At 57.2% G+C, this 282,746-nt stretch overlaps 1 pseudogene across 1 annotated transcript; it reads right to left on the reverse strand.

Annotated features, from left to right (window-relative positions):
- Positions 1-28,298: 28,298 nt before the first annotated feature.
- On the reverse strand, positions 28,299-212,763 carry LOC309585716 (epidermal growth factor receptor kinase substrate 8-like protein 2; annotated as a pseudogene). The gene is made up of 11 exons: positions 212,731-212,763; positions 43,675-43,749; positions 42,865-43,013; positions 42,593-42,719; positions 42,123-42,238; positions 32,391-32,502; positions 31,505-31,624; positions 30,507-30,654; positions 29,236-29,419; positions 28,697-28,829; positions 28,299-28,370 (listed from the first exon to the last, which is right to left on the reverse strand). The product of its transcript is annotated as an epidermal growth factor receptor kinase substrate 8-like protein 2 (transcript).
- Positions 212,764-282,746: the final 69,983 nt, after the last annotated feature.

A 282,746-nucleotide genomic window follows, 5' to 3' on the forward strand; every position in this document is an offset into this window, starting at 1 on the left:
CCAGGAATAGCACAAGTTCCTTCTCTCCCTCACCGGTCCGGGACCGTGAGACCGAACCTTGGGCCCCAGGAGACAGGAGAGCTGTTATCAACACCCGAACCTCCCAAGCGTTGTTATTGCTCAGAGAGCTGCGCCGGCACTGAGCTACTCCCATGCGCCTGCAGGGCTCTGGGGAGGGGCAAGACGACCTCCCACTCTTGCCTGGAGAAATTTCAACACCCTAAAAAGTCATTTCCCTTCTCTCTCTCTGACCCACGGCCAAAGCAGCTGTGTAGAACGACCCGGGGGATTTATGGGAGGGCTGATTCTCTCAGGAAAGACCCCAGACCCTGAGGAAACAAAACCACCCCAAATTTCCAGCTGAAAACACGCTGCCTCCTGAACGGGAGCGCACAAAACTCTCTATAGCCAGACAGGAGGTGACAGACCGGAAAAAGCCAAAAGATGTGCTCTGCTTGCATGCACTCTCTGACTGGTAATTCCACAGGAAATTCCCCACGGATCGTAAGCAGTTGCCTACAACTTGTCCTCTGCAATCATGACTGCCTTGGCTTTCTGTGGAAGCGTTTCAAACATCCAGGGAGGGTTCAGGGCCTCGGCTGGCTCGTTTATGGCTCTTCCTGACAGGCCCAGGCCAAACCCAAGCACCCCCCTCACTGCTCCAGCCCCAGTTTCAGGGAAATATTGATACGGCTTAGAAATACTCTCCTTCCCTGCAACTCAGTCCCTCCCTGCACATCCCCAGAGAGGATTTACTCCGTCCTTTGTTCCCGACAGCACCTCTCCAGCGCAAGTCCCGCTTCACACAGACACTGACTAAGCAGACCTAAGGCAATGGTTCCAGCAGCAGCTGCAATCCCGAGCTCCCTGTCTCCTGCACAGCTCATCCAAGCACTCCCAGCAATCTCACCTCGGCCCAGACACCCTCTGTCCTCAGAGGGAAACGCAACCCGATGGCACGCAGCTCTGGCACCACATTCCCTCTTCCCTTCTCCCTTTTTCCAGCACACCAGGCTGCTGGCAATGGCATTCCCATGGCAGTTCATCCCAGCACAGAGAAGAGGAGCCTGTGACTTACCCACACCATGGGCAGGACAAGGGGGGCCCTAGCTGGCAGGGACGGGTTCTTCTAGCACAGAGGTTTCTGAGCCCAGAAAGGAGCCTTGCTTTGGCTTCCCTGACTTATTCAGCAGCCCTCTGGAAACACGTGGCAGGGAGGGAAGCTGCTTTTCCTGACACCATTCAGCTGCCAAAACCAGTAACCCCTCCACAGTGCTCCTGCAGCCTTGCCTGGCCCTGGGGCCATAGAGCAGGAGCCTTGTGGGCATGAACCTGCCCCTGATTCATCCCCTGAGCAAAACCCGCTAGTGAAAGGTGGTGAGAGCAACCAGGGCAGGGGTGGTAAGCAAATCTGGGACCACTTAGGAGAGGCCTGTGCCACCAGAAATGTAGAATGGTGTCTTTCAGTTGAAGGGGACATACAGTGTTCATCTAACCCAGTTGCCTCACCAAACACGCTATCTGACATACAAAATAATAAGCAGAAACCTTATTTCTGATATTTCCTCACTTCTAAGTCGCAGAACTTGCAACTAAACCTACTCCATCTGAAAATTTGCGAATGTCATTTATTAGATTATTTGTAATCTTCCTCGCTGCTGAAGGGTTAACATGGTGTCCTTACATCCTGATGCTTATCAATAATTAAGGACACAGCAGAATTCTTCACTAAAATCTACTGTAGTCTTTTCCAGAACTGATTTCTAATCCTTTCCAAGACAGCTGCACAATTTAATATTAAAAAAAAAAAGTGCTGAACCATATTTCACAACTTGCCAGCTGCCTGCCAGGGCAGACGGGTGCATGGCTCTGGCAGGGAGGGCACAGCCTCAGCACCAGCCTGCTTGGAGAACCTAGCTCTGCTCAGTGCCTCAAGCAGCAGTGCCTCAGGAAGGACCCTTTCCCAGCCCATCCAAAAGGACATAGGCACTTATTGGTCTGGCCACAGGGAGGGGGTGAGTGCTGCAACGGGGAGGCTCCTGCACAAGTTTGGAGTGGGCAAAGAAGGCACAACTGAGAAGGAATGGCCACCTCAGCCCCTCTCCTTCATTACAGCTCTGCACCTTCCCCTACCTGTAGGTCATAGGGGGAGGTGACAATGGGCACGGAGGGAATTAGTTGGCTGAGCAAGCTGGCGGGCAGAAGGTCCAAGAAGCTGACTTGTAAAAAAAAAAAAAAAAAAACAAAACCTAGAACGGTTCATCGTGATTAACCACATATCAGAAATGCCTTCCTCTCTAATGGTAAAGCCACTGACACACTTCTTCTTCTCTTGCTTTGTCATTTATCTCGTAAATCAACCCATCTGCTTTCAAACCAAACGTGCCAAGTAAATATGAAGATTATTAGGAAGCCTTTTTATTTCCCTAGAGCAAATTAAACAGCTGGAGGTTACATTTTTTTTAATATTGCCAAGCTGTTACCAGGCGTAACAAAAGGCAGTTGGCTGCACACACAGCCCCGCAATGTTTCACTGGGCTGATGCAGCAAAAGCAAGGAACTTGTGCCTTGCACCCAGCTGCAAATGCCAGAGACGCACCGCTGATTTTATGGCAACTGTCACACCAGGAGAGCTGATCCTCCCAGACAGTGGAAGTACACAATTAGGTCACATTAAACATCGAGAAAATGCCACAGCAGTTCCACATGCCAACTACAAGGGAGTGACACTGGAAAACAGTTCCTAGCTGGCAAGAGCCATCCCAGCATCAGTGCATAATAAACTGCTAAAAGTTGACAGATGAAGTCTGAGGGTGCAGAAGCGTGAGCAATCACCCAAACAGAGGGATTCGTAACATTTTCCCACAAGGCAGAGAAGTAAGACAGGCAAGCACCAAAGCCTGGTTTATTCCCCCTGGGAAGCCACCGCTACCTCCTGTTCACAGAAACAGAGGGGCTGGGTACAGCATTCCTTCAGGAGGGTTTCCTTTAGGGCCAGAATAACAAGATGAAGCAGTGGTGCTCACAGCAGAAGCTTCAGACTTGTGTAGGCTTTTTTTTCCATGTACAACACCAAGCTCCTAGCCTTACCACAGGAGCAAAAGTGTTTGCAGTGTCCTGACCATTGCACCCACACACTACAAAGTACGTCCTTGGCCAGAGGTGGACTAGCGAGAAAAGCACAGCCCACTCTGCTTACAGAAAGCCTTTTGCATCCTGTCAGCACCACCTACGTTCAGCTTAGTCCAGTCTTGCACACCTGAAATCAAAGGTAGTTATGAAAGGCAGCTGTTGTCACAGATAACAGACATTCTGTTGCACAATATTTGGTGCTCGCCACAAATTGCACCGAAACAACTTCTATGCCATTGCCACAACAGTGGTAATTCTTTAAAACATGAATAAAAGGGCTCTGTACAGGAGGGCAATGCTGCATGGGGAGAGAACACACCACACCATGTAAACTTCAACACTGTGAGAAGTGTCAGTCTATGTCTTTTTACTCCCATATACTCCCATGTATCTTGAAACTACTTGTGGAGTCTACTGATTACAAAAGCATGCTTAATTTTGCCTGTGATCAAAGACACGGCCATGATGCAGCAGCAAGCAGTGCACCTCAGGGAAACGTCACACAGTTTTTGGGATGGTAAGTGGGCAGCACAGCTTTCTCAGCACATGAATTAACACCTCAATTCTTTAAAAGTTTCCATTTTACCAGTTTCTTCACCAGCACTAGTTGGCGTGATCAGCAGTCCTGTTGCAGTATCTCCTCTGCATGCATCCTCACAGAGCATCCCCATGGTTCGCTCCCAAACACAAGAGCAAGGCTATTCTTTACACTTTTAGGTCAGCCCTTTAGCACAGGCCAAGAGCAGCAGCTCATCCCAAAAGCAGCTGTCAGAAAGGCACAGGCAGATACGCATGCAGGAAGTAACCTCCTGAGGTACTGCTGCTGCACTGCCCATGACCAGGTCTGAGAGCAAAGCCACGCACCAGCACATGCTAAGAACCAAGCTGAGGGCTTAGAGGAAACAACCAACCTCCAGGATATTTTGAATTGTGAAACTTAATTTAAGCTACAGCCCAGAACAAAGACTTAGAAGCTAGGACACCCTCATAAACCAGATTTAGTCTGCTCTGTCATGGCACAAGATTACAATGTCACACTTTCACAGAATGGTTAAAGACTGGAAAGGGACCACTGGAGGTCACCTAGTTCCCAGACATGCAAGGGTCCCCCAAAGCAGCTTATTGAGGATTGTGTCCAGATACCTTCTGAATACCTCCAAAGAGGGAGACTCCACAACTTGTCTAGGCAATCTGTTCCAGTGCTTGGGCATCCACACAGTAAAGTTCTTGCTCGTGTACATCAGTTTCTGCCCGCTGCCTTTTGTACTATCGTTGGGCAAAACCCAACCAGAGCCTGGCTCCATCCTCTTGGCACTCTCCCTTCAGATACTGATAGACTTTGATGAGGTTCCCTCTCTGTCGTCTCTTCTCGAGGCTGACCAGGGCCAGCACCCTCTGCCTTTCCTCACACATGAGATTCTCCTTAATCATCTTTGTCACTCTAAGCTGGACCCTCTCCAGAGGCTCCATGTCTCTCCTGTCCTGAGGAGCCCAGAACTGCACACAGCACTCCAGATGCGGCCTCAGCAGGGCCGAGCGAAGGCGCGGGGTCCGTCCCTCCCGGGGAGGCTCCGGCGGCCTGTGTGAGGGCCGGGCAGGAGCGGGGCGCGCCGGCCGCTCCCTCTCGCGGCCGCGGGGCCGCGCTGGGCTCGCAGCGCTGCGGCTGCCGGGCCCTCGCTCCCGGCAGGGCCCGGCCTAGGCCCCACCGCCCGTGCGGGAGCACCGGCCGCCGGACCCGCCTCCCGGGACACAGCCCCGCTCCCGCCCGACCCCGGCCCCGCTTACAGCACCTCGAGCCCTAAGTGACAGCTGGGCTTCGCAGGACCGAGCACGATGGAAAAAGGGAATCCAGCCGAAATACGCACGCCTCACACTCCCAAGCTGTAGGGTGGGCTCTGATGAGAGCAAGAGCTCATCAAGACAGGCCCAGCCTAACCTGGGGGAGACCTGCGACAGAGGAGCTTGAATGTCCCATACCTGGGAAAGCAACAAAAAGCCTTAACCCAAAATTATTTAAGTAGTTCATATTCAGCATAAGTTTTCCTCCCTAATTCCCCATGCCCTCCCCACGACCCCAGCCAGCCTGGGTTTTGTAGACTAACTTTAGGGCTCCGTGTTTCTGACCAGATCTCATCTACCGTGACATGTGACAGAGCCCAGTGAGTGGAAGGCTCCAGCCCACAGACCCCCAAGAAAATCTAAGATTTCCTTGCTGCTCATGCAGTTTTCTCAGACTGTTTGTCAAAAGTTATTGGTGGCTATTTTTTAAATGAAAGGAGTAGAGGGAACATAGCTTTGAGGCATATTGGGCTAGCATATTGTTCAGACTCTGTACAGGGACAATAAAGCTTTTAGGATCTTTTGATTGACATATATAATGAAGGTAGCTGTCAAACCTTTGTGCAGCAATTTTATTTCGTATTGACAAGCTATTTCACTGGCCAGGGTTTTGCATAAAAGGAATCATTCACATTGTTGTGGTGCTGCTATTTACAGAGCCTAGAGGACAGTGGCATCACTACAATATAAAGATTAATATTCAAATTTCTTTTGAAATACATAACTCTGTATGCAACCTATCCTACGTGCGCATCTTCATACAGGGAGAAAGGCATTGTTCTGCAGAGAGAAGGGGGCCTGGAGCTGCTGGGGGTTGTTGTTCATTCACTGAATCATCATGTAGCCTTTGAAAAGCCACTTAGTCACTCTGCAGTTGAATGTTTCTCTCTGGGGAGCAGAGAACAAAGCCTCAACACAAACTGCCATCACTGTTACCAGTCAGTGGCAGAGCTCACAGAGCCAGCATGGGGTCAAGGGGCTGCTCTGAGCAGCTCTTGTGTGCACAAAGCCCAGGACAGCTGTGCTCCTCCCAAAGAAGCTTCTTTCTCCTGCCAAAGCAGTGGCAGGGTCAGCTTGGGCTACCTAAGACAGCAGTTGCTGCTTGCCCACTACCTTTCTTTGATTATGAACAATAAATTGCCAAGAAATCACTAGCCTCAGAGAAAACAGGCAGAAAGCAAACGAGAGGGCAAAGCAAAACATAAAGGAGAGGGGGGAAAAAAAAAATACACATAAGCAAGGATGACTCTCGCACTATTTGCTATGCAGTCAAGCCCACAAGTGGGTTGTGTATCTGAAGGTGGAAATACAAAGACGTGTCCTGTTCCCTGGGGAAAGGTAAGCAACTTCTCAAATGATCTTTAGAGGCTATTATCAGTCTCGCACTAGCACTGACATACCCTGTGCCCAAAGCCACAGCATGCACACACTGTATCCATAAAAAGAGATATTCATAGCTCTGCAGCTCATAGAAGTGCTGTGCCCGTGCTCTGGTACCAGTATTATTTAAAACAAAACAAAACAAAAAAAAGTTTGAGTTGCAAGTGAGGGCATGGAAGAACTTGCACGGCAAGAATTTGGAAAGAGCATGGTAATCCAGCTTGGTCAATGGGCACACAATTTTTTAAGAGTGTACCACGTTTGTTTGTTCAGTCATTCCTATATTCATTTTCAAGTCCAGAGACAGCAGCTTCATGTCTAGCCCCAAAATAACAGCACTGTCTGAGACAAAACCAGCTTGGTCAGGGGTACCAGAGCTTTTCCCAGTCCGTTTATGTAATAAAGCATTATATACAACTGTTGGAAAACATACCAGTTTAAAAATCTTTTATCTATGACTTTAGCCAGGTTTGCTCATCTTTGCTCCAGGGGAAGGGAACTGAAGCTTCTTTCCAGGGCATTGTTTCTCTAGGTGAGGCCTGATGGGCTTAGCATTTCAACAGACTGGGAGTAGCCCCAACAAGATAAAGCCATCGATGGAACATCAACAGAACCAACGGAACGTCAGTGGCCATCTAGGAACATCTACCCCAGACTCTGCCTCCGGCAAAGACTGATAAGAAATTCAAGCAATGAAGATCTAATTAACATCAGAAGCGAAGAAATCCGGATCTAATAGGAGAGCAGATACTAGGAACTACACAACTTGAGACCAATGAACACTGACCCAATTCGTTTCTGTGAGTTTTGACTGCAAAAAAGATCTGAAAATTCTAGTAAAGATCATGTGTCATGGAATGATTCTCCGCACACCCGGGCTATGTGCGGATGAGATGATTTCTGTGGTACATCCTGGCCAGAGAAGAAAGTAGTGCCTTGACTCTCTAACATTAAAAATGTTGTTGGAGGGCTTTTTGTTTTTCCTGCAGTTTCAGTGACACAACCAGGAAGCAGAACAGGAGCTATATGTCCCTGTTACTTGGGTCCTAAAATACAGAGAAAGAAGACAGGGCAGAGAGCAAAGAAGAAAAACAGAGCTTTGTCCTCATTCACATGATAGCCCTGTAAGGCTCTAACCCAAAAGATGTAACTGTATAGTGAAACATCTATGGGGGACTCTCTTGCCTGGCACAGAGGGGTTCTGCAGATAGACTTCCAGGGTGGGGAAAGAGTACCAAGTCGGCAACACAAATTACTTCAGGCCAAACTCCAATACATAACTAGAGATTCCATAGATACATCCAGCCTTAAGCCCAGGAGCAATACAGGTGGAGAGAACGGAGCCTGGGTGATTAAAACTACCTATTTAAGCAGTTCAAGGTAGCTGGAAGCAGCACTGGTGCCTCTGGGTTTCTCTGTTCATTATTTAAGGTGAACATAAAAACACAGAGTGCAGGAGCCCAAGGATGTTCCTCACTGGCTTCAAGCTGGCAGTTTGCTAAAAGCAGCGCTCGTTGGTTTCCTTGGTTTGCCGACCAGCAGTGCCACCTCCCCTCCCTGCTGCCACGGTGCTCAGCCTTCCCCAGGGTTAACAAAAGGGCACGTTACTCTGCTTCGCCAGATTTCAGCTCTGAGAATTTCATTCTGAACAGTTCAGCATCTGCTTTAGCCAAAACAGTTCCGCTATTTCCAGGAATATTATTAAAGGAAAAATATACTGCTTGGCACACGCTACCTAAATTCAGGCAACCTTTTATATGAGGATCTCTAGCTTCGGAAGGGAAATTTTGAAATCTGGCAGAGAGGTGACCTTTGTGGTAGAAATGTGAGTATCCCTATCAAAACCTACCTACCTTTGGCCAGATTACAGAGCAGGGAAATACTGCAGTTAAGGGCACGGTAACGAGTTCTGAGAACTGCAGTTACTTGCTGTTTCTGCTGTGGGCAAGAGGTTCCTGATCTCCTGCAGAGCTGCAGCTTGTGCTCACCCACTGCCTTGGCCAGTTATGGCTGCACAGGTCCTCCATGGCTGGATGACGAAATTACAGAGCCAAGGGTGAGCGGAGAGACCAGCATTCCATCTGACATCTACATACATTCCCGTAACTTTCGGATACGGGACAGCCCCATCTGCCACACAGCCCAGGGTCAACGTCAGCATCACGAGTGCTGCGCAGGCACGAGGGCACTGCAGGAAACAAACTGCGACCAAAAAAACCAGGGCCATTACAATACATCGATGCACAGCTGGAAGAATTAATGTCAAGCAGACAATGGCATTGCAGATGTCCCCTAATAACGAAGGCTTGAATCTGCTGTCTCAGTAAAACTCTCTAAACGAGGTTTGTGTGCAGCCTATGGGGAGTCTCTGAAAGAAATATAAATGTAGGCCATCATTCTGCAAAGCTTCACAAACCCAAACCCTTGCATTCAGGTGCCATCTCTCGGACTTTGCTGCAAAATCAAGGCCATTCACGTTAAAAGCACAGACAAGAACATCTGCTCAAACTGATGTGTTTTAACTGTATTAGTTAATTATCCAGACAACTCTTCTTATGTCATGGAAATGCAGTTTGAACACTGGCAGATAAATGCTCTTGCATTAAAAAGGGAGAAATCAGTATTTGCTGTTGGATGTAAGCAGCCATTAGAAGAAACAGTCCCACCTTTCACCCAAGCATACCTTCTCCCCCATCTTCAGCACATTATGCAGTCCTTCTGTGTATCCGTGTGTGGGATCTCAGGACTCGTATCCATATACCGAGAACTGGCATGTCATCATCATCCTGGAGAATGATTTCAGTTCATTAAGTGCTGCTAGGAAAAAGATATAATTCCTCTCACCAAAAGCCTCAACAGGCTACAAAGGAAGAGTACAAGGAAAAGTTAACTTCTTTCTTCATTATATGTATGCCCTTTCCTCATGCAAACATATGTATGCCCTTTCCTCATGCAACACAGAACTTCGATACATATAAAGAAGTTCTATAGATAGATAGATTATATACTTCAGTACATATATGTACGTAGATAGATATAGATCTATGTATTATTATGTACATACTTCAGGTCTGGTTAAAGCACAGCGGCGAGCAGAGGGGGTCTGTGGCGCTTTCATTCCGTGAGAGAAGAAAACCGTACCTCCTGCAGAAGGCAAACTGTCCGTGCAGACTGCAGAAGGCACTCAACAAACAATTTTGGTTTGTCACTCAAGTGGTTGGTTAATGATTCACCCTGAACAACCAGGCAAGGAAGAAGCGAGCTTGTTCTCCTTCAGTGCACTGGCTGCATTAAGAAGAAAGAGCTCAATGTGGAGCCAGTGCAAGAGAGAAACTTCCCACCTGCACTGCTGCAGGAAACTCTTCCCAGGAGTATGAACTGGGATTATGTATCACAACAGCAGGTATGGCTGGAACTATGGAACCAACCCAGCCACACACGGACCTTGTGATATATTTTTCATTAGCAGAACCCAGATCCTTTACGCAGTAGTTGCCTCCCAAATGTGGAAACTGCAAGATAAAAAGCACATTTGGGTGACTTCTTGATGGGTGACTGCAGAGCCACAGGCTCATCTCAGATCTCCCACAGACCCAGCCTTGGAGTGCCTGCAAATTCCTTTTTTCCTCTTATGCTTCTGAATGGTTAAAGGCAGCGTGGCGAGCCATTTTACAGGGGATTTCAAGAAAATGACACGCTTGATGTTTACATGTTTTTGCCCATGAGACAACTTTGATATGCCTTGTGAAACACATGCTTTCACAGAAATCTGAGGAGGAAAACGACATCACCAAGAACAGTAAAATCTTGTTCTGTTTGGAACAGACAATTTTAACAAGACTGTTTTAACGGGAATAGCATTTGGTAGATATTTTTAAATGTTGGCAGCAGTTTTTGCTAGACAAAATTTTATGATATCATTCCTTGGATAGATTGCTAATCTGCAAAAACCCATCATTTGAGACCCATTCTAACATTACGGAAGTCCCTTGATTTCCATGTACACAAGGTCAGGCCATTTATGAGTGTAAAGTGTCCCCAGTACTTAATTTTTCCAGGTGACACCCGGTGCCACTTGGCTGTTTGAAAGACAATTTGAGTCAGTACACTTCCACATAGGACTGCACAGAATGGCCATGTTCTTCTTCCCTTCTAAGAGTTGCATAAGCAGATATAAATGTTTCTGTGTTCAATAACTAAAATTAAGATTCCCTTTGCTTGTAGCCTCCTTCGAGAATGTCACTATTCTGTTTGAGAAACCACATCCTGCTCTGCATCCTATGTGGATTCATTCTGTCAATCCAGGGAGATCAAGTTCAGCAGCCTCCCCAGGACTGCTGATAATCTCCTGAAAGTCCACAGTAAACATTTCTTTACACACTGGATCAGATCTGATGAACTATACAACTTCACACCAGCCAGGAAAGTGTGTGGGACTGACTTTTTAACCAATGCAGGTGTGGGGGTACACTTACAGGCCAACTATAATTTTCCCTAGAGAATGCTGAGCATATATTTTTTCCACTCAGAGCTATTGTTCCATGTTTTCCCAGGACTTCAGAGTATGTCCAGCAGTGACTGGAACCCCCATGCAGTAAACCCACTCAGGCTTACCAGGAAGCTTCTGTGGGAGCCTCAAGTTTCGGTGCAGCTCAGAAGCTGCACGCGCCTAAAGCATCTCCACGGGAACACGAAGCTTCCCTCGTGCATTTCATTTCTTTATCCGAAATATTCTTCCCACTCAGCCACAACCCAGAAAGGAAAAAAAAGGAAAAGAAGGAAGATCAATTAATTTTGACATAAGGAGTCTTGACTATCCCAACACACTGCAAGGTGAAAAAACATCCCTGCCCCTCTAACAAATCCCCCTGATACTGTCTCCATCAAGTATCAATTATTTAAACGCTGTATTAAGGAGAGTAAAGACACAATGCTTGGAATTCTCAACAACGGCTCAGCTTGGCTACTCCAAGCACTTTCCCACCTGGGGAGCTGAGCAGTTCCAGATTTAAACACCACATTTAATACAAATCTGACAGCAATTTGATTTGATTTGGCTGCCAGCATCGGAGCTGCTTCCACACAGACACACGAGGCTGCTCCGAGCTGCCATTTCATCGGCGCCTGGGGACAGGAACAGCACCCGCACCGGCCACCTGGCTCAGCCCGGGCTCCATCCAGCACCCACCGAGAGCCGCTGCGAGCTGAAATCCTCCCGGCCCCTCCTGCCGGGGAAAGCCTGCCTCCGGCTCCGGCTGCCCCCAGCTCTCACCTCCCGGCAAACAGCAGCTCCATCCTTGGTGGCTGCTCCCGGCTGCGGGCAGCCGCCGCCCTTCGGGCAAGCCGATGGCTCGGGCAGCTCCGGTGCCCGCTCTTCCTCGATGCTTTTGCGTTTTCCTGCAGCTCCCCGGGCCGGAGGGAGCGGGGGGCGGCGGGGGCGCGGCGAGGCGGCGGCGGCGGCGCGGGGGGGGGGGGGGAACGAGAGCCCGGCACGGCACCGCGGGGCGCGGGGACCTCTCGTGGGAGAGGCGCGGCGCGCGCGGCACGGAGGTGTCCCCGCCGATGCCTGCTGGCCGGCGCCCACGCGCCTCCCGCCCGCCCCCGACGCCGCTGACCCCACAGCCCGCAGCAGCCCCAGGTGTGAGCGGCCAGGATGAGGAGGGGGCGGCTCCTGCCAGAGGCCGTTCTCCGAGGGTTCCCCGGGCACACCTGTGCAGGGAGCTGCTGGTCCAGAGGGGCAATGGGGGCATCCCGAGTGTCCCTCCAGGGACAATGGTCAGAGCATCCGGCAGGAGCTGGGGAGCAGCCGGAGGCACCTGGGCACAGAGCACTGCTCCCAGAAAATGCCCAGGGAAAACCCCTCGTGCCAAGGGGCAGCACCTGAGCAGGCAGGGCAGCATGTGGGGTCCCAGGGAAACATTCCACTTTCCCCTTTCATCTTGGCAGCCCTTCCCCAGTGCCCCCCCCCAAAAAGGGGGGTTATGAGGAGAAAAGGGATTTAAACGGAGGGAAAAAAACTTCCTTTTCCATAATTGTCTGTGTTTAAATTGAGGGGGAATCCCCTTCCTCTGCAATTTTAAGGGCATCAGTTGAAGAAAACCCTGCCTTTTCCATGCTCTTAGGGGTATCACTTGACAGGGAATCCCCATTTTCCATTATTCGCCAGTTTAAATAGAAGGGGAAAACCTTGACAATGCTATTTTATTGATTGGAATTGAGCATAACTCCCCCATTTTCATCATCCCAAGGTTTAAATTGAGGGGAAAGCCCGGTTGTCCCTCCTTTATAAGGGTTTGAATTGAGGGAGAAATCCCCCTTTTTCCATCACTGGAGAGACCTGAAGCAAGGAAAACCCCTCTTTTTCCAGTATTTTAGGGGATTCAGAGGAGAGAACCCATTTATTGCTATGGCATCTATTTAAGTAGAGACAAACACTCCCTAGTCTCTCATTTTAAGGGGTCCAATTGAAGGAAGCTCCCCCTTTTTCAGCATTTTAAGAATTTAAATCTGTACTTCAGGGCACTTCTAGCTGTGTACTGGCACCTAATCTCTCACAAGGGAGCAAGCCCAGCACTCACAAAACCTTCCTGCTGCCAGAGAGCCCATTATTTTTTCAGTTTTATTTATAATGAATACATCCCTAATTAGAGACCCCAACAGGAGTTACACCATGTATATTACTACTATTCTTCTCCACCCTCCATAGTCCTGTGACTCAATAGCCACCAATGAACAATTACAGAACTTAACAAGGAATCGTGCAACTCATGTGTCTACGCTGCCAAAACAAGAAGCTTTTTTACCCTTTCAGTGGATGCAGCTGTAGTAAAACAGAAGGCATCTACAGAGCCCTTTAGTCACCTGGAATTTAAGGCAGAGCAGCCAAACAGCTGCAGCTCCTCCCAGTGCTTTTATCCCTTCTGGTAAAATTGCCTCCTCCCTTTTCCCGGGCATTGTGGGAACGAGAGGCGGGCCCGGCCAGGGGTATATTAACCCCAGCCCTGGGTAAAAAGAGGCCCATTCTTTCTGTGGGGTTAGTGGGGTTGAGGGTGTCTTTTTATTTCCATGAAGGGGGGGGTCATTCAGGTTTTCTCAGCTTTCTTTCAACAGGTGCTTTTGGCATCTAAAGCAATAGAGGCTTTGAAGACACTGTGAAGAAGATAGCATTGAGTGCATAGTTCATGATTTTTGGATCGAGTGTTCAAGGTTGTTAAGGTGCTTGGTGCTTTTTGTATTTTTTTTTTCTTTGCCTTGTTTTTCTTAGAAGCACTGCAATTTCCTGAAATTCCAGATTGTGTCAGTATTACACTCCAAATTTTTCAGCAGGTTCATTGTGCTGCAAGAGGGAGCTACCCTGGGTCAGAGATGACATCGGAGATGGAGGCTTCTGATAGGTAAGTTAAAGACTGCAAGTATGAGTGGGAGCGGGAGCAGGGTCCCAGTTAGTAGCTGACTTGTTAGGATTTGGCTTGTATGCCACTACACCGGTGCATTGATTTTGGTTTTCTTTGTCATAGCTGACTAAGAGGCCAACCTGGTGATCCCAGTGCCTTTGGAGATGGCTGAGGTGGACTCCTTTGCATCCAGTGTGGATTCTCATCACTGGTCATCTGAAAGCTAAGTTGGGGGCTGGGGCCCGGAGAAGGGATGATAGCAGGATAGTGGGTTGGAAATTCCTGGGAGAGATTTAAAAAGTAGTGTAGGGGAAAGGGATGCTCTCCAAGGGGCTTCTTAGGTAAGCTAAAGGGAGTAGCCCTACTTTTGACTGCAACTGTAGGGTGTGCAGTGCAGAGCAGTTCCAGTGTGTGTTGTCTTGTCCGGTGTGTGTTCTGTGTCTTTGGCTTCCCTTGGATCAGATCTCTCTGCCTTTTACCCTTAAGGGGCTCATCATAAGCATTGGCCATCATCTCTAGCTTCTTGAACTTTTGTACTTCTCGGTAGGATGCCAATATCACTTGTTCTTTTACCAGTGGGCTTGGCCACATCTTGGAATCACATCTTGAAAGCATTGAGTTAGATCTCTTTGGAGGCCTTGTTCCCGGCTGTACTGCCATCCATCCTTTCCAGCCATGAGCTGTAATGTCCTGGGGCTTGTAAGATTGTCAGGATATGGGAGCATTCTAAATGTGGCCTTGTCTCTCACAGCCATCTTGATCATTGTGACTGACAGTTCTTAGAACAGGTCACTGTTCCAGTCTTTTCTTCTGCTTCTTAGAGCCTCTTTCATCCACCATTGCCATACCATCAGTTATCTTTTTTGGCGTCGTCCCTGTCCTTGCTATCGTTCTTCTTGCCGAGAGCTTTTTTTATCATCCTCATGTCACACTGCTTGTAGTATAATGTGTTGTTTGAGTTTGTGTCTAGCCTGGAATTGCTCTGCTCTGTAGAGTAGTCCTGGGGGGGGGGGGTTAGGTGGAGAAGAAAGGAGACTTTATAGGGAGCCTTTTGCTTTGCTCAGCCACCTGAGCCACGCCTCGGATGGAGTGACTGTGGCCAGTCTGTGTGGTGTTCAGTGGAGATGTGGGAGTGGTGCAGTGGTGTCTTGCAGTTTCATAGTAGTTTGTCCTAAGGCCGACTACTGTGGGATCCTAGGCAGTTTGCTTTGAGGAATGAGAACTTGGGAAAGGCTAAGCTTTCCCTGTCTGTCTGGGTAACTTTTGACAAATAATTCTTTTGCAGAGGGAGAGCATGTAAACCTGATATGAATGGAGGAGACCAGAGGAGCACAGCAGCGAGGTGGGTCAGTGCCTGAAGTCCAAGCTACGGCCTGACTTTGGGCTCTATGTTTACCTCACTGTTGGGATTTTCATTTTGAAGATGCGAAGCACTTGGCACAGCAGGGTATTGGCACTGGGGGGACCATGAGCTGGATGAGTATTGATTCCAGCACAGAACTGGATGCTACTGGAGTTGTTGTATTAGTGATGAAACTATAAGTAGCCTTTGATTTTTTTTTTTTGTGTTTTACAGGTGGTCTGCAGCATTCAAATTGCTACTCCAACATGACAGACACCCTTGCAGAAAGAGGTCACAGTCAAGCACTTTCAGGTGGAACCTATCTCGGCAATGCAACCCTTTTGGACACTACATGGGCATGTGCCTTTCCATTTTGTTTTGCCCCTTCTCCCCTGGGAAGGTTGGTCATCATTCAGCTTTTCAGGGGTGGTGTTTCATTTTGGTTATGTTGCAGGGCTGTTCTTTGTCTTTGTTTTTAGGAAGTAAACCTGGATATCAGCAGTCAAGGTCAAGTGAGTGAGGTAAGCAGTGACCAGTGGACGCAACCAGTTATTGCTTGGGTGCCAAATTCTGGGGCAGCTCAAAGCATGCATTGTCTGAGCATCCATTTGTGTGTTTTAGGTGGCCCACTTGTATTATGCCTACAGGGGCTGAACCCCCCTCATGGACCAGCTGATGGAGCCAGTTTATCACCCTTGAGCTGCCTGTCCCTGTGAGCCTTCCAGAAGTATTACAGGGCTCTGCAATGAAGCCTGTACCTTTTCTGTTTGAAGGTGCCATCTGGGCAGCCTTTGGCAATGGCTGAGGAGTTGTGGCGAGTCGGGGAGGGAGGGAGGAGCGAGGGTCCCCTCAAGTTTCAGCAATGCCACATCACCTTGTCTCCCCTTAACCCAGGGATATCCTGCGACGTCGGCCTCGGAGTGTGGCCACAGAGTATGAGCCAAGGACCGGGGCGTTCTCAGGAGCCGGTGAGTAGTGGAATTGTTGGGTTTTGGCTGATGTGCTGCTGAGTTCAGGCACTGATGTTTGGTTTTCTTTATTGTAGTAGACTGAGAGAGAACAGCCCTCTGAGGGCAGGAACTTCCCAGATGATGAGGTGGCCTTGTTTTGCACCTGATGAGGATTTGCATCCCTGGATATCTGAGAGCTAAGTCGAGGGCTACACCTCAGGGAGGGGGATGAGAGTGGGGTGCTGGGTCAGGACTTGGTGGGAGGGATCTTTGAATTAGCTTTGGAGATGGGGATGTCCACGAGAGGGGCCCTTAGGCCACGTAAAGGCAAAGTCTCACTGTTGATAGCAATGCTGAGGTGTGCACGGCAGAGCAGTCCTGGTGCGTGTTGTGTCACTTGTCTATTGTGTGTTCTGTGTGTCTATTGTGGGCATCTTGTGTCACATGTCTTTTGCCTTACCCCTTTGAGGGGCTTATCAGAAATGCTGGGCATCATCCTCAGCAGCTCCTTTGCGTTCCTTGGCCCGACGCTGGTACCCTTGAACCTTTGACTTGCAAGCTCGGACATGCATCGGAATCGCATCTCTCTTTAGCACTATTGAGTCAGACACCTTTTACAGTCTTGTTCTGAGCTGTATTGACAGCTGTGCACCGCAACGATCCCTTATAACAGATTAGGACTTGGGAGAATGTGAGGATAGGTAGAGGATTCCAACCGTACGATTCTCGGGCATCCATCTTTGCAGTGCTTGGCATAAGTCCTTCTGTTAGGGTCTTTTTCTGCCAGAGTTCTTTGAGCCTCATCGGCCTCATCTAGGTCATGTCATTGGTAATTCTTCTTGCTGACACTTTCCTCTCCTTGTTGCATCCCCTTGTTTGTCATCTCCTGTGTCACAGGTGTCTGTGTGTTTGGCCTGGGGCTGCTTTGCCCTGCTACATAGTCTGGGTGTAGGTGTAATAGGATAAGTCCTAGGGACTTGACATTTGTAATGTAGGGATTAGTTGGACTCAAGATGGTATTTCTAGATTAACACAAAATGTCTGGAGCTGCTAAGTTACGATGCAGTACTTTGACTTTTTGTCATAACTTTCTTTCAGATGCAGATGGATTGAATCTGTGGCAGAGTGCCCCATACCAGGTGAGGTGGTTCCCACAGGAAGGTCAGTCACCGTTTGTCTTTGCAGGGCAAGTGTAAATGGTGACTATGTTACAGCTTTGTTCTTCATCTTTATTTGTAGGAAGTAATGCTGAAGATCAGTGGTCAAGGTCGATGGAGCGAGGTGAGCGGTGACTGGTGGCCAGAATGAGTTGTTACTGCTTGGGTATCAGTTTCTGGTGCAGCTCTAAGCATCCGTTTTTGTTTGTGCATTTTAGGTGGTCCACTGGGAAGGTGTCCTGGCCCTGGGATGCTGGAGGCCAGGTGGGTGCAAGCTTAAGCTATAGGTGTGGTGTACTTGAGTTGGAGCGGGGAGGCTGTGGTTTCAGTCTCTCAGCATGTTTTTTTGCTTTGCTTCTCTGCAGGTGCTGCTGCTGCCCTGGGCATGCCAAGGGACAGAGGCGAGCAGGTGAGTTGGCATTTAGGTGGGGCGACTGATAGGTGAGAGGTACGTGGCAGCATGCGAAGCGTGTCCCTTTTCGCTTTGCGGGTATCGTCCGGGCCACCTCCGGAGTCGATGGAGATTTGAGGTGAGCCTGGGCCAGTGGTGCAGAGGGAGCCCAGCCTGTGCATTTATTCTTCTGGAGGGCAATAGTTGCAGTTTCTGTTTTGTTGTCTTAGGTACTACAAGCAGGTGCAGAGCCTAAGTTTGGAAACGGCTGGTGAGCGATGAGCCTCAGCAGTTATGAGGGAGAGAGGCATTGTGCAAGGGGTCACTTCTGGGACGTGTCATCACAGTCTGAATTTTGTCATTATTCTCCATCTTTTGCAGCCACCCAAGTGGGCTGTGGGCCATGTATTGACATCCACGGTGCTGAAGCATTCTTTTCTGTTGAGGATGGATTTCGTCTGCTGGTCTTCAGAGAGCTAAGTGTGGGGACTGTTGGTTGGGAGAAGGCAAAAACCTTTGGAATCACAGGAGGCAATTTGAAGTTAACTGAGAGGAGAGGGCTGTAGTGGGCCAGGCCCCTTGGAGGTTAAGGGAGAGAGGGTTTCTCTTCAGCATCACTCGAGCCTTTGCCGGGCCGGGCAGTTCCAACCCATCTCCATGTTCTCGTGAGCTTTGCATCATTGGATTTTGAGTCTCGATGTCATTGTCCATCTTTTCACCTGAGGAGCCTGCCTTCGGGTCTGGCACGATTGCCATGGTCTAAAGTTTGCCTACTCTTCAGTGTAGCCATGCTTTTGAGCACTTTTGAGCATAGCAAGCACGTGGACATCTTGCATCTTGGCCATTTGTGGGTCGGTCATGTTTTGTGATGTCACTTCAGCCTTTGGCAGCAGAATCCTTCTCTAGGGATCCCTTTGTATCAGCTGGCAGTCGTTGCCTCCTTCTCTAGGCCTACTGCACTTCTTGAGCATCCTCTTACCAGCTTTGGCACTAACTTCTCATAAGGAGTTTACCTTTCACTGTCACGTACTACTGCCGTAGAGCCTTCTTTCCTTTGGCGTCATCAGCCTCTGGCTCATCTTGCACTAGCAATCTTGGGTCCATCAGGTAAAACTGCTGGGCAGTTTCAGTTTGTGTCTATGTTATGTGGTCTGTGTCCGTTGTCTTCAGTGTCATAGGGCTTTGTGATGTCTCAATGCTTTACAGGCATCGTTATGGGCCATATTGGCAGCAGGAGCACTTGCATACTTTCCTGGATTGGGCTTATTCTGGCATCTTTAATGGTTTTGCTTTTTGAGACCAGAAGAAGTACACAAGGTGTTCCTATCCATCTTCCTTCTCAGTTTTGGTAGTATCTTTTTTTTCATGTGCCGTTCCCTTGGACTTCTGTATGAAGTGTACTAGACCCTCCTCACTGCAGTAGTTTTGTAGCTTCTGTCGCCTCAAAGCATCCTGGTCTCAAAAATTTATCTTCTGAAGTGTTATCTCAAGTCTTCATGTCATCTTTGCTTATATTTGATGCACTGTGTGTCCATGTGCCACTTATGCTTGGAGCTGCCCTGCCCTGGCACATTCAGTCCTGGCTAGTTTGAACAGTTTTAGAACTCTCCTCTCCTGTCTATGGGCTTTTGGGTAGAAAGTTTATGGGGCTGGTGTGGGGATAACTCCTAGGTGTCAGCTACTTGCAGACTGCCTCATGCTGTCTTGCAGGTCCCTGAGGCAAATTTTGATCCCTATGGTCACTGATGCTACCAATTTTCCCAGGATCTACTGTTCCACATCAAGGAGCAGCAAATGGAAGAAGATGTTAAAGCATCTTCTTTAGGGGGGAGTGTTTCTAGTAAGGGCTGCAGTCAGCGTGTAAACTGAAGAAGGGGTGTCTGAGAGTGTGTCTGTCTGTGTGTGTTGACTGGCTCTAACCTTATATGTGTGTTGTTTTTTGCCTTTCAGGTTCTTCAGTTCATTTTAAAATTTAGAATACGAAGAACCCAGCTGGTCCTGCCCATGCTGTGGGGTCAGTCAGAGGGACACAGGGTTCCTCTTCTCCTTTGTGCTGGGATGAACTGCCTAGGGAATACCATTTCTGACAGCCCAGTCCTACCTGTGTCCTTTGGAAAAGGGCAGAGGTGAAGAGGCGACTGCCAGAGTTCCTTGGGGATGATGGAGTTGTGGTGTTTGGCTGTGCCCAGAGGGGCAGGTTGGGCATTATTTGTGTGTCTGAGGACTGGGGAGCCGAGCTCTCAGTGCATTCCCAGCTCTCCCAGGGGTGGGAGCAGGTGCAAGGCTGGGTGACAGCCTCTGGTCGGGGCAGGCCCTGGCCCCGGCACGGACACGAGGTGGTTTGGGGACACTTGGGGAGCAATGGGAGGAAAATGAGGGATGGTGCTGGGCAGAGCGATCGGCCTGTGCTCGTGTCAGCGCAGCTGTGCAGGGCGCTGGGATCTGGGTAAAACACCAGCTCTCCTGGTGTTCAGGAATGCAAGGTCTGAGGGACTGGATTTACCTAGGGCTTTTCAGGAACAAGGGGAAATGTGGTGCCAGAGCTGTGCCCTATCAGGTTGTGTTTCCCTTTGGGGACAGGGAGTCTCTGGGCTGAGGTGAGATTGCTGTGTGAGTGGCAGGGAACAGGGAGCTCAGAATTGCAGGCACTGATGGAATAATTGTCTTAGGTCTGTTTGGTTTGTGTTGGTGAAAACTGGGATTTGGGCTGGAGAGGTGCTCTTGGGAACAATGGATAGAGTACATTTGCTCCATGGATGTGTCAGGAAGGACAGAGAAGGGGAGTATTTATAACCTGTTCTCAGTATTTCATGCAAATTTGGGGTGGAGCAGCAATGCAGGTGGGTGGGTTTGGCCTGGGCCTGTCAGGACTAACCACAAAGAATCCAGCCAAGCCCCTGACCCCTCAAGGCATCTGTGAAACACTTCCACAGCAACCCAAGTCAGAAATCCAGTGATTAGGGAGGTAAAATTATAGGTAATTGCCTATGATCTGTGGGGAATTTCCTTTGGAATTATCAATCAAGGCAGGGCCTATCTTTCAGCTCTTTTCCTGGTGTGCAGTTTCCTCTCTGGTTTAAATGAGTTTGTGTGCTCCTGTTAACAAGCAGTGTGTTTTCACCCTGAAATTTGGGGTGATAGGCCTTCTTTAGTGTTTTTCCCACAACTGAATCATCCCTTCCATGAGTAGTCCATGTTGTTCTACACAGCTGCTTTGGCCGTGGCTCAGAGAGAGAGAAGGGAAATGACTTTTTAGGGCATTGAAATTTCTCCAGGCAGGAGTGGGAGGTTGTCTTCCCCCTCCCCAGAGCCCTGCAGGCGCATGGGAGTAGCTCAGTGCCAGCGCAGCTCTCTGAGCAATAACAACGCTTGGGAGGTTTGAGTGTTGATAGCAGCTCTCCTGTCTCCTGGTAGCAGTCCTAGGCAGAGGAGGGGAAAAAAGGAACTTGTGTTATTCATGGAAAACTTTCTGCTGTTTCTTGTGCAGTGTTTTAGATCTTTGTATGATTTACTATCCAGTGTCTGTAGGTAGAGAATGACTTATTGGAGGTAAAAATTGAGATAATCACTAATGGAAATGGTAGGGAAAACTTTTGAAGTGAACTTGAGGTGACCTGTAATGGAGAGCATGAAGATTTTGAAGTAAACTATAGCAATCAGTTGTGCACAGGTAGGGAAACCTTTGGGGGTAAAATACAAGGTCACCTCTAGGTGAGGGAATGAACACTTGTTGAGGTAAACTGAGTGAATCAGTTGTGGAAGTATTAGTAAATTCTGGGGGTGAAACTTGATGTAACCTCCATGGTAGAAAATAAATCAATCTTTTGAGGTAAAAAGGAAGTAATCAGTGTTGGAGAGGCAGGGAGATTGAGAGTAAACTTGAGTCTGTAGTCCAGAGAATGAACATACTGAAGTTAAATGGAGGTAGTAACTTGCAGACAGGGAAAAAATGTGGGGGTCAAGTCTGAGGTAATCTCTAGGGGAGACAACATTTTTGAGGTAAACTGAGGCAGTCACTAGGTGACAGGTTGGCAAAGTTTTGGGGGGTAGAAATTAAAATGACCTGTTGGGCAGAGAATGGACATACTGAGGTGAATATCAGGTAATAAGTAGTGGACAAGTAGCAATAATTTTGGAGGTGAAAGCTGGGGTGATGTGTGGCAGGGAGAGCGTACATCCTGAGGTAAAGTGAGACAGTACTGGAAAGATAGTGAAATATTTCAGGGTAAAACTTGATGAAATCTCCAGGATAGAAAGAGAATATTTATAGGTCAAAAAGAGTAAATAGTTAGTGGGCAGGTAGGGAAAATACTGGGGGTAAAACCTGAGGTTATCTCTAGGGGGAGAGAATGAACATAGTGAGGTAAAAATCAGGCAATGACTAGTGAATGTTAGGGCAATTTTGGGGGGGGTAAAACTGGAGCTAATCTCCAGAGTAGTGAATGAATACTTTCTTGTAAAAAAGAAGAAATCAGAAGTGCACAGACAGGGACAGCTTGGAGGGAAAATCTGAAGCAATCCCCAGGGAAGAGAATGAACAGCATGAGGTAAACTGAGGTAGTCACTTGCAGAGACACAGTGAAAATTTTGGGGATAGACACTGAGACATTCTGGAGGACAGAGAAAATTACTTTTTGGGGTAAAAATGGGATGATGGGTAGGGCAAAGCTTGTGGGAAAAACTTGAAATAATCTGTAGGAAAGAGCATGAGCATTTTGATGGAAAAATGAGATATTTATTCTTTGCTTCCCTTTGGGATAACTTAATCTGCACCCTTCCATGAGCAATTCCTTGGCTTCTCCTGGAGAAAACCCCCATGGCAGAGGCAGTGTGCAAAGGAGCCCAGAGCTGTGCTTGGAGCAGAGAGTGCTGAGAGCTGCGTGTGCCTCTGCTGCCCCAGGCTGGCAATATCCCCATGGAACAGACTGGGCAAATGGCATTAGAGGAAGCACAATCCCTTCCTGGAAGAGGTTTTCTCCTGTGCAGATCAGGCACAGGGCAGGAAGGGAACTTTGGAGATCAGCTGCTTTCCCCCAGAAAGCATCACTCACGCCAGCATGGATGACATGACCTGTGCCCAGCGCTTACCATGCACCTGGCCAGAATCAAGAGCAAAGGTGGGTTTGGGTGTGAGCACTTGAAATAACTTTGAAAGAGAAGCAATCACCTTTTGCTGCTTCTTTCTTTCTTGCAGATGCTGCGATTGCCTCTGGGCACATGTGCTGAGCTCTCCCTGCAGGGAACTGTCAGCCCTGAATGCCTGTGCAATAACTGCAGCTGCCCAGGCAGACACAGGAAACTATTCCACACATTAAATTGCCATGACCCAAGGCACTCCTGGAGAGAGAGTGTAGAGAGTTAGAGCACTGATCCTGCTCCCTGCTTTCCCAGTAGTGCATGAACATGATTTCATCCTGATCCTGAGAGCTCCAAGGACAGTAACAACTGAGGTGCCACTGATGCTGCCACTTTTCTGATGGGCCTGGCCCAGAACCATAGCCCAGCAGGGGTCTGTGGGAGCAGTTCAGTTCCCCCTCCCTTCCTGCACTCTGGGCAGTTCCAGGAGCCATCTGATCCCTTTCCAAGGTTGCCACCACAGCCTAAGCTCCCCCCCCCCCCCCCACTGGGCCATGATGGCATCTGCGTTCCCAGAGCCAGCGAACGGCTCCGGCCCTCGCGCCACTGCCGCACATCAGGCCCGGCTAGGGGAGCTGAACTAAAGCCTGGAACTCTCAAGGGTAAACTGGCACCACAACCACAAACCTCCCTCAGTTGAGAGTAAAGAGGTGTCCCTGTATTTACACACGTCCAGGAACAATACTCCTCTAGAGCAGTCGTGGATTTACTTTTTTATCAGTTGAACTGGCACTGCTGCCACCTGATGCCATTAAATTCTCCATCCCCACAATCCCTGGTTACCCTTGGCTGTGGGGTTTTTGCTGTCCCACAGTGAGTTAGGAGGGATCTCTGGCCAGCCTTGTTGCCCAAGAGCATTCAAAATCCTAATCCTCACTTCTCTGACTACTGAATACCTTAAGCGCCACTCTGCGTTGTGCAAAAAAGTGCCTTGGTCCCCCTGGGAACTGCACATCTCTAACAGCTGTTATCAGTTATTCCAACTGAGTAAAATAATTATTAAGAAAAAGAGGAACCAGTTAAACCTAACAACTTTTGCCTGATGTTTTCCTCAGGAATGAGTTAGGAGCGCAGTAGCAAGGCCTTCAGACAGGCACAGTGTCTGATATAAACTATATCTGGGCACACATAAAAAATAGGTTATATATAAATAGATAGCTATATGCCCTAATATATAATACATATTTATATTACAGAGTTATGTAAGGCATAAATATCTGCCCTACATATAACCAAAACCTCTAAATTACCCCCTGACCCCTGATGCTAGGAATGTAACATTTTTAGGGATCCTAAAATCAAACAGATGCAGGAAAATAAACCATGATTTTATGCCATTAATTCCAAGATGTTTTCCTGGATGTGTGCTGCTGTGTCTGTTTTTCTGTAAGATCTTGTGCCTTATCCCTGAAGTGCACTCAGAATTGTCAGGATCATGAAATCCATTTGGGATTTTACTGTTGCTGCAGTATCCAGTGAGATGAGTTTTTTCAAAATTATTTCTCTTGGACCGAGCACATCTCCTCAAGTTCCTTCTCACTTTCTGCATCCTGGAAATGCAAAAAGGGAAAAGATCAATGTACAGCTCAAGTGAAACAAATAAAAAGCATCATTTCCCTTCTTTCTCTCCAACCCCAAATCAGTTTTTAAGCATATCATGGAATCCTGGAATGGTTTGGGTTGGAAGGAGTCTTGAAGCTCATCCAGTTCCACTCGCTTCCACTGGGCCAGGCTGCTCCAAGCCCCGTCCAAGCGTGAGTCTGAAAAACCCCAAACAAGTCCCAGATCTAGACAGCCCACTGGAAGAAAACCCAAAATTAATTAGAACAGCAGAGCCTGGCTTCAGTCTGGCACTTCTCCTTGACAGCACGCAGAGCTGGACGGAGTGGTCAGGGCACACTCGAGGGCAAACTGGGAGAAATCACGGCGGGGTCTGCCCTGGGATGGAGACCCAGCGCCGTCCCGCTCGCCCCCCCTCCGGCCCCAGGGTGGGTCGGTCCCCGCAGCGCGCGCCCCTTCGGCCGGGCTCGCCCACTCTCCGTGAAGAGGGGCGGGAGAGGGGGCTAAGCAGAAGCTGCGGAGACAGGATCCCCTCATGCCGCTTCTCACCGTTGAAGTCCCCGGTGTCGGCCACCACCGTGGTGTGGTGCTTGAGCTGGTCCAGCGCCGACTCCACCTTCTGCCGCTTCACGGGGGACACCGACACGTCCGCGGCTCCGGGGGACTCGCGCGCCCAGGAGGGACGGTACGTGCCCGAAGGGCACCGGCCCGCGCGCTCCCGCCGCCCGCCGCCAATCCCAGCCTGGCTGGGCGGCAGCGGCCAATCAGGAGCGCGGACAGGAGACGGACGAGGCCGCGGGAGGAGCCGAGGCGGGGCAGCGGGAGGGAGAGCGATTCTGATTGGCTGGTTCGTGAGGGCCGGGCGGGGGTTCGCCTTGGCGACCGTGACGCCGCCATCGTCCCCGACGGAGCGTATCGGGGGAGTCTCCTGGCCCCGAGATCTCTCGGGCCCGGAACCTCCTGTCCCCGGAGTCTCCGTGTCGCCAGAACCCCCGGCAGTCTTCCCCGCGGCCGGTACGGCGCCCGACCCGCCCCTGAGCCACCCGTCCCTCGTGGCCGCGCGGGGCCCGGGCGCGGCCGGTGCCGCAAGGTGGCGGCGGGCAGCCCCTGAGGGAGGCGGCCGTGAGGGAAGGCTCGGGGCCGCGTCGGTGGTGCCCCGCTGCAGGAGCTGAGCGCTCTGGGCTCCCTTCCCCGCCGTTGTGGCAAGGTTCGAAATGGCTTATCGAGTGCAGCTCCAGGCGCTGAGAGAGCCCTCGGCCCAGTAAGGCAGGTGTTTTGGGCTCGTGGTTCGCCTGAACTTTATTTAGGCTGTAAAAGAGGTGATCTTGTTAGTGTGGGCCCACTTGGAAATTGTACTCTCCAAAACATCTACAGAAGGAATTACCAGTTATTTCAGCTGGGTAATTTAATTGTTAAGGAAAAGAGAAGACAAACTTTTGCTTCTGGAAACAGGATGGCTCTTGGCTGGAAATGTTGGAGAATCCGTGTAACAGGCTCCTAGTCATGGGGTTATGCTGTTCCCTCTTTCTGTATGGTTCCACTTGGGACAGCTGCCACAGTCGTTCCCCTTCCAGAGAGGCAAGAATGTGCTTTTGTGCAGCCTTCTCATGCTTTGCCCCTATTCTTAAGACACAGCTATCCAGGCCGTAACATCCTTCCTGTTGAATGTCAGTCCCCAAACCCAAAAGGAAATGTGTGGTTTCAGACATTCTGCTGAGTTTCTGAGACTCTCAGTGACAAACCATTATGAAAACCCAGTGAAAGAGACGGAGATGGAGTTATAACTTGACTATTTTAATAAATCTTGTACAGTGCATGGTTATATCATTGTCTCCTTCGCTCAGTTACATCAATGTACAGTACTTTATAGCAGTGTCTGCAGGCAGTACAAACAGAACAGATGCACAGCTCAGTCGCGTGGAAATTTGTAAAAGTGGCCTCTGCAATAAGGTCTACTGAGCTATTTGTTTTAGGAAGTGCTCCTGTGGCTCCCGGCTTTACAGAGCTGTCATGTACACTCCTGTTAAAATCCCAGATAACTGTAATTCCCTGTGATTTGCTTTCCTCTACACCCCAGGACTAGAAGATGGTGTGTTTCCTAGCTCAACATTCGTTTTTATTTTCATTTTAGAAACTTTTTCGCCTCCCGTGCTTGCCATCCTGCCTCCCATCTCCACCCTAATCCGGAGCCAGGGCTTCTCAGGAGGATTGTCCTCTTCATCCCTCCCTGACAAGGTGAGTGCCCTTCTCAGATCCTAGCAGGGCTGTGACTAAACCCAGGATCCTCCCCTGCCTGCACCCTAATTCTGCTGGTGAGAGCAGTGTCCTGTTTCAAATGAAGAAAACAGATTATCCATTGGAGACGCTTAAGAATGAAGCCAAAACTAAGGTGCACTGGTGTTCTCAGTTTTAGACATGAGCTCCCCAGATGCTGTTTTAAAGCTTTTTCCATTAAATGTGCAATGACAGGCACAAATTTGGACCAAGACTCAGCATGTGCTGAGAGAGAAAACCCAGCTGTCCCTGGGCTGTGGGCAGCTCTGGAGCTCTGTGTGCTTCACTGCTTTGCAATCAGATTGGTCTGTCAGTCAAACAGAGCTAGAAATGCAATGTGCCAAACTTGCTGTGGACAGGAACTACGCTGCTTGCTTGAGTTTTGAAATGGTGAGTAAATTTTGGAAGCATAATCACTTAATTCTGCTTCTAGGGAGAGGGATTTTCCTCACCCCTATTTACAGATTGCTATATACAAATGCACATAACTTTATGAAGGAAAACGGGAAGTAAAGAGCAACACCCTGTGCTAAATTAGAGGGGTTTTTTTCTTGTGGCCATTTAATTTGTGTTAAACCTGCCTTTCCCAGTGTGCTTTGGGGTTTCAGCTATTTGGGAATCATTTCAGCTGACTTTTTGCAGTGAAAATGTGAAGATGGGGACAAGTGACCAACACCCTGGGAAGGGCTGTGGGTGTGCCTGGGTCGGGAGCAAACGGTCAGGGCTTATCTTCTCCTGGTTTGAGGCCCGGTTTGGCAACACCACCACAACATTCCAGTGCAGGATCCGTGCCCCAGGGAAGGGCTGCACAGCTGCCCCGAGCCCCAGCCTCTGCATCAGCAGCGGTGGGCGGGTGGAACTCACCTATTTCCAGATTCAAATCCCTTTGTTTGTCACTCCTGCTCATTTCTAGGCACTGAAAGCTCATTTCAGCTGTTCAGAGATAGCACTAGCTGGTCCATGGATTTAAGGAAGCAGCCAGACTTTGGGAATGTGTGTTGCCATTCTAGCCTTGTCCAACGAGGGGGCACAGGGGGACAGGACAAGGACAGGCAGTTGTCACCGGCCCTGTGCTCGTGGGCTGCAGGGGACACCTGCACTGAGGAGGAAATGGAAATGGAAATAGAAAGGGTTAGGTTGCCCAGAGAGGTCATGACTCACCATTCCTGGAAGTGTCCGAGGCCAGGTTGGACAAGATTTGGAACAACTTGGGCTTGTGACAGGCATTCCTGCCCATGGCAGGGGGGTGGAATGGGATGAGCTTTAATGTCCTTTCCTTAAACCCAAACCATTGCAGGGTTCTAAAGCCTTATTCCTCTGGTCCAGGCTCCAAGCCTTGAGGCTGGCCTCTCTTGTGCTGTGTGCCACGCCTGCTCTGCCAGGGGAGAGTGGGGAGCAGGGGACAGCCCTCGGAGAAAAGCTTTGGGGGTCTTTTTTTGCTTGAAGCCAGCCCTTGTACATCCAGCCCCGTGTGAATCCTGCTCTGATCGCATGCACGGAAAATTTCAGTATAAAATATATAGTTATAAAAAAAATACTTCATGCAAAATTAAAACACCTTTCCCAGTGGGACATGGTCTTATTGTCAACCCTTCCCAACAGTGTTCAAGGAATTGTCACTCTGATGGCAGCTGGACCCCAAGGGGAGCTCTGCTGCATCTGGCCTGGGCCAGGAATCATTGCTTTCATTCCCTTTTTTTCTGCACTACTTAGGGCTAAGAGCTGAAATAAAGCAGAGAGACTTTAATTTGCAGAATCAATCCTTTCCTGGCGGCGCTTCGTGATTTCTTGGAGCTCCGACTCCCCTCTGCTTTTCTGGAATGGAAACAAAACAGGCAGTTTGGATTTGAACTTCAAGCTGCAGTTAAGTGACAGTATTTAATTAATGCTGTAAAAGTAGAGCTAGTTTCACAGAGATAAGTGATATCAGTAAAAAGCAGATTAATTAGTGGAAACAGGGGGATCTTACAGATTTGCTCAAAAGACACTTCGGAATTTTTACGTGTGTTTTATTGCTGGTGTAGGTTTGGTTGCATTTTTTTTCCCCACAATTGTATTTTTTAAAATGCCTGTTTAATGAGCTATCTGACGCTGCTGGTACAGCCCCCATTCCAGCAGGAATTATCCAGAAAAATGCTTACCTCCAGCTGGTTTTTCTCCACTGTGATCTTGCTGTAGACTCTATTTCCCTCATCACCGCACACCTTCTTCAGCTCCTCTCTGTTGAGGGAGAAGAGCTGAGCTCCAGTGAGGATGCCCAGGTGTTCCACGGTCCTGGGGAGACACAAAGTAGGGAGGTGACGATTGTGCTGCACGTGGCCTCGTGCCAGAGGTGAGGAGTTGGAGATGGGAGGCCAGGAGCTGCAGTGGGACCATATCACGGGGCCCTGGGGCTGTTCCAAGGTGGCAGCTGCAATTCCAGTAGCATTTCAGGCCTTGGATTTAGTTAGTTAACTGTTTATCTCCAAGAAAATATTTATACCAGAGAAAGGGAGTGACTTTGGGCTCTGAACATTCTGGTTATAGAGCCTGGATTGAACAGGGTTGAAATCTAATTTGCAACACAGGCTCTGTAAGTAAATCCAAGTGGCTTGTCCCAGGTGAGATGGTGCCGGTGGCCTCCCCCGCTCCTTCTCCAGGGAAGGACGAGCATTGCACGTGGCAATAGGGCAAATCTTACTCTTTGCTGAATGACTTGGCCTCCAGCCAGGCTTTGACTTCTTCAGTGCTGGATTCAAAGGTGAGGGGCACGAAAACTTGCTGAGGCTTTTCCACTTTGAAATTCCTGTGGGGAGGCTGAATTTTATTGTTTGTGATCTTCTTTAGCAGCTCGTCGTTCAGCTCATCCGTTTGGTGAATAAGTTCTGTAGAAACAAGTAGGGAATGAAAGCAAGTCTTCAGTCAAAAATGCCATTAAATGTTTGTGGGGAAACTGTAAGGCAAATGGGGATGTGGCTCAACATTCTTATTTAAATTCAGCCCAGAAAAGTGATTCCCATTTTCCTGTGCCCCTGTGTTGCCATTTATTTTGCTCCCATCACCCCTTGGCTGTTGCCTGATGTGGAAGCACAGTTCTGTGAGAATCTACAATTGGAGGTTTGGAATTGAGACCTTTTCAGTCCTCTCTGCTGCTTCTAGTCACTAATTTGCTGATCGCAGAGCTCCAGGTTTTGCTCCGCAACAGAACAGAAGCGGCAGGAAGCACAAACTGGGAATGAGCAACACACTCATGATGGGATGAGCTTGAAGGTCCCTTCCAGCCCAGGGCATCCTGTGCTTCTGTGAAAACTCCAGTGACTCTTCATCCAGTATCGCTTTCCCCATGAAACTCCTGAAGACTGTGGAGAATAACTCAGTGATACGAACAGATTTGTGTCCTTGTATTGTGGGGCTTCCTGTCGTCCCAGAAGGGCTCCTGCTTCCAGGAGTGGACAGGGTGGGATAAGGGGTGAGGTGAGCAGGGCCCCTGATCTCTCTCCTGCTCTGTGAGCCCCACAGCATGTGCAGGGTGAGGGAGTGATGCGGATCTCCTGTTTGGCCGGGAACTCTGTGGAACCACATGAAGGAAGCGGCCAGGCGGGCACTGTGTGTGTGCCGGGAGATGAGCAAAAGGAAGTGAGAGAAAGGGATTGACCTGAGCTGTTCCTTAGACACACTTAAACATTTTGGAAGAGAAAGGAAACTCTCTCCTTGGGAGGAGGAGGAGGAAGTTAGAACTGGAGGAAGGAGGCATGGGGTGATCACTTATTGCCCTGCTCGGCCCGGGCCGCCCGAGAGCCCCGGCGGTGTCACAAGCCCCAGGGCTGCTCTCTTGGCTCTTGTCCTGCCTGGAATGGCCTCCAGACACAGTGCTGCTCCATTGCTGTGATCAGTAAAAGGTGCAGGGGAGCCCCTTGGGCAGGTCTGGTCCCCCGAGCGCCCAAACCCAGGGGAGCCCAGAGTGGGACACACACGTGCGTTCTTTGGCGTCCTGTGCAGAGTGGCGCGACAACATCTCACTGCCCCACTTATCCCCGGCGTAGCTGGCAGGCAGCTTGTGGGTTGGGCTGGATGGGCCATAGCCCCTGGGGCTCAGGTCTCCTTTGTACCTCTGGTTAGACTGGTTAGAAAGGGAAAGAAAAGTAAGAATTTTTTTTGGTCGTTTTTAATTTTCTTAAGCTTTCTGCCTCACACCCACGGAGGGACAAACTGCCGTGTTCTCCTTGTGCTGATGTGGGGCTGGGGAGACCTCAGGTGGAGCTGCATGGAAGAAGTTAATTTCTGGGAATGAAGAACCCAAAGCAAAGTCTGAAGTTTGCGCAAGGGAATTCCTAGTTGTGCCAAACGTGTTCGATCTCATTGGAAGGCAGAGCCTCACTGCTCCGTAGCTGGGATGTGAAGCGGGACCACTGCCAAGGGCCTGGAGCGGACTGGAAAGTTTTTTGACGTTTTGATTAAACTAGCAGGGATTTATCCAGAAGCCTGCTGGGCCGCCTTAGGCTTTGCCCAAACGCTGCAATACCAAAATGGGGAAGCAATTCCATGCTTCCCTAGGGTGTTTAGAACACTCCAGCTCCACATTTCTGCAGTGCAAGTTGCAGTATTCAGTTAATTCTCACTTAGATGGTGTTTCCATCTGCCTCCACTCCAGTAACGTGTTCCTGGTGCTGAACTGAACTGGCTGAGGGAAGTGTCCATCTTTAATTTAACCCCCAAGAAAAATCTTGATGTGGAAAAATATGGAAAGCAGGAGGCTGGTGCACAAATAGGAAGGATAGGCCTTATTTGGGAAGACGATCGTAGCAAAATGTGAGTTTTATCATAGGAGACTCAGGAATCTCCTGGCTTTGTCTACTTCTGAAGGTCTGTCCTGATTGGTGCATAGTATCCTAAGAAATCAGGGAGGTCTAATGACAACATTATTCCCAGAGGCAGATTGTGCCCTGCAGCTGATACCAGTCAGGTATTACCTGACTACAGACCTGTTTGAGCTCTTCCAGTTTCACCACATCCAGGATATTGTATGGAACATAACCGGCCTGCCCACTCCGGTTGAGCAACTTCCACCACTGCTTATTATCTTCCAACACCTGAGAGAGGGACAAAAATAAATCTGCTGTGGGAAAATGGGATTTCAGGCATAAACAACCAGGATATAGCGGGGCCGAACCATCCGAAAGGTGAAGTTGCCAGAAGGACATCACTGAGGCCAGGAGCTCTAATCAGATCTGTTGCTCTCAGATGCAATCCAGGACTGAAACTTTTCCTGGAAAGCATCAGAATTTATCGTAAGGATGAACAGGAGAGCACCTCTGCGTGCTGAAGAACTCATAGTTCCTACATAATGTCCCTGTTTCTCCAGACCTTTTTTTCCTAATGACTGAGTTTCTGATGTCTTTTTGCATTAAAATAAATAATTAAATAAATAAAAAGCCACATTTTGCAGAGAAACCTTTTCCTCAGGTCACAGATCAGTGTCAGCCCAAGTCACGTCCCACCTTGTCCAGCTGCCAACAGTGCTGCAGTAAGAGAAAGGTTATGAGAAAGGTGCTTTTCAGAGAAAACAAATCCTCGTGGAGGAGGAAGTGGTGATAAGGAACCGACCCAGCGGGGGATGAGCAGGGCTCTAGAGCGAGTTGTTGTCCTCCCTCCTCACTGTGGTTAAAATGGGACCGATGTCTTTGAGCTGAGGAAATGACACAACACAGCACAGGCAGCCTGCTCCAGCTTTGGGTTTGAGCAAAGCTTTGTGTCACTGCTGAGATACCACCAGGGAAAATGGAGTTGGTGCTTGTTGCTATCCCGAGCTCTCTCCTGCCCCTGGGGGACACACCTTTTCCAGGAACGGTCACGTACCTCCAGGATTTCATCCTTCAGCACCGAGAGCTCATTGGCGTTTCGCGCGGTGAAATCGTAGCGGATTTTGGCAAATCTCTTGGGCACAGCCACCCCCTGGGCCTCGAAATTCCTGCAGAAGAGAAGTGGCCTGAAGTTCATTAACCTGAGCTAGACTGTTGGAAGGACTCTGTGTGGAAGCTGGAATTGTATTAGAGGATCATCATAAACTAAAAATATATGTGACAATGTGGCCAGATTGCAATGAATCTAAAGACAGGACAGGGTTGGCTCGAGCTCACAGAGCTGCTGCCTCCAGTGTAAACTAACCGCCTCGTGAAAGCAAATGGTTTTTCACAGACATTATTCAAATAAAAGGGGAAAGGGGAAAAAAAACCCAACCAAGAAAAAAGGAAGGTTCCCATTAGCAAAAAAAGCCTACATGAAAAAGTGAGGTTGTGAGCTATGGCCGAAGGGCGGAGTTTGGTGCTGATTCTCAATCAATTCAGCAAATGACAGTGCATTGATGCAACTGTTTTTTTAGTCAAATTTAGTCCTGATTCTTCACAGTAATTTGCCTCAAGAAAATGAGCCCCATATCCTTTGGTGAGTTCCCTGTTGGCTGAGGCCCAGACCTTCGGGCCGTGACTTCTCAACATACTTGCAGTGAGACTGGCTCCCTCTTAATTGCTTCTTTTTGAAGTATGGTTTGTCACTATCATCCTGCTGAAGATGAACAGGGCTGGTGTCTCATCTTCATATATTCTTCCCCCTCGTCCCCTCTCCTTCTTTTCCCCTTTTTCACCTCTAAATAAATTTCTTCAAGGCGATTTAACCCTGGGATAGTCTAATCCACTTTAGTCCTTCGTGGTCCACCCTCAGATAGATGTGTTGGCACAGAAGAAGTAAGGGTGTTCTCTTAGGATCTGATACTGTAATAAAGGGAAGAGAAAGATGAAACAGGCATTTCATGTTTGTCTGTTTTCTCTCCATGTCATTTCGTGAACATGTACTCACACTTGGCCAAGAGTAGTGCATTCAGACACTGAATATGAGTATTGAAGAGGGGACTGAGAAGGAAGAAGCTTAGTGTTCTGCAATAGGAATTATGCTTTGGGGATTTTACGAATTGTTTCCCTCTTTTTCACCATCATGCTCTTCTTGCACACTTCCTTGTCTTTTGCTATTGAGCGAAAGTCTGGAGGCTCAGAAAGCCCAAGTTTCATCTGAGAAAGATTTCCTGTGTCAGAGAGAACGGAAGGGATTCTGTTTCCATCCTTTCATGCCAGGAAGGATGAACTGCCTGTATCAGGAGGTGCCGAATTGGTTCTGGGTGCTGCTGTAGCTCACAGAATTGCAAGACCCAGTGCTGCAGGAGTTCAAATAACAGACCAGTGGAAAGGCTCAGGGGCCACAAGCTGTGCTGCATCTCTCATGGACTTGCAAGGAACCTCTCCTTTGGTGTCTGTGCAAGTGCTGGCTGATGTGGGCACTAGGATTGCTCTTTTAATCAGGCAGCTCCAGTACCTTTCAGAAAAGAATTTTCATGGCACATCATGAGCCATTAATCTCTTGACTAACCATAACATTTCCTTACTCCTTGGTTTTACAGCATTACTCAAACACTGACATTTGTCATTTCACCAGCCATCTCCCTTGACCTCTAGCATCAGGCACTTGCAGGGGGAAGGATCTGGTCTCACAAATATTTTCATACTCTGATCTCTGTGATTTATTAACCATGAAGTTTTGCCTTCAGAACTCAAGATGCCATTTCAAATAATTTCATGTGCAAAAGTCGAGTTATTGGGCAAAAGGGATCCTTGATAGCTGGGTACAAAGGACAGCAGGACTGCTGTTGCTGTTTTCTTTTCAACTACTGTGCTTGCTGTGTGACCTTGAGGAAATAGGTTCACTGCAGCTTTATGGTTCCGTTTTTGCATAGGGAAAATAAGGGCAGTGATAATTGCTTTCAGTTGTAAAACACTTCAAGATTTATGGAATATGAATGATTCTTACTAAGTGAAAAGTGTTGCAAAGCTGGCTTAGTTGCACACTGTGCTAACAAAATCCCATATCAGCCTATTGACCCCAGCCTGAAACACTCATTAAAGTTTATGGGACATTTTGGTGGATGAGTTGAGGCAGTTGTTCTGCTGGAAATATCATACTGAAAGCACTTTTAAATCCATCATCCGCTTTGACTTTTTTCTCTATTAAAACTAAACACAACTGCTTGCTCTTTCCAGTTTTCTTAGTTTAGTTTTTGATGGGTAAGTACTCACTGTTAACTCAGCTTGTACCCCCATGGCATCTGAGACATTACAGTTCATTCTAGTCATAGCATAAACACACAATAGCTGTTGTACTGAGACAAAAAGAGTTATAAAACATGTAAGATATCCAATGGACTGGTATTAACTATCAAGTTGCATGGTCACTTTTGAATGTCAAATGTTCTTTTTATGGATACTGCATTAATTTAATTTGTGCTTAAACGTTAGCTAGGCTAGACATTGGTGTCTGAAAAGTTTACATATTTTTCCAATGTCAAAATGTGTAAATTTAGTATTAAAGAAACAAAACATATTTACTTGTACTAGAGGAAAAATACTTTCGTAGCAAAGAAATTAACTGAGGTGCTCTTTAGAAATAGGTCTGGCTTGCTTACAGAATTGTTGCTTATGCAGTAAAGCAGATCTACAGATGTTTTCTTTTTTTCTTCCAGATAAAACTTGGATTGTTTGAAAAGTGGGGAGATATTTCACCATAGTACAAAAGAAGATACAGAAGAGGAGAGCAGAATGAGAGCTTTGCAAGTGCCACATGCCTGCAGCCTGCTGTCTTTAGCGATGCTGTTCCTTCCAGTCACTGGAACGTCAAAACAAAATATCCCAAGACTGAAGCTTTCCTATAAAGGTAAACTTTTCAGTAGTTTTTCTGATTCTGCCACTTTGGTTTCGATGTGATACTGCCAGCAGTTCTTTTTGTATTACTAACCAGGAAATACATAATAGAAGCCTTAAAGATGGATGAATTCTGCCTCGGGGCAGTATTAAAATCTGGGTTTTTTGTTGTGTCGGGGCACATGTTTCTGAAGTATAAATGTCTTTTAAAAGTATTATTTCTGTTTGCTCCAAGAGGATGTTAACAGACTATACATAAATTAGAGGGGAGTGGTCCTTGAAAGGCTCTGAGGTGCATTGGAGACATTCCTGTGTGGCTGGTGCGGATGATGTGACACATGGAGGACATTCACACCTTCCTACAGCATCAGAGAAAGTTGAGAGCGCTGACTCAAGTGTTTCAAGGGGACTGACATTTATTTTTGTAATAATTCTTTTTCTATCACTAAGTGGGTATGTTAAACTCTTCATATGTGGTTTTCTTTCTCCTTGCCTCTTTGGATCACAAAAGCGTGATTCTCTGCAGAATTTCTTAGTCTTGTGTGTAGTTCTTGTTAAGAATGGTACCGTCTGAGGGATTTCAACACAGACATATTTATGTATTAATGGCCAATTTTTTAAAGAAGGTGGATTTCTTTTTGCTTTGCATGTACAGTACACCTCCACAGGCACAGAGATGTGTCACTGACACTTCCTTCTTTAGTGAAAACAAATGCTCTCCAGTTAGTTATGTTTCAGCTATGTCAGCCCCTTGCCCTTAGGGGAGCTATTTCTGCTCTGTTTTTCAAACTTATGTCTTCCTATGCATTGCAGAGTTACACTCAGGATGGTGTGATGGGACAGGCTGTAGAGCCTTCATCGGGGCTTATGATATGTTTATCATGAGTTTAACACCCAGAGAAATGTATTGAGTAAGCAGAATGACATGCTATTTATTTACAAGCTTCTCTTTTGCTAGATTTGCATGCCACTGTGCATGCTATTCCACTGTGTATATAAATGTGTTTGGATGTGTTTGTGCGAGAGAGACAGAGGAAGCAAGATCAAGGGATCTTGACAACATTTTTATAAATTCAGGGAACAGTTGCACTCCCTGAAGCCAATGCATACAGAAACTGAAAGAGCTGACATGAGTTATGAAAGTTAGCAGTAAAACCCTCCTGACATACAGCCAGCCTTCTCACAGCTAGGCCTTTTGAGCTAATTCCCAAAAGCAGCATATACCATATGGCCATGGCATTTACTGTGGATTTGACACTCACGATTAGTGAATCCCTCTCAACTTCAAAAGCAGATAGCCTTTGGCAAAATCCTGATGGATGCCTTTGGCAGGTAAAGAGGGGGAGAAAGAAAAATTAGTGAGGTCAACACAGGGGAAAAAAAATGGCTGAAATCTTAGTTTAAAATAGTGGCAGAGACCTGCTGGGAACAGTTGGGAAAATGCCTGAGCTCGTTTAAAAAGACAGTGAGCAGATGATTGATATTTAGGCCCTGACCCAAACTTTTCTTAGCAACTTTATAAACCTTTCAGTTTGGCTTGAGGGATACCGTTTCCTGTCCAAACTTATTCACCTATATCCCTGTAGGGGGGGAAAATCAACAACAGATACAGATGCAAAACAGCACGTAAATCTTAGTTTTGAGAGCTGTGATGGAACTGAAAAGTCAGAAGAAAGAGAATTACCAGAATTTATTGTGCCTTGTCTTACTTTCTTGGGGGGTTGGAAGGTGTATATTTTTCCACATGGAACAAGAAATAATTTAATGCTGTTTTTTCACATTTATGTATTGTAAATGATTCCAGTATAGCTTATCATAATTAAACTATATTTTGCATGTTGACAACAGAATATCAGATGTACTGAATATTTAATATAGTTGTGAGAATTAAGCCCACCTTCCTCCCCCCAAATCTTTCAGACAAAACAATTCCAAGGTTTCTGAGAATAAGATGTAGGAGAAATGAACTGTTTTGCCAGTTCTCATAAAATTGTTAGTCATGTCACTGACAAGTCCTGGCATCTCTGTTCTTTGGAATTCATACTTGAACTATCATGAAGAGGAGAATACAGGGCTCTTTTCCTTCTTTATGGAAAACAGATGAGAACTGGCCACATCAGGCAGTTCCAAAAACCTGGTCACATGTGTCTTTGAAGGGAAGGTTTCATCTCCTTTCAGGTGCAATGTGCTTATGGCATAGCTCCATCTTCCCAGAAGAGCTGAGCATTTGCTGGGGCAGGAGAGCTGGAAGTAAGCGGGACTTTGCTCTGCAGTTACTGAATCTCCCAGTTGCATCAATCAGTGCTGGATGGAGGAAGAGGGAGAGGGTAGGGTGGTTAAAGATGTGTCTATAACTGCAGGAGTGCTTCAATAAACCACAGCATGTCAAAGCTCCTTTGTGTTCAAACAGCAATTGAAATTTTAGACCTTCTCTGAATGGCAGTTATAGGTTTCCTTCTTCTCAAGGTTGTCATCTTAACGAATGGGAATCTGTGCAGGAAATGTTAAGATATTCCAGTGAGTGATGTTGGGATCAATGTAAAGTCATACAATGGATTTCCTTTATTGTTTGTCCCAGTCTAAAGATGTGTTCTAAAAAATTGTGCATGTATAAAACTAAAACTACACACAAATCAATTAAAATATGTTGTAGTACAGAATCAAAGTCATATATTTTCCACCTGTGTTAACCGAATACACTATGATCTTTAATCACATATCTCATCCTTTCACATTTTCCCTGATCCATTAGTTGAAAAATTCTCTTATTCACTCAGACTTAACGTTTAGATACTCGTTCATGTCATTACTATCCCAGAAATTGTCACTCCTCTTGTGATGTTTTTAGGGTGCTCTCACTGCATATACCTTACTTATTCAGTGTATCTTAGATACTTCTACAAGATTGAGGTGCTTTTACTATTACAGCTTTAATATTAGGAGAAGGTAACAAACTGTCTTCTAATAGAAGATTATGATCTTTAGAAAACCAGGGGATGATTTTGAGTAATATTCCATATTTTGACTCTCTTTGCCTAGTACTGCTTTCAGTCTAAGACCAACAGTGTGTATTTATCACTCATTTTCATGTAGCTGGAGATAACCTGTGACCTTCATCCAAACTGCAGAACTCCACAAGCACAGAAGTGATATTCAGCTTCCCTAAGCAGCACGTCCTTGTTGTCTGCTGCCTCATTTAACATCCTCATTCCAACCTCTAGAGCAGATGCAGAAGGTTTTCATATACCAGTCTAATTCATTAATGTCATTTTCAGGACAGCATCAGTTCTGTTACTAAAGAATGGAAGGCTCAGTGTCCTAATTCATGTATGTTTAATTCATACAGTGTAGACAGTCTTGTTTCTGTTTGATCTTCTGAGTAATAATTTTTCCTAATTCATTGGGAGGTCCTTCCATAAATATCGTGTGTGTGTCTTTTTAGATTTTACTTCATAGGGAGAAGTAAAGAATAGCCAGACCAGAAGGTTGATTGCCTTCTGAGAAAAAGAAGAAAAAAAAGCAAATTTTTCTCAATTTGTGGCTATCCTAAAATTTTCTGCCGAAAGAGAGAATCCTAATTGCAAATTTAACCCTATTGATTTGATTTACTTGGCTGCTTTTCATGGACATTTTAGTAAGTGTAGTCTGTGTTCTCAGTGAATGCATTTATATTACAAAAGTGTGCACCCTAGTTTCTTGGCTGGGGGGCATGCCCTAGCCCAGATTTGGACATTGTCACCAGTGACATCCACAAACATCTATCATTCCCGTGTGGGAATGTGGCCATTCCCCAGAGCAAGCCATGCTTACTGGGAATGTGGCCATTCCCCAGAGCAAGCCATGCTTACTGTGACAGCGGTGACTTGGTCAGAGGACCAGGAATCCTGCATTGTGACACAGTACAGAGGAATAAGCAGGACTGAAGGCAACGTTTGGCTTTTAAAGCAGGATTTACTTAGCACTGTTAAAAACGACTATGGTAGTAATTTACATCTAATAAACAAAAGCATTATTCTCAGCTGATTTGTTTTTCTCCATATAGAATGAATTAAGATGCAGTCTCATTCTCACTGAAGTCATGGCAAGAGTTTTTCCACTGAAGTAAATTGAAGCAAGATCAAATTCACGCTCCTCACTTTTTTCATCTTACCTAAATAAACTAAAGACAGGTAGTTCTTTCTCCTCTGCTGAAGGATGACAGTGCTAAATCATCAGCTCCACATGGAAATTAGCCATGTTTAAGGATTGTTTAGTTTCACGCAGTGTTTTGCGCACAGGATTTTCTTCCCCCAGAGTGATCCATTCTTAAAACATGGTGAAAAAGCAAACAGAGAACATTTTGGTGCCAGGAATTCTTTTGAAAATTTGACTGGGTGAATGCATTTCCTTAATGTTCAAAAATTATCCTTTGACCATGCTATTTAACAGTGTCAAGCATTCTGTTCTCTATATTGTTTTTGCTTTAAACCTGTTTCATTTTAGAACTGATGAGATGCTTAACTGTTGCATCAGAGCAGTTAGTTTGTTCAGTTTCAGTACAGCTGGCTTATTTCCATGTCATGCATCATTTAATTATACATATAAAACATAGTTAAAATTGTACAGCTCCATGAGCCTCACTTAAACTGTCTGTGGCACTGCAGTAATCCCAGTACCCTGACGGGGTGTTGCACAGCTGTGACTGGTTGGAATGTGGTAAACTGGTGATGTGTAAGAGAGCCTAGAAGTGAGCTTGCATTTTGCAGCTGTGCTTGCTCTACTGGAAGAGGAAGTTAAACCAGAAAAAAACTGCTCTTGTGGCAATATCAGCATCTGTAAATCTGAATGCTTAATGAAAATCAAGGAAAATGTGCTGAGTGAGGAAGTGGTGCTTTTCCCTTGTTTGTCATTTATTAATTTTTGGTGGTTTGTTATTTCTCAGAAAAATCTATCTCAGATTCCTCTGTGGAAAAACATGAAGTGTTTATGTGAGAGTGAAGATCCTAGTATTGGATGATTGTCTAGATATGCAAAAGACTTTGCCTGTTTTGTCTCAAAAATGCTTTCTGGAGGCAGTGATCATTGAGACTTAAAATGTACCCTAGCTTGGGGTACATTTGGATGGATGGGCACTGCTGTCCATGTGTATATGCTGTCGACTGAGTATAAACTTGAAGGCATTTATTACATCTTAGTAATGGGAAAAGCAGCAAATTTCTTACAGACATTTTTTTCCTTTTTTAAGCTAGTGAACTTGAAGGTCAGATTCAACTATATGTTGCATTTTCTGTCATATAATTATCATATCTATAATGTCCTGAAGAGCAGCCTCCAGTCAGTGACATCAACAGTTTACACAGCAGTTGAACTAAGAATAACCTTGGAGAACTGACCCATGTCAACCTCTTATGAGTGTAAACTGTAGTTCACAACAGTTTCTGTTTTTTCATGATCACAGAAGGGCCTCAGTTGGATAAAAGAAGAATTGTGTTCAAAAAATACAAAACTATTCTGCTGAATGTTCACTTTACTGTATCTCAGAAGAGGAGAGGAAACAAAACTGAAAGAGTAATACTTAATAAAGTATTTTTGCTCCCTTATAAAAAGAAGGACAGGACAACATCAAAAACAGCTTCCCTAGAAGAATGCAGGGAAGATACATGATAAGTGGCATCAGCTTGGAAGAGGGATCAAAACTCTTTCTTTGATTGCTTTTACTAATGACATCTGTTTAAGCAAATCCAATTCAGAGCAGTTTCAGAAATCCCAAACTTGTTCTCTTTCTGAGCACTATTTGGAGGGCATGATCTGCCTGACATCAGTGTCTGTCTAGCAGTGGACATCTGTGGTCACTATGCAGGTGCTCGATTCACATCCTGTTTCCTTTTCCTCCCTCCCCATTTCTGCAGTTCCATTTATAGGTGAGTTCCCCAAAGAAGAGCTGAGGAACATAGGGGATGACTCTTCCGTACTCACAGTCCTTTGGAGATAAATACACAGAGATAGCAGAAAGAGTCAGAATTTCCTTTAATAAACCAGCGCAATATCAGACAGGAAGGGCCAGGAAGTGCTCCAAGAGCTAGAGCATTACACAGATGGGCTGGGAGGGCTGGGAATGTTCAGCCTGGAGAAGAGGAGGCTCTGGAGAGCCCTTAGAGCCTTTTCCAGTGCCTAAAGGCGCCCCAAGAGAGCTGGAGAGGGACTTGAAGAGCCTGGAGTGAAAGGACAAGGAGGAATGGCTTCCCGCTGCCAGAGGGTGGGTTTAGATGGGATATTGGGAAGAAATCCTTCCCTGTGAAGGTGCTGAGGCCCTGGCACAGGTTGCCCAGAGAAGCTGTGGCTGCCCCTGGATCCCTGGCAGTGTCCAAGGCCAGGCTGGACAGAGCTTGAAGCAACCTGGGATAGTGAAAGGTGTCTCTGGCCATGGCAGGGGGTTGGAACGGGATAATCTTTAAGGTCCCTTCCCACCCAATCCCTTCTGTGATTCCATGATTCCAGCATCTCTACACACATGGAGAGCCAAAGCGCAGTGCAGCATCTTTGGCACCTGATCCTTAAGGTCACTTTGCTGGGCTGATGTTGGGAAACAAGACCTATGGATGGACTGATGAAGTCAGTCAATATTTTTGCCTCCTGCGGTGGAAAACACCTGCGATTCCTTTCCTTGCAGAGCTGCTGGGGGTTAAACAGCAGACAGTGCTTATGGGAATAACCCCTCAGCTGATCTTTGTCTTCCCTTGGTGGTTATTAACAGTGGCAGGGAGTTGTCTCCAGGATGCCCAAACGTCCCAGTGTCACTGTACGTGTCCGTGTGCGTTCATGAGGTTCCGAGGCGGGAGCCAAAGCTCCGGGCGTGCGGATCCATTACCTATTTCCATGTGGAGTGATGTTCTGTTTGAAGGCATCCCCGACCTGTGTCTGCTCAGCCGTCTGACCACGCTTGAGTGAGGAGTTCCAGTAAGGATATCCATTGGCTGAGGAGAGCTGGAAAGGCAGACATGGAGTCAGTGTTACCAGGAAAGGGGAAAGCTGATCGGAGAAAAGGAGAGGGATAGTGGTAGATGAGTCATGGTCTGGCAGATTTTGGTCAAGGTGTTCTCCAGGGAAGCCTGTGTCCCTGGAGCTCAGTTACGCTGTAGGGTGCTGTTGCCTTGGATTGGGAGAGGCTCATTATTGCTGCCCTTTTCCAGCCTCATTTGCTTTCTGTATTTAACTGGGGCAACCGGATCCAACTGAGTTTTGAGCCAACTACTTGTTGCATGCCACCACTACCCCTGCAGCTCCATTTCTCCGGAAAAGGGGGAGGGAGAGTGAAGAGACAGGGACACAGGACTAACCTTCCTCTTGCAAGTGTCCAATGTCTATTTCCCAGGGAGCTCCACGGAAGATTTCTGTGGGTGGTTCCCAGCCGTTGTGGAATTTGGGGATGTAGGTGGGGATGTTCGTGTCTCGGGGCCACTCGGCTCTAGGACAGAAAGTGGGAATATGAGGTGACATTCACGAAGAATGTGTCTTTCAGGGCATCCCCTGAAAGAAGAAGCAGGAGCATCAGGGAATCCAAGCATCCCGTCTGCGTGGGGAGCCTGGGGAGATGGCAGCTCTGTCCTTACCTGGATCTGGTCCATGTCTCCCCCAGGGAATCCCAGAGGTTTATCTCTTTGGGTGTCAGGTGTCCTCTCAGGAAATCGGTGGTGTCTTTAGAAAGCAGTGGGCTGAGGACAGACGGGGCCAGCTCGGGGCCACCGCAGCTGTTGATGATCTGGGTCACACACAAACCACACAAAGAGAAGAGAACTTGCAGGAAACGGTCAAAATGTCAAACCAGGGACACACAGATGAGCAGGAAGCGAAGACAAAGCTGATCCTTGGATCAGCACAGTCACTGCAAGAAACATCAACCTAAGTCTTTGAAGGAGACTGGACAGTTCAAGGGAACATGAGATTTTTTTGGATTGGAGTCAAAGGAAGAGCTGATCTACAAATGAGCTGTTGTTACAGACGAGTGAAGTGTCAGAAGCTGACACTTCAAAAAATGGAAAGTATCTTGCTATTCCTTTGTGGCTCCTTTTCCAAGTTGGGATTTCTGCTTCCAAGCATTTTCAGTGCAAATACTGAGCCGTATTTGCCTGAAGGTGAGACCAGACAGATTCCCAGTGGGGATTCCAGCTGGCTGCCCCTTTTGTTCACAGTAATGCCTTATTGACCCGGTGGAAGGATTCATATTTGCTGGGATTCCTGTATTTACTTCAAGCTTCAAACCGGATCAGAGGCCAGGAACAACCGGCATCACTTCTGGAAGTTCCTGAGAAAGCTGTGGCCAGGTATGAGCAGTTTTCCAACCCTGTTGCACAATCTATCTACTTGTAAGTGTGAACTAGAAATAAAAGGAGTTCCCAGTGAGACCTGGGAATAAGATTTACCAGTTCCAGCGGCCTGAAGAGGAAATGCACCAACTCTGAAGCACGGGGGTTTTGGATGTGCTTCCTTAGTTTGGCCTGAAAAGAGAACGTAAACACAGTTTAACCCTAACCTGAGTGTGCCTTCTCTTTTCTGTCACATGGGGCGAGTGTTGTGGACTGATGAGAAGAGTAAGGGATGGAGGAGTAGGAATCATTCATTTTTATTTTGTGTCCATTTCTAATTCCCAGTGAATTTCAGGTGGGGGGGAATACCCTCTCTGTTAAATCAGTGCCTTTAAAGCTAATTTGAACAGACACAGAACACCTTGGCTTATTTTGAAAGTCCTAGTGAGGAAGGACCAGGATTGCTGGTGCTTCTGCCTCTTGCAGGGTTGAGAATCCCACTAGTTCCATGGATGAAAACAACAGGATAGGTGTTCTGAGGGTCCCCTGGCAAACTGCTGACAAGGGAAAGTCTCCACCAAGGTCTTGCCTGGGGCACCCGGAGCTGCCCTGGCCACTGAAAGGCTCCAAATCCAGTGGTATTTGAGATGAGCTGTGGCAGAATGGAGGAGCAAACACTTGGGATTGATTTACTGCAAGAACTGGGTTTCAGTAACAGCAATCAGCTGAGCTGTGGTGAGAAACCTCTCCAGTTTGTGCTCCCATTCAGCTCCTTCTCCTGTCCTGGACTCCTGGCACTGTTGCCATGGGAGACAGGCTCCCCGCTCCTACCGAAATGCAAAGCATTTGAAATGCCGGAGATGAAACATTAATGTGGAGTGGGAAGTGCGAAACAACTGCTGGCAGCAGGGTGACCCAGTGAACGGGCACTTCCCAGGGACTCGGCAGCCCCATGGTGAGGAACGTGGCAGGACCCCACCACAGTGTCCCAGCTCTGCTGCGTGCTCCACCCTGGGCTCTTGCCAGGAGATCAGCTGCTCCTTCTGATTCTGAGCAGGCACAAATTAGCCATATTTGCTTCTCAAAGAAAAGGCTGGAGCTTGGTATCCTGCTTTAAGGTTGTTTACAGTCTCTTGGTTTTCCTTATTAATAACTGCCCAGGAAGGAGCTTGTAGGATGTGTTCGCTGGACAAGTTTGGTCACAACAAGAATTCCTGCTGCAGTGGTGAGGCAGGGACTGAGCCTGGTTCACTGTCCCCAGAGCTCAGGTAGTACAGGACAGTCAGGCCAGTAAAGCCCCTGCTCAGGGCTGGGAACGAGATCCTGGCCAGCTTTCCCTCTCTGCCCCTCTCTGCAGTCCTGCTGGCCTATGTCATGCCCTGGGGCCACTCTGCCGTTGCTCAAATGGCCAAAATCCACTCATCCAGGAGTGGGAAAGGGAGGGAGGGCACAGGAATTCATCTTAGGTGGTGAGGCCTGGAAATTTTCAAGGCAACAAATTGATCTTTGGATAATTACAGCAGAGCAGAGAACACGGTGCCATGGGCTCTGGCAGGGCTGTGCTCAGCTCTTTGTTCTCTCCCAGGTCCAAAAGTGTGACCAGTTCCAGCAGCAGCAGCAGCAGCAGCAGTGACAGCTCAGCCAGCGACTCCTCTGACAGCCAGGACTCCTCTACCTCCTCCGAGGACAGTGACAGTGAGGACAGCTCCTCCTCTGTTGAGAGTCTTTCTGAAGAATGGCTAAAAAGCAAAGGTCATGATAACACAGCAGGCTTAGTAAAGATGCAGACACTGAGTCCTTGAGCAAGAGGTTGCATAGATAACAGAATGTGCATTCAGATAAGTAAGAAGACAGAAACCATATGGAAGAGGAAGATAAGACCACCGTGTTTACAGATCCCACGGAATAGCTCCCACCAATGAGGAGCTCGACTTTTGCAATATGTATGAGCTAATTAAAGGTACTATAAGTGTAGTTTTGAAAAATAAATCGAGACTTGCTGAACATGATGCCTTGAGTGCTTGTCTCCCGCGACTCCACCCAACACTCCTCCTCCTCCCCCTCCTCCTCCTCCAGCAGCTCTTCCTCCTCCTCCGACTTCGACTCGGATCCGAGCTCCTCCAGCAGCAGCAGCAGCAGCAGCTCTGAGGATGAGCCCCCAAAGAAGAAGAAGAAGAAATAGCTGGGGAGCTGCAGGACTGGTGTGGAGTGGGGGACAAGCCCCTCCCAGGGGCTGGAGCACACGGCTGCCAAACATTCAATGGTCAACATTTCTACTGCTCACACTTTCCAAGTGTTTTGCCTAGTTGTTCCTAGGACATGGAAGGTATTAAATGGCTTCCTGAGACGTACTGAGAGAGTATTTTTGTGCTTTATCCTTTTATGGAAGATTTTACTTTTTTAGTTCCAAGAAAAATTAAAAAAAAAATCTATCATCAGATTCGTTTCCATGAGCTGAAGTCCAGTAACCTGGATGCTTACATGCTGGAAAGCAGAAGCTTTTTATTGCAGGTTATGTTGTGCATTGTGTGCTGTTCCTCTGTTAATGACAGCTTCACTTCCATTGAGAAAATCCTCTCCAACTGTTAAAAGCAGAAGTTTTTCAGCGCTGCTGTGGAGCTGTGGCATTGTTGAAGCTGAATGCACAACGTGTCCCACACAGAGCCTCCCATCTCATCAGCTGGTGCCAAATGGATTCTGTGCTGCTGAGCTTGTGTTCCAATGGCTTTTCCTGATGCTTCCAGGTCCAGTCTTAAGTGCACCATCCAGCTGAGCTGTGTTGGTTTGTTACTGATCAATGGAGTGCTTGTCCTGCCCGCAGGCTCTGGGCTTTTCACTCCCCTGTGGCCTTGGCTCGTGCGTTGGAAGTGTTTGCTGAGACACAGAGTGTTGGTGGTGGGAAGCAGCAGCTCAGTGACTTGGGGCTGCTGCTGCTTTAGGAGTTTCATCTTTGTGCCTTTTTTTTGTCAATTCGGTGTGCCCCAGTGAGACAAGGGCTGCAGTGGGTGTTCTGCAGAGCTCCAGCACAATATTGCCACGCAGCAAAAGCAGAGAAATAATAACAGCCACAACTGGGCACTGTTCTCACTGGATGCTCAGTAAAAAGAGACTCCTTGAAATAAAGGGCTCAAAGGAAAGTGTTTCCCTTTGCATGTGTGAAATGCAGGATTGCCGAGTGACAGTCTGCAGAAATTCAGTCATTCTTTGTTTGTGGGAACTGCCCTGGAGAAGGAAGTGAATGCAAAAGCCCCACAAGCCCTACAAAAGCAGATGCAGACAGGCTGCAGAGCAGGGATTGCTGGATGCAGAGTGGGAATTCGTTGTTCTTCTGGTGCATTGAAGCAGTTGCCATTAGGATTTTATTTGGTGATGCAGTCTCCTGAATTTCTTCTTGTCGGAGTGCCCTTTGTGGGGAGGGGGCATCACTTGTGGAAGAATTCTCAAGTATCTTGGTTTAGGTAGAATACAGTAACTAAAGTATTTTTAATAATTTTTATGGAAAAAGTAGTGCGTAGACTTCCTTTGGAATAAACTGTACTTCTTTAAATGTTTGTGCGTGTGTGTCTGTGTGCACTCCTGTGTTTTACAGAACACGCTGCAGACTGTAAATAAAACTACCAGAAAGGTGTTGAAGTCTTGTGGACTGAATGTACCATTTAATGGGAAAGGGAATAAATTATTAAGCAGCAGTTGCTAAGTGGATGCTTCCTGCAAATATCTGAAATCTTTGTGGTGTTTGTGTGCAGGTTTCAGCTGGAGTTGCCCTGGCATTGCCTCCCAGAGGGGCAGGATTGCTCCCCAGGAAGTTCTCCAGCCAGAAGTCCCTCTGGATCCAGATTATTTTTTTAAAAAAGTTTAGTTTGTCTTGGCTTTTTCTTTTTTTCCTGCCCTTTCTGGTTTGTCTCTCCCTGTTCTTCTTTTACAGAGGAACCCCTCCCCAGCCTGGCCAGAGCCGCAGCCTCCTTCATGTGCCGCTGCCTCACTCGCTGCTGCTAGTGCTGGCTCAGGAATGTGCTCAAAGCCCGGCTAAGCAGGAATTGTTCCGGGCCTGCTCTGTTGAATCGCTGCCGCCGCGAGCAAAGCTGCCCCTGCTCCTTGAGGGGAGCGCTCGCTGCAGCCCGGCAGGAAAAGAGCCCAGGAAAAGCCGCGCCCTTTGCAGGAGAAGCGCTGGGAGCAGAGGGGAGAGCGGGAAAAGGCAGCGAGAGCAGCTGGGCGGGCGGGGCGGCATCAGCGCTGATCCCTCCGCGGGCAGGAGCGCATCACAAATAGTCCCTCCGGCGGATCACTCCGCGGGCGGGCGCCATCACCGCTAATACAAGTATTTATAAATTCAAAAGAACTCATTAACACAGAAGAAAGCAAGTATGCTTCATGCTGGGTGGGAAACACAGGGTCTAAGGGATAAGAATTTTAAAGTTGTTTATTTTATTTATTTATTTTTTTTTTTTTTTATGAGAGAACTACATATCCCATGGCACCCACAGAGTTCAGGACGGGTAGAGAGGATGAAACAAACTTTAAAGAGAACCTTAACTGAATTAATAATTGAAACTCAAATGTCATGGGGTATGTAGTTCTCTCATAAAATTTAAAAAAATTAATATAAAATAAACAACTTTAAAATTCTTATTTTATTATTATTCCATGTTCTTCTCCCCCTCCTGGATGAGGAATAGGGGTCGGTATTTGCGGCTGTGCACTGTAAGGAAATAAACGAGGAGTGGCTGAACCTGCCATCGCAGGTGGCTGTGATCTGGACACTGGAGGAGAGGGTGCAGTGGATCTGGGTAGGGTACTGCCAGCATGCGGGATGGGTGAGGGGTGGGGACCCAGTGCTGCAACCTCTGGAGGCAGATAATCTGCACGTTCTCTGAGTCGGAAATAAAGGTGACGAACAAAGTCATCCGAAAGCTGAAAGCGACGGTGGAAAAATGAGGGATCAGATGCCTGTTGTGGATTTCGAAGCTGTGAAGAAGGCATATGAGAAGTTGGAGTTGTATTGGTTGTTGTAAAAAAAGGAGATGAAGCTTGGGAAGATAGAGGAATGCTTTCTGAAGCTGTGCTGGTCACTATATCCTTCTCACTGAAGTGTTGAGCAGGCATTTGAGGATGAAAAAGTCCCATAAAATCAGCTGAATGTCCCTGAGAAGTTCGAGAAGAATGTGCATGAAATGGAATGTCTCGATGCGAGACGTCACTATTAATAACACGTGCTTGGTCCTGTTGTGATGGAAGAGGTGTCCACGTATAGTTGAGAAAGTCCTCTTTCTGTTCTGGAGATAAAATCGTATTTGTTTCGCTGAAATGGCACGGGAAACATGGTTCAGCATCGTGTGATTGTTGTGATAATCCTCTGAGTGGTGTTATCAGAGTGATGATAGGGGGTACATGCCGTGGTGACACGGCAGCTGTTGAAATGTCTCTGCTGTGTGTCCACGGCTGTGGCTGCGGTGCAGACGGGGGCTGTGTGGACACAGAGCTGGTAGGAGGTGTAGCTGCCGAAAGCTCCTAGGATGGAACTGCAGTAGCCGAAAGAATTGCACTGCTGGCTGGAGGTGCTGTGCTTATCGGTCGTATCGGCGTGGCAGCTGAAGCGTCCGTGTGCGGCTGGAGGTGCCGGGCGGGCGGCCGGGACCGTGGGCGGGACCGGGCTGGCCTGGGAAGCGCTGGTGCCGGGCAGCGGGGCCGGGGCTGGGCTGGAAGCGGGGCCGGGGCTGGGCTGGCAGCGGGGCCGGGGCGGGGCTGGCAGCGGGGCCGGGGCTGGGCTGGCAGCGGGGGCGGGGCTGGCAGCGGGGCCGGGGCTGGGCTGGCAGCGGGGGCGGGGCGGGGCTGGGCTGGAAGCGGGGCCGGGGCTGGGCTGGCAGCGGGAGCGGGGCGGGGCTGGAAGCGGGGCCGGGGCTGGGCTGGAAGCGGGGGCGGGCCGGGGCTGGGCTGGAAGCGGGGCCGGGGCTGGGCTGGAAGCGGGGGCGGGGCTGGGCTGGAAGCGGGGCCGGGGCGGGGCTGGAAGCGGGGCCGGGGCTGGGCTGGCAGCGGGGGCGGGGCTGGAAGCGGGGCCGGGGCGGGGCTGGAAGCGGGGCCGGGGCTGGGCTGGCAGCGGGGCCGGGGCTGGGCTGGCAGCGGGGCCGGGGCTGGGCTGGAAGCGGGGGCGGGGCTGGGCTGGCAGCGGGGCCGGGGCTGGGCTGGCAGCGGGGCCGGGGCTGACGTCCCGGGCAGGGCCGGGGCCGGGCCAGGAGCGGCTCGAGCCGCGAGCGGCGTTGCCGGGGTAACCGGCACTGAGGAGGGGCGGCCGATGCCGCGCCGCGCAGGCGTGGAAGTGAGGGCTCCCGAAGGCGGAAGTAAGGCCGGGATGGAAGCGGCGGGAGTGATGACGTCAGCAGCAGGCGCCGCCGTTCAAACGCGGAAGCGGCCGCGAACCCAGGCCGCATGGGGATAGCGGGAGGGCCCGATGGAAGCTCCGGGACCGCCCCTGGCCGCGCGCATGGCTCATCTGATGGGAGGACCCCAGGCTCGGGAGGTAGGGACCTGCCTCTGCCTTGCGCCGTAACAGATGGATCGGGCGAGATGGAAACCGAGAAATATTCTCGGCACTCTCGGTTCCTACACTCAGGTGTATTCCTAGTTCCTGACATTCCTTTAAAACTACCGAATTCTTCTCTCAGGTCCCTGGCAAATGGGGCTTTGCAGCCTGGGGGAGTTCTTGCAAAACGGGGTCTAGTGAAGTGCTCTGCAGGAGTGGTTGTGCACCTGAGCGGTCATTAATTGTCTCCTCTAATGAGGGAAACGTGATTAAACTCCCGGTGCTGTGCTGCTGTTGTGTGTCGGCCTCGAGGTGTGAGGCAGTCCCTGTGTCACACTGGAGTTGCTTAGTGGCTGGACTGGGACTGGGACAGGTCTTGTTGGTCAGGAACAAAAGGGAAAATTTATCTTTTGGCTTGCTTAATATCTTGGCTTTATTAATGTATCAATGTCAATTGTTGTCATTTGCTGCCTCCTGCACAGTGTGTGTGCAGCTCTGTGTGAGAGCAGACTCTCCCCTGTTGGGGAGTGAGACAATCCTGGAATATCCTGAGCTGGAAGGGGCCCACAGGGATCACCCAGTCCCACCCCCCCCGTCCCTGCCCAGACCCCCCAACAGCCCCAGCCTGGGCATCCCTGGCAGCGCTGTCCAAACGCTCCTGGAGCTCTGGCAGCCTCGGGGCCGTGCCCATTCCCTGGGGAGCCTGGGCAGTGCCCAGCAGCCTCTGGGGGAAGAGCCTTTCCCTGATCTCAGCGTGAGCCTGCCCTGGCCCAGCTCCAGCTGCTCCCTGGGTCCTGTCTGTGTCCCAGGGAGCGGAGATCAGAGCTGTAGCCCCCGATGTGTTCTGACCTCACACTTCTCTACCAGAACAAACCCAGTGCCCTCAGCAGCTCTTTCATGGTCCTTCCACACCCTTCCCCATCCCCATGTCCCTTCTTTGGATGCTGTCAGCTTTGTATCTTTTGTATACTGTGGCGCCCAAAAGTGCCCCCAGGACTCCAGTACAGTTTAACAGCAATGAAAGAAAACAGTGGATTTCAACTTTGATCTCAAAAGCTGTCTCAGGCCCCTGATACTGCCTCGAAATGTCTTTGCAGTTCTTGCTTTATGACTTGTGTCAAACACGGAGAGAGTGAGACTGAGCCCCTGGGGTCAGGTTCTGTGTGAGAAGCCACACAGCAAGCCAGAAATCTTTGCTCCAGATCACCAGAAATTTACAGTATTGAGGGCGGAAATACTGAGAGTTGAGTCTTGGGAGCTGAGCCAGGAAAGCAGCACCTCTGCCATGGGCAGATTTGGCACGTGGAGAGAGCTCGAGCAGCTTGCAAGAGGTCCCAGCAATGTGTGTGTGGAGCTGGGAGGAGCATGAGTTGCAGTGTCGTGTTTGGAGTCCCCCTGGGTGAGGATGTAGGAATAGACTGGAGTTTTTGGTGACTGAGGTTTCTTTTCTGTGGCAATAATTGTTCTTGGCCACATCATTTTGGTTTGTTACTCGCCTGTGGTTTGTTCTACAGGCCTGTTTCCTTTCTCTCCTACTATGGTGTCTCAGTTATCTTCAGCAGAGGCTCAGCAATAACTAAACTTGAGCTTAGATACTTAAACTTCAGTTCAGAGTAGATACATGGAAGAAATCTTTCCGTGTGAGGGTGGGCAGGCCCTGGCACAGGGTGCCCAGAGCAGCTGTGGCTGCCCCTGGATCCCTGGCAGTGTCCAAGGCCAGGCTGGACACTGGGGCTTGGAGCAGCCTGGGACAGTGGAAGGTGTCCCTGCCCTTGGCAGGGGTGGCACTGGATGGGCTTTAAGGTCCCTTCCCACCAAGGCCTCGTCTTCCTTTGCCTTCAGTGTCTGCCTCAGAGTTTGTACCCAAACCAAAGTGAGGTTGGTGTCACCTTCTCTAAACTGGGAGAACAGATCACTCCAAGCTGTGGGGAGATGGAGAGGCTGTAGGATGGAGAGGGTGCAGCCCTGCAGACGCCGAGCTGTGGGGTTGCTGCTTTCAACAGCCTCGTTGTTGCTGCGGACACAGCTCAAGGTGGGTCTGAGAGAGACAAACTCTGCTTTTGGGGGTTTGTGTTGATGAGGAGGGGAGGGGAGGTCGCTGCTCTGCTTCTTGTAACTGCTGTGGCAGAGCCAGGAGCCCAAGGCAGGACAAGGGCAAAGCAAACCTCTCCGAGCTCTTGGGTTCTCTTCATTCCCAGATATTCTGATTCCTGCCCAAGTCCAAGTTCATTGTGCTGTGCAGGATGCAAGTTTAATCAGGTTTTAGTGCTGGTTTAGCTGAGTGTTTCTAGGGCTTGAGGATGAAGCCAAATGCTCTGCACTGAAAAAGTGATGGATGTTCAGCACGAGATTCTCTTCAGGAACTGGCACGAAAAGTGGTTGCTGAAGCTGAGGGAGGAGCAATTCACAGCTTGGCTGGAAGAGGGAGAAGTGCTCACTGCTGGTCTGTCACTTCATCCTCATGAGTGAGTCTGGGAGCTCCCGAGATCGGCCAGGCTGCAATTTCAGATAGTTTAGATGGGCTGGCCTTGAAAAAATCATATTTTGGTGCCTGGAGCAAAAGCTGAAGGTGGCAGGAAGTGGCAGCAGTGGCAGGGAACTGAAGTGACACCACCCTGAGCTCAGAACTAATTTTGGTTGTGACCTTGAGCAGTCCCTGGGCCACACCAGAGCTTTTTGTGTCACCTGCTTTGGGAGGTTCTTCCTTGCCCGTGGAGAAGTTGGGTCTGGCACAGGTCTGCTGTGGAGCACCTGTGCCACCACCTTTAAAGAGCCACCCTGGAGGTGTCAGTGAGCCCCTCAGTGCCTGCCCAGCCTAGAGCAGGGCTGGGAGGGCAGGGGGCTCAGGGAGTGCTCATTCCTGGTGGTGTTGGAGCTCTGAGCCCAGCCCTGAGCTGGGTTTGTGGCTCTGAGGGCATGGGGAGTGTCCGGAGCAGGCCTGGCCTGGGCAGAGTAGGAACTCCTGGAGTAACTCCTGAGTAAGCCACACCTTCCACGCGAGAGGGAGGCACTCCCAGAGTCAGGCGCTGTCTCCTCAGAGGTGCTTTGGGGTTTAATTCTGTTCTCACAGTGACTCCTCTCACCTGGGAACCCCGTGGTTACCTACAGAGGGTCTGAGGCCTTAGGGATGTAAATATGGACAGGAGGGGTTGGAATCTGCCTATCAGGGAATCTTCCCCTTGCCCAGAGGAGAGTGTGCAGAACTATTCTGTGTGATGATAATGTTTTCATACTTTAGGTGTGAAAATAAAAAATGGGAGAAGTCTCGTTTTTCTGGCAGCACGCAAAGAACTTTCTTCTGTGTCACCGCTAAAACTCTGTGAGGGGATGAATACCTGGGAATCTGAAAGAGACATAGCTGGAAAGCATCAATATGAATGGATTTTTCTGCTTCTTTTTGCACTTGAAAGAAAGGTGAAAGTTACAGGCTGAGTCAAGCTTTTACCCTTTATTTCAATCAATTCAGTTATTGCTAAATATGGCTACACACAGGTAGCCCAGGTGACAGAGCTGCCTCCAGCTGCTCCTTGGCCCCAGTGTCCCACGCGGGATGCTTGAGTTATCCACTGAGAGCCCCCTTGAGACTGGAGCACAGGTAAATCTGCCTGTCTGAAGGGCAGGATTGTGTCCTAAGTCCCTCCTCATTCCTTCCTTTCCTCAGGCCCCACCATTGTGACTTGGGTGGCAGTGGCACATTGGAAAGGCCTGGGGGTGCCAGCTGGGGTGAGAGCTCGGGGTGCCAGCCCAGGCTCCACCAGCACTTGGCCCACACTGGGGCACAAATTGAGAGATGAACTCTTGGAAGCTTGTCCTGAGGAGGATGAGTGGTACCTGCTGGCAAAATTCGGTGCTTTTGCAGAGCTGTGATAAACCCCAAAGTCTTAGACTGCCAACCTACAGCCTCTGCACCGTCACATTCCCCAGTTGCATTTTGTATTGGAATTTTACCTGCTCCCACCTGCGTCCTCCTGCTGGCAGTGCCAGCAGCCCACGTGCTGCCTCTCCTGAGAGCAAGTTCCTGCCTGTTTCCTCTCCCAGCCCCAGCTCTTGCTTCCCTCTGGCAGAGGCAGCTTTAGGTGCAATATCCTGATGTTTCTGTGAGTGGGTTTTGGAATAAACCTACACACGGGATGTTCATGGGTTGCTGCTATGGATTCTGTGAAAGGTGATCAGGAAAAGCAAGTTCAGAGTTACTCAGGGGATTCTCTGATTCCTGCCCATCTCACAGAGCTGCTCAGGGTGAAACTACTACTCCCATGCTTTTTATTTTGCTCCTCTTAGTGCTGGTTTTTCCCCAGGTAAGTCAGTGCTGGAGCAGCCCTTGTGGGTTTATCTGTGATGAGCAGTGGTTGTGTCTGCACACAGAGATAGCAGATTCCAGCTGTAGTGTGCAAACGTCAGTGCTTTGTGCCTTAGTGCACAGCCACATTTGTCAGCTGACAGGGCTGATGCGATGAGAAAACCTCGCACTCTCCAATAACCTGAGCACAGGCACTTCCTGCGTTGTTACATTTAACCAAAGCTCTGATAAAAAATACTACATTAATTTTTCTAATGGAGACCAGATTCCGCATTATCATCATTTACGTTTTTGGATAGTCTTTGATTGACTCTGGTGGGAAGGGAGGTGAATCAGTATCTTGTACTTTAGGGAAAGATCTAGGGGAGAATTGAATTGTACTTCCTTGGAATTCACATCACCCGCCCTTAGTCAGAGATGTTGATCTTGAGAACAACAAGCAGAGAACAGCCCAGGAAGGGCTAAACGTGACAAAACAGTGCAGAGCATACAGAAATCCTCTTTGCTGTGTTCATCATTCTGTCTTCATCTTGGATTGTTTCCACCCTTCTCCTCCACCTGGAAGTCACAAGCATCCTGCAGTGGCAGGTACTCTGGGTTCTTCTGCCAGGAGTAGTCTAAGAACAGCTTTTGCTGGGAGCAGCTCTGACCTTGCTGAAATCACTGCTGAAGCCTCCCCTGACTCTTGCAGTGCCAGAATTTCAGGGTGCCAGTGGTGAGGCAGGGACTGAGCCTGGTTCATTGTCCCCAGAGCTCGGGTAGTACAGGACAGTCAGGCCAGTAAAGCCCCTGCTCAGGGCTGGGAACGAGATCCTGGCCGGCTTTCCCTCTCTGCCCCTCTCTGCAGTCCTGCTGGGCTATGTCATGCTACTATGTTACAGCATTGTTCCATGTCTTTTTTTTTTTTTTGGAAGTAATGCCGGATATTGGCAGTCAGGGGCGATGGAGCGAGGTGAGCAGTGACCGGTGGACAGAATGAGTTGTTACGGCCTCAGTCTCAATTTTTGGAGCAGCTCTAAGCATCCGTTGTTGTTTGTGTGTTTTAGGTGGTCCACTTGCAGGATGTCCTGGCCCTGGATGCTGGAGCGTGCAAGCCTAAGGTATAGGTGTGGTGTACTTCAGTCGGAGCAGGGAGGCTGTGGTTTCACAGTCTCTCAGCATGTTTTGTGTGTTTTTGCTTTGCTTCTCTGCAGGTGCTGCTGCTGCCCTGGGCGTGCCAAGGGCCAGAGGCGAGCAGGTGAGTTGGCATTTAGGTGGGGTGGCTGATAGGCCAGTGGTCTATGGCAGCGTGCTGAGCGTGTCCCTTTTCATTGTGCAGGTTTGTCCTGGCCACCTCCAGAGTCAGATCAGGATTTGAGGTGAGCCGGGGCAGTGGTGTGGAGTAGCCCGGGGATGCTCTTCTGGAGGGCAACAGTGACGTTTTCTGTTTTGTTGTCTTAGGTACCGTGAGCAGGTGTGGAGCTGAAGTTTGGAGAGAGCAGGTAAGCGCTGAGCCTCGGCAGTTTCGAGGGAGGGGGCCTTGCGGAAGGGGTCTCTTTTGGCGTGTGTTGTCAGAGGCTGAATTTTCTCCTTGTTCTCCATCTTTCGCAGCTGCCAAAGCGGACCGTGGGGAACGTGTTGACATCTGAGGTGCTGATGCATTTTTTCTGCCAAGGATGGATTTTGTCCATTTGTCTTCAGAAAGCTAAGTGTTGGGAGCGGTGGTTGGGAGAAGGGAAAGGCCTTTGGAGTTCCAGGAGGCAATTGGAAGTTAGCTTAGAGGAGAGGGCTGTTGTGGGAGGGCCCCTTGGAAGTAAAGGGAGAGGGTTTCTCCTCAGCATCACCCGAGCCTTTGCTGGGCAGGGCAGTTCCCACCCATCTCTGTCATCGGCCTTTGAGTCTCGACATCATCGTGGATCTTTTTGCCCGAGGAGCTCGCCTTCGGGTCTGGCACGATCGCCACGGTCTCCATTTCACCTACTCGCTGGCGTAGCCACCCGCGGGCATCTTGGCCACTTGCTGGATGGTCAAAGGTAAGGGATCAAAGCTCGGGTTGTCAAGGAATGGGTCAAGGGGTCAAAGGTCAGGGGATAAAAGGTCAAGGCTTGGGCTCAGGATTAGAGGTTCCAGCATGATTTTCCGTGGTGGTTCCCAGTGTGGGGACACGGGGTGTGGGGTCAGTGGCGCCGGGGGCGGGCAGGAGCCCCGTGGGCAGTGGCCGGCAGCGGCGGGGACGCCTCCGTACGGTCGCGCCCCTCCACTGCCAGCAGAAGCCCCCCCTGCGCCGTGCGGTGCCCGGCCCCACTCCTTGCCCTCCCCGCCGCTGCCTTCCCGCACTCCCACCGCACCCCCTGCTCCCCTCCAGCCCAGGGAAATGCGGGAAAACACAAAATCATTGAGGTGGAACAGTCACCAGAGCTGCCCGAGCCATCCCCCCGCCTGAAGGCGGCAGCTGCCCAGAGCCAGGGGCACCCAGCAGGATGCAGCTCCTCTTTCCCAGGAGCTGGAGGCAGGGTTTCCCAGGCAGGGGGAGCAGGGAGAATTTCAGCTCCCAGCAGCTCTCTGTGAGTGCTGGATGGACTCTGGGCTGAGCCAGGTGGGAGGTGTGGGTGGTGTTCATGTCCCCAGGAGCTGCTCAAATCCACCTTAAACTCCTGGAATGGTCTGTGCTGGCAAGAACCTTACAGACCATCCTGTTCAGCCCCTTGCCATGGTCAGGGACACCTTCCTGGGGTGTCTGTGCCAGAGTGGTGGAATGGGCAGCACTTTCTCCCTGAGCCCAGTCCCGGGCAAGATTGGGGTTCCCATGGGAAGAAGCCTGTGAGCTGCATTTCCGGAGCTGGGAGCCTCCATGCCCGGGAGTGTTTCCAGTACTGCTCTTTGGCTTTTTCCATAACTGGGCATGATGTTTCTCCCCAGAGCAAGGTGGTTTTCCCTGGATTGTTGGGGTAAGACACTGGCTGTTTGACAGCTCTGTTGTCTCTTTGTCCTGAATGGAAGAGTGAGGAACGGGGGATGCTCCCGACTGTCCCAGGGATGTGGGAACAGCCCAGTTCCAGTGAGGAATGTGACGCCCAGCTCGTGGCGTGTGCCCTGAGATGGTCTTTGCTGTTGTTTTGTCCTTAGAGCCTGTTGGAGTGCTGGCCTGGATTTGGGAGGAGCCAAGTAGCCTGGAGCAGTGAGGTTTTTCCTGTCAGAAATCCATGCTGGGGATGTTTTCCCTGGCTGTCCCAAGGGGAAGGAACAGCTCTGGAGTTTTTGCAGCCACAGGCTGGGGATGCATCCCCTGAAAACCAGTTCAGGATCGTTCATCTGACTCTGTCCCTGACCTGTGGCTTCCAGGGAGCCTTCTGGTCTTCTGGATATTCCCAGGAGAGGATATTCCACCACCTGACTTTTAAGCCAGGAATTCCAAACCCAGTAAGTCGGTCACATTCTATGGGAGCTGCCCCAATGGTGGGATGGCAGAGGGCACACCCCACGCTGCTGTTTGGGACATTCCTGACTGGAACGGGAGCCAGCTGGGCATTTTGGAGCACTGAGGCCACCAGGGCAGCCTTGAGTGGCATTCCCAGGCAGTGCTGAGGCATCCCATGCCTGTGGCAACACATGCCTGATGTGGAGCAGAGAGAGGAAGGGAGAAATTCTGAGTTGATGGGAGGAATGGAATTGGGCTTTCCAGAATGGAATTGGTATAGGTGCTGATGGTATCATGGAATCATGGGGTGGCTTGGAAGGGACACAAAGACCCTCTGGGCTCTGTTATCCCATCCCGTGGCAAAGAACACGTCCAAAACTGCCTCCTCACCCCCATGGAATGGCAGTGGGTGTTGGGAGCTCTGGCTGGAGCACCTGGAGACCAGGTAAGAATAGCAGTGGCATTGTTTTGGCTGCTGCTGGATGTGGTTTTCTCTTGTCAAGATGTTCCTCTGATTGATATTTTCACAGTAGCTTGCTAGGCCTCATTTGAGGATAATTCCAAGAATTTGGAAGTCGTTGGAAAAGAATGAGGAAAAAAGGTGAACCTGATCCATTTCTAGTAATTCTGAACTTCTCTTGCAGCACCGTTCCAGGGGAAAGCTGGTGAAAGGATAAAGATGCAGAGGAACAAGTGTTGTAAACCCCCTTGCCTCCCTGACAAAGCAAACCTTTCTGCAATCCCAGTAAATCTCTTGGAGAAACTGTGGGATCATAAGGTTTCCTAGGAAAGGAAAACTAAGGACAGAGATGAGGAAATAGGCTTCCAATTAACAATGATTTGATGGAGGTAGGAATGATTCTTGTATGTTTGATGCACCCCTTTTTATTCCTGGGATAATTTTAAATGATTTCTTTAAAAAATCATTTCGATTTGGGAATTCAGATTAGAGAGGAAACGATGCAAAATAAATGCAGGGAGAGATCACAGAATCATCCTGGAATGGCGGAATAATTTGGGTGGGAAGGGACCTTAAGGATCACCTCATTCCATCCACAGGGTGCTCCAAGCTGCGGCCAGCCTGGCCTTGAACACTTCCAGGGATGGGGCAGCCACGATTTCCCTGGGTTTACGGGCACAAGAGGAAATTTCCAGCAGGAACTGAGGGGTTTCCCTTGCTCTGCCTGGCCCTAGCAGGGCTTTGGGAGGCAGAGGCTGTGGGAACAGGAGCTTTGTCCACTGCCTTGGAGGAGTCTCTGATGTCCCAAAACCCAGCAGAGCAAGTGGTTGTGGTTTAACATCCCGTTCAAAGGAGATGCCAGGCCAGGAACGGGAATGGACTGCAGAGCAGGGATGGTGGCCAGCAGAGGGGTGACTGTCCAGGGGGTCCCAGCAGTCCATCCCTGCTGCCCAGGTTTGGGATGAGCAGGCTGGTGAGTGTCCCTGTGCTTGCTCTGCAGGATGAGGAAGCCAGGCCTGCTGAGGAGGAAGATGAGGAGGTGTGGGAGGATGGAGACAACGGCCACCAAAGGCTGGGGAAGGCACAGATCCAGGTAGGAGACGTTGCCTTGCGAGGAGAGGGACTTGTCTGTCCCGTTGGAATTTGGGGCGTGAGGCCAGTGGAACAAAGGCTTTGATTCCATTTTCTTGCTCGGGTTTTCACGTGCCTTAAGAGAGCTTTGTGAAAATGTCATTATCCCTGATTGAGTCTCTGAAAAACAGGGATTGAACCTTTCAGAAGGGGCCCAACCCTGCCTGCATGTATCCAAGTGCAGCCCCCACTCCCTGTTTTTGTGTACAGCTGGGATGAGACCTCAGCTGCTGTTACTTGCCAGCTCACAAGTTGTGTAGCTCAGAGCCTCAGCCATGAAGGGCCAGGCTGTGTTTAAAACAGCCCAAGGTGCCAGAGAGCTGGAGTAATTTCCTAGCAGGTAACTTGACTTGGAAGCTGCATTCTAAAATTTGTCCGCATTTAATTGATGTCCCACATGGAGACACCTAAAGAAGCAGAGGTGGGGTGTTCCTAAGAAAAGAGCATCTAAATTCTTTGGTGGTAGAGGGCTTAAAGTCTGAGTGAGGTGCCTTTAGGACACTTCCATTCCAGTATCTGAATAGAATTTAAATGAAGTAGCCAAATCCTGACAAGCTTGTATGAACTCCAAAGCCTCTGCAAGTGGTTTACAGCCAGGGAAGGAGATAAGAGTCTGGAGTCTCTTCCCCAAAACCTGGCTCCTGGTTTCTTTGGCCAGGCATAGGAATAATTGTGTATTCCCTGGGGCTCTCCTTATGGGGAGAGGTTTACTTATGTGCCCTGGGTTTATTCAGTGCATCTTCAAAGTGATGGAAACTGATTGCATTGAAATGCCAGGGGTGCCAAATGTTTTCCCCAGCCAGAGCTCAGAGCCAGCCCAGTGGGAAGGGGTTTAGTGGCCATTTTCCCGCTCCCTCGGGGCAGCAGCACTGGAGCACTCGCAGCCACCCATGCCCGAGGTGCCGAGTACTGGCAGGAGGCAAAGCCAGGGACTGGGCAGGAGGAGCTTGCAGTGCTCCTGGAATCGCAGAGCTGGAGCTGTGGGTTAGAACTGCCAGGAGCTGCTGCCTCACTCAAACCTTGTTTAAAGCTCAGCATCCCTCCTGCTCCCTTGGAATGATTGTTGCTTCTGTTGTTGCTCTTTCCCGATCCATTATGATTATTATTGTAAATTCCCACTCCATTTCTTCCATAGCCCTTTGCTTCCCAGAGGTGGTGCTTTAGGCAAGCCCCTCCAGCCTGGGAAGGGGCTTTTGGCTCCAGACTCAGTCCCAGTCCCCATGAGCAGCTGGAGCTGTGCTGTCCCCAGCAGGTGCCTTTCCTTCCTTCCCTGCTGCACTTTGGCTTTTTGATGGCTCTCTAGGGGGCTGAGGGAGAAGTTCTTTGTCATTCCAGGGCAGCATAAGCCCTGATCCCACTCAAAGCAGGAGGAATCATTCCATCCTTGTTTTTGGATACACCTTTGGTGTTCTCTCTCTTTTGCTGACACTGTGTGGTGAAGCAGCAGCTCCCTGGAATAACTTTTATTTGTAAAACAATGAATTCCCTGCTGGAATCCCAGTCCCAGCCCCCCAGATCAAGGTGCAGTTTAAGGCCTTACACCCTGACCAGGACAAGTTCCTGTCCTTAGACATGGAAAACAGGGGAAAACTCAGACTGGATTGGAGCCAGCATCCAGAATGGGGAGAGTGAGGCAGCGTGCTTGGCCCAGGCTGGCGCTGGTACAGGGGGTGTTCCCCATAGGATGACACCCGTTTGGAGCAGATGCTTCTCTTCCTTTGTCCAAAGTCCAATGGCAAAGGAGTGAAGAACCCACAAGTGGGGCCTGGAAGGAAAACAGTTCTGTTAAAATTAGGCAAAGAATGCACTAAGAAAAAATGGACATCCTTTTTAGGTATGAAAGTAAGTAGGGGAAAAATGTTGAAAAAGAGCTCTTTTATTTGGTGCCACCTCTCATTTTTTTATGGATAAAACCCTCTAGTGAGCAATCAGAACAGGAATGGGAAAGCCAGGAGCCTTTGACTTCCACAGTGGACTTAATTGCCATGCTTAATTTCAACAATTTCTTCTCTCTCTCAGGCCAGGAAAACCCACTTAACTTGTCCCATCTTTGCCAAAAGCTTTGGTGTTTGAGCAGCCAAACCCAATGGGCTCTGGCCCCACCAGCCTGTACTGGAGGGCCCCTGGTCCTGCCCATGGTGTGGGATGAATCCCCAATTGTCCCCAGAGGGGGCTGCCCTGGTCCCTGCAGTGCCCAGCACCTGAGACACAGAGAGAGCCCTGTCCAAAGGGGCTCCTTGTCAGGAATGTGGCAGCAGCCCCAGGAGCAGGCTGAAGGTGAGAACTGGGGCTGTGTTTGAGACTGACCAGGTCAGCTCAGTGTTTACCTGTGGGGGGAGTTTGGCCCCCCACGCTGAGTTGAAGCTGGATCAGGGTGACAGATGCTGCATTTTGGGCACCCTGAGAGTTTCTCTCCCCCTTGGAGATTTCCTGCAGGGATGGGGCAGGGCAGGGAGCAGAATTAACCCTGCACCTCCCGTGGGCACTGCTGGCCTTTGTCTCTCTGCTGTGCCATCAGCCTGTGGGAATTTGCTGCTGCCGCTGCCACCCCACCTGGGGGCTGCATGCTCCTGGCAGCCCTTCCCAGCCCCACACCCGAGCTCCAGCGCTGCCTCCAGGCTGTGTTGGGAGAGTTTGCTGGGAATGTGCCTCATCCCTGGGAGTATCCTTTCCTTCCAGAGTGGCTGGATGGAGCTTCTGGGCTTGTCAGCTTCAGAGTTTGCTTGCAAAAGTCACTGCAGGGAAGAATGACAAGGAGGTTTGTCAGAGTGCTGCTGTCAGACCCCACCTGCCAGTCTGTGCTTTGGCTTGGAGGTTGTTGTGTATTGGCCCTGCAGGGAATGAATGTCCCCTTCCCACCTCAGCCCAGCAGATCCCAAGGGCTCTTCCTGGAGTACTTACTCTTTGCTTCCCTTTGGGATAACTTAATCTGCACCCTTCCAGGAGCAATTCCTTGGCTTCTCCTGGAGAAAACCCCATGGCAGAGGCAGTCTGCAAAGGAGCCCAGAGCTGTGCTTGGAGCAGGGAGTGCTGAGAGCTGCGTGTGCCTCTGCTGCCCCAGGCTGGCAATATCCCCATGGAACAGACTGGGCAAATGGCATTAGAGGGAGCACAATCCCTTCCTGGAAGAGGTTTTCTCCTGTGCAGATCAGGCACAGGGCAGGAAGGGAACTTTGGAGATCAGCTGCTTTCCCCCAGAAAGCATCACTCACACCAGCATGGATGACATGACCTGTGCCCAGCGCTCACCATGCACCCGGCCAGAATCAAGAGCAAAGGTGGGTTTGGGTGTGAGCACTTGAAATAACTTTGAAAGAGAAGCAATCACCTTTTGCTGCTTCTTTCTTTCTTGCAGATGCTGCGATTGCCTCTGGGCACATGGGCTGAGCTCTCCCTGCAGGGAACTGTCAGGCCTTAACAGCTGTGAGGTTGTGTTCTTCTCAGTGGGGAACTGGAAATAATTATTAATTAATTGCAGAAATGTTTTCTGAACCTTTCCCCTTTCCTGGTAGATCATCTCTCTCTGCCTCTGAATTTACAGCTGTTCCCTGGTGTCATTGGCCCTGCCTGAATTCCTTGCAGCTCCTCACTGGGAAAACCTGGGATGACTTTGAGGGGACAGAGGAGACATTTTCAGCTGAAAACCTGGGGTGACTGAGAGGGGACACAAGAATTGTTTGTGTAGGAAAATGGGAGGTGATGTCAAGCAGAGCAAGGTGGCATTTTTGAGGGAAAAGCTGAGGTGATGTTTAGGGGAAAGAATGCACATTTTTGGGGCAGAAAAGAGTTAATATTGTACAGGAAGGAAAAACTGGGGGGTAAAACTTGATGTAATCTGTAGGGGACAGAATGAATATTTTGGAGCAAAAATGAGGTACTCAGTAGTAGACAAAGAAGGAACATTTTGGAGGCCAAACTTGACAAAGTCTCAAGAGCAGAGAATGAACACTTGGAGGGAAAAAGGAGGTGATGAGTACTGAGCATGTGGGGAAAATTTGGGGGCTAAATCTGAGCTAATCTCTAGGGGAGAGCATGAACACACTGAGGTAACATGAGGGAATCAGTTGTGGGCAGATAGGGAAACTTGTGTAAAAATAATATTAAATAAGCTGTAGAAAGAACATTTTGAGGTAAAAATGAGGTAAGCAGTAGTAGACAGATGGAAAACTTTGGGGGTAAATCTTGATAGAAGCTACATGGTAGAAAGGAAATAAATATTGAAGGAAGAATGAGGGAATCAGTAGTGGACAGGTAGGGGAATTTTGGGGGGTCAAACTTGAAATGATCTAAAGGTTGAGAATGAATCTTTTTTGGTAAAAATGAGGTAATAAGTTGTGGACAGTTAAGGAAAATTTTGGGGGTTAAACTTGAGGTAATCTCTAGGGAGAGTGTGACCACTGACATGAACTGAGGCAATCACTGGGGCTAGGCAAGGAAATTTGGGGTGTAAAACTTGGGAAGATCTGTAGGGCAAAGAATGAACATATTGAGGAAGCAATGAGGTGATCAGTAGTCAAGATGAGGTAGAATGTGGGGGGCAAACCCTGAGGTAATTATGTAGGAACCATAAGTGGTTTTGAGAAAAAATCTGACCTAATTTGTAGGGGACAGAATGAACATTTTGGGGGTAAGACAGACATAACCTGCGTGGTTTGGGTTTTAAAATCTAGTCAGTGCACAGGGGACAAAATAGACATTTTGGTAATAAAATCCGAGTTCATCTGTAGAAGAAAGAACTCATGTTTTGAGGTAAAAAGGAGGTGATCAGAACTGGGCAGGTAGGGAAAACTGAGGGGGTAAAATGTGAGGTAATCTCTAGGAGAGAGCAGGAGCATCCTGAGGTAAACTGAGGGAATTGCTGTGGACAGGTGGGTAAATCTGGCAGGTAACACTTGAGGGAATCTCCATGGTAGAAAATGAGTATTTGGAGGTAAAAATAAAGTACTCAGTCAGTGGTGGAGATGTACGGAAAATGTTGGAGGTAAAATCTGAGGTGATCTGTAGCAGAGAGAATGCACTTGATGGGGTAAACTGAGGTAATCACTTATGGACAGGTAGGGAAGTTCAGAGGGGTAAAAATTGAAAGCATCTGTAGGGCAAAGAATGAAAAGATTGAGGTGGAAATGAGGAAAGAGGTAGTGGACAGGTGGGGAAAGTTTTGGGGGCAAATCTTGTGGTAATCTCCAGAGCAGAGAAAGAATGCTTCCTTGTAAAAAATGAGGAACTCAGAAGGAGGCAGATGGGGACATTTTGGGGGTAAAATCTCAGGTCATCTCAAGGTGAGGGAAGGACTATTTGGAGGTCAACTCAGCACTCACTGTGTCTTCCTTCCTTGGCATCAGCTGGCAGGGAAGGGAGAAGAGGCCTCAGGCTGGAGAGGGGCAGGAGAAAGGCACTGTGGGCAAAGGCACCTCCCTGGCATCCCCAGGGTACCTGTGGGGAACACAGCGGACACTTTGGGAGCAAAGGGAGGTGATGGCATTGTCCCTTTGGGGGCTGCTGGCATTTAGATCATTCCATCCATTTGCCTGCTGACATTTCCCAGCCCAGGGGCTTTGGCTGCCAGGGCAGCACAAAGATTGTTCCCTGGGTGGTGGGCAGATTTGGGGGTTGGCTTTGCTAGTTCAGATGAATTCTACCCAAAGCCCTGAATTCCCTGCTGAATTGCCACTGGCATAGCCTCCCAGCGCCTCCTGGAGCATGGATATTCCCATGCAGAGCTGCCTATTTAACACCAGCTGTGTCAGGACCCAGCAGAGCTTCCAGGGAAGCTCAGCAGGGTCAGGGCAAGGACAGCTTCATGTTCCATAGAATTTGCTGTTTGTAACCCTCATCCCCCAGCCCCCCCCCCCCCCCAATGTCCCTGGGGGCACCTGACAGAGTTCCCTGGAATTCAGCTGCCTGCACCCCCCGAGCTGGGGCTCCAGGTGATATTTGAAAGCAGGAACAGGCACTGGCTGGACACGCTCCCAGCCTGTGCTGAGGCAGCCCCTGTGCCCACGGGAGGACTTCTCTCCCTGCAGGAGTTGATTTCATTCCAGAGCCTCAGGAGTGGCCTCTGCAAGTTCTTTTCCCTCAGGAAAGGGATGCACATCCCTGCCTTCAGGGCACCTGCAGTGGGAGCCACCTGGGAAAGCTTTCCATCAGTTGTGCAGTTCCAGCTGGCTCCCCAAAAACTCCCAACTCAATCCAAAGAGATTTCTCTGACTCTGACCTTTCATTTGAAGGCATCTCTGAGGGCATTGCTTGGCATTTCATTGTTGTGGGGGAAGCTTGCCTTGGCTTTAACACTGCTGAGGGATGATGGCCTCAGGCTGGAAGGGAAGGCATTTTGGGTGGCTGGGACATAGCTGGCAGGTGTGTGGGAGGTCAGCACTGGGAATTGCTGTCTGAGCCCCTCTGCAAACAGCCCATGCTGACATTCCCCAGTGCCAGCTGTTCCTTGGGGCATTTTTGGGGTGTCAGTGGGGTCTGTCGGGACTGAAGCATCTCTGGGTGCCTGTTCAGAGCAGCCCCTGGCCGAGGGGCCGCGGGCAGCCCTTTATCCATGTCCATCCCAGCGCTGCCCGGGCAGCCCAGTGCCCGTTCCTGGGATGTGTGTTTGGCACACTGCGTGCCACAGGCAGGACACTGCAGGCACAGCTCCTCTCTGCAAATCCAAAGCACAAGAGCTGCTGCTTCCCTTCCTGGGCCTCCTGGCCTTCTCCTTCCCCCCATTCCCTGCCAGCTGGGACACACGGAAGGAGCACCAAGGAACACTCCTGGCAGTGAGCAGGAGTTGCTGAGAGCTCTGTGCAGCTCTGGGCCAGAAAAGCTGGCCCGGCCTCAGCAGCCCCTGGGATTTTGGGCTGTGAACACTCACCTGTGGGAAAGGCCCCTCTGCAGGCAGGAGCAGCCCTGACCCTCTCCAGAAGAGCTTTGGCCATGGACCAAGTGAACCCTCAGGACTTGCCTTGCTCATTTCTCCCTGGAAAGGGCCATGGAACAAGCACCTTTACAGCTGTTGGGTAAATCCTGGAAAGGGCAGGAAATCAGGGTTATGGGAAGAGTTCAGTGCTGTCACACAACTGCTCACCTGTGTTGTTGCATGATCAGGTGCTGGCCATGGAGCTCTGCCCTATGGCAATTACAGGGGCTGGTGTGGCAAGCAGCATTAGCATAAAAGAAGGAGTTGTATTTGCATAGGAATGATCTTGCTGGCACTTGGCATTCCTATCCCAGGCAGGACATTGCCAGGAGCTGAGATTGGCTTGGCTGGAGCAGGGTGCTGAGAGTGCCCAGGTGTGGGTTCAGTGGCCAGAGGAGCCATTCACATAAGGGTTCGACTTGGTGGTCCTTGTGTAGCCATTGCCACTCAGGATCTCCTGTGCTCTGGAAATAAAGAGGAAACATTTTTCCCTGGCCTTTTAAAGCCAGAGGTTTTTGCAGTGGAGCGTGCAAGCCTCAGAGAAAGCGGGGGGGAGGAAGGAGAGCATCAGGTGTCAAGCGGCAGTTGTGGGATGAGCGGCTCAAGCAGCAGCGAGCCCCGGCGAGGCCCCGGTCCCGCAGCGGGCGCAGTCAGAGCAGGAGCGGCAGCAGCGGCCTCGGCGCCAGCGGCCGGGCCGGGGGAGCGGCTCGTCCCGCTGCAGCCGCGCTGGTTGGGCGGGGCCGCGGCGGGCGGGAGGCCCCCGGGGGAGCGGCCCGGGGCAGGGGGAGGCGGGCGCTGCCGTGCGCAGGGGGTGCGGCGGCCTCGGCAGTGCCGGGGCTGGGGGAGCTCCGCGTCCCCGCGGGGGCTGCGGGCGGGGCCGGGCCGGGAGCGCCGGCGCTCCGGTTGCGCCAGGGGGCGCCCCACAGGGCGGGCGGCGCTGAGGGAGCGGCGGCCTCGGGGGGTGCCGGGGCGGGCACGGGCGGTCCCCGCGGCCCGGCCGCTTCCAGGCGCGATCCAGCGCCTGCTGCGGGGAAGCGCCGCCCTCCCGGCGGGCCCGGCACCGGCACGGCCCCGGCTCCCCACGGCCGCAGCGGGAGCGTAGCCGGAGCTCCGGCGGGAGCCCAGCCCCGCGCTGGCCGCAGCCGGAGCGGCAGCGCCGGGCTCGGCGCCAGCGCCAATCCCGGAGCGGCACTTGCCAGCCGCGGCGATCCCGAAGCCTAATGCCATCCCCCATCCCACCTCAGTTCTCCGAGCCCGGCAGCCGCACCCCGCCCGCCGAGAGACAAGCGGCTCGGCCCGGGACCCCCAGCAGACACCGACAGGACCCAGCCCCGAATCCCAGGGCCCGGGTCCCGTTCCCACCTCAGCGCCTCAGGCTCGGCGCAGCGCCGGGAGCAGCCCCCGGTGCCGGGCTCCGCACAGCGCTCCGAACGACGGTCCCGCCACAGCCCGGGAGGAGCAGGATGAGCATCCACCGCACAAAGCGGAGCGGGCGCGGATCCGCCAGCATTTACGGGCGCGGGCGGGGCGGGGCGGGCCTGGCACAGGTGTGAAGGGCGGGGTCCGCACAGGTGCGCGGGGCCCCAGAGCGGCTGCGCGGGGCGGGGCCGAGGGGATTTAAGCCTCGGGAATCGGCGCCGCCGCCATTTGCTCCCTCGGCGCTCGGTGGGAACGGTTGTGGCCGGACCGGGCTCTAGATCTCTGTATTTCCATATTTCTATGTCTCTGTAGTTCTTTTCCTTTATATTTGTGTTAGTTTGTCTTCTTCTAACCCTTCTCCGTTCTCCCCTCTCTGCCTCCCCTCCCCCACCCCCTACACCCCCCCCCCCTACCCCCCCCCCTCTCCCCCCTAGCCCTCCCCTCCCTACCCCCCCGGCCCGGTCCCCCCCATCCCCCTTCCCTGTCCCCCTACACACCCCAACCCTGCCCTACCCCTCCACCCTCTCTCCCCTTCTCCACCGTTCCTTCGCCCCCATCCCGGGTCCCCCCTGCCCCCTCACCCTGCTCCCCTTCCCCTCCCAGTTCCCCCCACCTGCCCTCAATCCTCCCCCTCCGTCTCCCACCTTTCCTTCCCCCTCCACCTCCCCCTGTTCCTCTTCCCTCGTTTCCCCTCTGCACCTTGACCCCCCACTTGTGCTCCGTCCTCGTCTTCCCCCCGCCTCCTTTCCTGTCCCCCCATCCCACCTCTCCCTGCACACCCCGAACCCCCCACCTGCGCTCCTTCTTTGACCCCGTCTGCTCCCTTATTCCCATCCTCTGTCCCGTCTTTCCCCCGCAGCCGCGGGGCACGGGGCGCCGGAGAATAAAGCCCAGAGGGCCGGAGCCCGGCGCCCCTGCCCTCGCTGGAGCCCCACACGGGCCGGGCCCGCTCGGCGGGTCCCCCGTGCAGTACAAAAACAGCGCCGGGGCTCCGGCTTTCCACACATCACACTGGGGATCCCCTCCTCAGGAGGGGTTCCCGGGGGGGTGGTGGGTTTCGGGGAGGGTGGTGGGTTGGGGTGGGCCCCCTCCTCAGGAGGGGGTCCCGGGGGGGTGGGTGGGTTTCAGGGAGGGTGGTGGGTTGGGGTGGGCCCCCTCCGGAGGAGGGGGTCCCGGGAGGGGGTTAGGGTGGGCCCCCTCCGGAGGAGGGGGTCGGGGGGAGGGGGCGGAGGGGGGACTTTCCCCCCCTCCAGTCCCCGCCCCCTCTCCCGGACCCCCTCCTCCGGACGGGGCTCACCCCAGCCCCCTCCCCGGGACCCCCTCCTCCGGACCGGGGCCTCGGGGGGGGGGGAAGCAGAGAGGGGTCACGTCACTCTGTGGCATGAACAGACATAGAGACCACAGGCCAAACCAACAGCCCCTCCTCCCTCCCCCCGGGGCCCCGGTCCGGAGGAGGGGGTCCGGGAGAGGGGGCGGGGACTGGAGGGGGGGAAAGTCCCCCCTCCGCCCCACCCCCCTCCCCCGGACCCCCTCCTCCGGAGGGGGCCCATCCCACCCACCCCCCCGGGACCCCCTCCTAAGGAGGGGGCCCACCCCGACCCCAACCCACCCCCCTCCCCGAAACCCACCACCCCCCCGGGAACCCCTCCTGAGGAGGGGGCCCACCCCAACACACCACCCTCCCCAAAACCCACCACCCCCCCCGGGAACCCCTCCTGAGGAGGGGATCCCCAGTGTGATGTGTGGAAAGCCGGAGCCCCGGCGCTGTTTTTGTACTGCACGGGGGACCCGCCGAGCGGGTCCCCCGTGCGAGGCTCCAGCGAGGGCAGGGGCGCCGGGCTCCGGCCCTCTGGGCTTTATTCTCCGGCGCCCCGTGCCCCGCGGCTGCGGGGGAAAGAGGGAACGGGGAGGGATGAGATGGGGTAGGGAGAGGAGTCGGGGTGGGTTGGGGAGAACGAGGGGGGAAGGGAAAGGTCGGGTGAGGGAGAGGGATGATGGTCAGAGGAGGAGGAAGAGAGGGGAGTCGGGTTGGGGAGCGGGGTACGGAGAGGGGAGAAAGGAGGGGTGGGGGAGAAAGGAGGCGGGGGGGGTCGGGGATGCACAGGGGAGCAGGGAGAGAGGGTGGGGGGGCGCTGGGGAGAGGGCAGGCAGGGGGCTGGGAGAGACAGGGAGGGTGTGGGGGAGAGAGAAAGAAACTGGGGGGGGTAGGAAAGAGGTGATAAGCGGGGGAAGAAGGAGGAGGATAAGGGCAGGAGAAACAGGGGGAAGAAAGACGGGGAAGAAAGAGGGGGAGCGGGGGCCTCTCCCGGGCCACGCCGGGGGAGCCCGGCCCGGCCGCAGCCTCCCCGAGCTCTGAGGGAGCAAATGGCGGCAGGGGCGATTTCGGGGGCTTAAATCACCTCGGCCCCGCCCTGCGCGGCCGCCCTGAAACCCCGCGCACCTGTGCGGACCCGGCCCCGCGCACCTGAGCCAGGCCCGGCCCCGCCCCTGAAGCCGCCCCCGGCCCCGCCCGGCCCCGCTCGGCCCCGCCCCAGAGCCCCGGCCCCGCCCGGCCCCGGGGCCCGCCCTGCCCGGCACGGGGGCGGCTCCATCGCTCGGGGCCCCGCCCCTCTCTCCCGGGCCGGGCCCGCCCCGCGCACCGGGGCCGCACCGGGGCCGCTCCCGGGACCCTCCCCTCCGCTGACAGACACCGCCCCGCTCGCTCCCGCTCCTTGCCACGCTCGGCAGTCACCGAGGCCGCCGCCCTCTCGGCTCAGCCGGCACCGGAAGGCAGCAGCTCCGCCCAGCTCAGCCCGGGGGCAGGCACAGAGCACAGGGAAAAGCCGGCTCCGGGCGCTCTGCAGCTCCTGCAGCCCGAGCGTCTCGGCTCCTGGGGCCAGGCGCTTGCTGCTTTCCTTCCTACAGAAAAACGCCGGCTCCTTATTCTCAAAACCTGCTGATCTCTATTCCCAGCTTCTTATATTGCTGTATGCGACAGAGTAGACAGAGAGGGCTGGCTCATTTCAAAATGAATTTACATCTACATCAGTAGCATTTGCCTATAGATGTAAAAATGAAGAACATAACACGTTTTAGTATTCTGCACACATCCCTCCCTGGGAGGAATGGTAAAAAGTTAAAAACAAATGAAATTTTAAAAGTAGAAAGTTAGAAACAAAGTTACAACGGCAGAAATTTAGAAACAAACAAAGAGGTAAAATACAAGAAACAAACAAATTTCTAAAGGGAGAAAGTTGAAAACAAACAAAGTTAGAAACAAACAAACAAAAAAATTAGAAACAAACAAAATTAGAAAGGTAGAAATTTAGAAACAAAGTCAGAAAGGCAAGTGTTGAGCCTTTGACAGGGTACCCCTCCTTCTTGGACCAGGGTGAAAGAGCAGAGGAGGCTGCTGTTCTGCTAAGTTCTTTATTTCACGGTCTCACAGCTGTCTTGAAGGCAGAGTTCGAATGGGGTTACATGATAAAGCCAAGCAGCAGCAGCAGGCAAAACCAGCTTCTTCTATATGCTCCATACACTCTATTTTTTCTTACAGAAGTGTGGATTCTATTTGTTCATTGACCAGTAAGATTAACACACGATTCTAGTTTTCCTTAAACCCATCCTGGTCTAATTCTAACAGTCGTAAGCCTCACACAAGTGTCACCTGCCCTTGTTCCATAAGGAATCCCTCTACAGACAGGGAGTTGTCACCGGCCCCGTGCTCATGGGCTGCAGGGGACACCTGCACTGAGGAGGAAATGGAAATGGGAAAGAGGGAAATGCAACCTGGTGGGACGCACCTCTGGCACCACATTTCCTCTTCTTCCTGCTGTCCTGGAAAGCCCCAAGTAAATCCAGTCCCTCAGACCCTGCATCCCTGAACACCAGGAGAGCCGGTGTTTTACCCAGATCCCAGTGCCCTGCACGGCTGCGCTGACACGAGCGCAGGCCGACCGCTCCGCCCAGCACCATCCCTCATTCTCCTCCCACGGCTCCCCAAGCGGCCCCAAACCACCCCAGCGTGTCTGTGCCGGGGCCAGGGCCTGCCCCGAGCCCGACCAGAGGCTGTCACCCGGCCCTGCACCAGCTCCCACCCCTGGCAGAGCTGGGAATGCACTGAGAGCTCGGCTCCCCGGGCTCCCCAGCACCCAAACCGGTCCTCAGACACACAAAAATGCCCAACCTGCCCCTCTGGGCGCAGCCAAACACCACAATTCCACCATCCCCAAGCAACTCTGGCACTTGCCTCTTCACCTCCGCCCATTTCCAGTAGCCGGGGCTAGGACCGGGCTGTCAGAAATAGCATTCCCTAGGCAGTTCATCCCAGCACAGAGGAGAAGAGGAGCCTGTCCCTGACCCACACCATGGGCAGGACAAGGGGGGCCCTAGCTGGCTTTGCCTACTCCAGCACCAAAGCTCTTGGTCCCAAAGATGGGGCGAGTTCAGTGGTTTTTCCTGTCCTGAAAGAGAGCAGAAAAGGGAAGTTAATCCCACTGTGGAATCCAAGACTCCTGCATTTCCTATTTCTGCTCTGATTGCTCACCGTGGAGTTTTAGCCATGGAAAAAAAAGGAGAATGACACCATATCAAATAAAAAGTTGATTAATCCACGTAGGGGCTGTGGAGAGGATACAAAGGAGCTTTTCCATGATTTTGGGGCTTGAAGAGGGACTGAATTTCCCTCAAAGCTGGGATGGGCCTGAGGATAATAAAGCAAAGGAGCAGCTTCATCTCTCCCTGGCAGAGAGCTCGGGGCTCCATTATGGATACAAATCAATCCCAGCAGGATTTCAAAGGGTTTCTTTAGGATGTCAGGTCCCTCTTTATCAGATCCCTGCTGGGATTCAGGGCCTGCCTGGTCACGGGGTGCTTTGATAAGGGCTGGATTTAAATCCCAGATCTGAGAACAGACATGAAAGGTCCCTGGGTTTCTAGGGGGTTGAAAAACTCAAGCTGGATTCGCTGCAGAGCTGAAAAATCAGGGTAAGAGAGAGCAAGGAGTGGCCAGCAGGCCCAGGCTCCTGATCACGCCCCTGGGATCCATGGGATCCATAGGATCCACGGCCTCTGGCACACTGCTCCAGCACCCTGCAGGGTGACTGACAGCCGGGCAGGGGAAGGAGCCACCAGCAGCTCTGCCATGTGCACCATCATTCACCTTGCACGTGGCCTAAACAGCTACCAAGCACTGATGGACTGACTGAGCCGAAAATATCAGAGAGATCTCAGTTTGCACTCCAAATTCCCTGCAGCCTGTTCCCTTCCTGATCCATCCCTTGAAGCAGCAAGAGTGGAATTCCTTCCGTCGTTGCTCTTTCCCTCCTGTTTTCCACTCAACAAGAAAAAGAGCAGCCACGTGAACAGGAGTAAAAGCCCCAAACCCACAAAAAAGCACATTCTCAGCATCACTAATCCCTGCCAAACTGCCAGGAACCTTCCAAAACTACATCCAAGCTTGGAAACAGGGATCCAGTTGTTTGTTTAAGCAGCTATTGATCCAGTCTCTTCCAGCTAATTAAACTATTCACTATTTAAACTCATTAAGCTGCTCATCCTGCTCCTGGCAGCCAGAGGCAAAGAAGAAATCGTGTCTAGATTAAATGGTGATGGTGAATGTGCCCATCCCAGTCCTTGGAGAGGTTGGAATTGCATCCCTGTTCCTCTGCTCTCTTTTCCTTCCTTTTTCTTGGAGTGATTCCCACCCGGATTCCTCAGCTCCAGCTCTCTGAGCAGCCTCAGGGGGAGCATTTCATCCCCTTGGAGCCAACTCCATTTGTTGCATCCTTCATGCCTCAACCACCCCTAAAAGCAGGCAAGTGCTGATGGGCAGTGCAGCTGCTTCCACTTGGGAATGTTTCCAGTGGAACAGGGAGGGAATTCTGAGAAGCTTCCACCCACTGCACGTTATTGCTGGATAAAAGGTGAGGCAGCAAAGGATCAACAAAGGGAGATTTCAGCAAGACAAAGTCCAGACAGAGAGGCTGCAAGTGTGGCTGGGGCTGCTAAACTGGGAAAACTGCAAGGTCAGGCTGTGGGAACATGGATTATACTGAGGTCTGGAACTGGTGTTGGGAAGAGAGGGAGAAGGAGAAGGAGAAGGAGAAGGAGAAGGAGAAGGAGGAGAAGGAGGAGAAGGAGGAGAAGGAGGAGAAGGAGGAGAAGGAGGAGAAGGAGGAGAAGGAGGAGAAGGAGGAGAAGGAGGAGAAGGAGGAGAAGGAGGAGAAGGAGGAGAAGGGGAAGGAAAAGGAGGAGAAGGAGGAGAAGGAGGAGAAGGAGAAGGAGAAGGAGAAGGAGAAGGAGGAGAAGGAGGAGAAGGAGGAGAAGGAGGAGAAGGAGGAGAAGGAGGAGAAGGAGGAGAAGGAGGAGAAGGAGGAGAAGGGCCCGAAGTAACTGCACAGTGAATTTCCTTACCATGAGCCAGGCTCATTCCCTGAGCTGACCAATATCTCCGAGCTCCCCTTCATGGCACAGCCCTGCCAGTAAAGAACAGAAGTTCCTGCTGCTCCCACTGGAATTCTGTAGCGTGCCTGGCATTCCATACGTTATGCTGCCTGAGAATTCCTGCAGCCGTCCTCGGGAAGAGCAGTTCACTGCCACAGGAGGAACAAGAGGAAAGCAGCTGCCACTCTCGGGTTCTGTGCCCTGTAAAAAGTAAAAGCAGATAAAGATCAAAGCTCCATAAAGCTGGAACCATCTCCAACCTCGGGACAGCACTTCTGTGGGAAAAGCGTAGATGGGCAATTAGGAAGGAGATCATCATGCAAATGGGCAAGGGGGGGGAATTAAATTCTGCTGCTTTCTGATTGAGGCCTGCTTCAATTTGCAGCCTTTATAATATCAGTTTAATGGGACTTTTTGTGCTTTAAAGAGGTTTTTATTAGCTGGGGGTTGTCCCTGCCTGGACTGAGGCACAGCACAATGAGTCTCCTGCCTCCTGAAGCCGTGTCGTTATCCCAGCATCTGAAATTAAAAACCAGCACTCTGGGAAACCTCTCTACTCTGAGGAGAAGTGTGAGGAGCGTTTGGGTCTGTGGAAAGCCTGGAACAGCTCTGAGAGACACCAAACATCCTGTGGATCCCAATAAACAGCAAAACATTCCAGCAGCTCCTTCCAACACCGCCCTTGTAGGGAACTCTGTCACCCCAGTGGGTATTTGTGGGAGTAAGGAAGAAATCCCACTAATGACCTCAGTGTGAACACCTCTGGTTCGTCTGGGGATAAATCTCCTTTATCCTTCTGGGAGAATAAAGGAATCCAATGCTGCCTTAATCCCCTGCTCCTCGGAGTCTGCATTTCCAGAATCCATCTCCTGGCCCAGCATGGGAAGGGTTGTCCAGCGCTGGAACAGCTGCCCAGGGCAGTGGTGGAGTCACCAACCCTGGAAGTGCTCATAAAATACATGGATATGGCACTTGAGTGTTCATAAAATACCTGGGTAAATACATGGGTAAATATAGGGATAAATTCATGGGTAAATACGTGGATAAAAATATGGATAAATGTATATGGATAAACATATATGGATAATCCATGGATAAATATAGGGATAAATATGTAGGGATAAATATGTATGGATAAATACAGACCTTGCTTCCCTGAACACCAGGAGAGCCGGTGTTTTACCCAGATCCCAGTGCCCTGCACGGCTGCGCTGACACGAGCACAGGCCGATCGCTCTGCCCAGCACCATCCCTCATTCTCCTCCCACGGCTCCCCAAGCGGCCCCAAACCACCCCAGCGTGTCTGTGCCGGGGCCAGGGCCTGCCCCGAGCCCGACCAGAGGCTGTCACCCAGCCCTGCACCAGCTCCCACCCCCGGGTGAGCTGGGAATGCACTGAGAGCTCGGCTCCCCGGGCTCCCCAGCACCCAAAACGGTCCTCAGACACACAGAAATGCCCAACCTGCCCCTCTGGGCACAGCCAAACACCACAATTCCATCATCCCCAAGCAACTCTGGCACTTGCCTCTTCACCTCCGCCCATTTCCAGTAGCCGGGGCTAGGACCGGGCTGTCAGTAATAGCATTCCCTAGGCAGTTCATCCCAGCACAGAGGAGAAGAGGAGCCTGTCCCTGACCCACACCATGGGCAGGACAAGGGGGGCCCTAGCTGGCTTTGCCTACTCCAGCACCAAAGCTCTTGGTCCCAAAGATGGGGCGAGTTCAGTGGTTTTTCCTGTCCTGAAAGAGAGCAGAAAAGGGAAGTTAATCCCACTGTGGAATCCAAGACTCCTGCATTTCCTATTTCTGCTCTGATTGCTCACCGTGGAGTTTTAGCTATGGAAAAAAAAAGGAGAATGACACCATAGCAAATAAAAAGTGCCCTTTTCCAGCATTTTTATTCCAGGCATTAAAAGGATGCTCATTTCTCTTCTAGCATTGTTTCCCTCATTTTAGGAGAACCGTTTTCATCCCAGGCCCCACTCGTCAGTTGTTCGATCCTCTGGCACTGGATTTGGACAAAAGAAGGGACGCACCTGGACTGCAGGAAATCACTGAGAGAAACCCTTCCAAAACGTGACAGAGAAAAACAACAGGAGATGCAGGAAGACACATCCCTCATTTGCACGTCTGGAACGCTTTTCTAAAGACTTCTCTGCATCTGGATGCTCTTTGCTCTTGGCTTTCTTCACAGGAATGCATTTGCTGCTAAACACGTCTCAGACCCTTACCTGATCGGGATAAGGTGGGATGGAGATGAAGACTCCCACAGGGAATAGCCAGGGAGATGCAGGGCCTGGGAACATCAAGGACGGAGAAGAGAAGGAACAGGGATTGTTTTTCTTGTCTCGAGCCAGCAGTGCTGTGAGCTTGGAGAACACACGGCACCGCAGGGATCCAGGGCAGGAGCGGGATAACTGCGGGATAAGGGGAATCTGCTCCCACTCCAGGGCTGTGCCAGTGAAGGAGGGGAATTTTTTAGTGCCTTCATTACACACAAAAACCAAACCCAGCACCACCGAGCTGGACTTTCGTGAGCCGCAAAACAAAGCGGCCCCTGGCCTTTGGGGGAACACAACCTCACCGAGTCACGGAGCCAGGGCATGACACTTGGGAATGATCCTTGCTGCTGCCTGCAGGCAAATCGGATGAGGGAGCCACAGGAGCTGCGGGGTTTCCTGCTCTTCCTGCAACGCCATCGGTCCAGACCAGGAGACCTTTCCTGGAACAGATCTTCCCTGTAAAGGGAGCTACACCAAAGCTCAAGCCCTCATTTAGAGACCCTTGGAAAAGCAAAGGTGAGAGGGGATTACCTGGAGCCCCAGGGGACCGAGGCGCAGGCGATGAAGAAGCAGACAGCAAAGTGCTTCCACTGCTTCTCACTCCAGCAAAGGGAACATCCCTGGAATTTCATGGCCAGCGTCGCTCCCAAACCCCACAGGTGAACCCACACGTACTCCAGGACTGATCTCCTTCAAACTTCCAGCAGCACAGACTCACCGGGAGGAACTGCGATCCAAGGACACACATCAGCAACCGTCTTCCCGCTTGCCCCTCTCTCCACATTTTCCCTTTCCAGCGGGATGCAGGTGCCACCCCCCAGAGGCAGGAAAACTGCCTTGCAATCCGCTACAAAACCTGCCTGGAAAGCCCAGGATGCCCGGAGCCAGCAGCCGTTTCTCCTGGAGCTCCTGCTGACAGGCATTTGAAGCCTGCTGTGCCTCACAGCTGCTTTTCTGCCAAGGGCATTCCCATCTTTTCTTTTTTAGCCCAAAGAAAGGTTTGCAAAGCTGAGTTTTGTGAGAAGCGCTTCATATTTGGATCATTCTTAACTTGGAGTTTCCCTTGGCACCAAAATCAGGGGCTCACCTTTTGCTTGGAGCTTGGCTGAAGTCCTCAGCAATGCCAGGGAATGTGGCCATTGGAGGCTTTGGGCAGATTTGGCTCATCTGCCTTTTTAGGCCTTGTTTCTTTCTCTCAGCCTTCCCACTGGATTGTGGCCTCCGAGGAATACGTAAAATCCCATTCCATTCCTATTCTTTCGGACAATTTTTTGTACCGTCCCTGTACAAAACGAGGCCCCCTGTTCGGATGCTTTTCCCCACCGTTCCCCGGCACTTTTATCTGCCGGTGCATTCCCTGCGTTGCTTGGGCTCTTCCCAGCTCTCTGAGCTCCTTCACAAGGCAGCAGATCGATTTGGCCCAGGAACTAAACCCTCCCGAGGAATTGTCTGATGCCATCTCCGCATTTGACACCTGATCCTTGTGCTCAAAGGATCCCTCTTTCTTCCCTTCAGCCAATTCCAAGGCTCGCTGCCCCCAGCTGCGATCAGGCCCCAGCCTGATCCCTGCAGTCTTCCCTGCCGGGATCCTGCTCAGGAATCCCTGGGCTACAAATGTAAGAATTCATTCTTCCCACCCCTGCCCAGTTCCAAAGGATTTGGTGTCTGCCTTACCCGGCTGGAGCCTGCTTCCAACTCTGTTCTTGCTGCTTCTGCTGCTTTCCAGTTCCCAGGAATTCCACCGACGGAGCGACAGCGTTTTCCAGCTCCGCCAGGATTCCCTCTGCTGCGTTTGGGTGCTGGAAGGATATCAAAACCAGGCTCTCTGGGGCTTTACTATCAGGAAATTACATCCCCGGATTTGTTCATTTCCAAATATTATCTCTTCCCAACAAAGCACTGGGCATCCAAGGAATACAGAAAGTGATGGGCTGACCACTGCTTACTCCTCTGGAATGTCAGAGCTTGGAAAAAAAGGGCACTTGAGGCTTCTCCTGGTGCTGCCCGTGAGGTGTATTCTACTTGAGAGCCCCTTCCCGTGTCTTTCCCTGTATCCACCAAAAAATCCACCCCTTCATTCCCCAGCTGCTTGCTTCCTCCCTCTTTTCCTGTATCCAACAGAATTTTAACAGGTCAATAGTCCCCTCTGCAAGAGCACCTTTCATTCCAAACCTAAGAACAAACGAATCACTTCCCTTCCACCGTCCTTATTAGGATTCCACTGAGAGCAGTGGATGGAAAATGATCCTCTCCTGGTCCCTGCTGGATTCCCGGAGCAGGGATCCTTTCCCTCTTTCCCCCCACCACGGTGCCCTCCTCCCCCTCCCGCCCCACCCCACACCCTTTTCAGGCTTTGTTCCACAGCTTTTGCCTCCAGGCCTCAGATCCTTTCGTTCTCCACGAGCTCCCAGCAGCTCCACAGCCTTCCCGCTCCCATCCTGACCATTTCTCCGGGAATGGAGCTCCGCATTTCAATTGCCTTCTCTTTTCTCTGACAATTCCTACCAATCCAGAAGACCTAAAGCTGACACAAGGAACACTCGGTGCCCACAAATCCAAACCCAGACCCGGCCATCCCCAAACCAGCAACTCCCGGACAATTTGCGTTCATTCCAACCTAACACTGAGGACTCACCCAACCCTTCAAAATTCCCAAGAAATATCCTGTTGCCTTCACAGCTCCCAGGGGATTCTGCTTCGTGCTCACACGAAGGATTTGGGACTTCCCTGAAAAAACCCGTGCAGGGCACGCTGGAATCCCCGATCCCGTGAATCCGGGGAGCGTTAAAAGCTCGGTCCAGCCTGGGCCCCCGGAAATTTTTGCCAAGTATCCCCCAAGTCCTCGGGATAACAGAACTCTCTGGTACTGCATTTTTGGCGTTGTAAAGCCTGGAATTCCTTTATTCCTAGTGCTGGGCTCTGCATATGGCTGAGAAAATCCCGGCCTCCACACAGACCCAGATTCCAAACTTTTTGATACATTTCAGCAAGCCGAGAAATTCACCTTCCCTACTTCTTCTTAAGGGCATCCTTCTCTTCCCTTACCCGGCGTGCTCTCTCCCACTGGGGGTGGGTTTTCCCCTTCCCATGCTAATTAGTCCCTACTTCTAGGAGGTTTAGGTAACCTTTCTTCCCTGGGACGGATTTCTTAACACAGCTACCGAGGCTTTGGGAGTCTCCTTTATCTTCTACTTTCTGGATCCATAAATGCCACAATCCAGACGCCCAAATTCAACAAGACATCCTTTCTACCTAAAAACACACACTCTCAACTCTTAGATCTTTTAAAGTTTTACCCCCGCAAAATTCCCCTATTTTTCCACCACTGAATTCCTCAGTCCTGCTACCAAGGATTTCTTGAATACCACGGGGCTTTTCTCAAGATTTACCCCCACGACCTTCCCTACGTGCCCACTGCTCATCACCTCATTTTTCCCTCAATGTGGTCGTTCTCCACCCCAGAGAGTTTGTCAAGTGTTGCCTCCAAAATGTTCCCCATCTCTCCACTACTCAGTTCCCCATTTTGCCTCCAAAATATTCAATCTGTCCCCTCCACATTGCATCCACTTTTACCCCCAGCGTTTTACTTCCTCTACAATATTGATTCAACTTTTTCCACCCCAAAAATGTCCATTCTCTCCCTTAAACAGCACCTCAGCTTTTCCCTCAAAAATGCTCCAGAGGGAAACTCAGATTCAGCCCCCAAACTCCCATTTGCCTACACAAACAGTTCTTGTGGCCCCTCTCAATTCCCCCAGGCTTTCAGCTCAAGGAAGAACTGGAAGCCTATTCCCTCATCTCCACCCTTGTTTTGCTTTCCTGGAAAACCTTGCGATCCCACACTTTCTCCAAGAGATCTGCTGGGACTACTGGAAGGTTTGCTCTCTCAGAGCGCCAGGGGGCTTTACAGCACTTGTTCCTCTGCATCTTTACCCTTTTATCAGCTTTCCCCTGGAACGGTGTTGTGGGAGAAGCTTGGAACTACCAGAAATGGATTGTGTTCACATTTTTTCCCCACCAGTTTTTATCTGGTTTCAAATTCCTGGAATTACCCTCAAATGTGCCCTAGAACACTGCTGTGAAAGGATCAATGAGAAGAACAGCCGGAAAGCAGAAAACCACCTCCAGCAGCAGCCACAATGATCCCATTTCTCTTCTTACCTGGTCCTGCCAGAGCTCCCAACAGCCATTCCCATTCCAAAACAAGAGCTATGGAAGACATTCCTGCTGTCCGTGAGGGTGAGGCGGCAGTTCTGGATGTTCTTCGCTGTGCAATCAGACAACAAACAGAGTGTAAATGATCCTGGTGGTCCCTTCCACGCCAAACCAGCCCGTGATTCCATGCGTGGATCAGCACCTGTCCCAGCTCCATTCCAGAAACCTCCTCCCACTAACCCAGAACTTTCCTTTTTCTGCTCAACATCAGGGGTTTGCTGCCGAGTGCCCCGGGCAGGGGACGCCTCAGCCTTCCCTGGGACCGCAGCATTCCCTGGGCTGCCTCAGCATCCCCTGCGCTGCTGTTCCACGCCCATCCCGTGGTCCAGCGCCTGCGCGGGCTGCAGTGCCGGGCTCTCCCCACGAGGCGGCAGCACCGGGAGCGAGCAGCCCCGGCCGGTCCCGCTGTCTCGGGGCAGCTGCGCCTTTAACCCGCCCTGAGCCGGCGGGGCCGTGAATACAGCGGGCACAAACCCCACCGCTGCCCTTTATTTCACCCTCAGAGGCACAGGATCGCAGCATTTCCTGGGCTGCAAGGGACCCACAGGGAGCATCGAGTCCAAATCCTGGCCCTGCACCCCAAGAATCCCACCCTGTGCCCGAGAGCCTTGTTCAGACCCAAACTCTTCCCCCAAGATCCTGAAAACACAGCGGGGCTGTGGGAGAAGGATGACCACGGAGGATTTTTTTATACAGATCTCCTTGCACGATCGTTAAATAATATTATTAGACAGTCCAGGAACGCATCCCTGTGCCGGGACAGCCACCCCTGTGCCGGAACACTCATCCCTGGGCCGGAATACCGATCCCCCGCGGCCCCCACCGTCCGCTCGGGGCTGTCCCCGTTCCCCGCTCACCTCCGAGCCCGGAGCACCCGCCCCGGTGCCCCCGGCCCGGCAGCGCTGCTCCCCGGGCTCCCCGCCATCGGCGCTCCTGGCGAAGAAGGGCGGAAGTCACCGATACGGCACCGATGTGGCTATTCGACCTTCTCAAGATGGCGGCCGGAAGGACCCCCCCCCCCCCCCCGCCCCGGTCCGTCTATTCGACTGCCTGAATGCTCCCGCCTGCCCCAGGCGCCGCTGACCCCACAGTCGGTGTCCGCGTAGCGGGAAACGCCTCAGAAAATTGCGCGCAAGCGCTGGGCTGGCGTCGGCGTCGGCGTCGCGTTCAGGCAGCCGAATAGACGCAGCTTGGGGGGGGGGGGGGGGGGGGGGGCCTTCCCTGCCGCCATATTGAGAAGGTCAGAAAACAGTGCACACGACCGCCATCTTTAGTGTGGCAGTGACGACACTTCCGCCCTTCGCCGCCATCTTGGGTGCTGGCAGAAGCCACTTCCGGTCGAGCCGCCATCTTTAGTGTGGTACACTTAGGGCCCCCGCCGCCCCTCACAAGGGCTTCTGTCTAGTCGGCTGCCTGAATCCGGCCCGGACTCCGACGCCGGCCCCGCGCTTTCCGCGCGATTTTCCGCCGTGCTTCCCGGTGCGAGGACACGGCTGGCGGGGTCAGCCGCGCCGGAGGCGGCCGACGGCTCCGCGACCGGCGGCAGGCATCGGCAGGGACACCTCTCGCAGGGGGCCTACTGCGTCCGCCATCTTGAGTGTGGCGGAAGTGTAAACCACCCTCTGCAAGGTCCTGGCAGATAATAAAATAATAAAATAAAATAAATACTATAATATTCTAATAAAAACGTCACTTAACGCCGTCCCGAGAGCGCGGAACTGCGCCTTCCTTTCCGAGCCGCCTCCTTGAGAGCGACACGCGGGCGGCTCGATTCCGACCGTGCCCGCCCGGTGCCTCCCGCCCGGGTCGCGCTGCGACCGCGCCTCTGCTGCCCGGCAAAACCGGCCCCGCCGGGCCGCCCCCCGCGCTGTCATTCCCCGCGGTCACCGCCCCGCACGGCGCCCGGCCCTTTCCATAGCTGTGGCCCCGCTCGTGCACGGCCGTGTCCCTTGGCGCTCCGAACCGCCCTTCGCCCCTCCCCTCCGCTGACAGACCCGGCCCCGCTCGCTCCCGCTCCTTGCCACGCTCGGCAGCCACCGAGGCCGCCGCCCTCTCGGCTCAGCCGCCACCGGGCGGCAGCAGCGCCGGGGCGCCGTGTCGGGGGCGGCAGTGCCGCCGTGTCGGGGGCGGCAGTGTCGCGCTCTCGCCACCAGGCGGCAGCAGCGCCGCCCAGCTCAGCCCGGGGGCAGGCACAGAGCACAGGGAAAAGCCGGCTCCGGGCGCTCTGCAGCTCCTGCAGCCCGAGCGTCTCGGCTCCTGGGGCCAGGCGCTTGCTGCTTTCCTTCCTACAGAAAAACGCCGGCTCGTTATTCTCAAAACCTGCGGATCTCTATTCCCAGCTTCTTATATTGCTGTATGCGACAGAGTAGACAGAGAGGGCTGGCTTATTTCAAAATGAATTTACATCTAAATCAGTAGCATTTGCCTATAGACGTAAAAGTGAAGAACTTAACAGGTTTTAGTATTCTGCACACAGCCCTCGCTGGGAGGAATGGTAAAAAGTTAAAAACAAATGAAATTTTAAAAGTAGAAAGTTAGAAACAAAGTTACAACGGCAGAAATTTAGAAACAAACAAAGAGGTAAAATACAAGAAACAAACAAATTTCTAAAGGGAGAAAGTTGAAAACAAACAAAGTTAGAAACAAACAAACAAAAAAATTAGAAACAAACAAAATTAGAAAGGTAGAAATTTAGAAACAAAGTCAGAAAGGCAAGTGTTGAGCCTTTGACAGGGTACCCCTCCTTCTCGGACCAGGGTGAAAGAGCAGAGGAGGCTGCTGTTCTGCTAAGTTCTTTATTTCACGGTCTCACAGCTGTCTTGAAGGCAGAGTTCGAATGGGGTTACATGATACAGCCAAGCAGCAGCAGCAGGCAAAACCAGCTTCTTCTATATGCTCCATACACTCTATTTTTTCTTACAGAAGTGTGGATTCCATTTGTTCATTGACCAGTAAGATTAACACACGATTCTAGTTTTCCTTAAACCCATCCTGGTCTAATTCTAACAGTCGTAAGCCTCACACAAGTGTCATCTGCCCTTGTTCCATAAGGAATCCCTCTACAGACAGGGAGTTGTCACCGGCCACGTGCTCATGGGCTGCAGGGGACACCCGCACTGAGGAGGAAATGGAAATGGGAAAGAGGGAACTGCAACCTGATGGGACGCACCTCTGGCACCACATTTCCTCTTCTTCCTGCTGTCCTGGAAAACCCCAAGTAAATCCGGTCCCTCAGACCTTGCATCCCTGAACACCAGGAGAGCTGGTGTTTTACCCAGATCCCAGTGCCCTGCACGGCTGCGCTGACACGAGCACAGGCCGATCGCTCTGCCCAGCACCATCCCTCATTTTCTTCCCATTGCTCCCCAAGCGGCCCCAAAGCACCCCAGCGTGTCTGTGCTGGGGCCAGGGCCTGCCCCGAGCCCGACCAGAGGCTGTCACCCAGCCCTGCACCAGCTCCCACCCCCGGGTGAGCTGGGAATGTACTGAGAGCTCGGCTCCCCGGGCTCCCCAGCACCCAAACCGGTCCTCAGACACACAGAAATGCCCAACCTGCCCCTCTGGGCACAGCCAAACACCACAATTCCATCATCCCCAAGCAACTCTGGCACTTGCCTCTTCACCTCCGCCCATTTCCAGTAGCCGGGGCTAGGACCGGGCTGTCAGTAATAGCATTCCCTAGGCAGTTCATCCCAGCACAGAGGAGAAGAGGAGCCTGTCCCTGACCCACACCATGGGCAGGACAAGGGGGGCCCTAGCTGGCTTTGCCTACTCCAGCACCAAAGCTCTTGGTCCCAAAGATGGGGCGAGTTCAGTGGTTTTTCCTGTCCTGAAAGAGAGCAGAAAAGGGAAGTTAATCCCACTGTGGAATCCAAGACTCCTGCATTTCCTATTTCTGCTCTGATTGCTCACCGTGGAGTTTTATCCATGGAAAAAAAAGGAGAATGACACCATATCAAATAAAAAGTTGATTAATCCACGTAGGGGCTGTGGAGAGGATACAAAGGAGCTTTTCCATGATTTTGGGGCTTGAAGAGGGACTGAATTTCCCTCAAAGCTGGGATGGGCCTGAGGATAATAAAGCAAAGGAGCAGCTTCATCTCTCCCTGGCAGAGAGCTCGGGGCTCCATTATGGATACAAATCAATCCCAGCAGGATTTCAAAGGGTTTCTTTAGGATGTCAGGTCCCTCTTTATCAGATCCCTGCTGGGATTCAGGGCCTGCCTGGTCACGGGGTGCTTTGATAAGGGCTGGATTTAAATCCCAGATCTGAGAACAGACATGAAAGGTCCCTGGGTTTCTAGGGGGTTGAAAAACTCAAGCTGGATTCGCTGCAGAGCTGAAAAATCAGGGTAAGAGAGAGCAAGGAGTGGCCAGCAGGCCCAGGCTCCTGATCACGCCCCTGGGATCCATGGGATCCATAGGATCCACGGCCTCTGGCACGCTGCTCCAGCACCCTGCAGGGTGACTGACAGCCGGGCAGGGGAAGGAGCCACCAGCAGCTCTGCCATGTGCACCATCATTCACCTTGCACGTGGCCTAAACAGCTACCAAGCACTGATGGACTGACTGAGCCGAAAATATCGGAGAGATCTCAGTTTGCACTCCAAATTCCCTGCAGCCTGTTCCCTTCCTGATCCATCCCTTGAAGCAGCAAGAGTGGAATTCCTTCCGTCGTTGCTCTTTCCCTCCTGTTTTCCACTCAACAAGAAAAAGAGCAGCCACGTGAACAGGAGTAAAAGCCCCAAACCCACAAAAAAGCACATTCTCAGCATCACTAATCCCTGCCAAACTGCCAGGAACCTTCCAAAACTACATCCAAGCTTGGAAACAGGGATCCAGTTGTTTGTTTAAGCAGCTATTGATCCAGTCTCTTCCAGCTAATTAAACTATTCACTATTTAAACTCATTAAACTGCTCATCCTGCTCATGGCAGCCAGAGGCAAAGAAGAAATCGTGTCTAGATTAAATGGTGATGGTGAATGTGCCCATCCCAGTCCTTGGAGAGGTTGGAATTGCATCCCTGTTCCTCTGCTCTCTTTTCCTTCCTTTTTCTTGGAGTGATTCCCACCCGGATTCCTCAGCTCCAGCTCTCTGAGCAGCCTCAGGGGGAGCATTTCATCCCCTTGGAGCCAACTCCATTTGTTGCATCCTTCATGCCTCAACCACCCCTAAAAGCAGGCAAGTGCTGATGGGCAGTGCAGCTGCTTCCACTTGGGAATGTTTCCAGTGGAACAGGGAGGGAATTCTGAGAAGCTTCCACCCACTGCACGTTATTGCTGGATAAAAGGTGAGGCAGCAAAGGATCAACAAAGGGAGATTTCAGCAAGACAAAGTCCAGACAGAGAGGCTGCAAGTGTGGCTGGGGCTGCTAAACTGGGAAAACTGCAAGGTCAGGCTGTGGGAACATGGATTATACTGAGGTCTGGAACTGGTGTTGGGAAGAGAGGGAGAAGGAGAAGGAGAAGGAGGAGAAGGAGGAGAAGGAGGAGAAGGAGGAGAAGGAGGAGAAGGAGGAGAAGGAGGAGAAGGAGGAGAAGGAGGAGAAGGAGGAGAAGGAGGAGAAGGAGGAGAAGGAGGAGAAGGAGGAGAAGGAGGAGAAGGAGGAGAAGGAGGAGAAGGAGGAGAAGGAGGAGAAGGAGGAGAAGGAGGAGAAGGAGGAGAAGGGCCCGAAGTAACTGCACAGTTAATTTCCTTACCATGAGCCAGGCTCATTCCCTGAGCTGACCAATATCTCCGAGCTCCCCTTCATGGCACAGCCCTGCCAGTAAAGAACAGAAGTTCCTGCTGCTCCCACTGGAATTCTGTAGCGTGCCTGGCATTCCATACGTTATGCTGCCTGAGAATTCCTGCAGCCGTCCTCGGGAAGAGCAGTTCACTGCCACAGGAGGAACAAGAGGAAAGCAGCTGCCACTCTCGGGTTCTGTGCCCTGTAAAAAGTAAAAGCAGATAAAGATCAAAGCTCCATAAAGCTGGAACCATCTCCAACCTCGGGACAGCACTTCTGTGGGAAAAGCGTAGATGGGCAATTAGGAAGGAGATCATCATGCAAATGGGCAAGGGGGGGGAATTAAATTCTGCTGCTTTCTGATTGAGGCCTGCTTCAATTTGCAGCCTTTATAATATCAGTTTAATGGGACTTTTTGTGCTTTAAAGAGGTTTTTATTAGCTGGGGGTTGTCCCTGCCTGGACTGAGGCACAGCACAATGAGTCTCCTGCCTCCTGAAGCCGTGTCGTTATCCCAGCATCTGAAATTAAAAACCAGCACTCTGGGAAACCTCTCTACTCTGAGGAGAAGTGTGAGGAGCGTTTGGGTCTGTGGAAAGCCTGGAACAGCTCTGAGAGACACCAAACATCCTGTGGATCCCAATAAACAGCAAAACATTCCAGCAGCTCCTTCCAACACCGCCCTTGTAGGGAACTCTGTCACCCCAGTGGGTATTTGTGGGAGTAAGGAAGAAATCCCACTAATGACCTCAGTGTGAACACCTCTGGTTCGTCTGGGGATAAATCTCCTTTATCCTTCTGGGAGAATAAAGGAATCCAATGCTGCCTTAATCCCCTGCTCCTCGGAGTCTGCATTTCCAGAATCCATCTCCTGGCCCAGCATGGGAAGGGTTGTCCAGCGCTGGAACAGCTGCCCAGGGCAGTGGTGGAGTCACCAACCCTGGAAGTGCTCATAAAATACATGGATATGGCACTTGAGTGTTCATAAAATACCTGGGTAAATACATGGGTAAATATAGGGATAAATTCATGGGTAAATACGTGGATAAAAATATGGATAAATGTATATGGATAAACATATATGGATAATCCATGGATAAATATAGGGATAAATATGTAGGGATAAATATGTATGGATAAATACAGACCTTGCTTCCCTGAACACCAGGAGAGCCGGTGTTTTACCCAGATCCCAGTGCCCTGCACGGCTGCGCTGACACGAGCACAGGCCGATCGCTCTGCCCAGCACCATCCCTCATTCTCCTCCCACGGCTCCCCAAGCGGCCCCAAAGCACCCCAGCGTGTCTGTGCCGGGGCCAGGGCCTGCCCCGAGCCCGACCAGAGGCTGTCACCCAGCCCTGCACCAGCTCCCACCCCCGGGTGAGCTGGGAATGCACTGAGAGCTCGGCTCCCCGGGCTCCCCAGCACCCAAACCGGTCCTCAGACACACAGAAATGCCCAACCTGCCCCTCTGGGCACAGCCAAACACCACAATTCCATCATCCCCAAGCAACTCTGGCACTTGCCTCTTCACCTCCGCCCATTTCCAGTAGCCGGGGCTAGGACCGGGCTGTCAGTAATAGCATTCCCTAGGCAGTTCATCCCAGCACAGAGGAGAAGAGGAGCCTGTCCCTGACCCACACCATGGGCAGGACAAGGGGGGCCCTAGCTGGCTTTGCCTACTCCAGCACCAAAGCTCTTGGTCCCAAAGATGGGGCGAGTTCAGTGGTTTTTCCTGTCCTGAAAGAGAGCAGAAAAGGGAAGTTAATCCCACTGTGGAATCCAAGACTCCTGCATTTCCTATTTCTGCTCTGATTGCTCACCGTGGAGTTTTAGCTATGGAAAAAAAAAGGAGAATGACACCATAGCAAATAAAAAGTGCCCTTTTCCAGCATTTTTATTCCAGGCATTAAAAGGATGCTCATTTCTCTTCTAGCATTGTTTCCCTCATTTTAGGAGAACCGTTTTCATCCCAGGCCCCACTCGTCAGTTGTTCGATCCTCTGGCACTGGATTTGGACAAAAGAAGGGACGCACCTGGACTGCAGGAAATCACTGAGAGAAACCCTTCCAAAACGTGACAGAGAAAAACAACAGGAGATGCAGGAAGACACATCCCTCATTTGCACGTCTGGAACGCTTTTCTAAAGACTTCTCTGCATCTGGATGCTCTTTGCTCTTGGCTTTCTTCACAGGAATGCATTTGCTGCTAAACACGTCTCAGACCCTTACCTGATCGGGATAAGGTGGGATGGAGATGAAGACTCCCACAGGGAATAGCCAGGGAGATGCAGGGCCTGGGAACATCAAGGACGGAGAAGAGAAGGAACAGGGATTGTTTTTCTTGTCTCGAGCCAGCAGTGCTGTGAGCTTGGAGAACACACGGCACCGCAGGGATCCAGGGCAGGAGCGGGATAACTGCGGGATAAGGGGAATCTGCTCCCACTCCAGGGCTGTGCCAGTGAAGGAGGGGAATTTTTTAGTGCCTTCATTACACACAAAAACCAAACCCAGCACCACCGAGCTGGACTTTCGTGAGCCGCAAAACAAAGCGGCCCCTGGCCTTTGGGGGAACACAACCTCACCGAGTCACGGAGCCAGGGCATGACACTTGGGAATGATCCTTGCTGCTGCCTGCAGGCAAATCGGATGAGGGAGCCACAGGAGCTGCGGGGTTTCCTGCTCTTCCTGCAACGCCATCGGTCCAGACCAGGAGACCTTTCCTGGAACAGATCTTCCCTGTAAAGGGAGCTACACCAAAGCTCAAGCCCTCATTTAGAGACCCTTGGAAAAGCAAAGGTGAGAGGGGATTACCTGGAGCCCCAGGGGACCGAGGCGCAGGCGATGAAGAAGCAGACAGCAAAGTGCTTCCACTGCTTCTCACTCCAGCAAAGGGAACATCCCTGGAATTTCATGGCCAGCGTCGCTCCCAAACCCCACAGGTGAACCCACACGTACTCCAGGACTGATCTCCTTCAAACTTCCAGCAGCACAGACTCACCGGGAGGAACTGCGATCCAAGGACACACATCAGCAACCGTCTTCCCGCTTGCCCCTCTCTCCACATTTTCCCTTTCCAGCGGGATGCAGGTGCCACCCCCCAGAGGCAGGAAAACTGCCTTGCAATCCGCTACAAAACCTGCCTGGAAAGCCCAGGATGCCCAGAGCCAGCAGCCGTTTCTCCTGGAGCTCCTGCTGACAGGCATTTGAAGCCTGCTGTGCCTCACAGCTGCTTTTCTGCCAAGGGCATTCCCATCTTTTCTTTTTTAGCCCAAAGAAAGGTTTGCAAAGCTGAGTTTTGTGAGAAGCGCTTCATATTTGGATCATTCTTAACTTGGAGTTTCCCTTGGCACCAAAATCAGGGGCTCACCTTTTGCTTGGAGCTTGGCTGAAGTCCTCAGCAATGCCAGGGAATGTGGCCATTGGAGGCTTTGGGCAGATTTGGCTCATCTGCCTTTTTAGGCCTTGTTTCTTTCTCTCAGCCTTCCCACTGGATTGTGGCCTCCGAGGAATACGTAAAATCCCATTCCATTCCTATTCTTTCGGACAATTTTTTGTACCGTCCCTGTACAAAACGAGGCCCCCTGTTCGGATGCTTTTCCCCACCGTTCCCCGGCACTTTTATCTGCCGGTGCATTCCCTGCGTTGCTTGGGCTCTTCCCAGCTCTCTGAGCTCCTTCACAAGGCAGCAGATCGATTTGGCCCAGGAACTAAACCCTCCCGAGGAATTGTCTGATGCCATCTCCGCATTTGACACCTGATCCTTGTGCTCAAAGGATCCCTCTTTCTTCCCTTCAGCCAATTCCAAGGCTCGCTGCCCCCAGCTGCGATCAGGCCCCAGCCTGATCCCTGCAGTCTTCCCTGCCGGGATCCTGCTCAGGAATCCCTGGGCTACAAATGTAAGAATTCATTCTTCCCACCCCTGCCCAGTTCCAAAGGATTTGGTGTCTGCCTTACCCGGCTGGAGCCTGCTTCCAACTCTGTTCTTGCTGCTTCTGCTGCTTTCCAGTTCCCAGGAATTCCACCGACGGAGCGACAGCGTTTTCCAGCTCCGCCAGGATTCCCTCTGCTGCGTTTGGGTGCTGGAAGGATATCAAAACCAGGCTCTCTGGGGCTTTACTATCAGGAAATTACATCCCCGGATTTGTTCATTTCCAAATATTATCTCTTCCCAACAAAGCACTGGGCATCCAAGGAATACAGAAAGTGATGGGCTGACCACTGCTTACTCCTCTGGAATGTCAGAGCTTGGAAAAAAAGGGCACTTGAGGCTTCTCCTGGTGCTGCCCGTGAGGTGTATTCTACTTGAGAGCCCCTTCCCGTGTCTTTCCCTGTATCCACCAAAAAATCCACCCCTTCATTCCCCAGCTGCTTGCTTCCTCCCTCTTTTCCTGTATCCAACAGAATTTTAACAGGTCAATAGTCCCCTCTGCAAGAGCACCTTTCATTCCAAACCTAAGAACAAACGAATCACTTCCCTTCCACCGTCCTTATTAGGATTCCACTGAGAGCAGTGGATGGAAAATGATCCTCTCCTGGTCCCTGCTGGATTCCCGGAGCAGGGATCCTTTCCCTCTTTCCCCCCACCACGGTGCCCTCCTCCCCCTCCCGCCCCACCCCACACCCTTTTCAGGCTTTGTTCCACAGCTTTTGCCTCCAGGCCTCAGATCCTTTCGTTCTCCACGAGCTCCCAGCAGCTCCACAGCCTTCCCGCTCCCATCCTGACCATTTCTCCGGGAATGGAGCTCCGCATTTCAATTGCCTTCTCTTTTCTCTGACAATTCCTACCAATCCAGAAGACCTAAAGCTGACACAAGGAACACTCGGTGCCCACAAATCCAAACCCAGACCCGGCCATCCCCAAACCAGCAACTCCCGGACAATTTGCGTTCATTCCAACCTAACACTGAGGACTCACCCAACCCTTCAAAATTCCCAAGAAATATCCTGTTGCCTTCACAGCTCCCAGGGGATTCTGCTTCGTGCTCACACGAAGGATTTGGGACTTCCCTGAAAAAACCCGTGCAGGGCACGCTGGAATCCCCGATCCCGTGAATCCGGGGAGCGTTAAAAGCTCGGTCCAGCCTGGGCCCCCGGAAATTTTTGCCAAGTATCCCCCAAGTCCTCGGGATAACAGAACTCTCTGGTACTGCATTTTTGGCGTTGTAAAGCCTGGAATTCCTTTATTCCTAGTGCTGGGCTCTGCATATGGCTGAGAAAATCCCGGCCTCCACACAGACCCAGATTCCAAACTTTTTGATACATTTCAGCAAGCCGAGAAATTCACCTTCCCTACTTCTTCTTAAGGGCATCCTTCTCTTCCCTTACCCGGCGTGCTCTCTCCCACTGGGGGTGGGTTTTCCCCTTCCCATGCTAATTAGTCCCTACTTCTAGGAGGTTTAGGTACCTTTCTTCCCCGGGACGGATTTCTTAACACAGCTACCGAGGCTTTGGGAGTCTCCTTTATCTTCTACTTTCTGGATCCATAAATGCCACAATCCAGACGCCCAACTTCAACAAGACATCCTTTCTACCTAAAAACACACACTCTCAACTCTTAGATCTTTTAAAGTTTTACCCCCGCAAAATTCCCCTATTTTTCCACCACTGAATTCCTCAGTCCTGCTACCAAGGATTTCTTGAATACCACGGGGCTTTTCTCAAGATTTACCCCCACGACCTTCCCTACGTACCCACTGCTCATCACCTCATTTTTCCCTCAATGTGGTCGTTCTCCACCCCAGAGAGTTTGTCAAGTGTTGCCTCCAAAATGTTCCCCATCTCTCCACTACTCAGTTCCCCATTTTGCCTCCAAAATATTCAATCTGTCCCCTCCACATTGCATCCACTTTTACCCCCAGCGTTTTACTTCCTCTACAATATTGATTCAACTTTTTCCACCCCAAAAATGTCCATTCTCTCCCTTAAACAGCACCTCAGCTTTTCCCTCAAAAATGCCCCAGAGGGAAACTCAGATTCAGCCCCCAAACTCCCATTTGCCTACACAAACAGTTCTTGTGGCCCCTCTCAATTCCCCCAGGCTTTCAGCTCAAGGAAGAACTGGAAGCCTATTCCCTCATCTCCACCCTTGTTTTGCTTTCCTGGAAAACCTTGCGATCCCACACTTTCTCCAAGAGATCTGCTGGGAGTACTGGAAGGTTTGCTCTCTCAGAGCGCCAGGGGGCTTTACAGCACTTGTTCCTCTGCATCTTTACCCTTTTATCAGCTTTCCCCTGGAACGGTGTTGTGGGAGAAGCTTGGAACTACCAGAAATGGATTGTGTTCACATTTTTGCCCCACCAGTTTTTATCTGGTTTCAAATTCCTGGAATTACCCTCAAATGTGCCCTAGAACACTGCTGTGAAAGGATCAATGAGAAGAACAGCCGGAAAGCAGAAAACCACCTCCAGCAGCAGCCACAATGATCCCATTTCTCTTCTTACCTGGTCCTGCCAGAGCTCCCAACAGCCATTCCCATTCCAAAACAAGAGCTATGGAAGACATTCCTGCTGTCCGTGAGGGTGAGGCGGCAGTTCTGGATGTTCTTCGCTGTGCAATCAGACAACAAACAGAGTGTAAATGATCCTGGTGGTCCCTTCCACGCCAAACCAGCCCGTGATTCCATGCGTGGATCAGCACCTGTCCCAGCTCCATTCCAGAAACCTCCTCCCACTAACCCAGAACTTTCCTTTTTCTGCTCAACATCAGGGGTTTGCTGCCGAGTGCCCCGGGCAGGGGACGCCTCAGCCTTCCCTGGGACCGCAGCATTCCCTGGGCTGCCTCAGCATCCCCTGCGCTGCTGTTCCACGCCCATCCCGTGGTCCAGCGCCTGCGCGGGCTGCAGTGCCGGGCTCTCCCCACGAGGCGGCAGCACCGGGAGCGAGCAGCCCCGGCCGGTCCCGCTGTCTCGGGGCAGCTGCGCCTTTAACCCGCCCTGAGCCGGCGGGGCCGTGAATACAGCGGGCACAAACCCCACCGCTGCCCTTTATTTCACCCTCAGAGGCACAGGATCGCAGCATTTCCTGGGCTGCAAGGGACCCACAGGGAGCATCGAGTCCAAATCCTGGCCCTGCACCCCAAGAATCCCACCCTGTGCCCGAGAGCCTTGTTCAGACCCAAACTCTTCCCCCAAGATCCTGAAAACACAGCGGGGCTGTGGGAGAAGGATGACCACGGAGGATTTTTTTATACAGATCTCCTTGCACGATCGTTAAATAATATTATTAGACAGTCCAGGAACGCATCCCTGTGCCGGGACAGCCACCCCTGTGCCGGAACACTCATCCCTGGGCCGGAATACCGATCCCCCGCGGCCCCCACCGTCCGCTCGGGGCTGTCCCCGTTCCCCGCTCACCTCCGAGCCCGGAGCACCCGCCCCGGTGCCCCCGGCCCGGCAGCGCTGCTCCCCGGGCTCCCCGCCATTGGCGCTCCTGGCGAAGAAGGGCGGAAGTCACCGATACGGCACCGATGTGGCTATTCGACCTTCTCAAGATGGCGGCCGGAAGGACCCCCCCCCCCCCCCCCCGCTCCGTCTATTCGACTGCCTGAATGCTCCCGCCTGCCCGAGGCGCCGCTGACCCCACAGTCGGTGTCCGCGTAGCGGGAAACGCCTCAGAAAATTGCGCGCAAGCGCTGGGCTGACGTCGGCGTCGGCGTCGGCGTCGCGTTCAGGCAGCCGAATAGACGCAGCTTGGGGGGGGGCCTTCCCTGCCGCCATATTGAGAAGGTCAGAAAACAGTGCACACGACCGCCATCTTTAGTGTGGCAGTGACGACACTTCCGCCCTTCGCCGCCATCTTGGGTGCTGGCAGAAGCCACTTCCGGTCGAGCCGCCATCTTTAGTGTGGTACACTTAGGGCCCCCGCCGCCCCTCACAAGGGCTTCTGTCTAGTCGGCTGCCTGAATCCGGCCCGGACTCCGACGCCGGCCCCGCGCTTTCCGCGCGATTTTCCGCCGTGCTTCCCGGTGCGAGGACACGGCTGGCGGGGTCAGCCGCGCCGGAGGCGGCCGACGGCTCCGCGACCGGCGGCAGGCATCGGCAGGGACACCTCTCGCAGGGGGCCTACTGCGTCCGCCATCTTGAGTGTGGCGGAAGTGTAAACCACCCTCTGCAAGGTCCTGGCAGATAATAAAATAATAAAATAAAATAAATACTATAATATTCTAATAAAAACGTCACTTAACGCCGTCCCGAGAGCGCGGAACTGCGCCTTCCTTTCCGAGCCGCCTCCTTGAGAGCGACACGCGGGCGGCTCGATTGCGACCGTGCCCGCCCGGTGCCTCCCGCCCGGGTCGCGCTGCGACCGCGCCTCTGCTGCCCGGCAAAACCGGCCCCGCCGGGCCGCCCCCCGCGCTGTCATTCCCCGCGGTCACCGCCCCGCACGGCGCCCGGCCCTTTCCATAGCTGTGGCCCCGCTCGTGCACGGCCGTGTCCCTTGGCGCTCCGAACCGCCCTTCGCCCCTCCCCTCCGCTGACAGACCCGGCCCCGCTCGCTCCCGCTCCTTGCCACGCTCGGCAGCCACCGAGGCCGCCGCCCTCTCGGCTCAGCCGCCACCGGGCGGCAGCAGCGCCGGGGCGCCGTGTCGGGGGCGGCAGTGCCGCGCTCTCGCCACCAGGCGGCAGCAGCGCCGCCCAGCTCAGCCCGGGGGCAGGCACAGAGCACAGGGAAAAGCCGGCTCCGGGCGCTCTGCAGCTCCTGCAGCCCGAGCGTCTCGGCTCCTGGGGCCAGGCGCTTGCTGCTTTCCTTCCTACAGAAAAACGCCGGCTCCTTATTCTCAAAACTTGCTGATCTCTATTCCCAGCTTCTTATATTGCTGTATATGTTAGGGTAGATAGAGAGGCTGTATTCGAAAATTAATCTATACATAAATTAGTATGAGGCATTTCCCTTAAGTGTCCAAGGACATAGGCAGCAGCAAGGAAGGTGATGAAGCAAGTCAAGTTTAACCCCAGAGAGCTCTCAGCTCCTTGTGAAAGCTCAGACAAGCAGCAGAGAAAGAATTAATGCTCCCATATCTGGCATCTAACAGCCACAGGGCAAGTGAAAAGTTGGTTTTAGAGAATGAAGGAAATACAGAAAAAGCACTAAGTAATAAAAGGTGAGAAAAATCCATCACTCCAACAGGTAAAGGAAGGTAAACCACTTGAAGAAGCAGAGGTAGATGGAGGGAAAAACCTTACAATTTAGAGTGTCCATGACAGCCAGAGCTAAAACAAGGCCAGGGGATCTGGGAAGAGCTAAGCACATGTGCTCCAAAAAACAGCAGAAATGAAGTGAGATCTCTGAAAGGAACAAAAGAAGAGGCAGGCTGAAGAAAACAAAAAAGTGCCTCCCCACTTTTCATTCCCTGCCCACAAAGCACTTTGGGATTTTTAATCTTGTCTCTTGTACTATGCGGTACAAATCCGAAAATAAAGGTCAGGCAAAGCAGGGTTTATTGGGAACTATCCTGCATAGCAGACAAGATATATCCTCATGCAAATGATTCCATGCAGCACTCACATCTTTAATCGCTTCTTTTCCTCTTGCCGGGGAAGCAGAGCTGCTTTATTTACTCTAAGCAATATTTTCTCCCTTCTCCTTGGCAAAAAACAAGCTCCCATCTTGGCAATGCTCCCCAAACTACCTAATGCTCATCACCCCCCCATGCTAAGGAGAGTGGAGCAGGCTAATTTATCACTTCTTATCATGATTAACTTGCCCAGCTGCCGGCTTCAAGAGCCCCAGAGTACCTCGGGTGATACAGGATCACAGAAGGAAAAGCTCTGTTGAATGAAGCTGCTGCCACACTGGCCCTCTTTGCCTGTCAAACACATTCAGCTGCTCTTGCACTGCCCTGTGAAAATCCCCCATAAAATACAAGTGAAAATCCCTCAGCACCTGTGATAAAGCACAGCTGGGCTCTGCTCAGGGCATTTCAAACTACCTGAGGTATTTGTGACCTCCCCTTGCCAAGGCAACACCTTAGGAAAACCAAAAGTTTCTTTTCATGGACTCACAGGATGTGTTGGGTTGGAAGGGACCTTAAAGCTCATCTTGTTCCAACTCTCACCACACTCAGGACATATTCCACTAGACCACTTTGCTCCAAACCCCATCCAACCTGGCCTTGGACACTTCCAAGGCTGCGACAATCACAGCTTCTCTAGAACCTGTTTTGTTCCTCCCAGATCTAAAATCATACCAAACTTACCAGCCTCAGAGGTAGATTTCTATTAAATGTCTACATTTTTCTAGGACAGGAATCCAGCAAACATTGTTTGCATCTGACTTTGCAAAATGAACATCAGCTGCCGCCCACTTTTCTTATTTTTCCCCATTTGGTGGAACATTTTCATTCTGTTGTTGTTTGGAGCAGTATTTTAATATACCTGGCTGAGGCTGCTTAAAATAGCACAGCAAGATACCGGGGTGTGAGGGGTGGAAAACTGAGCTCTTGCACATCTGGTGTTTCTATTGTTGGAAGTCTTAAATCCCACCTCTCTGGTGGGACGAAATAGGTGGCACTAATCCAATTTCTAAAGTACCATGCATCACGCTGATGCTATTTTAAGACTAAAAAACAAAACAAAACAAAAAAGCCAATTTAAACAACCCTCTGCTCCTTTCCATTTTCTCTGTTCCACAATTTATGACAGAAGACAGGAGAGAAAGATTGTTTTGGGAACAATGTTTTCAGGACTCTAAAAAGAATATAAAAACTGCTCTGCCACACTCTCAGCTGTTACAGCCCCAAAAAGCACTGGCTCTCTTTGCTCACAGAGCCACAACTGTGGTGGGATTTCTACCCCAGGTACCAACCTAGTGACCACACCATGGGACAGTCATTTCTTGGTTTTCTCCTGGGAATAGCTACAGCACTTCCGTGTTGCAAGGCAAACTTGAGCTTTTAATGAAACTGGACATGTGAAATGAGGTACACAAAGCCAAAGGCCAGCTGAACCTGTGATCTCTGAATGGGTCTTCACATTCTTCCCAGGAAGATGAATGGGAATCACTCTTTTGCCAGGGAAGCTGCATCAGCTGGGAATTTGCTTTAGAAAATGTGCTTTCTGCTCCTCTCAGAGCCAAAATTCCTACACAATTCTTCTAAGTCCTTCTTAGATAAGGACCATGTTAAACTAAGTGACAGTGAAGCAAAATGACAATCCAGGAATAAATTTTCCTGTACACATTATCCTTCATCCACGTGGGTGGTTTCTCACTGGCACACAGGGGTGAGGAAGGAACCCAAATGCATCACTGTACATAAAGTCACACGTGCTGAGGGGTGAACAAATCTCAGAGATACTGGAAACCTCCTCTGAAGACCCAATTCAGGGAAAGCCTGAGCTGCTTTGTGTTTCTGGGGGTGAAGAAGTTCAGGATCTTCCACAGATGCTCCGAGGCAGTAGGATTGTGCCTGAATCTCGCTCTGGAAATGCCAGTGGCTCAGCTGAGAGCTATGGCAATGATTTACATTGCATTGAGAAGGGCCACAGTCCTGCAAGGCTCTTTCATCAGGAGCAAAGAGCGGCCTGGAGTGTGGGGAATGCTGGATCTGTACCACCGAGTGCTCATCCTTCACCTTCATGTGGAGCTACCCTCAAAGCCACCATGTAGCACTTTTTCTATTGCCCCTGTTGTGTATATTCTGGAGGAGCTGTTCCATGTGGCTTTTTATGGTGATCCTGTGGGAAGCAGCCATTTGCCTGCTGTGATATCCTCACAACTAAGATGAACTCCTCATTCCTTTTGGTTTTATTTGGGTTTTTTAATCTGTTTGTTTGATTGGTTTGTGTGGGTTTGTTTGTTTGGGTTTTTGTCTTTTTTGGTTGGAGTTTTTTGTTTGCTTTTTTATAAATGTCTGGTGAAGCTGGCACAGCCAAAGTCAAGAAAATGTAAACCAGGTTTGACTTTCCAGAAATTACTTTGGACTGGGTTTAGCTGCATCCCCCAGGCTCAGGATTATCAAGATATTTGCAGGTTTTGCTCTGCGCCATCAGCCTGCTCAGATTCTGCTCGGTGTTTCACAAATGGAGAAGACAATGGATGCTGTGCCAAGCTTCCTTTCAAACAGCAAAACCTGGGTCAGCATGAGAGAAAAGAAGAAGAAAAAAAGAAAATATTCATCAGTTAGAACAGAGCCAGTGTCCCACCATCTGCCCCTCCACTCTTACTAATTTTGTCTATTTTGAGACAAGCCTGGGTCTAAAGCTTCCGTCTCTCAGTTCCTGGTGCTATTTGCTACCTTGCAGCTTTGATTTCTGCTGATCTAAGTCACTGCTGTCCATGTGGGGTTGAGAATGTTCAGCCTGGAGAACAGAAGGCCCTGGAGAGGCTTTGCTGTGGCCATGCAGGACTCGAAGGGTCCCATAGGAAAGATGGGGACAGTGTTCAATAGGGCCAGTGGCAAGAGGAGAAGTGGGGATGGCTTTTAACTGCAGGAGGTTGATTTAGGTTGGCTCTAAGGAAGCTGCTTTTTCACACTGAGAGTGCTGAGGCACTGGCCCAGGCTGTGCACAGAGGATGTGGATGCCCCATCCCTGCAAACACCCAAGGCCAGGTGGGAACAGGACTCTGAGCAACGTGCTCTGGTAGAAGATTGCTCAAGTTGGAACAAGATGATCTTTAGCGTCCCTTCCAAGCCAGACCACTCAGGGATTCCATCATTCTATGATGCCCGTTGTCCACTCCACGGTGACCCTGGACTCCTGTGAATTGTGACGTCACGGTCTGCATTCACACTGGAGCTCCCAGCATCCAGCAAAGAGGACAACACAACCATTCGCCCTTGTGCCTACACACCCGTCACCCTGCTTGGCCCCTGCTCCGATACTCCCAAGTGTTCCCAAAGGTCTCTCGTGCCTGGATTTTGCCGTTCATCCCTGCCAGATGCTCACATTTGTCCTGAGGAAGGTAAGGTGCCATTCCATGGAAATGGACACCACCTAAGTGCCTCTGTGGGGATGCTGTGGGACAGGGATCCCACTCCGAGGTTTTGCTACATCTGCAGGTTTCCAGAGACGAAGAGAAAGAGATGGAGGTGGATATAAAGATTGATACAGAGGAGGAGATGGAAGTGGAGGGAGGAGAGACTGGAGAGGAAGAGATGGAGGTGGACGTGAAGGAAGAGATGGAGGAAGAGATGGAGGTGGATGCGAAGGAGGAGATGGAGGAAGAGATGGAGGTGGATGTGAAGGAAGAGATGGAGGAAGAGATGGAGGTGGAAATGGAAGAATACAGTGAGGACATGGATGTGGATGGAAAAGACGAGGAGGAGGACATGGTCCTGGGATGAAGACGGACTCCAGCAGTAGGACAGGTATGTGCTCCCCACAGGCAGAGTGGGTGCCCTGCTGCCAGGCTGGGGCTGGGCTGGGTGCCCCGCTGAGGGACACGGTGCCCCGTGGGCTGGATTCTGGCAGCACAAGCACCATCCCCAGCCTGTCCTGCCCTTGCTTTGGCTCACACAAGCCCCATGCCAGTGCCTGGGGCCTGACCCCCAGCCCCAGCCAGGCTCAGCGCTGGCAGCAGAGTCCCGCTCTGCCAGTGTGTCCCAGGCTGGGGGCACATGGAACAGCCCTCTGTGCCTGACTGCAATGACTATGTCACTTGCTTTTCTTCCAGGACTGATGGAGATCCAGGCCAGAGATGGCACCCTTCTGTATATACGTTTTAGCATTTCTTTTTGTCTTCTGTAAATACATTTAATATAGTATCGATAGCTATGTTCTTGTAAATACGTTCTATAGATCATTGTTGTTACAAAGGTTCTTACAATGTAAATATGTTCTGTAGTTCGTTTTTGTTGCTGCTCTTAGATAAATAAAGGACCTTTGTTTTTCATACCTCAGTTCTCTTGGCATTTTCTTTGGGCACAAGCCTCCATGGACCAAGACTTCCTTTGGAAACCCCCTCTGTCACCAGACTCTGGTACAAGCATAACACGAATTGATCCTCGTAGTTAAAGGCGTGACATTAATTGGCACAAATTTGTCCCTTGGACTTTCTAGCACAGTAAATGTCAGTGCTCATAATCCCCAATTCCTAATGAAAGCTTTCAGTCTCCTCACCTGCCACGGCACCGCAGGGATCCACGGCAGGAGCAGGATAACTACGGGATAAGGGGAATCTGCTCCCACTCCAGGACTGTGCCAGTGAAGGAGGGGAATTTTTTAGTGCCTTCATTGCACACAAAACCCAAACCCAGCACCACCGAGCTGGACTTTCGTGAGCCGCAAAACAAAGCGGCCCCTGGCCTTTGGGGGAACACAACCTCACCGAGTCACGGAGCCAGGGCATGACACTTGGGAATGATCCTTGCTGCCTGCAGGCAAATCGGATGAGGGAGCCACAGGAGCTGCGGGGTTTCCTGCTCTTCCTGCAACGCCATCGGTCCAGACCAGGAGACCTTTCCTGGAACAGATCTTCCCTGTAAAGGGAGCTGCACCAAATCTCAAGCCCTCATTTAGAGACCCTTGGAAAAGCAAAGGTGAGAGGGGATTACCTGGAGCCCCAGGGGACCGAGGCGCAGGCAATGAAGAAGCAGACAGCAAAGTGCTTCCACTGCTTCTCACTCCAGCAAGGGGAACATCCCTGGAATTTCATGGCCAGCGTTGCTCCCAAACCCCACAGGTGAACCCACACGTACTCCAGGACTGATCTCCTTCAAACTTCCAGCAGCACAGACCCACCGGGAGGAACTGCAATCCAAGGACACACATCAGCAACCGTCTTCCCGCTTGCCCCTCTCTCCACATTTTCCCTTTCCAGTGGGATGCAGGTGCCACCCCCCAGAGGCAGGAAAACTGCCTTGCAATCCGCTACAAAACCTGCCTGGAAAGCCCAGGATGCCCGGAGCCAGCAGCCTGGAGCTCCTGCTGACAGGCATTTGAAGCCTGCTGTGCCTCACAGCTGCTTTTCTGCCAAGGGCATTCCCATCTTTTCTTTTTTAGCCCAAAGAAAGGTTTGCAAAGCTGAGTTTTGTGAGAAGTGCTTCATATTTGGATTATTCTTAACTTGGAGTTTCCCTTGGCACCAAAATCAGGGGCTCACCTTTTGCTTGGAGCTTGGCTGAAGTCCTCAGCAATGCCAGGGAATGTGGCCACTGGAGGCTTTGGGCAGATCTGGCTCATCTGCCTTTTTAGGCTTTGTTTCTTTCTCTCAGCCTTCCCACCGGATTGTGGCCTCCGAGGAATACGTAAAATCCCATTCCGTTCCTATTCTTTTGGACAATTTTTTGTACCATTCCTCTACAAAACGAGGCCCCCTGTTCAATGCTTTTCCCCACCGTTCCCCGGCAGTTTTATCTGCCAGTGCATTCCCTGCGTTGCTTGGGCTCTTCCCAGATCTCTGAGCTCCTTCACAAGGCAGCAGATCGATTTGGCCCAGGTACTAAACCCTCCCGAGGAATTTTCTGATGCCATCTCCGCATTTGACACCTGATCCTTGTGCTCAAAGGATCCCTCTTTCTTCCCTTCAGCCAATTCCAAGGCTCGCTGCCCCCAGCTGCGATCAGGCCCCAGCCTGATCCCTGCAGTCTTCCCTGCCGGGATCCTGCTCAGGAATCCCTGGGCTACAAATGTAAGAATTCATTCTTCCCACCCCTGCCCAGTTCCAAAGGATTTGGTGTCTGCCTTACCCGGCTGGAGCCTGCTTCCAACTCTGTTCTTGCTGCTTCTGCTGCTTTCCAGTTCCCAGGAATTCCACCGACGGAGCGACAGCGTTTTCCAGCTCCGCCAGGATTCCCTCTGCTGCGTTTGGGTGCTGGAAGGATATCAAAACCAGGCTCTCTGGGGCTTTACTATCAGGAAATTACATCCCCGGATTTGTTCATTTCCAAATATTATCTCTTCCCAACAAAGCACTGGGCATCCAAGGAATACAGAAAGTGATGGGCTGACCACTGCTTACTCCTCTGGAATGTCAGAGCTTGGAAAAAAAGGGCACTTGAGGCTTCTCCTGGTGCTGCCCGTGAGGTGTATTCTACTTGAGAGCCCCTTCCCGTGTCTTTCCCTGTATCCACCAAAAAATCCACCCCTTCATTCCCCAGCTGCTTGCTTCCTCCCTCTTTTCCTGTATCCAACAGAATTTTAACAGGTCAATAGTCCCCTCTGCAAGAGCACCTTTCATTCCAAACCTAAGAACAAACGAATCACTTCCCTTCCACCGTCCTTATTAGGATTCCACTGAGAGCAGTGGATGGAAAATGATCCTCTCCTGGTCCCTGCTGGATTCCCGGAGCAGGGATCCTTTCCCTCTTTCCCCCCACCACGGTGCCCTCCTCCCCCTCCCGCCCCACCCCACACCCTTTTCAGGCTTTGTTCCACAGCTTTTGCCTCCAGGCCTCAGATCCTTTCGTTCTCCACGAGCTCCCAGCAGCTCCACAGCCTTCCCGCTCCCATCCTGACCATTTCTCCGGGAATGGAGCTCCGCATTTCAATTGCCTTCTCTTTTCTCTGACAATTCCTACCAATCCAGAAGACCTAAAGCTGACACAAGGAACACTCGGTGCCCACAAATCCAAACCCAGACCCGGCCATCCCCAAACCAGCAACTCCCGGACAATTTGCGTTCATTCCAACCTAACACTGAGGACTCACCCAACCCTTCAAAATTCCCAAGAAATATCCTGTTGCCTTCACAGCTCCCAGGGGATTCTGCTTCGTGCTCACACGAAGGATTTGGGACTTCCCTGAAAAAACCCGTGCAGGGCACGCTGGAATCCCCGATCCCGTGAATCCAGGGAGTGTTAAAAGCTCGGTCCAGCCTGGGCCCCCGGAAATTTTTGCCAAGTATCCCCCAAGACCTCGGGATAACAGAACTCTCTGGTACTGCATTTTTGGCGTTGTAAAGCCTGGAATTCCTTTATTCCTAGTGCTGGGCTCTGCATATGGCTGAGAAAATCCCGGCCTCCACAAAGACCCAGATTCCAAACTCTTTGATACATTTCAGCAAGCCGAGAAATTCACCTTCCCTACTTCTTCTTAAGGGATTTGGATGTGCTACGCTCAACTCGGCCTGCCTTTTGCATGGTGAGTATCCCTGGAGCTCCTGGCTTTGTGGTTTTCTGAAGCCTCACCCTAGGCATAACCCTAACCCTAGCCCTAAGCCTAACCCTAGACTGAGGCAGAAATCGGGCATTGGGCTGTGGTGAGTTCCGAGCAGAATGACGAAGAGGGACCAAGGATTTGGATGTGCTACGCTCAACTCGGCCTGCCTTTTGCATGGTGAGTATCCCTGGAGCTCCTGGCTTTGTGGTTTTGTGAACCCTAACCCTAGGCATAACCCTAACCCTAGCCCTAAGCCTAACCCTAGACTGAGCCAGTAATCGGACATTGGGCTGTGCTGAGTTCCGAGCAGAATGACGAAGAGGGAGCAAGGATTTGGATGTGCTACGCTCAACTTGGCCTGCCTTTTTCATGGCATCCCTGGAGCTCCTGGCTTTGTGGTTTTGTGAACCCTAACCCTAGGCAGAAGCCTAACCCTAGGCATAACCCTAACCCTAGCCCTAAGCCTAACCCTAGACTGAGGCAGAAATCGGGCATTGGGCTGTGGTGAGTTCCGAGCAGAATGACGAAGAGGGAGAGGGGATTTGGATGTGCTACGCTCAACTTGGCCTGCCTTTTGCATGGGGAGTATCCCTGGAGCTCCTGGCTTTGTGGTTTTGTGAAGCCTAACCCTAGGCATAACCCTAACCCTAGCCCTAAGCCTAACCCTAGACTGAGGCAGAAATCAGGCATTGGGCTGTGGGGAGTTCCGAGCAGAATGAAGAAGAGGGAGCAAGGATTTGGATGTGCTACGCTCAACTTGGCCTGCCTTTTGCATGGTGAGTATCCCTGGAGCTCCTGGCTTTGTGGTTTTGTGAACCCTAACCTGAGGCAGAAGCCAAACCCTAGGCATAACCCTAACCCTAGCCCTAAGCCTAACCCTAGACTAAGGCAGAAATCGGGCATTGGGCTGTGGTGAGTTCCGAGCAGAATGACGAAGAGGGAGCAAGGATTTGGATGTGCTACGCTCAACTTGGCCTGCCTTTTGCATGGTGAGTATCCCTGGAGCTCCTGGCTTTGTGGTTTTCTGAAGCCTAACCCTAGGCATAACCCTAACCCTAGCCCTAAGCCAAACCCTAGACTGAGGCAGAAATCGGGCATTGGGCTGTGGTGAGTTCCGAGCAGAATGACAAAGAGGGAGCAAGGATTTGGATGTGCTACGCTCAACTTGGCCTGCCTTTTGCATGGTGAGTATCCCTGGAGCTCCTGGCTTTGTGGTTTTGTGAAGTCTAACCCTAGGCATAACCCTAACCCTAGCCCTAAGCCTAACCCTAGACTGAGGCAGAAATCGGGTATTGGGCTGTGGGGAGTTCCGAGCAGAATGAAGAAGAGGGAGCAAGGATTTGGATGTGCTACGCTCAACTTGGCCTGCCTTTTGCATGGTGAGTATCCCTGGAGCTCCTGGCTTTGTGGTTTTGTGAACCCTAACCCAAGGCAGAACCCTAACCCTAGGCATAACCCTAACCCTAGCCCTAAGCCTAACCCTAGACTGAGGCAGAAATCGGGCATTGGGCTGTGGTGAGTTCCGAGCAGAATGACGAAGAGGGAGCAAGGATTTGGATGTGCTACGCTCAACTTGGCCTGCCTTTTGCATGGGGAGTATCCCTGGAGCTCCTGGCTTTGTGGTTTTCTGAACCCTAACCCTAGGCAGAACCCTAACCCTAGCCCTAAGCCTAACCCTAGACTGAGGCAGAAATCGGGTATTGGACTGTGGGGAGTTCCGAGCAGAATGAAGAAGAGGGAGCAAGGATTTGGATGTGCTACGCTCAACTTGGCCTGCCTTTTGCATGGTGAGTATCCCTGGAGCTCCTGGCTTTGTGGTTTTGTGAACCCTAACCCTAGGCAGAACCCTAACCCTAGGCATAACCCTAACCCTAGCCCTAAGCCTAACCCTAGACTGAGGCAGAAATCGGGCATTGGGCTGTGGTGAGTTCCGAGCAGAATGACGAAGAGGGAGCAAGGATTTGGATGTGCTACGCTCAACTTGGCCTGCCTTTTGCATGGCGAGTATCCCTGGAGCTCCTGGCTTTGTGGTTTTGTGAAGCCTCACCCTAGGCATAACCCTAACCCTAGCCCTAAGCCTAACCCTAGACTGAGGCAGAAATCGGGCATTGGGCTGTGGTGAGTTCCGAGCAGAATGACGAAGAGGGAGCAAGGATTTGGATGTGCTACGCTCAACTTGGCCTGCCTTTTTCATGGTATCCCTGGAGCTCCTGGCTTTGTGGTTTTGTGAACCCTAAACCTAGGCAGAAGCCTAACCCTAGGCATAACCCTAACCCTAGCCCTAAGCCTAACCCTAGACTGAGGCAGAAATCGGGCATTGGGCTGTGGTGAGTTCCGAGCAGAATGACGAAGAGGGAGCAAGGATTTGGATGTGCTACGCTCAACTTGGCCTGCCTTTTGCATGGTGAGTATCCCTGGAGCTCCTGGCTTTGTGGTTTTGTGAAGCCTAACCCTAGGCATAACCCTAACCCTAGCCCTAAGCCTAACCCTAGACTGAGGCAGTAATCGGGCATTGGGCTGTGGTGAGTTCCGAGCAGAATGACAAAGAGGGAGCAAGGATTTGGATGTGCTACGCTCAACTTGGCCTGCCTTTTGCATGGTGAGTATCCCTGGAGCTCCTGGCTTTGTGGTTTTGTGAAGCCTAACCCTAGGCATAACCCTAACCCTAGCCCTAAGCCTAACCCTAGACTGAGGCAGAAATCGGGCATTGGGCTGTGGTGAGTTCCGAGCAGAATGACGAAGAGGGAGCAAGGATTTGGATGTGCTACGCTCAACTTGGCCTGCCTTTTGCATGGTGAGTATCCCTGGAGCTCCTGGCTTTGTGGTTTTGTGAACCCTAACCTGAGGCAGAAGCCTAACCCTAGGCATAACCCTAACCCTAGCCCTAAGCCTAACCCTAGACTAAGGCAGAAATCGGGCATTGGGCTGTGGGGAGTTCCGAGCAGAATGACGAAGAGGGAGCAAGGATTTGGATGTGCTACGCTCAACTTGGCCTGCCTTTTGCATGGTGAGTATCCCTGGAGCTCCTGGCTTTGTGGTTTTCTGAACCCTAACCCTAGGCAGAACCCTAACCCTAGGCATAACCCTAACCCTAGCCCTAAGCCTAACCCTAGACTGAGGCAGAAATCGGGCATTGGGCTGTGGTGAGTTCCGAGCAGAATGACGAAGAGGGACCAAGGATTTGGATGTGCTACGCTCAACTTGGCCTGCCTTTTGCATGGTGAGTATCCCTGGAGCTCCTGGCTTTGTGGTTTTCTGAACCCTAACCCTAGGCAGAACCCTAACCCTAGGCATAACCCTAACCCTAGCCCTAAGCCTAACCCTAGACTGAGGCAGAAATCGGGCATTGGGCTGTGGTGAGTTCCGAGCAGAATGACAAAGAGGGAGCAAGGATTTGGATGTACTACGCTCAACTTGGCCTGCCTTTTGCATGGTGAGTATCCCTGGAGCTCCTGGCTTTGTGGTTTTCTGAAGCCTAACCCTAGGCATAACCCTAACCCTAGCCCTAAGCCTAACCCTAGACTGAGGCAGAAATCGGGTATTGGGCTGTGGGGAGTTCCGAGCAGAATGAAGAAGAGGGAGCAAGGATTTTGATGTGCTACGCTCAACTTGGCCTGCCTTTTGCATGGTATCCCTGGAGCTCCTGGCTTTGTGGTTTTCTGAACCCTAACCTGAGGCAGAACCCTAACCCTAGCCCTAAGCCTAACCCTAGCCCTAAGCCTAACCCTAGACTAAGGCAGAAATCGGGCATTGGGCTGTGGTGAGTTCCGAGCAGAATGACGAAGAGGGAGCAAGGATTTGGATGTGCTACGCTCAACTTGGCCTGCCTTTTGCATGGTGAGTATCCCTGGAGCTCCTGGCTTTGTGGTTTTGTGAACCCTAACCTGAGGCAGAAGCCTAACCCTAGGCATAACCCTAACCCTAGCCCTAAGCCTAACCCTAGACTAAGGCAGAAATCGGGCATTGGGCTGTGGGGAGTTCCGAGCAGAATGAAGAAGAGGGAGCAAGGATTTGGATGTGCTACGCTCAACTTGGCCTGCCTTTTGCATGGTATCCCTGGAGCTCCTGGCTTTGTGGTTTTGTGAAGCCTAACCCTAGGCATAACCCTAACCCTAGCCCTAAGCCTAACCCTAGACTGAGGCAGAAATCGGGCATTGGGCTGTGGTGAGTTCCGAGCAGAATGACGAAGAGGGAGCAAGGATTTGGATGTGCTACGCTCAACTTGGCCTGCCTTTTGCATGGTGAGTATCCCTGGAGCTCCTGGCTTTGTGGTTTTCTGAAGCCTAACCCTAGGCATAACCCTAACCCTAGCCCTAAGCCTAACCCTAGACTGAGGCAGAAATCGGGCATTGGGCTGTGGGGAGTTCCGAGCAGAATGAAGAAGAGGGAGCAAGGATTTGGATGTGCTACGCTCAACTTGGCCTGCCTTTTGCATGGTGAGTATCCCTGGAGCTCCTGGCTTTGTGGTTTTGTGAACCCTAACCCTAGGCAGAACCCTAACCCTAGGCATAACCCTAACCCTAGCCCTAAGCCTAACCCTAGACTGAGGCAGAAATCGGGCATTGGGCTGTGGTGAGTTCCGAGCAGAATGACGAAGAGGGAGCAAGGATTTGGATGTGCTACGCTCAACTTGGCCTGCCTTTTGCATGGTGAGTATCCCTGGAGCTCCTGGCTTTGTGGTTTTGTGAACCCTAACCCTAGGCAGAAGCCTAACCCTAGGCATAACCCTAACCCTAGCCCTAAGCCTAACCCTAGACTGAGGCAGAAATCGGGCATTGGGCTGTGGTGAGTTCCGAGCAGAATGACGAAGAGGGAGCAAGGATTTGGATGTGCTACGCTCAACTTGGCCTGCCTTTTGCATGGTGAGTATCCCTGGAGCTCCTGGCTTTGTGGTTTTGTGAACCCTAACCCTAGGCAGAACCCTAACCCTAGGCATAACCCTAACCCTAGCCCTAAGCCTAACCCTAGACTGAGGCAGAAATCGGGCATTGGGCTGTGGTGAGTTCCGAGCAGAATGACGAAGAGGGAGCAAGGATTTGGATGTACTACGCTCAACTCGGCCTGCCTTTTGCATGGTGAGTATCCCTGGAGCTCCTGGCTTTGTGGTTTTCTGAAGCCTAACCCTAGGCATAACCCTAACCCTAGCCCTAAGCCTAACCCTAGACTGAGGCAGAAATCGGGCATTGGGCTGTGGTGAGTTCCGAGCAGAATGACGAAGAGGGAGCAAGGATTTGGATGTACTACGCTCAACTCGGCCTGCCTTTTGCATGGTGAGTATCCCTGGAGCTCCTGGCTTTGTGGTTTTGTGAACCCTAACCCTAGGCATAACCCTAACCCTAGCCCTAAGCCTAACCCTAGACTGAGGCAGAAATCGGGCATTGGGCTGTGGTGAGTTCCGAGCAGAATGAAGAAGAGGGAGCAAGGATTTGGATGTGCTACGCTCAACTCGGCCTGCCTTTTGCATGGTGAGTATCCCTGGAGCTCTTGGCTTTGTGGTTTTGTGAACCCTAACCTGAGGCAGAAGCCTAACCCTAGGCATAACCCTAACCCTAGCCCTAAGCCTAACCCTAGACTAAGGCAGAAATGGGGCATTGGGCTGTGGTGAGTTCCGAGCAGAATGACGAAGAGGGAGCAAGGATTTGGATGTGCTACGCTCAACTTGGCCTGCCTTTTGCATGGTATCCCTGGAGCTCCTGGCTTTGTGGTTTTGTGAAGCCTAACCCTAGGCATAACCCTAACCCTAGCCCTAAGCCTAACCCTAGACTGAGGCAGAAATCGGGCATTGGGCTGTGGTGAGTTCCGAGCAGAATGACGAAGAGGGAGCAAGGATTTGGATGTGCTACGCTCAACTTGGCCTGCCTTTTGCATGGTGAGTATCCCTGGAGCTCCTGGCTTTGTGGTTTTGTGAAGCCTAACCCTAGGCATAACCCTAACCCTAGCCCTAAGCCTAACCCTAGACTGAGGCAGAAATCAGGCATAGGGCTGTGGGGAGTTCCGAGCAGAATGAAGAAGAGGGAGCAAGGATTTGGATGTGCTACGCTCAACTTGGCCTGCCTTTGCATGGTGAGTATCCCTGGAGCTCCTGGCTTTGTGGTTTTGTGAACCCTAACCCTAGGCAGAACCCTAACCCTAGGCATAACCCTAACCCTAGCCCTAAGCCTAACCCTAGACTGAGGCAGAAATCGGGCATTGGGCTGTGGTGAGTTCCGAGCAGAATGACGAAGAGGGAGCAAGGATTTGGATGTGCTACGCTCAACTTGGCCTGCCTTTTGCATGGTGAGTATCCCTGGAGCTCCTGGCTTTGTGGTTTTCTGAAGCCTAACCCTAGGCATAACCCTAACCCTAGCCCTAAGCCTAACCCTAGACTGAGGCAGAAATCAGGCATTGGGCTGTGGGGAGTTCCGAGCAGAATGAAGAAGAGGGAGCAAGGATTTGGATGTGCTACGCTCAACTTGGCCTGCCTTTTGCATGGTGAGTATCCCTGGAGCTCCTGGCTTTGTGGTTTTGTGAAGCCTAACCCTAGGCATAACCCTAACCCTAGCCCTAAGCCTAACCCTAGACTGAGGCAGAAATCGGGCATTGGGCTGTGGTGAGTTCCGAGCAGAATGAAGAAGAGGGAGCAAGGATTTGGATGTGCTACGCTCAACTCAGCCTGCCTTTTGCATGGTGAGTATCCCTGGAGCTCCTGGCTTTGTGGTTTTGTGAACCCTAACCCTAGGCAGAACCCTAACCCTAGTCATAACCCTAACCCTAGCCCTAAGCCTAACCCTAGACTGAGGCAGAAATGGGGCATTGGGCTGTGGTGAGTTCCGAGCAGAATGACGAAGAGGGAGCAAGGATTTGGATGTGCTACGCTCAACTTGGCCTGCCTTTTGCATGGTGAGTATCCCTGGAGCTCCTGGCTTTGTGGTTTTGTGAACCCTAACCCTAGGCATAACCCTAACCCTAGCCCTAAGCCTAACCCTAGACTGAGGCAGAAATCGGGCATTGGACTGTGGGGAGTTCCGAGCAGAATGACGAAGAGGGAGCAAGGATTTGGATGTGCTACGCTCAACTTGGCCTGCCTTTTGCATGGTATCCCTGGAGCTCCTGGCTTTGTGGTTTTGTGAACCCTAACCTGAGGCAGAACCCTAACCCTAGCCCCAAGCCTAACCCTAGACTGAGGCAGTAATCGGGCATTGGGCTGTGGTGAGTTCCGAGCAGAATGACGAAGAGGGAGCAAGGATTTGGATGTGCTACGCTCAACTTGGCCTGCCTTTTGCATGGTGAGTATCCCTGGAGCTCCTGGCTTTGTGGTTTTCTGAACCCTAACCCTAGGCATAACCCTAACCCTAGCCCTAAGCCTAACCCTAGACTGAGGCAGTAATCGGGCATAGGGCTGTGGTGAGTTCCGAGCAGAATGAAGAAGAGGGAGAGGGGATTTGGATGTGCTACGCTCAACTTGGCCTGCCTTTTGCATGGTGAGTATCCCTGGAGCTCCTGGCTTTGTTGTTTTGTGAACCCTAACCCTAGGCAGAACCCTAACCCTAGGCATAACCCTAACCCTAGCCCTAAGCCTAACCCTAGACTGAGGCAGAAATCGGGCATTGGGCTGTGGTGAGTTCCGAGCAGAATGACGAAGAGGGAGCAAGGATTTGGATGTGCTACGCTCAACTTGGCCTGCCTTTTGCATGGTGAGTATCCCTGGAGCTCCTGGCTTTGTGGTTTTCTGAACCCTAACCCTAGGCATAACCCTAACCCTAGCCGTAAGCCTAACCCTAGACTGAGCCAGTAATCGGGCATTGGGCTGTGGTGAGTTCCAGGCAGAATGACGAAGAGGGGGCAAGGATTTGGATGTGCTACGCTCAACTTGGCCTGCCTTTTGCATGGTGAGTATCCCTGGAGCTCCTGGCTTTGTGGTTTTCTGAACCCTAACCCTAGGCAGAACCCTAACCCTAGGCATAACCCTAACCCTAGACTGAGGCAGTAATCGGGCATTGGGCTGTGGTGAGTTCCGAACAGAATGACAAAGAGGGAGCAAGGATTTGGATATGCTACGCTCAACTTGGCCTGCCTTTTGCATGGTGAGTATCCCTGGAGCTCCTGGCTTTGTGGTTTTGTGAACCCTAACCCTAGGCATAACCCTAACCCTAGCCCTAAGCCTAACCCTAGACTGAGGCAGAAATCGGGCATTGGGCTGTGGGGAGTTCCGAGCAGAATGAAGAAGAGGGAGCAAGGATTTGGATGTGCTACGCTCAACTTGGCCTGCCTTTTGCATGGTGAGTATCCCTGGAGCTCCTGGCTTTGTGGTTTTGTGAAGCCTAACCCTAGGCATAACCCTAACCCTAGCCCTAAGCCTAACCCTAGACTGAGGCAAAAATCGGGCATTGGGCTGTGGTGAGTTCCGAGCAGAATGACGAAGAGGGAGCAAGGATTTGGATGTGCTACGCTCAACTTGGCCTGCCTTTTGCATGGTGAGTATCCCTGGAGCTCCTGGCTTTGTGGTTTTGTGAACCCTAAGCTGAGGCAGAAGCCTAACCCTATGCATAACCCTAACCCTAGCCCTAAGCCTAACCCTAGACAAAGGCAGAAATCGGGCATTGGGCTGTGGGGAGTTCCGAGCAGAATGACGAAGAGGGAGCAAGGATTTGGATGTGCTACGCTCAACTTGGCCTGCCTTTTGCATGGTGAGTATCCCTGGAGCTCCTGGCTTTGTGGTTTTGTGAAGCCTAACCCTAGGCATAACCCTAACCCTAGCCCTAAGCCTAACCCTAGACTGAGGCAGAAATCGGGCATTGGGTTGTGGTGAGTTCCGAGCAGAATGACGAAGAGGGAGCAAGGATTTGGATGTGCTACGCTCAACTTGGCCTGCCTTTTGCATGGTGAGTATCCCTGGAGCTCCTGGCTTTGTGGTTTTCTGAAGCCTAACCCTAGGCATAACCCTAACCCTAGCCCTAAGCCTAACCCTAGACTGAGGCAGAAATCAGGCATTGGGCTGTGGGGAGTTCCGAGCAGAATGAAGAAGAGGGAGAGGGGATTTGGATGTGCTACGCTCAACTTGGCCTGCCTTTTGCATGGTGAGTATCCCTGGAGCTCCTGGCTTTGTGGTTTTGTGAACCCTAACCCTAGGCAGAACCCTAACCCTAGGCATAACCCTAACCCTAGCCCTAAGCCTAACCCTAGACTGAGGCAGAAATCGGGCATTGGGCTGTGGTGAGTTCCGAGCAGAATGAAGAAGAGGGAGCAAGGATTTGGATGTGCTACGCTCAACTTGGCCTGCCTTTTGCATGGTGAGTATCCCTGGAGCTCCTGGCTTTGTGGTTTTCTGAACCCTAACCCTAGGCAGAACCCTAACCCTAGCCCTAAGCCTAACCCTAGACTGAGGCAGAAATCAGGCATTGGGCTGTGGGGAGTTCCGAGCAGAATGAAGAAGAGGGAGCAAGGATTTGGATGTGCTACGCTCAACTTGGCCTGCCTTTTGCATGGTGAGTATCCCTGGAGCTCCTGGCTTTGTGGTTTTGTGAACCCTAACCCTAGGCAGAACCCTAACCCTAGCCCTAAGCCTAACCCTAGACTGAGCCAGTAATCGGGCATTGGGCTGTGGTGAGTTCCGAGCAGAATGACAAAGAGGGAGCAAGGATTTTGATGTGCTACGCTCAACTCGGCCTGCCTTTTGCATGGTGAGTATCCCTGGAGCTCCTGGCTTTGTGGTTTTCTGAAGCCTAACCCTAGGCATAACCCTAACCCTAGCCCTAAGCCTAAACCTAGACTGAGGCAGAAATCGGGTATTGGGCTGTGGGGAGTTCCGAGCAGAATGAAGAAGAGGGAGCAAGGATTTTGATGTGCTACGCTCAACTTGGCCTGCCTTTTGCATGGTATCCCTGGAGCTCCTGGCTTTGTGGTTTTGTGAACCCTAACCCTAGGCATAACCCTAACCCTAGCCCTAAGCCTAACCCTAGACTGAGGCAGAAATCGGGCATTGGGCTGTGGTGAGTTCCGAGCAGAATGACGAAGAGGGAGCAAGGATTTGGATGTGCTACGCTCAACTTGGCCTGCCTTTTGCATGGTGAGTATCCCTGGAGCTCCTGGCTTTGTGGTTTTCTGAAGCCTCACCCTAGGCATAACCCTAACCCTAGCCCTAAGCCTAACCCTAGACTGAGGCAGAAATCAGGCATTGGACTGTGGGGAGTTCCGAGCAGAATGAAGAAGAGGGAGCAAGGATTTGGATGTGCTACGCTCAACTTGGCCTGCCTTTTGCATGGTGAGTATCCCTGGAGCTCCTGGCTTTGTGGTTTTGTGAACCCTAACCCTAGGCAGAACCCTAACCCTAGGCATAACCCTAACCCTAGCCCTAAGCCTAACCCTAGACTGAGGCAGAAATCGGGCATTGGGCTGTGGTGAGTTCCGAGCAGAATGACGAAGAGGGAGCAAGGATTTGGATGTGCTACGCTCAACTTGGCCTGCCTTTTGCATGGTGAGTATCCCTGGAGCTCCTGGCTTTGTGGTTTTGTGAACCCTAACCCTAGGCATAACCCTAACCCTAGCCCTAAGCCTAACCCTAGACTGAGGCAGAAATCGGGTATTGGACTGTGGTGAGTTCCGAGCAGAATGAAGAAGAGGGAGCAAGGATTTGGATGTGCTACGCTCAACTTGGCCTGCCTTTTGCATGGTGAGTATCCCTGGAGCTCCTGGCTTTGTGGTTTTGTGAAGCCTAACCCTAGGCAGAACCCTAACCCTAGGCATAACCCTAACCCTAGCCCTAAGCCTAACCCTAGACTGAGGCAGAAATCGGGCATTGGGCTGTGGTGAGTTCCGAGCAGAATGACGAAGAGGGAGCAAGGATTTGGATGTGCTACGCTCAACTTGGCCTGCCTTTTGCATGGTGAGTATCCCTGGAGCTCCTGGCTTTGTGGTTTTCTGAAGCCTCACCCTAGGCATAACCCTAACCCTAGCCCTAAGCCTAACCCTAGACTGAGGCAGAAATCGGGCATTGGGCTGTGGTGAGTTCCGAGCAGAATGACGAAGAGGGAGCAAGGATTTGGATGTGCTACGCTCAACTTGGCCTGCCTTTTGCATGGTGAGTATCCCTGGAGCTCCTGGCTTTGTGGTTTTGTGAAGCCTAACCCTAGGCATAACCCTAACCCTAGCCCTAAGCCTAACCCTAGACTGAGGCAGAAATCAGGCATTGGGCTGTGGGGAGTTCCGAGCAGAATGAAGAAGAGGGAGCAAGGATTTGGATGTGCTACGCTCAACTTGGCCTGCCTTTTGCATGGTGAGTATCCCTGGAGCTCCTGGCTTTGTGGTTTTGTGAAGCCTAACCCTAGGCAGAACCCTAACCCTAGGCATAACCCTAACCCTAGCCCTAAGCCTAACCCTAGACTGAGGCAGAAATCGGGCATTGGGCTGTGGTGAGTTCCGAGCAGAATGACGAAGAGGGAGCAAGGATTTGGATTTGCTACGCTCAACTTGGCCTGCCTTTTGCATGGTGAGTATCCCTGGAGCTCCTGGCTTTGTGGTTTTCTGAACCCTAACCCTAGGCAGAACCCTAACCCTAGGCATAACCCTAACCCTAGCCCTAAGCCTAACCCTAGACTGAGGCAGAAATCGGGCATTGGGCTGTGGTGAGTTCCGAGCAGAATGACGAAGAGGGAGCAAGGATTTGGATGTGCTACGCTCAACTTGGCCTGCCTTTTGCATGGTGAGTATCCCTGGAGCTCCTGGCTTTGTGGTTTTGTGAACCCTAACCCTAGGCAGAACCCTAACCCTAGGCATAACCCTAACCCTAGCCCTAAGCCTAACCCTAGACTGAGGCAGAAATCGGGCATTGGGCTGTGGTGAGTTCCGAGCAGAATGACAAAGAGGGAGCAAGGATTTGGATGTACTACGCTCAACTCGGCCTGCCTTTTGCATGGTGAGTATCCCTGGAGCTCCTGGCTTTGTGGTTTTCTGAAGCCTAACCCTAGGCATAACCCTAACCCTAGCCCTAAGCCTAACCCTAGACTGAGGCAGAAATCGGGTATTGGGCTGTGGGGAGTTCCGAGCAGAATGAAGAAGAGGGAGCAAGGATTTTGATGTGCTACGCTCAACTTGGCCTGCCTTTTGCATGGTATCCCTGGAGCTCCTGGCTTTGTGGTTTTCTGAACCCTAACCTGAGGCAGAACCCTAACCCTAGCCCTAAGCCTAACCCTAGACTGAGGCAGAAATCGGGCATTGGGCTGTGGTGAGTTCCGAGCAGAATGACGAAGAGGGAGCAAGGATTTGGATGTGCTACACTCAACTTGGCCTGCCTTTTGCATGGTGAGTATCCCTGGAGCTCCTGGCTTTGTGGTTTTCTGAAGCCTAACCCTAGGCATAACCCTAACCCTAGCCCTAAGCCTAACCCTAGACTGAGGCAGAAATCGGGCATTGGGCTGTGGTGAGTTCCGAGCAGAATGAAGAAGAGGGAGCAAGGATTTGGATGTGCTACGCTCAACTCGGCCTGCCTTTTGCATGGTGAGTATCCCTGGAGCTCCTGGCTTTGTGGTTTTGTGAACCCTAACCTGAGGCAGAAGCCTAACCCTAGGCATAACCCTAACCCTAGCCCTAAGCCTAACCCTAGACTAAGGCAGAAATCGGGCATTGGGCTGTGGGGAGTTCCGAGCAGAATGACGAAGAGGGAGCAAGGATTTGGATGTGCTACGCTCAACTTGGCCTGCCTTTTGCATGGTGAGTATCCCTGGAGCTCCTGGCTTTGTGGTTTTCTGAAGCCTAACCCTAGGCATAACCCTAACCCTAGCCCTAAGCCTAACCCTAGACTGAGGCAGAAATCAGGCATTGGGCTGTGGGGAGTTCCGAGCAGAATGAAGAAGAGGGAGCAAGGATTTGGATGTGCTACGCTCAACTTGGCCTGCCTTTTGCATGGTGAGTATCCCTGGAGCTCCTGGCTTTGTGGTTTTGTGAACCCTAACCCTAGGCAGAACCCTAACCCTAGGCATAACCCTAACCCTAGCCCTAAGCCTAACCCTAGACTGAGGCAGAAATCGGGCATTGGGCTGTGGTGAGTTCCGAGCAGAATGACGAAGAGGGAGCAAGGATTTGGATGTGCTACGCTCAACTTGGCCTGCCTTTTGCATGGTGAGTATCCCTGGAGCTCCTGGCTTTGTGGTTTTGTGAACCCTAACCCTAGGCAGAACCCTAACCCTAGGCATAACCCTAACCCTAGCCCTAAGCCTAACCCTAGACTGAGGCAGAAATCGGGCATTGGGCTGTGGTGAGTTCCGAGCAGAATGACGAAGAGGGAGCAAGGATTTGGATGTACTACGCTCAACTTGGCCTGCCTTTTGCATGGTGAGTATCCCTGGAGCTCCTGGCTTTGTGGTTTTGTGAACCCTAACCCTAGGCAGAACCCTAACCCTAGGCATAACCCTAACCCTAGCCCTAAGCCTAACCCTAGACTGAGGCAGAAATCGGGCATTGGGCTGTGGGGAGTTCCGAGCAGAATGACAAAGAGGGAGCAAGGATTTGGATGTACTACGCTCAACTCGGCCTGCCTTTTGCATGGTGAGTATCCCTGGAGCTCCTGGCTTTGTGGTTTTCTGAAGCCTAACCCTAGGCATAACCCTAACCCTAGCCCTAAGCCTAACCCTAGACTGAGGCAGAAATCGGGTATTGGGCTGTGGGGAGTTCCGAGCAGAATGAAGAAGAGGGAGCAAGGATTTTGATGTGCTACGCTCAACTTGGCCTGCCTTTTGCATGGTATCCCTGGAGCTCCTGGCTTTGTGGTTTTCTGAACCCTAACCTGAGGCAGAACCCTAACCCTAGCCCTAAGCCTAACCCTAGCCCTAAGCCTAACCCTAGACTAAGGCAGAAATCGGGCATTGGGCTGTGGTGAGTTCCGAGCAGAATGACGAAGAGGGAGCAAGGATTTGGATGTGCTACGCTCAACTTGGCCTGCCTTTTGCATGGTGAGTATCCCTGGAGCTCCTGGCTTTGTGGTTTTGTGAACCCTAACCTGAGGCAGAAGCCTAACCCTAGGCATAACCCTAACCCTAGCCCTAAGCCTAACCCTAGACTAAGGCAGAAATCGGGCATTGGGCTGTGGGGAGTTCCGAGCAGAATGAAGAAGAGGGAGCAAGGATTTGGATGTGCTACGCTCAACTTGGCCTGCCTTTTGCATGGTATCCCTGGAGCTCCTGGCTTTGTGGTTTTGTGAAGCCTAACCCTAGGCATAACCCTAACCCTAGCCCTAAGCCTAACCCTAGACTGAGGCAGAAATCGGGCATTGGGCTGTGGTGAGTTCCGAGCAGAATGACGAAGAGGGAGCAAGGATTTGGATGTGCTACGCTCAACTTGGCCTGCCTTTTGCATGGTGAGTATCCCTGGAGCTCCTGGCTTTGTGGTTTTCTGAAGCCTAACCCTAGGCATAACCCTAACCCTAGCCCTAAGCCTAACCCTAGACTGAGGCAGAAATCGGGCATTGGGCTGTGGGGAGTTCCGAGCAGAATGAAGAAGAGGGAGCAAGGATTTGGATGTGCTACGCTCAACTTGGCCTGCCTTTTGCATGGTGAGTATCCCTGGAGCTCCTGGCTTTGTGGTTTTGTGAACCCTAACCCTAGGCAGAACCCTAACCCTAGGCATAACCCTAACCCTAGCCCTAAGCCTAACCCTAGACTGAGGCAGAAATCGGGCATTGGGCTGTGGTGAGTTCCGAGCAGAATGACGAAGAGGGAGCAAGGATTTGGATGTGCTACGCTCAACTTGGCCTGCCTTTTGCATGGTGAGTATCCCTGGAGCTCCTGGCTTTGTGGTTTTGTGAACCCTAACCCTAGGCAGAAGCCTAACCCTAGGCATAACCCTAACCCTAGCCCTAAGCCTAACCCTAGACTGAGGCAGAAATCGGGCATTGGGCTGTGGTGAGTTCCGAGCAGAATGACGAAGAGGGAGCAAGGATTTGGATGTGCTACGCTCAACTTGGCCTGCCTTTTGCATGGTGAGTATCCCTGGAGCTCCTGGCTTTGTGGTTTTGTGAAGCCTAACCCTAGGCAGAACCCTAACCCTAGGCATAACCCTAACCCTAGCCCTAAGCCTAACCCTAGACTGAGGCAGAAATCGGGCATTGGGCTGTGGTGAGTTCCGAGCAGAATGACGAAGAGGGAGCAAGGATTTGGATGTGCTACGCTCAACTTGGCCTGCCTTTTGCATGGTGAGTATCCCTGGAGCTCCTGGCTTTGTGGTTTTCTGAAGCCTCACCCTAGGCATAACCCTAACCCTAGCCCTAAGCCTAACCCTAGACTGAGGCAGAAATCGGGCATTGGGCTGTGGTGAGTTCCGAGCAGAATGACGAAGAGGGAGCAAGGATTTGGATGTGCTACGCTCAACTTGGCCTGCCTTTTGCATGGTGAGTATCCCTGGAGCTCCTGGCTTTGTGGTTTTGTGAAGCCTAACCCTAGGCATAACCCTAACCCTAGCCCTAAGCCTAACCCTAGACTGAGGCAGAAATCAGGCATTGGGCTGTGGGGAGTTCCGAGCAGAATGAAGAAGAGGGAGCAAGGATTTGGATGTGCTACGCTCAACTTGGCCTGCCTTTTGCATGGTGAGTATCCCTGGAGCTCCTGGCTTTGTGGTTTTGTGAAGCCTAACCCTAGGCAGAACCCTAACCCTAGGCATAACCCTAACCCTAGCCCTAAGCCTAACCCTAGACTGAGGCAGAAATCGGGCATTGGGCTGTGGTGAGTTCCGAGCAGAATGACGAAGAGGGAGCAAGGATTTGGATTTGCTACGCTCAACTTGGCCTGCCTTTTGCATGGTGAGTATCCCTGGAGCTCCTGGCTTTGTGGTTTTCTGAACCCTAACCCTAGGCAGAACCCTAACCCTAGGCATAACCCTAACCCTAGCCCTAAGCCTAACCCTAGACTGAGGCAGAAATCGGGCATTGGGCTGTGGTGAGTTCCGAGCAGAATGACGAAGAGGGAGCAAGGATTTGGATGTGCTACGCTCAACTTGGCCTGCCTTTTGCATGGTGAGTATCCCTGGAGCTCCTGGCTTTGTGGTTTTGTGAACCCTAACCCTAGGCAGAACCCTAACCCTAGGCATAACCCTAACCCTAGCCCTAAGCCTAACCCTAGACTGAGGCAGAAATCGGGCATTGGGCTGTGGGGAGTTCCGAGCAGAATGACAAAGAGGGAGCAAGGATTTGGATGTACTACGCTCAACTCGGCCTGCCTTTTGCATGGTGAGTATCCCTGGAGCTCCTGGCTTTGTGGTTTTCTGAAGCCTAACCCTAGGCATAACCCTAACCCTAGCCCTAAGCCTAACCCTAGACTGAGGCAGAAATCGGGTATTGGGCTGTGGGGAGTTCCGAGCAGAATGAAGAAGAGGGAGCAAGGATTTTGATGTGCTACGCTCAACTTGGCCTGCCTTTTGCATGGTACCCCTGGAGCTCCTGGCTTTGTGGTTTTCTGAACCCTAACCTGAGGCAGAACCCTAACCCTAGCCCTAAGCCTAACCCTAGACTGAGGCAGAAATCAGGCATTGGGCTGTGGGGAGTTCCGAGCAGAATGAAGAAGAGGGAGCAAGGATTTGGATGTGCTACGCTCAACTTGGCCTGCCTTTTGCATGGTGAGTATCCCTGGAGCTCCTGGCTTTGTGGTTTTGTGAACCCTAACCCTAGGCAGAACCCTAACCCTAGCCCTAAGCCTAACCCTAGACTGAGCCAGTAATCGGGCATTGGGCTGTGGTGAGTTCCGAGCAGAATGACAAAGAGGGAGCAAGGATTTTGATGTGCTACGCTCAACTCGGCCTGCCTTTTGCATGGTGAGTATCCCTGGAGCTCCTGGCTTTGTGGTTTTCTGAAGCCTAACCCTAGGCATAACCCTAACCCTAGCCCTAAGCCTAAACCTAGACTGAGGCAGAAATCGGGTATTGGGCTGTGGGGAGTTCCGAGCAGAATGAAGAAGAGGGAGCAAGGATTTTGATGTGCTACGCTCAACTTGGCCTGCCTTTTGCATGGTATCCCTGGAGCTCCTGGCTTTGTGGTTTTGTGAACCCTAACCCTAGGCATAACCCTAACCCTAGCCCTAAGCCTAACCCTAGACTGAGGCAGAAATCGGGCATTGGGCTGTGGTGAGTTCCGAGCAGAATGACGAAGAGGGAGCAAGGATTTGGATGTGCTACGCTCAACTTGGCCTGCCTTTTGCATGGTGAGTATCCCTGGAGCTCCTGGCTTTGTGGTTTTCTGAAGCCTCACCCTAGGCATAACCCTAACCCTAGCCCTAAGCCTAACCCTAGACTGAGGCAGAAATCAGGCATTGGACTGTGGGGAGTTCCGAGCAGAATGAAGAAGAGGGAGCAAGGATTTGGATGTGCTACGCTCAACTTGGCCTGCCTTTTGCATGGTGAGTATCCCTGGAGCTCCTGGCTTTGTGGTTTTGTGAACCCTAACCCTAGGCAGAACCCTAACCCTAGGCATAACCCTAACCCTAGCCCTAAGCCTAACCCTAGACTGAGGCAGAAATCGGGCATTGGGCTGTGGTGAGTTCCGAGCAGAATGACGAAGAGGGAGCAAGGATTTGGATGTGCTACGCTCAACTTGGCCTGCCTTTTGCATGGTGAGTATCCCTGGAGCTCCTGGCTTTGTGGTTTTGTGAACCCTAACCCTAGGCATAACCCTAACCCTAGCCCTAAGCCTAACCCTAGACTGAGGCAGAAATCGGGTATTGGACTGTGGTGAGTTCCGAGCAGAATGAAGAAGAGGGAGCAAGGATTTGGATGTGCTACGCTCAACTTGGCCTGCCTTTTGCATGGTGAGTATCCCTGGAGCTCCTGGCTTTGTGGTTTTGTGAAGCCTAACCCTAGGCAGAACCCTAACCCTAGGCATAACCCTAACCCTAGCCCTAAGCCTAACCCTAGACTGAGGCAGAAATCGGGCATTGGGCTGTGGTGAGTTCCGAGCAGAATGACGAAGAGGGAGCAAGGATTTGGATGTGCTACGCTCAACTTGGCCTGCCTTTTGCATGGTGAGTATCCCTGGAGCTCCTGGCTTTGTGGTTTTCTGAAGCCTCACCCTAGGCATAACCCTAACCCTAGCCCTAAGCCTAACCCTAGACTGAGGCAGAAATCGGGCATTGGGCTGTGGTGAGTTCCGAGCAGAATGACGAAGAGGGAGCAAGGATTTGGATGTGCTACGCTCAACTTGGCCTGCCTTTTGCATGGTGAGTATCCCTGGAGCTCCTGGCTTTGTGGTTTTGTGAAGCCTAACCCTAGGCATAACCCTAACCCTAGCCCTAAGCCTAACCCTAGACTGAGGCAGAAATCAGGCATTGGGCTGTGGGGAGTTCCGAGCAGAATGAAGAAGAGGGAGCAAGGATTTGGATGTGCTACGCTCAACTTGGCCTGCCTTTTGCATGGTGAGTATCCCTGGAGCTCCTGGCTTTGTGGTTTTGTGAAGCCTAACCCTAGGCAGAACCCTAACCCTAGGCATAACCCTAACCCTAGCCCTAAGCCTAACCCTAGACTGAGGCAGAAATCGGGCATTGGGCTGTGGTGAGTTCCGAGCAGAATGACGAAGAGGGAGCAAGGATTTGGATTTGCTACGCTCAACTTGGCCTGCCTTTTGCATGGTGAGTATCCCTGGAGCTCCTGGCTTTGTGGTTTTCTGAACCCTAACCCTAGGCAGAACCCTAACCCTAGGCATAACCCTAACCCTAGCCCTAAGCCTAACCCTAGACTGAGGCAGAAATCGGGCATTGGGCTGTGGTGAGTTCCGAGCAGAATGACGAAGAGGGAGCAAGGATTTGGATGTGCTACGCTCAACTTGGCCTGCCTTTTGCATGGTGAGTATCCCTGGAGCTCCTGGCTTTGTGGTTTTGTGAACCCTAACCCTAGGCAGAACCCTAACCCTAGGCATAACCCTAACCCTAGCCCTAAGCCTAACCCTAGACTGAGGCAGAAATCGGGCATTGGGCTGTGGTGAGTTCCGAGCAGAATGACAAAGAGGGAGCAAGGATTTGGATGTACTACGCTCAACTCGGCCTGCCTTTTGCATGGTGAGTATCCCTGGAGCTCCTGGCTTTGTGGTTTTCTGAAGCCTAACCCTAGGCATAACCCTAACCCTAGCCCTAAGCCTAACCCTAGACTGAGGCAGAAATCGGGTATTGGGCTGTGGGGAGTTCCGAGCAGAATGAAGAAGAGGGAGCAAGGATTTTGATGTGCTACGCTCAACTTGGCCTGCCTTTTGCATGGTACCCCTGGAGCTCCTGGCTTTGTGGTTTTCTGAACCCTAACCTGAGGCAGAACCCTAACCCTAGCCCTAAGCCTAACCCTAGACTGAGGCAGAAATCGGGCATTGGGCTGTGGTGAGTTCCGAGCAGAATGACGAAGAGGGAGCAAGGATTTGGATGTGCTACACTCAACTTGGCCTGCCTTTTGCATGGTGAGTATCCCTGGAGCTCCTGGCTTTGTGGTTTTCTGAAGCCTAACCCTAGGCATAACCCTAACCCTAGCCCTAAGCCTAACCCTAGACTGAGGCAGAAATCGGGCATTGGGCTGTGGTGAGTTCCGAGCAGAATGAAGAAGAGGGAGCAAGGATTTGGATGTGCTACGCTCAACTCGGCCTGCCTTTTGCATGGTGAGTATCCCTGGAGCTCCTGGCTTTGTGGTTTTGTGAACCCTAACCTGAGGCAGAAGCCTAACCCTAGGCATAACCCTAACCCTAGCCCTAAGCCTAACCCTAGACTAAGGCAGAAATCGGGCATTGGGCTGTGGGGAGTTCCGAGCAGAATGACGAAGAGGGAGCAAGGATTTGGATGTGCTACGCTCAACTTGGCCTGCCTTTTGCATGGTGAGTATCCCTGGAGCTCCTGGCTTTGTGGTTTTCTGAAGCCTAACCCTAGGCATAACCCTAACCCTAGCCCTAAGCCTAACCCTAGACTGAGGCAGAAATCAGGCATTGGGCTGTGGGGAGTTCCGAGCAGAATGAAGAAGAGGGAGCAAGGATTTGGATGTGCTACGCTCAACTTGGCCTGCCTTTTGCATGGTGAGTATCCCTGGAGCTCCTGGCTTTGTGGTTTTGTGAACCCTAACCCTAGGCAGAACCCTAACCCTAGGCATAACCCTAACCCTAGCCCTAAGCCTAACCCTAGACTGAGGCAGAAATCGGGCATTGGGCTGTGGTGAGTTCCGAGCAGAATGACGAAGAGGGAGCAAGGATTTGGATGTGCTACGCTCAACTTGGCCTGCCTTTTGCATGGTGAGTATCCCTGGAGCTCCTGGCTTTGTGGTTTTGTGAACCCTAACCCTAGGCAGAACCCTAACCCTAGGCATAACCCTAACCCTAGCCCTAAGCCTAACCCTAGACTGAGGCAGAAATCGGGCATTGGGCTGTGGTGAGTTCCGAGCAGAATGACGAAGAGGGAGCAAGGATTTGGATGTACTACGCTCAACTTGGCCTGCCTTTTGCATGGTGAGTATCCCTGGAGCTCCTGGCTTTGTGGTTTTGTGAACCCTAACCCTAGGCAGAACCCTAACCCTAGGCATAACCCTAACCCTAGCCCTAAGCCTAACCCTAGACTGAGGCAGAAATCGGGCATTGGGCTGTGGGGAGTTCCGAGCAGAATGACAAAGAGGGAGCAAGGATTTGGATGTACTACGCTCAACTCGGCCTGCCTTTTGCATGGTGAGTATCCCTGGAGCTCCTGGCTTTGTGGTTTTCTGAAGCCTAACCCTAGGCATAACCCTAACCCTAGCCCTAAGCCTAACCCTAGACTGAGGCAGAAATCGGGTATTGGGCTGTGGGGAGTTCCGAGCAGAATGAAGAAGAGGGAGCAAGGATTTTGATGTGCTACGCTCAACTTGGCCTGCCTTTTGCATGGTATCCCTGGAGCTCCTGGCTTTGTGGTTTTCTGAACCCTAACCTGAGGCAGAACCCTAACCCTAGCCCTAAGCCTAACCCTAGCCCTAAGCCTAACCCTAGACTAAGGCAGAAATCGGGCATTGGGCTGTGGTGAGTTCCGAGCAGAATGACGAAGAGGGAGCAAGGATTTGGATGTGCTACGCTCAACTTGGCCTGCCTTTTGCATGGTGAGTATCCCTGGAGCTCCTGGCTTTGTGGTTTTGTGAACCCTAACCTGAGGCAGAAGCCTAACCCTAGGCATAACCCTAACCCTAGCCCTAAGCCTAACCCTAGACTAAGGCAGAAATCGGGCATTGGGCTGTGGGGAGTTCCGAGCAGAATGAAGAAGAGGGAGCAAGGATTTGGATGTGCTACGCTCAACTTGGCCTGCCTTTTGCATGGTATCCCTGGAGCTCCTGGCTTTGTGGTTTTGTGAAGCCTAACCCTAGGCATAACCCTAACCCTAGCCCTAAGCCTAACCCTAGACTGAGGCAGAAATCGGGCATTGGGCTGTGGTGAGTTCCGAGCAGAATGACGAAGAGGGAGCAAGGATTTGGATGTGCTACGCTCAACTTGGCCTGCCTTTTGCATGGTGAGTATCCCTGGAGCTCCTGGCTTTGTGGTTTTCTGAAGCCTAACCCTAGGCATAACCCTAACCCTAGCCCTAAGCCTAACCCTAGACTGAGGCAGAAATCGGGCATTGGGCTGTGGGGAGTTCCGAGCAGAATGAAGAAGAGGGAGCAAGGATTTGGATGTGCTACGCTCAACTTGGCCTGCCTTTTGCATGGTGAGTATCCCTGGAGCTCCTGGCTTTGTGGTTTTGTGAACCCTAACCCTAGGCAGAACCCTAACCCTAGGCATAACCCTAACCCTAGCCCTAAGCCTAACCCTAGACTGAGGCAGAAATCGGGCATTGGGCTGTGGTGAGTTCCGAGCAGAATGACGAAGAGGGAGCAAGGATTTGGATGTGCTACGCTCAACTTGGCCTGCCTTTTGCATGGTGAGTATCCCTGGAGCTCCTGGCTTTGTGGTTTTGTGAACCCTAACCCTAGGCAGAAGCCTAACCCTAGGCATAACCCTAACCCTAGCCCTAAGCCTAACCCTAGACTGAGGCAGAAATCGGGCATTGGGCTGTGGTGAGTTCCGAGCAGAATGACGAAGAGGGAGCAAGGATTTGGATGTGCTACGCTCAACTTGGCCTGCCTTTTGCATGGTGAGTATCCCTGGAGCTCCTGGCTTTGTGGTTTTGTGAAGCCTAACCCTAGGCAGAACCCTAACCCTAGGCATAACCCTAACCCTAGCCCTAAGCCTAACCCTAGACTGAGGCAGAAATCGGGCATTGGGCTGTGGTGAGTTCCGAGCAGAATGACGAAGAGGGAGCAAGGATTTGGATGTGCTACGCTCAACTTGGCCTGCCTTTTGCATGGTGAGTATCCCTGGAGCTCCTGGCTTTGTGGTTTTCTGAAGCCTCACCCTAGGCATAACCCTAACCCTAGCCCTAAGCCTAACCCTAGACTGAGGCAGAAATCGGGCATTGGGCTGTGGTGAGTTCCGAGCAGAATGACGAAGAGGGAGCAAGGATTTGGATGTGCTACGCTCAACTTGGCCTGCCTTTTGCATGGTGAGTATCCCTGGAGCTCCTGGCTTTGTGGTTTTGTGAAGCCTAACCCTAGGCATAACCCTAACCCTAGCCCTAAGCCTAACCCTAGACTGAGGCAGAAATCAGGCATTGGGCTGTGGGGAGTTCCGAGCAGAATGAAGAAGAGGGAGCAAGGATTTGGATGTGCTACGCTCAACTTGGCCTGCCTTTTGCATGGTGAGTATCCCTGGAGCTCCTGGCTTTGTGGTTTTGTGAAGCCTAACCCTAGGCAGAACCCTAACCCTAGGCATAACCCTAACCCTAGCCCTAAGCCTAACCCTAGACTGAGGCAGAAATCGGGCATTGGGCTGTGGTGAGTTCCGAGCAGAATGACGAAGAGGGAGCAAGGATTTGGATTTGCTACGCTCAACTTGGCCTGCCTTTTGCATGGTGAGTATCCCTGGAGCTCCTGGCTTTGTGGTTTTCTGAACCCTAACCCTAGGCAGAACCCTAACCCTAGGCATAACCCTAACCCTAGCCCTAAGCCTAACCCTAGACTGAGGCAGAAATCGGGCATTGGGCTGTGGTGAGTTCCGAGCAGAATGACGAAGAGGGAGCAAGGATTTGGATGTGCTACGCTCAACTTGGCCTGCCTTTTGCATGGTGAGTATCCCTGGAGCTCCTGGCTTTGTGGTTTTGTGAACCCTAACCCTAGGCAGAACCCTAACCCTAGGCATAACCCTAACCCTAGCCCTAAGCCTAACCCTAGACTGAGGCAGAAATCGGGCATTGGGCTGTGGGGAGTTCCGAGCAGAATGACAAAGAGGGAGCAAGGATTTGGATGTACTACGCTCAACTCGGCCTGCCTTTTGCATGGTGAGTATCCCTGGAGCTCCTGGCTTTGTGGTTTTCTGAAGCCTAACCCTAGGCATAACCCTAACCCTAGCCCTAAGCCTAACCCTAGACTGAGGCAGAAATCGGGTATTGGGCTGTGGGGAGTTCCGAGCAGAATGAAGAAGAGGGAGCAAGGATTTTGATGTGCTACGCTCAACTTGGCCTGCCTTTTGCATGGTACCCCTGGAGCTCCTGGCTTTGTGGTTTTCTGAACCCTAACCTGAGGCAGAACCCTAACCCTAGCCCTAAGCCTAACCCTAGACTGAGGCAGAAATCGGGCATTGGGCTGTGGTGAGTTCCGAGCAGAATGACGAAGAGGGAGCAAGGATTTGGATGTGCTACACTCAACTTGGCCTGCCTTTTGCATGGTGAGTATCCCTGGAGCTCCTGGCTTTGTGGTTTTCTGAAGCCTAACCCTAGGCATAACCCTAACCCTAGCCCTAAGCCTAACCCTAGACTGAGGCAGAAATCGGGCATTGGGCTGTGGTGAGTTCCGAGCAGAATGAAGAAGAGGGAGCAAGGATTTGGATGTGCTACGCTCAACTCGGCCTGCCTTTTGCATGGTGAGTATCCCTGGAGCTCCTGGCTTTGTGGTTTTGTGAACCCTAACCTGAGGCAGAAGCCTAACCCTAGGCATAACCCTAACCCTAGCCCTAAGCCTAACCCTAGACTAAGGCAGAAATCGGGCATTGGGCTGTGGGGAGTTCCGAGCAGAATGACGAAGAGGGAGCAAGGATTTGGATGTGCTACGCTCAACTTGGCCTGCCTTTTGCATGGTGAGTATCCCTGGAGCTCCTGGCTTTGTGGTTTTCTGAAGCCTAACCCTAGGCATAACCCTAACCCTAGCCCTAAGCCTAACCCTAGACTGAGGCAGAAATCAGGCATTGGGCTGTGGGGAGTTCCGAGCAGAATGAAGAAGAGGGAGCAAGGATTTGGATGTGCTACGCTCAACTTGGCCTGCCTTTTGCATGGTGAGTATCCCTGGAGCTCCTGGCTTTGTGGTTTTGTGAACCCTAACCCTAGGCAGAACCCTAACCCTAGGCATAACCCTAACCCTAGCCCTAAGCCTAACCCTAGACTGAGGCAGAAATCGGGCATTGGGCTGTGGTGAGTTCCGAGCAGAATGACGAAGAGGGAGCAAGGATTTGGATGTGCTACGCTCAACTTGGCCTGCCTTTTGCATGGTGAGTATCCCTGGAGCTCCTGGCTTTGTGGTTTTGTGAACCCTAACCCTAGGCAGAACCCTAACCCTAGGCATAACCCTAACCCTAGCCCTAAGCCTAACCCTAGACTGAGGCAGAAATCGGGCATTGGGCTGTGGTGAGTTCCGAGCAGAATGACGAAGAGGGAGCAAGGATTTGGATGTACTACGCTCAACTTGGCCTGCCTTTTGCATGGTGAGTATCCCTGGAGCTCCTGGCTTTGTGGTTTTGTGAACCCTAACCCTAGGCAGAACCCTAACCCTAGGCATAACCCTAACCCTAGCCCTAAGCCTAACCCTAGACTGAGGCAGAAATCGGGCATTGGGCTGTGGGGAGTTCCGAGCAGAATGACAAAGAGGGAGCAAGGATTTGGATGTACTACGCTCAACTCGGCCTGCCTTTTGCATGGTGAGTATCCCTGGAGCTCCTGGCTTTGTGGTTTTCTGAAGCCTAACCCTAGGCATAACCCTAACCCTAGCCCTAAGCCTAACCCTAGACTGAGGCAGAAATCGGGTATTGGGCTGTGGGGAGTTCCGAGCAGAATGAAGAAGAGGGAGCAAGGATTTTGATGTGCTACGCTCAACTTGGCCTGCCTTTTGCATGGTATCCCTGGAGCTCCTGGCTTTGTGGTTTTCTGAACCCTAACCTGAGGCAGAACCCTAACCCTAGCCCTAAGCCTAACCCTAGCCCTAAGCCTAACCCTAGACTAAGGCAGAAATCGGGCATTGGGCTGTGGTGAGTTCCGAGCAGAATGACGAAGAGGGAGCAAGGATTTGGATGTGCTACGCTCAACTTGGCCTGCCTTTTGCATGGTGAGTATCCCTGGAGCTCCTGGCTTTGTGGTTTTGTGAACCCTAACCTGAGGCAGAAGCCTAACCCTAGGCATAACCCTAACCCTAGCCCTAAGCCTAACCCTAGACTAAGGCAGAAATCGGGCATTGGGCTGTGGGGAGTTCCGAGCAGAATGAAGAAGAGGGAGCAAGGATTTGGATGTGCTACGCTCAACTTGGCCTGCCTTTTGCATGGTATCCCTGGAGCTCCTGGCTTTGTGGTTTTGTGAAGCCTAACCCTAGGCATAACCCTAACCCTAGCCCTAAGCCTAACCCTAGACTGAGGCAGAAATCGGGCATTGGGCTGTGGTGAGTTCCGAGCAGAATGACGAAGAGGGAGCAAGGATTTGGATGTGCTACGCTCAACTTGGCCTGCCTTTTGCATGGTGAGTATCCCTGGAGCTCCTGGCTTTGTGGTTTTCTGAAGCCTAACCCTAGGCATAACCCTAACCCTAGCCCTAAGCCTAACCCTAGACTGAGGCAGAAATCGGGCATTGGGCTGTGGGGAGTTCCGAGCAGAATGAAGAAGAGGGAGCAAGGATTTGGATGTGCTACGCTCAACTTGGCCTGCCTTTTGCATGGTGAGTATCCCTGGAGCTCCTGGCTTTGTGGTTTTGTGAACCCTAACCCTAGGCAGAACCCTAACCCTAGGCATAACCCTAACCCTAGCCCTAAGCCTAACCCTAGACTGAGGCAGAAATCGGGCATTGGGCTGTGGTGAGTTCCGAGCAGAATGACGAAGAGGGAGCAAGGATTTGGATGTGCTACGCTCAACTTGGCCTGCCTTTTGCATGGTGAGTATCCCTGGAGCTCCTGGCTTTGTGGTTTTGTGAACCCTAACCCTAGGCAGAAGCCTAACCCTAGGCATAACCCTAACCCTAGCCCTAAGCCTAACCCTAGACTGAGGCAGAAATCGGGCATTGGGCTGTGGTGAGTTCCGAGCAGAATGACGAAGAGGGAGCAAGGATTTGGATGTGCTACGCTCAACTTGGCCTGCCTTTTGCATGGTGAGTATCCCTGGAGCTCCTGGCTTTGTGGTTTTGTGAACCCTAACCCTAGGCAGAACCCTAACCCTAGGCATAACCCTAACCCTAGCCCTAAGCCTAACCCTAGACTGAGGCAGAAATCGGGCATTGGGCTGTGGTGAGTTCCGAGCAGAATGACGAAGAGGGAGCAAGGATTTGGATGTACTACGCTCAACTCGGCCTGCCTTTTGCATGGTGAGTATCCCTGGAGCTCCTGGCTTTGTGGTTTTCTGAAGCCTAACCCTAGGCATAACCCTAACCCTAGCCCTAAGCCTAACCCTAGACTGAGGCAGAAATCGGGCATTGGGCTGTGGTGAGTTCCGAGCAGAATGACGAAGAGGGAGCAAGGATTTGGATGTACTACGCTCAACTCGGCCTGCCTTTTGCATGGTGAGTATCCCTGGAGCTCCTGGCTTTGTGGTTTTGTGAACCCTAACCCTAGGCATAACCCTAACCCTAGCCCTAAGCCTAACCCTAGACTGAGGCAGAAATCGGGCATTGGGCTGTGGTGAGTTCCGAGCAGAATGAAGAAGAGGGAGCAAGGATTTGGATGTGCTACGCTCAACTCGGCCTGCCTTTTGCATGGTGAGTATCCCTGGAGCTCTTGGCTTTGTGGTTTTGTGAACCCTAACCTGAGGCAGAAGCCTAACCCTAGGCATAACCCTAACCCTAGCCCTAAGCCTAACCCTAGACTAAGGCAGAAATGGGGCATTGGGCTGTGGTGAGTTCCGAGCAGAATGACGAAGAGGGAGCAAGGATTTGGATGTGCTACGCTCAACTTGGCCTGCCTTTTGCATGGTATCCCTGGAGCTCCTGGCTTTGTGGTTTTGTGAAGCCTAACCCTAGGCATAACCCTAACCCTAGCCCTAAGCCTAACCCTAGACTGAGGCAGAAATCGGGCATTGGGCTGTGGTGAGTTCCGAGCAGAATGACGAAGAGGGAGCAAGGATTTGGATGTGCTACGCTCAACTTGGCCTGCCTTTTGCATGGTGAGTATCCCTGGAGCTCCTGGCTTTGTGGTTTTGTGAAGCCTAACCCTAGGCATAACCCTAACCCTAGCCCTAAGCCTAACCCTAGACTGAGGCAGAAATCAGGCATAGGGCTGTGGGGAGTTCCGAGCAGAATGAAGAAGAGGGAGCAAGGATTTGGATGTGCTACGCTCAACTTGGCCTGCCTTTGCATGGTGAGTATCCCTGGAGCTCCTGGCTTTGTGGTTTTGTGAACCCTAACCCTAGGCAGAACCCTAACCCTAGGCATAACCCTAACCCTAGCCCTAAGCCTAACCCTAGACTGAGGCAGAAATCGGGCATTGGGCTGTGGTGAGTTCCGAGCAGAATGACGAAGAGGGAGCAAGGATTTGGATGTGCTACGCTCAACTTGGCCTGCCTTTTGCATGGTGAGTATCCCTGGAGCTCCTGGCTTTGTGGTTTTCTGAAGCCTAACCCTAGGCATAACCCTAACCCTAGCCCTAAGCCTAACCCTAGACTGAGGCAGAAATCAGGCATTGGGCTGTGGGGAGTTCCGAGCAGAATGAAGAAGAGGGAGCAAGGATTTGGATGTGCTACGCTCAACTTGGCCTGCCTTTTGCATGGTGAGTATCCCTGGAGCTCCTGGCTTTGTGGTTTTGTGAAGCCTAACCCTAGGCATAACCCTAACCCTAGCCCTAAGCCTAACCCTAGACTGAGGCAGAAATCGGGCATTGGGCTGTGGTGAGTTCCGAGCAGAATGAAGAAGAGGGAGCAAGGATTTGGATGTGCTACGCTCAACTCAGCCTGCCTTTTGCATGGTGAGTATCCCTGGAGCTCCTGGCTTTGTGGTTTTGTGAACCCTAACCCTAGGCAGAACCCTAACCCTAGTCATAACCCTAACCCTAGCCCTAAGCCTAACCCTAGACTGAGGCAGAAATGGGGCATTGGGCTGTGGTGAGTTCCGAGCAGAATGACGAAGAGGGAGCAAGGATTTGGATGTGCTACGCTCAACTTGGCCTGCCTTTTGCATGGTGAGTATCCCTGGAGCTCCTGGCTTTGTGGTTTTGTGAACCCTAACCCTAGGCATAACCCTAACCCTAGCCCTAAGCCTAACCCTAGACTGAGGCAGAAATCGGGCATTGGACTGTGGGGAGTTCCGAGCAGAATGACGAAGAGGGAGCAAGGATTTGGATGTGCTACGCTCAACTTGGCCTGCCTTTTGCATGGTATCCCTGGAGCTCCTGGCTTTGTGGTTTTGTGAACCCTAACCTGAGGCAGAACCCTAACCCTAGCCCCAAGCCTAACCCTAGACTGAGGCAGTAATCGGGCATTGGGCTGTGGTGAGTTCCGAGCAGAATGACGAAGAGGGAGCAAGGATTTGGATGTGCTACGCTCAACTTGGCCTGCCTTTTGCATGGTGAGTATCCCTGGAGCTCCTGGCTTTGTGGTTTTCTGAACCCTAACCCTAGGCATAACCCTAACCCTAGCCCTAAGCCTAACCCTAGACTGAGGCAGTAATCGGGCATAGGGCTGTGGTGAGTTCCGAGCAGAATGAAGAAGAGGGAGAGGGGATTTGGATGTGCTACGCTCAACTTGGCCTGCCTTTTGCATGGTGAGTATCCCTGGAGCTCCTGGCTTTGTTGTTTTGTGAACCCTAACCCTAGGCAGAACCCTAACCCTAGGCATAACCCTAACCCTAGCCCTAAGCCTAACCCTAGACTGAGGCAGAAATCGGGCATTGGGCTGTGGTGAGTTCCGAGCAGAATGACGAAGAGGGAGCAAGGATTTGGATGTGCTACGCTCAACTTGGCCTGCCTTTTGCATGGTGAGTATCCCTGGAGCTCCTGGCTTTGTGGTTTTCTGAACCCTAACCCTAGGCATAACCCTAACCCTAGCCGTAAGCCTAACCCTAGACTGAGCCAGTAATCGGGCATTGGGCTGTGGTGAGTTCCAGGCAGAATGACGAAGAGGGGGCAAGGATTTGGATGTGCTACGCTCAACTTGGCCTGCCTTTTGCATGGTGAGTATCCCTGGAGCTCCTGGCTTTGTGGTTTTGTGAACCCTAACCCTAGGCAGAACCCTAACCCTAGCCCTAAGCCTAACCCTAGACTGAGGCAGTAATCGGGCATTGGGCTGTGGTGAGTTCCGAACAGAATGACAAAGAGGGAGCAAGGATTTGGATATGCTACGCTCAACTTGGCCTGCCTTTTGCATGGTGAGTATCCCTGGAGCTCCTGGCTTTGTGGTTTTGTGAACCCTAACCCTAGGCATAACCCTAACCCTAGCCCTAAGCCTAACCCTAGACTGAGGCAGAAATCGGGCATTGGGCTGTGGGGAGTTCCGAGCAGAATGAAGAAGAGGGAGCAAGGATTTGGATGTGCTACGCTCAACTTGGCCTGCCTTTTGCATGGTGAGTATCCCTGGAGCTCCTGGCTTTGTGGTTTTGTGAAGCCTAACCCTAGGCATAACCCTAACCCTAGCCCTAAGCCTAACCCTAGACTGAGGCAAAAATCGGGCATTGGGCTGTGGTGAGTTCCGAGCAGAATGACGAAGAGGGAGCAAGGATTTGGATGTGCTACGCTCAACTTGGCCTGCCTTTTGCATGGTGAGTATCCCTGGAGCTCCTGGCTTTGTGGTTTTGTGAACCCTAAGCTGAGGCAGAAGCCTAACCCTATGCATAACCCTAACCCTAGCCCTAAGCCTAACCCTAGACAAAGGCAGAAATCGGGCATTGGGCTGTGGGGAGTTCCGAGCAGAATGACGAAGAGGGAGCAAGGATTTGGATGTGCTACGCTCAACTTGGCCTGCCTTTTGCATGGTGAGTATCCCTGGAGCTCCTGGCTTTGTGGTTTTGTGAAGCCTAACCCTAGGCATAACCCTAACCCTAGCCCTAAGCCTAACCCTAGACTGAGGCAGAAATCGGGCATTGGGTTGTGGTGAGTTCCGAGCAGAATGACGAAGAGGGAGCAAGGATTTGGATGTGCTACGCTCAACTTGGCCTGCCTTTTGCATGGTGAGTATCCCTGGAGCTCCTGGCTTTGTGGTTTTCTGAAGCCTAACCCTAGGCATAACCCTAACCCTAGCCCTAAGCCTAACCCTAGACTGAGGCAGAAATCAGGCATTGGGCTGTGGGGAGTTCCGAGCAGAATGAAGAAGAGGGAGAGGGGATTTGGATGTGCTACGCTCAACTTGGCCTGCCTTTTGCATGGTGAGTATCCCTGGAGCTCCTGGCTTTGTGGTTTTGTGAACCCTAACCCTAGGCAGAACCCTAACCCTAGGCATAACCCTAACCCTAGCCCTAAGCCTAACCCTAGACTGAGGCAGAAATCGGGCATTGGGCTGTGGTGAGTTCCGAGCAGAATGAAGAAGAGGGAGCAAGGATTTGGATGTGCTACGCTCAACTTGGCCTGCCTTTTGCATGGTGAGTATCCCTGGAGCTCCTGGCTTTGTGGTTTTCTGAACCCTAACCCTAGGCAGAACCCTAACCCTAGCCCTAAGCCTAACCCTAGACTGAGGCAGAAATCAGGCATTGGGCTGTGGGGAGTTCCGAGCAGAATGAAGAAGAGGGAGCAAGGATTTGGATGTGCTACGCTCAACTTGGCCTGCCTTTTGCATGGTGAGTATCCCTGGAGCTCCTGGCTTTGTGGTTTTGTGAACCCTAACCCTAGGCAGAACCCTAACCCTAGCCCTAAGCCTAACCCTAGACTGAGCCAGTAATCGGGCATTGGGCTGTGGTGAGTTCCGAGCAGAATGACAAAGAGGGAGCAAGGATTTTGATGTGCTACGCTCAACTCGGCCTGCCTTTTGCATGGTGAGTATCCCTGGAGCTCCTGGCTTTGTGGTTTTCTGAAGCCTAACCCTAGGCATAACCCTAACCCTAGCCCTAAGCCTAAACCTAGACTGAGGCAGAAATCGGGTATTGGGCTGTGGGGAGTTCCGAGCAGAATGAAGAAGAGGGAGCAAGGATTTTGATGTGCTACGCTCAACTTGGCCTGCCTTTTGCATGGTATCCCTGGAGCTCCTGGCTTTGTGGTTTTGTGAACCCTAACCCTAGGCATAACCCTAACCCTAGCCCTAAGCCTAACCCTAGACTGAGGCAGAAATCGGGCATTGGGCTGTGGTGAGTTCCGAGCAGAATGACGAAGAGGGAGCAAGGATTTGGATGTGCTACGCTCAACTTGGCCTGCCTTTTGCATGGTGAGTATCCCTGGAGCTCCTGGCTTTGTGGTTTTCTGAAGCCTCACCCTAGGCATAACCCTAACCCTAGCCCTAAGCCTAACCCTAGACTGAGGCAGAAATCAGGCATTGGACTGTGGGGAGTTCCGAGCAGAATGAAGAAGAGGGAGCAAGGATTTGGATGTGCTACGCTCAACTTGGCCTGCCTTTTGCATGGTGAGTATCCCTGGAGCTCCTGGCTTTGTGGTTTTGTGAACCCTAACCCTAGGCAGAACCCTAACCCTAGGCATAACCCTAACCCTAGCCCTAAGCCTAACCCTAGACTGAGGCAGAAATCGGGCATTGGGCTGTGGTGAGTTCCGAGCAGAATGACGAAGAGGGAGCAAGGATTTGGATGTGCTACGCTCAACTTGGCCTGCCTTTTGCATGGTGAGTATCCCTGGAGCTCCTGGCTTTGTGGTTTTGTGAACCCTAACCCTAGGCATAACCCTAACCCTAGCCCTAAGCCTAACCCTAGACTGAGGCAGAAATCGGGTATTGGACTGTGGTGAGTTCCGAGCAGAATGAAGAAGAGGGAGCAAGGATTTGGATGTGCTACGCTCAACTTGGCCTGCCTTTTGCATGGTGAGTATCCCTGGAGCTCCTGGCTTTGTGGTTTTGTGAAGCCTAACCCTAGGCAGAACCCTAACCCTAGGCATAACCCTAACCCTAGCCCTAAGCCTAACCCTAGACTGAGGCAGAAATCGGGCATTGGGCTGTGGTGAGTTCCGAGCAGAATGACGAAGAGGGAGCAAGGATTTGGATGTGCTACGCTCAACTTGGCCTGCCTTTTGCATGGTGAGTATCCCTGGAGCTCCTGGCTTTGTGGTTTTCTGAAGCCTCACCCTAGGCATAACCCTAACCCTAGCCCTAAGCCTAACCCTAGACTGAGGCAGAAATCGGGCATTGGGCTGTGGTGAGTTCCGAGCAGAATGACGAAGAGGGAGCAAGGATTTGGATGTGCTACGCTCAACTTGGCCTGCCTTTTGCATGGTGAGTATCCCTGGAGCTCCTGGCTTTGTGGTTTTGTGAAGCCTAACCCTAGGCATAACCCTAACCCTAGCCCTAAGCCTAACCCTAGACTGAGGCAGAAATCAGGCATTGGGCTGTGGGGAGTTCCGAGCAGAATGAAGAAGAGGGAGCAAGGATTTGGATGTGCTACGCTCAACTTGGCCTGCCTTTTGCATGGTGAGTATCCCTGGAGCTCCTGGCTTTGTGGTTTTGTGAAGCCTAACCCTAGGCAGAACCCTAACCCTAGGCATAACCCTAACCCTAGCCCTAAGCCTAACCCTAGACTGAGGCAGAAATCGGGCATTGGGCTGTGGTGAGTTCCGAGCAGAATGACGAAGAGGGAGCAAGGATTTGGATTTGCTACGCTCAACTTGGCCTGCCTTTTGCATGGTGAGTATCCCTGGAGCTCCTGGCTTTGTGGTTTTCTGAACCCTAACCCTAGGCAGAACCCTAACCCTAGGCATAACCCTAACCCTAGCCCTAAGCCTAACCCTAGACTGAGGCAGAAATCGGGCATTGGGCTGTGGTGAGTTCCGAGCAGAATGACGAAGAGGGAGCAAGGATTTGGATGTGCTACGCTCAACTTGGCCTGCCTTTTGCATGGTGAGTATCCCTGGAGCTCCTGGCTTTGTGGTTTTGTGAACCCTAACCCTAGGCAGAACCCTAACCCTAGGCATAACCCTAACCCTAGCCCTAAGCCTAACCCTAGACTGAGGCAGAAATCGGGCATTGGGCTGTGGGGAGTTCCGAGCAGAATGACAAAGAGGGAGCAAGGATTTGGATGTACTACGCTCAACTCGGCCTGCCTTTTGCATGGTGAGTATCCCTGGAGCTCCTGGCTTTGTGGTTTTCTGAAGCCTAACCCTAGGCATAACCCTAACCCTAGCCCTAAGCCTAACCCTAGACTGAGGCAGAAATCGGGTATTGGGCTGTGGGGAGTTCCGAGCAGAATGAAGAAGAGGGAGCAAGGATTTTGATGTGCTACGCTCAACTTGGCCTGCCTTTTGCATGGTACCCCTGGAGCTCCTGGCTTTGTGGTTTTCTGAACCCTAACCTGAGGCAGAACCCTAACCCTAGCCCTAAGCCTAACCCTAGACTGAGGCAGAAATCGGGCATTGGGCTGTGGTGAGTTCCGAGCAGAATGACGAAGAGGGAGCAAGGATTTGGATGTGCTACACTCAACTTGGCCTGCCTTTTGCATGGTGAGTATCCCTGGAGCTCCTGGCTTTGTGGTTTTCTGAAGCCTAACCCTAGGCATAACCCTAACCCTAGCCCTAAGCCTAACCCTAGACTGAGGCAGAAATCGGGCATTGGGCTGTGGTGAGTTCCGAGCAGAATGAAGAAGAGGGAGCAAGGATTTGGATGTGCTACGCTCAACTCGGCCTGCCTTTTGCATGGTGAGTATCCCTGGAGCTCCTGGCTTTGTGGTTTTGTGAACCCTAACCTGAGGCAGAAGCCTAACCCTAGGCATAACCCTAACCCTAGCCCTAAGCCTAACCCTAGACTAAGGCAGAAATCGGGCATTGGGCTGTGGGGAGTTCCGAGCAGAATGACGAAGAGGGAGCAAGGATTTGGATGTGCTACGCTCAACTTGGCCTGCCTTTTGCATGGTGAGTATCCCTGGAGCTCCTGGCTTTGTGGTTTTCTGAAGCCTAACCCTAGGCATAACCCTAACCCTAGCCCTAAGCCTAACCCTAGACTGAGGCAGAAATCAGGCATTGGGCTGTGGGGAGTTCCGAGCAGAATGAAGAAGAGGGAGCAAGGATTTGGATGTGCTACGCTCAACTTGGCCTGCCTTTTGCATGGTGAGTATCCCTGGAGCTCCTGGCTTTGTGGTTTTGTGAACCCTAACCCTAGGCAGAACCCTAACCCTAGGCATAACCCTAACCCTAGCCCTAAGCCTAACCCTAGACTGAGGCAGAAATCGGGCATTGGGCTGTGGTGAGTTCCGAGCAGAATGACGAAGAGGGAGCAAGGATTTGGATGTGCTACGCTCAACTTGGCCTGCCTTTTGCATGGTGAGTATCCCTGGAGCTCCTGGCTTTGTGGTTTTGTGAACCCTAACCCTAGGCAGAACCCTAACCCTAGGCATAACCCTAACCCTAGCCCTAAGCCTAACCCTAGACTGAGGCAGAAATCGGGCATTGGGCTGTGGTGAGTTCCGAGCAGAATGACGAAGAGGGAGCAAGGATTTGGATGTACTACGCTCAACTTGGCCTGCCTTTTGCATGGTGAGTATCCCTGGAGCTCCTGGCTTTGTGGTTTTGTGAACCCTAACCCTAGGCAGAACCCTAACCCTAGGCATAACCCTAACCCTAGCCCTAAGCCTAACCCTAGACTGAGGCAGAAATCGGGCATTGGGCTGTGGGGAGTTCCGAGCAGAATGACAAAGAGGGAGCAAGGATTTGGATGTACTACGCTCAACTCGGCCTGCCTTTTGCATGGTGAGTATCCCTGGAGCTCCTGGCTTTGTGGTTTTCTGAAGCCTAACCCTAGGCATAACCCTAACCCTAGCCCTAAGCCTAACCCTAGACTGAGGCAGAAATCGGGTATTGGGCTGTGGGGAGTTCCGAGCAGAATGAAGAAGAGGGAGCAAGGATTTTGATGTGCTACGCTCAACTTGGCCTGCCTTTTGCATGGTGAGTATCCCTGGAGCTCCTGGCTTTGTGGTTTTCTGAACCCTAACCTGAGGCAGAACCCTAACCCTAGCCCTAAGCCTAACCCTAGACTGAGGCAGAAATCGGGCATTGGGCTGTGGTGAGTTCCGAGCAGAATGACGAAGAGGGAGCAAGGATTTGGATGTGCTACACTCAACTTGGCCTGCCTTTTGCATGGTGAGTATCCCTGGAGCTCCTGGCTTTGTGGTTTTCTGAAGCCTAACCCTAGGCATAACCCTAACCCTAGCCCTAAGCCTAACCCTAGACTGAGGCAGAAATCGGGCATTGGGCTGTGGTGAGTTCCGAGCAGAATGAAGAAGAGGGAGCAAGGATTTGGATGTGCTACGCTCAACTCGGCCTGCCTTTTGCATGGTGAGTATCCCTGGAGCTCCTGGCTTTGTGGTTTTGTGAACCCTAACCTGAGGCAGAAGCCTAACCCTAGGCATAACCCTAACCCTAGCCCTAAGCCTAACCCTAGACTAAGGCAGAAATCGGGCATTGGGCTGTGGGGAGTTCCGAGCAGAATGACGAAGAGGGAGCAAGGATTTGGATGTGCTACGCTCAACTTGGCCTGCCTTTTGCATGGTATCCCTGGAGCTCCTGGCTTTGTGGTTTTGTGAACCCTAACCCTAGGCATAACCCTAACCCTAGCCCTAAGCCTAACCCTAGACTGAGGCAGAAATCGGGCATTGGGCTGTGGTGAGTTCCGAGCAGAATGACGAAGAGGGAGCAAGGATTTGGATGTGCTACGCTCAACTTGGCCTGCCTTTTGCATGGTGAGTATCCCTGGAGCTCCTGGCTTTGTGGTTTTCTGAACCCTAACCCTAGGCATAACCCTAACCCTAGGCATAACCCTAACCCTAGCCCTAAGCCTAACCCTAGACTGAGGCAGAAATCGGACATTGGGCTGTGGTGAGTTCCGAGCAGAATGACGAAGAGGGAGAGGGGATTTGGATGTGCTACGCTCAACTTGGCCTGCCTTTTGCATGCTTAGTGTGCCTGGGTCCCCTGGCTTTGTGGTTTTCTCAATCCTAACCCTAGTCAAAACCCTAAACCTAACCCTACCCCTAACCCTAACCCCTAACCCTAACACGAGCCCCTAACCCTAACCCTTGCAGAAAGAAGAAGAGGGAGCAAGGTTTTGGATGTGCCGTGCTTAACTTGGCCTGCCTTTCGCATGATCAGTGTCCCTGGAGCTCCTGGCTTTGTGGTTTTGTGAACCCTAACCCTAGGCATAACCCTAACCCTAGCCCTAAGCCTAACCCTAGACTGAGGCAGTAATCGGGCATTGGGCTGTGGTGAGTTCCGAGCAGAATGACAAAGAGGGAGCAAGGATTTGGATGTGCTACGCTCAACTTGGCCTGCCTTTTGCATGGGGAGTATCCCTGGAGCTCCTGGCTTTGTGGTTTTCTGAACCCTAACCCTAGGCATAACCCTAACCCTAGCCCTAAGCCTAACCCTAGACTGAGGCAGTAATCGGGCATTGGGCTGTGGGGAGTTCCGAGCAGAATGACAAAGAGGGAGCAAGGATTTGGATGTGCTACGCTCAACTTGGCCTGCCTTTTGCATGGGGAGTATCCCTGGATCTCCTGGCTTTGTGGTTTTCTGAACCCTAACCCTAGGCATAACCCTAACCCTAGCCCTAAGCTTAACCGTAGACTGAGGCAGAAATCGGGCATTGGGCTGTGGGGAGTTCCGAGCAGAATGACGAAGAGGGAGCAAGGATTTGGATGTGCTACGCTCAACTTGGCCTGCCTTTTGCATGGTGAGTATCCCTGGAGCTCCTGGCTTTGTGGTTTTCTGAAGCCTAACCCTAGGCATAACCCTAACCCTAGCCCTAAGCCTAACCCTAGACTGAGGCAGAAATCGGGCATTGGGCTGTGGGGAGTTCCGAGCAGAATGACGAAGAGGGAGAGGGGATTTGGATGTGCTACGCTCAACTTGGCCTGCCTTTTGCATGCTTAGTGTGCCTGGGTCCCCTGGCTTTGTGGTTTTCTCAATCCTAACCCTAGTCAAAACCCTAACCCTAACCCTACCCCTAACCCTAACCCCTAACCCTAACACGAGCCCCTAACCCTAACCCTTGCAGAATGACGAAGAGGGAGCAAGGTTTTGGATGTGCCGTGCTTAACCTGGCCTGCCTTTCGCATGATCAGTGTCCCTGGAGCTCCTGGCTTTGTGGTTTTGTGAACCCTAACCCTAGGCATAACCCTAACCCTAGCCCTAAGCCTAACCCTAGACTGAGGCAGTAATCGGGCATTGGGCTGTGGTGAGTTCCGAGCAGAATGACAAAGAGGGAGCAAGGATTTGGATGTGCTACGCTCAACTTGGCCTGCCTTTTGCATGGGGAGTATCCTTGGAGCTCCTGGCTTTGTGGTTTTCTGAACCCTAACCCTAGGCATAACCCTAACCCTAGCCCTAAGCCTAACCCTAGACTGAGGCAGAAATCGGGCATTGGGCTGTGGGGAGTTCCGAGGAGAATGACAAAGAGGGAGAGGGGATTTGGATGTGCTACGCTCAACTTGGCCTGCCTTTTGCATGGGGAGTATCCCTGGAGCTCCTGGCTTTGTGGTTTTCTGAACCCTAACCCTAGGCATAACCCTAACCCTAGCCCTAAGCCTAACCCTAGACTGAGGCAGTAATCGGGCATTGGGCTGTGGTGAGTTCCGAGCAGAATGACAAAGAGGGAGAGGGGATTTGGATGTGCTACGCACAACTTGGCCTGCCTTTTGCATGGGGAGTATCCCTGGAGCTCCTGGCTTTGTGGTTTTGTGAACCCTAACCCTAGGCATAACCCTAACCCTAGCCCTAAGGCTAACCCTAGACTGAGGCAGATATCGGGCATTGGGCTGTGGGGAGTTCCGAGCAGAATGACGAAGAGGGAGAGGGGATTTGGATGTGCTACGCTCAACTTGGCCTGCCTTTTGCATGCTTAGTGTGCCTGGGTCCCCTGGCTTTGTGGTTTTCTCAATCCTAACCCTAGTCAAAACCCTAACCCTAACCCTACCCCTAACCCTAACCCCTAACCCTAACACGAGCCCCTAACCCTAACCCTTGCAGAATGACGAAGAGGGAGCAAGGTTTTGGATGTGCCGTGCTTAACTTGGCCTGCCTTTCGCATGATCAGTGTCCCTGGAGCTCCTGGCTTTGTGGTTTTGTGAACCCTAACCCTAGGCATAACCCTAACCCTAGCCCTAAGCCTAACCCTAGACTGAGGCAGTAATCGGGCATTGGGCTGTGGTGAGTTCCGAGCAGAATGACAAAGAGGGAGCAAGGATTTGGATGTGCTACGCTCAACTTGGCCTGCCTTTTGCATGGGGAGTATCCTTGGAGCTCCTGGCTTTGTGGTTTTCTGAAGCCTAACCCTAGGCATAACCCTAACCCTAGCCCTAAGCCTAAACCTAGACTGAGGCAGAAATCGGGCATTGGGCTGTGGGGAGTTCCGAGGAGAATGACAAAGAGGGAGCAGGGATTTGGATGTGCTACGCTCAACTTGGCCTGCCTTTTGCATGGGGAGTATCCCTGGAGCTCCTGGCTTTGTGGTTTTCTGAACCCTAACCCTAGGCATAACCCTAACCCTAGCCCTAAGCCTAACCCTAGACTGAGGCAGTAATCGGGCATTGGGCTGTGGTGAGTTCCGAGCAGAATGACAAAGAGGGAGAGGGGATTTGGATGTGCTACGCTCAACTTGGCCTGCCTTTTGCATGGGGAGTATCCCTGGAGCTCCTGGCTTTGTGGTTTTGTGAACCCTAACCCTAGGCATAACCCTAACCCTAGCCCTAAGCCTAACCCTAGACTGAGGCAGATATCGGGCATTGGGCCGTGGTGAGTTCCGAGCAAGAATGACAAAGAGGGAGCAACGATTTGGATGTGCTACACTCAACTTGGCCTGCCTTTTGCATGGTGAGTATCCCTGGAGTTCCTGGCTTTGTGGTTTTGTGAACCCTAACCCTAGGCATAACCCTAACCCTAGCCCTAAGCCTAACCCTAGACTGAGGCAGTAATCGGGCATTGGGCTGTGGTGAGTTCCGAGCAGAATGACAAAGAGGGAGAGGGGATTTGGATGTGCTACGCTCAACTTGGCCTGCCTTTTGCATGGGGAGTATCCCTGGAGCTCCTGGCTTTGTGGTTTTGTGAACCCTAACCCTAGGCATAACCCTAACCCTAGCCCTAAGCCTAACCCTAGACTGAGGCAGAAATCGGGCATTGGGCTGTGGTGAGTTCCGAGCAGAATGACGAAGAGGGAGAGGGGATTTGGATGTGCTATGCTCAACTTGGCCTGCCTTTTGCATGGGGAGTATCCCTGGATCTCCTGGCTTTGTGGTTTTCTGAACCCTAACCCTAGGCATAACCCTAACCCTAGCCCTAAGCCTAACCCTAGACTGAGGCAGAAATCGGGCATTGGGCTGTGGGGAGTTCCGAGCAGAATGAAGAAGAGGGAGCAAGGATTTGGATGTGCTACGCTCAACTTGGCCTGCCTTTTGCATGGGGAGTATCCCTGGAGCTCCTGGCTTTGTGGTTTTGTGAATCCTAACCCTAGGCATAACCCTAACCCTAGCCCTAAGCCTAACCCTAGACTGAGCCAGTAATCGGGCATTGGGCTGTGGTGAGTTCCGAGCAGAATGACAAAGAGGGAGCAATGATTTGGATGTGCTACGCTCAACTTGGCCTGCCTTTTGCATGTTGAGTATCCCTGGAGCTCCTGGCTTTGTGGTTTTCTGAACCCTAACCCTAGGCATAACCCTAACCCTAGCCCTAAGCCTAACCCTAGACTGAGGCAGTAATCGGGCATTGGGCTGTGGTGAGTTCCGAGCAGAATGACAAAGAGGGAGCAATGATTTGGATGTGCTACTCTCAACTTGGCCTGCCTTTTGCATGGTGAGTATCCCTGGAGCTCCTGGCTTTGTGGTTTTGTGAAGCCTAACCCTAAGCATAACCCTAATCCTAGCCCTAAGCCTAACCCTAGACTGAGGCAGAAATCGGGCATTGGGCTGTGGTGAGTTCCGAGCAGAATGACAAAGAGGGAGCAAGGATTTGGATGTGCTACGCTCAACTTGGCCTGCCTTTTGCATGGTGAGTATCCCTGGAGCTCCTGGCTTTGTGGTTTTCTGAACCCTAACCCTAGGCAAAACCCTAACCCTAGCCCTAAGCCTAACCCTAGACTGAGGCAGTAATCGGGCATTGGGCTGTGGTGAGTTCCGAGCAGAATCACAAAGAGGGAGCAAGGATTTGGATGTGCTACGCTCAACTTGGCCTGCCTTTTGCATGGTGAGTATCCCTGGAGCTCCTGGCTTTGTGGTTTTCTGAAGCCTAACCCTAGGCATAACCCTAACCCTAGCCCTAAGCTTAACCGTAGACTGAGGCAGAAATCGGGCATTGGGCTGTGGGGAGTTCCGAGCAGAATGACAAAGAGGGAGCAAGGATTTGGATGTGCTACGCTCAACTTGGCCTGCCTTTTGCATGGGGAGTATCCCTGGAGCTCCTGGCTTTGTGGTTTTGTGAACCCTAACCCTAGGCATAACCCTAACCCTAGCCCTAAGCCTAACCCTAGACTGAGCCAGTAATCGGGCATTGGGCTGTGGGGAGTTCCGAGGAGAATGACGAAGAGGGAGAGGGGATTTGGATGTGCTATGCTCAACTTGGCCTGCCTTTTGCATGGTGAGTATCCCTGGAGCTCCTGGCTTTGTGGTTTTGTGAAGCCTAACCCTAGGCATAACCCTAACCCTAGCCCTAAGCCTAACCCTAGACTGAGGCAGATATCGGGCATTGGGCTGTGGTGAGTTCCGAGCAGAATGACAAAGAGGGAGCAATGATTTGGATGAGCTACGCTCAACTTGGCCTGCCTTTTGCATGTTGAGTATCCCTGGAGCTCCTGGCTTTGTGGTTTTGTGAAGCCTAACCCTAGGCATAACCCTAACCCTAGCCCTAAGCCTAACCCTAGACTGAGGCAGTAATCGGGCATTGGGCTGTGGTGAGTTCCGAGCAGAATGAAGAAGAGGGAGAGGGGATTTGGATGTGCTACGCTCAACTTGGCCTGCCTTTTGCATGGTGTGTATCCCTGGATCTCCTGGCTTTGTGGTTTTCTGAACCCTAACCCTAGGCATAACCCTAACCCTAGCCCTAAGCCTAACCCTAGACTGAGGCAGAAATCGGGCATTGGGCTGTGGGGAGTTCCGAGCAGAATGACGAAGAGGGAGAGGGGATTTGGATGTGCTACGCTCAACTTGGCCTGCCTTTTGCATGCTTAGTGTGCCTGGGTCCCCTGGCTTTGTGGTTTTCTCAATCCTAACCCTAGTCAAAACCCTAACCCTAACCCTACCCCTAACCCTAACCCCTAACCCTAACACGAGCCCCTAACCCTAACCCTTGCAGAAAGAAGAAGAGGGAGCAAGGTTTTGGATGTGCCGTGCTTAACTAGGCCTGCCTTTCGCATGATCAGTGTCCCTGGAGCTCCTGGCTTTGTGGTTTTGTGAACCCTAACCCTAGGCATAACCCTAACCCTAGCCCTAAGCCTAACCCTAGACTGAGGCAGAAATCGGGCATTGGGCTGTGGTGAGTTCCGAGCAGAATCACAAAGAGGGAGCAAGGATTTGGATGTGCTACGCTCAACTTGGCCTGCCTTTTGCATGGGGAGTATCCTTGGAGCTCCTGGCTTTGTGGTTTTCTGAACCCTAACCCTAGGCATAACCCTAACCCTAGCCCTAAGCCTAACCCTAGACTGAGGCAGAAATCGGGCATTGGGCTGTGGGGAGTTCCGAGGAGAATGACAAAGAGGGAGAGGGGATTTGGATGTGCTACGCTCAACTTGGCCTGCCTTTTGCATGGGGAGTATCCCTGGAGCTCCTGGCTTTGTGGTTTTCTGAACCCTAACCCTAGGCATAACCCTAACCCTAGCCCTAAGCCTAACCCTAGACTGAGGCAGTAATCGGGCATTGGGCTGTGGTGAGTTCCGAGCAGAATGACAAAGAGGGAGAGGGGATTTGGATGTGCTACGCTCAACTTGGCCTGCCTTTTGCATGGGGAGTATCCCTGGAGCTCCTGGCTTTGTGGTTTTGTGAACCCTAACCCTAGGCATAACCCTAACCCTAGCCCTAAGCCTAACCCTAGACTGAGGCAGATATCGGGCATTGGGCCGTGGTGAGTTCCGAGCAGAATGACAAAGAGGGAGCAACGATTTGGATGTGCTACACTCAACTTGGCCTGCCTTTTGCATGGTGAGTATCCCTGGAGCTCCTGGCTTTGTGGTTTTCTGAACCCTAACCCTAGGCATAACCCTAACCCTAGCCCTAAGCCTAACCCTAGACTGAGGCAGTAATCGGGCATTGGGCTGTGGGGAGTTCCGAGCAGAATGACGAAGAGGGAGCAAGGATTTGGATGTGCTACGCTCAACTTGGCCTGCCTTTTGCATGGGGAGTATCCCTGGAGCTCCTGGCTTTGTGGTTTTGTGAACCCTAACCCTAAGCATAACCCTAATCCTAGCCCTAAGCCTAACCCTAGACTGAGGCAGAAATCGGGCATTGGGCTGTGGTGAGTTCCGAGCAGAATGACAAAGAGGGAGCAAGGATTTGGATGTGCTACGCTCAACTTGGCCTGCCTTTTGCATGGTGAGTATCCCTGGAGCTCCTGGCTTTGTGGTTTTGTGAACCCTAACCCTAGGCATAACCCTAACCCTAGCCCTAAGCCTAACCCTAGACTGAGGCAGTAATCGGGCATTGGGCTGTGGTGAGTTCCGAGCAGAATGACGAAGAGGGAGCAAGGATTTGGATGTGCTACGCTCAACTTGGCCTGCCTTTTGCATGGGGAGTATCCCTGGAGCTCCTGGCTTTGTGGTTTTCTGAAGCCTAACCCTAGGCATAACCCTAACCCTAGCCCTAAGCTTAACCGTAGACTGAGGCAGAAATCGGGCATTGGGCTGTGGGGAGTTCCGAGCAGAATGACAAAGAGGGAGCAAGGATTTGGATGTGCTACGCTCAACTTGGCCTGCCTTTTGCATGGGGAGTATCCCTGGAGCTCCTGGCTTTGTGGTTTTGTGAACCCTAACCCTAGGCATAACCCTAACCCTAGCCCTAAGCCTAACCCTAGACTGAGCCAGTAATCGGGCATTGGGCTGTGGGGAGTTCCGAGGAGAATGACGAAGAGGGAGAGGGGATTTGGATGTGCTATGCTCAACTTGGCCTGCCTTTTGCATGGTGAGTATCCCTGGAGCTCCTGGCTTTGTGGTTTTCTGAAGCCTAACCCTAGGCATAACCCTAACCCTAGCCCTAAGCCTAACCCTAGACTGAGGCAGATATCGGGCATTGGGCTGTGGTGAGTTCCGAGCAGAATGAAGAAGAGGGAGCAAGGATTTGGATGTGCTACGCTCAACTTGGCCTGCCTTTTGCATGGTGAGTATCCCTGGAGCTCCTGGCTTTGTGGTTTTGTGAACCCTAACCCTAGGCAGAACCCTAACCCTAGCCCTAAGCCTAACCCTAGACTGAGGCAGTAATCGGGCATTGGGCTGTGGTGAGTTCCGAGCAGAATGAAGAAGAGGGAGAGGGGATTTGGATGTGCTACGCTCAACTTGGCCTGCCTTTTGCATGGTGTGTATCCCTGGATCTCCTGGCTTTGTGGTTTTCTGAACCCTAACCCTAGGCATAACCCTAACCCTAGCCCTAAGCCTAACCCTAGACTGAGGCAGTAATCGGGCATTGGGCTGTGGGGAGTTCCGAGCAGAATGACGAAGAGGGAGAGGGGATTTGGATGTGCTACGCTCAACTTGGCCTGCCTTTTGCATGCTTAGTGTGCCTGGGTCCCCTGGCTTTGTGGTTTTCTCAATCCTAACCCTAGTCAAAACCCTAACCCTAACCCTACCCCTAACCCTAACCCCTAACCCTAACACGAGCCCCTAACCCTAACCCTTGCAGAATGACGAAGAGGGAGCAAGGTTTTGGATGTGCCGTGCTTAACTTGGCCTGCCTTTCGCATGGTGAGTATCCCTGGAGCTCCTGGCTTTGTGGTTTTGTGAACCCTAACCCTAGGCATAACCCTAACCCTAGCCCTAAGCCTAACCCTAGACTGAGGCAGTAATCGGGCATTGGGCTGTGGTGAGTTCCGAGCAGAATCACAAAGAGGGAGCAAGGATTTGGATGTGCTACGCTCAACTTGGCCTGCCTTTTGCATGGGGAGTATCCCTGGAGCTCCTGGCTTTGTGGTTTTCTGAAGCCTAACCCTAGGCATAACCCTAACCCTAGCCCTAAGCTTAACCGTAGACTGAGGCAGAAATCGGGCATTGGGCTGTGGGGAGTTCCGAGCAGAATGACAAAGAGGGAGCAAGGATTTGGATGTGCTACGCTCAACTTGGCCTGCCTTTTGCATGGGGAGTATCCCTGGAGCTCCTGGCTTTGTGGTTTTGTGAACCCTAACCCTAGGCATAACCCTAACCCTAGCCCTAAGCCTAACCCTAGACTGAGCCAGTAATCGGGCATTGGGCTGTGGGGAGTTCCGAGGAGAATGACGAAGAGGGAGAGGGGATTTGGATGTGCTATGCTCAACTTGGCCTGCCTTTTGCATGGTGAGTATCCCTGGAGCTCCTGGCTTTGTGGTTTTGTGAAGCCTAACCCTAGGCATAACCCTAACCCTAGCCCTAAGCCTAACCCTAGACTGAGGCAGAAATCGGGCATTGGGCTGTGGTGAGTTCCGAGCAGAATGACAAAGAGGGAGCAATGATTTGGATGTGCTACGCTCAACTTGGCCTGCCTTTTGCATGTTGAGTATCCCTGGAGCTCCTGGCTTTGTGGTTTTGTGAAGCCTAACCCTAGGCATAACCCTAACCCTAGCCCTAAGCCTAACCCTAGACTGAGGCAGTAATCGGGCATTGGGCTGTGGTGAGTTCCGAGCAGAATGAAGAAGAGGGAGAGGGGATTTGGATGTGCTACGCTCAACTTGGCCTGCCTTTTGCATGGTGTGTATCCCTGGATCTCCTGGCTTTGTGGTTTTCTGAAGCCTAACCCTAGGCATAACCCTAACCCTAGCCCTAAGCCTAACCCTAGACTGAGGCAGAAATCGGGCATTGGGCTGTGGGGAGTTCCGAGCAGAATGACGAAGAGGGAGAGGGGATTTGGATGTGCTACGCTCAACTTGGCCTGCCTTTTGCATGCTTAGTGTGCCTGGGTCCCCTGGCTTTGTGGTTTTCTCAATCCTAACCCTAGTCAAAACCCTAACCCTAACCCTACCCCTAACCCTAACCCCTAACCCTAACACGAGCCCCTAACCCTAACCCTTGCAGAATGACAAAGAGGGAGCAAGGTTTTGGATGTGCCGTGCTTAACTTGGCCTGCCTTTCGCATGATCAGTGTCCCTGGAGCTCCTGGCTTTGTGGTTTTGTGAACCCTAACCCTAGGCATAACCCTAACCCTAGCCCTAAGCCTAACCCTAGACTGAGGCAGTAATCGGGCATTGGGCTGTGGTGAGTTCCGAGCAGAATGACAAAGAGGGAGCAAGGATTTGGATGTGCTACGCTCAACTTGGCCTGCCTTTTGCATGGGGAGTATCCTTGGAGCTCCTGGCTTTGTGGTTTTCTGAACCCTAACCCTAGGCATAACCCTAACCCTAGCCCTAAGCCTAACCCTAGACTGAGGCAGAAATCGGGCATTGGGCTGTGGGGAGTTCCGAGGAGAATGACAAAGAGGGAGAGGGGATTTGGATGTGCTACGCTCAACTTGGCCTGCCTTTTGCATGGGGAGTATCCCTGGAGCTCCTGGCTTTGTGGTTTTCTGAACCCTAACCCTAGGCATAACCCTAACCCTAGCCCTAAGCCTAACCCTAGACTGAGGCAGTAATCGGGCATTGGGCTGTGGTGAGTTCCGAGCAGAATGAAGAAGAGGGAGAGGGGATTTGGATGTGCTACGCTCAACTTGGCCTGCCTTTTGCATGGTGTGTATCCCTGGATCTCCTGGCTTTGTGGTTTTCTGAACCCTAACCCTAGGCATAACACTAACCCTAGCCCTAAGCCTAACCCTAGACTGAGGCAGAAATCGGGCATTGGGCTGTGGGGAGTTCCGAGCAGAATGACGAAGAGGGAGAGGGGATTTGGATGTGCTACGCTCAACTTGGCCTGCCTTTTGCATGCTTAGTGTGCCTGGGTCCCCTGGCTTTGTGGTTTTCTCAATCCTAACCCTAGTCAAAACCCTAACCCTAACCCTACCCCTAACCCTAACCCCTAACCCTAACACGAGCCCCTAACCCTAACCCTTGCAGAATGACGAAGAGGGAGCAAGGTTTTGGATGTGCCGTGCTTAACTTGGCCTGCCTTTCGCATGATCAGTGTCCCTGGAGCTCCTGGCTTTGTGGTTTTGTGAACCCTAACCCTAGGCATAACCCTAACCCTAGCCCTAAGCCTAACCCTAGACTGAGGCAGTAATCGGGCATTGGGCTGTGGTGAGTTCCGAGCAGAATGACAAAGAGGGAGCAAGGATTTGGATGTGCTACGCTCAACTTGGCCTGCCTTTTGCATGGGGAGTATCCCTGGAGCTCCTGGCTTTGTGGTTTTCTGAACCCTAACCCTAGGCATAACCCTAACCCTAGCCCTAAGCCCAACCCTAGACTGAGGCAGTAATCGGGCATTGGGCTGTGGTGAGTTCCGAGCAGAATGACAAAGAGGGAGAGGGGATTTGGATGTGCTACGCTCAACTTGGCCTGCCTTTTGCATGGGGAGTATCCCTGGAGCTCCTGGCTTTGTGGTTTTGTGAACCCTAACCCTAGGCATAACCCTAACCCTAGCCCTAAGCCTAACCCTAGACTGAGGCAGATATCGGGCATTGGGCCGTGGTGAGTTCCGAGCAGAATGACAAAGAGGGAGCAACGATTTGGATGTGCTACACTCAACTTGGCCTGCCTTTTGCATGGTGAGTATCCCTGGAGTTCCTGGCTTTGTGGTTTTGTGAACCCTAACCCTAGGCATAACCCTAACCCTAGCCCTAAGCCTAACCCTAGACTGAGGCAGTAATCGGGCATTGGGCTGTGGTGAGTTCCGAGCAGAATGACAAAGAGGGAGAGGGGATTTGGATGTGCTACGCTCAACTTGGCCTGCCTTTTGCATGGGGAGTATCCCTGGAGCTCCTGGCTTTGTGGTTTTGTGAACCCTAACCCTAGGCATAACCCTAACCCTAGCCCTAAGCCTAACCCTAGACTGAGGCAGAAATCGGGCATTGGGCTGTGGTGAGTTCCGAGCAGAATGACGAAGAGGGAGAGGGGATTTGGATGTGCTATGCTCAACTTGGCCTGCCTTTTGCATGGGGAGTATCCCTGGAGCTCCTGGCTTTGTGGTTTTGTGAAGCCTAACCCTAGGCATAACCCTAACCCTAGCCCTAAGCCTAACCCTAGACTAAGGCAGAAATCGGGCATTGGGCTGTGGTGAGTTCGGAGCAGAATGACAAAGAGGGAGCAATGATTTGGATGTGCTACGCTCAACTTGGCCTGCCTTTTGCATGGTGAGTATCCCTGGAGCTCCTGGCTTTGTGGTTTTGTGAACCCTAACCCTAGGCATAACCCTAACCCTAGCCCTAAGCCTAACCCTAGACTGAGGCAGTAATCGGGCATTGGGCTGTGGTGAGTTCCGAGCAGAATGACGAAGAGGGAGCAAGGATTTGGATGTGCTACGCTCAACTTGGCCTGCCTTTTGCATGTTGAGTATCCCTGGAGCTCCTGGCTTTGTGGTTTTCTGAAGCCTAACCCTAGGCATAACCCTAACCCTAGCCCTAAGCTTAACCGTAGACTGAGGCAGAAATCGGGCATTGGGCTGTGGGGAGTTCCGAGCAGAATGACAAAGAGGGAGCAAGGATTTGGATGTGCTACGCTCAACTTGGCCTGCCTTTTGCATGGGGAGTATCCCTGGAGCTCCTGGCTTTGTGGTTTTGTGAACCCTAACCCTAGGCATAACCCTAACCCTAGCCCTAAGCCTAACCCTAGACTGAGCCAGTAATCGGGCATTGGGCTGTGGGGAGTTCCGAGGAGAATGACGAAGAGGGAGAGGGGATTTGGATGTGCTATGCTCAACTTGGCCTGCCTTTTGCATGGTGAGTATCCCTGGAGCTCCTGGCTTTGTGGTTTTCTGAAGCCTAACCCTAGGCATAACCCTAACCCTAGCCCTAAGCCTAACCCTAGACTGAGGCAGATATCGGGCATTGGGCTGTGGTGAGTTCCGAGCAGAATGAAGAAGAGGGAGAGGGGATTTGGATGTGCTACGCTCAACTTGGCCTGCCTTTTGCATGGTGTGTATCCCTGGATCTCCTGGCTTTGTGGTTTTCTGAAGCCTAACCCTAGGCATAACCCTAACCCTAGCCCTAAGCCTAACCCTAGACTGAGGCAGAAATCGGGCATTGGGCTGTGGGGAGTTCCGAGCAGAATGACGAAGAGGGAGAGGGGATTTGGATGTGCTACGCTCAACTTGGCCTGCCTTTTGCATGCTTAGTGTGCCTGGGTCCCCTGGCTTTGTGGTTTTCTCAATCCTAACCCTAGTCAAAACCCTAACCCTAACCCTACCCCTAACCCTAACCCCTAACCCTAACACGAGCCCCTAACCCTAACCCTTGCAGAATGACAAAGAGGGAGCAAGGTTTTGGATGTGCCGTGCTTAACTTGGCCTGCCTTTCGCATGATCAGTGTCCCTGGAGCTCCTGGCTTTGTGGTTTTGTGAACCCTAACCCTAGGCATAACCCTAACCCTAGCCCTAAGCCTAACCCTAGACTGAGGCAGTAATCGGGCATTGGGCTGTGGTGAGTTCCGAGCAGAATGACAAAGAGGGAGCAAGGATTTGGATGTGCTACGCTCAACTTGGCCTGCCTTTTGCATGGGGAGTATCCTTGGAGCTCCTGGCTTTGTGGTTTTCTGAACCCTAACCCTAGGCATAACCCTAACCCTAGCCCTAAGCCTAACCCTAGACTGAGGCAGAAATCGGGCATTGGGCTGTGGGGAGTTCCGAGGAGAATGACAAAGAGGGAGAGGGGATTTGGATGTGCTACGCTCAACTTGGCCTGCCTTTTGCATGGGGAGTATCCCTGGAGCTCCTGGCTTTGTGGTTTTCTGAACCCTAACCCTAGGCATAACCCTAACCCTAGCCCTAAGCCTAACCCTAGACTGAGGCAGTAATCGGGCATTGGGCTGTGGTGAGTTCCGAGCAGAATGAAGAAGAGGGAGAGGGGATTTGGATGTGCTACGCTCAACTTGGCCTGCCTTTTGCATGGTGTGTATCCCTGGATCTCCTGGCTTTGTGGTTTTCTGAACCCTAACCCTAGGCATAACACTAACCCTAGCCCTAAGCCTAACCCTAGACTGAGGCAGAAATCGGGCATTGGGCTGTGGGGAGTTCCGAGCAGAATGACGAAGAGGGAGAGGGGATTTGGATGTGCTACGCTCAACTTGGCCTGCCTTTTGCATGCTTAGTGTGCCTGGGTCCCCTGGCTTTGTGGTTTTCTCAATCCTAACCCTAGTCAAAACCCTAACCCTAACCCTACCCCTAACCCTAACCCCTAACCCTAACACGAGCCCCTAACCCTAACCCTTGCAGAATGACGAAGAGGGAGCAAGGTTTTGGATGTGCCGTGCTTAACTTGGCCTGCCTTTCGCATGATCAGTGTCCCTGGAGCTCCTGGCTTTGTGGTTTTGTGAACCCTAACCCTAGGCATAACCCTAACCCTAGCCCTAAGCCTAACCCTAGACTGAGGCAGTAATCGGGCATTGGGCTGTGGTGAGTTCCGAGCAGAATGACAAAGAGGGAGCAAGGATTTGGATGTGCTACGCTCAACTTGGCCTGCCTTTTGCATGGGGAGTATCCCTGGAGCTCCTGGCTTTGTGGTTTTCTGAACCCTAACCCTAGGCATAACCCTAACCCTAGCCCTAAGCCCAACCCTAGACTGAGGCAGTAATCGGGCATTGGGCTGTGGTGAGTTCCGAGCAGAATGACAAAGAGGGAGAGGGGATTTGGATGTGCTACGCTCAACTTGGCCTGCCTTTTGCATGGGGAGTATCCCTGGAGCTCCTGGCTTTGTGGTTTTGTGAACCCTAACCCTAGGCATAACCCTAACCCTAGCCCTAAGCCTAACCCTAGACTGAGGCAGATATCGGGCATTGGGCCGTGGTGAGTTCCGAGCAGAATGACAAAGAGGGAGCAACGATTTGGATGTGCTACACTCAACTTGGCCTGCCTTTTGCATGGTGAGTATCCCTGGAGTTCCTGGCTTTGTGGTTTTGTGAACCCTAACCCTAGGCATAACCCTAACCCTAGCCCTAAGCCTAACCCTAGACTGAGGCAGTAATCGGGCATTGGGCTGTGGTGAGTTCCGAGCAGAATGACAAAGAGGGAGAGGGGATTTGGATGTGCTACGCTCAACTTGGCCTGCCTTTTGCATGGGGAGTATCCCTGGAGCTCCTGGCTTTGTGGTTTTCTGAAGCCTAACCCTAGGCATAACCCTAACCCTAGCCCTAAGCTTAACCGTAGACTGAGGCAGAAATCGGGCATTGGGCTGTGGGGAGTTCCGAGCAGAATGACAAAGAGGGAGCAAGGATTTGGATGTGCTACGCTCAACTTGGCCTGCCTTTTGCATGGGGAGTATCCCTGGAGCTCCTGGCTTTGTGGTTTTGTGAACCCTAACCCTAGGCATAACCCTAACCCTAGCCCTAAGCCTAACCCTAGACTGAGCCAGTAATCGGGCATTGGGCTGTGGGGAGTTCCGAGGAGAATGACGAAGAGGGAGAGGGGATTTGGATGTGCTATGCTCAACTTGGCCTGCCTTTTGCATGGTGAGTATCCCTGGAGCTCCTGGCTTTGTGGTTTTGTGAAGCCTAACCCTAGGCATAACCCTAACCCTAGCCCTAAGCCTAACCCTAGACTGAGGCAGAAATCGGGCATTGGGCTGTGGTGAGTTCCGAGCAGAATGACAAAGAGGGAGCAATGATTTGGATGTGCTACGCTCAACTTGGCCTGCCTTTTGCATGTTGAGTATCCCTGGAGCTCCTGGCTTTGTGGTTTTGTGAAGCCTAACCCTAGGCATAACCCTAACCCTAGCCCTAAGCCTAACCCTAGACTGAGGCAGTAATCGGGCATTGGGCTGTGGTGAGTTCCGAGCAGAATGAAGAAGAGGGAGAGGGGATTTGGATGTGCTACGCTCAACTTGGCCTGCCTTTTGCATGGTGTGTATCCCTGGATCTCCTGGCTTTGTGGTTTTCTGAAGCCTAACCCTAGGCATAACCCTAACCCTAGCCCTAAGCCTAACCCTAGACTGAGGCAGAAATCGGGCATTGGGCTGTGGGGAGTTCCGAGCAGAATGACGAAGAGGGAGAGGGGATTTGGATGTGCTACGCTCAACTTGGCCTGCCTTTTGCATGCTTAGTGTGCCTGGGTCCCCTGGCTTTGTGGTTTTCTCAATCCTAACCCTAGTCAAAACCCTAACCCTAACCCTACCCCTAACCCTAACCCCTAACCCTAACACGAGCCCCTAACCCTAACCCTTGCAGAATGACAAAGAGGGAGCAAGGTTTTGGATGTGCCGTGCTTAACTTGGCCTGCCTTTCGCATGATCAGTGTCCCTGGAGCTCCTGGCTTTGTGGTTTTGTGAACCCTAACCCTAGGCATAACCCTAACCCTAGCCCTAAGCCTAACCCTAGACTGAGGCAGTAATCGGGCATTGGGCTGTGGTGAGTTCCGAGCAGAATGACAAAGAGGGAGCAAGGATTTGGATGTGCTACGCTCAACTTGGCCTGCCTTTTGCATGGGGAGTATCCTTGGAGCTCCTGGCTTTGTGGTTTTCTGAACCCTAACCCTAGGCATAACCCTAACCCTAGCCCTAAGCCTAACCCTAGACTGAGGCAGAAATCGGGCATTGGGCTGTGGGGAGTTCCGAGGAGAATGACAAAGAGGGAGAGGGGATTTGGATGTGCTACGCTCAACTTGGCCTGCCTTTTGCATGGGGAGTATCCCTGGAGCTCCTGGCTTTGTGGTTTTCTGAACCCTAACCCTAGGCATAACCCTAACCCTAGCCCTAAGCCTAACCCTAGACTGAGGCAGTAATCGGGCATTGGGCTGTGGTGAGTTCCGAGCAGAATGAAGAAGAGGGAGAGGGGATTTGGATGTGCTACGCTCAACTTGGCCTGCCTTTTGCATGGTGTGTATCCCTGGATCTCCTGGCTTTGTGGTTTTCTGAACCCTAACCCTAGGCATAACACTAACCCTAGCCCTAAGCCTAACCCTAGACTGAGGCAGAAATCGGGCATTGGGCTGTGGGGAGTTCCGAGCAGAATGACGAAGAGGGAGAGGGGATTTGGATGTGCTACGCTCAACTTGGCCTGCCTTTTGCATGCTTAGTGTGCCTGGGTCCCCTGGCTTTGTGGTTTTCTCAATCCTAACCCTAGTCAAAACCCTAACCCTAACCCTACCCCTAACCCTAACCCCTAACCCTAACACGAGCCCCTAACCCTAACCCTTGCAGAATGACGAAGAGGGAGCAAGGTTTTGGATGTGCCGTGCTTAACTTGGCCTGCCTTTCGCATGATCAGTGTCCCTGGAGCTCCTGGCTTTGTGGTTTTGTGAACCCTAACCCTAGGCATAACCCTAACCCTAGCCCTAAGCCTAACCCTAGACTGAGGCAGTAATCGGGCATTGGGCTGTGGTGAGTTCCGAGCAGAATGACAAAGAGGGAGCAAGGATTTGGATGTGCTACGCTCAACTTGGCCTGCCTTTTGCATGGGGAGTATCCCTGGAGCTCCTGGCTTTGTGGTTTTCTGAACCCTAACCCTAGGCATAACCCTAACCCTAGCCCTAAGCCCAACCCTAGACTGAGGCAGTAATCGGGCATTGGGCTGTGGTGAGTTCCGAGCAGAATGACAAAGAGGGAGAGGGGATTTGGATGTGCTACGCTCAACTTGGCCTGCCTTTTGCATGGGGAGTATCCCTGGAGCTCCTGGCTTTGTGGTTTTGTGAACCCTAACCCTAGGCATAACCCTAACCCTAGCCCTAAGCCTAACCCTAGACTGAGGCAGATATCGGGCATTGGGCCGTGGTGAGTTCCGAGCAGAATGACAAAGAGGGAGCAACGATTTGGATGTGCTACACTCAACTTGGCCTGCCTTTTGCATGGTGAGTATCCCTGGAGTTCCTGGCTTTGTGGTTTTGTGAACCCTAACCCTAGGCATAACCCTAACCCTAGCCCTAAGCCTAACCCTAGACTGAGGCAGTAATCGGGCATTGGGCTGTGGTGAGTTCCGAGCAGAATGACAAAGAGGGAGAGGGGATTTGGATGTGCTACGCTCAACTTGGCCTGCCTTTTGCATGGGGAGTATCCCTGGAGCTCCTGGCTTTGTGGTTTTGTGAACCCTAACCCTAGGCATAACCCTAACCCTAGCCCTAAGCCTAACCCTAGACTGAGGCAGAAATCGGGCATTGGGCTGTGGTGAGTTCCGAGCAGAATGACGAAGAGGGAGAGGGGATTTGGATGTGCTATGCTCAACTTGGCCTGCCTTTTGCATGGGGAGTATCCCTGGAGCTCCTGGCTTTGTGGTTTTGTGAAGCCTAACCCTAGGCATAACCCTAACCCTAGCCCTAAGCCTAACCCTAGACTAAGGCAGAAATCGGGCATTGGGCTGTGGTGAGTTCGGAGCAGAATGACAAAGAGGGAGCAATGATTTGGATGTGCTACGCTCAACTTGGCCTGCCTTTTGCATGGTGAGTATCCCTGGAGCTCCTGGCTTTGTGGTTTTGTGAACCCTAACCCTAGGCATAACCCTAACCCTAGCCCTAAGCCTAACCCTAGACTGAGGCAGTAATCGGGCATTGGGCTGTGGTGAGTTCCGAGCAGAATGACGAAGAGGGAGCAAGGATTTGGATGTGCTACGCTCAACTTGGCCTGCCTTTTGCATGTTGAGTATCCCTGGAGCTCCTGGCTTTGTGGTTTTCTGAAGCCTAACCCTAGGCATAACCCTAACCCTAGCCCTAAGCTTAACCGTAGACTGAGGCAGAAATCGGGCATTGGGCTGTGGGGAGTTCCGAGCAGAATGACAAAGAGGGAGCAAGGATTTGGATGTGCTACGCTCAACTTGGCCTGCCTTTTGCATGGGGAGTATCCCTGGAGCTCCTGGCTTTGTGGTTTTGTGAACCCTAACCCTAGGCATAACCCTAACCCTAGCCCTAAGCCTAACCCTAGACTGAGCCAGTAATCGGGCATTGGGCTGTGGGGAGTTCCGAGGAGAATGACGAAGAGGGAGAGGGGATTTGGATGTGCTATGCTCAACTTGGCCTGCCTTTTGCATGGTGAGTATCCCTGGAGCTCCTGGCTTTGTGGTTTTCTGAAGCCTAACCCTAGGCATAACCCTAACCCTAGCCCTAAGCCTAACCCTAGACTGAGGCAGATATCGGGCATTGGGCTGTGGTGAGTTCCGAGCAGAATGAAGAAGAGGGAGAGGGGATTTGGATGTGCTACGCTCAACTTGGCCTGCCTTTTGCATGGTGTGTATCCCTGGATCTCCTGGCTTTGTGGTTTTCTGAAGCCTAACCCTAGGCATAACCCTAACCCTAGCCCTAAGCCTAACCCTAGACTGAGGCAGAAATCGGGCATTGGGCTGTGGGGAGTTCCGAGCAGAATGACGAAGAGGGAGAGGGGATTTGGATGTGCTACGCTCAACTTGGCCTGCCTTTTGCATGCTTAGTGTGCCTGGGTCCCCTGGCTTTGTGGTTTTCTCAATCCTAACCCTAGTCAAAACCCTAACCCTAACCCTACCCCTAACCCTAACCCCTAACCCTAACACGAGCCCCTAACCCTAACCCTTGCAGAATGACAAAGAGGGAGCAAGGTTTTGGATGTGCCGTGCTTAACTTGGCCTGCCTTTCGCATGATCAGTGTCCCTGGAGCTCCTGGCTTTGTGGTTTTGTGAACCCTAACCCTAGGCATAACCCTAACCCTAGCCCTAAGCCTAACCCTAGACTGAGGCAGTAATCGGGCATTGGGCTGTGGTGAGTTCCGAGCAGAATGACAAAGAGGGAGCAAGGATTTGGATGTGCTACGCTCAACTTGGCCTGCCTTTTGCATGGGGAGTATCCTTGGAGCTCCTGGCTTTGTGGTTTTCTGAAGCCTAACCCTAGGCATAACCCTAACCCTAGCCCTAAGCCTAACCCTAGACTGAGGCAGAAATCGGGCATTGGGCTGTGGGGAGTTCCGAGGAGAATGACAAAGAGGGAGAGGGGATTTGGATGTGCTACGCTCAACTTGGCCTGCCTTTTGCATGGGGAGTATCCCTGGAGCTCCTGGCTTTGTGGTTTTCTGAACCCTAACCCTAGGCATAACCCTAACCCTAGCCCTAAGCCTAACCCTAGACTGAGGCAGTAATCGGGCATTGGGCTGTGGTGAGTTCCGAGCAGAATGAAGAAGAGGGAGAGGGGATTTGGATGTGCTACGCTCAACTTGGCCTGCCTTTTGCATGGTGTGTATCCCTGGATCTCCTGGCTTTGTGGTTTTCTGAACCCTAACCCTAGGCATAACACTAACCCTAGCCCTAAGCCTAACCCTAGACTGAGGCAGAAATCGGGCATTGGGCTGTGGGGAGTTCCGAGCAGAATGACGAAGAGGGAGAGGGGATTTGGATGTGCTACGCTCAACTTGGCCTGCCTTTTGCATGCTTAGTGTGCCTGGGTCCCCTGGCTTTGTGGTTTTCTCAATCCTAACCCTAGTCAAAACCCTAACCCTAACCCTACCCCTAACCCTAACCCCTAACCCTAACACGAGCCCCTAACCCTAACCCTTGCAGAATGACGAAGAGGGAGCAAGGTTTTGGATGTGCCGTGCTTAACTTGGCCTGCCTTTCGCATGATCAGTGTCCCTGGAGCTCCTGGCTTTGTGGTTTTGTGAACCCTAACCCTAGGCATAACCCTAACCCTAGCCCTAAGCCTAACCCTAGACTGAGGCAGTAATCGGGCATTGGGCTGTGGTGAGTTCCGAGCAGAATGACAAAGAGGGAGCAAGGATTTGGATGTGCTACGCTCAACTTGGCCTGCCTTTTGCATGGGGAGTATCCCTGGAGCTCCTGGCTTTGTGGTTTTCTGAACCCTAACCCTAGGCATAACCCTAACCCTAGCCCTAAGCCCAACCCTAGACTGAGGCAGTAATCGGGCATTGGGCTGTGGTGAGTTCCGAGCAGAATGACAAAGAGGGAGAGGGGATTTGGATGTGCTACGCTCAACTTGGCCTGCCTTTTGCATGGGGAGTATCCCTGGAGCTCCTGGCTTTGTGGTTTTGTGAACCCTAACCCTAGGCATAACCCTAACCCTAGCCCTAAGCCTAACCCTAGACTGAGGCAGATATCGGGCATTGGGCCGTGGTGAGTTCCGAGCAGAATGACAAAGAGGGAGCAACGATTTGGATGTGCTACACTCAACTTGGCCTGCCTTTTGCATGGTGAGTATCCCTGGAGTTCCTGGCTTTGTGGTTTTGTGAACCCTAACCCTAGGCATAACCCTAACCCTAGCCCTAAGCCTAACCCTAGACTGAGGCAGTAATCGGGCATTGGGCTGTGGTGAGTTCCGAGCAGAATGACAAAGAGGGAGAGGGGATTTGGATGTGCTACGCTCAACTTGGCCTGCCTTTTGCATGGGGAGTATCCCTGGAGCTCCTGGCTTTGTGGTTTTGTGAACCCTAACCCTAGGCATAACCCTAACCCTAGCCCTAAGCCTAACCCTAGACTGAGGCAGAAATCGGGCATTGGGCTGTGGTGAGTTCCGAGCAGAATGACGAAGAGGGAGAGGGGATTTGGATGTGCTATGCTCAACTTGGCCTGCCTTTTGCATGGGGAGTATCCCTGGAGCTCCTGGCTTTGTGGTTTTGTGAAGCCTAACCCTAGGCATAACCCTAACCCTAGCCCTAAGCCTAACCCTAGACTAAGGCAGAAATCGGGCATTGGGCTGTGGTGAGTTCGGAGCAGAATGACAAAGAGGGAGCAATGATTTGGATGTGCTACGCTCAACTTGGCCTGCCTTTTGCATGGTGAGTATCCCTGGAGCTCCTGGCTTTGTGGTTTTGTGAACCCTAACCCTAGGCATAACCCTAACCCTAGCCCTAAGCCTAACCCTAGACTGAGGCAGTAATCGGGCATTGGGCTGTGGTGAGTTCCGAGCAGAATGACGAAGAGGGAGCAAGGATTTGGATGTGCTACGCTCAACTTGGCCTGCCTTTTGCATGTTGAGTATCCCTGGAGCTCCTGGCTTTGTGGTTTTCTGAAGCCTAACCCTAGGCATAACCCTAACCCTAGCCCTAAGCTTAACCGTAGACTGAGGCAGAAATCGGGCATTGGGCTGTGGGGAGTTCCGAGCAGAATGACAAAGAGGGAGCAAGGATTTGGATGTGCTACGCTCAACTTGGCCTGCCTTTTGCATGGGGAGTATCCCTGGAGCTCCTGGCTTTGTGGTTTTGTGAACCCTAACCCTAGGCATAACCCTAACCCTAGCCCTAAGCCTAACCCTAGACTGAGCCAGTAATCGGGCATTGGGCTGTGGGGAGTTCCGAGGAGAATGACGAAGAGGGAGAGGGGATTTGGATGTGCTATGCTCAACTTGGCCTGCCTTTTGCATGGTGAGTATCCCTGGAGCTCCTGGCTTTGTGGTTTTCTGAAGCCTAACCCTAGGCATAACCCTAACCCTAGCCCTAAGCCTAACCCTAGACTGAGGCAGATATCGGGCATTGGGCTGTGGTGAGTTCCGAGCAGAATGAAGAAGAGGGAGCAAGGATTTGGATGTGCTACGCTCAACTTGGCCTGCCTTTTGCATGGTGAGTATCCCTGGAGCTCCTGGCTTTGTGGTTTTGTGAACCCTAACCCTAGGCATAACCCTAACCCTAGCCCTAAGCCTAACCCTAGACTGAGGCAGTAATCGGGCATTGGGCTGTGGTGAGTTCCGAGCAGAATGAAGAAGAGGGAGAGGGGATTTGGATGTGCTACGCTCAACTTGGCCTGCCTTTTGCATGGTGTGTATCCCTGGATCTCCTGGCTTTGTGGTTTTCTGAACCCTAACCCTAGGCATAACCCTAACCCTAGCCCTAAGCCTAACCCTAGACTGAGGCAGAAATCGGGCATTGGGCTGTGGGGAGTTCCGAGCAGAATGACGAAGAGGGAGAGGGGATTTGGATGTGCTACGCTCAACTTGGCCTGCCTTTTGCATGCTTAGTGTGCCTGGGTCCCCTGGCTTTGTGGTTTTCTCAATCCTAACCCTAGTCAAAACCCTAACCCTAACCCTACCCCTAACCCTAACCCCTAACCCTAACACGAGCCCCTAACCCTAACCCTTGCAGAATGACGAAGAGGGAGCAAGGTTTTGGATGTGCCGTGCTTAACTTGGCCTGCCTTTCGCATGGTGAGTATCCCTGGAGCTCCTGGCTTTGTGGTTTTCTGAACCCTAACCCTAGGCAAAACCCTAACCCTAGCCCTAAGCCTAACCCTAGACTGAGGCAGTAATCGGGCATTGGGCTGTGGTGAGTTCCGAGCAGAATCACAAAGAGGGAGCAAGGATTTGGATGTGCTACGCTCAACTTGGCCTGCCTTTTGCATGGGGAGTATCCCTGGAGCTCCTGGCTTTGTGGTTTTCTGAAGCCTAACCCTAGGCATAACCCTAACCCTAGCCCTAAGCTTAACCGTAGACTGAGGCAGAAATCGGGCATTGGGCTGTGGGGAGTTCCGAGCAGAATGACAAAGAGGGAGCAAGGATTTGGATGTGCTACGCTCAACTTGGCCTGCCTTTTGCATGGGGAGTATCCCTGGAGCTCCTGGCTTTGTGGTTTTGTGAACCCTAACCCTAGGCATAACCCTAACCCTAGCCCTAAGCCTAACCCTAGACTGAGCCAGTAATCGGGCATTGGGCTGTGGGGAGTTCCGAGGAGAATGACGAAGAGGGAGAGGGGATTTGGATGTGCTATGCTCAACTTGGCCTGCCTTTTGCATGGTGAGTATCCCTGGAGCTCCTGGCTTTGTGGTTTTGTGAAGCCTAACCCTAGGCATAACCCTAACCCTAGCCCTAAGCCTAACCCTAGACTGAGGCAGAAATCGGGCATTGGGCTGTGGTGAGTTCCGAGCAGAATGACAAAGAGGGAGCAATGATTTGGATGTGCTACGCTCAACTTGGCCTGCCTTTTGCATGTTGAGTATCCCTGGAGCTCCTGGCTTTGTGGTTTTGTGAAGCCTAACCCTAGGCATAACCCTAACCCTAGCCCTAAGCCTAACCCTAGACTGAGGCAGTAATCGGGCATTGGGCTGTGGTGAGTTCCGAGCAGAATGAAGAAGAGGGAGAGGGGATTTGGATGTGCTACGCTCAACTTGGCCTGCCTTTTGCATGGTGTGTATCCCTGGATCTCCTGGCTTTGTGGTTTTCTGAAGCCTAACCCTAGGCATAACCCTAACCCTAGCCCTAAGCCTAACCCTAGACTGAGGCAGAAATCGGGCATTGGGCTGTGGGGAGTTCCGAGCAGAATGACGAAGAGGGAGAGGGGATTTGGATGTGCTACGCTCAACTTGGCCTGCCTTTTGCATGCTTAGTGTGCCTGGGTCCCCTGGCTTTGTGGTTTTCTCAATCCTAACCCTAGTCAAAACCCTAACCCTAACCCTACCCCTAACCCTAACCCCTAACCCTAACACGAGCCCCTAACCCTAACCCTTGCAGAATGACAAAGAGGGAGCAAGGTTTTGGATGTGCCGTGCTTAACTTGGCCTGCCTTTCGCATGATCAGTGTCCCTGGAGCTCCTGGCTTTGTGGTTTTGTGAACCCTAACCCTAGGCATAACCCTAACCCTAGCCCTAAGCCTAACCCTAGACTGAGGCAGTAATCGGGCATTGGGCTGTGGTGAGTTCCGAGCAGAATGACAAAGAGGGAGCAAGGATTTGGATGTGCTACGCTCAACTTGGCCTGCCTTTTGCATGGGGAGTATCCTTGGAGCTCCTGGCTTTGTGGTTTTCTGAACCCTAACCCTAGGCATAACCCTAACCCTAGCCCTAAGCCTAACCCTAGACTGAGGCAGAAATCGGGCATTGGGCTGTGGGGAGTTCCGAGGAGAATGACAAAGAGGGAGAGGGGATTTGGATGTGCTACGCTCAACTTGGCCTGCCTTTTGCATGGGGAGTATCCCTGGAGCTCCTGGCTTTGTGGTTTTCTGAACCCTAACCCTAGGCATAACCCTAACCCTAGCCCTAAGCCTAACCCTAGACTGAGGCAGTAATCGGGCATTGGGCTGTGGTGAGTTCCGAGCAGAATGAAGAAGAGGGAGAGGGGATTTGGATGTGCTACGCTCAACTTGGCCTGCCTTTTGCATGGTGTGTATCCCTGGATCTCCTGGCTTTGTGGTTTTCTGAACCCTAACCCTAGGCATAACACTAACCCTAGCCCTAAGCCTAACCCTAGACTGAGGCAGAAATCGGGCATTGGGCTGTGGGGAGTTCCGAGCAGAATGACGAAGAGGGAGAGGGGATTTGGATGTGCTACGCTCAACTTGGCCTGCCTTTTGCATGCTTAGTGTGCCTGGGTCCCCTGGCTTTGTGGTTTTCTCAATCCTAACCCTAGTCAAAACCCTAACCCTAACCCTACCCCTAACCCTAACCCCTAACCCTAACACGAGCCCCTAACCCTAACCCTTGCAGAATGACGAAGAGGGAGCAAGGTTTTGGATGTGCCGTGCTTAACTTGGCCTGCCTTTCGCATGATCAGTGTCCCTGGAGCTCCTGGCTTTGTGGTTTTGTGAACCCTAACCCTAGGCATAACCCTAACCCTAGCCCTAAGCCTAACCCTAGACTGAGGCAGTAATCGGGCATTGGGCTGTGGTGAGTTCCGAGCAGAATGACAAAGAGGGAGCAAGGATTTGGATGTGCTACGCTCAACTTGGCCTGCCTTTTGCATGGGGAGTATCCCTGGAGCTCCTGGCTTTGTGGTTTTCTGAACCCTAACCCTAGGCATAACCCTAACCCTAGCCCTAAGCCCAACCCTAGACTGAGGCAGTAATCGGGCATTGGGCTGTGGTGAGTTCCGAGCAGAATGACAAAGAGGGAGAGGGGATTTGGATGTGCTACGCTCAACTTGGCCTGCCTTTTGCATGGGGAGTATCCCTGGAGCTCCTGGCTTTGTGGTTTTGTGAACCCTAACCCTAGGCATAACCCTAACCCTAGCCCTAAGCCTAACCCTAGACTGAGGCAGATATCGGGCATTGGGCCGTGGTGAGTTCCGAGCAGAATGACAAAGAGGGAGCAACGATTTGGATGTGCTACACTCAACTTGGCCTGCCTTTTGCATGGTGAGTATCCCTGGAGTTCCTGGCTTTGTGGTTTTGTGAACCCTAACCCTAGGCATAACCCTAACCCTAGCCCTAAGCCTAACCCTAGACTGAGGCAGTAATCGGGCATTGGGCTGTGGTGAGTTCCGAGCAGAATGACAAAGAGGGAGAGGGGATTTGGATGTGCTACGCTCAACTTGGCCTGCCTTTTGCATGGGGAGTATCCCTGGAGCTCCTGGCTTTGTGGTTTTGTGAACCCTAACCCTAGGCATAACCCTAACCCTAGCCCTAAGCCTAACCCTAGACTGAGGCAGAAATCGGGCATTGGGCTGTGGTGAGTTCCGAGCAGAATGACGAAGAGGGAGAGGGGATTTGGATGTGCTATGCTCAACTTGGCCTGCCTTTTGCATGGGGAGTATCCCTGGAGCTCCTGGCTTTGTGGTTTTGTGAAGCCTAACCCTAGGCATAACCCTAACCCTAGCCCTAAGCCTAACCCTAGACTAAGGCAGAAATCGGGCATTGGGCTGTGGTGAGTTCGGAGCAGAATGACAAAGAGGGAGCAATGATTTGGATGTGCTACGCTCAACTTGGCCTGCCTTTTGCATGGTGAGTATCCCTGGAGCTCCTGGCTTTGTGGTTTTGTGAACCCTAACCCTAGGCATAACCCTAACCCTAGCCCTAAGCCTAACCCTAGACTGAGGCAGTAATCGGGCATTGGGCTGTGGTGAGTTCCGAGCAGAATGACGAAGAGGGAGCAAGGATTTGGATGTGCTACGCTCAACTTGGCCTGCCTTTTGCATGTTGAGTATCCCTGGAGCTCCTGGCTTTGTGGTTTTCTGAAGCCTAACCCTAGGCATAACCCTAACCCTAGCCCTAAGCTTAACCGTAGACTGAGGCAGAAATCGGGCATTGGGCTGTGGGGAGTTCCGAGCAGAATGACAAAGAGGGAGCAAGGATTTGGATGTGCTACGCTCAACTTGGCCTGCCTTTTGCATGGGGAGTATCCCTGGAGCTCCTGGCTTTGTGGTTTTGTGAACCCTAACCCTAGGCATAACCCTAACCCTAGCCCTAAGCCTAACCCTAGACTGAGCCAGTAATCGGGCATTGGGCTGTGGGGAGTTCCGAGGAGAATGACGAAGAGGGAGAGGGGATTTGGATGTGCTATGCTCAACTTGGCCTGCCTTTTGCATGGTGAGTATCCCTGGAGCTCCTGGCTTTGTGGTTTTCTGAAGCCTAACCCTAGGCATAACCCTAACCCTAGCCCTAAGCCTAACCCTAGACTGAGGCAGATATCGGGCATTGGGCTGTGGTGAGTTCCGAGCAGAATGAAGAAGAGGGAGAGGGGATTTGGATGTGCTACGCTCAACTTGGCCTGCCTTTTGCATGGTGTGTATCCCTGGATCTCCTGGCTTTGTGGTTTTCTGAAGCCTAACCCTAGGCATAACCCTAACCCTAGCCCTAAGCCTAACCCTAGACTGAGGCAGAAATCGGGCATTGGGCTGTGGGGAGTTCCGAGCAGAATGACGAAGAGGGAGAGGGGATTTGGATGTGCTACGCTCAACTTGGCCTGCCTTTTGCATGCTTAGTGTGCCTGGGTCCCCTGGCTTTGTGGTTTTCTCAATCCTAACCCTAGTCAAAACCCTAACCCTAACCCTACCCCTAACCCTAACCCCTAACCCTAACACGAGCCCCTAACCCTAACCCTTGCAGAATGACAAAGAGGGAGCAAGGTTTTGGATGTGCCGTGCTTAACTTGGCCTGCCTTTCGCATGATCAGTGTCCCTGGAGCTCCTGGCTTTGTGGTTTTGTGAACCCTAACCCTAGGCATAACCCTAACCCTAGCCCTAAGCCTAACCCTAGACTGAGGCAGTAATCGGGCATTGGGCTGTGGTGAGTTCCGAGCAGAATGACAAAGAGGGAGCAAGGATTTGGATGTGCTACGCTCAACTTGGCCTGCCTTTTGCATGGGGAGTATCCTTGGAGCTCCTGGCTTTGTGGTTTTCTGAACCCTAACCCTAGGCATAACCCTAACCCTAGCCCTAAGCCTAACCCTAGACTGAGGCAGAAATCGGGCATTGGGCTGTGGGGAGTTCCGAGGAGAATGACAAAGAGGGAGAGGGGATTTGGATGTGCTACGCTCAACTTGGCCTGCCTTTTGCATGGGGAGTATCCCTGGAGCTCCTGGCTTTGTGGTTTTCTGAACCCTAACCCTAGGCATAACCCTAACCCTAGCCCTAAGCCTAACCCTAGACTGAGGCAGTAATCGGGCATTGGGCTGTGGTGAGTTCCGAGCAGAATGAAGAAGAGGGAGAGGGGATTTGGATGTGCTACGCTCAACTTGGCCTGCCTTTTGCATGGTGTGTATCCCTGGATCTCCTGGCTTTGTGGTTTTCTGAACCCTAACCCTAGGCATAACACTAACCCTAGCCCTAAGCCTAACCCTAGACTGAGGCAGAAATCGGGCATTGGGCTGTGGGGAGTTCCGAGCAGAATGACGAAGAGGGAGAGGGGATTTGGATGTGCTACGCTCAACTTGGCCTGCCTTTTGCATGCTTAGTGTGCCTGGGTCCCCTGGCTTTGTGGTTTTCTCAATCCTAACCCTAGTCAAAACCCTAACCCTAACCCTACCCCTAACCCTAACCCCTAACCCTAACACGAGCCCCTAACCCTAACCCTTGCAGAATGACGAAGAGGGAGCAAGGTTTTGGATGTGCCGTGCTTAACTTGGCCTGCCTTTCGCATGATCAGTGTCCCTGGAGCTCCTGGCTTTGTGGTTTTGTGAACCCTAACCCTAGGCATAACCCTAACCCTAGCCCTAAGCCTAACCCTAGACTGAGGCAGTAATCGGGCATTGGGCTGTGGTGAGTTCCGAGCAGAATGACAAAGAGGGAGCAAGGATTTGGATGTGCTACGCTCAACTTGGCCTGCCTTTTGCATGGGGAGTATCCCTGGAGCTCCTGGCTTTGTGGTTTTCTGAACCCTAACCCTAGGCATAACCCTAACCCTAGCCCTAAGCCCAACCCTAGACTGAGGCAGTAATCGGGCATTGGGCTGTGGTGAGTTCCGAGCAGAATGACAAAGAGGGAGAGGGGATTTGGATGTGCTACGCTCAACTTGGCCTGCCTTTTGCATGGGGAGTATCCCTGGAGCTCCTGGCTTTGTGGTTTTGTGAACCCTAACCCTAGGCATAACCCTAACCCTAGCCCTAAGCCTAACCCTAGACTGAGGCAGATATCGGGCATTGGGCCGTGGTGAGTTCCGAGCAGAATGACAAAGAGGGAGCAACGATTTGGATGTGCTACACTCAACTTGGCCTGCCTTTTGCATGGTGAGTATCCCTGGAGTTCCTGGCTTTGTGGTTTTGTGAACCCTAACCCTAGGCATAACCCTAACCCTAGCCCTAAGCCTAACCCTAGACTGAGGCAGTAATCGGGCATTGGGCTGTGGTGAGTTCCGAGCAGAATGACAAAGAGGGAGAGGGGATTTGGATGTGCTACGCTCAACTTGGCCTGCCTTTTGCATGGGGAGTATCCCTGGAGCTCCTGGCTTTGTGGTTTTCTGAAGCCTAACCCTAGGCATAACCCTAACCCTAGCCCTAAGCTTAACCGTAGACTGAGGCAGAAATCGGGCATTGGGCTGTGGGGAGTTCCGAGCAGAATGACAAAGAGGGAGCAAGGATTTGGATGTGCTACGCTCAACTTGGCCTGCCTTTTGCATGGGGAGTATCCCTGGAGCTCCTGGCTTTGTGGTTTTGTGAACCCTAACCCTAGGCATAACCCTAACCCTAGCCCTAAGCCTAACCCTAGACTGAGCCAGTAATCGGGCATTGGGCTGTGGGGAGTTCCGAGGAGAATGACGAAGAGGGAGAGGGGATTTGGATGTGCTATGCTCAACTTGGCCTGCCTTTTGCATGGTGAGTATCCCTGGAGCTCCTGGCTTTGTGGTTTTGTGAAGCCTAACCCTAGGCATAACCCTAACCCTAGCCCTAAGCCTAACCCTAGACTGAGGCAGAAATCGGGCATTGGGCTGTGGTGAGTTCCGAGCAGAATGACAAAGAGGGAGCAATGATTTGGATGTGCTACGCTCAACTTGGCCTGCCTTTTGCATGTTGAGTATCCCTGGAGCTCCTGGCTTTGTGGTTTTGTGAAGCCTAACCCTAGGCATAACCCTAACCCTAGCCCTAAGCCTAACCCTAGACTGAGGCAGTAATCGGGCATTGGGCTGTGGTGAGTTCCGAGCAGAATGAAGAAGAGGGAGAGGGGATTTGGATGTGCTACGCTCAACTTGGCCTGCCTTTTGCATGGTGTGTATCCCTGGATCTCCTGGCTTTGTGGTTTTCTGAAGCCTAACCCTAGGCATAACCCTAACCCTAGCCCTAAGCCTAACCCTAGACTGAGGCAGAAATCGGGCATTGGGCTGTGGGGAGTTCCGAGCAGAATGACGAAGAGGGAGAGGGGATTTGGATGTGCTACGCTCAACTTGGCCTGCCTTTTGCATGCTTAGTGTGCCTGGGTCCCCTGGCTTTGTGGTTTTCTCAATCCTAACCCTAGTCAAAACCCTAACCCTAACCCTACCCCTAACCCTAACCCCTAACCCTAACACGAGCCCCTAACCCTAACCCTTGCAGAATGACAAAGAGGGAGCAAGGTTTTGGATGTGCCGTGCTTAACTTGGCCTGCCTTTCGCATGATCAGTGTCCCTGGAGCTCCTGGCTTTGTGGTTTTGTGAACCCTAACCCTAGGCATAACCCTAACCCTAGCCCTAAGCCTAACCCTAGACTGAGGCAGTAATCGGGCATTGGGCTGTGGTGAGTTCCGAGCAGAATGACAAAGAGGGAGCAAGGATTTGGATGTGCTACGCTCAACTTGGCCTGCCTTTTGCATGGGGAGTATCCTTGGAGCTCCTGGCTTTGTGGTTTTCTGAACCCTAACCCTAGGCATAACCCTAACCCTAGCCCTAAGCCTAACCCTAGACTGAGGCAGAAATCGGGCATTGGGCTGTGGGGAGTTCCGAGGAGAATGACAAAGAGGGAGAGGGGATTTGGATGTGCTACGCTCAACTTGGCCTGCCTTTTGCATGGGGAGTATCCCTGGAGCTCCTGGCTTTGTGGTTTTCTGAACCCTAACCCTAGGCATAACCCTAACCCTAGCCCTAAGCCTAACCCTAGACTGAGGCAGTAATCGGGCATTGGGCTGTGGTGAGTTCCGAGCAGAATGAAGAAGAGGGAGAGGGGATTTGGATGTGCTACGCTCAACTTGGCCTGCCTTTTGCATGGTGTGTATCCCTGGATCTCCTGGCTTTGTGGTTTTCTGAACCCTAACCCTAGGCATAACACTAACCCTAGCCCTAAGCCTAACCCTAGACTGAGGCAGAAATCGGGCATTGGGCTGTGGGGAGTTCCGAGCAGAATGACGAAGAGGGAGAGGGGATTTGGATGTGCTACGCTCAACTTGGCCTGCCTTTTGCATGCTTAGTGTGCCTGGGTCCCCTGGCTTTGTGGTTTTCTCAATCCTAACCCTAGTCAAAACCCTAACCCTAACCCTACCCCTAACCCTAACCCCTAACCCTAACACGAGCCCCTAACCCTAACCCTTGCAGAATGACGAAGAGGGAGCAAGGTTTTGGATGTGCCGTGCTTAACTTGGCCTGCCTTTCGCATGATCAGTGTCCCTGGAGCTCCTGGCTTTGTGGTTTTGTGAACCCTAACCCTAGGCATAACCCTAACCCTAGCCCTAAGCCTAACCCTAGACTGAGGCAGTAATCGGGCATTGGGCTGTGGTGAGTTCCGAGCAGAATGACAAAGAGGGAGCAAGGATTTGGATGTGCTACGCTCAACTTGGCCTGCCTTTTGCATGGGGAGTATCCCTGGAGCTCCTGGCTTTGTGGTTTTCTGAACCCTAACCCTAGGCATAACCCTAACCCTAGCCCTAAGCCCAACCCTAGACTGAGGCAGTAATCGGGCATTGGGCTGTGGTGAGTTCCGAGCAGAATGACAAAGAGGGAGAGGGGATTTGGATGTGCTACGCTCAACTTGGCCTGCCTTTTGCATGGGGAGTATCCCTGGAGCTCCTGGCTTTGTGGTTTTGTGAACCCTAACCCTAGGCATAACCCTAACCCTAGCCCTAAGCCTAACCCTAGACTGAGGCAGATATCGGGCATTGGGCCGTGGTGAGTTCCGAGCAGAATGACAAAGAGGGAGCAACGATTTGGATGTGCTACACTCAACTTGGCCTGCCTTTTGCATGGTGAGTATCCCTGGAGTTCCTGGCTTTGTGGTTTTGTGAACCCTAACCCTAGGCATAACCCTAACCCTAGCCCTAAGCCTAACCCTAGACTGAGGCAGTAATCGGGCATTGGGCTGTGGTGAGTTCCGAGCAGAATGACAAAGAGGGAGAGGGGATTTGGATGTGCTACGCTCAACTTGGCCTGCCTTTTGCATGGGGAGTATCCCTGGAGCTCCTGGCTTTGTGGTTTTGTGAAGCCTAACCCTAGGCATAACCCTAACCCTAGCCCTAAGCCTAACCCTAGACTAAGGCAGAAATCGGGCATTGGGCTGTGGTGAGTTCGGAGCAGAATGACAAAGAGGGAGCAATGATTTGGATGTGCTACGCTCAACTTGGCCTGCCTTTTGCATGGTGAGTATCCCTGGAGCTCCTGGCTTTGTGGTTTTGTGAACCCTAACCCTAGGCATAACCCTAACCCTAGCCCTAAGCCTAACCCTAGACTGAGGCAGTAATCGGGCATTGGGCTGTGGTGAGTTCCGAGCAGAATGACGAAGAGGGAGCAAGGATTTGGATGTGCTACGCTCAACTTGGCCTGCCTTTTGCATGTTGAGTATCCCTGGAGCTCCTGGCTTTGTGGTTTTCTGAAGCCTAACCCTAGGCATAACCCTAACCCTAGCCCTAAGCTTAACCGTAGACTGAGGCAGAAATCGGGCATTGGGCTGTGGGGAGTTCCGAGCAGAATGACAAAGAGGGAGCAAGGATTTGGATGTGCTACGCTCAACTTGGCCTGCCTTTTGCATGGGGAGTATCCCTGGAGCTCCTGGCTTTGTGGTTTTGTGAACCCTAACCCTAGGCATAACCCTAACCCTAGCCCTAAGCCTAACCCTAGACTGAGCCAGTAATCGGGCATTGGGCTGTGGGGAGTTCCGAGGAGAATGACGAAGAGGGAGAGGGGATTTGGATGTGCTATGCTCAACTTGGCCTGCCTTTTGCATGGTGAGTATCCCTGGAGCTCCTGGCTTTGTGGTTTTCTGAAGCCTAACCCTAGGCATAACCCTAACCCTAGCCCTAAGCCTAACCCTAGACTGAGGCAGATATCGGGCATTGGGCTGTGGTGAGTTCCGAGCAGAATGAAGAAGAGGGAGAGGGGATTTGGATGTGCTACGCTCAACTTGGCCTGCCTTTTGCATGGTGTGTATCCCTGGATCTCCTGGCTTTGTGGTTTTCTGAAGCCTAACCCTAGGCATAACCCTAACCCTAGCCCTAAGCCTAACCCTAGACTGAGGCAGAAATCGGGCATTGGGCTGTGGGGAGTTCCGAGCAGAATGACGAAGAGGGAGAGGGGATTTGGATGTGCTACGCTCAACTTGGCCTGCCTTTTGCATGCTTAGTGTGCCTGGGTCCCCTGGCTTTGTGGTTTTCTCAATCCTAACCCTAGTCAAAACCCTAACCCTAACCCTACCCCTAACCCTAACCCCTAACCCTAACACGAGCCCCTAACCCTAACCCTTGCAGAATGACAAAGAGGGAGCAAGGTTTTGGATGTGCCGTGCTTAACTTGGCCTGCCTTTCGCATGATCAGTGTCCCTGGAGCTCCTGGCTTTGTGGTTTTGTGAACCCTAACCCTAGGCATAACCCTAACCCTAGCCCTAAGCCTAACCCTAGACTGAGGCAGTAATCGGGCATTGGGCTGTGGTGAGTTCCGAGCAGAATGACAAAGAGGGAGCAAGGATTTGGATGTGCTACGCTCAACTTGGCCTGCCTTTTGCATGGGGAGTATCCTTGGAGCTCCTGGCTTTGTGGTTTTCTGAAGCCTAACCCTAGGCATAACCCTAACCCTAGCCCTAAGCCTAACCCTAGACTGAGGCAGAAATCGGGCATTGGGCTGTGGGGAGTTCCGAGGAGAATGACAAAGAGGGAGAGGGGATTTGGATGTGCTACGCTCAACTTGGCCTGCCTTTTGCATGGGGAGTATCCCTGGAGCTCCTGGCTTTGTGGTTTTCTGAACCCTAACCCTAGGCATAACCCTAACCCTAGCCCTAAGCCTAACCCTAGACTGAGGCAGTAATCGGGCATTGGGCTGTGGTGAGTTCCGAGCAGAATGAAGAAGAGGGAGAGGGGATTTGGATGTGCTACGCTCAACTTGGCCTGCCTTTTGCATGGTGTGTATCCCTGGATCTCCTGGCTTTGTGGTTTTCTGAACCCTAACCCTAGGCATAACACTAACCCTAGCCCTAAGCCTAACCCTAGACTGAGGCAGAAATCGGGCATTGGGCTGTGGGGAGTTCCGAGCAGAATGACGAAGAGGGAGAGGGGATTTGGATGTGCTACGCTCAACTTGGCCTGCCTTTTGCATGCTTAGTGTGCCTGGGTCCCCTGGCTTTGTGGTTTTCTCAATCCTAACCCTAGTCAAAACCCTAACCCTAACCCTACCCCTAACCCTAACCCCTAACCCTAACACGAGCCCCTAACCCTAACCCTTGCAGAATGACGAAGAGGGAGCAAGGTTTTGGATGTGCCGTGCTTAACTTGGCCTGCCTTTCGCATCATCAGTGTCCCTGGAGCTCCTGGCTTTGTGGTTTTGTGAACCCTAACCCTAGGCATAACCCTAACCCTAGCCCTAAGCCTAACCCTAGACTGAGGCAGTAATCGGGCATTGGGCTGTGGTGAGTTCCGAGCAGAATGACAAAGAGGGAGCAAGGATTTGGATGTGCTACGCTCAACTTGGCCTGCCTTTTGCATGGGGAGTATCCCTGGAGCTCCTGGCTTTGTGGTTTTCTGAACCCTAACCCTAGGCATAACCCTAACCCTAGCCCTAAGCCCAACCCTAGACTGAGGCAGTAATCGGGCATTGGGCTGTGGTGAGTTCCGAGCAGAATGACAAAGAGGGAGAGGGGATTTGGATGTGCTACGCTCAACTTGGCCTGCCTTTTGCATGGGGAGTATCCCTGGAGCTCCTGGCTTTGTGGTTTTGTGAACCCTAACCCTAGGCATAACCCTAACCCTAGCCCTAAGCCTAACCCTAGACTGAGGCAGATATCGGGCATTGGGCCGTGGTGAGTTCCGAGCAGAATGACAAAGAGGGAGCAACGATTTGGATGTGCTACACTCAACTTGGCCTGCCTTTTGCATGGTGAGTATCCCTGGAGTTCCTGGCTTTGTGGTTTTGTGAACCCTAACCCTAGGCATAACCCTAACCCTAGCCCTAAGCCTAACCCTAGACTGAGGCAGTAATCGGGCATTGGGCTGTGGTGAGTTCCGAGCAGAATGACAAAGAGGGAGAGGGGATTTGGATGTGCTACGCTCAACTTGGCCTGCCTTTTGCATGGGGAGTATCCCTGGAGCTCCTGGCTTTGTGGTTTTGTGAACCCTAACCCTAGGCATAACCCTAACCCTAGCCCTAAGCCTAACCCTAGACTGAGGCAGAAATCGGGCATTGGGCTGTGGTGAGTTCCGAGCAGAATGACGAAGAGGGAGAGGGGATTTGGATGTGCTATGCTCAACTTGGCCTGCCTTTTGCATGGGGAGTATCCCTGGAGCTCCTGGCTTTGTGGTTTTGTGAAGCCTAACCCTAGGCATAACCCTAACCCTAGCCCTAAGCCTAACCCTAGACTAAGGCAGAAATCGGGCATTGGGCTGTGGTGAGTTCGGAGCAGAATGACAAAGAGGGAGCAATGATTTGGATGTGCTACGCTCAACTTGGCCTGCCTTTTGCATGGTGAGTATCCCTGGAGCTCCTGGCTTTGTGGTTTTGTGAACCCTAACCCTAGGCATAACCCTAACCCTAGCCCTAAGCCTAACCCTAGACTGAGGCAGTAATCGGGCATTGGGCTGTGGTGAGTTCCGAGCAGAATGACGAAGAGGGAGCAAGGATTTGGATGTGCTACGCTCAACTTGGCCTGCCTTTTGCATGTTGAGTATCCCTGGAGCTCCTGGCTTTGTGGTTTTCTGAAGCCTAACCCTAGGCATAACCCTAACCCTAGCCCTAAGCTTAACCGTAGACTGAGGCAGAAATCGGGCATTGGGCTGTGGGGAGTTCCGAGCAGAATGACAAAGAGGGAGCAAGGATTTGGATGTGCTACGCTCAACTTGGCCTGCCTTTTGCATGGGGAGTATCCCTGGAGCTCCTGGCTTTGTGGTTTTGTGAACCCTAACCCTAGGCATAACCCTAACCCTAGCCCTAAGCCTAACCCTAGACTGAGCCAGTAATCGGGCATTGGGCTGTGGGGAGTTCCGAGGAGAATGACGAAGAGGGAGAGGGGATTTGGATGTGCTATGCTCAACTTGGCCTGCCTTTTGCATGGTGAGTATCCCTGGAGCTCCTGGCTTTGTGGTTTTCTGAAGCCTAACCCTAGGCATAACCCTAACCCTAGCCCTAAGCCTAACCCTAGACTGAGGCAGATATCGGGCATTGGGCTGTGGTGAGTTCCGAGCAGAATGAAGAAGAGGGAGCAAGGATTTGGATGTGCTACGCTCAACTTGGCCTGCCTTTTGCATGGTGAGTATCCCTGGAGCTCCTGGCTTTGTGGTTTTGTGAACCCTAACCCTAGGCATAACCCTAACCCTAGCCCTAAGCCTAACCCTAGACTGAGGCAGTAATCGGGCATTGGGCTGTGGTGAGTTCCGAGCAGAATGAAGAAGAGGGAGAGGGGATTTGGATGTGCTACGCTCAACTTGGCCTGCCTTTTGCATGGTGTGTATCCCTGGATCTCCTGGCTTTGTGGTTTTCTGAACCCTAACCCTAGGCATAACCCTAACCCTAGCCCTAAGCCTAACCCTAGACTGAGGCAGAAATCGGGCATTGGGCTGTGGGGAGTTCCGAGCAGAATGACGAAGAGGGAGAGGGGATTTGGATGTGCTACGCTCAACTTGGCCTGCCTTTTGCATGCTTAGTGTGCCTGGGTCCCCTGGCTTTGTGGTTTTCTCAATCCTAACCCTAGTCAAAACCCTAACCCTAACCCTACCCCTAACCCTAACCCCTAACCCTAACACGAGCCCCTAACCCTAACCCTTGCAGAATGACGAAGAGGGAGCAAGGTTTTGGATGTGCCGTGCTTAACTTGGCCTGCCTTTCGCATGGTGAGTATCCCTGGAGCTCCTGGCTTTGTGGTTTTCTGAACCCTAACCCTAGGCAAAACCCTAACCCTAGCCCTAAGCCTAACCCTAGACTGAGGCAGTAATCGGGCATTGGGCTGTGGTGAGTTCCGAGCAGAATCACAAAGAGGGAGCAAGGATTTGGATGTGCTACGCTCAACTTGGCCTGCCTTTTGCATGGGGAGTATCCCTGGAGCTCCTGGCTTTGTGGTTTTCTGAAGCCTAACCCTAGGCATAACCCTAACCCTAGCCCTAAGCTTAACCGTAGACTGAGGCAGAAATCGGGCATTGGGCTGTGGGGAGTTCCGAGCAGAATGACAAAGAGGGAGCAAGGATTTGGATGTGCTACGCTCAACTTGGCCTGCCTTTTGCATGGGGAGTATCCCTGGAGCTCCTGGCTTTGTGGTTTTGTGAACCCTAACCCTAGGCATAACCCTAACCCTAGCCCTAAGCCTAACCCTAGACTGAGCCAGTAATCGGGCATTGGGCTGTGGGGAGTTCCGAGGAGAATGACGAAGAGGGAGAGGGGATTTGGATGTGCTATGCTCAACTTGGCCTGCCTTTTGCATGGTGAGTATCCCTGGAGCTCCTGGCTTTGTGGTTTTGTGAAGCCTAACCCTAGGCATAACCCTAACCCTAGCCCTAAGCCTAACCCTAGACTGAGGCAGAAATCGGGCATTGGGCTGTGGTGAGTTCCGAGCAGAATGACAAAGAGGGAGCAATGATTTGGATGTGCTACGCTCAACTTGGCCTGCCTTTTGCATGTTGAGTATCCCTGGAGCTCCTGGCTTTGTGGTTTTGTGAAGCCTAACCCTAGGCATAACCCTAACCCTAGCCCTAAGCCTAACCCTAGACTGAGGCAGTAATCGGGCATTGGGCTGTGGTGAGTTCCGAGCAGAATGAAGAAGAGGGAGAGGGGATTTGGATGTGCTACGCTCAACTTGGCCTGCCTTTTGCATGGTGTGTATCCCTGGATCTCCTGGCTTTGTGGTTTTCTGAAGCCTAACCCTAGGCATAACCCTAACCCTAGCCCTAAGCCTAACCCTAGACTGAGGCAGAAATCGGGCATTGGGCTGTGGGGAGTTCCGAGCAGAATGACGAAGAGGGAGAGGGGATTTGGATGTGCTACGCTCAACTTGGCCTGCCTTTTGCATGCTTAGTGTGCCTGGGTCCCCTGGCTTTGTGGTTTTCTCAATCCTAACCCTAGTCAAAACCCTAACCCTAACCCTACCCCTAACCCTAACCCCTAACCCTAACACGAGCCCCTAACCCTAACCCTTGCAGAATGACAAAGAGGGAGCAAGGTTTTGGATGTGCCGTGCTTAACTTGGCCTGCCTTTCGCATGATCAGTGTCCCTGGAGCTCCTGGCTTTGTGGTTTTGTGAACCCTAACCCTAGGCATAACCCTAACCCTAGCCCTAAGCCTAACCCTAGACTGAGGCAGTAATCGGGCATTGGGCTGTGGTGAGTTCCGAGCAGAATGACAAAGAGGGAGCAAGGATTTGGATGTGCTACGCTCAACTTGGCCTGCCTTTTGCATGGGGAGTATCCTTGGAGCTCCTGGCTTTGTGGTTTTCTGAACCCTAACCCTAGGCATAACCCTAACCCTAGCCCTAAGCCTAACCCTAGACTGAGGCAGAAATCGGGCATTGGGCTGTGGGGAGTTCCGAGGAGAATGACAAAGAGGGAGAGGGGATTTGGATGTGCTACGCTCAACTTGGCCTGCCTTTTGCATGGGGAGTATCCCTGGAGCTCCTGGCTTTGTGGTTTTCTGAACCCTAACCCTAGGCATAACCCTAACCCTAGCCCTAAGCCTAACCCTAGACTGAGGCAGTAATCGGGCATTGGGCTGTGGTGAGTTCCGAGCAGAATGAAGAAGAGGGAGAGGGGATTTGGATGTGCTACGCTCAACTTGGCCTGCCTTTTGCATGGTGTGTATCCCTGGATCTCCTGGCTTTGTGGTTTTCTGAACCCTAACCCTAGGCATAACACTAACCCTAGCCCTAAGCCTAACCCTAGACTGAGGCAGAAATCGGGCATTGGGCTGTGGGGAGTTCCGAGCAGAATGACGAAGAGGGAGAGGGGATTTGGATGTGCTACGCTCAACTTGGCCTGCCTTTTGCATGCTTAGTGTGCCTGGGTCCCCTGGCTTTGTGGTTTTCTCAATCCTAACCCTAGTCAAAACCCTAACCCTAACCCTACCCCTAACCCTAACCCCTAACCCTAACACGAGCCCCTAACCCTAACCCTTGCAGAATGACAAAGAGGGAGCAAGGTTTTGGATGTGCCGTGCTTAACTTGGCCTGCCTTTCGCATGATCAGTGTCCCTGGAGCTCCTGGCTTTGTGGTTTTGTGAACCCTAACCCTAGGCATAACCCTAACCCTAGCCCTAAGCCTAACCCTAGACTGAGGCAGTAATCGGGCATTGGGCTGTGGTGAGTTCCGAGCAGAATGACAAAGAGGGAGCAAGGATTTGGATGTGCTACGCTCAACTTGGCCTGCCTTTTGCATGGGGAGTATCCCTGGAGCTCCTGGCTTTGTGGTTTTCTGAACCCTAACCCTAGGCATAACCCTAACCCTAGCCCTAAGCCCAACCCTAGACTGAGGCAGTAATCGGGCATTGGGCTGTGGTGAGTTCCGAGCAGAATGACAAAGAGGGAGAGGGGATTTGGATGTGCTACGCTCAACTTGGCCTGCCTTTTGCATGGGGAGTATCCCTGGAGCTCCTGGCTTTGTGGTTTTGTGAACCCTAACCCTAGGCATAACCCTAACCCTAGCCCTAAGCCTAACCCTAGACTGAGGCAGATATCGGGCATTGGGCCGTGGTGAGTTCCGAGCAGAATGACAAAGAGGGAGCAACGATTTGGATGTGCTACACTCAACTTGGCCTGCCTTTTGCATGGTGAGTATCCCTGGAGTTCCTGGCTTTGTGGTTTTGTGAACCCTAACCCTAGGCATAACCCTAACCCTAGCCCTAAGCCTAACCCTAGACTGAGGCAGTAATCGGGCATTGGGCTGTGGTGAGTTCCGAGCAGAATGACAAAGAGGGAGAGGGGATTTGGATGTGCTACGCTCAACTTGGCCTGCCTTTTGCATGGGGAGTATCCCTGGAGCTCCTGGCTTTGTGGTTTTGTGAAGCCTAACCCTAGGCATAACCCTAACCCTAGCCCTAAGCCTAACCCTAGACTGAGGCAGAAATCGGGCATTGGGCTGTGGTGAGTTCGGAGCAGAATGACAAAGAGGGAGCAATGATTTGGATGTGCTACGCTCAACTTGGCCTGCCTTTTGCATGGTGAGTATCCCTGGAGCTCCTGGCTTTGTGGTTTTCTGAACCCTAACCCTAGGCATAACCCTAACCCTAGCCCTAAGCCTAACCCTAGACTGAGGCAGTAATCGGGCATTGGGCTGTGGGGAGTTCCGAGCAGAATGACGAAGAGGGAGCAAGGATTTGGATGTGCTACGCTCAACTTGGCCTGCCTTTTGCATGGGGAGTATCCCTGGAGCTCCTGGCTTTGTGGTTTTCTGAAGCCTAACCCTAGGCATAACCCTAACCCTAGCCCTAAGCCTAACCCTAGACTGAGGCAGAAATCGGGCATTGGGCTGTGGTGAGTTCCGAGCAGAATGACAAAGAGGGAGCAAGGATTTGGATGTGCTACTCTCAACTTGGCCTGCCTTTTGCATGGTGAGTATCCCTGGAGCTCCTGGCTTTGTGGTTTTGTGAACCCTAACCCTAGGCATAACCCTAACCCTAGCCCTAAGCCTAACCCTAGACTGAGCCAGTAATCGGGCATTGGGCTGTGGTGAGTTCCGAGCAGAATGACGAAGAGGGAGCAAGGATTTGGATGTGCTACGCTCAACTTGGCCTGCCTTTTGCATGGGGAGTATCCCTGGAGCTCCTGGCTTTGTGGTTTTCTGAAGCCTAACCCTAGGCATAACCCTAACCCTAGCCCTAAGCTTAACCGTAGACTGAGGCAGAAATCGGGCATTGGGCTGTGGGGAGTTCCGAGCAGAATGACGAAGAGGGAGCAAGGATTTGGATGTGCTACGCTCAACTTGGCCTGCCTTTTGCATGGGGAGTATCCCTGGAGCTCCTGGCTTTGTGGTTTTGTGAACCCTAACCCTAGGCATAACCCTAACCCTAGCCCTAAGCCTAACCCTAGACTGAGCCAGTAATCGGGCATTGGGCTGTGGGGAGTTCCGAGGAGAATGACGAAGAGGGAGAGGGGATTTGGATGTGCTATGCTCAACTTGGCCTGCCTTTTGCATGGTGAGTATCCCTGGAGCTCCTGGCTTTGTGGTTTTGTGAAGCCTAACCCTAGGCATAACCCTAACCCTAGCCCTAAGCCTAACCCTAGACTGAGGCAGATATCGGGCATTGGGCTGTGGTGAGTTCCGAGCAGAATGAAGAAGAGGGAGCAAGGATTTGGATGTGCTACGCTCAACTTGGCCTGCCTTTTGCATGGTGAGTATCCCTGGAGCTCCTGGCTTTGTGGTTTTGTGAACCCTAACCCTAGGCATAACCCTAACCCTAGCCCTAAGCCTAACCCTAGACTGAGGCAGTAATCGGGCATTGGGCTGTGGTGAGTTCCGAGCAGAATGACGAAGAGGGAGAGGGGATTTGGATGTGCTACGCTCAACTTGGCCTGCCTTTTGCATGCTTAGTGTGCCTGGGTCCCCTGGCTTTGTGGTTTTCTCAATCCTAACCCTAGTCAAAACCCTAACCCTAACCCTACCCCTAACCCTAACCCCTAACCCTAACACGAGCCCCTAACCCTAACCCTTGCAGAAAGAAGAAGAGGGAGCAAGGTTTTGGATGTGCCGTGCTTAACTTGGCCTGCCTTTCGCATGATCAGTGTCCCTGGAGCTCCTGGCTTTGTGGTTTTGTGAACCCTAACCCTAGGCATAACCCTAACCCTAGCCCTAAGCCTAACCCTAGACTGAGGCAGAAATCGGGCATAGGGCTGTGGTGAGTTCTGAGCAGAATGACGAAGAGGGAGCAAGGATTTGGATGTGCCGTGCTTAACTTGGCCTGCCTTTTGCATGGTGTGTATCCCTGGAGCTCCTGGCTTTGTGGTTTTGTGAACCCTAACCCTAGGCATAACCCTAACCCTAGGCATAACCCTAACCCTAGCCCTAAGCCTAACCCTAGACTGAGGCAGTAATCGGGCATTGGGCTGTGGTGAGTTCCGAGCAGAATGACGAAGAGGGAGAGGGGATTTGGATGTGCTACGCTCAACTTGGCTTGCCTTTTGCATGCTTAGTGTGCCTGGGTCCCCTGGCTTTGTGGTTTTCTCAATCCTAACCCTAGTCAAAACCCTAACCCTAACCCTACCCCTAACCCTAACCCCTAACCCTAACACGAGCCCCTAACCCTAACCCTTGCAGAAAGAAGAAGAGGGAGCAAGGTTTTGGATGTGCCGTGCTTAACTTGGCCTGCCTTTTGCATGGTGAGTATCCCTGGAGCTCCTGGCTTTGTGGTTTTCTCAACCTTAACCCTAGGCGTAACCCTAACCCCTAACCCTAACCCTAACCCAAGGCCTAACCCTATCCCTAACCCTACCTTGAGCCAGAAATCCGGCAGAGTGTTGTGGCAAGTTCTGAGCAGAAAGACAAAGAGGGAGCAAGGTTTGGGCTGTGTCCTCCTCACCTTGGTATGCCTTTTGCATGCTGCGTATCCCTGGAGCTCCTGGCTTTGTGGTTTTCTCAACCCTAATCCTAGGAGAACGCCTAAACCTAACTCTAACGATAGATTGAGCCACTAATCGGGCATCGGTCTGTGGTGAGTTCCGAGCAGAAAGAGGAAGAGGGTGGAAGGTTTTGATATGCCATGCTTAAGTTGGCCTACCTTTTGTATGGTCAGTGTCCCTGGGTCTCTTGGCTTTGTGGTTTTCTCAATCCTAAACCTAGGCATAACCCTAACCCCTAAGCCTAACCCAAACCCGAGCCCCTAACCCTAACCATAACCCTTGCAGAAAGAAGAAGAGGGAGCAAGGTTTTGGATGTGCCGTGCTTAACTTGGCCTGCCTTTCGCATGATCAGTGTCCCTGGAGCTCCTGGCTTTGTGGTTTTGTGAACCCTAACCCTAGGCATAACCCTAACCCTAGCCCTAAGCCTAACCCTAGACTGAGCCAGTAATCTGGCATTGGGCTGTGGGAAGTTCTGAGCAGAATGACAAAGAGGGAGCAAGGATTTGGATGTGCTACGCTCAACTTGGCCTGCCTTTTGCATGGGGAGTATCCCTGGAGCTCCTGGCTTTGTGGTTTTGTGAACCCTAACCCTAGGCATAACCCTAACCCTAGCCCTAAGCCTAACCCTAGACTGAGGCAGAAATCGGGCATTGGGCTGTGGTGAGTTCCGAGCAGAATGACGAAGAGGGAGAGGGGATTTGGATGTGCTATGCTCAACTTGGCCTGCCTTTTGCATGGTGTGTATCCCTGGAGCTCCTGGCTTTGTGGTTTTGTGAACCCTAACCCTAGGCATAACCCTAACCCTAGCCCTAAGCCTAACCCTAGACTGAGCCAGTAATCGGGCATTGGGCTGTGGGGAGTTCCGAGGAGAATGACGAAGAGGGAGAGGGGATTTGGATGTGCTATGCTCAACTTGGCCTGCCTTTTGCATGGTGAGTATCCCTGGAGCTCCTGGCTTTGTGGTTTTGTGAAGCCTAACCCTAGGCATAACCCTAACCCTAGCCCTAAGCCTAACCCTAGACTGAGGCAGATATCGGGCATTGGGCTGTGGTGAGTTCCGAGCAGAATGACAAAGAGGGAGCAATGATTTGGATGTGCTACGCTCAACTTGGCCTGCCTTTTGCATGGTGAGTATCCCTGGAGCTCCTGGCTTTGTGGTTTTCTGAACCCTAACCCTAGGCATAACCCTAACCCTAGCCCTAAGCCTAACCCTAGACTGAGGCAGTAATCGGGCATTGGGCTGTGGTGAGTTCCGAGCAGAATGAAGAAGAGGGAGAGGGGATTTGGATGTGCTACGCTCAACTTGGCCTGCCTTTTGCATGGTGTGTATCCCTGGAGCTCCTGGCTTTGTGGTTTTCTGAACCCTAACCCTAGGCATAACCCTAACCCTAGGCATAACCCTAACCCTAGCCCTAAGCCTAACCCTAGACTGAGGCAGAAATCGGGCATTGGGCTGTGGTGAGTTCCGAGCAGAATGACGAAGAGGGAGAGGGGATTTGGATGTGCTACGCTCAACTTGGCCTGCCTTTTGCATGCTTAGTGTGCCTGGGTCCCCTGGCTTTGTGGTTTTCTCAATCCTAACCCTAGTCAAAACCCTAAACCTAACCCTACCCCTAACCCTAACCCCTAACCCTAACACGAGCCCCTAACCCTAACCCTTGCAGAAAGAAGAAGAGGGAGCAAGGTTTTGGATGTGCCGTGCTTAACTTGGCCTGCCTTTTGCATGATCAGTGTCCCTGGAGCTCCTGGCTTTGTGGTTTTGTGAACCCTAACCCTAGGCATAACCCTAACCCTAGCCCTAAGCCTAACCCTAGACTGAGGCAGTAATCGGGCATTGGGCTGTGGTGAGTTCCGAGCAGAATGACAAAGAGGGAGCAAGGATTTGGATGTGCTACGCTCAATTTGGCCTGCCTTTTGCATGGGGAGTATCCCTGGAGCTCCTGGCTTTGTGGTTTTCTGAAGCCTAACCCTAGGCATAACCCTAACCCTAGCCCTAAGCCTAACCGTAGACTGAGGCAGAAATCGGGCATTGGGCTGTGGGGAGTTCCGAGGAGAATGACAAAGAGGGAGCAAGGATTTGGATGTGCTACGCTCAACTTTGCCTGCCTTTTGCATGGGGAGTATCCCTGGAGCTCCTGGCTTTGTGGTTTTGTGAACCCTAACCCTAGGCAAAACCCTAATCCTAGCCCTAAGCCTAACCCTAGACTGAGGCAGTAATCGGGCATTGGGCTGTGGGGAGTTCCGAGCAGAATGACGAAGAGGGAGCAAGGATTTGGATGTGCTACGCTCAACTTGGCCTGCCTTTTGCATGGTGAGTATCCCTGGAGCTCCTGGCTTTGTGGTTTTCTGAAGCCTAACCCTAGGCATAACCCTAACCCTAGCCCTAAGCCTAACCCTAGACTGAGGCAGAAATCGGGCATTGGGCTGTGGGGAGTTCCGAGCAGAATGACGAAGAGGGAGAGGGGATTTGGATGTGCTACGCTCAACTTGGCCTGCCTTTTGCATGCTTAGTGTGCCTGGGTCCCCTGGCTTTGTGGTTTTCTCAATCCTAACCCTAGTCAAAACCCTAACCCTAACCCTACCCCTAACCCTAACCCCTAACCCTAACACGAGCCCCTAACCCTAACCCTTGCAGAATGACGAAGAGGGAGCAAGGTTTTGGATGTGCCGTGCTTAACTTGGCCTGCCTTTCGCATGATCAGTGTCCCTGGAGCTCCTGGCTTTGTGGTTTTGTGAACCCTAACCCTAGGCATAACCCTAACCCTAGCCCTAAGCCTAACCCTAGACTGAGGCAGTAATCGGGCATTGGGCTGTGGTGAGTTCCGAGCAGAATGACAAAGAGGGAGCAAGGATTTGGATGTGCTACGCTCAACTTGGCCTGCCTTTTGCATGGGGAGTATCCTTGGAGCTCCTGGCTTTGTGGTTTTCTGAACCCTAACCCTAGGCATAACCCTAACCCTAGCCCTAAGCCTAACCCTAGACTGAGGCAGAAATCGGGCATTGGGCTGTGGGGAGTTCCGAGGAGAATGACAAAGAGGGAGAGGGGATTTGGATGTGCTACGCTCAACTTGGCCTGCCTTTTGCATGGGGAGTATCCCTGGAGCTCCTGGCTTTGTGGTTTTCTGAACCCTAACCCTAGGCATAACCCTAACCCTAGCCCTAAGCCTAACCCTAGACTGAGGCAGTAATTGGGCATTGGGCTGTGGTGAGTTCCGAGCAGAATGACAAAGAGGGAGAGGGGATTTGGATGTGCTACGCTCAACTTGGCCTGCCTTTTGCATGGGGAGTATCCCTGGAGCTCCTGGCTTTGTGGTTTTGTGAACCCTAACCCTAGGCATAACCCTAACCCTAGCCCTAAGCCTAACCCTAGACTGAGGCAGATATCGGGCATTGGGCCGTGGTGAGTTCCGAGCAGAATGACAAAGAGGGAGCAACGATTTGGATGTGCTACGCTCAACTTGGCCTGCCTTTTGCATGGGGAGTATCCCTGGAGCTCCTGGCTTTGTGGTTTTCTGAACCCTAACCCTAGGCATAACCCTAACCCTAGCCCTAAGCCTAACCCTAGACTGAGGCAGTAATCGGGCATTGGGCTGTGGTGAGTTCCGAGCAGAATGACAAAGAGGGAGAGGGGATTTGGATGTGCTACGCTCAACTTGGCCTGCCTTTTGCATGGGGAGTATCCCTGGAGCTCCTGGCTTTGTGGTTTTGTGAACCCTAACCCTAGGCATAACCCTAACCCTAGCCCTAAGCCTAACCCTAGACTGAGGCAGATATCGGGCATTGGGCTGTGGGGAGTTCCGAGCAGAATGACGAAGAGGGAGAGGGGATTTGGATGTGCTACGCTCAACTTGGCCTGCCTTTTGCATGCTTAGTGTGCCTGGGTCCCCTGGCTTTGTGGTTTTCTCAATCCTAACCCTAGTCAAAACCCTAACCCTAACCCTACCCCTAACCCTAACCCCTAACCCTAACACGAGCCCCTAACCCTAACCCTTGCAGAATGACAAAGAGGGAGCAAGGTTTTGGATGTGCCGTGCTTAACTTGGCCTGCCTTTCGCATGATCAGTGTCCCTGGAGCTCCTGGCTTTGTGGTTTTGTGAACCCTAACCCTAGGCATAACCCTAACCCTAGCCCTAAGCCTAACCCTAGACTGAGGCAGTAATCGGGCATTGGGCTGTGGTGAGTTCCGAGCAGAATGACAAAGAGGGAGCAAGGATTTGGATGTGCTACGCTCAACTTGGCCTGCCTTTTGCATGGGGAGTATCCCTGGAGCTCCTGGCTTTGTGGTTTTCTGAACCCTAACCCTAGGCATAACCCTAACCCTAGCCCTAAGCCTAACCGTAGACTGAGGCAGAAATCGGGCATTGGGCTGTGGGGAGTTCCGAGGAGAATGACAAAGAGGGAGAGGGGATTTGGATGTGCTACGCTCAACTTGGCCTGCCTTTTGCATGGGGAGTATCCCTGGAGCTCCTGGCTTTGTGGTTTTCTGAACCCTAACCCTAGGCATAACCCTAACCCTAGCCCTAAGCCTAACCCTAGACTGAGGCAGTAATCGGGCATTGGGCTGTGGTGAGTTCCGAGCAGAATGACAAAGAGGGAGAGGGGATTTGGATGTGCTACGCTCAACTTGGCCTGCCTTTTGCATGGGGAGTATCCCTGGAGCTCCTGGCTTTGTGGTTTTGTGAACCCTAACCCTAGGCATAACCCTAACCCTAGCCCTAAGCCTAACCCTAGACTGAGGCAGATATCGGGCATTGGGCCGTGGTGAGTTCCGAGCAGAATGACAAAGAGGGAGCAACGATTTGGATGTGCTACACTCAACTTGGCCTGCCTTTTGCATGGTGAGTATCCCTGGAGTTCCTGGCTTTGTGGTTTTGTGAACCCTAACCCTAGGCATAACCCTAACCCTAGCCCTAAGCCTAACCCTAGACTGAGGCAGTAATCGGGCATTGGGCTGTGGTGAGTTCCGAGCAGAATGACAAAGAGGGAGAGGGGATTTGGATGTGCTACGCTCAACTTGGCCTGCCTTTTGCATGGGGAGTATCCCTGGAGCTCCTGGCTTTGTGGTTTTGTGAACCCTAACCCTAGGCATAACCCTAACCCTAGCCCTAAGCCTAACCCTAGACTGAGGCAGAAATCGGGCATTGGGCTGTGGTGAGTTCCGAGCAGAATGACGAAGAGGGAGAGGGGATTTGGATGTGCTATGCTCAACTTGGCCTGCCTTTTGCATGGGGAGTATCCCTGGATCTCCTGGCTTTGTGGTTTTCTGAACCCTAACCCTAGGCATAACCCTAACCCTAGCCCTAAGCCTAACCCTAGACTGAGGCAGAAATCGGGCATTGGGCTGTGGGGAGTTCCGAGCAGAATGAAGAAGAGGGAGCAAGGATTTGGATGTGCTACGCTCAACTTGGCCTGCCTTTTGCATGGGGAGTATCCCTGGAGCTCCTGGCTTTGTGGTTTTGTGAATCCTAACCCTAGGCATAACCCTAACCCTAGCCCTAAGCCTAACCCTAGACTGAGCCAGTAATCGGGCATTGGGCTGTGGTGAGTTCCGAGCAGAATGACAAAGAGGGAGCAATGATTTGGATGTGCTACGCTCAACTTGGCCTGCCTTTTGCATGTTGAGTATCCCTGGAGCTCCTGGCTTTGTGGTTTTCTGAACCCTAACCCTAGGCATAACCCTAACCCTAGCCCTAAGCCTAACCCTAGACTGAGGCAGTAATCGGGCATTGGGCTGTGGTGAGTTCCGAGCAGAATGACAAAGAGGGAGCAATGATTTGGATGTGCTACTCTCAACTTGGCCTGCCTTTTGCATGGTGAGTATCCCTGGAGCTCCTGGCTTTGTGGTTTTGTGAACCCTAACCCTAAGCATAACCCTAATCCTAGCCCTAAGCCTAACCCTAGACTGAGGCAGAAATCGGGCATTGGGCTGTGGTGAGTTCCGAGCAGAATGACGAAGAGGGAGAGGGGATTTGGATGTGCTACGCTCAACTTGGCCTGCCTTTTGCATGCTTAGTGTGCCTGGGTCCCCTGGCTTTGTGGTTTTCTCAATCCTAACCCTAGTCAAAACCCTAAACCTAACCCTACCCCTAACCCTAACCCCTAACCCTAACACGAGCCCCTAACCCTAACCCTTGCAGAAAGAAGAAGAGGGAGCAAGGTTTTGGATGTGCCGTGCTTAACTTGGCCTGCCTTTTGCATGATCAGTGTCCCTGGAGCTCCTGGCTTTGTGGTTTTGTGAACCCTAACCCTAGGCATAACCCTAACCCTAGCCCTAAGCCTAACCCTAGACTGAGGCAGTAATCGGGCATTGGGCTGTGGTGAGTTCCGAGCAGAATGACAAAGAGGGAGCAAGGATTTGGATGTGCTACGCTCAACTTGGCCTGCCTTTTGCATGGGGAGTATCCCTGGAGCTCCTGGCTTTGTGGTTTTCTGAAGCCTAACCCTAGGCATAACCCTAACCCTAGCCCTAAGCCTAACCGTAGACTGAGGCAGAAATCGGGCATTGGGCTGTGGGGAGTTCCGAGGAGAATGACAAAGAGGGAGCAAGGATTTGGATGTGCTACGCTCAACTTGGCCTGCCTTTTGCATGGGGAGTATCCCTGGAGCTCCTGGCTTTGTGGTTTTGTGAACCCTAACCCTAGGCAAAACCCTAATCCTAGCCCTAAGCCTAACCCTAGACTGAGGCAGTAATCGGGCATTGGGCTGTGGGGAGTTCCGAGCAGAATGACGAAGAGGGAGCAAGGATTTGGATGTGCTACGCTCAACTTGGCCTGCTTTTTGCATGGTGAGTATCCCTGGAGCTCCTGGCTTTGTGGTTTTCTGAAGCCTAACCCTAGGCATAACCCTAACCCTAGCCCTAAGCCTAACCCTAGACTGAGGCAGAAATCGGGCATTGGGCTGTGGGGAGTTCCGAGCAGAATGACGAAGAGGGAGAGGGGATTTGGATGTGCTACGCTCAACTTGGCCTGCCTTTTGCATGCTTAGTGTGCCTGGGTCCCCTGGCTTTGTGGTTTTCTCAATCCTAACCCTAGTCAAAACCCTAACCCTAACCCTACCCCTAACCCTAACCCCTAACCCTAACACGAGCCCCTAACCCTAACCCTTGCAGAATGACAAAGAGGGAGCAAGGTTTTGGATGTGCCGTGCTTAACTTGGCCTGCCTTTCGCATGATCAGTGTCCCTGGAGCTCCTGGCTTTGTGGTTTTGTGAACCCTAACCCTAGGCATAACCCTAACCCTAGCCCTAAGCCTAACCCTAGACTGAGGCAGTAATCGGGCATTGGGCTGTGGTGAGTTCCGAGCAGAATGACAAAGAGGGAGCAAGGATTTGGATGTGCTACGCTCAACTTGGCCTGCCTTTTGCATGGGGAGTATCCTTGGAGCTCCTGGCTTTGTGGTTTTCTGAACCCTAACCCTAGGCATAACCCTAACCCTAGCCCTAAGCCTAACCCTAGACTGAGGCAGAAATCGGGCATTGGGCTGTGGGGAGTTCCGAGGAGAATGACAAAGAGGGAGAGGGGATTTGGATGTGCTACGCTCAACTTGGCCTGCCTTTTGCATGGGGAGTATCCCTGGAGCTCCTGGCTTTGTGGTTTTCTGAACCCTAACCCTAGGCATAACCCTAACCCTAGCCCTAAGCCTAACCCTAGACTGAGGCAGTAATTGGGCATTGGGCTGTGGTGAGTTCCGAGCAGAATGACAAAGAGGGAGAGGGGATTTGGATGTGCTACGCTCAACTTGGCCTGCCTTTTGCATGGGGAGTATCCCTGGAGCTCCTGGCTTTGTGGTTTTGTGAACCCTAACCCTAGGCATAACCCTAACCCTAGCCCTAAGCCTAACCCTAGACTGAGGCAGATATCGGGCATTGGGCCGTGGTGAGTTCCGAGCAGAATGACAAAGAGGGAGCAACGATTTGGATGTGCTACGCTCAACTTGGCCTGCCTTTTGCATGGGGAGTATCCCTGGAGCTCCTGGCTTTGTGGTTTTCTGAACCCTAACCCTAGGCATAACCCTAACCCTAGCCCTAAGCCTAACCCTAGACTGAGGCAGTAATCGGGCATTGGGCTGTGGTGAGTTCCGAGCAGAATGACAAAGAGGGAGAGGGGATTTGGATGTGCTACGCTCAACTTGGCCTGCCTTTTGCATGGTGTGTATCCCTGGATCTCCTGGCTTTGTGGTTTTCTGAAGCCTAACCCTAGGCATAACCCTAACCCTAGCCCTAAGCCTAACCGTAGACTGAGGCAGAAATCGGGCATTGGGCTGTGGGGAGTTCCGAGCAGAATGACGAAGAGGGAGAGGGGATTTGGATGTGCTACGCTCAACTTGGCCTGCCTTTTGCATGCTTAGTGTGCCTGGGTCCCCTGGCTTTGTGGTTTTCTCAATCCTAACCCTAGTCAAAACCCTAACCCTAACCCTACCCCTAACCCTAACCCCTAACCCTAACACGAGCCCCTAACCCTAACCCTTGCAGAATGACAAAGAGGGAGCAAGGTTTTGGATGTGCCGTGCTTAACTTGGCCTGCCTTTCGCATGATCAGTGTCCCTGGAGCTCCTGGCTTTGTGGTTTTGTGAACCCTAACCCTAGGCATAACCCTAACCCTAGCCCTAAGCCTAACCCTAGACTGAGGCAGTAATCGGGCATTGGGCTGTGGTGAGTTCCGAGCAGAATGACAAAGAGGGAGCAAGGATTTGGATGTGCTACGCTCAACTTGGCCTGCCTTTTGCATGGGGAGTATCCTTGGAGCTCCTGGCTTTGTGGTTTTCTGAACCCTAACCCTAGGCATAACCCTAACCCTAGCCCTAAGCCTAACCCTAGACTGAGGCAGAAATCGGGCATTGGGCTGTGGGGAGTTCCGAGGAGAATGACAAAGAGGGAGAGGGGATTTGGATGTGCTACGCTCAACTTGGCCTGCCTTTTGCATGGGGAGTATCCCTGGAGCTCCTGGCTTTGTGGTTTTCTGAACCCTAACCCTAGGCATAACACTAACCCTAGCCCTAAGCCTAACCCTAGACTGAGGCAGAAATCGGGCATTGGGCTGTGGGGAGTTCCGAGCAGAATGACGAAGAGGGAGAGGGGATTTGGATGTGCTACGCTCAACTTGGCCTGCCTTTTGCATGCTTAGTGTGCCTGGGTCCCCTGGCTTTGTGGTTTTCTCAATCCTAACCCTAGTCAAAACCCTAACCCTAACCCTACCCCTAACCCTAACCCCTAACCCTAACACGAGCCCCTAACCCTAACCCTTGCAGAATGACAAAGAGGGAGCAAGGTTTTGGATGTGCCGTGCTTAACTTGGCCTGCCTTTCGCATGATCAGTGTCCCTGGAGCTCCTGGCTTTGTGGTTTTGTGAACCCTAACCCTAGGCATAACCCTAACCCTAGCCCTAAGCCTAACCCTAGACTGAGGCAGTAATCGGGCATTGGGCTGTGGTGAGTTCCGAGCAGAATGACAAAGAGGGAGCAAGGATTTGGATGTGCTACGCTCAACTTGGCCTGCCTTTTGCATGGGGAGTATCCTTGGAGCTCCTGGCTTTGTGGTTTTCTGAACCCTAACCCTAGGCATAACCCTAACCCTAGCCCTAAGCCTAACCCTAGACTGAGGCAGAAATCGGGCATTGGGCTGTGGGGAGTTCCGAGGAGAATGACAAAGAGGGAGAGGGGATTTGGATGTGCTACGCTCAACTTGGCCTGCCTTTTGCATGGGGAGTATCCCTGGAGCTCCTGGCTTTGTGGTTTTCTGAACCCTAACCCTAGGCATAACCCTAACCCTAGCCCTAAGCCTAACCCTAGACTGAGGCAGATATCGGGCATTGGGCCGTGGTGAGTTCCGAGCAGAATGACAAAGAGGGAGCAAGGATTTGGATGTGCTACACTCAACTTGGCCTGCCTTTTGCATGGTGAGTATCCCTGGAGTTCCTGGCTTTGTGGTTTTGTGAACCCTAACCCTAGGCATAACCCTAACCCTAGCCCTAAGCCTAACCCTAGACTGAGGCAGAAATCGGGCATTGGGCTGTGGGGAGTTCCGAGCAGAATGACGAAGAGGGAGAGGGGATTTGGATGTGCTACGCTCAACTTGGCCTGCCTTTTGCATGCTTAGTGTGCCTGGGTCCCCTGGCTTTGTGGTTTTCTCAATCCTAACCCTAGTCAAAACCCTAACCCTAACCCTACCCCTAACCCTAACCCCTAACCCTAACACGAGCCCCTAACCCTAACCCTTGCAGAAAGAAGAAGAGGGAGCAAGGTTTTGGATGTGCCGTGCTTAACTTGGCCTGCCTTTTGCATGATCAGTGTCCCTGGAGCTCCTGGCTTTGTGGTTTTGTGAACCCTAACCCTAGGCATAACCCTAACCCTAGCCCTAAGCCTAACCCTAGACTGAGGCAGTAATCGGGCATTGGGCTGTGGGGAGTTCCGAGGAGAATGACGAAGAGGGAGAGGGGATTTGGATGTGCTATGCTCAACTTGGCCTGCCTTTTGCATGGTGAGTATCCCTGGAGCTCCTGGCTTTGTGGTTTTGTGAAGCCTAACCCTAGGCATAACCCTAACCCTAGCCCTAAGCCTAACCCTAGACTGAGGCAGATATCGGGCATTGGGCTGTGGTGAGTTCCGAGCAGAATGACAAAGAGGGAGCAATGATTTGGATGTGCTACGCTCAACTTGGCCTGCCTTTTGCATGTTGAGTATCCCTGGAGCTCCTGGCTTTGTGGTTTTGTGAAGCCTAACCCTAGGCATAACCCTAACCCTAGCCCTAAGCCTAACCCTAGACTGAGGCAGTAATCGGGCATTGGGCTGTGGTGAGTTCCGAGCAGAATGAAGAAGAGGGAGAGGGGATTTGGATGTGCTACGCTCAACTTGGCCTGCCTTTTGCATGGTGTGTATCCCTGGATCTCCTGGCTTTGTGGTTTTGTGAACCCTAACCCTAGGCATAACCCTAACCCTAGCCCTAAGCCTAACCCTAGACTGAGGCAGAAATCGGGCATTGGGCTGTGGGGAGTTCCGAGCAGAATGACGAAGAGGGAGAGGGGATTTGGATGTGCTACGCTCAACTTGGCCTGCCTTTTGCATGCTTAGTGTGCCTGGGTCCCCTGGCTTTGTGGTTTTCTCAATCCTAACCCTAGTCAAAACCCTAACCCTAACCCTACCCCTAACCCTAACCCCTAACCCTAACACGAGCCCCTAACCCTAACCCTTGCAGAATGACAAAGAGGGAGAGGGGATTTGGATGTGCTACGCTCAACTTGGCCTGCCTTTTGCATGGGGAGTATCCCTGGAGCTCCTGGCTTTGTGGTTTTGTGAACCCTAACCCTAGGCATAACCCTAACCCTAGCCCTAAGCCTAACCCTAGACTGAGGCAGAAATCGGGCATTGGGCTGTGGTGAGTTCGGAGCAGAATGACAAAGAGGGAGCAATGATTTGGATGTGCTACGCTCAACTTGGCCTGCCTTTTGCATGGTGAGTATCCCTGGAGCTCCTGGCTTTGTGGTTTTCTGAACCCTAACCCTAGGCATAACCCTAACCCTAGCCCTAAGCCTAACCCTAGACTGAGGCAGTAATCGGGCATTGGGCTGTGGGGAGTTCCGAGCAGAATGACGAAGAGGGAGCAAGGATTTGGATGTGCTACGCTCAACTTGGCCTGCCTTTTGCATGGTGAGTATCCCTGGAGCTCCTGGCTTTGTGGTTTTCTGAAGCCTAACCCTAGGCATAACCCTAACCCTAGCCCTAAGCCTAACCCTAGACTGAGGCAGTAATTGGGCATTGGGCTGTGGTGAGTTCCGAGCAGAATGACAAAGAGGGAGAGGGGATTTGGATGTGCTACGCTCAACTTGGCCTGCCTTTTGCATGGGGAGTATCCCTGGAGCTCCTGGCTTTGTGGTTTTGTGAACCCTAACCCTAGGCATAACCCTAACCCTAGCCCTAAGCCTAACCCTAGACTGAGGCAGATATCGGGCATTGGGCCGTGGTGAGTTCCGAGCAGAATGACAAAGAGGGAGCAACGATTTGGATGTGCTACGCTCAACTTGGCCTGCCTTTTGCATGGGGAGTATCCCTGGAGCTCCTGGCTTTGTGGTTTTCTGAACCCTAACCCTAGGCATAACCCTAACCCTAGCCCTAAGCCTAACCCTAGACTGAGGCAGTAATCGGGCATTGGGCTGTGGTGAGTTCCGAGCAGAATGACAAAGAGGGAGAGGGGATTTGGATGTGCTACGCTCAACTTGGCCTGCCTTTTGCATGGTGTGTATCCCTGGATCTCCTGGCTTTGTGGTTTTCTGAAGCCTAACCCTAGGCATAACCCTAACCCTAGCCCTAAGCCTAACCGTAGACTGAGGCAGAAATCGGGCATTGGGCTGTGGGGAGTTCCGAGCAGAATGACGAAGAGGGAGAGGGGATTTGGATGTGCTACGCTCAACTTGGCCTGCCTTTTGCATGCTTAGTGTGCCTGGGTCCCCTGGCTTTGTGGTTTTCTCAATCCTAACCCTAGTCAAAACCCTAACCCTAACCCTACCCCTAACCCTAACCCCTAACCCTAACACGAGCCCCTAACCCTAACCCTTGCAGAATGACAAAGAGGGAGCAAGGTTTTGGATGTGCCGTGCTTAACTTGGCCTGCCTTTCGCATGATCAGTGTCCCTGGAGCTCCTGGCTTTGTGGTTTTGTGAACCCTAACCCTAGGCATAACCCTAACCCTAGCCCTAAGCCTAACCCTAGACTGAGGCAGTAATCGGGCATTGGGCTGTGGTGAGTTCCGAGCAGAATGACAAAGAGGGAGCAAGGATTTGGATGTGCTACGCTCAACTTGGCCTGCCTTTTGCATGGGGAGTATCCTTGGAGCTCCTGGCTTTGTGGTTTTCTGAACCCTAACCCTAGGCATAACCCTAACCCTAGCCCTAAGCCTAACCCTAGACTGAGGCAGAAATCGGGCATTGGGCTGTGGGGAGTTCCGAGGAGAATGACAAAGAGGGAGAGGGGATTTGGATGTGCTACGCTCAACTTGGCCTGCCTTTTGCATGGGGAGTATCCCTGGAGCTCCTGGCTTTGTGGTTTTCTGAACCCTAACCCTAGGCATAACACTAACCCTAGCCCTAAGCCTAACCCTAGACTGAGGCAGAAATCGGGCATTGGGCTGTGGGGAGTTCCGAGCAGAATGACGAAGAGGGAGAGGGGATTTGGATGTGCTACGCTCAACTTGGCCTGCCTTTTGCATGCTTAGTGTGCCTGGGTCCCCTGGCTTTGTGGTTTTCTCAATCCTAACCCTAGTCAAAACCCTAACCCTAACCCTACCCCTAACCCTAACCCCTAACCCTAACACGAGCCCCTAACCCTAACCCTTGCAGAATGACAAAGAGGGAGCAAGGTTTTGGATGTGCCGTGCTTAACTTGGCCTGCCTTTCGCATGATCAGTGTCCCTGGAGCTCCTGGCTTTGTGGTTTTGTGAACCCTAACCCTAGGCATAACCCTAACCCTAGCCCTAAGCCTAACCCTAGACTGAGGCAGTAATCGGGCATTGGGCTGTGGTGAGTTCCGAGCAGAATGACAAAGAGGGAGCAAGGATTTGGATGTGCTACGCTCAACTTGGCCTGCCTTTTGCATGGGGAGTATCCTTGGAGCTCCTGGCTTTGTGGTTTTCTGAACCCTAACCCTAGGCATAACCCTAACCCTAGCCCTAAGCCTAACCCTAGACTGAGGCAGAAATCGGGCATTGGGCTGTGGGGAGTTCCGAGGAGAATGACAAAGAGGGAGAGGGGATTTGGATGTGCTACGCTCAACTTGGCCTGCCTTTTGCATGGGGAGTATCCCTGGAGCTCCTGGCTTTGTGGTTTTCTGAACCCTAACCCTAGGCATAACCCTAACCCTAGCCCTAAGCCTAACCCTAGACTGAGGCAGATATCGGGCATTGGGCCGTGGTGAGTTCCGAGCAGAATGACAAAGAGGGAGCAAGGATTTGGATGTGCTACACTCAACTTGGCCTGCCTTTTGCATGGTGAGTATCCCTGGAGTTCCTGGCTTTGTGGTTTTGTGAACCCTAACCCTAGGCATAACCCTAACCCTAGCCCTAAGCCTAACCCTAGACTGAGGCAGAAATCGGGCATTGGGCTGTGGGGAGTTCCGAGCAGAATGACGAAGAGGGAGAGGGGATTTGGATGTGCTACGCTCAACTTGGCCTGCCTTTTGCATGCTTAGTGTGCCTGGGTCCCCTGGCTTTGTGGTTTTCTCAATCCTAACCCTAGTCAAAACCCTAACCCTAACCCTACCCCTAACCCTAACCCCTAACCCTAACACGAGCCCCTAACCCTAACCCTTGCAGAAAGAAGAAGAGGGAGCAAGGTTTTGGATGTGCCGTGCTTAACTTGGCCTGCCTTTTGCATGATCAGTGTCCCTGGAGCTCCTGGCTTTGTGGTTTTGTGAACCCTAACCCTAGGCATAACCCTAACCCTAGCCCTAAGCCTAACCCTAGACTGAGGCAGTAATCGGGCATTGGGCTGTGGGGAGTTCCGAGGAGAATGACGAAGAGGGAGAGGGGATTTGGATGTGCTATGCTCAACTTGGCCTGCCTTTTGCATGGTGAGTATCCCTGGAGCTCCTGGCTTTGTGGTTTTGTGAAGCCTAACCCTAGGCATAACCCTAACCCTAGCCCTAAGCCTAACCCTAGACTGAGGCAGATATCGGGCATTGGGCTGTGGTGAGTTCCGAGCAGAATGACAAAGAGGGAGCAATGATTTGGATGTGCTACGCTCAACTTGGCCTGCCTTTTGCATGTTGAGTATCCCTGGAGCTCCTGGCTTTGTGGTTTTGTGAAGCCTAACCCTAGGCATAACCCTAACCCTAGCCCTAAGCCTAACCCTAGACTGAGGCAGTAATCGGGCATTGGGCTGTGGTGAGTTCCGAGCAGAATGAAGAAGAGGGAGAGGGGATTTGGATGTGCTACGCTCAACTTGGCCTGCCTTTTGCATGGTGTGTATCCCTGGATCTCCTGGCTTTGTGGTTTTGTGAACCCTAACCCTAGGCATAACCCTAACCCTAGCCCTAAGCCTAACCCTAGACTGAGGCAGAAATCGGGCATTGGGCTGTGGGGAGTTCCGAGCAGAATGACGAAGAGGGAGAGGGGATTTGGATGTGCTACGCTCAACTTGGCCTGCCTTTTGCATGCTTAGTGTGCCTGGGTCCCCTGGCTTTGTGGTTTTCTCAATCCTAACCCTAGTCAAAACCCTAACCCTAACCCTACCCCTAACCCTAACCCCTAACCCTAACACGAGCCCCTAACCCTAACCCTTGCAGAATGACAAAGAGGGAGAGGGGATTTGGATGTGCTACGCTCAACTTGGCCTGCCTTTTGCATGGGGAGTATCCCTGGAGCTCCTGGCTTTGTGGTTTTGTGAACCCTAACCCTAGGCATAACCCTAACCCTAGCCCTAAGCCTAACCCTAGACTGAGGCAGAAATCGGGCATTGGGCTGTGGTGAGTTCGGAGCAGAATGACAAAGAGGGAGCAATGATTTGGATGTGCTACGCTCAACTTGGCCTGCCTTTTGCATGGTGAGTATCCCTGGAGCTCCTGGCTTTGTGGTTTTCTGAACCCTAACCCTAGGCATAACCCTAACCCTAGCCCTAAGCCTAACCCTAGACTGAGGCAGTAATCGGGCATTGGGCTGTGGGGAGTTCCGAGCAGAATGACGAAGAGGGAGCAAGGATTTGGATGTGCTACGCTCAACTTGGCCTGCCTTTTGCATGGTGAGTATCCCTGGAGCTCCTGGCTTTGTGGTTTTCTGAAGCCTAACCCTAGGCATAACCCTAACCCTAGCCCTAAGCCTAACCCTAGACTGAGGCAGAAATCGGGCATTGGGCTGTGGTGAGTTCCGAGCAGAATGACAAAGAGGGAGCAAGGATTTGGATGTGCTACTCTCAACTTGGCCTGCCTTTTGCATGGTGAGTATCCCTGGAGTTCCTGGCTTTGTGGTTTTGTGAACCCTAACCCTAAGCATAACCCTAATCCTAGCCCTAAGCCTAACCCTAGACTGAGGCAGAAATCGGGCATTGGGCTGTGGTGAGTTCCGAGCAGAATGACGAAGAGGGAGCAAGGATTTGGATGTGCTACGCTCAACTTGGCCTGCCTTTTGCATGGGGAGTATCCCTGGAGCTCCTGGCTTTGTGGTTTTCTGAAGCCTAACCCTAGGCATAACCCTAACCCTAGCCCTAAGCTTAACCGTAGACTGAGGCAGAAATCGGGCATTGGGCTGTGGGGAGTTCCGAGCAGAATGACAAAGAGGGAGCAAGGATTTGGATGTGCTACGCTCAACTTGGCCTGCCTTTTGCATGGGGAGTATCCCTGGAGCTCCTGGCTTTGTGGTTTTGTGAACCCTAACCCTAGGCATAACCCTAACCCTAGCCCTAAGCCTAACCCTAGACTGAGCCAGTAATCGGGCATTGGGCTGTGGGGAGTTCCGAGGAGAATGACGAAGAGGGAGAGGGGATTTGGATGTGCTATGCTCAACTTGGCCTGCCTTTTGCATGGTGAGTATCCCTGGAGCTCCTGGCTTTGTGGTTTTCTGAAGCCTAACCCTAGGCATAACCCTAACCCTAGCCCTAAGCCTAACCCTAGACTGAGGCAGATATCGGGCATTGGGCTGTGGTGAGTTCCGAGCAGAATGAAGAAGAGGGAGCAAGGATTTGGATGTGCTACGCTCAACTTGGCCTGCCTTTTGCATGGTGAGTATCCCTGGAGCTCCTGGCTTTGTGGTTTTGTGAAGCCTAACCCTAGGCATAACCCTAACCCTAGCCCTAAGCCTAACCCTAGACTGAGCCAGTAATCGGGCATTGGGCTGTGGTGAGTTCCGAGCAGAATGAAGAAGAGGGAGAGGGGATTTGGATGTGCTACGCTCAACTTGGCCTGCCTTTTGCATGGTGTGTATCCCTGGATCTCCTGGCTTTGTGGTTTTCTGAACCCTAACCCTAGGCATAACCCTAACCCTAGCCCTAAGCCTAACCCTAGACTGAGGCAGAAATCGGGCATTGGGCTGTGGGGAGTTCCGAGCAGAATGACGAAGAGGGAGAGGGGATTTGGATGTGCTACGCTCAACTTGGCCTGCCTTTTGCATGCTTAGTGTGCCTGGGTCCCCTGGCTTTGTGGTTTTCTCAATCCTAACCCTAGTCAAAACCCTAACCCTAACCCTACCCCTAACCCTAACCCGTAACCCTAACACGAGCCCCTAACCCTAACCCTTGCAGAATGACGAAGAGGGAGCAAGGTTTTGGATGTGCCGTGCTTAACTTGGCCTGCCTTTCGCATGATCAGTGTCCCTGGAGCTCCTGGCTTTGTGGTTTTGTGAACCCTAACCCTAGGCATAACCCTAACCCTAGCCCTAAGCCTAACCCTAGACTGAGGCAGTAATCGGGCATTGGGCTGTGGTGAGTTCCGAGCAGAATGACAAAGAGGGAGCAAGGATTTGGATGTGCTACGCTCAACTTGGCCTGCCTTTTGCATGGGGAGTATCCTTGGAGCACCTGGCTTTGTGGTTTTCTGAACCCTAACCCTAGGCATAACCCTAACCCTAGCCCTAAGCCTAACCCTAGACTGAGGCAAAAATCGGGCATTGGGCTGTGGGGAGTTCCGAGGAGAATGACACAGAGGGAGAGGGGATTTGGATGTGCTACGCTCAACTTGGCCTGCCTTTTGCATGGGGAGTATCCCTGGAGCTCCTGGCTTTGTGGTTTTCTGAACCCTAACCCTAGGCATAACCCTAACCCTAGCCCTAAGCCTAACCCTAGACTGAGGCAGTAATCGGGCATTGGGCTGTGGGGAGTTCCGAGCAGAATGACAAAGAGGGAGAGGGGATTTGGATGTGCTACTCTCAACTTGGCCTGCCTTTTGCATGGTGAGTATCCCTGGATCTCCTGGCTTTGTGGTTTTGTGAACCCTAACCCTAGGCATAACCCTAACCCTAGCCCTAAGCCTAACCCTAGACTGAGGCAGAAATCGGGCATTGGGCTGTGGGGAGTTCCGAGCAGAATGACGAAGAGGGAGAGGGGATTTGGATGTGCTACGCTCAACTTGGCCTGCCTTTTGCATGGTGAGTATCCCTGGAGCTCCTGGCTTTGTGGTTTTGTGAACCCTAACCCTAGGCATAACCCTAACCCTAGCCCTAAGCCTAACCCTAGACTGAGCCAGTAATCGGGCACTGGGCTGTGGGGAGTTCCGAGCAGAATGACAAAGAGGGAGCAAGGATTTGGATGTGCTATGCTCAACTTGGCCTGCCTTTTGCATGGTGAGTATCCCTGGAGCTCCTGGCTTTGTGGTTTTGTGAAGCCTAACCCTAGGCATAACCCTAACCCTAGCCCTAAGCTTAACCCTAGACTGAGGCAGATATCGGGCATTGGGCTGTGGTGAGTTCCGAGCAGAATGAAGAAGAGGGAGCAAGGATTTGGATGTGCTACGCTCAACTTGGCCTGCCTTTTGCATGTTGAGTATCCCTGGAGCTCCTGGCTTTGTGGTTTTGTGAACCCTAACCCTAGGCATAACCCTAACCCTAGCCCTAAGCCTAACCCTAGACTGAGGCAGTAATCGGGCATTGGGCTGTGGGGAGTTCCGAGCAGAATGACAAAGAGGGAGAGGGGATTTGGATGTGCTACGCTCAACTTGGCCTGCCTTTTGCATGGTGAGTATCCCTGGAGCTCCTGGCTTTGTGGTTTTCTGAACCCTAACCCTAGGCATAACCCTAACCCAAGCCCTAAGCCTAACCCTAGACTGAGGCAGAAATCGGGCATTGGGCTGTGGGGAGTTCCGAGGAGAATGACAAAGAGGGAGAGGGGATTTGGATGTGCTACGCTCAACTTGGCCTGCCTTTTGCATGGGGAGTATCCCTGGAGCTCCTGGCTTTGTGGTTTTCTGAACCCTAACCCTAGGCATAACCCAAACCCTAGCCCTAAGCCTAACCCTAGACTGAGGCAGTAATCGGGCATTGGGCTGTGGTGAGTTCCGAGCAGAATGACAAAGAGGGAGAGGGGATTTGGATGTGCTACGCTCAACTTGGCCTGCCTTTTGCATGGGGAGTATCCCTGGAGCTCCTGGCTTTGTGGTTTTGTGAACCCTAACCCTAGGCATAACCCTAACCCTAGCCCTAAGCCTAACCCTAGACTGAGGCAGTAATCGGGCATTGGGCAGTGGGGAGTTCCGAGCAGAATGACGAAGAGGGAGAGGGGATTTGGATGTGCTATGCTCAACTTGGCCTGCCTTTTGCATGGTGAGTATCCCTGGAGCTCCTGGCTTTGTGGTTTTGTGAAGCCTAACCCTAGGCATAACCCTAACCCTAGCCCTAAGCCTAACCCTAGACTGAGGCAGAAATCGGGCATTGGGCTGTGGGGAGTTCCGAGCAGAATGACAAAGAGGGAGCAAGGATTTGGATGTGCTACGCTCAACTTGGCCTGCCTTTTGCATGGGGAGTATCCCTGGAGCTCCTGGCTTTGTGGTTTTCTGAAGCCTAACCCTAGGCATAACCCTAACCCTAGCCCTAAGCCTAACCCTAGACTGAGCCAGTAATCGGGCATTGGGCTGTGGTGAGTTCCGAGCAGAATGACGAAGAGGGAGAGGGGATTTGGATGTGCTACGCTCAACTTGGCCTGCCTTTTGCATGGTGAGTATCCCTGGAGCTCCTGGCTTTGTGGTTTTCTGAACCCTAACCCTAGGCATAACCCTAACCCTAGCCCTAAGCCTAACCCTAGACTGAGGCAGAAATCGGGCATTGGGCTGTGGTGAGTTCTGAGCAGAATGACGAAGAGGGAGCAAGGATTTGGATGTGCCGTGCTTAACTTGGCCTGCCTTTTGCATGGTGTGTATCCCTGGAGCTCCTGGCTTTGTGGTTTTGTGAACCCTAACCCTAGGCATAACCCTAACCCTAGGCATAACCCTAACCCTAGCCCTAAGCCTAACCCTAGACTGAGGCAGAAATCGGGCATTGGGCTGTGGTGAGTTCCGAGCAGAATGACGAAGAGGGAGAGGGGATTTGGATGTGCTACGCTCAACTTGGCCTGCCTTTTGCATGCTTAGTGTGCCTGGGTCCCCTGGCTTTGTGGTTTTCTCAATCCTAACCCTAGTCAAAACCCTAACCCTAACCCTACCCCTAACCCTAACCCCTAACCCTAACACGAGCCCCTAACCCTAACCCTTGCAGAAAGAAGAAGAGGGAGCAAGGTTTTGGATGTGCCGTGCTTAACTTGGCCTGCCTTTCGCATGATCAGTGTCCATGGAGCTACTGGCTTTGTGGTTTTGTGAAGCCTAACCCTAGGCATAACCCTAACCCTAGCCCTAAGCCTAACCCTAGACTGAGGCAGTAATCGGGCATTGGGCTGTGGTGAGTTCCGAGCAGAATGACAAAGAGGGAGCAAGGATTTGGATGTGCTACGCTCAACTTGGCCTGCCTTTTGCATGGGGAGTATCCCTGGAGCTCCTGGCTTTGTGGTTTTGTGAAGCCTAACCCTAGGCATAACCCTAACCCTAGCCCTAAGCCTAACCCTAGACTGAGGCAGAAATCGGGCATTGGGCTGTGGGGAGTTCCGAGCAGAATGACAAAGAGGGAGAGGGGATTTGGATGTGCTACGCTCAACTTGGCCTGCCTTTTGCATGCTTAGTGTGCCTGGGTCCCCTGGCTTTGTGGTTTTCTCAATCCTAACCCTAGTCAAAACCCTAACCCTAACCCTACCCCTAACCCTAACCCCTAACCCTAACACGAGCCCCTAACCCTAACCCTTGCAGAATGACGAAGAGGGAGCAAGGTTTTGGATGTGCCGTGCTTAACTTGGCCTGCCTTTCGCACGATCAGTGTCCCTGGAGCTCCTGGCTTTGTGGTTTTGTGAACCCTAACCCTAGGCATAACCCTAACCCTAGCCCTAAGCCTAACCCTAGACTGAGGCAGTAATCGGGCATTGGGCTGTGGTGAGTTCCGAGCAGAATGACAAAGAGGGAGCAAGGATTTGGATGTGCTACACTCAACTTGGCCTGCCTTTTGCATGGTGAGTATCCCTGGAGTTCCTGGCTTTGTGGTTTTGTGAACCCTAACCCTAGGCATAACCCTAACCCTAGCCCTAAGCCTAACCCTAGACTGAGGCAGTAATCGGGCATTGGGCTGTGGTGAGTTCCGAGCAGAATGACAAAGAGGGAGAGGGGATTTGGATGTGCTACGCTCAACTTGGCCTGCCTTTTGCATGGGGAGTATCCCTGGAGCTCCTGGCTTTGTGGTTTTGTGAACCCTAACCCTAGGCAGAACCCTAACCCTAGCCCTAAGCCTAACCCTAGACTGAGGCAGAAATCGGGCATTGGGCTGTGGGGAGTTCCGAGCAGAATGACAAAGAGGGAGCAAGGATTTGGATGTGCTACGCTCAACTTGGCCTGCCTTTTGCATGGGGAGTATCCCTGGAGCTCCTGGCTTTGTGGTTTTCTGAAGCCTAACCCTAGGCATAACCCTAACCCTAGCCCTAAGCCTAACCCTAGACTGAGGCAGTAATCGGGCATTGGGCTGTGGTGAGTTCCGAGCAGAATGACGAAGAGGGAGCAAGGATTTGGATGTGCTACGCTCAACTTGGCCTGCCTTTTGCATGGTGAGTATCCCTGGAGCTCCTGGCTTTGTGGTTTTCTGAACCCTAACCCTAGGCATAACCCTAACCCTAGCCCTAAGCCTAACCCTAGACTGAGGCAGAAATCGGGCATAGGGCTGTGGTGAGTTCTGAGCAGAATGACGAAGAGGGAGCAAGGATTTGGATGTGCCGTGCTTAACGTGGCCTGCCTTTTGCATGGTGTGTATCCCTGGAGCTCCTGGCTTTGTGGTTTTCTGAACCCTAACCCTAGGCATAACCCTAACCCTAGGCATAACCCTAACCCTAGCCCTAAGCCTAACCCTAGACTGAGGCAGAAATCGGGCATTGGGCTGTGGTGAGTTCCGAGCAGAATGACGCAGAGGGAGAGGGGATTTGGATGTGCTACGCTCAACTTGGCCTGCCTTTTGCATGCTTAGTGTGCCTGGGTCCCCTGGCTTTGTGGTTTTCTCAATCCTAACCCTAGTCAAAACCCTAACCCTAACCCTACCCCTAACCCTAACCCCTAACCCTAACACGAGCCCCTAACCCTAACCCTTGCAGAAAGAAGAAGAGGGAGCAAGGTTTTGGATGTGCCGTGCTTAACTTGGCCTGCCTTTCGCATGATCAGTGTCCATGGAGCTCCTGGCTTTGTGGTTTTGTGAACCCTAACCCTAGGCATAACCCTAACCCTAGCCCTAAGCCTAACCCTAGACTGAGGCAGTAATCGGGCATTGGGCTGTGGTGAGTTCCGAGCAGAATGACAAAGAGGGAGCAAGGATTTGGATGTGCTACGCTCAACTTGGCCTGCCTTTTGCATGGGGAGTATCCCTGGAGCTCCTGGCTTTGTGGTTTTCTGAAGCCTAACCCTAGGCATAACCCTAACCCTAGCCCTAAGCTTAACCGTAGACTGAGGCAGAAATCGGGCATTGGGCTGTGGGGAGTTCCGAGCAGAATGACAAAGAGGGAGCAAGGATTTGGATGTGCTACGCTCAACTTGGCCTGCCTTTTGCATGGTGAGTATCCCTGGAGCTCCTGGCTTTGTGGTTTTCTGAAGCCTAACCCTAGGCATAACCCTAACCCTAGCCCTAAGCCTAACCCTAGACTGAGGCAGAAATCGGGCATTGGGCTGTGGGGAGTTCCGAGCAGAATGACGAAGAGGGAGAGGGGATTTGGATGTGCTACGCTCAACTTGGCCTGCCTTTTGCATGCTTAGTGTGCCTGGGTCCCCTGGCTTTGTGGTTTTCTCAATCCTAACCCTAGTCAAAACCCTAACCCTAACCCTACCCCTAACCCTAACCCCTAACCCTAACACGAGCCCCTAACCCTAACCCTTGCAGAATGACGAAGAGGGAGCAAGGTTTTGGATGTGCCGTGCTTAACTTGGCCTGCCTTTCGCATGATCAGTGTCCCTGGAGCTCCTGGCTTTGTGGTTTTGTGAACCCTAACCCTAGGCATAACCCTAACCCTAGCCCTAAGCCTAACCCTAGACTGAGGCAGTAATCGGGCATTGGGCTGTGGTGAGTTCCGAGCAGAATGACAAAGAGGGAGAGGGGATTTGGATGTGCTACGCTCAACTTGGCCTGCCTTTTGCATGGGGAGTATCCCTGGAGCTCCTGGCTTTGTGGTTTTGTGAACCCTAACCCTAGGCATAACCCTAACCCTAGCCCTAAGCCTAACCCTAGACTGAGGCAGAAATCGGGCATTGGGCTGTGGGGAGTTCCGAGCAGAATGAAGAAGAGGGAGCAAGGATTTGGATGTGCTACGCTCAACTTGGCCTGCCTTTTGCATGGGGAGTATCCCTGGAGCTCCTGGCTTTGTGGTTTTGTGAATCCTAACCCTAGGCATAACCCTAACCCTAGCCCTAAGCCTAATCCTAGACTGAGGCAGTAATCGGGCATTGGGCTGTGGTGAGTTCCGAGCAGAATGACGAAGAGGGAGAGGGGATTTGGATGTGCTACGCTCAACTTGGCCTGCCTTTTGCATGGTGAGTATCCCTGGAGCTCCTGGCTTTGTGGTTTTCTGAACCCTAACCCTAGGCATAACCCTAACCCTAGCCCTAAGCCTAACCCTAGACTGAGCCAGTAATCGGGCATAGGGCTGTGGTGAGTTCCGAGCAGAATGACGAAGAGGGAGCAAGGATTTGGATGTGCTACGCTCAACTTGGCCTGCCTTTTGCATGGGGAGTATCCCTGGAGCTCCTGGCTTTGTGGTTTTCTGAAGCCTAACCCTAGGCATAACCCTAACCCTAGCCCTAAGCCTAACCCTAGACTGAGGGAGAAATCGGGCATTGGGCTGTGGGGAGTTCCGAGCAGAATGACAAAGAGGGAGCAAGGATTTGGATGTGCTACTCTCAACTTGGCCTGCCTTTTGCATGGTGAGTATCCCTGGAGCTCCTGGCTTTGTGGTTTTGTGAACCCTAACCCTAGGCATAACCCTAACCCTAGCCCTAAGCCTAACCCTAGACTGAGGCAGTAATCGGGCATTGGGCTGTGGTGAGTTCCGAGCAGAATGACAAAGAGGGAGCAAGGATTTGGATGTGCTACGCTCAACTTGGCCTGCCTTTTGCATGGGGAGTATCCCTGGAGCTCCTGGCTTTGTGGTTTTCTGAACCCTAACCCTAGGCATAACCCTAACCCTAGCCCTAAGCCTAACCCTAGACTGAGGCAGTAATCGGGCATTGGGCTGTGGTGAGTTCCGAGCAGAATGACAAAGAGGGAGCAAGGATTTGGATGTGCTACGCTCAACTTGGCCTGCCTTTTGCATGGGGAGTATCCCTGGATCTCCTGGCTTTGTGGTTTTCTGAACCCTAACCCTAGGCATAACCCTAACCCTAGCCCTAAGCCTAACCCTAGACTGAGGCAGATATCGGGCATTGGGCCGTGGTGAGTTCCGAGCAGAATGACAAAGAGGGAGCAACGATTTGGATGTGCTACACACAACTTGGCCTGCCTTTTGCATGGGGAGTATCCCTGGAGTTCCTGGCTTTGTGGTTTTGTGAACCCTAACCCTAGGCATAACCCTAACCCTAGCCCTAAGCCTAACCCTAGACTGAGGCAGTAATCGGGCATTGGGCTGTGGTGAGTTCCGAGCAGAATGACAAAGAGGGAGAGGGGATTTGGATGTGCTACGCTCAACTTGGCCTGCCTTTTGCATGGGGAGTATCCCTGGAGCTCCTGGCTTTGTGGTTTTGTGAACCCTAACCCTAGGCATAACCCTAACCCTATCCCTAAGCCTAACCCTAGACTGAGGCAGTAATCGGGCATTGGGCTGTGGGGAGTTCCGAGCAGAATGACGAAGAGGGAGAGGGGATTTGGATGTGCTACGCTCAACTTGGCCTGCCTTTTGCATGCTTAGTGTGCCTGGGTCCCCTGGCTTTGTGGTTTTCTCAATCCTAACCCTAGTCAAAACCCTAACCCTAACCCTACCCCTAACCCTAACCCCTAACCCTAACACGAGCCCCTAACCCTAACCCTTGCAGAAAGAAGAAGAGGGAGCAAGGTTTTGGATGTGCCGTGCTTAACTTGGCCTGCCTTTCGCATGATCAGTGTCCCTGGAGCTCCTGGCTTTGTGGTTTTGTGAACCCTAACCCTAGGCATAACCCTAACCCTAGCCCTAAGCCTAACCCTAGACTGAGGCAGTAATCGGGCATTGGGCTGTGGTGAGTTCCGAGCAGAATGACAAAGAGGGAGCAAGGATTTGGATGTGCTACGCTCAACTTGGCCTGCCTTTTGCATGGTGAGTATCCCTGGAGCTCCTGGCTTTGTGGTTTTCTGAACCCTAACCCTAGGCATAACCCTAACCCTAGCCCTAAGCCTAACCCTAGACTGAGGCAGAAATCGGGCATTGGGCTGTGGGGAGTTCCGAGGAGAATGACAAAGAGGGAGAGGGGATTTGGATGTGCTACGCTCAACTTGGCCTGCCTTTTGCATGGGGAGTATCCCTGGAGCTCCTGGCTTTGTGGTTTTCTGAACCCTAACCCTAGGCATAACCCTAACCCTAGCCCTAAGCCTAACCCTAGACTGAGGCAGTAATCGGGCATTGGGCTGTGGTGAGTTCCGAGCAGAATGACAAAGAGGGAGAGGGGATTTGGATGTGCTACGCTCAACTTGGCCTGCCTTTTGCATGGGGAGTATCCCTGGAGCTCCTGGCTTTGTGGTTTTCTGAACCCTAACCCTAGGCATAACCCTAACCCTAGCCCTAAGCATAACCCTAGACTGAGGCAGATATCGGGCATTGGGCCGTGGTGAGTTCCGAGCAGAATGACAAAGAGGGAGCAACGATTTGGATGTGCTACACTCAACTTGGCCTGCCTTTTGCATGGTGAGTATCCCTGGAGTTCCTGGCTTTGTGGTTTTGTGAACCCTAACCCTAGGCATAACCCTAACCCTAGCCCTAAGCCTAACCCTAGACTGAGGCAGAAATCGGGCATTGGGCTGTGGGGAGTTCCGAGGAGAATGACAAAGAGGGAGAGGGGATTTGGATGTGCTACGCTCAACTTGGCCTGCCTTTTGCATGGGGAGTATCCCTGGAGCTCCTGGCTTTGTGGTTTTCTGAACCCTAACCCTAGGCATAACCCTAACCCTAGCCCTAAGCCTAACCCTAGACTGAGGCAGTAATCGGGCATTGGGCTGTGGTGAGTTCCGAGCAGAATGACAAAGAGGGAGAGGGGATTTGGATGTGCTACGCTCAACTTGGCCTGCCTTTTGCATGGGGAGTATCCCTGGAGCTCCTGGCTTTGTGGTTTTGTGAACCCTAACCCTAGGCATAACCCTAACCCTAGCCCTAAGCCTAACCCTAGACTGAGGCAGTAATCGGGCATTGGGCTGTGGTGAGTTCCGAGCAGAATGACGAAGAGGGAGAGGGGATTTGGATGTGCTATGCTCAACTTGGCCTGCCTTTTGCATGGTGAGTATCCCTGGAGCTCCTGGCTTTGTGGTTTTGTGAACCCTAACCCTAGGCATAACCCTAACCCTAGCCCTAAGCCTAACCCTAGACTGAGGCAGAAATCGGGCATTGGGCTGTGGGGAGTTCCGAGCAGAATGACAAAGAGGGAGCAAGGATTTGGATGTGCTACGCTCAACTTGGCCTGCCTTTTGCATGGGGAGTATCCCTGGAGCTCCTGGCTTTGTGGTTTTCTGAATCCTAACCCTAGGCATAACCCTAACCCTAGCCCTAAGCCTAACCCTAGACTGAGCCAGTAATCGGGCATTGGGCTGTGGTGAGTTCCGAGCAGAATGACGAAGAGGGAGCAAGGATTTGGATGTGCTAGGCTCAACTTGGCCTGCCTTTTGCATGGTGAGTATCCCTGGAGCTCCTGGCTTTGTGGTTTTCTGAACCCTAACCCTAGGCATAACCCTAACCCTAGCCCTAAGCTTAACCGTAGACTGAGGCAGAAATCGGGCATTGGGCTGTGGGGAGTTCCGAGCAGAATGACAAAGAACGAGCAAGGATTTGGATGTGCTACGCTCAACTTGGCCTGCCTTTTGCATGGGGAGTATCCCTGGAGCTCCTGGCTTTGTGGTTTTCTGAATCCTAACCCTAGGCATAACCCTAACCCTAGCCCTAAGCCTAACCCTAGACTGAGGCAGTAATCGGGCATTGGGCTGTGGTGAGTTCCGAGCAGAATGACGAAGAGGGAGCAAGGATTTGGATGTGCTACGCTCAACTTGGCCTGCCTTTTGCATGGTGAGTATCCCTGGAGCTCCTGGCTTTGTGGTTTTCTGAACCCTAACCCTAGGCATAACCCTAACCCTAGCCCTAAGCCTAACCCTAGACTGAGGCAGAAATCGGGCATTGGGCTGTGGGGAGTTCCGAGCAGAATGACAAAGAGGGAGCAACGATTTGGATGTGCTAGGCTCAACTTGGCCTGCCTTTTGCATGGTGAGTATCCCTGGAGCTCCTGGCTTTGTGGTTTTGTGAACCCTAACCCTAGGCATAACCCTAACCCTAGCCCTAAGCCTAACCCTAGACTGAGCCAGTAATCGGGCATTGGGCTGTGGGGAGTTCCGAGCAGAATGAAGAAGAGGGAGCAAGGATTTGGATGTGCTACGCTCAACTTGGCCTGCCTTTTGCATGGGGAGTATCCCTGGAGCTCCTGGCTTTGTGGTTTTGTGAACCCTAACCCTAGGCATAACCCTAACCCTAGCCCTAAGCCTAACCCTAGCCCTAAGCCTAACCCTAGACTGAGGCAGTAATCGGGCATTGGGCTGTGGTGAGTTCCGAGCAGAATGACGAAGAGGGAGAGGGGATTTGGATGTGCTACGCTCAACTTGGCCTGCCTTTTGCATGGTGAGTATCCCTGGAGCTCCTGGCTTTGTGGTTTTCTGAACCCTAACCCTAGGCATAACCCTAACCCTAGCCCTAAGCTTAACCGTAGACTGAGGCAGAAATCAGGCATTGGGCTGTGGGGAGTTCCGAGCAGAATGACAAAGAGGGAGCAAGGATTTGGATGTGCTACGCTCAACTTGGCCTGCCTTTCGCATGGTGAGTATCCCTGGAGCTCCTGGCTTTGTGGTTTTCTGAACCCTAACCCTAGGCATAACCCTAACCCTAGCCCTAAGCCTAACCCTAGACTGAGGCAGATATCGGGCATTGGGCTGTGGTGAGTTCCGAGCAGAATGAAGAAGAGGGAGCAAGGATTTGGATGTGCTACGCTCAACTTGGCCTGCCTTTTGCATGGTATCCCTGGAGCTCCTGGCTTTCTGGTTTTGTGAACCCTAACCCTAGGCATAACCCTAACCCTAGGCATAACCCTAACCCTAGACTGAGGCAGAAATCAGGCATTGGGCTGTGGTGAGTTCCGAGCAGAATGACGAAGAGGGAGCTAGGATTTGGATGCGCTACACTCAACTCGGCCTGCCTTTTGCATGGGGAGTATCCCTGGAGCTCCTGGCTTTGTGGTTTTGTGAACCCTAACCCTAGGCATAACCCTAACCCTAGCCCTAAACCTAACCCTAGACTGAGGCAGTAATCGGGCATTGGGCTGTGGGAAGTTCCGAGCAGAATGACAAAGAGGGAGCAAGGATTTGGATGTGCTACGCTCAACTTGGCCTGCCTTTTGCATGGTGAGTATCCCTGGAGCTCCTGGCTTTGTGGTTTTGTGAACCCTAACCCTAGGCATAACCCTAACCCTAGCCCTAAGCCTAACCCTAGACTGAGGCAGTAATCGGGCATTGGGCTGTGGTGAGTTCCGAGCAGAATGACAAAGAGGGAGAGGGGATTTGGATGTGCTACGCTCAACTTGGCCTGCCTTTTGCATGGTGAGTATCCCTGGAGCTCCTGGCTTTGTGGTTTTCTGAACCCTAACCCTAGGCATAACCCTAACCCTAGGCATAACCCTAACCCTAGGCATAACCCTAACCCTATCCCTAAGCCTAACCCTAGACTGAGGCAGAAATCGGGCATTGGGCTGTGGGGAGTTCCGAGCAGAATGACGAAGAGGGAGAGGGGATTTGGATGTGCTACGCTCAACTTGGCCTGCCTTTTGCATGCTTAGTGTGCCTGGGTCCCCTGGCTTTGTGGTTTTCTCAATCCTAACCCTAGTCAAAACCCTAACCCTAACCCTACCCGTAACCCTAACCCCTAACCCTAACCCGAGCCCCTAACCCTAACCCTTGCAGAAAGAAGAAGAGGGAGAAAGGTTTTGGATGTGCCGTGCTTAACTTGGCCTGCCTTTCGCATGATCAGTGTCCCTGGAGCTCCTGGCTTTGTGGTTTTGTGAACCCTAACCCTAGGCATAACCCTAACCCTAGCCCTAAGCCTAACCCTAGACTGAGGCAGAAATCGGGCATTGGGCTGTGGTGAGTTCCCAGCAGAATGACGAAGAGGGAGCAAGGATTTGGATGTGCCGTGCTTAACTTGGCCTGCCTTTTGCATGGTGAGTATCCCTGGAGCTCCTGGCTTTGTGGTTTTCTGAACCCTAACCCTAGGCATAACCCTAACCCTAGGCATAACCCTAACCCTAGGCATAACCCTAGCCCTAGCCCTAAGCCTAACCCTAGACTGAGGCAGTAATCGGGCATTGGGCTGTGGTGAGTTCCGAGCAGAATGACGAAGAGGGAGAGGGGATTTGGATGTGCTACGCTCAACTTGGCCTGCCTTTTGCATGCTTAGTGTGCCTGGGTCCCCTGGCTTTGTGGTTTTGTGAACCCTAACCCTAGTCAAAACCCTAACCCTAACCCTACCCCTAACCCTAACCCCTAACCCTAACACGAGCCCCTAACCCTAACCCTTGCAGAAAGAAGAAGAGGGAGCAAGGTTTTGGATGTGCCGTGCTTAACTTGGCCTGCCTTTTGCATGGTGAGTATCCCTGGAGCTCCTGGCTTTGTGGTTTTCTGAAGCCTAACCCTAGGCATAACCCTAACCCCTAAGCCTAACCCAAACCCGAGCCCCTAACCCTAACCATAACCCTTGCAGAAAGAAGAAGAGGGAGCAAGGTTTTGGATGTGCCGTGCTTAACTTGGCCTGCCTTTTGCATGGTGAGTATCCCTGGAGCTCCTGGCTTTGTGGTTTTCTCAACCTTAACCCTAGGCGTAACCCTAACCCCTAACCCTTAACCCTAACCCAAGGCGTAACCCTATCCCTAACCCTACCTTGAGCCAGAAATCCGGCAGAGTGTTGTGGCAAGTTCTGAGCAGAAAGAGGAAGAGGGAGCAAGGTTTTGATGTGCCGAGCCCCTAACCCTAACCCTAACCCTTGCAGAAAGAAGAAGAGGGAGCAAGGTTTTGGATGTGCTGCGGTCACCTTGGTATGCTTTTCACAAGGTGAGCGCGCCTGGAGCTCCAGGCTTTGTGGTTTCCTCAACCCTAACCCTAGGCGTAAGCCTAACCCTAAGCCTAACCCTAAACCAAACCCTAACCCTTGCTCAAGCCAGAAACTTGGCCTTAGGCTGTGGCGAGTTCTGAGCAGAATGACAAAGAGGGAGCAAAGTTTTGGATATGCTGCTGTCACCTTGGTAGGTCTTTTGCATGGTTAGTGTCCCTGGGTCTCCTGGCTTTGTGGTTTTCTCAATCCTAACCCCAGGCATAACCCTAACCCTAACCCCTAACCCTAACCCTAACCCTAACCCGAGCCCCTAACCCTAACCCTAACCCTTGCAGAAAGAAGAAGAGGGAGCAAGGTTTTGGATGTGCCACGCTTAACTTGGCCTGCCTTTCGCATGATCACTGTCCCTGGAGCTCCTGGCTTTGTGGTTTCCTCAACCCTAACCCTAGGCGTAACACTAAACCCTAACCCCTTAACCCTAACCCTAACCCCAGCCCCTAACAACCCCGCCCCACATCCGGAGCCCTCCCCCCCCCACATCCGGGTCCTTCCCCAACCCCCCACATCCGGGTACTTCCCCCCCTCCCCCCCACACATCCGGGTACCCACCGCCCCCACATACGGGCCCGTCCCTGTGCTGGCACTGCTGGGGCACCTCCGGTGCTGGGAGCAGCTCTGGGACAAGAGGGACACGGAGGGGCTGGAGCGAGTCCAGGCAACGGAACGGAGCTGGCAAGGGGCTGGAGAGTTCCTGAGAGAGCTGGGAAAGGGGCACAGCCCGGAGCAAAGGAGGCTCAGGCGGGACCTTGTGGCTCTGCACAAGTCCCTGACAGGAGGGGGCAGCCGGGGGGGTCGGGTTCTGCTCCCAGGGAACAGGGACAGGAGGAGAGGGAACGGCCTCAGGCTGGGCCAGGGGAGGCTCAGGGTGGATATTGGGGAAATTCCTCCATGGAAAGGGCGCTCAGGCCTTGGCACAGCTGCCCAGGGAGGTTTGGAGTGCCCACCCCTGGCAGTGCTCCAACACCTGTGGCTGTGGCATGGGCGGACGTGGTCAGCGCTGGCCGTGCTGCTGCTGGTGGCACTCAGTGATCTCCGAGGTCTTTTCCAACCTTGATTCCGCTCTCAAGGCAGCCCCACGGAGGACCAGAACAAAAGGCACCCCCAGGCTGGGCCCCCCCCACCCCACTGCGCATGCGCGGGCGCACTGGCCCTACCCCCCCTCCCACTGCGCATGCGCGGGGGAGCTGGCCGGCCCCCCACCCCACTGCGCATGCACGGGAGAGCTGGGCCCCCCCCACCCCCCACTGCGCATGCGCGGGTGCGCTGGCCCTACCCCCACCCCACTGCGCATGCGCGGGTGCGCTGGGCCCGTCCCTGTGCTGGCACTGCTGGGGCACCTGCAGTGCTGGCAGCACCTCTGGGACAAGAGGGACACGGAGGGGCTGGAGCGAGTCCAGGCAACGGAACGGAGCTGGCAAGGGGCTGGAGAGTTCCTGAGAGAGCTGGGAAAGGGGCACAGCCCGGAGCAAAGGAGGCTCAGGCGGGACCTTGTGGCTCTGCACAAGTCCCTGACAGGAGGGGGCAGCCGGGGGGGTCGGGTTCTGCTCCCAGGGAACAGGGACAGGAGGAGAGGGAACGGCCTCAGGCTGGGCCAGGGGAGGCTCAGGGTGGATATTGGGGAAATTCCTCCATGGAAAGGGCGCTCAGGCCTTGGCACAGCTGCCCACGGAGGTTTGGAGTGCCCACCCCTGGGAGTGCTCCAACACCTGTGGCTGTGGCATGGTCGGACGTGGTCAGCGCTGGCCGTGCTGCTGCTGGTGGCACTCAGTGATCTCCGAGGTCTTTTCCAACCTTGATTCCGCTCTCAAGGCAGCTCCACGGAGGACCAGAACAAAAGGCACCCCCAGGCTGGGCTACTCCCCACCCCACTGCGCATGCGCGGGCGCGCTGGCCCTACCCCCCCCCTCCCACTGCGCATGCGCGGGCGCGCTGGCCGGCCCCCCACCCCACTGCGCATGCGCGGGGGGCGCTGGCCCTACCCCCACCCCACTGCGCATGCGCGGGAGAGCTGGACGGCCCCCCCACCCCCACTGCGCATGCGCGGGCGCGCCGGCCGGCCCCCCACCCCACTGCGCATGCGCGGGCGCGATGGCCGACCCCCCCCACACCACTGCGCATGCGCGGGCGCGCTGGGCTCCCCCACCCCCCACTGCGCATGCGCGGGTGCGCTGGCCCTACCCCCACCCCACTGCGCATGCGCGGGAGAGCTGGACGGCCCCCCCCACCCCCTCTGCGCATGCGCGGGCGCGCTGGCCCCCCCCCCACACCACTGCGCATGCGCGGGCGCGCTGGGCCCCCCCCCCTCCCCACTGCGCATGCGCGGGTGCGCTGGGCCCGTCCCTGTGCTGGCACTGCTGGGGCACCTGCAGTGCTGGCAGCACCTCTGGGACAAGAGGGACACGGAGGGGCTGGAGCGAGTCCAGGCAACGGAACGGAGCTGGCAAGGGGCTGGAGAGTTCCTGAGAGAGCTGGGAAAGGGGCACAGCCCGGAGCAAAGGAGGCTCAGGCGGGACCTTGTGGCTCTGCACAAGTCCCTGACAGGAGGGGGCAGCCGGGGGGGTCGGGTTCTGCTCCCAGGGAACAGGGACAGGAGGAGAGGGAACGGCCTCAGGCTGGGCCAGGGGAGGCTCAGGGTGGATATTGGGGAAATTCCTCCATGGAAAGGGCGCTCAGGCCTTGGCACAGCTGCCCAGGGAGGTTTGGAGTGCCCACCCCTGGGAGTGCTCCAACACCTGTGGCTGTGGCATGGGCGGACGTGGTCAGCGCTGGCCGTGCTGCTGCTGGTGGCACTCAGTGATCTCCGAGGTCTTTTCCAACCTTGATTCCGCTCTCAAGGCAGCCCCACGGAGGACCAGAACAAAAGGCACCCCCAGGCTGGGCCCCCCCCCACCCCACTGCGCATGCGCGGGCGCGCTGGCCCTACCCCCCCTCCCACTGCGCATGCGCGGGCGCGCTGGCCGGCCCCCCACCCCACTGCGCATGCGCGGGGGCGCTGGCCGGCCCCCCACCCCACTGCGCATGCGCGGGTGCGATGGCCCTACCCCCACCCCACTGCGCATGCGCGGGAGAGCTGGACGGCCCCCCCCCCACACCCCCACTGCGCATGCGCGGGCGCGCTGGCCCCACCCCCCCACACCACTGCGCATGCGCGGGTGCGCTGGGCCCGTCCCTGTGCTGGCACTGCTGGGGCACCTGCAGTGCTGGCAGCACCTCTGGGACAAGAGGGACACGGAGGGGCTGGAGCGAGTCCAGGCAACGGAACGGAGCTGGCAAGGGGCTGGAGAGTTCCTGAGAGAGCTGGGAAAGGGGCACAGCCCGGAGCAAAGGAGGCTCAGGCGGGACCTTGTGGCTCTGCACAAGTCCCTGACAGGAGGGGGCAGCCGGGGGGGTCGGGTTCTGCTCCCAGGGAACAGGGACAGGAGGAGAGGGAACGGCCTCAGGCTGGGCCAGGGGAGGCTCAGGGTGGATATTGGGGAAATTCCTCCATGGAAAGGGCGCTCAGGCCTTGGCACAGCTGCCCACGGAGGTTTGGAGTGCCCACCCCTGGGAGTGCTCCAACACCTGTGGCTGTGGCATGGTCGGACGTGGTCAGCGCTGGCCGTGCTGCTGCTGGTGGCACTCAGTGATCTCCGAGGTCTTTTCCAACCTTGATTCCGCTCTCAAGGCAGCTCCACGGAGGACCAGAACAAAAGGCACCCCCAGGCTGGGCTACTCCCCACCCCACTGCGCATGCGCGGGCGCGCTGGCCCTACCCCCCCCCTCCCACTGCGCATGCGCGGGCGCGCTGGCCGGCCCCCCACCCCACTGCGCATGCGCGGGGGCGCTGGCCCTACCCCCACCCCACTGCGCATGCGCGGGAGAGCTGGACGGCCCCCCCACCCCCACTGCGCATGCGCGGGCGCGCCGGCCGGCCCCCCACCCCACTGCGCATGCGCGGGCGCGATGGCCGACCCCCCCACACCACTGCGCATGCGCGGGCGCGCTGGGCCCCCCCCACCCCCCACTGCGCATGCGCGGGTGCGCTGGCCCTACCCCCACCCCACTGCGCATGCGCGGGAGAGCTGGACGGCCCCCCCCCCACACCACTGCGCATGCGCGGGCGCGCTGGGCCCCCCCCCCCCCCCTCCCACTGCGCATGCGCGGGCGCGCTGGCCGGCGCCCCACCCCACTGCGCATGCGCGGGGGCGCTGGCCCTGCCCCCACCCCACTGCGCATGCGCGGGAGAGCTGGACGGCACCCCCACCCCCACTGCGCATGCGCGGACGCGCCGGCCGGCCCCCCACCCGACTGCGCATGCGCGGGGGCGATGGCCGACCCCCCCCCCACCCCACTGCGCATGCGCGGGCGCGCTGGGCCCCCCCCACCCCCCACTGCGCATGCGCGGGTGCGCTGGCCCTACCCCCACCCCACTGCGCATGCGCGGGAGAGCTGGACGGCCCCCCCCACCCCCACTGCGCATGCGCGGGCGCGCCGGCCGGCCCCCCACCCCACTGCGCATGCGCGGGGGCGATGGCCGACCCCCCCCCCACACCACTGCGCATGCGCGGGCGCGCTGGGCCCCCCCCCCTCCCCACTGCGCATGCGCGGGTGCGCTGGGCCCGTCCCTGTGCTGGCACTGCTGGGGCACCTGCAGTGCTGGCAGCACCTCTGGGACAAGAGGGACACGGAGGGGCTGGAGCGAGTCCAGGCAACGGAACGGAGCTGGCAAGGGGCTGGAGAGTTCCTGAGAGAGCTGGGAAAGGGGCACAGCCCGGAGCAAAGGAGGCTCAGGCGGGACCTTGTGGCTCTGCACAAGTCCCTGACAGGAGGGGGCAGCCGGGGGGGTCGGGTTCTGCTCCCAGGGAACAGGGACAGGAGGAGAGGGAACGGCCTCAGGCTGGGCCAGGGGAGGCTCAGGGTGGATATTGGGGAAATTCCTCCATGGAAAGGGCGCTCAGGCCTTGGCACAGCTGCCCAGGGAGGTTTGGAGTGCCCACCCCTGGGAGTGCTCCAACACCTGTGGCTGTGGCATGGACGGACGTGGTGAGCGCTGGCCGTGCTGCTGCTGGTGGCACTCAGTGATCTCCGAGGTCTTTTCCAACCTTGATTCCGCTCTCAAGGCAGCCCCACGGAGGACCAGAACAAAAGGCACCCCCAGGCTGGGCCCCCCCCACCCCACTGCGCATGCGCGGGCGCGCTGGCCCTACCCCCCCCTCCCACTGCGCATGCGCGGGCGCGCTGGCCGGCCCCCCACCCCACTGCGCATGCGCGTTAGAGCTGGGCGGCCCCCCACCCCCACTGCGCATGCGCGGGCGCGCCGGCCGGCCCCCCCACCCCCACTGCGCATGCGCGGGGGCGATGGCCGACCCCCCCCACACCCCTGCGCATGCGCGGGCGCGCTGGGCCCCCCTCACCCCCCACTGCGCATGCGCGGGTGCGCTGGCCCTACCCCCACCCCACTGCGCATGCGCGGGAGAGCTGGACGGCCCCCCCCCACCCCCTCTGCGCATGCGCGGGCGCGCTGGGCCCCCCCCCACACCACTGCGCATGCGCGGGCGCGCTGGGCCCCCCCCCCCCCCCCCCTCCCCACTGCGCATGCGCGGGTGCGCTGGGCCCGTCCCTGTGCTGGCACTGCTGGGGCACCTGCAGTGCTGGCAGCACCTCTGGGACAAGAGGGACACGGAGGGGCTGGAGCGAGTCCAGGCAAGGGAACGGAGCTGGCAAGGGGCTGGAGAGTTCCTGAGAGAGCTGGGAAAGGGGCACAGCCCGGAGCAAAGGAGGCTCAGGCGGGACCTTGTGGCTCTGCACAAGTCCCTGACAGGAGGGGGCAGCCGGGGGGGTCGGGTTCTGCTCCCAGGGAACAGGGACAGGAGGAGAGGGAACGGCCTCAGGCTGGGCCAGGGGAGGCTCAGGGTGGATATTGGGGAAATTCCTCCATGGAAAGGGCGCTCAGGCCTTGGCACAGCTGCCCAGGGAGGTTTGGAGTGCCCACCCCTGGGAGTGCTCCAACACCTGTGGCTGTGGCATGGGCGGACGTGGTCAGCGCTGGCCGTGCTGCTGCTGGTGGCACTCAGTGATCTCCGAGGTCTTTTCCAACCTTGATTCCGCTCTCAAGGCAGCCCCACGGAGGACCAGAACAAAAGGCACCCCCAGGCTGGGCCCCCCCCACCCCACTGCGCATGCGCGGGCGCGCTGGCACTACCCCCCCTCCCACTGCGCATGCGCGGGCGCGCTGGCCGGCCCCCCACCCCACTGCGCATGCGCGGGGGCGCTGGCCGGCCCCCCACCCCACTGCGCATGCGCGGGAGAGCTGGGCGGCCCCCCACCCCCACTGCGCATGCGCGGGCGCGCCGGCCGGCCCCCCACCCCCACTGCGCATGCGCGGGGGCGATGGCGGACCCCCCCCCACACCACTGCGCATGCGCGGGCGCGCTGGGCCCCCCCCACCCCCCACTGCGCATGCGCGGGTGCGCCTGCCCTACCCCCCCCTCCCACTGCGCATGCGCGGGGGCGCTGGCCCTGCCCCCACCCCACTGCGCATGCGCGGGAGAGCTGGACGGCCCCCCCCCACCCCCTCTGCGCATGCGCGGGCGCGCTGGCCCCCCCCCCACACCACTGCGCATGCGCGGGCGCGCTGGGCCCCCCCCCTCCCCACTGCGCATGCGCGGGTGCGCTGGGCCCGTCCCTGTGCTGGCACTGCTGGGGCACCTGCAGTGCCGGCAGCACCTCTGGGACAAGAGGGACACGGAGGGGCTGGAGCGAGTCCAGGCAACGGAACGGAGCTGGCAAGGGGCTGGAGAGTTCCTGAGAGAGCTGGGAAAGGGGCACAGCCCGGAGCAAAGGAGGCTCAGGCGGGACCTTGTGGCTCTGCACAAGTCCCTGACAGGAGGGGGCAGCCGGGGGGGTCGGGTTCTGCTCCCAGGGAACAGGGACAGGAGGAGAGGGAACGGCCTCAGGCTGGGCCAGGGGAGGCTCAGGGTGGATATTGGGGAGATTCCTCCATGGAAAGGGCGCTCAGGCCTTGGCACAGCTGCCCAGGGAGGTTTGGAGTGCCCACCCCTGGGAGTGCTCCAACACCTGTGGCTGTGGCATGGTCGGACGTGGTCAGCGCTGGCCGTGCTGCTGCTGGTGGCACTCAGTGATCTCCGAGGTCTTTTCCAACCTTGATTCCGCTCTCAAGGCAGCCCCACGGAGGACCAGAACAAAAGGCACCCCCAGGCTGGGCCCCCCCCACCCCACTGCGCATGCGCGGGCGCGCTGGCCCTACCCCCCCCTCCCACTGCGCATGCGCGGGCGCGCTGGCCGGCCCCCCACCCCACTGCGCATGCGCGGGGGCGCTGGCCGGCCCCCCACCCCACTGCGCATGCGCGGGAGAGCTGGGTGGCCCCCCCACCCCCACTGCGCATGCGCGGGCGCGCCGGCCGGCCCCCCACCCCCACTGCGCATGCGCGGGGGCGATGGCCGACCCCCCCCCACCCCCACTGCGCATGCGCGGGCGCGCTGGGGCCCCCCCACCCCCCACTGCGCATGCGCGGGTGCGCTGGCCCTACCCCCACCCCCACTGCGCATGCGCGGGAGAGCTGGACGGCCCCCCCACCCCCACTGCGCATGCGCGGGGGCGATGGCCGACCCCCCCCCCCACCCCACTGCGCATGCGCGGGTGCGCTGGCCCTACCCCCACCCCCACTGCGCATGCGCGGGAGAGCTGGACGGCGCCCCCACCCCCACTGCGCATGCGCGGGGGCGATGGCCGACCCCCCCCCCCACCCCACTGCGCATGCGCGGGTGCGCTGGCCCTACCCCCACCCCACTGCGCATGCGCGGGAGAGCTGGACGGCCCCCCCCCCCACCCCCACTGCGCATGCGCGGGCGCGCTGGGCCCCACCCCCCCACACCACTGCGCATGCGCGGGTGCGCTGGCCCCGTCCCTGTGCTGGCACTGCTGGGGCACCTGCAGTGCTGGCAGCACCTCTGGGACAAGAGGGACACGGAGGGGCTGGAGCGAGTCCAGGCAACGGAACGGAGCTGGCAAGGGGCTGGAGAGTTCCTGAGAGAGCTGGGAAAGGGGCACAGCCCGGAGCAAAGGAGGCTCAGGCGGGACCTTGTGGCTCTGCACAAGTCCCTGACAGGAGGGGGCAGCCGGGGGGGTCGGGTTCTGCTCCCAGGGAACAGGGACAGGAGGAGAGGGAACGGCCTCAGGCTGGGCCAGGGGAGGCTCAGGGTGGATATTGGGGAAATTCCTCCATGGAAAGGGCGCTCAGGCCTTGGCACAGCTGCCCAGGGAGGTTTGGAGTGCCCACCCCTGGGAGTGCTCCAACACCTGTGGCTGTGGCATGGTCGGACGTGGTCAGCGCTGGCCGTGCTGCTGCTGGTGGCACTCAGTGATCTCCGAGGTCTTTTCCAACCTTGATTCCGCTCTCAAGGCAGCCCCACGGAGGACCAGAACAAAAGGCACCCCCAGGCTGGGCCCCCCCCACCCCACTGCGCATGCGCGGGCGCGCTGGCCCTACCCCCCCCTCCCACTGCGCATGCGCGGGCGCGCTGGCCGGCCCCCCACCCCACTGCGCATGCGCGTTAGAGCTGGGCGGCCCCCCACCCCCACTGCGCATGCGCGGGCGCGCCGGCCGGCCCCCCCACCCCCACTGCGCATGCGCGGGGGCGATGGCCGACCCCCCCCACACCCCTGCGCATGCGCGGGCGCGCTGGGCCCCCCTCACCCCCCACTGCGCATGCGCGGGTGCGCTGGCCCTACCCCCACCCCACTGCGCATGCGCGGGAGAGCTGGACGGCCCCCCCCCACCCCCTCTGCGCATGCGCGGGCGCGCTGGGCCCCCCCCCACACCACTGCGCATGCGCGGGCGCGCTGGGCCCCCCCCCCCCCCCCCCTCCCCACTGCGCATGCGCGGGTGCGCTGGGCCCGTCCCTGTGCTGGCACTGCTGGGGCACCTGCAGTGCTGGCAGCACCTCTGGGACAAGAGGGACACGGAGGGGCTGGAGCGAGTCCAGGCAAGGGAACGGAGCTGGCAAGGGGCTGGAGAGTTCCTGAGAGAGCTGGGAAAGGGGCACAGCCCGGAGCAAAGGAGGCTCAGGCGGGACCTTGTGGCTCTGCACAAGTCCCTGACAGGAGGGGGCAGCCGGGGGGGTCGGGTTCTGCTCCCAGGGAACAGGGACAGGAGGAGAGGGAACGGCCTCAGGCTGGGCCAGGGGAGGCTCAGGGTGGATATTGGGGAAATTCCTCCATGGAAAGGGCGCTCAGGCCTTGGCACAGCTGCCCAGGGAGGTTTGGAGTGCCCACCCCTGGGAGTGCTCCAACACCTGTGGCTGTGGCATGGGCGGACGTGGTCAGCGCTGGCCGTGCTGCTGCTGGTGGCACTCAGTGATCTCCGAGGTCTTTTCCAACCTTGATTCCGCTCTCAAGGCAGCCCCACGGAGGACCAGAACAAAAGGCACCCCCAGGCTGGGCCCCCCCCACCCCACTGCGCATGCGCGGGCGCGCTGGCACTACCCCCCCTCCCACTGCGCATGCGCGGGCGCGCTGGCCGGCCCCCCACCCCACTGCGCATGCGCGGGGGCGCTGGCCGGCCCCCCACCCCACTGCGCATGCGCGGGAGAGCTGGGCGGCCCCCCACCCCCACTGCGCATGCGCGGGCGCGCCGGCCGGCCCCCCACCCCCACTGCGCATGCGCGGGGGCGATGGCGGACCCCCCCCCCACACCACTGCGCATGCGCGGGCGCGCTGGGCCCCCCCCACCCCCCACTGCGCATGCGCGGGTGCGCCTGCCCTACCCCCCCCTCCCACTGCGCATGCGCGGGGGCGCTGGCCCTGCCCCCACCCCACTGCGCATGCGCGGGAGAGCTGGACGGCCCCCCCCCACCCCCTCTGCGCATGCGCGGGTGCGCTGGCCCCCCCCCCACACCACTGCGCATGCGCGGGCGCGCTGGGCCCCCCCCCTCCCCACTGCGCATGCGCGGGTGCGCTGGGCCCGTCCCTGTGCTGGCACTGCTGGGGCACCTGCAGTGCCGGCAGCACCTCTGGGACAAGAGGGACACGGAGGGGCTGGAGCGAGTCCAGGCAACGGAACGGAGCTGGCAAGGGGCTGGAGAGTTCCTGAGAGAGCTGGGAAAGGGGCACAGCCCGGAGCAAAGGAGGCTCAGGCGGGACCTTGTGGCTCTGCACAAGTCCCTGACAGGAGGGGGCAGCCGGGGGGGTCGGGTTCTGCTCCCAGGGAACAGGGACAGGAGGAGAGGGAACGGCCTCAGGCTGGGCCAGGGGAGGCTCAGGGTGGATATTGGGGAGATTCCTCCATGGAAAGGGCGCTCAGGCCTTGGCACAGCTGCCCAGGGAGGTTTGGAGTGCCCACCCCTGGGAGTGCTCCAACACCTGTGGCTGTGGCATGGTCGGACGTGGTCAGCGCTGGCCGTGCTGCTGCTGGTGGCACTCAGTGATCTCCGAGGTCTTTTCCAACCTTGATTCCGCTCTCAAGGCAGCCCCACGGAGGACCAGAACAAAAGGCACCCCCAGGCTGGGCCCCCCCCACCCCACTGCGCATGCGCGGGCGCGCTGGCCCTACCCCCCCCTCCCACTGCGCATGCGCGGGCGCGCTGGCCGGCCCCCCACCCCACTGCGCATGCGCGGGGGCGCTGGCCGGCCCCCCACCCCACTGCGCATGCGCGGGAGAGCTGGGTGGCCCCCCCACCCCCACTGCGCATGCGCGGGCGCGCCGGCCGGCCCCCCACCCCCACTGCGCATGCGCGGGGGCGATGGCCGACCCCCCCCCACCCCCACTGCGCATGCGCGGGCGCGCTGGGGCCCCCCCACCCCCCACTGCGCATGCGCGGGTGCGCTGGCCCTACCCCCACCCCCACTGCGCATGCGCGGGAGAGCTGGACGGCCCCCCCACCCCCACTGCGCATGCGCGGGGGCGATGGCCGACCCCCCCCCCCACCCCACTGCGCATGCGCGGGTGCGCTGGCCCTACCCCCACCCCCACTGCGCATGCGCGGGAGAGCTGGACGGCGCCCCCACCCCCACTGCGCATGCGCGGGGGCGATGGCCGACCCCCCCCCCCACCCCACTGCGCATGCGCGGGTGCGCTGGCCCTACCCCCACCCCACTGCGCATGCGCGGGAGAGCTGGACGGCCCCCCCCCCCACCCCCACTGCGCATGCGCGGGCGCGCTGGGCCCCACCCCCCCACACCACTGCGCATGCGCGGGTGCGCTGGCCCCGTCCCTGTGCTGGCACTGCTGGGGCACCTGCAGTGCTGGCAGCACCTCTGGGACAAGAGGGACACGGAGGGGCTGGAGCGAGTCCAGGCAACGGAACGGAGCTGGCAAGGGGCTGGAGAGTTCCTGAGAGAGCTGGGAAAGGGGCACAGCCCGGAGCAAAGGAGGCTCAGGCGGGACCTTGTGGCTCTGCACAAGTCCCTGACAGGAGGGGGCAGCCGGGGGGGTCGGGTTCTGCTCCCAGGGAACAGGGACAGGAGGAGAGGGAACGGCCTCAGGCTGGGCCAGGGGAGGCTCAGGGTGGATATTGGGGAAATTCCTCCATGGAAAGGGCGCTCAGGCCTTGGCACAGCTGCCCAGGGAGGTTTGGAGTGCCCACCCCTGGGAGTGCTCCAACACCTGTGGCTGTGGCATGGTCGGACGTGGTCAGCGCTGGCCGTGCTGCTGCTGGTGGCACTCAGTGATCTCCGAGGTCTTTTCCAACCTTGATTCCGCTCTCAAGGCAGCTCCACGGAGGACCAGAACAAAAGGCACCCCCAGGCTGGGCTACTCCCCACCCCACTGCGCATGCGCGGGCGCGCTGGCCCTACCCCCCCCTCCCACTGCGCATGCGCGGGCGCGCTGGCCGGCCCCCCACCCCACTGCGCATGCGCGGGGGCGCTGGCCCTACCCCCACCCCACTGCGCATGCGCGGGCGCGCTGGGCCCCCCCCACCCCCCACTGCGCATGCGCGGGTGCGCTGGCCCTACCCCCACCCCACTGCGCATGCGCGGGAGAGCTGGACGGCCCCCCCCCACCCCCTCTGCGCATGCGCGGGCGCGCTGGGCCCCCCCCCACACCACTGCGCATGCGCGGGCGCGCTGGGGCCCCCCCCCCCCCCCCCCCCCCCCCCCCCCCTCCACTGCGCATGCGCGGGTGCGCTGGGCCCGTCCCTGTGCTGGCACTGCTGGGGCACCTGCAGTGCTGGCAGCACCTCTGGGACAAGAGGGACACGGAGGGGCTGGAGCGAGTCCAGGCAACGGAACGGAGCTGGCAAGGGGCTGGAGAGTTCCTGAGAGAGCTGGGAAAGGGGCACAGCCCGGAGCAAAGGAGGCTCAGGCGGGACCTTGTGGCTCTGCACAAGTCCCTGACAGGAGGGGGCAGCCGGGGGGGTCGGGTTCTGCTCCCAGGGAACAGGGACAGGAGGAGAGGGAACGGCCTCAGGCTGGGCCAGGGGAGGCTCAGGGTGGATATTGGGGAAATTCCTCCATGGAAAGGGCGCTCAGGCCTTGGCACAGCTGCCCAGGGAGGTTTGGAGTGCCCACCCCTGGGAGTGCTCCAACACCTGTGGCTGTGGCATGGGCGGACGTGGTCAGCGCTGGCCGTGCTGCTGCTGGTGGCACTCAGTGATCTCCGAGGTCTTTTCCAACCTTGATTCCGCTCTCAAGGCAGCCCCACGGAGGACCAGAACAAAAGGCACCCCCAGGCTGGGCCCCCCCCACCCCACTGCGCATGCGCGGGCGCGCTGGCCCTACCCCCCCTCCCACTGCGCATGCGCGGGCGCGCTGGCCGGCCCCCCACCCCACTGCGCATGCGCGGGGGCGCTGGCCGGCCCCCCACCCCACTGCGCATGCGCGGGAGAGCTGGGCGGCCCCCCCACCCCCCACTGCGCATGCGCGGGCGCGCCGGCCGGCCCCCCACCCCCACTGCGCATGCGCGGGGGCGATGGCCGACCCCCCCCCCACACCACTGCGCATGCGCGGGCGCGCTGGGCCCCCCCCACCCCCCACTGCGCATGCGCGGGTGCGCCTGCCCTACCCCCCCTCCCACTGCGCATGCGCGGGCGCGCTGGCCGGCGCCCCACCCCACTGCGCATGCGCGGGGGCGCTGGCCCTGCCCCCACCCCACTGCGCATGCGCGGGAGAGCTGGCCGGCCCCCCCACCCCCACTGCGCATGCGCGGGGGCGATGGCCGACCCCCCCCCCCACCCCACTGCGCATGCGCGGGCGCGCTGGGCCCCCCCCCACCCCCCACTGCGCATGCGCGGGTGCGCTGGCCCTACCCCCACCCCACTGCGCATGCGCGGGAGAGCTGGACGGCCCCCCCCACCCCCACTGCGCATGCGCGGGCGCGCTGGCCCCCCCCCCACACCACTGCGCACGCGCGGGCGCGCTGGCCCTACCCCCCCACCCCCACTGCGCATGCGCGGTAGAGCTGGACGGCCCCCCACCCTCCCCACTGCGCATGCGCGGGCACGCTGGGCCCCCCCCCCCCCTCCCCACTGCGCATGCGCGGGCGCGCTGGGCCCGTCCCTGTGCTGGCACTGCTGGGGCACCTGCAGTGCTGGCAGCACCTCTGGGACAAGAGGGACACGGAGGGGCTGGAGCGAGTCCAGGCAACGGAACGGAGCTGGCAAGGGGCTGGAGAGTTCCTGAGAGAGCTGGGAAAGGGGCACAGCCCGGAGCAAAGGAGGCTCAGGCGGGACCTTGTGGCTCTGCACAAGTCCCTGACAGGAGGGGGCAGCGGGGGTCGGGTTCTGCTCCCAGGGAACAGGGACAGGAGGAGAGGGAACGGCCTCAGGCTGGGCCAGGGGAGGCTCAGGGTGGATATTGGGGAAATTCCTCCATGGAAAGGGCGCTCAGGCCTTGGCACAGCTGCCCAGGGAGGTTTGGAGTGCCCACCCCTGGGAGTGCTCCAACACCTGTGGCTGTGGCATGGGCGGACGTGGTCAGCGCTGGCCGTGCTGCTGCTGGTGGCACTCAGTGATCTCCGAGGTCTTTTCCAACCTTGATTCCGCTCTCAAGGCAGCCCCACGGAGGACCAGAACAAAAGGCACCCCCAGGCTGGGCCCCCCCCACCCCACTGCGCATGCGCGGGCGCGCTGGCCCTACCCCCCCTCCCACTGCGCATGCGCGGGCGCGCTGGCCGGCCCCCCACCCCACTGCGCATGCGCGGGGGCGCTGGCCGGCCCCCCACCCCACTGCGCATGCGCGGGAGAGCTGGGCGGCCCCCCCACCCCCACTGCGCATGCGCGGGCGCGCCGGCCGGCCCCCCACCCCCACTGCGCATGCGCGGGGGCGATGGCCGACCCCCCCCCCACACCACTGCGCATGCGCGGGCGCGCTGGGCCCCCCCCACCCCCCACTGCGCATGCGCGGGTGCGCCTGCCCTACCCCCCCTCCCACTGCGCATGCGCGGGCGCGCTGGCCGGCGCCCCACCCCACTGCGCATGCGCGGGGGCGCTGGCCCTGCCCCCACCCCACTGCGCATGCGCGGGAGAGCTGGCCGGCCCCCCCACCCCCACTGCGCATGCGCGGGGGCGATGGCCGACCCCCCCCCCACCCCACTGCGCATGCGCGGGCGCGCTGGGCCCCCCCCACCCCCCACTGCGCATGCGCGGGTGCGCTGGCCCTACCCCCACCCCACTGCGCATGCGCGGGAGAGCTGGACGGCCCCCCCCACCCCCACTGCGCATGCGCGGGCGCGCTGGCCCCCCCCCCACACCACTGCGCACGCGCGGGCGCGCTGGCCCTACCCCCCCACCCCCACTGCGCATGCGCGGTAGAGCTGGACGGCCCCCCACCCTCCCCACTGCGCATGCGCGGGCACGCTGGGCCCCCCCCCCCCTCCCCACTGCGCATGCGCGGGCGCGCTGGGCCCGTCCCTGTGCTGGCACTGCTGGGGCACCTGCAGTGCTGGCAGCACCTCTGGGACAAGAGGGACACGGAGGGGCTGGAGCGAGTCCAGGCAACGGAACGGAGCTGGCAAGGGGCTGGAGAGTTCCTGAGAGAGCTGGGAAAGGGGCACAGCCCGGAGCAAAGGAGGCTCAGGCGGGACCTTGTGGCTCTGCACAAGTCCCTGACAGGAGGGGGCAGCCGGGGGGGTCGGGCTCTGCTCCCAGGGAACAGGGACAGGAGGAGAGGGAACGGCCTCAGGCTGGGCCAGGGGAGGCTCAGGGTGGATATTGGGGAAATTCCTCCATGGAAAGGGCGCTCAGGCCTTGGCACAGCTGCCCAGGGAGGTTTGGAGTGCCCACCCCTGGGAGTGCTCCAACACCTGTGGCTGTGGCATGGGCGGACGTGGTCAGCGCTGGCCGTGCTGCTGCTGGTGGCACTCAGTGATCTCCGAGGTCTTTTCCAACCTTGATTCCGCTCTCAAGGCAGCCCCACGGAGGACCAGAACAAAAGGCACCCCGAGGCTGGGCCCCCCCCACCCCACTGCGCATGCGCGGGCGCACTGGCCCTACCCCCCCTCCCACTGCGCATGCGCGGGGGAGCTGGCCCTACACCCACCCCACTGCGCATGCACGGGAGAGCTGGGCCCCCCCCACCCCCCACTGCGCATGCGCGGGTGCGCTGGCCCTACCCCCACCCCACTGCGCATGCGCGGGTGCGCTGGGCCCGTCCCTGTGCTGGCACTGCTGGGGCACCTGCAGTGCTGGCAGCACCTCTGGGACAAGAGGGACACGGAGGGGCTGGAGCGAGTCCAGGCAACGGAACGGAGCTGGCAAGGGGCTGGAGAGTTCCTGAGAGAGCTGGGAAAGGGGCACAGCCCGGAGCAAAGGAGGCTCAGGCGGGACCTTGTGGCTCTGCACAAGTCCCTGACAGGAGGGGGCAGCCGGGGGGGTCGGGTTCTGCTCCCAGGGAACAGGGACAGGAGGAGAGGGAACGGCCTCAGGCTGGGCCAGGGGAGGCTCAGGGTGGATATTGGGGAAATTCCTCCATGGAAAGGGCGCTCAGGCCTTGGCACAGCTGCCCAGGGAGGTTTGGAGTGCCCACCCCTGGGAGTGCTCCAACACCTGTGGCTGTGGCATGGTCGGACGTGGTCAGCGCTGGCCGTGCTGCTGCTGGTGGCACTCAGTGATCTCCGAGGTCTTTTCCAACCTTGATTCCGCTCTCAAGGCAGCTCCACGGAGGACCAGAACAAAAGGCACCCCCAGGCTGGGCTACTCCCCACCCCACTGCGCATGCGCGGGCGCGATGGCCGACCCCCCCCACACCACTGCGCATGCGCGGGCGCGCTGGGCCCCCCCCACCCCCCACTGCGCATGCGCGGGTGCGCTGGCCCTACCCCCACCCCACTGCGCATGCGCGGGAGAGCTGGACGGCCCCCCCCACCCCCTCTGCGCATGCGCGGGCGCGCTGGCCCCCCCCCCACACCACTGCGCATGCGCGGGCGCGCTGGGCCCCCCCCCCTCCCCACTGCGCATGCGCGGGTGCGCTGGGCCCGTCCCTGTGCTGGCACTGCTGGGGCACCTGCAGTGCTGGCAGCACCTCTGGGACAAGAGGGACACGGAGGGGCTGGAGCGAGTCCAGGCAACGGAACGGAGCTGGCAAGGGGCTGGAGAGTTCCTGAGAGAGCTGGGAAAGGGGCACAGCCCGGAGCAAAGGAGGCTCAGGCGGGACCTTGTGGCTCTGCACAAGTCCCTGACAGGAGGGGGCAGCCGGGGGGGTCGGGTTCTGCTCCCAGGGAACAGGGACAGGAGGAGAGGGAACGGCCTCAGGCTGGGCCAGGGGAGGCTCAGGGTGGATATTGGGGAAATTCCTCCATGGAAAGGGCGCTCAGGCCTTGGCACAGCTGCCCAGGGAGGTTTGGAGTGCCCACCCCTGGGAGTGCTCCAACACCTGTGGCTGTGGCATGGTCGGACGTGGTGAGCGCTGGCCGTGCTGCTGCTGGTGGCACTCAGTGATCTCCGAGGTCTTTTCCAACCTTGATTCCGCTCTCAAGGCAGCTCCACGGAGGACCAGAACAAAAGGCACCCCCAGGCTGGGCTACTCCCCACCCCACTGCGCATGCGCGGGCGCGCTGGCCCTACCCCCACCCCACTGCGCATGCGCGGGAGAGCTGGACGGCCCCCCACCCCCACTGCGCATGCGCGGGCGCGCCGGCCGGCCCCCCACCCCACTGCGCATGCGCGGGGGCGATGGCCGACCCCCCCCACCCCCACTGCGCATGCGCGGGTGCGCTGGCCGGCCCCCACCCCACTGCGCATGCGCGGGGGCGATGGCCGACCCCCCCCCCACACCACTGCGCATGCGCGGGCGCGCTGGGCCCCCCCCCCCCCCCCCCTCCCCACTGCGCATGCGCGGGTGCGCTGGGCCCGTCCCTGTGCTGGCACTGCTGGGGCACCTGCAGTGCTGGCAGCACCTCTGGGACAAGAGGGACACGGAGGGGCTGGAGCGAGTCCAGGCAACGGAACGGAGCTGGCAAGGGGCTGGAGAGTTCCTGAGAGAGCTGGGAAAGGGGCACAGCCCGGAGCAAAGGAGGCTCAGGCGGGACCTTGTGGCTCTGCACAAGTCCCTGACAGGAGGGGGCAGCCGGGGGGGTCGGGTTCTGCTCCCAGGGAACAGGGACAGGAGGAGAGGGAACGGCCTCAGGCTGGGCCAGGGGAGGCTCAGGGTGGATATTGGGGAAATTCCTCCATGGAAAGGGCGCTCAGGCCTTGGCACAGCTGCCCAGGGAGGTTTGGAGTGCCCACCCCTGGGAGTGCTCCAACACCTGTGGCTGTGGCATGGTCGGACGTGGTGAGCGCTGGCCGTGCTGCTGCTGGTGGCACTCAGTGATCTCCGAGGTCTTTTCCAACCTTGATTCCGCTCTCAAGGCAGCTCCACGGAGGACCAGAACAAAAGGCACCCCCAGGCTGGGCTACTCCCCACCCCACTGCGCATGCGCGGGCGCGCTGGCCCTACCCCCACCCCACTGCGCATGCGCGGGAGAGCTGGACGGCCCCCCCACCCCCACTGCGCATGCGCGGGCGCGCCGGCCGGCCCCCCACCCCACTGCGCATGCGCGGGGGCGATGGCCGACCCCCCCCACCCCCACTGCGCATGCGCGGGTGCGCTGGCCGGCCCCCACCCCACTGCGCATGCGCGGGGGCGATGGCCGACCCCCCCCCCACACCACTGCGCATGCGCGGGCGCGCTGGGCCCCCCCCCCCCCCCCTCCCCACTGCGCATGCGCGGGTGCGCTGGGCCCGTCCCTGTGCTGGCACTGCTGGGGCACCTGCAGTGCTGGCAGCACCTCTGGGACAAGAGGGACACGGAGGGGCTGGAGCGACTCCAGGCAACGGAACGGAGCTGGCAAGGGGCTGGAGAGTTCCTGAGAGAGCTGGGAAAGGGGCACAGCCCGGAGCAAAGGAGGCTCAGGCGGGACCTTGTGGCTCTGCACAAGTCCCTGACAGGAGGGGGCAGCCGGGGGGGTCGGGTTCTGCTCCCAGGGAACAGGGACAGGAGGAGAGGGAACGGCCTCAGGCTGGGCCAGGGGAGGCTCAGGGTGGATATTGGGGAAATTCCTCCATGGAAAGGGCGCTCAGGCCTTGGCACAGCTGCCCAGGGAGGTTTGGAGTGCCCACCCCTGGGAGTGCTCCAACACCTGTGGCTGTGGCATGGGCGGACGTGGTCAGCGCTATCCGTGCTGCTGCTGGTGGCACTCAGTGATCTCCGAGGTCTTTTCCAACCTTGATTCCGCTCTCAAGGCAGCCCCACGGAGGACCAGAACAAAAGGCACCCCCAGGCTGGGCCCCCCCCCACCCCACTGCGCATGCGCGGGCGCGCTGGCCCTACCCCCCCCCCCCACTGCGCATGCGCGGGCGCGCTGGCCGGCCCCCCACCCCACTGCGCATGCGCGGGGGCTCTGGCCGGCCCCCCACCCCCACTGCGCATGCGCGGGAGAGCTGGGCGGCCCCCCACCCCCACTGCGCATGCGCGGGCGCGCCGGCCGGCCCCCCACCCCCACTGCGCATGCGCGGACGCGCTGGGCCCCCCCCCCCCCCTCCCACTGCGCATGCGCGGGAGAGCTGGACGGCCCCCCCCCACCCCCACTGCGCATGCGCGGGCGCGCTGGCCCCCCCCCACAGCACTGCGCATGCGCGGGCGCGCTGGCCCTACCCCCCCACCCCCACTGCGCATGCGCGGTAGAGCTGGACGGCCCCCCACACTCCCCACTGCGCATGCGCGGGCACGCTGGGCCCCCCCGCCTCCCCACTGCGCATGCGCGGGAGAGCTGGACGGCCCCCCCCCACCCCCTCTGCGCATGCGCGGGCGCGCTGGCCCTACCCCCCCCTCCCACTGCGCATGCGCGGGCGCGCTGGCCGGCCCCCCACCCCACTGCGCATGCGCGGGGGCGCTGGCCGGCCCCCCACCCCACTGCGCATGCGCGGGAGAGCTGGGCGGCCCCCCACCCCCACTGCGCATGCGCAGGCGCGCCGGCCGGCCCCCCACCCCCACTGCGCATGCGCGGGGGCGATGGCCGACCCCCCCCCACCCCCACTGCGCATGCGCGGGTGCGCTGGCCCTACCCCCACCCCCACTGCGCATGCGCGGGAGAGCTGGACGGCCCCCCCACCCCACTGCGCATGTGCGGGGGCGCTGGCCCTGCCCCCACCCCACTGCGCATGCGCGGGAGAGCTGGACGGCCCCCCCCACCCCCACTGCGCATGCGCGGGGGCGATGGCCGACCCCCCCCCCACCCCACTGCGCATGCGCGGGTGCGCTGGCCCTGCCCCCACCCCACTGCGCATGCGCGGGAGAGCTGGACGGCCCCCCCCACCCCCACTGCGCATGCGCGGGAGAGCTGGACGGCCCCCCCCCACCCCCTCTGCGCATGCGCGGGCGCGCTGGGCCCCCCCCCACACCACTGCGCATGCGCGGGCGCGCTGGGCCCCCCCCCCCCCCCCCTCTCCACTGCGCATGCGCGGGTGCGCTGGGCCCGTCCCTGTGCTGGCACTGCTGGGGCACCTGCAGTGCTGGCAGCACCTCTGGGACAAGAGGGACACGGAGGGGCTGGAGCGAGTCCAGGCAACGGAACGGAGCTGGCAAGGGGCTGGAGAGTTCCTGAGAGAGCTGGGAAAGGGGCACAGCCCGGAGCAAAGGAGGCTCAGGCGGGACCTTGTGGCTCTGCACAAGTCCCTGACAGGAGGGGGCAGCCGGGGGGGTCGGGTTCTGCTCCCAGGGAACAGGGACAGGAGGAGAGGGAACGGCCTCAGGCTGGGCCAGGGGAGGCTCAGGGTGGATATTGGGGAAATTCCTCCATGGAAAGGGCGCTCAGGCCTTGGCACAGCTGCCCAGGGAGGTTTGGAGTGCCCACCCCTGGGAGTGCTCCAACACCTGTGGCTGTGGCATGGGCGGACGTGGTCAGCGCTGGCCGTGCTGCTGCTGGTGGCACTCAGTGATCTCCGAGGTCTTTTCCAACCTTGATTCCGCTCTCAAGGCAGCCCCACGGAGGACCAGAACAAAAGGCACCCCCAGGCTGGGCCCCCCCCACCCCACTGCGCATGCGCGGGCGCGCTGGCCCTACCCCCCCTCCCACTGCGCATGCGCGGGCGCGCTGGCCGGCCCCCCACCCCACTGCGCATGCGCGGGGGCGCTGGCCGGCCCCCCACCCCACTGCGCATGCGCGGGAGAGCTGGGCGGCCCCCCACCCCCACTGCGCATGCGCGGGCGCGCCGGCCGGCCCCCCACCCCCACTGCGCATGCGCGGGGGCGATGGCCGACCCCCCCCACACCACTGCGCATGCGCGGGCGCGCTGGGCCCCCCCCACCCCCCACTGCGCATGCGCGGGTGCGCCTGCCCTACCCCCCCTCCCACTGCGCATGCGCGGGCGCGCTGGCCGGCGCCCCACCCCACTGCGCATGCGCGGGGGCGCTGGCCCTGCCCCCACCCCACTGCGCATGCGCGGGAGAGCTGGACGGCCCCCCCACCCCACTGCGCATGCGCGGTAGAGCTGGACGGCCCCCCACCCTCCCCACTGCGCATGCGCGGGCACGCTGGGCCCCCCCCCCCCTCCCCACTGCGCATGCGCGGGCGCGCTGGGCCCGTCCCTGTGCTGGCACTGCTGGGGCACCTGCAGTGCTGGCAGCACCTCTGGGACAAGAGGGACACGGAGGGGCTGGAGCGAGTCCAGGCAACGGAACGGAGCTGGCAAGGGGCTGGAGAGTTCCTGAGAGAGCTGGGAAAGGGGCACAGCCCGGAGCAAAGGAGGCTCAGGCGGGACCTTGTGGCTCTGCACAAGTCCCTGACAGGAGGGGGCAGCCGGGGGGGTCGGGCTCTGCTCCCAGGGAACAGGGACAGGAGGAGAGGGAACGGCCTCAGGCTGGGCCAGGGGAGGCTCAGGGTGGATATTGGGGAAATTCCTCCATGGAAAGGGCGCTCAGGCCTTGGCACAGCTGCCCAGGGAGGTTTGGAGTGCCCACCCCTGGGAGTGCTCCAACACCTGTGGCTGTGGCATGGTCGGACGTGGTCAGCGCTGGCCGTGCTGCTGCTGGTGGCACTCAGTGATCTCCGAGGTCTTTTCCAACCTTGATTCCGCTCTCAAGGCAGCCCCACGGAGGACCAGAACAAAAGGCACCCCGAGGCTGGGCCCCCCCCACCCCACTGCGCATGCGCGGGCGCACTGGCCCTACCCCCCCTCCCACTGCGCATGCGCGGGGGAGCTGGCCCTACACCCACCCCACTGCGCATGCACGGGAGAGCTGGGCCCCCCCCACCCCCCACTGCGCATGCGCGGGTGCGCTGGCCCTACCCCCACCCCACTGCGCATGCGCGGGTGCGCTGGGCCCGTCCCTGTGCTGGCACTGCTGGGGCACCTGCAGTGCTGGCAGCACCTCTGGGACAAGAGGGACACGGAGGGGCTGGAGCGAGTCCAGGCAACGGAACGGAGCTGGCAAGGGGCTGGAGAGTTCCTGAGAGAGCTGGGAAAGGGGCACAGCCCGGAGCAAAGGAGGCTCAGGCGGGACCTTGTGGCTCTGCACAAGTCCCTGACAGGAGGGGGCAGCCGGGGGGGTCGGGTTCTGCTCCCAGGGAACAGGGACAGGAGGAGAGGGAACGGCCTCAGGCTGGGCCAGGGGAGGCTCAGGGTGGATATTGGGGAAATTCCTCCATGGAAAGGGCGCTCAGGCCTTGGCACAGCTGCCCAGGGAGGTTTGGAGTGCCCACCCCTGGGAGTGCTCCAACACCTGTGGCTGTGGCATGGTCGGACGTGGTCAGCGCTGGCCGTGCTGCTGCTGGTGGCACTCAGTGATCTCCGAGGTCTTTTCCAACCTTGATTCCGCTCTCAAGGCAGCTCCACGGAGGACCAGAACAAAAGGCACCCCCAGGCTGGGCTACTCCCCACCCCACTGCGCATGCGCGGGCGCGATGGCCGACCCCCCCCACACCACTGCGCATGCGCGGGCGCGCTGGGCCCCCCCCACCCCCCACTGCGCATGCGCGGGTGCGCTGGCCCTACCCCCACCCCACTGCGCATGCGCGGGAGAGCTGGACGGCCCCCCCCACCCCCTCTGCGCATGCGCGGGCGCGCTGGCCCCCCCCCCACACCACTGCGCATGCGCGGGCGCGCTGGGCCCCCCCCCCTCCCCACTGCGCATGCGCGGGTGCGCTGGGCCCGTCCCTGTGCTGGCACTGCTGGGGCACCTGCAGTGCTGGCAGCACCTCTGGGACAAGAGGGACACGGAGGGGCTGGAGCGAGTCCAGGCAACGGAACGGAGCTGGCAAGGGGCTGGAGAGTTCCTGAGAGAGCTGGGAAAGGGGCACAGCCCGGAGCAAAGGAGGCTCAGGCGGGACCTTGTGGCTCTGCACAAGTCCCTGACAGGAGGGGGCAGCCGGGGGGGTCGGGTTCTGCTCCCAGGGAACAGGGACAGGAGGAGAGGGAACGGCCTCAGGCTGGGCCAGGGGAGGCTCAGGGTGGATATTGGGGAAATTCCTCCATGGAAAGGGCGCTCAGGCCTTGGCACAGCTGCCCAGGGAGGTTTGGAGTGCCCACCCCTGGGAGTGCTCCAACACCTGTGGCTGTGGCATGGTCGGACGTGGTGAGCGCTGGCCGTGCTGCTGCTGGTGGCACTCAGTGATCTCCGAGGTCTTTTCCAACCTTGATTCCGCTCTCAAGGCAGCTCCACGGAGGACCAGAACAAAAGGCACCCCCAGGCTGGGCTACTCCCCACCCCACTGCGCATGCGCGGGCGCGCTGGCCCTACCCCCACCCCACTGCGCATGCGCGGGAGAGCTGGACGGCCCCCCACCCCCACTGCGCATGCGCGGGCGCGCCGGCCGGCCCCCCACCCCACTGCGCATGCGCGGGGGCGATGGCCGACCCCCCCCACCCCCACTGCGCATGCGCGGGTGCGCTGGCCGGCCCCCACCCCACTGCGCATGCGCGGGGGCGATGGCCGACCCCCCCCCCACACCACTGCGCATGCGCGGGCGCGCTGGGCCCCCCCCCCCCCCCCCCTCCCCACTGCGCATGCGCGGGTGCGCTGGGCCCGTCCCTGTGCTGGCACTGCTGGGGCACCTGCAGTGCTGGCAGCACCTCTGGGACAAGAGGGACACGGAGGGGCTGGAGCGAGTCCAGGCAACGGAACGGAGCTGGCAAGGGGCTGGAGAGTTCCTGAGAGAGCTGGGAAAGGGGCACAGCCCGGAGCAAAGGAGGCTCAGGCGGGACCTTGTGGCTCTGCACAAGTCCCTGACAGGAGGGGGCAGCCGGGGGGGTCGGGTTCTGCTCCCAGGGAACAGGGACAGGAGGAGAGGGAACGGCCTCAGGCTGGGCCAGGGGAGGCTCAGGGTGGATATTGGGGAAATTCCTCCATGGAAAGGGCGCTCAGGCCTTGGCACAGCTGCCCAGGGAGGTTTGGAGTGCCCACCCCTGGGAGTGCTCCAACACCTGTGGCTGTGGCATGGTCGGACGTGGTGAGCGCTGGCCGTGCTGCTGCTGGTGGCACTCAGTGATCTCCGAGGTCTTTTCCAACCTTGATTCCGCTCTCAAGGCAGCTCCACGGAGGACCAGAACAAAAGGCACCCCCAGGCTGGGCTACTCCCCACCCCACTGCGCATGCGCGGGCGCGCTGGCCCTACCCCCACCCCACTGCGCATGCGCGGGAGAGCTGGACGGCCCCCCCACCCCCACTGCGCATGCGCGGGCGCGCCGGCCGGCCCCCCACCCCACTGCGCATGCGCGGGGGCGATGGCCGACCCCCCCCACCCCCACTGCGCATGCGCGGGTGCGCTGGCCGGCCCCCACCCCACTGCGCATGCGCGGGGGCGATGGCCGACCCCCCCCCCACACCACTGCGCATGCGCGGGCGCGCTGGGCCCCCCCCCCCCCCCCTCCCCACTGCGCATGCGCGGGTGCGCTGGGCCCGTCCCTGTGCTGGCACTGCTGGGGCACCTGCAGTGCTGGCAGCACCTCTGGGACAAGAGGGACACGGAGGGGCTGGAGCGACTCCAGGCAACGGAACGGAGCTGGCAAGGGGCTGGAGAGTTCCTGAGAGAGCTGGGAAAGGGGCACAGCCCGGAGCAAAGGAGGCTCAGGCGGGACCTTGTGGCTCTGCACAAGTCCCTGACAGGAGGGGGCAGCCGGGGGGGTCGGGTTCTGCTCCCAGGGAACAGGGACAGGAGGAGAGGGAACGGCCTCAGGCTGGGCCAGGGGAGGCTCAGGGTGGATATTGGGGAAATTCCTCCATGGAAAGGGCGCTCAGGCCTTGGCACAGCTGCCCAGGGAGGTTTGGAGTGCCCACCCCTGGGAGTGCTCCAACACCTGTGGCTGTGGCATGGGCGGACGTGGTCAGCGCTATCCGTGCTGCTGCTGGTGGCACTCAGTGATCTCCGAGGTCTTTTCCAACCTTGATTCCGCTCTCAAGGCAGCCCCACGGAGGACCAGAACAAAAGGCACCCCCAGGCTGGGCCCCCCCCCACCCCACTGCGCATGCGCGGGCGCGCTGGCCCTACCCCCCCCCCCCACTGCGCATGCGCGGGCGCGCTGGCCGGCCCCCCACCCCACTGCGCATGCGCGGGGGCTCTGGCCGGCCCCCCACCCCCACTGCGCATGCGCGGGAGAGCTGGGCGGCCCCCCACCCCCACTGCGCATGCGCGGGCGCGCCGGCCGGCCCCCCACCCCCACTGCGCATGCGCGGACGCGCTGGGCCCCCCCCCCCCCCTCCCACTGCGCATGCGCGGGAGAGCTGGACGGCCCCCCCCCACCCCCACTGCGCATGCGCGGGCGCGCTGGCCCCCCCCCACAGCACTGCGCATGCGCGGGCGCGCTGGCCCTACCCCCCCACCCCCACTGCGCATGCGCGGTAGAGCTGGACGGCCCCCCACACTCCCCACTGCGCATGCGCGGGCACGCTGGGCCCCCCCGCCTCCCCACTGCGCATGCGCGGGAGAGCTGGACGGCCCCCCCCCACCCCCTCTGCGCATGCGCGGGCGCGCTGGCCCTACCCCCCCCTCCCACTGCGCATGCGCGGGCGCGCTGGCCGGCCCCCCACCCCACTGCGCATGCGCGGGGGCGCTGGCCGGCCCCCCACCCCACTGCGCATGCGCGGGAGAGCTGGGCGGCCCCCCACCCCCACTGCGCATGCGCAGGCGCGCCGGCCGGCCCCCCACCCCCACTGCGCATGCGCGGGGGCGATGGCCGACCCCCCCCCACCCCCACTGCGCATGCGCGGGTGCGCTGGCCCTACCCCCACCCCCACTGCGCATGCGCGGGAGAGCTGGACGGCCCCCCCACCCCACTGCGCATGTGCGGGGGCGCTGGCCCTGCCCCCACCCCACTGCGCATGCGCGGGAGAGCTGGACGGCCCCCCCCACCCCCACTGCGCATGCGCGGGGGCGATGGCCGACCCCCCCCCCACCCCACTGCGCATGCGCGGGTGCGCTGGCCCTGCCCCCACCCCACTGCGCATGCGCGGGAGAGCTGGACGGCCCCCCCCACCCCCACTGCGCATGCGCGGGAGAGCTGGACGGCCCCCCCCCACCCCCTCTGCGCATGCGCGGGCGCGCTGGGCCCCCCCCCACACCACTGCGCATGCGCGGGCGCGCTGGGCCCCCCCCCCCCCCCCCTCTCCACTGCGCATGCGCGGGTGCGCTGGGCCCGTCCCTGTGCTGGCACTGCTGGGGCACCTGCAGTGCTGGCAGCACCTCTGGGACAAGAGGGACACGGAGGGGCTGGAGCGAGTCCAGGCAACGGAACGGAGCTGGCAAGGGGCTGGAGAGTTCCTGAGAGAGCTGGGAAAGGGGCACAGCCCGGAGCAAAGGAGGCTCAGGCGGGACCTTGTGGCTCTGCACAAGTCCCTGACAGGAGGGGGCAGCCGGGGGGGTCGGGTTCTGCTCCCAGGGAACAGGGACAGGAGGAGAGGGAACGGCCTCAGGCTGGGCCAGGGGAGGCTCAGGGTGGATATTGGGGAAATTCCTCCATGGAAAGGGCGCTCAGGCCTTGGCACAGCTGCCCAGGGAGGTTTGGAGTGCCCACCCCTGGGAGTGCTCCAACACCTGTGGCTGTGGCATGGGCGGACGTGGTCAGCGCTGGCCGTGCTGCTGCTGGTGGCACTCAGTGATCTCCGAGGTCTTTTCCAACCTTGATTCCGCTCTCAAGGCAGCCCCACGGAGGACCAGAACAAAAGGCACCCCCAGGCTGGGCCCCCCCCACCCCACTGCGCATGCGCGGGCGCGCTGGCCCTACCCCCCCTCCCACTGCGCATGCGCGGGCGCGCTGGCCGGCCCCCCACCCCACTGCGCATGCGCGGGGGCGCTGGCCGGCCCCCCACCCCACTGCGCATGCGCGGGAGAGCTGGGCGGCCCCCCACCCCCACTGCGCATGCGCGGGCGCGCCGGCCGGCCCCCCACCCCCACTGCGCATGCGCGGGGGCGATGGCCGACCCCCCCCACACCACTGCGCATGCGCGGGCGCGCTGGGCCCCCCCCACCCCCCACTGCGCATGCGCGGGTGCGCCTGCCCTACCCCCCCTCCCACTGCGCATGCGCGGGCGCGCTGGCCGGCGCCCCACCCCACTGCGCATGCGCGGGGGCGCTGGCCCTGCCCCCACCCCACTGCGCATGCGCGGGAGAGCTGGACGGCCCCCCCACCCCACTGCGCATGCGCGGTAGAGCTGGACGGCCCCCCACCCTCCCCACTGCGCATGCGCGGGCACGCTGGGCCCCCCCGCCTCCCCACTGCGCATGCGCGGGCGCGCTGGGCCCGTCCCTGTGCTGGCACTGCTGGGGCACCTGCAGTGCTGGCAGCACCTCTGGGACAAGAGGGACACGGAGGGGCTGGAGCGAGTCCAGGCAACGGAACGGAGCTGGCAAGGGGCTGGAGAGTTCCTGAGAGAGCTGGGAAAGGGGCACAGCCCGGAGCAAAGGAGGCTCAGGCGGGACCTTGTGGCTCTGCACAAGTCCCTGACAGGAGGGGGCAGCCGGGGGGGTCGGGTTCTGCTCCCAGGGAACAGGGACAGGAGGAGAGGGAACGGCCTCAGGCTGGGCCAGGGGAGGCTCAGGGTGGATATTGGGGAAATTCCTCCATGGAAAGGGCGCTCAGGCCTTGGCACAGCTGCCCAGGGAGGTTTGGAGTGCCCACCCCTGGGAGTGCTCCAACACCTGTGGCTGTGGCATGGGCGGACGTGGTCAGCGCTGGCCGTGCTGCTGCTGGTGGCACTCAGTGATCTCCGAGGTCTTTTCCAACCTTGATTCCGCTCTCAAGGCAGCCCCACGGAGGACCAGAACAAAAGGCACCCCCAGGCTGGGCCCCCCCCACCCCACTGCGCATGCGCGGGCGCACTGGCCCTACCCCCCCTCCCACTGCGCATGCGCGGGGGAGCTGGCCGGCCCCCCACCCCACTGCGCATGCACGGGAGAGCTGGGCCCCCCCCACCCCCCACTGCGCATGCGCGGGTGCGCTGGCCCTACCCCCACCCCACTGCGCATGCGCGGGTGCGCTGGGCCCGTCCCTGTGCTGGCACTGCTGGGGCACCTGCAGTGCTGGCAGCACCTCTGGGACAAGAGGGACACGGAGGGGCTGGAGCGAGTCCAGGCAACGGAACGGAGCTGGCAAGGGGCTGGAGAGTTCCTGAGAGAGCTGGGAAAGGGGCACAGCCCGGAGCAAAGGAGGCTCAGGCGGGACCTTGTGGCTCTGCACAAGTCCCTGACAGGAGGGGGCAGCCGGGGGGGTCGGGTTCTGCTCCCAGGGAACAGGGACAGGAGGAGAGGGAACGGCCTCAGGCTGGGCCAGGGGAGGCTCAGGGTGGATATTGGGGAAATTCCTCCATGGAAAGGGCGCTCAGGCCTTGGCACAGCTGCCCAGGGAGGTTTGGAGTGCCCACCCCTGGGAGTGCTCCAACACCTGTGGCTGTGGCATGGTCGGACGTGGTCAGCGCTGGCCGTGCTGCTGCTGGTGGCACTCAGTGATCTCCGAGGTCTTTTCCAACCTTGATTCCGCTCTCAAGGCAGCTCCACGGAGGACCAGAACAAAAGGCACCCCCAGGCTGGGCTACTCCCCACCCCACTGCGCATGCGCGGGCGCGCTGGCCCTACCCCCCCCCTCCCACTGCGCATGCGCGGGCGCGCTGGCCGGCCCCCCACCCCACTGCGCATGCGCGGGGGCGCTGGCCCTACCCCCACCCCACTGCGCATGCGCGGGAGAGCTGGACGGCCCCCCCACCCCCACTGCGCATGCGCGGGCGCGCCGGCCGGCCCCCCACCCCACTGCGCATGCGCGGGCGCGATGGCCGACCCCCCCACACCACTGCGCATGCGCGGGCGCGCTGGGCCCCCCCCACCCCCCACTGCGCATGCGCGGGTGCGCTGGCCCTACCCCCACCCCACTGCGCATGCGCGGGAGAGCTGGACGGCCCCCCCCACCCCCTCTGCGCATGCGCGGGCGCGCTGGCCCCCCCCCCACACCACTGCGCATGCGCGGGCGCGCTGGGCCCCCCCCCCTCCCCACTGCGCATGCGCGGGTGCGCTGGTCCCGTCCCTGTGCTGGCACTGCTGGGGCACCTGCAGTGCTGGCAGCACCTCTGGGACAAGAGGGACACGGAGGGGCTGGAGCGAGTCCAGGCAACGGAACGGAGCTGGCAAGGGGCTGGAGAGTTCCTGAGAGAGCTGGGAAAGGGGCACAGCCCGGAGCAAAGGAGGCTCAGGCGGGACCTTGTGGCTCTGCACAAGTCCCTGACAGGAGGGGGCAGCCGGGGGGGTCGGGTTCTGCTCCCAGGGAACAGGGACAGGAGGAGAGGGAACGGCCTCAGGCTGGGCCAGGGGAGGCTCAGGGTGGATATTGGGGAAATTCCTCCATGGAAAGGGCGCTCAGGCCTTGGCACAGCTGCCCAGGGAGGTTTGGAGTGCCCACCCCTGGGAGTGCTCCAACACCTGTGGCTGTGGCATGGTCGGACGTGGTGAGCGCTGGCCGTGCTGCTGCTGGTGGCACTCAGTGATCTCCGAGGTCTTTTCCAACCTTGATTCCGCTCTCAAGGCAGCTCCACGGAGGACCAGAACAAAAGGCACCCCCAGGCTGGGCTACTCCCCACCCCACTGCGCATGCGCGGGCGCGCTGGCCCTACCCCCACCCCACTGCGCATGCGCGGGAGAGCTGGACGGCCCCCCCACCCCCACTGCGCATGCGCGGGCGCGCCGGCCGGCCCCCCACCCCACTGCGCATGCGCGGGGGCGATGGCCGACCCCCCCCACCCCCACTGCGCATGCGCGGGTGCGCTGGCCGGCCCCCACCCCACTGCGCATGCGCGGGGGCGATGGCCGACCCCCCCCCCACACCACTGCGCATGCGCGGGCGCGCTGGGCCCCCCCCCCCCCTCCCCACTGCGCATGCGCGGGTGCGCTGGGCCCGTCCCTGTGCTGGCACTGCTGGGGCACCTGCAGTGCTGGCAGCACCTCTGGGACAAGAGGGACACGGAGGGGCTGGAGCGAGTCCAGGCAACGGAACGGAGCTGGCAAGGGGCTGGAGAGTTCCTGAGAGAGCTGGGAAAGGGGCACAGCCCGGAGCAAAGGAGGCTCAGGCGGGACCTTGTGGCTCTGCACAAGTCCCTGACAGGAGGGGGCAGCCGGGGGGGTCGGGTTCTGCTCCCAGGGAACAGGGACAGGAGGAGAGGGAACGGCCTCAGGCTGGGCCAGGGGAGGCTCAGGGTGGATATTGGGGAAATTCCTCCATGGAAAGGGCGCTCAGGCCTTGGCACAGCTGCCCAGGGAGGTTTGGAGTGCCCACCCCTGGGAGTGCTCCAACACCTGTGGCTGTGGCATGGGCGGACGTGGTCAGCGCTGGCCGTGCTGCTGCTGGTGGCACTCAGTGATCTCCGAGGTCTTTTCCAACCTTGATTCCGCTCTCAAGGCAGCCCCACGGAGGACCAGAACAAAAGGCACCCCCAGGCTGGGCCCCCCCCCACCCCACTGCGCATGCGCGGGCGCGCTGGCCCTACCCCCCCTCCCACTGCGCATGCGCGGGCGCGCTGGCCGGCCCCCCACCCCACTGCGCATGCGCGGGGGCGCTGGCCGGCCCCCCACCCCACTGCGCATGCGCGGGAGAGCTGGGCGGCACCCCACCCCCACTGCGCATGCGCGGGCACGCCGGCCGGCCCCCCCCACCCCCACTGCGCATGCGCGGGGGCGATGGCCGACCCCCCCCCACACCACTGCGCATGCGCGCGCGCTGGGCCCCCCCCACCCCCCACTGCGCATGCGCGGGTGCGCTGGCCCTACCCCCCCTCCCACTGCGCATGCGCGGGCGCGCTGGCCGGCGCCCCACCCCACTGCGCATGCGCGGGGGCGCTGGCCCTGCCCCCACCCCACTGCGCATGCGCGGGAGAGCTGGACGGCCCCCCCACCCCCACTGCGCATGCGCGGGGGCGATGGCCGACCCCCCCCCCACCCCACTGCGCATGCGCGGGTGCGCTGGCCCTACCCCCACCCCACTGCGCATGCGCGGGAGAGCTGGACGGCCCCCCCCACCCCCACTGCGCATGCGCGGGCGCGCTGGCCCCCCCCCACCCCACTGCGCATGCGCGGGCGCGCTGGCCCTACCCCCCCACCCCCACTGCGCATGCGCGGTAGAGCTGGACGGCCCCCCACCCTCCCCACTGCGCATGCGCGGGCACGCTGGGCCCCCCCGCCTCCCCACTGCGCATGCGCGGGCGCGCTGGGCCCGTCCCTGTGCTGGCACTGCTGGGGCACCTGCAGTGCTGGCAGCACCTCTGGGACAAGAGGGACACGGAGGGGCTGGAGCGAGTCCAGGCAACGGAACGGAGCTGGCAAGGGGCTGGAGAGTTCCTGAGAGAGCTGGGAAAGGGGCACAGCCCGGAGCAAAGGAGGCTCAGGCGGGACCTTGTGGCTCTGCACAAGTCCCTGACAGGAGGGGGCAGCCGGGGGGGTCGGGTTCTGCTCCCAGGGAACAGGGACAGGAGGAGAGGGAACGGCCTCAGGCTGGGCCAGGGGAGGCTCAGGGTGGATATTGGGGAAATTCCTCCATGGAAAGGGCGCTCAGGCCTTGGCACAGCTGCCCAGGGAGGTTTGGAGTGCCCACCCCTGGGAGTGCTCCAACACCTGTGGCTGTGGCATGGGCGGACGTGGTGAGCGCTGGCCGTGCTGCTGCTGGTGGCACTCAGTGATCTCCGAGGTCTTTTCCAACCTTGATTCCGCTCTCAAGGCAGCCCCACGGAGGACCAGAACAAAAGGCACCCCCAGGCTGGGCCCCCCCCACCCCACTGCGCATGCGCGGGCGCACTGGCCCTACCCCCCCTCCCACTGCGCATGCGCGGGGGCGCTGGCCGGCCCCCCACCCCACTGCGCATGCACGGGAGAGCTGGGCCCCCCCCACCCCCCACTGCGCATGCGCGGGTGCGATGGCCCTACCCCCACCCCACTGCGCATGCGCGGGAGAGCTGGACGGCCCCCCCCCCACACCCCCACTGCGCATGCGCGGGCGCGCTGGCCCCACCCCCCCACACCACTGCGCATGCGCGGGTGCGCTGGGCCCGTCCCTGTGCTGGCACTGCTGGGGCACCTGCAGTGCTGGCAGCACCTCTGGGACAAGAGGGACACGGAGGGGCTGGAGCGAGTCCAGGCAACGGAACGGAGCTGGCAAGGGGCTGGAGAGTTCCTGAGAGAGCTGGGAAAGGGGCACAGCCCGGAGCAAAGGAGGCTCAGGCGGGACCTTGTGGCTCTGCACAAGTCCCTGACAGGAGGGGGCAGCCGGGGGGGTCGGGTTCTGCTCCCAGGGAACAGGGACAGGAGGAGAGGGAACGGCCTCAGGCTGGGCCAGGGGAGGCTCAGGGTGGATATTGGGGAAATTCCTCCATGGAAAGGGCGCTCAGGCCTTGGCACAGCTGCCCACGGAGGTTTGGAGTGCCCACCCCTGGGAGTGCTCCAACACCTGTGGCTGTGGCATGGTCGGACGTGGTCAGCGCTGGCCGTGCTGCTGCTGGTGGCACTCAGTGATCTCCGAGGTCTTTTCCAACCTTGATTCCGCTCTCAAGGCAGCTCCACGGAGGACCAGAACAAAAGGCACCCCCAGGCTGGGCTACTCCCCACCCCACTGCGCATGCGCGGGCGCGCTGGCCCTACCCCCCCCCTCCCACTGCGCATGCGCGGGCGCGCTGGCCGGCCCCCCACCCCACTGCGCATGCGCGGGGGCGCTGGCCCTACCCCCACCCCACTGCGCATGCGCGGGAGAGCTGGACGGCCCCCCCACCCCCACTGCGCATGCGCGGGCGCGCCGGCCGGCCCCCCACCCCACTGCGCATGCGCGGGCGCGATGGCCGACCCCCCCACACCACTGCGCATGCGCGGGCGCGCTGGGCCCCCCCCACCCCCCACTGCGCATGCGCGGGTGCGCTGGCCCTACCCCCACCCCACTGCGCATGCGCGGGAGAGCTGGACGGCCCCCCCCCCCCACACCACTGCGCATGCGCGGGCGCGCTGGGCCCCCCCCCCCCCCCCTCCCACTGCGCATGCGCGGGCGCGCTGGCCGGCGCCCCACCCCACTGCGCATGCGCGGGGGCGCTGGCCCTGCCCCCACCCCACTGCGCATGCGCGGGAGAGCTGGACGGCACCCCCACCCCCACTGCGCATGCGCGGACGCGCCGGCCGGCCCCCCACCCCACTGCGCATGCGCGGGGGCGATGGCCGACCCCCCCCCCACCCCACTGCGCATGCGCGGGCGCGCTGGGCCCCCCCCACCCCCCACTGCGCATGCGCGGGTGCGCTGGCCCTACCCCCACCCCACTGCGCATGCGCGGGAGAGCTGGACGGCCCCCCCCACCCCCACTGCGCATGCGCGGGCGCGCCGGCCGGCCCCCCACCCCACTGCGCATGCGCGGGGGCGATGGCCGACCCCCCCCCACACCACTGCGCATGCGCGGGCGCGCTGGGCCCCCCCCCCTCCCCACTGCGCATGCGCGGGTGCGCTGGGCCCGTCCCTGTGCTGGCACTGCTGGGGCACCTGCAGTGCTGGCAGCACCTCTGGGACAAGAGGGACACGGAGGGGCTGGAGCGAGTCCAGGCAACGGAACGGAGCTGGCAAGGGGCTGGAGAGTTCCTGAGAGAGCTGGGAAAGGGGCACAGCCCGGAGCAAAGGAGGCTCAGGCGGGACCTTGTGGCTCTGCACAAGTCCCTGACAGGAGGGGGCAGCCGGGGGGGTCGGGTTCTGCTCCCAGGGAACAGGGACAGGAGGAGAGGGAACGGCCTCAGGCTGGGCCAGGGGAGGCTCAGGGTGGATATTGGGGAAATTCCTCCATGGAAAGGGCGCTCAGGCCTTGGCACAGCTGCCCAGGGAGGTTTGGAGTGCCCACCCCTGGGAGTGCTCCAACACCTGTGGCTGTGGCATGGACGGACGTGGTGAGCGCTGGCCGTGCTGCTGCTGGTGGCACTCAGTGATCTCCGAGGTCTTTTCCAACCTTGATTCCGCTCTCAAGGCAGCCCCACGGAGGACCAGAACAAAAGGCACCCCCAGGCTGGGCCCCCCCCACCCCACTGCGCATGCGCGGGCGCGCTGGCCCTACCCCCCCCTCCCACTGCGCATGCGCGGGCGCGCTGGCCGGCCCCCCACCCCACTGCGCATGCGCGTTAGAGCTGGGCGGCCCCCCACCCCCACTGCGCATGCGCGGGCGCGCCGGCCGGCCCCCCCACCCCCACTGCGCATGCGCGGGGGCGATGGCCGACCCCCCCCACACCCCTGCGCATGCGCGGGCGCGCTGGGCCCCCCTCACCCCCCACTGCGCATGCGCGGGTGCGCTGGCCCTACCCCCACCCCACTGCGCATGCGCGGGAGAGCTGGACGGCCCCCCCCCACCCCCTCTGCGCATGCGCGGGCGCGCTGGGCCCCCCCCCACACCACTGCGCATGCGCGGGCGCGCTGGGCCCCCCCCCCCCCCCCCTCCCCACTGCGCATGCGCGGGTGCGCTGGGCCCGTCCCTGTGCTGGCACTGCTGGGGCACCTGCAGTGCTGGCAGCACCTCTGGGACAAGAGGGACACGGAGGGGCTGGAGCGAGTCCAGGCAAGGGAACGGAGCTGGCAAGGGGCTGGAGAGTTCCTGAGAGAGCTGGGAAAGGGGCACAGCCCGGAGCAAAGGAGGCTCAGGCGGGACCTTGTGGCTCTGCACAAGTCCCTGACAGGAGGGGGCAGCCGGGGGGGTCGGGTTCTGCTCCCAGGGAACAGGGACAGGAGGAGAGGGAACGGCCTCAGGCTGGGCCAGGGGAGGCTCAGGGTGGATATTGGGGAAATTCCTCCATGGAAAGGGCGCTCAGGCCTTGGCACAGCTGCCCAGGGAGGTTTGGAGTGCCCACCCCTGGGAGTGCTCCAACACCTGTGGCTGTGGCATGGGCGGACGTGGTCAGCGCTGGCCGTGCTGCTGCTGGTGGCACTCAGTGATCTCCGAGGTCTTTTCCAACCTTGATTCCGCTCTCAAGGCAGCCCCACGGAGGACCAGAACAAAAGGCACCCCCAGGCTGGGCCCCCCCCCACCCCACTGCGCATGCGCGGGCGCGCTGGCCCTACCCCCCCTCCCACTGCGCATGCGCGGGCGCGCTGGCCGGCCCCCCACCCCACTGCGCATGCGCGGGGGCGCTGGCCGGCCCCCCACCCCACTGCGCATGCGCGGGAGAGCTGGGCGGCCCCCCACCCCCACTGCGCATGCGCGGGCACGCCGGCCGGCCCCCCCCACCCCCACTGCGCATGCGCGGGGGCGATGGCCGACCCCCCCCCACACCACTGCGCATGCGCGCGCGCTGGGCCCCCCCCACCCCCCACTGCGCATGCGCGGGTGCGCTGGCCCTACCCCCCCTCCCACTGCGCATGCGCGGGCGCGCTGGCCGGCGCCCCACCCCACTGCGCATGCGCGGGGGCGCTGGCCCTGCCCCCACCCCACTGCGCATGCGCGGGAGAGCTGGACGGCCCCCCCACCCCCACTGCGCATGCGCGGGGGCGATGGCCGACCCCCCCCCCCACCCCACTGCGCATGCGCGGGTGCGCTGGCCCTACCCCCACCCCACTGCGCATGCGCGGGAGAGCTGGACGGCCCCCCCCACCCCCACTGCGCATGCGCGGGCGCGCTGGCCCCCCCCCACCCCACTGCGCATGCGCGGGCGCGCTGGCCCTACCCCCCCACCCCCACTGCGCATGCGCGGTAGAGCTGGACGGCCCCCCACCCTCCCCACTGCGCATGCGCGGGCACGCTGGGCCCCCCCGCCTCCCCACTGCGCATGCGCGGGCGCGCTGGGCCCGTCCCTGTGCTGGCACTGCTGGGGCACCTGCAGTGCTGGCAGCACCTCTGGGACAAGAGGGACACGGAGGGGCTGGAGCGAGTCCAGGCAACGGAACGGAGCTGGCAAGGGGCTGGAGAGTTCCTGAGAGAGCTGGGAAAGGGGCACAGCCCGGAGCAAAGGAGGCTCAGGCGGGACCTTGTGGCTCTGCACAAGTCCCTGACAGGAGGGGGCAGCCGGGGGGGTCGGGTTCTGCTCCCAGGGAACAGGGACAGGAGGAGAGGGAACGGCCTCAGGCTGGGCCAGGGGAGGCTCAGGGTGGATATTGGGGAAATTCCTCCATGGAAAGGGCGCTCAGGCCTTGGCACAGCTGCCCAGGGAGGTTTGGAGTGCCCACCCCTGGGAGTGCTCCAACACCTGTGGCTGTGGCATGGGCGGACGTGGTGAGCGCTGGCCGTGCTGCTGCTGGTGGCACTCAGTGATCTCCGAGGTCTTTTCCAACCTTGATTCCGCTCTCAAGGCAGCCCCACGGAGGACCAGAACAAAAGGCACCCCCAGGCTGGGCCCCCCCCACCCCACTGCGCATGCGCGGGCGCACTGGCCCTACCCCCCCTCCCACTGCGCATGCGCGGGGGCGCTGGCCGGCCCCCCACCCCACTGCGCATGCACGGGAGAGCTGGGCCCCCCCCACCCCCCACTGCGCATGCGCGGGTGCGATGGCCCTACCCCCACCCCACTGCGCATGCGCGGGCGCGCCGGCCGGCCCCCCCACCCCCACTGCGCATGCGCGGGGGCGATGGCCGACCCCCCCCACACCCCTGCGCATGCGCGGGCGCGCTGGGCCCCCCCCACCCCCCACTGCGCATGCGCGGGTGCGCTGGCCCTACCCCCACCCCACTGCGCATGCGCGGGAGAGCTGGACGGCCCCCCCCCACCCCCTCTGCGCATGCGCGGGCGCGCTGGGCCCCCCCCCACACCACTGCGCATGCGCGGGCGCGCTGGGCCCCCCCCCCCCCCCCCCTCCCCACTGCGCATGCGCGGGTGCGCTGGGCCCGTCCCTGTGCTGGCACTGCTGGGGCACCTGCAGTGCTGGCAGCACCTCTGGGACAAGAGGGACACGGAGGGGCTGGAGCGAGTCCAGGCAACGGAACGGAGCTGGCAAGGGGCTGGAGAGTTCCTGAGAGAGCTGGGAAAGGGGCACAGCCCGGAGCAAAGGAGGCTCAGGCGGGACCTTGTGGCTCTGCACAAGTCCCTGACAGGAGGGGGCAGCCGGGGGGGTCGGGTTCTGCTCCCAGGGAACAGGGACAGGAGGAGAGGGAACGGCCTCAGGCTGGGCCAGGGGAGGCTCAGGGTGGATATTGGGGAGATTCCTCCATGGAAAGGGCGCTCAGGCCTTGGCACAGCTGCCCAGGGAGGTTTGGAGTGCCCACCCCTGGGAGTGCTCCAACACCTGTGGCTGTGGCATGGTCGGACGTGGTCAGCGCTGGCCGTGCTGCTGCTGGTGGCACTCAGTGATCTCCGAGGTCTTTTCCAACCTTGATTCCGCTCTCAAGGCAGCCCCACGGAGGACCAGAACAAAAGGCACCCCCAGGCTGGGCCCCCCCCACCCCACTGCGCATGCGCGGGCGCGCTGGCCCTACCCCCCCCTCCCACTGCGCATGCGCGGGCGCGCTGGCCGGCCCCCCACCCCACTGCGCATGCGCGGGGGCGCTGGCCGGCCCCCCACCCCACTGCGCATGCGCGGGAGAGCTGGGTGGCCCCCCCACCCCCACTGCGCATGCGCGGGCGCGCCGGCCGGCCCCCCCACCCCCACTGCGCATGCGCGGGGGCGATGGCCGACCCCCCCCCACCCCCACTGCGCATGCGCGGGCGCGCTGGGGCCCCCCCACCCCCCACTGCGCATGCGCGGGTGCGCTGGCCCTACCCCCACCCCCACTGCGCATGCGCGGGAGAGCTGGACGGCCCCCCCACCCCCACTGCGCATGCGCGGGGGCGATGGCCGACCCCCCCCCCCACCCCACTGCGCATGCGCGGGTGCGCTGGCCCTACCCCCACCCCCACTGCGCATGCGCGGGAGAGCTGGACGGCCCCCCCACCCCCACTGCGCATGCGCGGGGGCGATGGCCGACCCCCCCCCCCCACCCCACTGCGCATGCGCGGGTGCGCTGGCCCTACCCCCACCCCACTGCGCATGCGCGGGAGAGCTGGACGGCCCCCCCCACCCCCACTGCGCATGCGCGGGCGCGCTGGCCCCCCCCCACCCCACTGCGCATGCGCGGGCGCGCTGGGCCCGTCCCTGTGCTGGCACTGCTGGGGCACCTGCAGTGCTGGCAGCACCTCTGGGACAAGAGGGACACGGAGGGGCTGGAGCGAGTCCAGGCAACGGAACGGAGCTGGCAAGGGGCTGGAGAGTTCCTGAGAGAGCTGGGAAAGGGGCACAGCCCGGAGCAAAGGAGGCTCAGGCGGGACCTTGTGGCTCTGCACAAGTCCCTGACAGGAGGGGGCAGCCGGGGGGGTCGGGCTCTGCTCCCAGGGAACAGGGACAGGAGGAGAGGGAACGGCCTCAGGCTGGGCCAGGGGAGGCTCAGGGTGGATATTGGGGAAATTCCTCCATGGAAAGGGCGCTCAGGCCTTGGCACAGCTGCCCAGGGAGGTTTGGAGTGCCCACCCCTGGGAGTGCTCCAACACCTGTGGCTGTGGCATGGGCGGACGTGGTCAGCGCTGGCCGTGCTGCTGCTGGTGGCACTCAGTGATCTCCGAGGTCTTTTCCAACCTTGATTCCGCTCTCAAGGCAGCCCCACGGAGGACCAGAACAAAAGGCACCCCCAGGCTGGGCCCCCCCCACCCCACTGCGCATGCGCGGGCGCACTGGCCCTACCCCCCCTCCCACTGCGCATGCGCGGGGGCGCTGGCCGGCCCCCCACCCCACTGCGCATGCACGGGAGAGCTGGGCCCCCCCCACCCCCACTGCGCATGCGCGGGTGCGCTGGCCCTACCCCCACCCCACTGCGCATGCGCGGGAGAGCTGGACGGCCCCCCCCCCCACCCCCACTGCGCATGCGCGGGCGCGCTGGCCCCACCCCCCCACACCACTGCGCATGCGCGGGTGCGCTGGCCCCGTCCCTGTGCTGGCACTGCTGGGGCACCTGCAGTGCTGGCAGCACCTCTGGGACAAGAGGGACACGGAGGGGCTGGAGCGAGTCCAGGCAACGGAACGGAGCTGGCAAGGGGCTGGAGAGTTCCTGAGAGAGCTGGGAAAGGGGCACAGCCCGGAGCAAAGGAGGCTCAGGCGGGACCTTGTGGCTCTGCACAAGTCCCTGACAGGAGGGGGCAGCCGGGGGGGTCGGGTTCTGCTCCCAGGGAACAGGGACAGGAGGAGAGGGAACGGCCTCAGGCTGGGCCAGGGGAGGCTCAGGGTGGATATTGGGGAAATTCCTCCATGGAAAGGGCGCTCAGGCCTTGGCACAGCTGCCCAGGGAGGTTTGGAGTGCCCACCCCTGGGAGTGCTCCAACACCTGTGGCTGTGGCATGGTCGGACGTGGTCAGCGCTGGCCGTGCTGCTGCTGGTGGCACTCAGTGATCTCCGAGGTCTTTTCCAACCTTGATTCCGCTCTCAAGGCAGCTCCACGGAGGACCAGAACAAAAGGCACCCCCAGGCTGGGCTACTCCCCACCCCACTGCGCATGCGCGGGCGCGCTGGCCCTACCCCCCCCTCCCACTGCGCATGCGCGGGCGCGCTGGCCGGCCCCCCACCCCACTGCGCATGCGCGGGGGCGCTGGCCCTACCCCCACCCCACTGCGCATGCGCGGGCGCGCTGGGCCCCCCCCACCCCCCACTGCGCATGCGCGGGTGCGCTGGCCCTACCCCCACCCCACTGCGCATGCGCGGGAGAGCTGGACGGCCCCCCCCCACCCCCTCTGCGCATGCGCGGGCGCGCTGGGCCCCCCCCCACACCACTGCGCATGCGCGGGCGCGCTGGGGCCCCCCCCCCCCCCCCCCCCTCTCCACTGCGCATGCGCGGGTGCGCTGGGCCCGTCCCTGTGCTGGCACTGCTGGGGCACCTGCAGTGCTGGCAGCACCTCTGGGACAAGAGGGACACGGAGGGGCTGGAGCGAGTCCAGGCAACGGAACGGAGCTGGCAAGGGGCTGGAGAGTTCCTGAGAGAGCTGGGAAAGGGGCACAGCCCGGAGCAAAGGAGGCTCAGGCGGGACCTTGTGGCTCTGCACAAGTCCCTGACAGGAGGGGGCAGCCGGGGGGGTCGGGTTCTGCTCCCAGGGAACAGGGACAGGAGGAGAGGGAACGGCCTCAGGCTGGGCCAGGGGAGGCTCAGGGTGGATATTGGGGAAATTCCTCCATGGAAAGGGCGCTCAGGCCTTGGCACAGCTGCCCAGGGAGGTTTGGAGTGCCCACCCCTGGGAGTGCTCCAACACCTGTGGCTGTGGCATGGGCGGACGTGGTCAGCGCTGGCCGTGCTGCTGCTGGTGGCACTCAGTGATCTCCGAGGTCTTTTCCAACCTTGATTCCGCTCTCAAGGCAGCCCCACGGAGGACCAGAACAAAAGGCACCCCCAGGCTGGGCCCCCCCCACCCCACTGCGCATGCGCGGGCGCGCTGGCCCTACCCCCCCTCCCACTGCGCATGCGCGGGCGCGCTGGCCGGCCCCCCACCCCACTGCGCATGCGCGGGGGCGCTGGCCGGCCCCCCACCCCACTGCGCATGCGCGGGAGAGCTGGGCGGCCCCCCCACCCCCACTGCGCATGCGCGGGCGCGCCGGCCGGCCCCCCACCCCCACTGCGCATGCGCGGGGGCGATGGCCGACCCCCCCCCACACCACTGCGCATGCGCGGGCGCGCTGGGCCCCCCCCACCCCCCACTGCGCATGCGCGGGTGCGCCTGCCCTACCCCCCCTCCCACTGCGCATGCGCGGGCGCGCTGGCCGGCGCCCCACCCCACTGCGCATGCGCGGGGGCGCTGGCCCTGCCCCCACCCCACTGCGCATGCGCGGGAGAGCTGGACGGCCCCCCCACCCCCACTGCGCATGCGCGGGGGCGATGGCCGACCCCCCCCCCCACCCCACTGCGCATGCGCGGGCGCGCTGGGCCCCCCCCACCCCCCACTGCGCATGCGCGGGTGCGCTGGCCCTACCCCCACCCCACTGCGCATGCGCGGGAGAGCTGGACGGCCCCCCCCACCCCCACTGCGCATGCGCGGGCGCGCTGGCCCCCCCCCCACACCACTGCGCACGCGCGGGCGCGCTGGCCCTACACCCCCACCCCCACTGCGCATGCGCGGTAGAGCTGGACGGCCCCCCACCCTCCCCACTGCGCATGCGCGGGCACGCTGGGCCCCCCCCCCCTCCCCACTGCGCATGCGCGGGCGCGCTGGGCCCGTCCCTGTGCTGGCACTGCTGGGGCACCTGCAGTGCTGGCAGCACCTCTGGGACAAGAGGGACACGGAGGGGCTGGAGCGAGTCCAGGCAACGGAACGGAGCTGGCAAGGGGCTGGAGAGTTCCTGAGAGAGCTGGGAAAGGGGCACAGCCCGGAGCAAAGGAGGCTCAGGCGGGACCTTGTGGCTCTGCACAAGTCCCTGACAGGAGGGGGCAGCCGGGGGGGTCGGGCTCTGCTCCCAGGGAACAGGGACAGGAGGAGAGGGAACGGCCTCAGGCTGGGCCAGGGGAGGCTCAGGGTGGATATTGGGGAAATTCCTCCATGGAAAGGGCGCTCAGGCCTTGGCACAGCTGCCCAGGGAGGTTTGGAGTGCCCACCCCTGGGAGTGCTCCAACACCTGTGGCTGTGGCATGGGCGGACGTGGTCAGCGCTGGCCGTGCTGCTGCTGGTGGCACTCAGTGATCTCCGAGGTCTTTTCCAACCTTGATTCCGCTCTCAAGGCAGCCCCACGGAGGACCAGAACAAAAGGCACCCCGAGGCTGGGCCCCCCCCACCCCACTGCGCATGCGCGGGCGCACTGGCCCTACCCCCCCTCCCACTGCGCATGCGCGGGGGAGCTGGCCCTACACCCACCCCACTGCGCATGCACGGGAGAGCTGGGCCCCCCCCACCCCCCACTGCGCATGCGCGGGTGCGCTGGCCCTACCCCCACCCCACTGCGCATGCGCGGGTGCGCTGGGCCCGTCCCTGTGCTGGCACTGCTGGGGCACCTGCAGTGCTGGCAGCACCTCTGGGACAAGAGGGACACGGAGGGGCTGGAGCGAGTCCAGGCAACGGAACGGAGCTGGCAAGGGGCTGGAGAGTTCCTGAGAGAGCTGGGAAAGGGGCACAGCCCGGAGCAAAGGAGGCTCAGGCGGGACCTTGTGGCTCTGCACAAGTCCCTGACAGGAGGGGGCAGCCGGGGGGGTCGGGTTCTGCTCCCAGGGAACAGGGACAGGAGGAGAGGGAACGGCCTCAGGCTGGGCCAGGGGAGGCTCAGGGTGGATATTGGGGAAATTCCTCCATGGAAAGGGCGCTCAGGCCTTGGCACAGCTGCCCAGGGAGGTTTGGAGTGCCCACCCCTGGGAGTGCTCCAACACCTGTGGCTGTGGCATGGGCGGACGTGGTCAGCGCTGGCCGTGCTGCTGCTGGTGGCACTCAGTGATCTCCGAGGTCTTTTCCAACCTTGATTCCGCTCTCAAGGCAGCTCCACGGAGGACCAGAACAAAAGGCACCCCCAGGCTGGGCTACTCCCCACCCCACTGCGCATGCGCGGGCGCGATGGCCGACCCCCCCCACACCACTGCGCATGCGCGGGCGCGCTGGGCCCCCCCCCACCCCCCACTGCGCATGCGCGGGTGCGCTGGCCCTACCCCCACCCCACTGCGCATGCGCGGGAGAGCTGGACGGCCCCCCCCACCCCCTCTGCGCATGCGCGGGCGCGCTGGCCCCCCCCCCACACCACTGCGCATGCGCGGGCGCGCTGCGCCCCCCCCCCTCCCCACTGCGCATGCGCGGGTGCGCTGGGCCCGTCCCTGTGCTGGCACTGCTGGGGCACCTGCAGTGCTGGCAGCACCTCTGGGACAAGAGGGACACGGAGGGGCTGGAGCGAGTCCAGGCAACGGAACGGAGCTGGCAAGGGGCTGGAGAGTTCCTGAGAGAGCTGGGAAAGGGGCACAGCCCGGAGCAAAGGAGGCTCAGGCGGGACCTTGTGGCTCTGCACAAGTCCCTGACAGGAGGGGGCAGCCGGGGGGGTCGGGTTCTGCTCCCAGGGAACAGGGACAGGAGGAGAGGGAACGGCCTCAGGCTGGGCCAGGGGAGGCTCAGGGTGGATATTGGGGAAATTCCTCCATGGAAAGGGCGCTCAGGCCTTGGCACAGCTGCCCAGGGAGGTTTGGAGTGCCCACCCCTGGGAGTGCTCCAACACCTGTGGCTGTGGCATGGTCGGACGTGGTGAGCGCTGGCCGTGCTGCTGCTGGTGGCACTCAGTGATCTCCGAGGTCTTTTCCAACCTTGATTCCGCTCTCAAGGCAGCTCCACGGAGGACCAGAACAAAAGGCACCCCCAGGCTGGGCTACTCCCCACCCCACTGCGCATGCGCGGGCGCGCTGGCCCTACCCCCACCCCACTGCGCATGCGCGGGAGAGCTGGACGGCCCCCCACCCCCACTGCGCATGCGCGGGCGCGCCGGCCGGCCCCCCACCCCACTGCGCATGCGCGGGGGCGATGGCCGACCCCCCCCACCCCCACTGCGCATGCGCGGGTGCGCTGGCCGGCCCCCACCCCACTGCGCATGCGCGGGGGCGATGGCCGACCCCCCCCCCACACCACTGCGCATGCGCGGGCGCGCTGGGCCCCCCCGCCTCCCCACTGCGCATGCGCGGGAGAGCTGGACGGCCCCCCCCCACCCCCTCTGCGCATGCGCGGGCGCGCTGGCCCTACCCCCCCCTCCCACTGCGCATGCGCGGGCGCGCTGGCCGGCCCCCCACCCCACTGCGCATGTGCGGGGGCGCTGGCCCTGCCCCCACCCCACTGCGCATGCGCGGGAGAGCTGGACGGCCCCCCCCACCCCCACTGCGCATGCGCGGGGGCGATGGCCGACCCCCCCCCCACCCCACTGCGCATGCGCGGGTGCGCTGGCCCTGCCCCCACCCCACTGCGCATGCGCGGGAGAGCTGGACGGCCCCCCCCACCCCCACTGCGCATGCGCGGGAGAGCTGGACGGCCCCCCCCCACCCCCTCTGCGCATGCGCGGGCGCGCTGGGCCCCCCCCCACACCACTGCGCATGCGCGGGCGCGCTGGGCCCCCCCCCCCCCCCCCCCCTCCACTGCGCATGCGCGGGTGCGCTGGGCCCGTCCCTGTGCTGGCACTGCTGGGGCACCTGCAGTGCTGGCAGCACCTCTGGGACAAGAGGGACACGGAGGGGCTGGAGCGAGTCCAGGCAACGGAACGGAGCTGGCAAGGGGCTGGAGAGTTCCTGAGAGAGCTGGGAAAGGGGCACAGCCCGGAGCAAAGGAGGCTCAGGCGGGACCTTGTGGCTCTGCACAAGTCCCTGACAGGAGGGGGCAGCCGGGGGGGTCGGGTTCTGCTCCCAGGGAACAGGGACAGGAGGAGAGGGAACGGCCTCAGGCTGGGCCAGGGGAGGCTCAGGGTGGATATTGGGGAAATTCCTCCATGGAAAGGGCGCTCAGGCCTTGGCACAGCTGCCCAGGGAGGTTTGGAGTGCCCACCCCTGGGAGTGCTCCAACACCTGTGGCTGTGGCATGGGCGGACGTGGTCAGCGCTGGCCGTGCTGCTGCTGGTGGCACTCAGTGATCTCCGAGGTCTTTTCCAACCGTGATTCCGCTCTCAAGGCAGCCCCACGGAGGACCAGAACAAAAGGCACCCCCAGGCTGGGCCCCCCCCACCCCACTGCGCATGCGCGGGCGCGCTGGCCCTACCCCCCCTCCCACTGCGCATGCGCGGGCGCGCTGGCCGGCCCCCCACCCCACTGCGCATGCGCGGGGGCGCTGGCCGGCCCCCCACCCCACTGCGCATGCGCGGGGGCGCTGGCCGGCCCCCCACCCCACTGCGCATGCGCGGGAGAGCTGGGCGGCCCCCCACCCCCACTGCGCATGCGCGGGCACGCCGGCCGGCCCCCCCCACCCCCACTGCGCATGCGCGGGGGCGATGGCCGACCCCCCCCCACACCACTGCGCATGCGCGCGCGCTGGGCCCCCCCCACCCCCCACTGCGCATGCGCGGGTGCGCTGGCCCTACCCCCCCTCCCACTGCGCATGCGCGGGCGCGCTGGCCGGCGCCCCACCCCACTGCGCATGCGCGGGGGCGCTGGCCCTGCCCCCACCCCACTGCGCATGCGCGGGAGAGCTGGACGGCCCCCCCACCCCCACTGCGCATGCGCGGGGGCGATGGCCGACCCCCCCCCCACCCCACTGCGCATGCGCGGGTGCGCTGGCCCTACCCCCACCCCACTGCGCATGCGCGGGAGAGCTGGACGGCCCCCCCCACCCCCACTGCGCATGCGCGGGCGCGCTGGCCCCCCCCCACCCCACTGCGCATGCGCGGGCGCGCTGGCCCTACCCCCCCACCCCCACTGCGCATGCGCGGTAGAGCTGGACGGCCCCCCACCCTCCCCACTGCGCATGCGCGGGCACGCTGGGCCCCCCCGCCTCCCCACTGCGCATGCGCGGGCGCGCTGGGCCCGTCCCTGTGCTGGCACTGCTGGGGCACCTGCAGTGCTGGCAGCACCTCTGGGACAAGAGGGACACGGAGGGGCTGGAGCGAGTCCAGGCAACGGAACGGAGCTGGCAAGGGGCTGGAGAGTTCCTGAGAGAGCTGGGAAAGGGGCACAGCCCGGAGCAAAGGAGGCTCAGGCGGGACCTTGTGGCTCTGCACAAGTCCCTGACAGGAGGGGGCAGCCGGGGGGGTCGGGTTCTGCTCCCAGGGAACAGGGACAGGAGGAGAGGGAACGGCCTCAGGCTGGGCCAGGGGAGGCTCAGGGTGGATATTGGGGAAATTCCTCCATGGAAAGGGCGCTCAGGCCTTGGCACAGCTGCCCAGGGAGGTTTGGAGTGCCCACCCCTGGGAGTGCTCCAACACCTGTGGCTGTGGCATGGTCGGACGTGGTGAGCGCTGGCCGTGCTGCTGCTGGTGGCACTCAGTGATCTCCGAGGTCTTTTCCAACCTTGATTCCGCTCTCAAGGCAGCTCCACGGAGGACCAGAACAAAAGGCACCCCCAGGCTGGGCTACTCCCCACCCCACTGCGCATGCGCGGGCGCGCTGGCCCTACCCCCACCCCACTGCGCATGCGCGGGAGAGCTGGACGGCCCCCCACCCCCACTGCGCATGCGCGGGCGCGCCGGCCGGCCCCCCACCCCACTGCGCATGCGCGGGGGCGATGGCCGACCCCCCCCACCCCCACTGCGCATGCGCGGGTGCGCTGGCCGGCCCCCACCCCACTGCGCATGCGCGGGGGCGATGGCCGACCCCCCCCCCACACCACTGCGCATGCGCGGGCGCGCTGGGCCCCCCCGCCTCCCCACTGCGCATGCGCGGGAGAGCTGGACGGCCCCCCCCCACCCCCTCTGCGCATGCGCGGGCGCGCTGGCCCTACCCCCCCCTCCCACTGCGCATGCGCGGGCGCGCTGGCCGGCCCCCCACCCCACTGCGCATGCGCGGGGGCGCTGGCCGGCCCCCCACCCCACTGCGCATGCGCGGGAGAGCTGGGCGGCCCCCCACCCCCACTGCGCATGCGCAGGCGCGCCGGCCGGCCCCCCACCCCCACTGCGCATGCGCGGGGGCGATGGCCGACCCCCCCCCACCCCCACTGCGCATGCGCGGGCGCGCTGGCCGGCCCCCCACCCCCCACTGCGCATGCGCGGGTGCGCTGGCCCTACCCCCACCCCCACTGCGCATGCGCGGGAGAGCTGGACGGCCCCCCCACCCCACTGCGCATGTGCGGGGGCGCTGGCCCTGCCCCCACCCCACTGCGCATGCGCGGGAGAGCTGGACGGCCCCCCCCACCCCCACTGCGCATGCGCGGGGGCGATGGCCGACCCCCCCCCCACCCCACTGCGCATGCGCGGGTGCGCTGGCCCTGCCCCCACCCCACTGCGCATGCGCGGGAGAGCTGGACGGCCCCCCCCACCCCCACTGCGCATGCGCGGGAGAGCTGGACGGCCCCCCCCCACCCCCTCTGCGCATGCGCGGGCGCGCTGGGCCCCCCCCCACACCACTGCGCATGCGCGGGCGCGCTGGGCCCCCCCCCCCCCCCCCCCCCTCCACTGCGCATGCGCGGGTGCGCTGGGCCCGTCCCTGTGCTGGCACTGCTGGGGCACCTGCAGTGCTGGCAGCACCTCTGGGACAAGAGGGACACGGAGGGGCTGGAGCGAGTCCAGGCAACGGAACGGAGCTGGCAAGGGGCTGGAGAGTTCCTGAGAGAGCTGGGAAAGGGGCACAGCCCGGAGCAAAGGAGGCTCAGGCGGGACCTTGTGGCTCTGCACAAGTCCCTGACAGGAGGGGGCAGCCGGGGGGGTCGGGTTCTGCTCCCAGGGAACAGGGACAGGAGGAGAGGGAACGGCCTCAGGCTGGGCCAGGGGAGGCTCAGGGTGGATATTGGGGAAATTCCTCCATGGAAAGGGCGCTCAGGCCTTGGCACAGCTGCCCAGGGAGGTTTGGAGTGCCCACCCCTGGGAGTGCTCCAACACCTGTGGCTGTGGCATGGGCGGACGTGGTCAGCGCTGGCCGTGCTGCTGCTGGTGGCACTCAGTGATCTCCGAGGTCTTTTCCAACCGTGATTCCGCTCTCAAGGCAGCCCCACGGAGGACCAGAACAAAAGGCACCCCCAGGCTGGGCCCCCCCCACCCCACTGCGCATGCGCGGGCGCGCTGGCCCTACCCCCCCTCCCACTGCGCATGCGCGGGCGCGCTGGCCGGCCCCCCACCCCACTGCGCATGCGCGGGGGCGCTGGCCGGCCCCCCACCCCACTGCGCATGCGCGGGGGCGCTGGCCGGCCCCCCACCCCACTGCGCATGCGCGGGAGAGCTGGGCGGCCCCCCACCCCCACTGCGCATGCGCGGGCACGCCGGCCGGCCCCCCCCACCCCCACTGCGCATGCGCGGGGGCGATGGCCGACCCCCCCCCACACCACTGCGCATGCGCGCGCGCTGGGCCCCCCCCACCCCCCACTGCGCATGCGCGGGTGCGCTGGCCCTACCCCCCCTCCCACTGCGCATGCGCGGGCGCGCTGGCCGGCGCCCCACCCCACTGCGCATGCGCGGGGGCGCTGGCCCTGCCCCCACCCCACTGCGCATGCGCGGGAGAGCTGGACGGCCCCCCCACCCCCACTGCGCATGCGCGGGGGCGATGGCCGACCCCCCCCCCACCCCACTGCGCATGCGCGGGTGCGCTGGCCCTACCCCCACCCCACTGCGCATGCGCGGGAGAGCTGGACGGCCCCCCCCACCCCCACTGCGCATGCGCGGGCGCGCTGGCCCCCCCCCACCCCACTGCGCATGCGCGGGCGCGCTGGCCCTACCCCCCCACCCCCACTGCGCATGCGCGGTAGAGCTGGACGGCCCCCCACCCTCCCCACTGCGCATGCGCGGGCACGCTGGGCCCCCCCGCCTCCCCACTGCGCATGCGCGGGCGCGCTGGGCCCGTCCCTGTGCTGGCACTGCTGGGGCACCTGCAGTGCTGGCAGCACCTCTGGGACAAGAGGGACACGGAGGGGCTGGAGCGAGTCCAGGCAACGGAACGGAGCTGGCAAGGGGCTGGAGAGTTCCTGAGAGAGCTGGGAAAGGGGCACAGCCCGGAGCAAAGGAGGCTCAGGCGGGACCTTGTGGCTCTGCACAAGTCCCTGACAGGAGGGGGCAGCCGGGGGGGTCGGGTTCTGCTCCCAGGGAACAGGGACAGGAGGAGAGGGAACGGCCTCAGGCTGGGCCAGGGGAGGCTCAGGGTGGATATTGGGGAAATTCCTCCATGGAAAGGGCGCTCAGGCCTTGGCACAGCTGCCCAGGGAGGTTTGGAGTGCCCACCCCTGGGAGTGCTCCAACACCTGTGGCTGTGGCATGGTCGGACGTGGTCAGCGCTGGCCGTGCTGCTGCTGGTGGCACTCAGTGATCTCCGAGGTCTTTTCCAACCTTGATTCCGCTCTCAAGGCAGCTCCACGGAGGACCAGAACAAAAGGCACCCCCAGGCTGGGCTACTCCCCACCCCACTGCGCATGCGCGGGCGCGATGGCCGACCCCCCCCACACCACTGCGCATGCGCGGGCGCGCTGGGCCCCCCCCACCCCCCACTGCGCATGCGCGGGTGCGCTGGCCCTACCCCCACCCCACTGCGCATGCGCGGGAGAGCTGGACGGCCCCCCCCACCCCCTCTGCGCATGCGCGGGCGCGCTGGCCCCCCCCCCACACCACTGCGCATGCGCGGGCGCGCTGGGCCCCCCCCCCTCCCCACTGCGCATGCGCGGGTGCGCTGGGCCCGTCCCTGTGCTGGCACTGCTGGGGCACCTGCAGTGCTGGCAGCACCTCTGGGACAAGAGGGACACGGAGGGGCTGGAGCGAGTCCAGGCAACGGAACGGAGCTGGCAAGGGGCTGGAGAGTTCCTGAGAGAGCTGGGAAAGGGGCACAGCCCGGAGCAAAGGAGGCTCAGGCGGGACCTTGTGGCTCTGCACAAGTCCCTGACAGGAGGGGGCAGCCGGGGGGGTCGGGTTCTGCTCCCAGGGAACAGGGACAGGAGGAGAGGGAACGGCCTCAGGCTGGGCCAGGGGAGGCTCAGGGTGGATATTGGGGAAATTCCTCCATGGAAAGGGCGCTCAGGCCTTGGCACAGCTGCCCAGGGAGGTTTGGAGTGCCCACCCCTGGGAGTGCTCCAACACCTGTGGCTGTGGCATGGTCGGACGTGGTGAGCGCTGGCCGTGCTGCTGCTGGTGGCACTCAGTGATCTCCGAGGTCTTTTCCAACCTTGATTCCGCTCTCAAGGCAGCTCCACGGAGGACCAGAACAAAAGGCACCCCCAGGCTGGGCTACTCCCCACCCCACTGCGCATGCGCGGGCGCGCTGGCCCTACCCCCACCCCACTGCGCATGCGCGGGAGAGCTGGACGGCCCCCCACCCCCACTGCGCATGCGCGGGCGCGCCGGCCGGCCCCCCACCCCACTGCGCATGCGCGGGGGCGATGGCCGACCCCCCCCACCCCCACTGCGCATGCGCGGGTGCGCTGGCCGGCCCCCACCCCACTGCGCATGCGCGGGGGCGATGGCCGACCCCCCCCCCACACCACTGCGCATGCGCGGGCGCGCTGGGCCCCCCCCCCCCCCCCCTCCCCACTGCGCATGCGCGGGTGCGCTGGGCCCGTCCCTGTGCTGGCACTGCTGGGGCACCTGCAGTGCTGGCAGCACCTCTGGGACAAGAGGGACACGGAGGGGCTGGAGCGAGTCCAGGCAACGGAACGGAGCTGGCAAGGGGCTGGAGAGTTCCTGAGAGAGCTGGGAAAGGGGCACAGCCCGGAGCAAAGGAGGCTCAGGCGGGACCTTGTGGCTCTGCACAAGTCCCTGACAGGAGGGGGCAGCCGGGGGGGTCGGGTTCTGCTCCCAGGGAACAGGGACAGGAGGAGAGGGAACGGCCTCAGGCTGGGCCAGGGGAGGCTCAGGGTGGATATTGGGGAAATTCCTCCATGGAAAGGGCGCTCAGGCCTTGGCACAGCTGCCCAGGGAGGTTTGGAGTGCCCACCCCTGGCAGTGCTCCAACACCTGTGGCTGTGGCATGGGCGGACGTGGTCAGCGCTATCCGTGCTGCTGCTGGTGGCACTCAGTGATCTCCGAGGTCTTTTCCAACCTTGATTCCGCTCTCAAGGCAGCCCCACGGAGGACCAGAACAAAAGGCACCCCCAGGCTGGGCCCCCCCCCACCCCACTGCGCATGCGCGGGCGCGCTGGCCCTACCCCCCCCCCCCACTGCGCATGCGCGGGCGCGCTGGCCGGCCCCCCACCCCACTGCGCATGCGCGGGGGCTCTGGCCGGCCCCCCACCCCACTGCGCATGCGCGGGAGAGCTGGGCGGCCCCCCACCCCCACTGCGCATGCGCGGGCGCGCCGGCCGGCCCCCCCCCCCCACTGCGCATGCGCGGGAGAGCTGGACGGCCCCCCCCCACCCCCACTGCGCATGCGCGGGCGCGCTGGCCCCCGCCCACAGCACTGCGCATGCGCGGGCGCGCTGGCCCTACCCCCCCACCCCCACTGCGCATGCGCGGTAGAGCTGGACGGCCCCCCACACTCCCCACTGCGCATGCGCGGGCACGCTGGGCCCCCCCGCCTCCCCACTGCGCATGCGCGGGAGAGCTGGACGGCCCCCCCCCACCCCCTCTGCGCATGCGCGGGCGCGCTGGCCCTACCCCCCCCTCCCACTGCGCATGCGCGGGCGCGCTGGCCGGCCCCCCACCCCACTGCGCATGCGCGGGGGCGCTGGCCGGCCCCCCACCCCACTGCGCATGCGCAGGCGCGCCGGCCGGCCCCCCACCCCCACTGCGCATGCGCGGGGGCGATGGCCGACCCCCCCCCACCCCCACTGCGCATGCGCGGGCGCGCTGGGGCCCCCCCACCCCCCACTGCGCATGCGCGGGTGCGCTGGCCCTACCCCCACCCCCACTGCGCATGCGCGGGAGAGCTGGACGGCCCCCCCACCCCACTGCGCATGTGCGGGGGCGCTGGCCCTGCCCCCACCCCACTGCGCATGCGCGGGAGAGCTGGACGGCCCCCCCCACCCCCACTGCGCATGCGCGGGGGCGATGGCCGACCCCCCCCCCACCCCACTGCGCATGCGCGGGTGCGCTGGCCCTGCCCCCACCCCACTGCGCATGCGCGGGAGAGCTGGACGGCCCCCCCCACCCCCACTGCGCATGCGCGGGAGAGCTGGACGGCCCCCCCCCACCCCCTCTGCGCATGCGCGGGCGCGCTGGGCCCCCCCCCACACCACTGCGCATGCGCGGGCGCGCTGGGCCCCCCCCCCCCCCCCCCCTCTCCACTGCGCATGCGCGGGTGCGCTGGGCCCGTCCCTGTGCTGGCACTGCTGGGGCACCTGCAGTGCTGGCAGCACCTCTGGGACAAGAGGGACACGGAGGGGCTGGAGCGAGTCCAGGCAACGGAACGGAGCTGGCAAGGGGCTGGAGAGTTCCTGAGAGAGCTGGGAAAGGGGCACAGCCCGGAGCAAAGGAGGCTCAGGCGGGACCTTGTGGCTCTGCACAAGTCCCTGACAGGAGGGGGCAGCCGGGGGGGTCGGGTTCTGCTCCCAGGGAACAGGGACAGGAGGAGAGGGAACGGCCTCAGGCTGGGCCAGGGGAGGCTCAGGGTGGATATTGGGGAAATTCCTCCATGGAAAGGGCGCTCAGGCCTTGGCACAGCTGCCCAGGGAGGTTTGGAGTGCCCACCCCTGGGAGTGCTCCAACACCTGTGGCTGTGGCATGGGCGGACGTGGTCAGCGCTGGCCGTGCTGCTGCTGGTGGCACTCAGTGATCTCCGAGGTCTTTTCCAACCTTGATTCCGCTCTCAAGGCAGCCCCACGGAGGACCAGAACAAAAGGCACCCCCAGGCTGGGCCCCCCCCCTCCCACTGCGCATGCGCGGGCGCGCTGGGCCCCCCCCACCCCCCACTGCGCATGCGCGGGTGCGCCTGCCCTACCCCCCCTCCCACTGCGCATGCGCGGGCGCGCTGGCCGGCGCCCCACCCCACTGCGCATGCGCGGGGGCGCTGGCCCTGCCCCCACCCCACTGCGCATGCGCGGGAGAGCTGGACGGCCCCCCCACCCCACTGCGCATGCGCGGTAGAGCTGGACGGCCCCCCACCCTCCCCACTGCGCATGCGCGGGCACGCTGGGCCCCCCCGCCTCCCCACTGCGCATGCGCGGGCGCGCTGGGCCCGTCCCTGTGCTGGCACTGCTGGGGCACCTGCAGTGCTGGCAGCACCTCTGGGACAAGAGGGACACGGAGGGGCTGGAGCGAGTCCAGGCAACGGAACGGAGCTGGCAAGGGGCTGGAGAGTTCCTGAGAGAGCTGGGAAAGGGGCACAGCCCGGAGCAAAGGAGGCTCAGGCGGGACCTTGTGGCTCTGCACAAGTCCCTGACAGGAGGGGGCAGCCGGGGGGGTCGGGTTCTGCTCCCAGGGAACAGGGACAGGAGGAGAGGGAACGGCCTCAGGCTGGGCCAGGGGAGGCTCAGGGTGGATATTGGGGAAATTCCTCCATGGAAAGGGCGCTCAGGCCTTGGCACAGCTGCCCAGGGAGGTTTGGAGTGCCCACCCCTGGGAGTGCTCCAACACCTGTGGCTGTGGCATGGGCGGACGTGGTCAGCGCTGGCCGTGCTGCTGCTGGTGGCACTCAGTGATCTCCGAGGTCTTTTCCAACCTTGATTCCGCTCTCAAGGCAGCCCCACGGAGGACCAGAACAAAAGGCACCCCCAGGCTGGGCCCCCCCCCTCCCACTGCGCATGCGCGGGCGCGCTGGCCGGCCCCCCACCCCACTGCGCATGCGCGGGGGCGCTGGCCCTACCCCCACCCCACTGCGCATGCGCGGGAGAGCTGGACGGCCCCCCCACCCCCACTGCGCATGCGCGGGCGCGCCGGCCGGCCCCCCACCCCACTGCGCATGCGCGGGCGCGATGGCCGACCCCCCCACACCACTGCGCATGCGCGGGCGCGCTGGGCCCCCCCCACCCCCCACTGCGCATGCGCGGGTGCGCTGGCCCTACCCCCACCCCACTGCGCATGCGCGGGAGAGCTGGACGGCCCCCCCCACCCCCTCTGCGCATGCGCGGGCGCGCTGGCCCCCCCCCCACACCACTGCGCATGCGCGGGCGCGCTGGGCCCCCCCCCCTCCCCACTGCGCATGCGCGGGTGCGCTGGTCCCGTCCCTGTGCTGGCACTGCTGGGGCACCTGCAGTGCTGGCAGCACCTCTGGGACAAGAGGGACACGGAGGGGCTGGAGCGAGTCCAGGCAACGGAACGGAGCTGGCAAGGGGCTGGAGAGTTCCTGAGAGAGCTGGGAAAGGGGCACAGCCCGGAGCAAAGGAGGCTCAGGCGGGACCTTGTGGCTCTGCACAAGTCCCTGACAGGAGGGGGCAGCCGGGGGGGTCGGGTTCTGCTCCCAGGGAACAGGGACAGGAGGAGAGGGAACGGCCTCAGGCTGGGCCAGGGGAGGCTCAGGGTGGATATTGGGGAAATTCCTCCATGGAAAGGGCGCTCAGGCCTTGGCACAGCTGCCCACGGAGGTTTGGAGTGCCCACCCCTGGGAGTGCTCCAACACCTGTGGCTGTGGCATGGGCGGACGTGGTCAGCGCTGGCCGTGCTGCTGCTGGTGGCACTCAGTGATCTCCGAGGTCTTTTCCAACCTTGATTCCGCTCTCAAGGCAGCTCCACGGAGGACCAGAACAAAAGGCACCCCCAGGCTGGGCTACTCCCCACCCCACTGCGCATGCGCGGGCGCGCTGGCCCTACCCCCACCCCACTGCGCATGCGCGGGAGAGCTGGACGGCCCCCCCACCCCCACTGCGCATGCGCGGGCGCGCCGGCCGGCCCCCCACCCCACTGCGCATGCGCGGGGGCGATGGCCGACCCCCCCCACCCCCACTGCGCATGCGCGGGTGCGCTGGCCGGCCCCCACCCCACTGCGCATGCGCGGGGGCGATGGCCGACCCCCCCCCCACACCACTGCGCATGCGCGGGCGCGCTGGGCCCCCCCCACCCCCCACTGCGCATGCGCGGGTGCGCCTGCCCTACCCCCCCCCCTCCCACTGCGCATGCGCGGGCGCGCTGGCCGGCGCCCCACCCCACTGCGCATGCGCGGGGGCGCTGGCCCTGCCCCCACCCCACTGGGCATGCGCGGGAGAGCTGGACGGCCCCCCCACCCCCACTGCGCATGCGCGGGCGCGCCGGCCGGCCCCCCACCCCACTGCGCATGCGCGGGCGCGCCGGGCCCCCCCCACCCCCCACTGCGCATGCGCGGGTGCGCTGGCCCTACCCCCACCCCGCTGCGCATGCGCGGGAGAGCTGGACGGCCCCCCCCACCCCCACTGCGCATGCGCGGGGGCGATGGCCGACCCCCCCCACACCACTGCGCATGCGCGGGCGCGCTGGGCCCCCCCGCCCCTCCCCACTGCGCATGCGCGGGTGCGCTGGGCCCGTCCCTGTGCTGGCACTGCTGGGGCACCTGCAGTGCTGGCAGCACCTCTGGGACAAGAGGGACACGGAGGGGCTGGAGCGAGTCCAGGCAACGGAACGGAGCTGGCAAGGGGCTGGAGAGTTCCTGAGAGAGCTGGGAAAGGGGCACAGCCCGGAGCAAAGGAGGCTCAGGCGGGACCTTGTGGCTCTGCACAAGTCCCTGACAGGAGGGGGCAGCCGGGGGGGTCGGGTTCTGCTCCCAGGGAACAGGGACAGGAGGAGAGGGAACGGCCTCAGGCTGGGCCAGGGGAGGCTCAGGGTGGATATTGGGAAATTCCTCCATGGAAAGGGCGCTCAGGCCTTGGCACAGCTGCCCAGGGAGGTTTGGAGTGCCCACCCCTGGGAGTGCTCCAACACCTGTGGCTGTGGCATGGTCGGACGTGGTCAGCGCTGGCCGTGCTGCTGCTGGTGGCACTCAGTGATCTCCGAGGTCTTTTCCAACCTTGATTCCGCTCTCAAGGCAGCTCCACGGAGGACCAGAACAAAAGGCACCCCCAGGCTGGGCTACTCCCCACCCCACTGCGCATGCGCGGGCGCGCTGGCCCTACCCCCCCCCTCCCACTGCGCATGCGCGGGCGCGCTGGCCGGCCCCCCACCCCACTGCGCATGCGCGGGGGCGCTGGCCCTACCCCCACCCCACTGCGCATGCGCGGGAGAGCTGGACGGCCCCCCCACCCCCACTGCGCATGCGCGGGCGCGCCGGCCGGCCCCCCACCCCACTGCGCATGCGCGGGGGCGATGGCCGACCCCCCCACACCACTGCGCATGCGCGGGCGCGCTGGGCCCCCCCCACCCCCCACTGCGCATGCGCGGGTGCGCTGGCCCTACCCCCACCCCACTGCGCATGCGCGGGCGCGCTGGCCCCCCCCCCACACCACTGCGCATGCGCGGGCGCGCTGGGCCCCCCCCCCTCCCCACTGCGCATGCGCGGGTGCGCTGGGCCCGTCCCTGTGCTGGCACTGCTGGGGCACCTGCAGTGCTGGCAGCACCTCTGGGACAAGAGGGACACGGAGGGGCTGGAGCGAGTCCAGGCAACGGAACGGAGCTGGCAAGGGGCTGGAGAGTTCCTGAGAGAGCTGGGAAAGGGGCACAGCCCGGAGCAAAGGAGGCTCAGGCGGGACCTTGTGGCTCTGCACAAGTCCCTGACAGGAGGGGGCAGCCGGGGGGGTCGGGCTCTGCTCCCAGGGAACAGGGACAGGAGGAGAGGGAACGGCCTCAGGCTGGGCCAGGGGAGGCTCAGGGTGGATATTGGGGAAATTCCTCCATGGAAAGGGCGCTCAGGCCTTGGCACAGCTGCCCAGGGAGGTTTGGAGTGCCCACCCCTGGGAGTGCTCCAACACCTGTGGCTGTGGCATGGTCGGACGTGGTCAGCGCTGGCCGTGCTGCTGCTGGTGGCACTCAGTGATCTCCGAGGTCTTTTCCAACCTTGATTCCGCTCTCAAGGCAGCCCCACGGAGGACCAGAACAAAAGGCACCCCCAGGCTGGGCCCCCCCCACCCCACTGCGCATGCGCGGGCGCGCTGGCCCTACCCCCACCCCACTGCGCATGCGCGGGAGAGCTGGACGGCCCCCCCACCCCCACTGCGCATGCGCGGGCGCGCCGGCCGGCCCCCCAAACCACTGCGCATGCGCGGGGGCGATGGCCGACCCCCCCCACCCCCACTGCGCATGCGCGGGTGCGCTGGCCGGCCCCCACCCCACTGCGCATGCGCGGGGGCGATGGCCGACCCCCCCCCCACACCACTGCGCATGCGCGGGCGCGCTGGGCCCCCCCCACCCCCCACTGCGCATGCGCGGGTGCGCTGGCCCTACCCCCACCCCACTGCGCATGCGCGGGAATGCTGGACGGCCCCCCCCACCCCCACTGCGCATGCGCGGGCGCGCTGGCCCCCCCCCACACCACTGCGCATGCGCGGGCGCGCTGGCCCTACCCCCCCACCCCCACTGCGCATGCGCGGTAGAGCTGGACGGCCCCCCACCCTCCCCACTGCGCATGCGCGGGCACGCTGGGCCCCCCCGCCTCCCCACTGCGCATGCGCGGGCGCGCTGGGCCCGTCCCTGTGCTGGCACTGCTGGGGCACCTGCAGTGCTGGCAGCACCTCTGGGACAAGAGGGACACGGAGGGGCTGGAGCGAGTCCAGGCAACGGAACGGAGCTGGCAAGGGGCTGGAGAGTTCCTGAGAGAGCTGGGAAAGGGGCACAGCCCGGAGCAAAGGAGGCTCAGGCGGGACCTTGTGGCTCTGCACAAGTCCCTGACAGGAGGGGGCAGCCGGGGGGGTCGGGCTCTGCTCCCAGGGAACAGGGACAGGAGGAGAGGGAACGGACTCAGGCTGGGCCAGGGGAGGCTCAGGGTGGATATTGGGGAAATTCCTCCATGGAAAGGGCGCTCAGGCCTTGGCACAGCTGCCCAGGGAGGTTTGGAGTGCCCACCCCTGGGAGTGCTCCAACACCTGTGGCTGTGGCATGGTCGGACGTGGTCAGCGCTGGCCGTGCTGCTGCTGGTGGCACTCAGTGATCTCCGAGGTCTTTTCCAACCTTGATTCCGCTCTCAAGGCAGCCCCACGGAGGACCAGAACAAAAGGCACCCCCAGGCTGGGCCCCCCCCACCCCACTGCGCATGCGCGGGCGCACTAGCCCTACCCCCCCTCCCACTGCGCATGCGCGGGGGCGCTGGCCGGCCCCCCACCCCACTGCGCATGCACGGGAGAGCTGGGCCCCCCCCACCCCCCACTGCGCATGCGCGGGTGCGCTGGCCCTACCCCCACCCCACTGCGCATGCGCGGGAGAGCTGGACGGCCCCCCCACCCCCACTGCGCATGCGCGGGCGCGCCGGCCGGCCCCCCACCCCACTGCGCATGAGCGGGCGCGAAGGCCGACCCCCCCCACACCACTGCGCATGCGCGGGCGCGCTGGGCCCCCCCCACCCCCCACTGCGCATGCGCGGGTGCGCCTGCCCTACCCCCCCTCCCACTGCGCATGCGCGGGCGCGCTGGCCGGCGCCCCACCCCACTGCGCATGCGCGGGGGCGCTGGCCCTGCCCCCACCCCACTGCGCATGCGCGGGTGAGCTGGACGGCCCCCCCACCCCACTGCGCATGCGCGGGCGCGCTGGCCGGCCCCCCACCCCACTGCGCATGCGCGGGGGCGATGGCCGATCCCCCCCACACCCCTGCGCATGCGCGGGCGCGCTGGGCCCCCCCCACCCCCCACTGCGCATGCGCGGGTGCGCTGGCCCTACCCCCACCCCACTGCGCATGCGCGGGAGAGCTGGACGGCCCCCCCCCACCCCCTCTGCGCATGCGCGGGCGCGCTGGGGCCCCCCCCACACCACTGCGCATGCGCGGGCGCGCTGGGGCCCCCCCCCCCCCCCCCCCCCCCACTGCGCATGCGCGGGTGCGCTGGGCCCGTCCCTGTGCTGGCACTGCTGGGGCACCTGCAGTGCTGGCAGCACCTCTGGGACAAGAGGGACACGGAGGGGCTGGAGCGAGTCCAGGCAACGGAACGGAGCTGGCAAGGGGCTGGAGAGTTCCTGAGAGAGCTGGGAAAGGGGCACAGCCCGGAGCAAAGGAGGCTCAGGCGGGACCTTGTGGCTCTGCACAAGTCCCTGACAGGAGGGGGCAGCCGGGGGGGTCGGGTTCTGCTCCCAGGGAACAGGGACAGGAGGAGAGGGAACGGCCTCAGGCTGGGCCAGGGGAGGCTCAGGGTGGATATTGGGGAAATTCCTCCATGGAAAGGGCGCTCAGGCCTTGGCACAGCTGCCCAGGGAGGTTTGGAGTGCCCACCCCTGGGAGTGCTCCAACACCTGTGGCTGTGGCATGGGCGGACGTGGTCAGCGCTGGCCGTGCTGCTGCTGGTGGCACTCAGTGATCTCCGAGGTCTTTTCCAACCTTGATTCCGCTCTCAAGGCAGCCCCACGGAGGACCAGAACAAAAGGCACCCCCAGGCTGGGCCCCCCCCACCCCACTGCGCATGCGCGGGCGCGCTGGCCCTACCCCCCCTCCCACTGCGCATGCGCGGGGGCGCTGGCCGGCCCCCCACCCCACTGCGCATGCGCGGGGGCGCTGGCCGGCCCCCCACCCCACTGCGCATGCGCGGGAGAGCTGGGCGGCCCCCCACCACCACTGCGCATGCGCGGGGGCGATGGCCGACCCCCCCACACCACTGCGCATGCGCGGGCGCGCTGGGCCCCCCCCACCCCCCACTGCGCATGCGCGGGTGCGCCTGCCCTACCCCCCCCCCTCCCACTGCGCATGCGCGGGCGCGCTGGCCGGCGCCCCACCCCACTGCGCATGCGCGGGGGCGCTGGCCCTGCCCCCACCCCACTGCGCATGCGCGGGAGAGCTGGACGGCCCCCCCACCCCCACTGCGCATGCGCGGGCGCGCCGGCCGGCCCCCCACCCCACTGCGCATGCGCGGGCGCGCCGGGCCCCCCCCACCCCCCACTGCGCATGCGCGGGTGCGCTGGCCCTACCCCCACCCCGCTGCGCATGCGCGGGAGAGCTGGACGGCCCCCCCCACCCCCACTGCGCATGCGCGGGGGCGATGGCCGACCCCCCCCACACCACTGCGCATGCGCGGGCGCGCTGGGCCCCCCCGCCCCTCCCCACTGCGCATGCGCGGGTGCGCTGGGCCCGTCCCTGTGCTGGCACTGCTGGGGCACCTGCAGTGCTGGCAGCACCTCTGGGACAAGAGGGACACGGAGGGGCTGGAGCGAGTCCAGGCAACGGAACGGAGCTGGCAAGGGGCTGGAGAGTTCCTGAGAGAGCTGGGAAAGGGGCACAGCCCGGAGCAAAGGAGGCTCAGGCGGGACCTTGTGGCTCTGCACAAGTCCCTGACAGGAGGGGGCAGCCGGGGGGGTCGGGTTCTGCTCCCAGGGAACAGGGACAGGAGGAGAGGGAACGGCCTCAGGCTGGGCCAGGGGAGGCTCAGGGTGGATACTGGGGAAATTCCTCCATGGAAAGGGCGCTCAGGCCTTGGCACAGCTGCCCAGGGAGGTTTGGAGTGCCCACCCCTGGGAGTGCTCCAACACCTGTGGCTGTGGCATGGGCGGACGTGGTCAGCGCTGGCCGTGCTGCTGCTGGTGGCACTCAGTGATCTCCGAGGTCTTTTCCAACCTTGATTCCGCTCTCAAGGCAGCCCCACGGAGGACCAGAACAAAAGGCACCCCCAGGCTGGGCCCCCCCCACCCCACTGCGCATGCGCGGGGGCGCTGGCCCTACCCCCACCCCACTGCGCATGCGCGGGGGCGCTGGCCCTACCCCCACCCCACTGCGCATGCGCGGGAGAGCTGGACGGCCCCCCCACCCCCACTGCGCATGCGCAGGCGCGCCGGCCGGCCCCCCATCCCACTGCGCATGCGCGGGGGCGATGGCCGACCCCCCCCACACCACTGCGCATGCGCGGGCGCGCTGGGCCCCCCCCACCCCCTCCCCTCTGCGCATGCGCGGGAGATCTGGGCCCCCCCCACCCCCCACTGCGCATGCGCGGGTGCGCTGGCCCTACCCCCACCCCACTGCGCATGCGCGGGCGCGCTGGCCCCACCCCCCCACACCACTGCGCATGCGCGGGTGCGCTGGGCCCGTCCCTGTGCTGGCACTGCTGGGGCACCTGCAGTGCTGGCAGCACCTCTGGGACAAGAGGGACACGGAGGGGCTGGAGCGAGTCCAGGCAACGGAACGGAGCTGGCAAGGGGCTGGAGAGTTCCTGAGAGAGCTGGGAAAGGGGCACAGCCCGGAGCAAAGGAGGCTCAGGCGGGACCTTGTGGCTCTGCACAAGTCCCTGACAGGAGGGGGCAGCCGGGGGGGTCGGGTTCTGCTCCCAGGGAACAGGGACAGGAGGAGAGGGAACGGCCTCAGGCTGGGCCAGGGGAGGCTCAGGGTGGATATTGGGGAAATTCCTCCATGGAAAGGGCGCTCAGGCCTTGGCACAGCTGCCCAGGGAGGTTTGGAGTGCCCACCCCTGGGAGTGCTCCAACACCTGTGGCTGTGGCATGGTCAGACGTGGTCAGCGCTGGCCGTGCTGCTGCTGGTGGCACTCAGTGATCTCCGAGGTCTTTTCCAACCTTGATTCCGCTCTCAAGGCAGCTCCACGGAGGACCAGAACAAAAGGCACCCCCAGGCTGGGCTACTCCCCACCCCACTGCGCATGCGCGGGGGCGCTGGCCCTACCCCCCCCCTCCCACTGCGCATGCGCGGGCGCGCTGGCCGGCCCCCCACCCCACTGCGCATGCGCGGGGGCGCTGGCCCTACCCCCACCCCACTGCGCATGCGCGGGAGAGCTGGACGGCCCCCCCACCCCCACTGCGCATGCGCGGGCGCGCCGGCCGGCCCCCCACCCCACTGCGCATGCGCGGGGGCGATGGCCGACCCCCCCACACCACTGCGCATGCGCGGGCGCGCTGGGCCCCCCCCACCCCCCACTGCGCATGCGCGGGTGCGCTGGCCCTACCCCCACCCCACTGCGCATGCGCGGGAGAGCTGGACGGCCCCCCCCACCCCCTCTGCGCATGCGCGGGCGCGCTGGCCCCCCCCCCACACCACTGCGCATGCGCGGGCGCGCTGGGCCCCCCCCCCTCCCCACTGGGCATGCGCGGGCGCGCTGGGCCCGTCCCTGTGCTGGCACTGCTGGGGCACCTGCAGTGCTGGCAGCACCTCTGGGACAAGAGGGACACGGAGGGGCTGGAGCGAGTCCAGGCAACGGAACGGAGCTGGCAAGGGGCTGGAGAGTTCCTGAGAGAGCTGGGAAAGGGGCACAGCCCGGAGCAAAGGAGGCTCAGGCGGGACCTTGTGGCTCTGCACAAGTCCCTGACAGGAGGGGGCAGCCGGGGGGGTCGGGCTCTGCTCCCAGGGAACAGGGACAGGAGGAGAGGGAACGGACTCAGGCTGGGCCAGGGGAGGCTCAGGGTGGATATTGGGGAAATTCCTCCATGGAAAGGGCGCTCAGGCCTTGGCACAGCTGCCCAGGGAGGTTTGGAGTGCCCACCCCTGGGAGTGCTCCAACACCTGTGGCTGTGGCATGGTCGGACGTGGTCAGCGCTGGCCGTGCTGCTGCTGGTGGCACTCAGTGATCTCCGAGGTCTTTTCCAACCTTGATTCCGCTCTCAAGGCAGCCCCACGGAGGACCAGAACAAAAGGCACCCCCAGGCTGGGCCCCCCCCACCCCACTGCGCATGCGCGGGCGCACTGGCCCTACCCCCCCTCCCACTGCGCATGCGCGGGGGCGCTGGCCGGCCCCCCACCCCACTGCGCATGCACGGGAGAGCTGGGCCCCCCCCACCCCCCACTGCGCATGCGCGGGTGCGCTGGCCCTACCCCCACCCCACTGCGCATGCGCGGGAGAGCTGGACCCCCCCCCACCCCCACTGCGCATGCGCGGGCGCGCCGGCCGGCCCCCCACCCCACTGCGCATGAGCGGGCGCGAAGGCCGACCCCCCCCACACCACTGCGCATGCGCGGGCGCGCTGGGCCCCCCCCAACCCCACTGCGCATGCGCGGGTGCGCCTGCCCTACCCCCCCTCCCACTGCGCATGCGCGGGCGCGCTGGCCGGCGCCCCACCCCACTGCGCATGCGCGGGGGCGCTGGCCCTGCCCCCACCCCACTGCGCATGCGCGGGCGCGCCGGCCGGCCCCCCACCCCACTGCGCATGCGCGGGGGCGATGGCCGATCCCCCCCACACCCCTGCGCATGCGCGGGCGCGCTGGGCCCCCCCCACCCCCCACTGCGCATGCGCGGGTGCGCTGGCCCTACCCCCACCCCACTGCGCATGCGCGGGAGAGCTGGACGGCCCCCCCCCCCACCCCCACTGCGCATGCGCGGGCGCGCTGGCCCCACCCCCCCACACCACTGCGCATGCGCGGGTGCGCTGGCCCCGTCCCTGTGCTGGCACTGCTGGGGCACCTGCAGTGCTGGCAGCACCTCTGGGACAAGAGGGACACGGAGGGGCTGGAGCGAGTCCAGGCAACGGAACGGAGCTGGCAAGGGGCTGGAGAGTTCCTGAGAGAGCTGGGAAAGGGGCACAGCCCGGAGCAAAGGAGGCTCAGGCGGGACCTTGTGGCTCTGCACAAGTCCCTGACAGGAGGGGGCAGCCGGGGGGGTCGGGCTCTGCTCCCAGGGAACAGGGACAGGAGGAGAGGGAACGGCCTCAGGCTGGGCCAGGGGAGGCTCAGGGTGGATATTGGGGAAATTCCTCCATGGAAAGGGCGCTCAGGCCTTGGCACAGCTGCCCAGGGAGGTTTGGAGTGCCCACCCCTGGGAGTGCTCCAACACCTGTGGCTGTGGCATGGGCGGACGTGGTCAGCGCTGGCCGTGCTGCTGCTGGTGGCACTCAGTGATCTCCGAGGTCTTTTCCAACCTTGATTCCGCTCTCAAGGCAGCCCCACGGAGGACCAGAACAAAAGGCACCCCCAGGCTGGGCCCCCCCCACCCCACTGCGCATGCGCGGGCGCGCTGGCCCTACCCCCCCTCCCACTGCGCATGCGCGGGGGTGCTGGCCGGCCCCCCACCCCACTGCGCATGCGCGGGGGCGCTGGCCGGCCCCCCACCCCACTGCGCATGCGCGGGAGAGCTGGGCGGCCCCACACCACCACTGCGCATGCGCGGGGGCGATGGCCGACCCCCCCACACCACTGCGCATGCGCGGGCGCGCTGGGCCCCCCCCACCCCCCACTGCGCATGCGCGGGTGCGCCTGCCCTACCCCCCCCCCTCCCACTGCGCATGCGCGGGCGCGCTGGCCGGCGCCCCACCCCACTGCGCATGCGCGGGGGCGCTGGCCCTGCCCCCACCCCACTGGGCATGCGCGGGAGAGCTGGACGGCCCCCCCACCCCCACTGCGCATGCGCGGGCGCGCCGGCCGGCCCCCCACCCCACTGCGCATGCGCGGGCGCGCCGGGCCCCCCCCACCCCCCACTGCGCATGCGCGGGTGCGCTGGCCCTACCCCCACCCCGCTGCGCATGCGCGGGAGAGCTGGACGGCCCCCCCCACCCCCACTGCGCATGCGCGGGGGCGATGGCCGACCCCCCCCCACACCACTGCGCATGCGCGGGCGCGCTGGGCCCCCCCGCCCCTCCCCACTGCGCATGCGCGGGTGCGCTGGGCCCGTCCCTGTGCTGGCACTGCTGGGGCACCTGCAGTGCTGGCAGCACCTCTGGGACAAGAGGGACACGGAGGGGCTGGAGCGAGTCCAGGCAACGGAACGGAGCTGGCAAGGGGCTGGAGAGTTCCTGAGAGAGCTGGGAAAGGGGCACAGCCCGGAGCAAAGGAGGCTCAGGCGGGACCTTGTGGCTCTGCACAAGTCCCTGACAGGAGGGGGCAGCCGGGGGGGTCGGGTTCTGCTCCCAGGGAACAGGGACAGGAGGAGAGGGAACGGCCTCAGGCTGGGCCAGGGGAGGCTCAGGGTGGATACTGGGGAAATTCCTCCATGGAAAGGGCGCTCAGGCCTTGGCACAGCTGCCCAGGGAGGTTTGGAGTGCCCACCCCTGGGAGTGCTCCAACACCTGTGGCTGTGGCATGGGCGGACGTGGTCAGCGCTGGCCGTGCTGCTGCTGGTGGCACTCAGTGATCTCCGAGGTCTTTTCCAACCTTGATTCCGCTCTCAAGGCAGCCCCACGGAGGACCAGAACAAAAGGCACCCCCAGGCTGGGCCCCCCCCACCCCACTGCGCATGCGCGGGCGCGCTGGCCCTACCCCCACCCCACTGCGCATGCGCGGGGGCGCTGGCCCTACCCCCACCCCACTGCGCATGCGCGGGAGAGCTGGACGGCCCCCCCACCCCCACTGCGCATGCGCAGGCGCGCCGGCCGGCCCCCCATCCCACTGCGCATGCGCGGGGGCGATGGCCGACCCCCCCCACACCACTGCGCATGCGCGGGCGCGCTGGGCCCCCCCCACCCCCTCCCCACTGCGCATGCGCGGGAGAGCTGGGCCCCCCCCACCCCCCACTGCGCATGCGCGGGTGCGCTGGCCCTACCCCCACACCACTGCGCATGCGCGGGCGCGCTGGCCCCACCCCCCCACACCACTGCGCATGCGCGGGCGCGCTGGGCCCCCCCCCCTCCCCACTGCGCATGCGCGGGTGCGCTGGGCCCGTCCCTGTGCTGGCACTGCTGGGGCACCTGCAGTGCTGGCAGCACCTCTGGGACAAGAGGGACACGGAGGGGCTGGAGCGAGTCCAGGCAACGGAACGGAGCTGGCAAGGGGCTGGAGAGTTCCTGAGAGAGCTGGGAAAGGGGCACAGCCCGGAGCAAAGGAGGCTCAGGCGGGACCTTGTGGCTCTGCACAAGTCCCTGACAGGAGGGGGCAGCCGGGGGGGTCGGGTTCTGCTCCCAGGGAACAGGGACAGGAGGAGAGGGAACGGCCTCAGGCTGGGCCAGGGGAGGCTCAGGGTGGATATTGGGGAAATTCCTCCATGGAAAGGGCGCTCAGGCCTTGGCACAGCTGCCCAGGGAGGTTTGGAGTGCCCACCCCTGGGAGTGCTCCAACACCTGTGGCTGTGGCATGGTCGGACGTGGTGAGCGCTGGCCGTGCTGCTGCTGGTGGCACTCAGTGATCTCCGAGGTCTTTTCCAACCTTGATTCCGCTCTCAAGGCAGCCCCACGGAGGACCAGAACAAAAGGCACCCCCAGGCTGGGCCCCCCCCACCCCACTGCGCATGCGCGGGCGCGCTGGCCCTACCCCCACCCCACTGCGCATGCGCGGGAGAGCTGGACGGCCCCCCCACCCCCACTGCGCATGCGCGGGCGCGCCGGCCGGCCCCCCACCCCACTGCGCATGCGCGGGGGCGATGGCCGACCCCCCCCACCCCCACTGCGCATGCGCGGGTGCGCTGGCCGGCCCCCACCCCACTGCGCATGCGCGGGGGCGATGGCCGACCCCCCCCCCACACCACTGCGCATGCGCGGGCGCGCTGGGCCCCCCCCACCCCCCACTGCGCATGCGCGGGTGCGCTGGCCCTACCCCCACCCCACTGCGCATGCGCGGGAATGCTGGACGGCCCCCCCCACCCCCACTGCGCATGCGCGGGCGCGCTGGCCCCCCCCCACACCACTGCGCATGCGCGGGCGCGCTGGCCCTACCCCCCCACCCCCACTGCGCATGCGCGGTAGAGCTGGACGGCCCCCCACCCTCCCCACTGCGCATGCGCGGGCACGCTGGGCCCCCCCGCCTCCCCACTGCGCATGCGCGGGCGCGCTGGGCCCGTCCCTGTGCTGGCACTGCTGGGGCACCTGCAGTGCTGGCAGCACCTCTGGGACAAGAGGGACACGGAGGGGCTGGAGCGAGTCCAGGCAACGGAACGGAGCTGGCAAGGGGCTGGAGAGTTCCTGAGAGAGCTGGGAAAGGGGCACAGCCCGGAGCAAAGGAGGCTCAGGCGGGACCTTGTGGCTCTGCACAAGTCCCTGACAGGAGGGGGCAGCCGGGGGGGTCGGGCTCTGCTCCCAGGGAACAGGGACAGGAGGAGAGGGAACGGACTCAGGCTGGGCCAGGGGAGGCTCAGGGTGGATATTGGGGAAATTCCTCCATGGAAAGGGCGCTCAGGCCTTGGCACAGCTGCCCAGGGAGGTTTGGAGTGCCCACCCCTGGGAGTGCTCCAACACCTGTGGCTGTGGCATGGGCGGACGTGGTCAGCGCTGGCCGTGCTGCTGCTGGTGGCACTCAGTGATCTCCGAGGTCTTTTCCAACCTTGATTCCGCTCTCAAGGCAGCCCCACGGAGGACCAGAACAAAAGGCACCCCCAGGCTGGGCCCCCCCCACCCCACTGCGCATGCGCGGGCGCACTGGCCCTACCCCCCCTCCCACTGCGCATGCGCGGGGGCGCTGGCCGGCCCCCCACCCCACTGCGCATGCACGGGAGAGCTGGGCCCCCCCCACCCCCCACTGCGCATGCGCGGGTGCGCTGGCCCTACCCCCACCCCACTGCGCATGCGCGGGAGAGCTGGACGGCCCCCCCACCCCCACTGCGCATGCGCGGGCGCGCCGGCCGGCCCCCCAACCCACTGCGCATGAGCGGGCGCGAAGGCCGACCCCCCCAACACCACTGCGCATGCGCGGGCGCGCTGGGCCCCCCCCACCCCCCACTGCGCATGCGCGGGTGCGCCTGCCCTACCCCCCCTCCCACTGCGCATGCGCGGGCGCGCTGGCCGGCGCCCCACCCCACTGCGCATGCGCGGGGGCGCTGGCCCTGCCCCCACCCCACTGCGCATGCGCGGGAGAGCTGGACGGCCCCCCCACCCCACTGCGCATGCGCGGGCGCGCTGGCCGGCCCCCCACCCCACTGCGCATGCGCGGGGGCGATGGCCGATCCCCCCCACACCCCTGCGCATGCGCGGGCGCGCTGGGCCCCCCCCACCCCCCACTGCGCATGCGCGGGTGCGCTGGCCCTACCCCCACCCCACTGCGCATGCGCGGGAGAGCTGGACGGCCCCCCCCCACCCCCTCTGCGCATGCGCGGGCGCGCTGGGGCCCCCCCCACACCACTGCGCATGCGCGGGCGCGCTGGGCCCCCCCCCCCCCCCCCCCCCCCCCACTGCGCATGCGCGGGTGCGCTGGGCCCGTCCCTGTGCTGGCACTGCTGGGGCACCTGCAGTGCTGGCAGCACCTCTGGGACAAGAGGGACACGGAGGGGCTGGAGCGAGTCCAGGCAACGGAACGGAGCTGGCAAGGGGCTGGAGAGTTCCTGAGAGAGCTGGGAAAGGGGCACAGCCCGGAGCAAAGGAGGCTCAGGCGGGACCTTGTGGCTCTGCACAAGTCCCTGACAGGAGGGGGCAGCCGGGGGGGTCGGGTTCTGCTCCCAGGGAACAGGGACAGGAGGAGAGGGAACGGCCTCAGGCTGGGCCAGGGGAGGCTCAGGGTGGATATTGGGGAAATTCCTCCATGGAAAGGGCGCTCAGGCCTTGGCACAGCTGCCCAGGGAGGTTTGGAGTGCCCACCCCTGGGAGTGCTCCAACACCTGTGGCTGTGGCATGGGCGGACGTGGTGAGCGCTGGCCGTGCTGCTGCTGGTGGCACTCAGTGATCTCCGAGGTCTTTTCCAACCTTGATTCCGCTCTCAAGGCAGCCCCACGGAGGACCAGAACAAAAGGCACCCCCAGGCTGGGCCCCCCCCACCCCACTGCGCATGCGCGGGCGCGCTGGCCCTACCCCCCCTCCCACTGCGCATGCGCGGGGGCGCTGGCCGGCCCCCCACCACCACTGCGCATGCGCGGGGGCGATGGCCGACCCCCCCACACCACTGCGCATGCGCGGGCGCGCTGGGCCCCCCCCAACCCCCACTGCGCATGCGCGGGTGCGCCTGCCCTACCCCCCCCCCTCCCACTGCGCATGCGCGGGCGCGCTGGCCGGCGCCCCACCCCACTGCGCATGCGCGGGGGCGCTGGCCCTGCCCCCACCCCACTGGGCATGCGCGGGAGAGCTGGACGGCCCCCCCACCCCCACTGCGCATGCGCGGGGGCGATGGCCGACCCCCCCCACACCACTGCGCATGCGCGGGCGCGCTGGCCCTACCCCCACCCCGCTGCGCATGCGCGGGAGAGCTGGACGGCCCCCCCCACCCCCACTGCGCATGCGCGGGGGCGATGGCCGACCCCCCCCACACCACTGCGCATGCGCGGGCGCGCTGGGCCCCCCCCCCCCTCCCCACTGCGCATGCGCGGGTGCGCTGGGCCCGTCCCTGTGCTGGCACTGCTGGGGCACCTGCAGTGCTGGCAGCACCTCTGGGACAAGAGGGACACGGAGGGGCTGGAGCGAGTCCAGGCAACGGAACGGAGCTGGCAAGGGGCTGGAGAGTTCCTGAGAGAGCTGGGAAAGGGGCACAGCCCGGAGCAAAGGAGGCTCAGGCGGGACCTTGTGGCTCTGCACAAGTCCCTGACAGGAGGGGGCAGCCGGGGGGGTCGGGTTCTGCTCCCAGGGAACAGGGACAGGAGGAGAGGGAACGGCCTCAGGCTGGGCCAGGGGAGGCTCAGGGTGGATATTGGGGAAATTCCTCCATGGAAAGGGCGCTCAGGCCTTGGCACAGCTGCCCAGGGAGGTTTGGAGTGCCCACCCCTGGGAGTGCTCCAACACCTGTGGCTGTGGCATGGGCGGACGTGGTCAGCGCTGGCCGTGCTGCTGCTGGTGGCACTCAGTGATCTCCGAGGTCTTTTCCAACCTTGATTCCGCTCTCAAGGCAGCCCCACGGAGGACCAGAACAAAAGACACCCCCAGGCTGGGCCCCCCCCACCCCACTGCGCATGCGCGGGGGCGCTGGCCCTACCCCCACCCCACTGCGCATGCGCGGGGGCGCTGGCCCTACCCCCACCCCACTGCGCATGCGCGGGAGAGCTGGACGGCCCCCCCACCCCCACTGCGCATGCGCAGGCGCGCCGGCCGGCCCCCCATCCCACTGCGCATGCGCGGGGGCGATGGCCGACCCCCCCCACACCACTGCGCATGCGCGGGCGCGCTGGGCCCCCCCCACCCCCTCCCCACTGCGCATGCGCGGGAGAGCTGGGCCCCCCCCACCCCCCACTGCGCATGCGCGGGTGCGCTGGCCCTACCCCCACCCCACTGCGCATGCGCGGGAGAGCTGGACGGCCCCCCCACCCCCACTGCGCATGCGCGGGCGCGCCGGCCGGCCCCCCACCCCACTGCGCATGCGCGGGGGCGATGGCCGACCCCCCCCACCCCCACTGCGCATGCGCGGGTGCGCTGGCCGGCCCCCACCCCACTGCGCATGCGCGGGGGCGATGGCCGACCCCCCCCCCACACCACTGCGCATGCGCGGGCGCGCTGGGCCCCCCCCACCCCCCACTGCGCATGCGCGGGTGCGCTGGCCCTACCCCCACCCCACTGCGCATGCGCGGGAATGCTGGACGGCCCCCCCCACCCCCACTGCGCATGCGCGGGCGCGCTGGCCCCCCCCCACACCACTGCGCATGCGCGGGCGCGCTGGCCCTACCCCCCCACCCCCACTGCGCATGCGCGGTAGAGCTGGACGGCCCCCCACCCTCCCCACTGCGCATGCGCGGGCACGCTGGGCCCCCCCGCCTCCCCACTGCGCATGCGCGGGCGCGCTGGGCCCGTCCCTGTGCTGGCACTGCTGGGGCACCTGCAGTGCTGGCAGCACCTCTGGGACAAGAGGGACACGGAGGGGCTGGAGCGAGTCCAGGCAACGGAACGGAGCTGGCAAGGGGCTGGAGAGTTCCTGAGAGAGCTGGGAAAGGGGCACAGCCCGGAGCAAAGGAGGCTCAGGCGGGACCTTGTGGCTCTGCACAAGTCCCTGACAGGAGGGGGCAGCCGGGGGGGTCGGGCTCTGCTCCCAGGGAACAGGGACAGGAGGAGAGGGAACGGACTCAGGCTGGGCCAGGGGAGGCTCAGGGTGGATATTGGGGAAATTCCTCCATGGAAAGGGCGCTCAGGCCTTGGCACAGCTGCCCAGGGAGGTTTGGAGTGCCCACCCCTGGGAGTGCTCCAACACCTGTGGCTGTGGCATGGGCGGACGTGGTCAGCGCTGGCCGTGCTGCTGCTGGTGGCACTCAGTGATCTCCGAGGTCTTTTCCAACCTTGATTCCGCTCTCAAGGCAGCCCCACGGAGGACCAGAACAAAAGGCACCCCCAGGCTGGGCCCCCCCCACCCCACTGCGCATGCGCGGGCGCACTGGCCCTACCCCCCCTCCCACTGCGCATGCGCGGGGGCGCTGGCCGGCCCCCCACCCCACTGCGCATGCACGGGAGAGCTGGGCCCCCCCCACCCCCCACTGCGCATGCGC

This window comes from Coloeus monedula (assembly GCF_965178545.1).
Source record: "Coloeus monedula genome assembly, contig: HAP1_SCAFFOLD_163, whole genome shotgun sequence".
Taxonomy (NCBI): domain Eukaryota; kingdom Metazoa; phylum Chordata; class Aves; order Passeriformes; family Corvidae; genus Coloeus; species Coloeus monedula.